General features: G+C 40.7%; 5 protein-coding genes and 2 pseudogenes across 10 annotated transcripts; 2 read left to right on the forward strand and 5 right to left on the reverse strand.

The window, feature by feature from the left end:
• TRMT6 (tRNA methyltransferase 6) lies at positions 279-12001 on the reverse strand. Of its 2 annotated transcripts, XM_005688175.2 has the most exons (11): positions 11631-12001; positions 8792-8919; positions 6820-6929; positions 6182-6273; positions 5970-6053; positions 5579-5703; positions 4452-4810; positions 3984-4069; positions 3245-3347; positions 3067-3153; positions 279-1757 (listed from the first exon to the last, which is right to left on the reverse strand). In XM_005688175.2, the coding sequence occupies exons 1-11, from the start codon at positions 11756-11758 to the stop codon at positions 1566-1568; spliced, it is 1494 nt and encodes a 497-aa protein (XP_005688232.2). In that variant the 5' UTR covers positions 11759-12001; the 3' UTR covers positions 279-1565. The 2 variants fall into 2 exon arrangements, with proteins under 2 accessions (XP_005688232.2, XP_017912861.1); XM_018057372.1 differs by lacking the exons at positions 6820-6929; positions 8792-8919 and having other exon boundaries at positions 11631-11727.
• On the forward strand, positions 12025-69573 carry MCM8 (minichromosome maintenance 8 homologous recombination repair factor). 3 transcript variants are annotated; one of them, XM_018057373.1, is made up of 19 exons: positions 12025-12362; positions 14982-15186; positions 15462-15545; positions 17422-17504; positions 17908-18057; positions 19340-19443; positions 20218-20416; positions 25795-25880; positions 31329-31480; positions 31733-31928; positions 35524-35554; positions 36081-36221; positions 38907-39048; positions 44542-44737; positions 46487-46706; positions 47042-47251; positions 53238-53314; positions 67435-67624; positions 68433-69573. In XM_018057373.1, exons 2-19 carry the CDS (start codon positions 15042-15044, stop codon positions 68523-68525), a joined length of 2499 nt encoding a protein of 832 aa, XP_017912862.1. In that variant the 5' UTR covers positions 12025-12362; positions 14982-15041; the 3' UTR covers positions 68526-69573. The 3 variants fall into 3 exon arrangements, 2 of the variants coding, with proteins under 2 accessions (XP_017912862.1, XP_005688233.2); XM_005688176.3 differs by having other exon boundaries at positions 15040-15186; XR_001919020.1 differs by lacking the exon at positions 68433-69573 and having other exon boundaries at positions 47042-47193; positions 67435-67543.
• On the forward strand, positions 98703-121009 carry CRLS1 (cardiolipin synthase 1). Of its 2 annotated transcripts, XM_018057374.1 has the most exons (7): positions 98703-99191; positions 101787-101924; positions 106095-106224; positions 115247-115332; positions 116326-116394; positions 117978-118069; positions 120006-121009. In XM_018057374.1, the coding sequence occupies exons 1-7, from the start codon at positions 98886-98888 to the stop codon at positions 120091-120093; spliced, it is 909 nt and encodes a 302-aa protein (XP_017912863.1). In that variant the 5' UTR covers positions 98703-98885; the 3' UTR covers positions 120094-121009. The 2 variants fall into 2 exon arrangements, 1 of the variants encoding a protein (XP_017912863.1); XR_001919021.1 differs by lacking the exon at positions 106095-106224.
• Positions 124262-140157, reverse strand: LRRN4 (leucine rich repeat neuronal 4). Its single transcript, XM_018056859.1, has 4 exons — positions 139500-140157; positions 138131-138335; positions 127344-127481; positions 124262-125477 (listed from the first exon to the last, which is right to left on the reverse strand). Exons 1-4 carry the CDS (start codon positions 140155-140157, stop codon positions 124262-124264), a joined length of 2217 nt encoding a protein of 738 aa, XP_017912348.1.
• Positions 163309-222416, reverse strand: FERMT1 (fermitin family member 1). Of its 2 annotated transcripts, none has more exons than XM_018057377.1 (16): positions 222226-222416; positions 211674-211842; positions 209158-209391; positions 205799-205945; positions 204246-204459; positions 202208-202310; positions 189325-189432; positions 188808-188939; positions 187221-187270; positions 174130-174254; positions 173080-173186; positions 171760-171981; positions 170794-170918; positions 169590-169731; positions 165963-166132; positions 163309-164287 (listed from the first exon to the last, which is right to left on the reverse strand). In XM_018057377.1, the coding sequence occupies exons 2-16, from the start codon at positions 211822-211824 to the stop codon at positions 164278-164280; spliced, it is 2040 nt and encodes a 679-aa protein (XP_017912866.1). In that variant the 5' UTR covers positions 211825-211842; positions 222226-222416; the 3' UTR covers positions 163309-164277. The 2 variants fall into 2 exon arrangements, with proteins under 2 accessions (XP_017912866.1, XP_017912865.1); XM_018057376.1 differs by lacking the exon at positions 222226-222416 and adding an exon at positions 221705-222152.
• On the reverse strand, positions 181304-187023 carry LOC106502756 (annotated as a pseudogene).
• On the reverse strand, positions 252122-253283 carry LOC102169196 (annotated as a pseudogene).

The raw sequence follows: 288358 nt of genomic DNA on the forward strand, positions 1-288358 counted from the left end.
AATGAAATGGGACTTGAAAACTGGTTGAGTTTCAAATAGGATATGGTTCTAACAACAGTGACTGGTGGAGACCAGCCAGTATTGAATCTGTCTGTGCATATATTGTGCTCTCTTTAACCAGACTTGACAGGATGCGTGCCAGTGACAACTGTTCTCACGGACGTGTTCAGTGAGATGCCAATCCAGGCATGTTTTCTTACATAGACCATGTGTCACAATCAGCTGAAAGCAAATGAAGGCGGCATCACTAACTGCATCATTAATGTAAGTCAGACAGATCATAGTACAAAATGCTTTTATTCCTTAAAAGCAATTGTTTTAAGAAAGAGGAATCAGAACTGCACTTGTTGGTAATCACAACTGGCCATTTTTAGAATAGTACATTAGGAAAGAGCAATCTTTTTTCCTTTTGAGATGCTCCTTGCTGGATGATCCACATCTATTCTATAATGACATTAACAACATACATGATGAACATGTTTAATGAGCAAGACTCAGATTATCAATGGACAAGAGCCTTGACTTCCTCTAAACATTTTTTCTTGGCTGCAGCAGATGACCAAAATAATTTGATTACATTTTTTTTCAGAGCTTAGAAAGGCTAACCCCAGTCATGCCAGAGCTCAACAAACCAGCATTAATAATGACCAAAAAAGGCACTTTAAAATACATTTGACAAGGAGTGACACTAATGCAATGAGGACTGGTCTAAGCCCTGCACTAAACTTTGCTATAGTTCATATATACAGTGCATTCTCTCTGTCTCCATGTGCATGTGGGTGTACATAAGTATATATATGTACATATACCAACATTCACATATATATAACTATCTATCTCCATAAGTCTCTGGGGAGAGAAAAAACCATTTGCTTCCTTTAATAGTATATAAAAATTCTAGTCACTTTATTTTGAACAAAAGAATGAGAGATTTGGCAAATTAATGCAAAGAAGTACCCTACTACACCTACTCACAAAAACAGCAATAAAATAAATACTCAAGAGTTTTTCCAGGTCATCAACTATTAAAATAGTAAAATATTTTTTAAAAGTTTATTCCATTGAAAGGAAAAGGATGGACATTTTTGGTACTGTAAATCTCACACACATTCATATTGCTTAGGTTGAAGAGAACGTAATGAAGAGAGGAAATTTCTTGCACAAACTCCTTCTTTATAGTACCCAAGTTTCACTGATGGTGTGTTATTCCACTTAGCTTAACCTATAAACAAAATTTTATATAAATATATTTCTTTTATCTCTAAATTCTCAAGAAATTTGCACAGAGTACTGAAAGTACTTAAAGGATTTTTGTGAAATAAACAGAATTGGCCATATACCAGACCACTGCTTACCCCAGGCTTAGGTATTTTGGCTCAAGGTTTTGACAGTCCAAACCTAGCTATGTCAGAGGTGGACAAAAGGCTTACTTGTCCTTCCTGGGAACAGGTGTATAAACACGTTCTTATTCTTAGGATATGAAAACACAATTAGTAATGGCATTTAAGGTTTACTTACTAACTGTATAATGTCTGAGAACAAAAATCAAAGCAATTTTTAAAAGGTTAAGAGTCAGATTCTGGGCATTTCCGTTTTTTAGCTGCTGGCTCTTCAGTCTTGTGAGATTCTAAAGTGCTGGTGCTAGATTTGAGACTGGGGTCTGCTTTAAGGTTGTCCATGGCAACAGTGAAGCCTGAGAGAAGGTACCCTCCACCTCCGCTCATCAGTAGTTTGGGATGACTTCGATCTGGCAAAACCTAATCAAGACAGAAAGACATTCATGTTTCTCTAAGCAGATAAGGCCATGCTAACAATACACGTGCCAGAAATCAGAATTTAAATGACATAGATTCTCTTGAAGAGAGAACAATTTAATTAGACCTATGCCTAAGGTGGTCCTTCTTTCACATAATAATGCAGATAAAAGTACAGAAATTGATTTGAGTGATTTTCTTTGAAAAATATAAGTGAAATAATTTCTCTTAAACCTGAAGCAAGTTTCTGGAGGTAAAAGGGCAACTGGTTTGTGTAGTGCTCTGGGCCTGGCTTTCTCCCTCTTGGCTCCAAAAAGCTTCATGGTCAACAGCAGAGCTGGGTCCTTGGAGAAGTAGCTATAGACATATAGCCAGAGCCTTCCTTCTCCAACACCCTGTTAACTCTTGTCAAAACTTCTTTTCTCCTGTTTCTAGAACTAAATAAGATGACTACTATGACGTGCAGGGTTTTCCAGGTCTGCAGAGTATCCTGGATTAAGGAAGATGTCCAGGAAGTGAAGCAGAGCCTATGACAGTCATGGAGTGTCCCCCCTCCCTCACCCCAGATCAAGAGGGAACTGGCTGTGAGGTGAAGCAACAGAAAGCTTCTAGCTGCTGCTCCTTTAAGATGTGTGCATTTGAGAGTCACACATATGGAGGCTATGGGTTATTCCAAGTTGATAGTTGAGCACGGGTACTACAACTGTCCAATACTGCACTCCTCTAGTGGGCAATCTCTGCTCTGGGGTTCCTCATCATCCTGAGACTTTCTCAGAGCAGCACGCAAGCCCTTCCTCCCCCTTTGTCCTCCAACTCTGTTATAGGCATCAGACCTGCATGATGGTCTAGCAACGCTCCCTGCCTAATCCTGCTCCCTCTCTCTTTATCTTTCAAAGGTGTTTCTCCAATAAATCTCTTACACTTCTACCTTTCAGAGAACCTGAACTTATAGACTCCACCAGGAAATCCTGAACACTTGCTGCAAAGACATCCCAGCAAAGAGGAAAGGGTCACCTTGTTAGCTGAGGAATTTTGCTATTATCAGTTATTCACTGTACAGTGCCCTCAAAACCTTGGGGAAACATAAGCACAGTTGTCTGCATTTTAAGTGTCTCTGGACTTCAGTTACTGACCATGACATGATAAAAGAAAAAAGGGTCAGGAAAGATCAGAGCACTTTGAGTTACAGACATAAGACTCTTTCATCTCTGTAGATAGAAATAGGGAGATCCCCAGTTTTCGGCACTACTGTGCAGAGCTGGCAACCCAGAAGAGTAGCTCCCAGGGACTGGCTGTAAGAACATGTACATACCTGGTAATTTCTGAGCCAAGTTTCAGACAGCCTGAGGTTGATGACCCCTCCTCTTTCCCGAAGTTTTGTGTAGCACTCCAACAGAGGCTAAAGGCATAAACAGAGTTCTATTAATAATTATTTTGAGGGCTGCAATGTTTAGATGTAAGAATTCTAGTCCATTCCATTTCAGTATTACCTCTTTATACTGGCAGTAGACCACAAATGGCCTTGAAGGAGCCACAAAGTCCAGCAAAGACAGCAGCAGTGGAGTGGGATGGAAACGACTAGCTACAATTAACCTGCAAGAAAATGTGAGACAAATTATTTCTCTGTGTTCCAAGGTAGAGCACAGGTTTTAAAATGCAACTAAAATATTCAGATATTTATTTGCATGACTCACACAAGGAAGAGTTTTAAATATAATATTCTAGAGATCCCAAACAGTAAAATCAGGAACTATTACTTTCTAAGAAACACAAATTGGATTATAAACTCTCATGGTGCTTGGCAACTCAAAGTGGAATTTAATGACATTCTTGATTAAAAAAAAAAGAAATCTGGAAACAAATCCAACATTGTAATACTGGCTTTGTAGATACCCAAATCTACCTCTCCCGTCAGGCTTTCCTTAGCCCTTGCCTTTAGCCAGTATCACATCAACTGGAATGCCCCACCAACCTGCAGCTAGTGGGACCACAAAGCCCCATCTGATCATGTGTTATCAATGGAGAAATTTCAATTTCTTTTAAAACTCTGAAATCAGCATAATCAATTTCCCACCCCTGCCAGATGCAGTCTCCTTTCTTTACAAATCCAAGACAGAATCATCATGCTTGTTCCCACTACAACCAAAGCAGATAAGCAGAGAGTGCTAATCTGCCTGAAGTAGAGCCCTTGAACACCAAGACATCGCCTGTGATCTTTCATCAACGCACCCATCTGCGTTTCTTTCACTCAGCAGAGCAGCAGCCTCTAAATGTCTTTTCTTCTGCTCTTCTTGCCTCCTCTGCTTTTCCTGAATCTTCAAGAAGAAAAATAAGAAACCAACATACTGAGTCAGGTTTTTGGAAATATTGGTCTATCCAAACATTTTAACAATAATTATCAACTTAAACTAAAGCAAGAGAGGGAGATCATTTATAGGGAAGTTGAAAATACATAAGAGCCCTGCTGTTATAAAACCACCATGGAGCTACCAATATAATGCTTCTGTATCCTAAAGTTCCATCCCAAAGATGAAATCACACATGGATATACTCACATACACTCTTTCTCTGTTTTGATATTTATTATCTTGGGAGCTGATGCTCTTAAAGTCAAATCAAATCTCAAGGCTTACAAGAAGTTAACTGAAGCCCTGGGGAAAGCATTATGAGGGTAGGGGTAACTCTTAACATTCTTACATAATCCTTTTTACTTCCACTGTCTTTAGGCTCCTTATAGTCTGGATCTTGAGAGACAATTTCCATTCTTTCTTGTTCTTCTGGGTGATTGCTCTCTGGGGCCTCTGCTACGCTATCTTCATTCTCTTGTTCAGAAGTCTGTTTTTCCTCCAGTGTGCCGTTACTTTCTTCAGCTGAAGCATTGTCTTTCGGCTCTGAAGACAACATCTCAGCAGAAAATGTTCCATTTAAGAGACTGTCCACTTTGTTGAGGGGGAATTCATAAAGACCACTGAGGAAAGATTTTGGAAAACCAAAACATGCTGTTGCTGCCCGAACAGGTCCACCTCCAGGGTAGAGCTGAATAATGGAGCCAAAACCTGAAAAGATAAAAGAAACAGACATCTGCTTAATAGAGGAGACTTGACTATGCAACCCTCAGGGTATGTCATGTTATGGAGAGTGAAAGTTTCTCTGCTTTATGCTGTTCAGAGGTTGAAGATGATGCAGCTCCTCAGGGAGGTCTATCTGGACTCTATGTATCTTCCCAATGGAGGTAACACAATTCCTAATAGGTACACAGGAAGTCTTAAAGAAGCATACCCCCACTGACACTATAGTAAAACCCTGTGAGCCTACAAATTTGTATGTCACATGATTGATGACTGGCTCTCAGCTTCCCTCTGGGCCAATCTTTAAACAGGCAGTTAAAAGTTCTTATCTTCAACAGGGTCAGAGAAAGGATAGGCAATTCAGGCTGTGTTGTTTTCTTCTAGGATAGAATACATACCTAGTATTCTTCCCACCCTATCCCCTCCCCTCAATTCAGGGCAATAAAATGAGCACCAGCTACCCAAGAGTTTACTGAAATCACTGTCCTGAAGTCCTAGCCAGTCACAGGCTTCAAAACCACCCGCACTGACACGGAAGCTGGAAAGGACACTGCCACTGGGGATGCCAACACAGCTCACGCTGGGAGATGAGGACTGTGGAGGAAGCTCCCAGAGAATGGAGCTGTGCAGGCACACCCAAGTCATTTCATTAACTTCCAGTAACTCAACCTCACTTTCCATGAATTTGAATTTTTTTAGACCCCTCTACTCAAATCATGGTAGGGTTTTAATGAACATGAAAACATTAAATCTTACCTCCCATTCGTTCCATCATTGCACCCAGCACCAAGCCGGCACACGTCTCCATCACAATCATTTTATTGCCAGCACGGATATTTCCCAATGTCAACATCTGGGCGAGTGTATCATATCTCATGTGGCTAAGGAAAAAAGAATAATGTATTCATTTTTCGCTAAGCAAAGTGTTCTATTTTAACCATCATTTTTCAAGTTTTGTTTGTTTCATAAAAATGATGTTGATAAGATTATTGATTGCTTTGGAGGCAACAGTAAAAAAGGACTTACAATTTATGAAGTAGGAGGATACTTTATGCAGATGAGCAAGATTTTCATTTTATTTAAAATCATGACTTTCTTAAAGATATATTTTCCCCCAATTATACTTTTGAAAGGAAACAAAGCGTACTTAATTTTTCCAGGTTCTCTTGCATAATACATAACTGAAAGAATACGGGTGGACGGCTTCACAACAGTAATCATGGCTTCATATCTATGGGGAAGAAAAACAGAACATCAGTTTTAAAAAGCTAGTTTAAAAATATTTTATTTAAATAATACATTTTATAAATCTATAAAAATATTTTGTATTTCCATCCTTTTAAAAGCATAATTACTTACTTCTTTTTCTTCTTTTTTATATATTTATCTTGAGCAAATTCTGTCTTGTCTCGGAATGTTGTACTATTTTCAATTAATTGCTGAACTATTTCCTATAAGAAAAGGAGCAAGCAGATTTCCTGAAACTTTATTTTCACAGCACAGATAACTTCAAAGGTTTCTTACCACAGAATGTATCCAAAAGTCTGATTCTCCAGGCCCTTTTCCACAGAAGTCCAAATGGATGAACTTAGTATTTTTATACTCTATCCAGAATTTGTATTAAAATATTAGTACCTTATAATTTCATTTAAATCAAAGTAAAAGAACAGACATATACAATTTAGGGAGAAAAGAGGTAAAGTACACTGTCAGTCCTGAAGACACTGGCTGAAAACATTATTGAACAAAGTCAAGCTCTAAGATGCAATAAGTTATCAAATTTCCTTTTGCTAACAATATTAGTAATGTCATTCACTTAAATTCCTGCCTATAAGAAACAAAATCTTTGATATACTGAATTGCATAAACACTTCAAGCTATTTTTAATGGAAATGTACTATATTTTTACATCTTACCTTAGGAAAAGTCTGCTTTAAAAAGCAAGCAATTTCCTAAATAACAAATGAAAACAAAACAAAAAATCCTTTGAATTTTACCTCGCCTTTAATGCCTTTATCCTTTAAAGCTTTTATGTCATCTTGAGTAAGTTTCTGAGATTTTCCATCATCAATTATATTTCGATTATCAGTGCCCGCTTCTTTGGTTTCTAAGGAAGAAAATTGCTCTATGACATATATGATCTGAAATTATTTAAAAAATCTTTCTTCTAAGTTTATATCTATATCCAGCCCATCAGCCACTTAAATTTGGCCTTTCAGTTCTACTTCTTGTTGTTGTTCAGTTGCTAAGTCATGTCAGACTCTTTGTGACCCCATGGACTGTACTCACCAGGTTCCTCTGTCCTCTACTACCTCCCAGAGTTTGCTCAGATTCATGTCCATTAAGTCAGTGATGCTATCTAACCATCTCATCCTGTGCTGCCCTCTTATTCTTTAGCCTTCAATCTTTCTCAGCCTCAGGGTCTTTTCCAATGAATTCCACTGGCCCCATCCCAATCCGCTATTCTTTCTTGTCACAACTAGCCCAAGCCTTTCACTCATATTCTTGCTTCCACTCTTGCCCCCTAACAGTCCACCTGGACAGCAGAGTTCTTTTTAAAATGCAAACTGGCTCATCTATTCCAACACACAAAACCACACAGTGACTTCCTGTAGCAATTTAAAGGTGACCTGCAAAGTTATACATGATTTGGTACCCGGCTACCTTTTCAGGTCTCATATCTCAAGCCCTGTACTCAGTCACTCCACTTCCTCGTGTTCCTCAGACACAGCAGCGTGGTCACCATGCTGGAATTTGGCATTTGCTGCTCCTTCCACCTGGAATGCTCTTGCAATGTTTCCAAGTGGGTGGATCCTCCTTACATTACTCAGAGCTGAGCTCACCATCTTAGCCAAGTCTTACCTCATTCAATCAGCCTTCTGTACATCTCCCTGCTCCATCATCTGCGCAGCACACATCACCACCTGAAATTATGCTGTTTGCTTGTCTATTTTTTTTGGCATTTCCCACTGCTAAGTGGGCATCCCTGGTGGCTCAGATTGTAAGGAATCTGCCCTCAATGTGGGAGACCCAGGTTCAATCCCTGGGTTGGGAAGGTCCTCTGGAGGAAGAAATGGCAACCCACTATAGTATTCTTACCTGGAGAATTCCACAGTCCATAGGGTTGCAAAGAGTCAGACACGACTGAGTGACTAACACTTTCACTGCTAAATAAATTTTATGGGATGGTCTATCTAACAAACTGCTGTAACTGCAGTGCTTAATCATGCCTGGAATGTATTTGATGGTTAATAAAAATATGAATATTTATAAGTAATATTTAACAAATATTTAATAAAGTGGTTTGAACCAGAATTTCAACAGTATTTTAATTATGCAATTTTAACAATAATTTTATTAATAAAATATTTTAAGTGTACTTATTTTAATAAAAATTTAAGCATTCAATTTAATAATAATACTAAACCCATGGGGCTGTTACTTTAACAGGCAAGGCATTGTTAAGAACTTCCTATGTGTCATATGATTGAATACTCACTATAGATTGGTCATTAAGCATGTGTTATGGTCCTATTTTACAGATAAAACTTAGAGAAACCAAATAACTAGCTCAAGGTTACAAGGTAAGTGATGAAGCTGGAACTTAAACCTAGTCAGCTGAAGTAAAAACCTGACATCTTATCCTCTTCCCTATATGCTAACTACCTCAAAAGACACCAACAGGGCTCTACATCTGCTCTTACACTGAAGTTGGAAGGATTCATAGGATTAAATATCTGGCCCAAGGTTAGAGGGCTGGTTAATGATGGGCTGGAGTCAGAACCCAGGATATCTCAAAGCCAAAAGCAGACCCTAATTCATTCTACTGAGCTACAGTTCTCAGATTGTGAGTTCAGATTCTTTTGGGAAAAGTCTGGGCTAGCATTTCAGAATTAATTCAGGTTGACAGGTTTCTGACTGGACAGCTCAAGAGCATCTGTTTCACTCATCCTAAGTAGTATAGTGCACCTGAAGTAGGCTCTTCTTTCTTCTTCTTAGGCTGAAGACTTCCTCCATTGGTCACTTCAAATGTGGTTCCATAACTATGGCCAATGACGTTATCCAGATAGAACCACTGTTTTTCAAAAGTTACTTTCCTGGGGGGAAAAATGCAATCAATAAGCTGAATCTCATCTGCACTCAATTTAGGAAAGATATATTTGACCTAGTTTACTTCATAATCACTCTCCCTAAAGGATAATTGGCAGCATTATCTTTGACCATGAACTGACAAATGAACGAAAGAGAACTGGGCTACGGGCAGACAGATAAAATTAACAAACAAGGCACAAAAACAAAGAATTTGGAATGAGAAACAGGGACAAAAGACATTATTTTTCCGAGGCACTGGTCTGGCTCCAATTTGCACTGTTTGACAGGATGTCCAAATTAGCATATTTCAGATTTCCTGAGTAGCATAAAGTGTTGCCAAGATTGCCGTGCCACTAACACACATTCTGTGACACCTCTTGAACACAAGAAAACCTCAAAACTGAACAATCATGGAGATGACATGGATTTAACAAATTCTCTGGCCTAAATGGCCATTTTCTTTAAAAATTATCCAGTAAAACGAAATGATATTTGCCTGTAAACATTACTGACAATTTACACATTTGTAAGGGATGCCTAACATTGACAATGCTCTACTGAGGCCCAGGCAATTTTAGCTTTTCCCACTACCCAGATTTTGCTTCCCAGGTGGCAGTAGTGGTAAACCCACCCTGCCAATGCAGGAGACTTAAGAGACACTGGTTTGATCCCTAGGTGGGAAAGATCCCCTGGAGAAGGAAATGGCACCCTACTCCAGTATTCCTGCCTGGAGAATCCCATGGACAGAGGAGCCTGGCAGGCTACAGTCCATAGGGTTGCAAAGAGTCGGACATGACTGAAGCACAGCACAATTTAAAAAGGAAATCCCTCAAAAGCCAAAAAACATTTCCTTTCAAAAGAAGAGAAATAACACCTGCTGAGTGTTGATCAGAGATTAGGTAGTATGTGCCAGATGGTTCACGCTTTTGGATTTAATTCTCAATTCAGTTATCCTGGACATAGCTCTTTCCAGATGGGCAATCTTGAAGCTCAGGAAAAGTGTCTTGCCCAAGATGCAGTTACATAGGAGCTGGGATTCAAATCCAAGTCTGCCTGAACCCAAAGCCTGGTTCTTTCCACTACATGACACAGTCTACCCAACAAAGAACAAATGGATCTCAGGAAGTCTGTTTAGCTTCAGGACCCGGCCCACTGAAGTCTGAAAGACGTGTACTGACTAGTTTTTGTGCCCCATCCCACACCTTCTCTTTCTGTGTGCCCTGAGAGGCTGACCACGACAGAATCAGAAGGCATCACATCACCCTGGCCAAAGGCTTCAACACTCTAGACCCCTGGAAGCATCACAAGTCTCTACTGGCGCTCTAAACCTTTCCATAACTCTCTATGTGTACGTGTCACATCTTCATTAAGTCTCCTCACTAGAATCATCTGAGTGAATTTCTCCAAGATCCTAAGTATTCAGACAGGGCCAATTCATGTTCTTTGCTGGGTCCTCAGTGACTGACACATAACACTCAAAATATTTGTGGACATGAATCCTCTCAGAGAAGCTGAAACTCAGCTCAGACTAGATTGTGCACCATCCCCTCCCTCATCCTTTGAGAAGTCCAGTGCTAGTGAAACACTGGGTCTGAGCTGGGTTGGGTTTACCCTCTGGCAGCTGATCTGATATGCAAAGAAGGGTACATCACTCAAACTGACTGGCCTGACAGGAGGTTGCTGTCAGGAAAGTGGGACCTAGTCAGAAGGACACGGGCAAGAGTGAGATGTGCAGAGTCTGCTCACAGAGCCAGGATTGCTTCTGCCCAACCAGATGAGTGCAGCCCTGTGGAAAGAGTGAAGGGAGAGTCTGCCCTGGTATGCAGTTGAACTCAGAATCATTTTCTAAATAAAATGGAAACTAATGCTATGCTTCTGCCAAGAAAACTGATAAAAAGTGTTTCAAAATGTGTCTTAATACTTTTTAGAAATAAAGATGTTGCTGTCTCCTTGGGAATGAAAAGCCTAGTCTAAAAGAGTATGTTTTTAAGACCCACATTCAAACAACCATATCTCGTGATAAAGCAACTTAAAAGAACAATACAAGAAAGAAAAACCAAAAGTTCACCTGTACAGTCATTATACAGCTGTGTAACTGTGGAATCATTCATCGAACTTATAACCTAAGGACTTTGCTGTACTGCTATACTTAAATTTAGAAGTTTAACTAGTATAAGCATTTTACAAAAATTATGTGCTTGGAAGCAAGCACACATTTCTAATCAGAAATTCTGGGAGGGGAAAAGGTATTGGTTTCAAGAACACAAAACAGTGATGAGGGGGTTCTGGGAGGCAAGGATGAGATTAGAGGGTGAAGCGTGGGTTCTGTGAGAAGGCAAGAGAGAAGAACCCAACACTTGAGGAAAGAACCCCAGGACGTGGGAAATGGGGCGGGGGGGCGGGGCGGCTTGCTGAAGAGGGGCGGGGAACCCGAGCGAGGGCCTAGAATGGGGAAAGGACTCTGGAAAGATTAAGTAAGATACTTAAGATAGAGGACCAGGAATAAGGTCACGGCTCTGCTGGAAGACAGAAGGCGTGAGGGAGATCCCGAGGGCCAAGGATGGGATCCTGGGGGCTAAGTCCTCAGTGAAAAGATCCAAGAGGAGATAACGAGGGAGAAGATTGAGAATCCAGAGAACCAAGAATGGGACCCCGGTGAGAGAGTATGTCTAGAAGGTGGGGCCGGAGAACTCCTAAGGCCAGAGACCTGACTTACTTTCTCCGCTGGACTTGCACTGCTTTAAACACATCTTCCCGTTTCAGCACCACGAAGTCGCCGTCGCGGATGCAGTGATTCCCGGGATACTGTGGCTGTGGGCCTGGTTGCTCCTCAGAGCTCTCCATGATGCTCAGCGGGTCTCAGAGCTCCGCAGCGTCCCTCCAGTTCCTCGCGCTCCGCCCCCGGCGCTAGGCCGTTGCCGCCGGCAGGCTCACCTCCAAAAACCTAAAGGGACGCAAAGCCGTCCGACCGGCAACGCCCCCACGTGCTGCGCCCGCTTCCGCTTTCCGGTCAGAACCTCGGGAGGGCTTCCGGGAGCCTCGCGGCTTCCGTCTGGCTAATCTCCTTGATTGGCTGTCCTCCATCCCGCCTCTCACATCTCTGCGCGGCTTCAGGTGGAAGTTGCGTCACAGAAGCGGCAAAAAAGAACTAGGAAAACTAGAGTTTGGTTTGCCTCGCTGTTGTGGCTGCCTGCTCTAGATGTTTTCCGGCTAACCTATGCGGCCTAGGTAGAGAAGTTGAGGTCCCCGAGCCGCTCCAACAGACAAGCTTCTGTCCTGCGCCGGAACGTCAGGAGAGCTAAGGGTGAAAAGTCTGCGAGGCTTGGGTAGAGTCGCCTACCCAAGGAGCTCGGACCGCGGAGTCTCTTCTCACCCCGCCTTGCCTTCACCCTAGAGGAGGGGAGAGTCAGCCGAGCAGTGAACTGTTTTGGGACCTCTGTCTTTGCAAGTAAGAGCTTAGTCTTGAGGAGACGTAAATGAAGTGGCGTATATAACCAAGCATAGCAGCCCGACGGTGGGTTTTACTCATTCTCCAGTCCTACCTCTTGGATTTGTGTTGGAATTTTTACTAGTTATTTTCACCATATTACCTCATTTGTAAAAGACGCTGCAGGTAGTGTTTGGAAGCAGCGCTTCAGCTTAAGAATGGCAGAGACGAAGTTTCAGCCCAGTACTGTCACCAGACAAATTTGATCTTAAGTTCTCTTATTTCCTCTGGTCTTCAGTTTCTTAACATATGACGTGGTCTGTATATTATCAATGCCCTATTAGTTCCTTAACATCATGAATTTATTAACTTATTAATTAAACGCTTTAAATAAAGATGCTGATAGGCTGTCTTGGGGTGCAGTCTGCTGCTGCTGCCAAGTCGCTTCAGGCATGTCCGACTCTGTGCGACCCCATAGACGGCAGCCCACCAGGCTCCCCCGTCCCTGGGACTCTCCAGGCAAGAGCACTGGAGTGGGGTGCCATTACCTTCTCCGGCCCAACAGTCTATGTTACAATAAATTCTTGTTTTTATTCTTAGGATAGGAACTTTTAAAAATTGAAGTGTAGTTGATTTTAATGTTATGTTAGATTCACGTGTACAATATAATGTTTAAATTTTTATAGATTATACTTCACTTAAAGTTATACTTCAGGGAATACCTTGGGCTAAGTGCTTCCATCGCTGGGGGCACAAGTTCCATCCTTGGTCAGGAAACTAAGATCCTGCATGCGGTGCAGCCAAAAAAGAAAACAAAAAAACCGTAAGGAAAAGAAAATCCCAGTCATAAAGTTATGAAATATTGGCTCTATTCCCTGTTGTGTGCATTGCATTTTTTTCACTTTATACGTAGTAGTTTGTACCGCTTAATCCCCTTTACCACCCACACCCCTCTCTACTAGGTTTTAAACATTAAAAAAATTTTTTTAATTTATGGCTGTGTTGGGTCTTCCTTGTGGTACCCTGGCTACTCAATGAAGTGGCTTCTCTTGTTACAAAGCACAGGCTCTAGGGCTCCTGTGCCTCAGTATTTGCCTGGCTGGAGCTCAGTAATTTGTGGCACATGGGCTTAGTTGCCCCAAAGGCATGTGGAGGCAAATTCCTAACCACTGGATCACCAGGGAAGACTTTGTTTTATTTTTTAGATTCCACTTATAAGTGAAAATATACAGTACCTGTCTCTGACTTCAGTAAGCATAAAACTGTCCAGGTCTATCTATTTTGTTGCACATGGCAGAGTTTAATTATTTTTCATAGTTGAGTAATGTTTCATTGTGTGTGTATATGTGTGTACATACCACATCTTTATCCATTCAATTTAGGTTGCTTCCATATCTTAGCTGTTGTAAATAATGTGTCTGTGAATGTTGGGGTGTATTTTACCTTTTTAAATGAGTGTTTTTGTTTTCTTCCTGCACTCCGGAGTGAAGTTGTTGAATCATATGGTAGTTCTATTTTTAATTTCTTGAGGAAGCTCCACACTATTTTCCATAGTTGCTACCACCAATTTACATTCCTACCAACAGTGTACTAAGGTCCCCTTTTCTCCACATCCTCCCCAACATAAATTTGCTGTGTTTTTGACAATAGCCATTCTGACAGATGTTAAGTGATAGCTCATTGTAGTTTTTGATTTGTGGTGTGGCAAAGCTGTGACAAACCTAGACGGCATATTATAAAGCAGAGACATTACTTTGCTGAAAAAGGTCCGTAGTCAAAGCTATGATTTTTTCCAGTGGATGGATGTGAGAGTTGGACCATAAAGAAGGCTTAGCGGTCGAAGAGTTGATGCTTTTGAACTGTGGTGATGGAGAAGACTCTTGAGAGTGAGTCCCTTGAACAGCAGGGAGATCAAATCAGTTAATCCTAGAGGAAACCAGTCCTGATTATTCATTGGAAGGACTGATGCTAAAGCTGAAGCTCTAATACTTTGGCTACCTGATGCGAAGAACTGAATCACTGAAAAAGACCCTGATGCTGGGAAAGATTGAGATGGTTGGATGGCATCACCAACTCAATGAACATGAATTTGAGCAAGCTCTGGGAGATGGTGAAGGACGGGGAAGCCTGGTGTGCTACAGTTCATGGGGTCGCAAAGAGTCGGACACAACTGAGTAACTGAACAACAACAAATGACCAAAATAAAAATTAATTAAAAAAAGAATATCCATGTGTCTCTTATAAAAGTAGATAGAACACTGCTGGACTGACTATAAGGAGCTATGATGATGTATTCCTAAAGTCACAGTTCAAGATAATGTTCAGCCAGTGCTGTCCTGTAATAAGTCTCACAACACTACAAAGTTATCTTACAGTTAATTGCCTCTTATTTTCACTTCTATTGTAGGAATTCCTTGAAAACAAGTATGGTAATCCCATGATAAAAATAAAAGGTTTAAGCATTCAGTATACTTGTTTAAACATCTGTGGTATACCTTAAAAAGAGGTGAGCATTAGAAGAGTAACTGCAGAGTGTTTTGGAGTTTGTACCATTCTGTGCAACATCACAAGCCTGTTTGCTGGTCTCAAACTAGAATATATATTAATTTTTGCTTATTTACTGTGTTAATACATTTTTAGGAGCACAGTTTCCCCTACAGTTTTGATGAGGACTTTCCTATTCTCTATCTTTTAAAAGACATGAATGGAAAGTACAGAGGCAGAGGATTTGGACAAGGAAGATTTCAAAGCTGGAAAAGTGGAAGAGGTGGTGGGGGCCTCTCAGGAAAATGGAGAGGAAGAGAGCACAGACCTGACCTGAGTAAAGCCACAGGAAAACATCCTGGTAAGAGAGGCCAACAGTTCAAATTTTTTTTCTCCTCCATGAAGGAATCTGTTCATGCCTGTTGTGAAAAGCAGTTTAATTCAAATTTGTCTGTCTTTTATTTGATGTTACCCTTAAAGGTAACATTTGGAAATTAATATCCAAAATTACTGAAACCTGTAATTTAGGTATTTGTTAATAACATGTCAGTGTCTTATTAAAAGCGGAAGCAAATTAGAAAAAAATTTTTCTATTAACCCAGTATTCTGTTTTTGTGGATTTTTTTGCTTTTTCAGAACAAACCCCACAGTCTTTGCTATTGCAGTCAACATTGGATCAGTTCATACCATATAAAGGGTGGAAGCTTTATTTCTCTGAAGGTAGAGTTTAAAGTGCTAAAGTACTATAAGTCTTATTTTCTCAACTTTCTTTAGATGCTACATCTCAAATTACTATAATTTATTCTGCTTACATATATATGTGTGTATATATATATATATATCTCCTTTTCTTTAATCTTGATTTACCCAAACAAATTATGTTTCAGGAGCATTATTTTTCATTTTTGTATCAGAAAAACCCACACTAGTTATTTCAAGAAGAGGATTTAATACAGGGAATTGGGTATACAGACAGAGGATTAAAAGAACAAAAAGGGAACATTAAGGTAAACTCCTGGATAGTATTAACTCTGGAAAACAGCAACCAACCTTTTGACTGAGGAAACAAAAGATAAATAGTGCTGGGGTTGGACTTCCTGGTTGGCTTAGTGGTAAAGAATCCACCTGCTGATGGATGAGACGTGGGTTTGATCCCTGAGTGGGGAAGATCCCCTGGAGAAGGAAATGGCAACCCACTCCAGTATTCTTGACAGGATAATACCATGGACAGAGGAATCTTACCGGCTGCAGTCCACAGGGTTGCGAAAAGTTGGACGCAACTGAGCATGCGTGCACACTGAGGTTCCAGAACCTAAGAATTCAGAGGAGGAGCCACAGCATAGCTGTGGTTTCAGCCTTAGAGGGACACCCTACAAAGCTGTATTTGGACCTCTGCAAAATATCTTTCAGAGCTGTGCTCAGACTCTGAGGTGAATTAAGCTGGTTGCTGCTGGTAATTCTGGCAGGAGAATGGTTGGTGCTTGGAGTTGGGGGCTAGAACTGTAGCTATCCTCTACATCTGGAGAAACGCTGAAAAGAATTGGAAACAATAAATTCCTTTCTTCCTATGCTTCCTCCTGCCAATATCTAAAGTTGCCTTTAATTGGCAGAACTTTACAGAAATCTGGGAAATGTATTGTGCAGATCTTGATAATAGAATCATAGTGGAAAATAGAAGGATAGGCTTGGAACCAAGAGACAACAACCAACAAAGTTTGTGTAGAAACATAGTTAAGGAATCTCCTTTATCAGTTAACTTCATATATCTGTGTGTATGGATTTGGAGAACTGTCTTTTCTGTGGTCTTATAGTATTGTGGGCTTCTTATATCTCCCACTAGACTGCACTGCTTGCTTCATACCACGTACCCAGTATTCGTTTTGTGAATGAAGAAACTAATTTACAAATGTTTTCCGTATTAAGAGTCAGGTGTTCTTTTTTTCTGTCATATGAGAAATGTTATGTTTCATAGTTGATGTGTCTTTTGTTGCTTTAGGATGCATTAGCCACCAATACCTGCAATATTTCCATAGCAGTTAGCTCAGAACAAGGAGCCTTTGGCCAGTTGTACTTTCAAACTCCAGTCTCCTTCATAGTACTGATCATCTGTGGGAGACCAACTCAAAAATGTTACAGAACTTTACCATGTGGAAGGTAACTTTACAGTTTTGGGACTGGAGTCAAGTTGTAACCTACCTACCCTGATCTCACGAAGGGTTTTGACAAGTGGCTATTTGGACTAGTAGGATTTTCTTTGCAAAGAAATAAGAGTTTAGTCTGTGTGCTAAACTTTGGTTCTATCAGGTAAACTATTTGTACTGGTAGGTCTTACTAGGTGTCACGTTTCATTGTAAAGATTTTCAGATATTGGTGGTTTTAGAGCTACTTCCTGTCTGCATTTCAGATTATGCAGACCTGAACTTGTTTTAGAATCTTAAGTTTACATTTTATACCAGTTCTAATCTAAATGTAATCAGGATGCACAGTGATTATAAGCCATCTACCATGTATATAAATAGTATTTCTTCTGCTTCATGAAAAATATGGTTGTACATTTGTGATTACTATTAGTCTGATGTCATATTTGTTGGATTAGTTTACAGTGACAGCATGCCTTTTATTGAGAAGATTGAAGCATTTGAAAGTTTTTTCACTGAGCGTATTGAGTTATATGATAAGGTAAGGTTCTTGTACAACAGAGCTACTAGTCCACCTTTATGTGTCATCTTATTGAGCAGTGTATTTGAGGTGCTAGTAATATAGACAGTGGACTGCCTTGGCCCAGCTACCAGCTTCCCACTTATCAGCAGTGTGGACATTGGTGAATTACTTACTTTCTTTGTGCCTTAGTTTTCTCATCTATTATTAGAGTATAATAGTATTAATACCTACCTCAAAGGGTTGTTAAGTGGCATAAGTAATTTAAAATATTTTAAATACTAGAACTGTGCTTGGCACAAAACATAGAATACTTATTATCACCATATTAACATCATATGCTTTCTCATAGTGTGTGATTGAATGCTCATGATAATTCACTTTGAAAAAGCAATCCTTATTTTCATATCTTAATGTTTTATAGGATGAAATAGAAAGAAAGGGAAGTATTTTGGTGGATTTTAAAGAACTGACGAATGATGATGAAATAACTAAACTGATACCAAATATAGCAAATGAATTAAGGGATACACCTGAGAAAACCCTGGCTTGCATGGGTCTGGCAATACATCAGGTAAATGTTTATTTTGTGACTTTTGTTAGACTTTCAAAGGAAGATTTCACAGTAACAGTACCTTCTCATAGACTGTTGATTTTTACCAACAGACTTTTGCTAGAACTGAAAGGTTGCAGTCTGGTTAGAGGCAGACTTCGTATGTGTGGGGGTGCTTTATAATGGGTCTTAAAGTGTTATTGAGGACTGGGTGTAGAGCAGAGGAGGTCAGGGTATCTGAATGAGGGTTCATTACAAAGGTTCATCACAAAATATGTACACTGCTAGTGACCTAAGACTGGGAACCTTGACTGTCTCAGACTCCTCTTGTTCATTAGTTCATATCTAAATTACCACATCCTTTCACTTTTATTTCTAAAGTGTCTCTTAAATCCACCTCTTTTCCATCTTTACAGTCTTTTTCATCTTTCCTTAATGGTTGCCATACATGGTAGAACATGGTTTGTCCTTGGAAACCACAGTGACTGTTTCCTGCCAAATGACACCCAAACCCTTTATGTGGCATTGAAAGCCTTCCATAACGTAGTTCAACTTCTCTTCCCACTCTCCATTTACTACCATCCAGCTAAACTGAGCTCCCTTTAGGATTCTCTGAGTCCTTCACCTCTTACACGTGCTGTCCATTTGGCATAGAATGCCCCTTGCCTCACATATCCAAATGTCTTAGGTCTAACTCAGTTATGACTCTGTGAAACCTTTTCATGACTCCTTTTCAAAACTCATATAGTTTTTTGGTCTGTATATCATTATGGTAACAATTACAGCTGTGTATTCACATCTCATTTTTTTCAGAGATGAGCCTTTTTTTTTTGAGATGAGCCATTTTTTTCATGGCAGCATGCTGCTTTGTACACAAGTAGGTGGTAAATTTTTATTTTACTTAATGTCAAATGCCAAGAAAGTAAGTATTGGTTATTTCAGAAGTCAGCTTTATTTCTTTATCTTAACATTGAATTTGAAGAAGTAGAAAATATTTTTTCACCAGAAGACATCTAGAATGTATAGCTTTGGGGGCTACTGTAAGGACTTTTAATAGTAGGTTTAGTTGAGACAGAAAGTAGCAGACTTTCTGTCAGTCCAGGGACAACAAAACCCCAGGTAAAACATAATCCACTAGAAAATAATTGATCTTAATTAAATATCATAATTTTAAAGGGCAGTTAGAGTTCTGTTAATCTCTCTGAACTGTTTATATTCTAAACTTCATATTCTCTATAAAAGAGTTCTGCTTCAAGAGGATATCTTATTAAGTAACTCTTAAGTAAATGTCTATCTTGTTTAGGTATTAACTAAGGACCTTGAAAGGCATGCAGCTGAGTTACAAGCCCAGGAAGGATTGTCTCGAAATGGGGAAACAGTGGTTAATGTGCCACGCATTCACGCAAGGTGAAGAATTTGCTGGTATTAAAGTATTATAGCAATCAGGCACTGAAGCCTATTTAAGAATGAGAACCTCATTTTATAAAGTCAAAGCAATTAGTAAAAAGGGTATATGACTTTATTGCTAACTCAGTGGTTATCACACCCAAGTGAACATGCTGAATTTAAAGAGACCATGATAGAAATAACCTTTTCTGCCCAAATAAGTTGATATGTGAGCCTGCGAATTTTTGTGTTAACTTTGGATATGTGCCTATCAAGACTCTGCTGTTTACATTTATTAATCCCTATAATACACTAAGTGGTGTAATTAAATTTTGTTCAAGTTATTAGATTTCTATTAAACACAGAACAAATGGACTTTTTTCTTGAATTTATCTGTATTGTATTATAAGATTTTAAATTCACATTAGAAGAGATGAATAAGGTGATCATCAGGTATTTTTGTTTTGTTTTTCCCCAGAATTTAAAAAAGACATTTCCTAATACTGCTTGAAAAAGAAGTTAGAAACTCAAAAATTGCTGAATCTGAGACTTTCCCTTTGGCATTATGTTTTCCTTTTCCCATAGAGAACAGCCAGTGGGACAAGAGTAAAAGGGAAGAGTTAACTTCTTCTATTTTTAAGAATGATTTAATACTTGTAAAATTCTTGATATATGGGGTGATATGGTTTGGGAATTCCATAATTGCTTCTAAAAGGAACTTGTGAAAATACAGACAACCTCAACTTTCTGCTCACTGTAAGTTCATAGTAAATACGTTCCTATTTTTGTTTTTAGGGTGTATAATTATGAGCCGCTGACACAGCTGAAGAATGTCCGAGCAAATTACTATGGAAAATACATTGCTCTGAGAGGAACAGTGGTTCGAGTCAGTAATACAAAGCCTCTTTGTACCAAGATGGCTTTTCTTTGCGCTGCATGTGGAGAAATTCAGAGTTTTTCTCTTCCAGATGGAAAATATAATCTTCCCACAAAGGTGATATCATGTTCTTTAACTACTTCATTATTTTTAAAAATATTATTTATTCATTTATTTGGCTGTATCAGTTAGCTGCAGCAGTTGCGGCATGCGAGATCTTTATTGCATCATGAATTGCATGGCAGTGCGTCATGAAGTGCAGGCTCCAGATCACGGCAGGCTCAGTAGTTGCGGAGCATGGGCTTATTAGTTGCCCTGCGGCACGTGGGATCTTAGTTCCCCGACTAGGAATCGAACCCACATCCTGTGCATTGCAAGGCGAATTCTTAACCATTGACCACCAGGGGAGTCCCGACTACTTCCTTCTTTATCTTGATAAAGAAGACAAATCAGTTTATGGAAACCATTTCCCAGTGTTTCTAAATACAGAGCTTACTTTTGTTATTTTTGGTTTTTAAATTATAAAATACTTCAGAGTAACAGAAAATTAAAAAATGGAACATCTCTACCCATCACTTTTTACATTTTGCCAGCACCAGATATATCTGGAGCGTTGCTGGTGTAACTTTAGTCTCTTTTTTACCCGTTGCTTGTCCCATTCCCACGGACAGCCACTATCTTGAAGTTAACATGTATTCTTTCTGTTCATTTTTTAATATTTTGACTTACTAGGTACACGTATTGTTTTCTTCCCTTTATTTTGCTGTTTGAAAGCGATGTGTTCTTTTTGTTAAACTATAGATTTTTAAAACTATAGAAAAATGTATAGAACAATGTAACTAATATCTGTATAGCACCATTATGAGCTGGCAAATATTTAGCTAATTTTTTTAACAAAAAATGTTAACTATTATAAAGTCTCTTTGTTTCTCTCTGCAGTTCCATTAAACTTGTTCTACCCCTGGAGCCACTATTCTGAAATCAGCATGTATTCTTCAAATCTACATTTTCATATTTGATTATATATGTATATGTATAGGATTTGTTTTGTTTACATAAGTGATATTTTGAAGGTAGCAAATTGCTACCTTTTTTTCACTTGGTTATTTTGGAGTTCTACCTGTTTTTTTTTTTTTTATTATTATTCTTATTGGAGTACAATTGCTCTATAGGGTTGTGTTTCTGCTGTACAACATCATGCATCAGCTATTTGTATACATAGATCCCTCCCACTCCTCATACCTGTCTTGATACATATCTAATTCTTTTCATTTACAGAGTGGAGTAAATGAATAGTCACTGTTTATCCGTTCTCCTGGCAGACATGGTGCTGTTTCCAGTTTTTCACAGTTACAAATGATGCTGCTGAGAATGTTCTTATACATGTCTCCTTAGCAGAGGAATTCCTCAGTTATATGATATGCTTAATTTTAACTTTTTAGGCTGTAGCCAAAGTACTTTCTTTCCAGAATGTTGGTCCCAACTTAAACCCCTTCTAGTAGTATTCAGTTCAGTTCAGTTCAGTTCAGTCGCTCAGTTGTGTCTGACTCTTTGCGACCCCATGAATTATAGCACGCCAGGCTTCCCTGTCCATCACCAACTCCCAGAGTTCACTCAGACTCATGTCCATCGAGTCATTGATGCCATCCAGCCATGTCATCCTCGGTTGTCCCCTTCTCTTCCTGCCCCCAATCCCTCCTAGCATCAGGGTCTTTTCCAATGAGTCAACTCTTCATATGACGTGGTCAAAGTACTGGAGTTTCAGCTTTAGCATCATTCCTTCCAAAGAACACCCTGGACTGATCTCCTTCAGAATGGACTAGTTGGATCTCCTTGCAGTTCAAGGGATTCTCAAGAGTCTTCTCCATCACCACAGTTCAAAAGCATCAATTCTTTGGTGCTCAGCTTTCTTCACAGTCCAACTCTCACATCCATACATAACCACAGGAGAAACCATAGCCTTGACTAGATGGACCTTAGTCAGCAAAGTAATTGTCTCTGCTTTTCAATATGCTAGCTAGGTTGGTCATAACTTTTCTTTCAAGGAGTAAGTGTCTTTTAATTTCATGGCTGCAGTCACCATCTGCAGTGATTTTGGAGCCCAAAAAAATAAAGTCTGACACTGTTTCCACTGTTTCCCCATCTATTTCCCATGAAGTGATGGGACCAGATGCCATGATCTTCGTTTTCTGAATGTTGAGCTTTAAGCCAACTTTTTTCACTCTCCGCTTTCACTTTCATCGAGAGGCTTTTTAGTTCCTCTTCAGTTCCTAGCTTTAGTTCCTTTCTGCCATAAGGGTGGTGTCATAGGCTGTTATAATTTCCCCATATTTTCATTAACACTTAGTATTGTTTTTTTTAATTTTTGCCAGACTGATGGGTATAAAATGGTATTTCATTTTTAATATGAATGTCTATGATTTCTGTTACATTTGAGCATCTTTTCACATGTTTATTGGCCATTTGGTTACTTTGTTGAATTTTGTTTTAATTTCTGTTCATTTTAATGTTTATACTATTGATAGAAGTTTGTATGAATTTTAGATATTGAACAGGGTCCCCTCATAGTTCAGTTGGTAGAGAATCTGTCCGCAACACAGGAGATCCTGGTTTGATTGCTGGGTCAGGAAGATCCACTGGAGAAAAGATAGGCTACCCATTCCAGTATTTTTGGGCTTCCTTGTGACTCAGCTGGTAAAGAATCACCTGCAATGTGGGAGACCTGGGTTCAATCCCTGGGTTGGGAAGATGCCCTTTGATTTCTACATTATAAATATTTTCTCCCAGTCTTTAGTTTATCTTTAACTTTGTGGTACATTTTTTGTTTTAGAGTTTTACATTTTGACATGGTTAAATTGATCAGTCTTTTTCCTCTGTTACATTTTATGCATGGTTTAAGAAGGGCCCTTCACTCAAGCATTATAAGCATCGTTCTTACATTTTCTTCCAATACATTTAAAATTTAATTTTATTCTTTTTTTTAACACCAAAAACATTTTGTATTGGCATATAACCAATTCACAATGTTGTGATAGTTTCAGGTGAACAGCAAAGGGACTCATCCACACACACACACACATCTCCATTCTCCCCCCAAACCCTCCTTCCATCCAGGCTGCCACATAACATTGAGCAGAGTTCCATATGCTATATAATAGGTCTTTCTTGGTTATTCATTTTAAATACAGCAGTGCGCACATGACCTTCCCAAAGTCCCTAACTGTCCCTTCCACCTGGCAACCATAAGTTTGTTTTCTAAGTCTGTGAGTCTCTTTTCTGTTTTGTAAGTAAATTCATTTGTATCATTTCTGTTTAGATTCCATGTGTAAGGAGTATCATATGATATTTCTCCTTTTCTGTCTGACTTACTTCACTCAGTATGACACTCTTTAGGTCTGTTTATGTTGCTACAAATGGCCTTATTTCATTCTTTTTAATGGCTGAGTACTACTCCATTGTATGTATGTACCACATTTTCATCCATTCCTCTGTCAATGGACGTTTAGGTTGCTTCCATGTTTTAGCTATTGTAAACAGTGCTGCAATGAACCTTGAAGTGCATGTATCTTTTCAGGCCATGTTTTTCTTCTTCTAGTACTTCTAAGTCTTGTATTTTCCATTTAGATCTTTCGTCCATCTGAAATTTAACTTTGTGAATGACATTAAGCTAAGGATCTAATTTTATTCTTTTAGGTGAAAACCCAATTGTCACCATTTCTACATTAATCCTTCTGTTTCTACTGATGTGTAATATGTCATCTGTAGTACACTGTACTCCTGTAGACACATGAATCTGTTTTGTATTTCTGTTCCTATACCAGATCTACATGGTCCTATTCACATGACCTTATCAAAACTTTTAATAAGGTAGGGAGACTTGCCATACCTATTTTCTTTTCCAGAGTTGCCTTTACCATCCTTAGACTTTAATAAGTTTAGCATTAATTACATTTTTACTCAAATTGAAATTCCTAAGGCTTCCTTCTCTTGTAGGAAGAACAGAATGTGTTCAGCTATTGGTTCTGAATAATCAATAGTGTTGATAAATATGTGGCATCTACTGTTCAGGCTTAAGATTCAGGACTGCCTTTAAGTCAGAGAGGTCAGGTTTTTCTTAAATTTTATTTTTGGGGCCATGCCATGCAGCTTGTAGAATCTTAATTTCCCGAACAGGGATTGGACCCAAGACCTTGGAGTGAAAGTACAGAGTCTTAACTGCTAGATCACCGGAGAATTCCGTGGCAAGGCCAGAATTTAAATCCTAATTTAAATCAGATATTTTCTGTAAATATTATTTGACCAAGGTATTTCCATGCCCTATAATATAGTAGATAGAAATGCTAACTTGTTATTCATGTGTCTGAACTTAAGTGAATCAAAGTGATCAGAAAGATGGTTGTTCCAGGTGGTCTCTGTTTTAGTCACTATTGCTGCATAACTAATCACCATAGTGACTCAAAATAACAATCATTTTATTATTTCACATGGTTTCTGTAGGTTGAGTTTGGAAGAACTGGTTGTCTTGGTATTTCTAAGTCCTGATCTCTTATGAAGCTGGATGGAACAGCAAGGGACTGGAGTGGCTGGGTACTGGCCAGCATCTCTTCTCTATATCATCTTTCTGTGTGGGCTGGTTTTGGCTTCTCACACACAGTATAGTTGCTCAGGACACTCATTCTGCTCACATGACTGCTGATAGCTTCAAGAGGCAGAGTTCCAGCTGACGGCAGGAATGGCTTTGCCCCTTTTGAGGCAGCCTCAGAAGTCAAGCAGCATCACTTCTGTCACATTCAGTTGGTTTCAAAGTGAGTCACAAGCCTGTCCACATTCCAGGAGAGGGAAATTAGACTCCAACTCTTAATAGGGGAGTGGCAAGGTTCTGGAAAGGTTTGAGGGGAGATATTACAACCATATTTGGAAAACACAGTTTGCCACAGTCTCTGTATTTATAAATGCATCTTGAGGTACTTAAGTGATTTATGAAAATAAATGATTCATGAAAACTTGAACACTGACTTACATGTTGAGGACTGCCTGTGTGGTACAATAAAAATATTATATTTAATACTATACAAACAGTGCAGAAAAGATTAGATAGGAGAACTGGGGATTAAAGAAGACCAAGAAAGGCTTTTGAAAAAGAGAAGATTGGGGCTGGGTATGTGGGACTGGATATAAGGGAATGTTCAAGGATTGGGACACTACTTGAATACAAAGGAAGGAATAAGTGCTTGGTGTGAGAGGCATGTAAGAAGCCTTGCATACCCACAGCAGAAAGAATAAGGGCAGTAATCAAGAGAGACCAGGTGAAAAAGTGCCTCAAAAACAGAATCAGTAATAGAAGGAAATAGACCATTGCAGCTTTTAGCTCATCTTACTTTAATACTGTTCTGGGATCAACTTTTAAACATACTAAATGAAGCATTTTAACTTGAATTTTCCTGAGATATGATTATGATTTAGCAAAATTTAAGTGTGAATTAATCTTGTTGCAGTGTCCTGTGCCAGCATGTCGAGGGAAGTCATTTACGGCTCTTCCTAGCTCTCCTCTCACAGTTACGATGGACTGGCAGTCAATCAAGTAAGCAATCAGACTGTTAAATAAAAGGCAGGTTTTAGAGCTCTCATACTGCCAGTAAATTTACAGTATTCCTATATTATACTTTGATTCTTATGTGTAGATAGTAATAAAGTATAAAAGGTTTATTTGGTGAAGAGTTATGTGTTGAAGTGATAATTATCTTTATTTGAGATTTGTTTTCTGTCAGATTCCAGAAAGGATTTGATGTGCAAGTATTTTGTCATTTTGCTACTGAGAAATTATTTTATATCTCATTTATGTGACTCATTGAACTGGATTTACATATAAGCAAAGCTGTATGATAGACTGCAGTCCATGGGGTCACAAAAGTCAGACATGACTTGGCAAGTAAACAACAACAGTGTTTCATTCCATAATGAAGATAGTCTAGAAATAATATTGTTTTCAAGTTTTAAAATAGAGACTCCCTTAGAAATAAATATTTCATTTTATGTTCACACCACTCATGAGACATTTTACTGTATAGGTATTTTAAAAAACTTGGGTTTTTTTTTGAAAGTCAGATTTTTCTCTACGTGTGTATATTTTTAGTCTAACAGTTTATCCCATTTTTTGGCTATAGTCCCATAACTCATCCCTAAATACAATGTAATGGATAGCTTTGAAGTCAGAGTGCTATCCAGGAAACTTCTAAGAACATGGGGGAAAAGTGAAATAAATTGCTACTAAGCCCTGTCCTAGCTTGACCTCCTTCTGCCCTGTAAAAACCAAGACCAAGGTATATAGTAATCAGTTGTGCACTATGCTGAGATCTTTACAAACACAGCATTTTATAGAAGACGAAATGTTTAAAACTCTTTAGTGCGATCATGTACCTTGTGAATGGGGAAGCCTGGTTTCCAGCCTGTGTCTATAGTACTTTCACCGCTGAAGAGGGTAGTGAGGGCCTCAAAGGTGCTATGAGGTCCACAGAGACCCATGGAAGATCCAGTGATTTAATTATATTATTATGGCTTCTAAGTGATTTTAAAGTCTCTTTGTTTTCAGGTAAAAATAGCAGACTAAAAATAGGCTTAAGTATTTTAACTGAATTTGAATGATCATCTCCTAATATTAGGAAATCAAACTTAGGGGTAGACAATTGAGAAAAAGAGGACATTTAAATCCTTTTTGTGGGTTTTTAAAAGGTATTACTCAAGTTCATTTTAAATGAGTCAGTTATAGTAAAACTTTGTTAATGGAATATTAGCTTACATGATAATTGTTTTAGTCTATTGATGAAATGATTTTTTGCCCTAGAAGAAAGCCTGCCTTCCTGCCATATATAGTAAATTCAGTTTCATTTTTTTCTGAGCCTTAGTTTGGATGTCCATAAGGAATTAAATTATAGTTTTTCAGCTAGTATTGAAACGTTTGGATGCATCAGGGTGACAGTTTTATAGTGTATATCAGAATCAGAAGCAGTCCCAGTTCTAGAAGTTCATCTGATGAAGACAGTCACAACACTTGCAAAAATTACTTGCTGAAGGTACGTTTTCACAGTGTTGATGACCAAAAATGGAGAATAGCCTAAACATCTTAAGAAAATATTATAAGAAGGATGGTACAGGAAATTATTGTATAGCCACTAATTATGATGATGTAGCAGAGTGTTTCGAAATGACATCCAGAAATGTTTACACTAAATTTAGTGATAAAGCAGGTCACAGAATGTTTTCTACTATTACCATATAATACTGACTTTATTTATCTTTAAACAACAGTGGTAAATAAGACATGTTGAGAGTATACTGTTTGGGAAGTGAGACGAGGGTGATTGTTATTTTCTTCTTTTTGTTTATCTGTGTTTTTAAGTTTTTCCAAAGGTGACATAGAAATAAGTGTTCTTTTAATAAGAAAAGTCTAAAATACTTTTTTTAAAGCAAGGTGATCTTAGCATGTTTGTGTCATTCTGATACTTCTCATTGCAGTTCACCAGGATTTTTTTTTAATTAATTAATTTAGTTTTGGCTATGCTTGGGGTTTCTCTAGTTGTGACTAGTGAAGGCTACTCTCTAGTTGTACTGTACGGGCTTTTCATTTCGGGGGCTTCTCTTATTGCAGAGCATGGACTCTAGGCATGCAGGCTTCAGTGGTTGTGGCACGTGGGCTTAGTAGTTGTGGCTCATGGGCTCTAGAGCATGGGCTCAGTAGTTGTGGTCCACAGGCTGAGTTGCCCTGTGGCATGAGGGATCTTCCTGGACCAGGGATTAAACCCGTGTACCCTACATTGGCAGGTGAATTCTTAACCACTGGACCACCAGGGAAGTCCCAGTTTGGCAGTTTTTAAATGTGCTTTGAGAGTGAAGGTAGTGGGTAATTGTGCAGTAGGGTTTGTGCTTACATTCATCATGTAAGTGATTAAAAGGTTTTAAAATAATGCATATTAAATGTTTTAAAAAACTTAATCAACATAAAAGGTCACAGTTCCTACAACTTCTTGTTGCCTTATACATAATTCTAGATAGCATTATCATATCTCTCTTTTCACATTACTCATCCACTCTGTGGGCCGAGGACATTAGAGACATGGTGAGAGGGTAACAGGCAGGAAGGCCAGGGGTCTCCAAATGGAGGAAATAGGCTGCAAGTGTCAGACATTTTTCTCTCTCTTAAGTGGCAGGAGGAAACAAACTAGCAATATTTTTTTCCTTCTCTATACAAATTTAAAAGGAGGTTTCTCTTATAATACTGTATTGCCATAATGACACCTGGTTTCACCTGAAGTTAACTATACTCAAACCTTGAGTTAACCAATGCATTTTTTTTATGGAAATGTTTGTCTTAAGCTATGTTAATGTACTATGCATTTACCCCAAACTCTGTCTTCAAGTTCTGCCTAATAGCTCAGAACCTAACTTGACAAACCAGTATGTTATACTCAGACATTGTTCCCCTAATCTATGTAAATGAAACTATTTGTATGGTAATCTGCCCTTCTACAAGATTCAAGTCAATCGTTTTATGGCCCTGGATGAATCGTCTGGTGCCAAGATTATCCCAAAATACATTTTATGAATGAGGGGCCTGGTGCCATTTTGAGTTTTAAGACATTCCTTTCCTTCATTAACAAGACTGCTAGTGACTGTATAACATCCAGCTGAAGACTAGCAGGGGAGTACTCTTTCTGCCTCCTTCTGATGCCTATGTCAGAAGCTTTCTCTATCTTCTTTATACTGTAATAAAACTTTATTACACAAAAGCTCTGAGCGATCAAGCCTCGTCTCTGGCCCTTAATTGAATTCTTCTCCTCCGGAGGCCAAGAATCCCGGCGTCTTTTCGTGGGTCAACAGCAACCTTTCGATGCTGCTTTCCTTTCTTCCCCTTCTACCTTTGGACTTTTTTCAGCTAAAATGTTACTTTTAAATTGTCCAGGTTTGCTTCTGTTTCCTAATCAGAATTATCTGTCATGTTTTATTTATAGGTCATATCTGATAAAACCAACAAACAGCACTTATATTTTTAATGATAATGTAAATATTGTTCAACAAAGAATCAACTCAGGTGATCAGATGCCAAGAGAAGGAAATGTAATTTCTGTGATTGGGTTGAGTTGTTTTGTTGGTTTTTTCCCCCCTTAAAGGAAAATGACCCAAGCATCAAAATCAAAATGGATTATCTTTGGGACTTCCCTGCTGGTCCAGTGGTTAAGAATCTGCCTTCCAATGCAGGGAGCGTGGGTTTGATCCCTAGTCAGAGAACTAAGATCCCACATGCTATGGGACAGCTAAGCCCGTGGGCCACCACTACTGAGCCTGTGTGCCACAACTAAGATACAGCCAAACAAATTTTTTTTTTTTTAAAGAGAGAATGTTTTTTAAAAATGGATTATCTTTTCTTGTGCTTCACTGAATTATCCCATATTTTAACATGCTTCATATTTGGACTTTAACCTTGTTGCTTAGCGCTTTTCCAACTCTTTGTAATCTTTTTATCTATAGTGCTCTGGAAAAATTTGAGTCTATCTGATCACGTCTTCATCCTGCTTGACACTCTCTTCCACTCTAGAATATCCCCTTTCTGTTTTCTCTGTTTGTTCTTCTTGTCAGGTTCATCCATTCAGTTGCTTGTCCCTTCACCCTTGCTTTTATTTTTTTTTAAAATATTTATTTATTTAACTGCACTGGGTCTTATTTGTGGCACATAGGATCTTTGTTGTGGTGCCCAGGGTTCTTGAGGCACCAGGGCTTCTCTCTAGTTGTGGCACTTGGGCTGTAGAACACAGAGGCTCAGCAGTTGCAGCAGGCAAGTTCTCTAGTTTTGCATGTGGGCTTAGTTGCTCCGAGGCCTGGGATCGAACCCACGTCCCCCGAATTGCAAGACGGATTCTTAACCACTGGACTACCTGGGAATCCCCCCACCCTTTGTTTTCTTTATGCTCTTCTCTAGATTTCTTTGTTTTTTTGCTTGTATCCCTTCTGTAAATGTTTGCTTTTTATATACATCTTTAACTTTCCTGATTTCACAGTTGTGTTTTCCAATAGTTTCTTTTTTATAGCAGCTTATTCTTGTTTTATGAAGTTAATGTTTTCTCAGAAACTATTAGCTTATTTTTTTTAATGCTCTTCTCCTTTTTGAATTGTTGCCATTTTATCCTCAACTATCTGATGAGGAATGAGAAATTTGAAGTAGGTAGGGTAGGTTTCCTTTGCTATTTCTTAGGTAGGAGTTTTTCTTCAAAAAGCCTCGTCACTGGTTTTGACTATCAGATTTTGCTTTATGAATGTGTTTTTTAATTTGATTTGGGCTCCTCAGGTGCCAGGATGAGAAGCCTTATGTCGGAGCTCTGACTCCCCTCTGGACACTTTAGCTTCCTTCACAGAGTAGATGGTCTGTTTCCTTAGAACAGTGCTCTGGTTTTGTTGGGTGGGGAAGCCTGATGGGTGCCCTCATTCTTCTACCTTCCTGTCTACCCACCTTCCAAATAATTTCTGAATAGCTGTTCAGTGGCTTGCTTTCAGTTGATTATCCTGTTTTGTTTTGGCCATCCACTCCCAGTTTTCATTCTTGCCAGCTCCAACTTAGAAGGCTCTCTGGGGCTGAGAACATTGGCTCCTACTTCTCTTATACCTGTGTAAATTTTTCCTGTGTGTGTTCTGGAATTCATCATATCTTATCCATAAATACTTTCCTATTTTCTATTTTCTAAAATTTCATATCTCTTACTTGTTGATGGTACCTCCACACAACCTCAAATTTCCCTTTACTCTTTTAGTGACTGTCATCTTAGTGCACATTTTGATGGGAAGGTAGGCTAATGCATGTGCCTATTCTGCTGTCTTTAATTGGAAATTGCCGAAGTAGTTTTAGATATACTGTTGAACCTTTTTAAACTAAAGGAATGCCCTTTATCTAGCTTGGCACCATGTGGACCCTAAATAATTAATATGTTGAAGAAGTAACCTAGAGTCAGTATAAGTACTGACTGAAAACTGTTTAACTTTTTAGAATACAGGAGTTGATGTCTGATGATCAGCGAGAAGCAGGTCGGATTCCACGAACAATAGAATGTGAGCTTGTTCATGATCTCGTGGATAGCTGTGTCCCAGGAGACACAGTGACTATCACTGGAGTTGTCAAAGTCTCCAATGCTGAGGAAGGTGTGGTATAATTTTCCTCAATTTGACTGTCTCTCAGTAGTTTGTCAGCATTCATCTTTTCCCTTTTAAAGATATTTCTGAATTTCCAGTAATTTAAAGAACTCCTTGATTCTTATATAGGTGAAACTTTTCCTCTAAAATCAAGGTTTATTTAGTAATATAACTTAGCATGCCTTTGTTTTACATTCTACTTGAATCTGTAGGGAAAATGAAAATACCAATTACTGTATTTTTGTACCTTGAAATTTACAGGTTCTCGAAATAAGAATGACAAATGCATGTTCCTTTTGTACATTGAAGCAAATTCTGTTAGCAATAACAAAGGACAGAAAACAAAGGCTTCCGAGGATGGATGTAAGCATGGAGCATTGATGGAGTTCTCACTTAAAGACCTTTATGCCATCCAGGAGATTCAGTCTGAAGAAAACCTGTTTAAACTCATTGTCAAGTATGTATGAGATTATCTCAAGTTCTGTTTTATCATTTACATGTTGGGGGTGCTTTTGACTACCAGTAATTGAAAACCAGTCAAAATGGTTGCAAATTACAATTCATTAGACATCGTTAGTGGAGAAGGCATTGGCACCCCACTGCAGTACTCTTGCCTGGAGAATCCCATGGATGGAGGAGCCTGGTAGGCTGCAGTCCATGAGGTCGCTAAGAGTTGGACATGACTGAGCGACTTCACTTTGACTTTTCACTTTCATGCATTGGAGAAGGAAATGGCAACCCACTCCAGTATTATTGCCTGGAGAATCCCAGGGACGGGGAGCCTGGTGGGCTGCCATCTATGGAGTCTGCACAGAGTCGGACACAACTGAAGCAACTTAGCAACAGCAGCAGCAGACATCTTTAGACCTGTGCAGCCAAGTTAAGGGTGAACTGTATACATAATATTTAAAGAAGGGACAAAATTTCATATTCATATTTGAACTGAAATTTCATATTCAGTTCAAAGAATTAGAATACATAAGGCCATATATGAATATATGAAGTATTAGGTTGAATATAAAGAAGTATTTTCCATTCATCAATTGTATAATCGTATTCAAACAAAAAGGGCAAGGTGGAAGAGATAGAATTCAGCTATTTGCTCATTTTTGTATAGCCTGTGAGCTAAGATTGGTTTTTATGTTTTTTCATGACTGAAGAAAATCAAAAGAATATTTCAGGACACAAAATTACACGAAAGTCAGATTTTGCTGTCCACAAATTAACTTTTATTGGAACATAGCCACACTCATTCATTTACATAGTATCTGACTGCTTTTGAGCTACAGTGACAGAGTTGAGTAGATGTGATAGAGACGGGTCACAGATATTTTCTGTTTGTACCTTTACAAATAAGATTGCTGATCTCTAGTTGAAACAGTTAGGAAAATTTACTATCTCACATTAACTGGTTACTCAACAGAAGAGTCATGGAATTCCAAAGTAATTTCAATTAGATGTATGTAGAGGGTTGTTTACTTTTAGAAAGCAAGAAAGAGAGTCACATAGAAGTCACTTACTACTGAGAAGTAGTTCAGAATAATTTTTATTTCTGTTATTGTCCTACAATAGAGAAGAAACAACGTAGAGGTACTTTTGCTTTAGTGGTTACAAACGTTTTTAGGGAGATATAAACCGAAGTTAGAGTCTTGCTTCAGCCACTTCCGGTTGTAATCTGGGGCATTTAATTTCTGCTTCATTTTTATCTTCTAAAGTAGAAATAATAATACCTGCCTCAGAATGTTGTTCTAAAGATTAAATGAGATTTCATTATATACTTAACATGGTTAACACAGTGTGCTGTTATTTTGGCAGTTTTTTGGATAATTTTGAAGAAATAGAAAATGAGAGACTGAATAGTAGATGTGCCAAACAGAGGTCAAGACCTGAGATTTTGAAGTGCATTGTATTAGAAAAATTGATCTTGTCGTTTAGCCTTTGGACTCTAGGAGAATTTGACACTTTTTTCTGCCTTTAATATGTTAATTAGCAAGCTGGGAAAAGTATAGTTTCCTAGAGGGTTGTTTGTTCTTACACCCTCAAAGATATCCTTTGAATAGATAGCCATCCAAACCCATCCTGGTAGATAGGGTTCCCTGAGCTAGGGAGACTCTGGTGATCTGGTGGTAAGTGGTAGAGTGATGAGTGGTCTGTAGCAGGTGACCACGGAACTCCCTGGTTGAGGACCAAAACACCTCTTTGGCATCTGTTACCAATTAAAATAACAGTGAACATGTGCAGTGGTCCTTTTTCTGCCGTACTTAATGAAGTACTTATGTTAGTATAAAAAACTTGGGATTTCTTCCTACAGTTTGCTTTTACCTTTCAGTTCTAAATTTAGAATTTTTCATGGCTCTCCATTTGTTCATCTTGCAGGGATTGGCAAAAGCTGCCTATTTTGGTAAATAAAGTTTTATTAGAACACAGCCCTACCCATTAATTTGCAAATTATTGATTGTTGCTTTGATGAAAGTTGGGTAGTTATGACCCAGATAGTAAAAGTGAAACTATTTATTTTCTGGCTCTTTATGAAAAATGTTGTCAACCCTTCAGTTCAGTTCAGCTCAGTCTAGTCGCTCAGTCGTGTCTGACTCTTTGTGACCCCATGAACCACAGCACGCCAGGCCTCCCTGTCCATCACCAAACCCGGAGTCCACCCAAACCCATGTCCATTGAGTTGGTGATACCATCCAACCATCTCATCCTCTGTCGTCCACTTCTCCTCCTGCCCTCAATATTTCCCAGCATCAAAATCTTTTCCAGTGAGTCAGCTCTTCGCATCAGGTGGCCAAAGTATTGGAGTTTCAGCTTCAACATCAGTCCTTTCAATGAAAACTCAGGACTGATCTCCTTTAGGATGGACTGGTTGGATCCCCTTGTCAACCCTTGCTAGATTAACAAATGGAAGCCTTTGAGAAGAGAGTGGAGAAGACAAATAGAAGGCTGTTTTAGTTTAGGTTCCTTCAGAAACAATGATTTGCATAAGTGTGGTTTATCTGGGAGATTCCCCCCAGAAATACTGAAAGGGGAATGAGAAAGTGAGAGAGAGAAGGGAGGCAATCAGTGTCTGGTGCCTTAATGAAGGCTTAATCTTTTCTGAGGCCTCTGGGACACTTGGTTTAAGACCTAGCCTCAGTAATTTTCCATTTAAGGGTCTAGATTTGGAGCTGCTCCTGAGAATATTAGACATGCCAGCACTTCTGTTCTGCCCAGCCTGCCTGCTGCTAATCCTTCTGCAGCCATAGAAAGCCTTTTGGCACACAGATGCAGTTAGTTGCTTGGTAGGAGGTGAGCAGTGATCTGCAGGAGGATGCTGAACAATGATTGCCAAGGGGGAATGGCAGGATACCAACTTTGTGTTTACATATATTAACAGAGATAAAATGTTTCAGAATTTATTCCTGACTGATTTATCCCTGTCCTTTTTGTTCCTGTTTATACAACTAACAGATGTGAGATACTTCTTTATATTAAATGTAATACTTCATATGTTCATATATGACCTTATTTATTCTGATTCTTTGAACTGAAAAAATGAAATTTTATTCTTTCTTTAAATATTGTGTACTGAGTTCACCCTTTAGTCTCCTTTCAATGACTTGGCTACACAAGTCTATAAAGATGTCTATTCATATAAAAGATAATTCTTTACCCTAAAGTATTAGTGTGCAGAATAACCCATACTCATGATTATGATTTTTTTGTTTTTTTGGCCGTGCCACACAGCATGCAGAATCTTAGTTCCCCAACCAGGGATCAGACCCCTGATGTGGTATCTTAACCACTAAACTGCCAGGGAAGTCCCTATGATGCATTTTATAGGCTAGTAATGGAAATGCTTTATAAGTATCCTGTCTCCCTTACACAGACCCAATTTCTAAAGTATTCTTCTCTTTATAGATTCATCAAGAATTTTGATAAATTTATTGTTAGAATAAAATTTCTTGAGCTGTTTGGTACTAAGTAAAGTAACTTAAGTAGATTGTAAAGTAGATCTTCTTTATCACCTGAAAATGTGAGTTAGAATTTATAAATCATATTCTGTTTTTCAGCTCGCTTTGCCCTGTCATTTTTGGTCATGAAGTAAGTATTTTATTTCATTTTACTCAAAAATACATAAATTTAGCAAAAATAGAATATAAAGATTTTGCAAAAATAGTAATTTCTGTTGGCCCGTTATTTATAGTTTAATATGAATCATTATTCTCCATAAATAAATGATGTGAGAGAGAAACCACAGTCCCTTGTAAGACAGAGCTTCCTACCAATTAGAGTTAATAGGAATGGACTTCTTTTAAAGTGACTCTGGACACAGATGGTAAAGCAGGAGCTAACAAATACTTCTCAGCTTTGTGGAATAGATTCAATGCCTGGCAAGGTAGGTCTTCACTCGGTGACTTTTACGATACCTTATTTTATATGCTTTCTAATCATTTACATTAAAGAAGTGTATTTTTAGAGTTTTCGTAGGAAAATAGAAAAGCAAAATGCAGTCATTTAAAAAAAAAAAATCCCCGCACGAATGTTGTAAATACAGGAGGAGCACCCCTTTTGCTAGTCATCTTTGTTTTTCTTTCTTGTTTTCCCTCTCTCTTCTTTCACATTTGAGCTTGTTAAAGCAGGTTTGGCATTAGCACTCTTTGGAGGAAGCCAGAAATATGCAGATGACAAAAACAGAATTCCAATTCGAGGAGACCCCCATGTCCTTGTTGTTGGAGACCCAGGCTTGGGAAAAAGTCAGATGCTACAGGTAGGAAATCCGATATTTAGGATCTGACCTTTTGCTTACAAAATAGTCTCCTGTCACACAGGCTGTACAAGCATACTGCTCTGTTAAGATGTCAGCTATTGTAAAATATTAACCATTTCCCTAACTCCTATTTTTCTTTAATTAAAAAAAATACGATTTCTTTCTTTTCTTTTTTAAAATATTTATTTATTTAATTTATTTGGCTGCACTGGGTCTTAGTTATGACATTGGGTATGTGGGATCTTTAGATGCAGCATGCAAGATCCAGTTCCTTGACCAAGGATTTAACTCGGGGGTCCCCCATCCGCTGCACTGGGAGAATGAAGTCTTAGCCACTGGACCACCAGAGAAGTCCCTCTAACCTTTTTTTGTATCCAGCATTGCTTTACCAGTCTTTATTGTTGTGACCTCACCTATGAATAGAATAGTTCCAAGAAAGTAAAGCAGGCTCACCCAATATCTCTTTATACAACCATATAAACACTGAATTAGGCTTTAAGAATAGTCTGATAAATATGATAGGTCAATCCTGTCCATCTCCACTGCTTCTTTCTGAGTCTAAAATAAGGAAATTCCCATGACCAATATGTTGTTCGTCCCCACGATTTTAGCTGTGCCTATCAGAGCCTAGTAGTTCTCCCCATGCTGCCCTAGAAGGTGCAGCCTTTGGAATGCTTGTGCTTGGAGTGACACCTGCCAAGCCAATGTAAGAATGGTTAGGAACCCTATCACTATCAGCTTTGGAGCTTTTTGAAAATACTGTGGCCTTCCCCGATATTAAGAATTAAGAATCTCTTGAATAAGGGTCTTAGCATCTACATGTTTATAACCACAGGTGATTCTGAAGTGCAGCCAGAATTAAAAACTCTGGTCTTCTCATTGTATTATGAACCTACTGTCCATCAGAATCATTATTCCCTGTGGCTGGGTGTTAGTTATTTATTTTTGTTCTATTCATTTAAAGTTTCATATAAATCACAACTAGTTTATTGTATTACAAGCTACCTGGGTGGTACCTGGAAAGGGACTTTGGGAATGCTAGTTATGTTGTTTCTTGATATGGATGTCAGTTGCATGGAAATTTGTTGAACTGTACAGTTATATGTACTCTAATTATGTACATTATATTTAAATAAGAAGTATACTTCAAAAAATCACTGTTATCATTTTAATTTCTAATCAGATATTTTTAAAATCCTGTGTTTTCATATTTTGTTTGTTTGGCCAGTTGGGCCAACTTTTTTTTATTCTGTTCTGAACTCTTGCTGCAGGCCTGATAACTGAGACACAGAGTATCCAGTTATAGGTGAAACAGAGTAGATGGTAAAAATGAAAACAGTATACTTAGGTAAGGTATGCGGGTAAAAGTGTGTGTGGGAATCTGAATTTCATGTAAGTCTGCTAGCCCCACTAAGCCAAGGGTTTTAAAAATTAGGCTAATACTAACAGTTACGATGGAGAAGACTCTTGAGAGCCCCTTGGACTGTAAGGAGATCCAGCCAGTCCATCCTAAAGTAGATCAGTCATGGGTGTTCATTGGAAGGACTGATGTTGAAGCTGAGACTCCAGTACTTGGCCACCTGATACAAAGAGCTGACTTATTGGAAAAGACCCTGATGCTGGGAAAGATTGAAGGCAGGAGAAGGGAATGACAGAGGATGAGATGGTTGGATGGCATCACCAACTCAATGGACATGAGTTTGGGTGAACTCTGGGAGTTGGTGATGGACAGGGAGGCCTGGCATGCTGTGGTTCATGGGGTCGCAAAGAGTCGGACATGACTGAGTGACTGAACTGAGCAGTTATGAGTTGTTTATATTTTTAAACTATTTTCCTCTGACCATTTAGTAAGCCAGCATATTCTCAAACTAACAACTAAGGAATTACAAGTAACAAAAATAATGATAGCTACCATTTATTTAGCTAGGCACCAAAGCTTCACTTAGGTTGTGTGCTGTATCAGTCCAGAGTACACTGTTGACATAGTAGGGTAAGCAGTGCCTACTAGGGCTATGAGGTGCACAGAGGTGTACAGTGGCCTTGCACAAGGCACATATTATATGCCATGTACCAGGGTAAGTGCCTTGCATATATGATCTCATTTAACCCTCAAGACAGTATGTAATAAAACATAAGGAAGCTGAGGTTTCAAGAGAGGTTCAAGAGCAGCACCACCAGTAGGTGCATGATAGAGCCAAGACCTGTTTAAACAGGTCTGCCTGACTCCAGAGGTCCATGCTTTTAGCTCTTGCACTACTTAACTACTTTTCTGTGTACTGTTACCTTGTTTGAAGGTGAACACTATTAAGCCATTTTATTACCTGGTGTTTAAAGAAGCACTGGGGTTTCTGAAACTAAAATTAGTACTTACATATTTGCTATTATAACTTGAAATGAAGCATAACTTACAATTGTGTATTCATATGAACATGGACTTTAGAATCAGGCTGCTTGGGTTTGATTTAATCCTAACCTCACACCTTCATAGCTGTGTGAGTTACTCTCTTCAAACCTTAGTTCTACATCAGTAGCAGGTGTATAATACTGAATAATACTCTTACTGTGGTGGTGAAGATTGTATGGGAAAGCTTTTAGAAGAATGACTGGCATATAGCTAATGCTTGTGAGCCACTACTGTATTATTTCCCTTTTACTTTGATTCTTTTAAACTCTCCATTTCTTTAGGCAGTATGCAGTGTTGCTCCACGTGGTGTGTATGTTTGTGGTAATACCACAACCACTTCTGGTTTGACTGTAACTCTTTCAAAAGATAGTTCCTCTGGAGATTTTGCTTTGGAAGCTGGTGCCCTGGTACTTGGTGATCAAGGTAAGAGGCCAAAGAAGATACTAATAATAATTCTGGGGGTTTTTTAAAGTCTTTTCTTTTTCAATTACTTTCTTTACATTCTGTTCCAAGAGTCATTTGGACAGCACTTTCCCAACCAGTGAGTTGAGTGCCAAAAAAACTAGAAATACCCATCTCATTGTTTGTGTTTTCAGGATATGACAAATAATTTTTCTAAGAAATCTAGTTGGAAGGCTCAGCAGGAAGAGATGGACAGTTGGGCTTTGCTGCCTGTTTCTCTTTGTGATGTTTTAACCCTGTTGGGAAAACATGTACCTATGTATGTGTCAGGCAGTGTGTACCCAGATTCTAGTCCAGCTGAGATCATTCCTTCCAGTTTGCCAGCAATGTCGTGTTTCTAAATCCAGTGACTGTCAGCCATGTTTGGCACAGCTGATCACTGCATCAATGGAATACTTTATCTCCTTGGTTTCTAGGACACTGCACTCTGCTGATTTTCTTCTTACTTTACTCACTGTTGAGTCTGTCTTTACTTGTTCTTCATCTTCCCAACCTCTTAACTGGCTGGCTCCTCAGAGTACTTAGTTTTTGTAGTATTTCCTTGTCAGCCTGTACTCTTCTGCTTCGTTATTTTATCTAGTTTCATGGCTCTTCACCTACCTATATGCTGAAGTTTTCCTGATTTATGTTTCTTCTCCCTTGAACTCCAGGCATATATATCCCTTTGCCTATGCAGTGTCTTTGCAACTTTCTCAAACCTAGCATGTCCAAAGCCAAAATCTTGATCTTTCCCTCTCAGTAAATGACAGTTCCATCCTTCTGTTTGGTTATATCAGGAAACATGAAGACATTCTTGATTTTTTTCTCATACCTCACATCCAGGCTGTCAGCAGACTTTGTTTGCTCTACCTTCTAGATACCACTTAACCACTGCTGCGGCACCATCATGTCTCGCATGGCTTATTACTGTGATCTCCTAATTGGCATGCCTGTGACCACCCTTGCTCTTTCTATTGTTTGTAACAAGGCAGAGCAATCCCATTAAAACTTAGATCACATTGTTCTTCCATTCAAAACCCTCCAGTGCCTTCCCATCTCACTTGGTGAAAGCCAGGTTTGACAGTGACACAGATGCGCTTTAATCACCATTTCATATTCTGGCCTTTAATCACCTCTTTTGCCTCATTATCTACCCTTTTTTTCACTCTTATTACCTCTTCTCCAGCTACATAGGCCTCCTTGCTATACCTTGAAGTATAGCACCAGCACTCCAGGCATGTCATGTTCCCACATCACAGTCTTTGTACTTTGGAACCTTCTTACTTCAGATAGTCTGCAGGGCTCTTTCAATTTTTTTGTTAGAAAGACCCCAGTGTGACCTTCCCTTAACAACACATTTACACAGTAATCCCCACCCTCACTGACCCTGTTCTCCTTATCCTACTCTACGTCTCTTGCGAGAGCACTTTTTACTTGCTCATATACCATATGGTTTACTTTTTTTTATTGTCTGCCTCCAACGCTGAACAGAATGTAACCTTCACAGCAAGGACAGATAATTTTGTCTTTGCAGTGTTATATCCACATGCCTAGAATATAGTGTTGTTGTTTAGTCGATAAGTCATGTCCAATTATTTTCTACCCCATGGACTGCAGCACGCCAGGCTCCTCTGTCTTCCACTGTCTCCAGGAGTTTGCTTAAATTCATGTCCACTGAATTGGTGATGCTATCTAACCACCTTGTCCTCTGCCGCTCACTTCTCCTGTCTTCAATCCCAGCATCAGCTCTTTGCATTAGGTGGCCAGAGTATTGGAGCTTCAGCAACAGTCCTTCCAATGAATATTCAGGACTGATTTCCTTTAGGATTGGCTGGTTTGATCTCCTTGCAGTCCAAGGGACTCTCAAGAATCTTCTCTAGCACCACAGTTTGAAAGTATCAATTCTTTGGCATTCAGCTTTCTCTATGTTCCAGCTCTCACATCTGTACATGACTACTGGAAAAACAGTAGCTTTGACTATACAAACCTTTGTTGGCAAAGTGATGTCTTTGCTTTTTAATACACTGTCTAGTTTTGTCATAGCTTTCCTTCTAGGGAGCAAGCATCTTTTAATTTCATGGCTGCAGTTACAGTCTGCAGTGACTTTGGAGCCCAAGAAAATAAAATCTGTCACTGTGTATGTGTGTTTGTGTGTGTGTGTGTGTGTGTGTTAGTAGCTCATTTGGGTCTATTAGGGACCCCATGGACTGTAGCCTGCCGGGCTCCTCTGTCCATGGGATTCTCCATGCAAGAGTACTAGAGTGGGTTGCCTTTTCCTCCTCCAGGGATCTTCAAGACCCAGAGATTGAACCCATGTCTCTTAGGTCTCCTGCATTGGCAAGCAGGTTCTTTATTATCTGAGCCACCAGGGAAGCCCTAAAATCTGTCACTGCTTCTAATTTTTCTCCATTTGCCATGAAGTGATGGGACCAGATGCCATGATCTTAGTTTTTTGAATCTTGAGTTTTAAGCTGGCTTTTTCACTCTCCTCTTTCACCCTCATCAGGAAGCTCTTTAGTTCCTTTCCACTTTCTGTCACTGGAGTGGTATCATCTACATATCTTGAGGTTGTTGATATTTCTCCCAGTAATCTTGATTCCAGCTTGTGAATCATCCAGCCTGGCATTTCACATTCTGTACTCTGCATATAAGTTAAATAAGCAGGGTGATAGTGTACCGTCTTGTTGTACTCCTTTCCCAGTTTTGAACCAGTTTTTTGTTCTGTGTTTGGTTCTAACTGTTGCTTCTTGACATGCATACCAGTTTCTTAGGAGACAGGTAATTTGGTCTGATATTCCCATCTCTTTAAGAATTTTCCACATTTTGTTGTAATCCACACAATCAAAGGCTTTAGCTAAGTCAATTAAGCAGAAATAAATGTTTTTCTGGAACTCTCTTGCTTTTTCCATGGTCTAAGAATATTGACAATTTGATCTCTGGTTCCTCTGCCTTTTCTAAATCCAGCTTGTACATCTGGAAGTTCTCAGTTTATGTACTGCTGAAGGCTAGTTTGAAGGATTTTGAGCATAACCTTACTAGCAAGTGAAATGAAGGCAATTGTACGATAGTTTGAACATTCTTTGACATTGACCTTCTTTGGGGTTGGAATGAAAACTGACCTTTTCCAGCCCTGTGGCCACTGATGAGATTTCCAAATTTGCTGACATATTGAGTGTAGCACTTTAACAGCATCATCTTTTAGGCTTTGAAGCAGCTTAACTGGAATTCCATCAACTCCACTAACTTTGTTTTTAGTAATTCTTTCTCAGGGCTGCTTGACTTCATACTCCAGGATGTCTGGCTCTAGGTGACTGATAATACCATCATGGTTATCCAGGTTATTAAGACCTTTTTTGTATAATTCTTTTGTGTATTCTTGCCACCTCTTCTTATAAAAAGCATTTAGTAAATATTTGATGAATTCATAAATTCTAAAACATTTCCCTGGTTATTGTATAGCTCATTAGAAGTGACAGTATTTTTACTAAGTTAGCAGGTAAAGAAAATAAACAGGAAGAGGCTACTCAGACGGTAAAGAATGTATCTGCAATGCAGGATACCTAGGTTTGATCCCTGGATCAGGAAGACCTCCTGGAGAAGGAAATAGCAACCCACTCCAGTATTTTTCCTGGAAATTCCATGGACAGAAGAGCATGGTGGGCTACAGTCTACAGGGTTGCAAAGAGTCAAACAACTGAGCACCTAACACTTTCACACTTTGTTAAACTGTCAGATCTTCCATTAAAAAGAAGTTGAAGGTGGTACAATGTTTAGCTATGCAGATCGCTAATGGGATTTAAGATGCAGTGTTAAAATTCCACGGCCATCTCTTTCAAATCTATGTAGATAAGCCAAGCATTATGATGGTAAAAATATCATGGTAAAAATATATGTAACTGTTAAAATACAAAAGAATATTAGTCAACAGAGACCAGATTCTAGAAACAAATGTAATCCTACCAAATAATAAATAGGATCCTACTAAAATCTTTACTGAAGACTTTCAGGGGAAAAAATGAGAAATAGAGCTGTTTTATATTTCCCTTCTTCAATATCTGATGAAATGACCAAAAAATTGTTTGAAAACAAGCAACAAGATATATATCAATTGTAGACAAACTAGCAACAGCTTAAAACGTTAATAATTTAAACTTTATGCTTTAAAACCAGGGACTGGCAAACTTTAGTCCACAGATCAACCCACTTTCAGCCTGTTTTAGTGTAGTCCACAAGCTATTTTATTTTTTTTAATCTTTTTTTACTTTTCGTTTTTTTTTTTGTTTGTTTGACGGCATTGGGTCTTCATTGCCTCCTGAGGGCTTTCTCTAGTTGCCGCAAGCAGGGGCTACATTTTAGTTGTGGTGTGAGGGCTTCTCATTGCGGTGGCTTCTCTTGTTGCAGAGCACAGGGTATGTGGGTTTCAGTAGTTGTGGTGTGTCGGCACAAGCTATTTTAAAGGACTGTAAAGAACAAATAAAAAACTCAAGAATATGTGACAAGACTGTATGTGGCCCACAAAAACATCAAAATTTCATCTGCCCGTTCATAGGAAAAGTTTGCCAACTCCTGCTTTAAACTTTGAAAAGTGGCAAAGAGGTAGTTTGACTTTTTCCTACCCTGTCCCCACCTCTGAGGAACTATACTAGTAATCTTGAGAATTTCCAATAATACCATCAGTTCCAGAGAGGTCTGCGCTGACTTGTCATAGAGTAGGTATACAGAGGTTTAACCATAGCAAAGCCCTTGGGGCATGACCACCAATTTATCATGGTATGAAGAGGAGGAGAGGAAAAATATTACAAGATAATGTTAGAGGGCTTCCAATAACCTGTGGATTAGATATAAAATACATCTGGCACATAAAATGGCTTCATTCAGTGGTGGGTCTTCATATTTAAAGAGTTTGAGTATACAATTAACTGTACGGTTTTATAGTCAACACCTGGTATTGCTGAGACCTGCACTCTAGTCTTCTGACTTTAGACCCGTGTGTTCCTTCCCAAATCATGCTGCCCACTGTTCCCAAAAGACCCAGCTCATATAGCACCTTTTTCTTGAAACCTTTCCAGATTCCCCTTCCTCTTTTAATCCCACTCCACCCCTAGAAAATTCATATGATGATGCATATCTATTATAGTTGTTAAAATACACTATCTTGAATGTGTATATACTTAACCTCATCTGTTCAGATTTAACTCTTTGAGCTTTTTGAGGATTATTCTCATATCTTCATTTTTGTAACCCTCACATGTAGTGCTTTGCCTGTGGAAAATGCTAATTAAATAACAGTTAAACAAGACCGATATTTTATTTGCTGTAAATCAAGTACAAATTTTGTACTGTTTGACACTTCATAATTTTACCTGTTGGAAACTTTTGGAAATATGCTTTATTGTGGAATAATTTCTTTCCTGTTAGGTTTGAAACTTGACCAAAGGAAAAATTTTTGTCTGAATTATTTTACTGTGGTTGCAGGTATCTGTGGAATAGATGAATTTGATAAAATGGGGAATCAACATCAAGCCTTGTTAGAAGCCATGGAACAGCAAAGTATTAGTCTTGCTAAGGCTGGCATGGTTTGTAGCCTCCCTGCAAGAACTTCCATCATTGCTGCTGCAAATCCAGTTGGAGGGCACTACAATAAAGCCAAAACAGTTTCTGAGAATTTAAAGTAAGTCTCTTCAAATATTTATACTTTAATATATTGAATCCCTATAGATATACAAAAGATAAAGATAACTGTGGACATATATATGGATATTTTACAGAAGATACAGCTTTCCAATAAATGTACACAAATGTGTTAGAACACTCCATTAAAGCAATGAAGTGCTATTGACATCTACTAGATTGACAGACATTTTAAATATTAATCATTATTGTCAATGGGGTGGGGAAATGGGGTCTCACATACATAGTTGAGATTTTGAAGGACAGCTTGGCATGTTTATCACTATTTTAAATGTACTTTGTTTGTTCCAGCCATTTCTTTTAGGAGTTATAGTCACAGAAACAGGCACAAGAATACACACAGATATGTTGACAGGGTGGATTTTACAGCATTGTTTATCACCATCAAAAACTGGAAATGAAATGCTCATTGATAGGGAAGTGGTTGAACTATATAGTAAGACTATACTGTGGAAAGCAGCAATTAGAAGAATGAAAGTAGCTTTGCATATACTCTGATAAGGAATATGTCTGTGCTTTACTGTTAAGTGACAAGAGCATGTTATCTGCTTATTTGTATATGTGATGTGATTCTACTTTTTTCCAAAACCAGTGTTTATATCTTTATGTGAGTATGCTTCTAATTTGTATGTATGCTTCTAATTTGCTTCTTCTAATTTGTTCTGTACAGGTTGGACAAAATGTTTGGGAAGGGGAAAATAGACTCAAGTGATGCATGAGTGAAAAAAGACAAAAAGGATGCCTCAGATGAAAATTTAGAACTTTAAAAATTCTAGTGAGAAACAAAATGCTAATTTCCTAATGTTTATTAATAGCTACTTTTTTTTCTTTTTTAAAAAATCTTTTGGCTACATGTTGGATCTTACTAGATCCCTGACCAGAGATCGAACCCTCACCCCTGCATTGGCAGGGTGGAGTCTTAACCACTGGACTGCCTGGGAATTGTAGAAATGGTACATAGTAAAATACACAATTTTACTTTGAGATTCTGGGTATTTCTGTACTACCAGCACCAAAAAAAGCCATCTTACTAGTGTTTCTTAGTAAAATGACAAAGTCCTAGATTGGAAAGATCAGAAAGATCCTATTGAACAAGGATCCAGGAGACTTAGATTCTGGTTTTAGAATGGTAGTCAGAGTCTAGTCTACCACTAGAATGGTAGTCAGAGTCTTTAATCATTCTGGATTTCAGTTTGTTGGTCTCAAATAAAGGAGTTATGTGATTGGTAGATTCAAAAATGATTAAGTAGAACACAGCACTTTTACTATAATGACTAATAGGCATATTTAATAAAAAGTGGTATTTTTGCTTCTAAATGGGCATAGGTGCTTTGAGAGACTCAGTGTTTTGGTGAGACAAAAATGTAAAAGATTAAGAATTTCTCAACCAGATAATCTTCAGTGTATCACAAAGCATTCTAGCTTGTAATTTCAATGATCCTAAATCATCAGAAGTCATATAGAACATAGAGAAGAATTTAGTGGTTTTGATGGTGTGAGAAAAAGCATCCTCAACATATGGGTGCATATGAGCCTGCGTACACGTGACCTGGTATGTCTCTGGAATTGGTGGGCACATTGAATCCAGAATCTATTGCTTGTTTCCTTAACCCAAAGCTTCATTTTTTAAGTTCTACATGGAACTTGATTGGTAAAGAAGTGAATAAACAGCTTTCTAGGTTTTCTGTTTAATTCCAATCACTGTTTCTTCTTTCTTTCATACCTTTAGAATGGGGAGTGCCCTGCTATCCAGATTTGATCTGGTCTTTATCCTGTTAGATACTCCAAATGAAGATCATGATCATTTACTCTCTGAACATGTGATTGCAATAAGGGCTGGAAAACAGAGAGCTGTTAGCAGTGCCACAGTAGCTCGTATAAATAGTCAGGATTCAAATACTTCTATACTTGAAGTGGTTTCTGATAAGCCACTATCAGAAAGACTAAAGGTAAGTTTCTTCTCTTTAATAATTTGGTTCAGTTTTGTTTGAAAGTCAGAGTTCAGTGTGTTGCTTGTTGTAGAGCAGCAGTATGTAAACTTTCTTAGCAAACACCTTTTATATTATAATACTAGAGTTTGTATAAAGTTCAGTTGAGATAATCTAAGTCAGCTAGACCAAGAGCTAGAACTGCAGAGTTTGGTTTATTTGGAGAATATAATATTTATCTAAGTATTAGAATGTTTTAGAATATTATATTTATTTAAACAAGTTATTTTAGCAGAAAGATTTTATTTGCTACATATCCTTGTAATCTTGGGCCTTTTTAAAAAATCATGTTTTAGGTGGTTCCTGGAGAAACAATAGATCCAATTCCCCACCAGTTATTGAGAAAGTACATTGGCTACTCTCGGCAGTATGTCTATCCAAGGCTATCCACAGAAGCTGCTCAAATTCTCCAGGATTTTTACCTTGAGCTCCGGAAACAGAGCCAGCGGTTAAGTAGCTCACCAATCACTACTAGGCAGCTGGAATCTTTGATTCGTCTAACAGAGGTTCACGTATTTTAAGTTCTTGCTCTTTTGGCTTAAAAAGGGGGTAGAGGGTTATAAGATTTCTCTTAAATTTTCTGTGTAATTATTTGCTTTTCTTCCTACTGGGTAACATTAGAAATGGGTAGATAAAAATTTTAAAGGTCATGGAACTCAAAACCTATGGGATGCAGCAAAGGCAATTCTAAGAGGGAAGTTTATAGCAATACAATCCTCCCCCAAGAAACAAGAAAAATAGACAACCTAACTTCACACCTAAAACAATTGGAAAAAGAACAAAAAAGCCCTCAAAATTAGTAGAAGAAATCATAAAGATCAGAGCAGAAATAAATGAAAAAGAAATGAAAGAAACAGTAGTAAAGATTAATAAAACTAAAAGCTAGTTCTTTGTGAAGATACACAAAATTGACAAGCCTTTAGTGAGCCGCATCAAGAAAAAACAGAATCAAATCAACAAAATTAGAAATGAAAAAGGAGAGGTTAGAACAGACAATGCAGAAATACAAAGGATTATAAGAGACTATTATGAACAACTATATGGCAATAAAATGGATAACCTGGAAGAAATGGACAGATTCTTAGAAAAGTTCAGTCTTCCAAGACTGAACAAGGAAGAAATAGAAATTATGAATAACCCAATTACAAGCACTGAAAATTGAAGCTGTGATCAAACATCTCCCAAAAAAACAAAAGCCAAGGATGAGACGGCTTCACAGGAGAATTCTATCAAACACTTAGAGAAGAGCTAATGCCTATTCTTCTAAAATTCTTTCAAAAAAATTGCAGAGGAAGGAACACTTCCAAACTCATTCCATAAGGCCGCCATCATTCTGATACCAAAACCAGATAAAGACAACACCAAAAAAGAAACATACAGGCCACTATCACTAATGAAAACAGATGTAAAAATCCTTAACAAAATTTTAGCAAACAGAATTCAGCAACACATCAAAACTTATACACTACGATCAAGTTGGGTTTATTGCAGGGATGCAAGGATTCTTCAATCTATGCAAATCAATAAATGCAATAAACCATATGATCATCTCAATAGATGCAGAAAAAGCCTTTGACAAAATTCAGCACCCATTTATGATTAAAACTCTTCAAAAAATGGGCATAGAAGGAACCTACCTCAACACAGTAACGGCCATATATGATAAGCCTACAGCAAACATTATTCTCAATGGTGAAAAACTGAAAGCATTACCCCTAAGATCAGGAACAAGAAAAGGGTGTCCACTTTCACCACTGTTATTCAACATAGTTCTGGAAGTCCTAGCTACAGCAATCAGAGAAGAAAAAGAAATAAAAGGAATCTAGATCAGAACAGAAGTAAAGCTCTCACTGTTTGCAGATGACATGACACTGTACTTAGAAAACCCTAAAAATAGTATCAGAAAATTACTAGAGCTAATCAGTGAATTTAGCAAAGTTGCAGGATACTAAATCAGTACACAGAAATCACTTGCATTTCTATATACTAACAATGAAAAATCAGAGCAATTAAGGAATCAATCCCATTCACCACTGCAACAAAAAGAATTAAACATCTAGGGATAAACTTACTAAGGAGACAACTGTACACAGAAAGTTATAAGACACTAATGAAAGAAATCAAAGATGACATAAACAGATGTAGAGGTATTCCTTGTTCCTGGGTAGGAAGAACCAATATTGTGAAAATGACTATACTACCAAACATAATCTATAGATGCAGTGCCATCCCTATCAAACTACCAATGGCATTTTTCACAGAACTTGAACAAAAAATTTCCCAATTCATATGGAAACACAAAAGACCCCAAATAGCCGGGGCAGTCTTGAGAAAGAAGAATGGAACAGGAGGAATCAACCTTCCTGACTTCAGATTATACTACAAACCTACAGTCATCAAGACAGGATTGTACTGGCACAAAAACAGAAATATAGAACAAGATAGAAAGCCCAGAAATAAACCCATGCACCTATGGGTACCTTATTTTTAACAATGGAGGCAAAGACAGCCTCTTCAGTAAATAATGCTGGGAAAACTGGACAGCTACATGTAAAAGAATGAAATGAAAACACTTCCTAACACCATACACAAAGATAAAATGGATTAAAGACCTAAATGTAAGGCCAGAAACTATAAAACTCTTAGAGGAAAACATAGAACACTTGATGACATAAAGCAAGATCCTCCATGACCCACCTCTGAGAGTACTGAAAATAAAAACAAAGATAACAAAGTAGGACCCAATTAAACTTAAAAGCTTTTGCATAGCAAAGGAAACTATAAACAGGGTGAAAAGACAAGCCTCAGAATGGGAGAAAAATCACGGCAAATGAAACAACTGACAAAGGATTAATTTCCAAAATATACAAGCAGCTCATACAACTCAATACCAGAAAAACGAACAACCCAATCAAAAAGTGGGAGAAAGACCTAAACAGACATTTCTCCAAAGAAGACATACAGATGGCTAACAAACACATGAAAAGATGCCCAACATCGCTCATTATTAGAAAAATGCAAATCAAAACTACAATGTGATATCACCTCACACTGGTCAGAATGGCCATCATCAAAAAAGTCTAAAAACAATAGATGCTGGAGAAGGTGTGGAGAAAAAGGAACGTTCTTGCACTGTTATTAGGAATATAAATTGATATAGCCACTGTGGAAGATGGGATGGAGATTCCTTAAAGAACTATGGATAAAACCACCATATGACCCAGCAATCCCATGCCTAAGCATATACCCTGCTGCTGCTACTGCTGCTAAGTTGCTTCAGTCGTGTCCGACCCCATGCAACCGCATAGATGGCAGCCCACCAGGCTCCCTTGTCCCTAGGATTCTCCAGGCAACAACACTGGAGTGGGTTGCCATTTCCTTCTCCAATGCATGAAAGTGAAAAGTGAAAGTGAAGTCGCTCAGTCATGTCCAACTCTTTGAGACCCCATGGACTGCAGCTTACTAGGCTCCTCTGTCCATGGGATTTTCCAGGCAAGAGTACTGGAGTGGGGTGCCATTGCCCTCTCTCGTATACTCTGAGGAAACCAAAATTGAAAAATACACATGTATCCCATTACTCATTGCAGCACTGTTTACAATAGATAGATCATGGAAGCAACCTAGATGTCCATCAACAGATGAATGGATTAAGAAGTTTTGGTACATATACACAATGAAATATTACTCACCCATAAAAAGGAACACATCTGAATCAGTTCTAGTGAGGTGGATGAACTTAGAACCTATTATACAGAGTGAAGTAAGTGAGAAAGAGAAGGATAAATATTGTATTTTAAACTGGAAAATTCTGAAAGACATGGGAATACCAGACCACCTGACCTGCCTCTGTGAAATCTGTATGCTGGTCAGGAAGCAATAGTTAGAACTGGGCATGGAACAGACTGGTTCCAAATAGGAAAAGAAGTGTTTCAAGGCTGTTTATTGCCATCCTGCTTGTTTAACTTATATGCAGAGTACATCATGAGAAATGCTGGACTGGATGAAGCACAAGCTGGATTCAAGATTGCTGGGAGAAATATCAATAACCTCAGATATGCAGATGACACCACCCTTGTGGCAGAAAGTGAAGAAGAACTAAAGAGCCTCTTGATGAAAGTGAACAAGGAAAGTGAAAAAGATGTCTTAAAGCTCAACATTCAGAAAACTAAGGTCATGGCATCTGGTCCCATCACTTCATGGCAAATAGATGGATAAACAGTGGCTGACTTTATTTTGGGGGCTCCAAAATCACTGTAGATGGTGACTGCAACCATGAAATTAAAAGACGTTTACTCCTTGGAAAGTTCCGAGACTGCATATTAAAAAGCAGAGACGTTACTTTGCCAACAAAGGTCTGTCTAATCAAAGCTATAGTCTTTCCATTAATCATATATGGATGTGAGAGCTGGACAAAAAGAAAGCTAGGCGCTGAAGAATTGATGCTTTTGAACTGTGGTGTTGGAGAAGACTCTTGAGAGTCCCTTGGACTGCAAGGAGATCCAACCAGTCCATTCTAAAAGAGATCAATCCTGAGTGTTCATTGGAAGGAGTGATGTTGAAGCTGAAACTCCAATACTTTGGCCACCTGATGCGAAGAGCTGAGTCAATTGAAAAGACCCCCAAAGTCAATTGAAAAGATTGAAGGCAGGAGAAGGGGATGACAGAAGATGAGATGATTGATGGCATCTCTGACTCAATGGACATGAGTTTGGGTGAACTCTGGGAGTTGGTGATGGACAGGGTGGCCTGGCATGCTGTGGTCCATGGGGTTGCAAAGAGTTGGACACAACTGAATGACTGAACAGAACACATATATACGGAATCTAGATAAATGGTACTAAAGAGTTTATTTATAGGGCAGCAGTGGAAAAACAGACATAGAAAATATACTTATGGACATGAGGAGAAGGGAGGAGGGGTTGAGATCAATGGAAAGAGTAACATGGAAACTTACCATATGTAAAATAGGTAGCCAATGGGAGTTTGCTGTATGGCTCAGGAAACTAAAACATGGGCTCTGTATCAACCTAGAGGGGTAGGATGGGGAGGGAGATGGGAGGGAGTTGCAAAAGGGAGGGGATATATGTATACCTATGGCTGATTCATGTTGAGGTTTGACAGAAAACAACAAAATTCCAGAAAGCAGTTATCCTTCAGTTCAGTTCAGTTCCGTCGCTCAGTTGTGTCTTTGACTCTTTGTGACCCCATAGACTGCAGCACACCAGACCTCCCTGTCCATCACCAACTCCTGGAGTTTACTCAAACTCATGCCCATTGAGTCGGTGATGCCATCCAACCATCTCATCCTCTGTCATCCCCTTCTCCTCCCGCCTTCAATCTTTCCCAGCACGAGGGTCTTTTCAGATGACTCAGCTCTTTGCATCAGGTGGCCAAAGTATTGGAGTTTCAGCTTCAACATCAGTCCTTCCAATGAATATTCACAACTGATTTCCTTTAGGATGGACTGGTTGGATATCCTTGCAGTCCAAGGGACTCTCAAGAGTCTTCTCCAATACCACAGTTCAAAAGCATGAATTCTTTGGTGCTCAGCTTTCTTTATAGTCAAACTCTTACATCCATACATGACTACTGGAAAAACCATAGCTTTGATTAGACGGACCTTTGTTGGCAAAGTAATGTCTCTGCTTTTTTGAATTATCCTTCAATAAAATATAAATAAAAAAAATAAAAGGTTGTCATGGGACTTCCCTGGCAGTCTAGTGGTTAAAGCTCCCTGGTCCCAATGCAGGGGGCACTGGTTTGATCCCTGGTTGGGGAACTAAGATCCTGCATGCCCCAAGGCAAGGTGTAAAAAGAAGGTTGTGGTACATTTAACATATCAAGCAATGTTTAGCCATTTTTTAAAAGCAGGGCCAGTTACATACCATGTAGTGTTTTTTTGTTTGTTTGTTTGGTTTGGTTTTTTCTTTAATGACACTTAGGGAACTCTTAAAGTTTGAAGATTCCTTAGGTTAAATAAGAATTTAGGTATTCAAAAATGAGCATATGGTAAGATGGAATGTGTCAAATATCTTAGCAGTGTTTGATTTGATACATGACGGGTCTGTAAGTGCCTATTTTTCTAACAGCATTATCTCTCTTCACAAGTATGGAATGCTAAGAGAACTCTGACAGTTAAAGTTAGCTGGGTTACAGTTTGAGCTTTTTGCTTCTAGAATCTGATTAACTCACCTTTGTTGTTTTAACAAGTTAATAGTTAGGCATGATTTCCTGAAAGGCATAATCAAATCTTCTGGAATGAACATTCAGAAAGGTGTGTTAGTAGATAAAAATGGATTTAAAAATTAGTGATAATTGTCATATTCAAGCTGTTGATAATATTTTAAAATTCTGACTTTTTATATTGTAGTCTCTCCCTACAGAAGTTTTTGTGTAAAATTAATAAATGAAAATAGCTTAGATATACTCGAGCTGCTCAACGTTAAATATATTTATCTTTTGTTATCTGAAGATGGTTGTTTTCTTTTAAAGGCACGAGCAAGGTTGGAATTGAGAGAGGAAGCAACTAAAGAAGATGCTGAGGACATAGTTGAAATTATGAAATACAGGTAAGAATACATTTTTAAATGCTATTTTAAATGAAATAAAACATTCATGAAGTGAAACATTCATGAAATGAAATAAAATAGTCATCATTCTGTCTCAATTTATATATTTAATTAGGCCAAGCATAATTAGTTTTAGTTAATGCATTTGATCACTTATTTTCCTCGGAACAAATTATACTTTCCTGGCTTGAAATATTCCTATGTAAATAATCTTTACATGTTAAAAAAAATTGTTTTTTGAATGAGTAATTTTAAAATTGGGTCATTTTAAAATATTTATTTGGCTGCCTTGGGTCTTAGTTGTAGCATGTGGGATCTTTGTTGCAGCCTGCAGACTCTCTATAGGCTTGGTTACCCTGAGGCATGTGGGATCTCAGTTCCCAGACCAGGTATTGAACCTGCGTCCCCTGCATTGCATAGCGGATTCTTAAGCACTGGACTACCAGGGAAGTCCCTGAATGATTATTGATACATTCACATAGTTCTAAAATCAATTTTTAAAAAAAAGTACTTTGAGAAGGCTTGCCTCATCCTATTTACTCTCCACCCTTCCTCTTTACCAGGACACCCATTCAGTTCAGTTCAGTTCATTTCAGTCGCTCAGTCGTGTCCGACTCTTTGCAACCCCATGAATCACAGCATGCCAGGCCTCCCTGTCCATCACCAACTCCCGGAGTTCACTCAGACTCACATCCATTGAGTCCGTGATGCCATCCAGCCATCTCATCCTCGGTTGTCCCCTTCTCCTCCTGCCAGCATGAGAGTCTTTTCCAATGCGTCAACTCTTCGCATGAGGTGGCCAAAGTACTGGAGTTTCAGCTTCAGCATTATTCCTTCCAAAGAAATCCCAGGGCTGATCTCCTTCAGAATGGACTGGTTGGATCTCCTTGCAGTCCAAGGGACTCTCAAGAGTCTTCTCCAACACCACAGTTCAAAAGCATCAATTCTTCGGTGCTCAGCTTTCTTCACAGTCCAACTGTCACATCCATACATGACCACAGGAAAAACCATAGCCTTGACTAGGCGGACCTTAGTCGGCAAAGTAATGTCTCTGCTTTTGAATATGCTATCTAGGTTGGTCATAACTTTTCTTCCAAGGAGTAAGTGTCTTCTAAATTCATGGCTGCAGTCACCATCTGCAGTGAGTTTGGAGCCCAAAAAAATAAAGTCAGACACTGTTTCCACTGTTTCTCCATCTATTTCCCATGGAGTGATGGGACCGGATGCCATGATCTTCGTTTTCTGAATGTTGAGCTTTAAGCCAACTTTTTCACTCTCTTACTTTCACCAAGAGGCTGTTTAGTTCCTCTTCACTTTCTGCCATAAGGGTGATATCATCTGCATATCTGAGGTTATTGATATTTCTCCCAGCAATCTTGATTCCAGCTTGTGTTTCTTCCAGTCCAGAGTTTCTCATGATGTACTCTGCATAGAAGTTAAATAAGCAGAATGACAATATACAGCCTTGACATACTCCGTTTCCTATTTGGAACCAGTCTGTTGGTGCCAATTCTAACTGTTGCTTCCTGGCCTGCATACAGATTTCTCAAGAGGCAGGTTAGGTGGTCTGGTATTCCCATCTCTTTCAGAATTTTCCACAGTTTATTGTGATCCACACAGTCAAAGGCTTTGGCATAGTCAATAAAGCAGAAGTAGATGTTTTTCTGGAACTCTCTTGCTTTCTCGATGATCCAGCGGATGTTGGCAATTTGATCTCTGGTTCCTCTGCCTTTTCTAAAACCAGCTTGAACATCAGGAAGTTCACAGTTCATGTATTGCTGAAGCCTGGCTTGGAAAATTTTGAGCATTACTTTACTAGCGTGTGAGATGAGTGCAATTGTGCGGTAGTTTGAGCATTCTTTGGCATTGCCTTTCTTTCATTACTTTCTTATAAATAGCATATGACTTACACTGTTGTTCTGTACTTTATATATCAAAATGATTATCACACTGCACGTGCATCACCAACCACAGTTACAATTTATTTTCTTGTGATGAGAACTTTAAAGATCTCCTCTCTAGCAACTTTCAAATATATAATACAGTATTACTAACTAGTCACCATGCTTATATTACTTAAATTTATAACTGGAAACTTGTACCTTTTGACCTCCTTCACCCATTTCACCCACCCTACCCCTTACCATCCCCTGCTCCTCCCCACCACCCCCCCAGCCTCTAGCAACTGCCAATCCATTTTCTTATATCTTTATAAGAAAGATATAATTTTTTTTTAATTTGAAAGTATATCTAGGGATCTTTCCTTATTAGGACATAGAAAGTTTTTTTTTACAGCTACATAGGATTCTATTGTTTAGATATACTGTGATATACCATAGTTTATTTAATCAGTCACCCATTGCTAGACACATGAACATTTTCCATTCTTTTGCTATTGCAAACAGTGCTACAATGAGTAATCTCTGTGAGATACTTCATGTGTGGTAAGTGTATTCTAAGAAATGATATTTCTGGGTTCAAGGATCAATAAATGCATTAGGATTTGACAAACATTGCTAGTATGTGACTTTTGCATTTTATATCATTTGGTAGATCATATTTCTTAGAAGACAGAAAAGAAAAAAATTTGTATTTTAACTGATAATATATGACTACCTTAGACATGTGGTTTTTGAAAAAATCAATTAACCTAGAAGAACACATCAGATGGTAAACTGCTTGTGGTCAAGGACAACAAACAAAGACACAGACAAAGACACATGTTTTTTCGTTTTTGTGCTTCTTGTGCTTTTTGGTTTCCTATTATGCATGTTAACTTTTAAGAAGTGGCATATGAGAAAACATCTTATTCTGATTATTTTAGATAGGCATTTCAGTTAAAAATTTTTTAATAGGTTTACACATTCATATACCTCAAAACTCCAAAGTTCAAACAGTATTTAATGGTAAAAGTTTCTTCATATACTGTTAACTAGCTACCTAGTTCTTCCTCTTCCCTAGTGACAACAAATCAATTTTTGTGTGATTTCAGATAAAAAATATACATTACAACTCCATATCTGTATATTCTTTTTCCCCTTTTATAGACAAAAGGTAGCATACACATTCTGTACCTCAGTTTTTTCACTAAGGAAATGATCTTGAAATCATTCCATGTCAATGCCTAAAGAGTGTCCATTTACTTTTCACAACTGCAGTGTTTCATTGTGTGGCTTTATCATAATTTAGAAATTAGTTCTTTTTAATATGCTCTCACAGTACTTAAAATATAAATCTGTTAGGAATCTGAGGCTGCAGAAATACTGATTAAAGATGAAATTATTTTGTTAAGTAATTTTTTTTCCCCTAAGAGCTACTGTCTGGGCTTGCTTGGAGTCAGGACCAATTGTTTCTCTTTAGCTCTGAGTAAAAGTGGTACAGCACTGCTGCCAGAGTGTGGGCTTTAAAATCTGTCCTGGAGCTGCCATGGACACGGATGGACAGGGAAGGATGCCATCGATGGACAGAGAAGCCTGGCGGGCCACAGTCCATGGGGTTGCAAAGAGTCAGACATGACTGAGCAATTGAACTGAACTGGAGCTGCATTGGCAAGTTACAGTCTGCTTTTCAGTCTCCTTTTGTATAGAACTCAGCACAAAGGATTGTGTTCTGAGATCTTGGATGTGGGGTATCTCTTCATGGCTGCTCCAGCAAAGCGCAGCCGCTGCTCCTTACCTTGGATGAGGGGTATCTCCTCACCGCTGCCCCTCCTGACCTTGAACGTGGAATAGGCCCCCCTGCGCCGCACAGCCACCGCTCCTTGGACATGGGGTGGCTCCTCCCAGCTGCCGCCCCTGGCCTCGGACGTGGGGTAGCTCCTCTCGGCTGCTCTTGCGCTGTGGTAGCCTGGCACTCTGAACTGCTGCCCCGACCTCAGATGTGGGGTAGCTCCTCTCGGCCGTTCCTGCGCCGTCGCAGCCTGCCACTATCGGCCGCTGCCCCTGACCTCGGACATGGGGTAACTCCTCTTGGCCGCCACCCCTCGGCCATGGGGTCCTCCCGGCTTCTGCCCCTGACCTCGGAGGTGGGGTAGCTCCTGTCAGCCGCACTATGTGCTCTGGTCGCAGCTGCCCGTGCTGTGTGTGCCGGTCTCAGATAGCAAAAAACATGTCCTTTTCATTATAGGGGACTGGAATGCAAAAGTAGGCAGTCAAGAAACACCTAGAGTAACAGGCAAATTTGGCCTTGCAATACGGAATGAAGCAGGGCAAAGATTAATAGAGTTTTGCCAAGAAAATGCATTGGTCATAGCAAACACTGTCTTCCAACAACACAAAAGACTCTACACATGGACATCACCAGATGGTCAACACCAAAATCAGATTGATTATATTCTTTGCAGCCAAAGATGGAGAAGCTCTATACAGTCAACAAAAACAAGACCAGGAGCTGACTGTGGCTCACATCCTGAACTCCTTATTGCCAAATTCAGACTTAAATTTGAAGAAAGTAGGGAAAACCAATAGACCATTCAAGTATGACCTAAATCAAATCCCTTATGATTATACAGTGGAAGTGAGAAATAGATAAATCTAAGGGTCTAGATCTGATAGAGTGCCTGATGAACTATGGACTGATGCTCGGGACACTGTACAGGAGACAAGGATCAACACCATACCCATGGAAAAGAAATGCAAAAAAGCAAAATGGCTGTCTCGGGAGGCCTTACAAATAGCTGTGAAAAGAAGAGAAGCGAAAAGCAAAGGAGAAAAGGAAAGATATAAGCATCTGAATGCAGAGTTCCAAAGAATAGCAAGAAGAGATAAGAAAGCCTTCCTCAGTGATCAATGCAAAGAAACAGAGGAAAACAACAGAATGGGAAAGACTAGAGATCTCTTCAAGAAAATTAGAGATACCAAAGAACATTTCATGCAAAGGAGGGCTCGATAAAGGATAGAAATGGTATGGCCTAACAGAAGCAGAAGATGTTAAGAGGAGGTGGCAAGAATACATGGAAGAACTGTACAAAAAAGATCTTCACGACCAAGATAATCACAGTGTTGTGATCACTCACCTAGAGCCAAACATCCTGGAATGTGGGGTCTAGTGGTCCTTAGAAAGCATCACTACGAACAAAGCTAGTGGAGGTGATGGAATTTCAGTTGAGCTATTTCAAATCCTGAAGGATGATGCTGTGGAAGTGCTGCACTCAATATGCCAGCAAATGTGGAAAACTCAGCAGTGGCCACAGGACTGGAAAAGGTCAGTTTTCATTCCAATTCCAAAGAAAGGCAATACCAAAGAATGCTCAAACTACCACACAATTGCACTCATCTCACATGCTAGTAAAGTAATGCTCAAAATTCTCCAAGGCAGGCTTCAGCAATACGTGAACCGTGAACTCCCTGATGTTCAAGCTGGTTTTAGAAAAGGCAGAGGAACCAGAGATCAAATTGCCAACATCCGCTGGATCATCGAGAAAGCAAGAGAGTTCCAGAAAAACATCTACTTCTGCTTTATTGACTATGCCAAAGCCTTTGACTGTGTGGATCACAAGAAACTGTAGAAAATTCTGAAAGAGATGGGAATACCAAACCAACTGACCTGCCCCTTGAGAAACCTATATGCAGGTCAGGAAGCAACAGTTAGAACTGGACATGGAACAATAGACTGGTTCCAAATAGGAAAAGGAATATGTCAAGACTGTATATTGTCACCCTGCTTATTTAACTTCTATGCAGAGTACATCACAAGAAACTCTGGACTGGAAGAAGCACAAGCTGGAATCAAGATGGCCAGAAATATCAGAAATATTGGGAGAAATATCAATAACCTCAGATATGCAGATGACACCACCCTTATGGCAGAAAGTGAAGGGGAACTCAAAAGCCTCTTGATGAAAGTGAAAGTGGAGAGTGAAAAAGTTGTCTTAAAGCTCAAGATTCAGAAAATGAAGATCATGGCATCTGGTCCCATCACTTCATGGGAAATAGATGGGGAAACATTGGAAACAGTGTCAGACTTTATTTTGGGGGGCTCCAAAATCACTGTAGATGGTGACTGCAGCCATGAATTTAAAAGACACTTACTCCTTGGAAGGAAAGTTATGACCAACCTAGATAGCATGTTGAAAAGCAGAGACATTACTTTGCCAACAAAGGTCCATCTAGTCAATGCTATGGTTTTGAACTGTGGTGTTGGAGAAGACTCTTGAGAGTCCCTTGGACTGCAAGGAGATCCAACCAGTCCATTCTGAAGGAGATCAGCCCTGGGATTTCTTTGGAAGGAATGATGCTGAAGCTGAAACTCCAGTACTTTGGCCTCCTCATGGGAAGAGTTGACTCATTGGAAAAGACTCTCATGCTGGGAGGGATTAGGGGCAGGAGGAGAAGGGGATGACAGAGGATGAGATGGCTGGATGGCATCACTGACTCGATGTACGTGAGTCTGAGTGAACTCCAGGAGTTGGTGATTGACAGGGAGGCCTGGTGTGCTGCGATTCATGGGGTCGCAAAGAGTTGGACAGGACTGAGTAACTGAACTGAACTGAAGGCTAAATAAAGTGACAGATGTGATTCTGACACTTTAGTGGACACTCAGTAAACACTATCAATATTGCCAGCTTTGGTGATATGATGATGAGATTGTGCAGATAATTTTTACTGTGACTAATTGCACACATTGACGCTTTCAAAAACTGGCAGATCTCATGTCACAGATCAGAAGTTTCCAAAATTGCCCCTTTCAAAGAATTTCTTGATTCTGACCTTTAGAGCTCTCCGTATACATTGTCCAGTAGCTCTGAGCTTCAGATCCTTTCTTCTGTCTTTACAGAGAGAGATTTACCTAGCTGTTTCTTCACCCCCTAACTTGTCCCCAGAGGACACCCTGTTCCCTCTAGTGCCTCTGGAAGCATGCTGTATGGGTAGAAGGGCACCCATGCTATTGCCCAAAGGTCTAAGCATTAAGTTGCAAGTTGTTTCTTGCCCTTTTAGGTAATCTGTACAAGAAGCAGAACTTTTCTTCTTAAATCAACATGTCAGAATTTGTCAGCAACAGTGAGGTTACGCTTACCGTTTTTGAAGCTTTAAACACTCTTGAATTGATAGCTCTTAATTTTTTATTGCTAGCACAAGAGCAGCTGTCTCATAATGAGTAAAATTACTAACAATAATGACTACCAATTTTTCATCCATGACCCAGGGCAAAAGGAGCAGTGATCCCCACACAAGACTGGGCCAGACCTGCCTCTGAGTGTTTGAGGGTCTCTGTGGAGGCATGGGTCAACAGTGGCCTGCCATGGGGACAGGGCCACTGGCAGCAGTAGTCCTGGGAGGCATGACGTGTCGTAAGTCCTCTTGGAGGAGGTAGTTGCCATTAGCCCCACCATACAACCTCTGGGTGGGTGATCAACAAACTGGAGAACAATTATACTGAAGAACTCGCTCTGTTGTGAAAGTTCTAGGCTCTACAACAGACTTCCCAACCTGAGGATACAGCAAAGGGACTGAGAATCCCCAGGGAATCTGACTTTGAAGGTCAGCGGGATTTGATTACAGAACTTCCACAGGACTGGAGAAACAGAGACTCTTGGAGGGCACAAACAAAATACTGTGCAAACCAGGTTCCAAGAGAAAGGAGCAGAGACCCCACAAGAGACTGAGCCAGAGTTGCCTGTGAGTGTTTGAGAGTGTCAAGCAGAGGTGTGGGTTGACAGTGGCCTGCTGCAGGGTCAGGGACACTGGCAGCAGCAGTTCTGGGTGGTGCAGCATGCTGGCATAAATCCTTTTGGAGGAGTTCTACCATTACCCCACCATAGTTTGGCTTCAGGCCAAACTATAGGGAGGGAGCACAGTCCCACCCATCAGCAGAAAACTGGATTAAATATTTACTGAGCATGGCCATGCCCACCACAAGAAGACCCAGTTTTCGCCACAGTCAGCCCCTCTTATCAGGAAGCTTGCACAAGCCTCTTATTCATTAGAGAGCAGACAGAATGAACACCACAGTCACAGAAAAATTACCAAAATGATCACATGGATCACAGCTTTGTGTAAGTCAATGAAGCTATGAGCCATGCCATGTAGGGACACCCAAGATGGATGGGTCATGGTGGAGACTTCTGATGAAATTTGGTCCACTGGAGAAAGGAATGACAAACCACTTCAGCATTCTTGCCTTGAGAACCCCATGAACATTATGAAAAGGCAAAAAGATATGATACAGAAAGATGAATCCCCCAGGTAATTCTATGCATGCAAGTCTCTTCAATCCTGTTAGACTCTTTGCAGCCCTATGTACTGTAGCCCAACAGGCACCTCTATCCATGGGACTCTTCATGCAAGAATACTGGAGTGGGTTGCCATTTCCTGCTGCAGGGGATTTTCCTGATCCATGGATCAAACCCACCTCATGTCTCCTGCACTGGCGGGTGGGTTCTTTGCCAGTAATGTAACCTGGGAAGCCCAAGTGGTTAGGTATCCAATATGCTACTGGAGAATAGTGGAGAAACAGCTCCAGAAGGAATGAAGAGGCTGAGCCAAAGTGGAAACAACGTCCAGTTGTGGATGTGTCTGGTGGTGAAAGTAAAGTCCAGGGCTGTAAAGAACAGTATTGCATAAGAACCTGGAATGTTAGGTCATGATCAAGGTAAATTGAAAGCGGTCAAACAGGAGATGGCAAGAATGAGTATCAACATCTTAGGAATTGGTGAACTAAAAAGATGGGAATGGGTGAATTTAGATGACCAATATATCTACTACTATGGGCAAGAATCCCTTAGAAGAAAGGCAGTAGCCCTCACAGTCAAAAAAAGAATCTGAAATGGAGTACTTGGGAGTGCAGTCTCAAAAACAATAGAATGATCTCGGTTCTTTTCCAAGACAAACCATTCAGCATCACAGGAATCCAAGTCTATGTACCACCCAACAATTAATGCCAAAGAAGTTGAACAGTTCTATGAAGACCTTCTAGAATGAACACCAAAAAAAGGATGTACTTTTCATCATAGGGAGTTAGAATGCAAAAGTGGGAAGTCAATAGATATGTGGATAACAGGCAAGTTTGGCCTTGGAGTACAGAATGAAGCAAGGCAAAGACTAACGAGTTTTGCCAGGAGAATGTGCTGCACTGGGCATAGCAAACACCCTCTTGCAACAACACAAGAGACCACTCTACACGTGGATATCACCAGATGGTCAATACTGAAATCCAGTTGATTATATTCTTTGCAGCCAAAGATGGAGAAGCTCTATACAGTCAGCAAAAACAAGACCTGGAGCTGACTGTGGCTCAGATCATGAACTCCTTATTGCCAAATTCAGACTTAAATTGAAGAAAATAGGGAAAAACACTAGACCACTCAGGTATAACCTAAATCAAATCCCTCATGATTATAAGTGGAAGTGACAAATAGATTCCAGGGATTAGATCTGACAGATAGAGTTCCTGAAGATCTGTGGACAGAGGTTCGTAACATTGTACAGGAGGCAGTGATCAAAACCATCCCCAAGAAGAAAAATTGCAAAAAGGCAAAATGGTTGTCTGAGGGAGGCTTACAAATAGCTGAGAAAAGAAGAGACATGAAAGGCAAAGGAGAAAAGGAAAGATATATCCATCTGAATGCAGAATTCCAGAGAATACCAAGGAGAGATAAGCAAGCCTTCCTCAGTAATCAGTGCAAAGAAATAAGAGGAAAACAAAAGAATGAGAAAGATTAGAGATCTCTTCAAGAAAATTAGAGATACCAAGGGAACATTTCATGTAAAGATGGGCACAATAAAGGACAGAAATGGTATGGACCTACCAGAGCAGAAGATATTAAGAAGAGGCGGCAAGAATACACAGAAAACTATACAAAAAAAAATCTTAGTGGCCCAGGTAAACACAATGGTGTGATCACTCAACCAAAGCCAGACATCCCGGAGTGCGAAGTCAAATGGGACGTAGGAAGCATCACTACGAACAAAGCTAGTGGAGATGATCGAATTCCAGCTGAGCTATTTCAAATCCTGAAAGATGATGTTGTGAAAGTGCTGCACTCCATATGCCAGCAAAATTGGAGGACTCAGCAGTGACCACAGGACTGAGTGGCTAAACAACAAAAAACCCTTTCAACCAGTTGCTAACTTTTACCCTCTATATCTTAGTATCTTACTGGTTGAGCATCACACTGTGCTTGAACTATCAATTTTCTCTTTTACGTGCCTCAGTACTAGGGTTTAACGGGTCTTGTGGAACAGGTCAGTTTTCATTCCAGTCTTAAAGAAAGGCAATGCCAAAGAATGCTCAAACTACCACACAATTGCACTCATTGGCCCCATGTAGAGAAGGAAATTGCAGTCCACTCCAGTACTCTTGCCTGGAAAATTCCACAGACAGAGGAGCCTGGTGGGCTACATGGGGCCGCAGAGTCGGACACAACTGAGCAACTTCACTTTCTTCTTTCTTCTTTGATTCCAAATGATTGGAATTACCTAGCATTATTTCCATGGTAGAGATCAAGACCCAATTAAACACAACTGAAACTAGATTGTGAATTATCTGTTTTGTTATAATTAACATGCTTTCAGTCCCTAGTTTAAACTCTGTGAGAGAAGACAGTTATCTGTCACATTTAACTGCTGTATTCCCGGGGCCCAGACTCATGCCTTGCACACAGTAGGCTCTCAGTAAATAAACTACATTGATTTTTAGGTTGATTTTAGTAATCACTTTTCATTCATTAAGTCTTCATTTCAGGGTTTCCATCTCTTTAGCTTTGAATATTTGTCTTTAACGTGGTTTTGAACCTGTAAAATTACATTTTAACTGGGAAGCAGAAGCCTAAATAATAAAAATCTAAACTGGTGACAGTACATCATAGAGCACATAGCTATAAAAACCCCATGTTTATGGGCAACAGTTCATATAAGCTTTCTCTGTAAATATACTAGGAAGTAGAAGAGAATAGAGCCACTTTCAGAGGTTGAGAGATCATTGTGAGCTATTTCTGTGTAAGGAAAGTAACTCAAACATTTTACATACTTTTCTTCAAATCTGAAGCAGTGTAGCTCAGACTCAGATCCCAGATATGACACTTAATTAGCTTTGTAACCTTTGGCAAATCACTTAACCTTAGAAGATGTTGTATCTTTATCTGTAAAACGGAAATAATAATAATCCTCAAGTAACTGGAAAAGGTCAGTTTTTATTCCAATCTCAAAGAAAGGCACTGCCAAAGAATGTTCAAACTACCACACAATTGCACTCATCTCACACGCTAGTAAAGTAATGCTCAAAATTCTCCAAGCCAGGCTTCAGCAATATGTGAACCGTGAACTCCCTGATGTTCAAGCTGGTTTTAGAAAAGGCAGAGGAACCAGAGATCAAATTGGCAGCATCTGCTGGATCATGGAAAAAGCAAGAGAGTTCCAGAAAAACATCTACTTCTGCTTTATTGACTATGCCAAAGCCTTTGACTGTGTGGATCACAATAAACTGTGGAAAATTCTGAAAGAGATGGGAATACCAGACCACCTGACCTGCCTCTTGAGAAACCTATATGCAGGTCAGGAAGCAACAGTTAGAACTGGACATGGAACAACAGACTGGTTCCAAATAGGAAAAGGAGTACGTCAAGGCTATATATTGTCACCCTGCTTATTTAACTTCTATGCAGAGTACATCATGAGAAACGCTGGACTGGAAGAAGCACAAGCTGGAATCAAGATTGCCAGGAGAAATATCAATAACCTCAGATATGCACATGACACCACCCTTATGGCAGAAAGTGAAGAGGAACTAAAAAGCCTCTTGATGAAAGTGAAAGTGGAGAGTGAAAAAGTTGGCTTAAAGCTCAAGATTCAGAAAACGAAGATCATGGCATCTGGTCCCATCACTTCATGGGAAAATAGATGGGAAACAGTGGAAACAGTGTCAGACTTTATTTTTTTGGGCTCCAGAATCACTGCAGATGGTGATCGCAGCCATGAACTTAATAGACACTTACTCCTTGGAAGGAAAGTTGTGACCAACCTAGATAGCATGTTGAAAAGCAGAGACATTACTTTGCCAACAAAGGTCCGTCTAGTCAAGGCTATGGTTTTTCCAGTGGTCATGTATGGATGTGACAGTTGGACTGTGAAGAAAGCTAAGTGCTGAAGAATTGATGCTTTTGAACTGTGGTGTTGGAGAAGACTCTTGAGAGTCCCTTGGACTGCAAGATCCAACCAGTCTATTCTAAAGGAGATCAGTCCTGGGTATTCTTTGGAAGGACTGGTGATAAAGCTGAAACTCCAATACTTTGGCCACCTCATGTGAAGAGTTGACTCATTGGAAAAGACTCTGATGCTGGGAGGGATTGGGGGCAGGAGGAGAAAGGGACGACCGAGGATGAGATGGCTGGATGGCATCACCGACTCAATGGAGGTGAGTTTGAGTGAACTCTGGGAGTTGGTGATGGGCAGGGAGGCCTGGCATGCTGCGATTCATAGGGTCCCAAAGAGTCGGACATGACTGAGTGACTGAACTGAATAGGATTGCTGGAAGGGCTAAATCGGACACATGGTTCAGTTCAGGTCATTTGCTCAGTCATGTCCGACTGTGTGACCCTATGGACTGCAGCACACCAGGGTTCCCTCTCCACCTTCTCCCGGAGCTTGTTCAAACTCAGTGTCCACTGAGTCAGTGATACCATCCAACCATCTTGCTCTCTGTTGTCGCTTTCTCCTCCTGCCTTCAGTCTTTCCCAGTATCAGGGTCTTTTCCAATGAGTTGGCTCTTCTCATCAGGTGGCCAAAGTATTGGAGCTTTAGCTTCAGCATCAGTCCTTCCAATGAATATTCAGGGTTGATTTCCTTTAGGATTGACTGGTTTGATGCAAGGAGAGCAAACCAGTGCTTGGTAAATAAATATAATTAAGGTATACTAGCTATTATAATTGACATAGTCGCCTAAAGCATTTGTGACAACTGTTCCATGAGAAATAAGAATATGGTAAATTATATGGTATGGTCTTCCCTGGTGGCTCAGTGGTAAAGAATCCACCTGCCAATGAAAGGAAGATCTCTTGGAGAAGGAAATGCCAACTCCAGTATTCTTTCCTGGGAAATCTCATGTACAGAGGAGCCTGTACACGAGGCTCCCCTGGCGGGCTGCAGTCCATGAGCTTGCAAAAGAGTGTGACACAACTTAGTGATTAAACAACAAATAATATAGGAAAGTAGTTAATTATAAAAAAAAATTATGCTGTATTTCTAGGGAATACACATATTCATCTAATTGTTTTATTAGTTACTACAGTCTTATTTGGATGACTCATTCCTGTATGTACAGCTTATTCTCTTTCATGTGGGCTCTTATCTATTCAGGGAACAAATGAAGCTGTGTTTTTAATAACCCTTTAAATCCGTAACTATAAGCTCCTTAAGGGCAGGAATTGCACCTGTTTTGTTCTACCATGGGAAGCCTACTGTCTAGTGACCAATTTATATTTGATTATGTAACTCATTAAATACCATCTTTGCCTCTGAGTCTGGCTGTGAGATTATATATAAGCCGAGAATTAAGGGCAGGCAATCAGCAACAGGGCTGGACTAGAGAGGATGACTAAGCTCTAACTGGTACTTTCAGACTTCTGGCTAAAATTCACTGTGAATTATGTATTTCTTTCCCTGATGATATTGTGAAAATAAGAAGAAAGCAGCAAGAGCTGGAGAAATAGGTGTATCCTTTAATATCTAACCATCATTACTGCAAATCAGCAGAACCTTTCTACTTCATCCCCAGAGTATTTTCCAACACATTTTATTTGCCAGATGCTGCTCTAGGAGCTGAGAAGACATCTTTACCAAGGAAAGCCTAAATTTAGTATGTTTAGTTTTTTTTTTTTTTCATGAATCAAAGAGAATGTTCCAAGTATTTATATTGTAGCCTGTCAACTTTGTATTTTTATGCAAAAATTCATTTGTATTTCTCTTTCTAAAATAGGAAGTTTCTTAAAAAGTGGTAGCTATGTCCAAAATATTGTTATCCCCGACCAGTCCATACATAGTTAATTCATAATCACCACTCAGTAAATACATGTTTAAATCTTTGTTACCTGAGCCTCAGGGCTATTTCCACATTTTCTTTTTATAACTTGGACAAAAATTTCTATAGCTGAAACACACTGGGTAACTGTTTTTCTTTCCTTCCATAAGCATGTTAGGAACTTACTCTGATGAATTTGGGAACCTAGATTTTGAACGATCCCAGCATGGTTCTGGAATGAGCAACAGGTCAGCAGCAAAAAGATTTATTTCTGCTCTCAACAATATTGCCGAAAGAACTTACAATAATTTATTTCAGTTTCATCAACTTCAACAGATTGCCAAAGAGTTAAACATTCAGGTATGATAAAATAATAATTAGTAAATCTTTTTACAATAATTTCAGGAGGGCTTTATTAGTATAGAAGAACTTTTTTTTTTGAGCTTTTTTTTTTTTAATTTTTTTTTAATTTTTTAAATTTTAAAATCTTTAAGAAGAACTTTTAAACGTCAAAAGACTTAGACTAAAGTCATGAAATAGGCTGTTTTGGAGTATTTAAAACACACGCTTGTTTTATTTAAGATATAAAATTAGTTGCTCAGAGCTTTAAAAAAAACAGTTTCTATCTAAAATTCAAACTTCTTTTCAAAAGAGTTTTCAACATCTTGATAGGAGAAACATAGCAAGTTTCCATGTTATTCTGACAGTCTGTGTGGGCAAGTGATGTTACACATCATTGAACCTCAGTTTTCTCATTTGTTACATGGACATGATTCCACTTGATCTAACTACTTAACAGTCTTAGTGAAAATGGGTATAATAGCACTTTCTAGGTTTTTTTTCTTTCCAGGATTCATAATAGCACTTTAAACATGTAAAACAGTTTGTATGGAAAATTGCTCATTCAATTTCAAAAGTTAGTCTAATTTTTATTTTGAAGCTAAGCTAAAACAAATATAAAAGATTCTATGCCTACTGGAGTTATTTTTGATTAGCTAGGTGTTATAGAATCCAAGGTTTGTATGTAAGCAGCTTTCTCTGTAAGAAGTACAAATGATTTTATTTGCCCAAAAAACTTGACAATTGTATATTACTGTTTGAGAGATTAATTTTAAAAATCACATTTTTTTGCATATATTTAACAGGCTCTTTTATTATTTTCTACTAGGTTGCTGATTTTGAAAATTTTATTGGATCACTAAATGACCAAGGTTATCTCTTGAAAAAAGGCCCAAAGGTTTACCAACTTCAAACTATGTAATAGGACTACCAAGCCAGGCTGTCCTGGGTTTGTTGTGAAGAATATGCAAAAAAAAACTGTTCTCTGAAAATGACATCCCACATGTAAGAGGAAAAGAGAGTTGAACCAATTTAAGAAGTGATAAAATCATGTGTTAATTTTTTACTTCTCCAGAAGACTAAAAATATTTTACATTTTATCTAAATGATGTAATTAGAAGTTATTTATAGTTTTGTTTTTGACCTTTCTTTTATTCTTATAAATACTTTATGGTTGTGCATATCAAATGTTCATCTGCGTAAACAGTCACAAGGTTACATTTAAATATTTAAATAGTTCTGACACACAAAATTGAGCATCTCATAGAAATAAATTGATGCCAACTTTCAATTCCCCAAAATTTTGGAAATATTGTATATTGACTTTTTTAAATTTAATTTTTTTCTTTATTTTATTAGCTGTGACCTTAGTTCACTGACCAGGGATTGAACCTGGAGCCTTAGCAGTGAAAGCATAGAGTCCTAACTATTTGGACTGCCAGGGAATTCCCTTAGCTTTATTTACCGACTTTGATTTATAACATGATATAAGCTTCATGTGTAATTAGACTTCTGTATATACTATTTCCTCCTGACCTAAAGTCTAGTGTCCATCCATATACTGACATATTAAGCTTAACATCGTAGCTAATGGAAAAAATTTAAACAGCTGTGCAAGACTATAGCAGCCTCTGTTCCACTCATCCACATGCCCCAATTTTCTGTTCAGTCGCAACTGTTCTCCCATTTACCTCCATTTTTCTAAAGGACATGCTACTAATGCTAATTCTTTTTTTTTTTTTTTTCCCTTAAAGTATACTTGATACTGTGTTAGTTCCAGGTGTACAGCAAAGTGATTTGGTTATGCATATATATGTGTATATTATATTCTTTTTTCTATTTTCCATTATAGTGTATTATAACATACTGAATATAGTTCCCTATGCTACACAGTAAATTCTTGTTATCTATCTATAGTAATGCTCATTCTTGAGTTTTCAGTTCCAAAAATTAAACTGACGTTTTACCTACCTCAGAATATAGTTCTTTTAAACCCTTCTATGTATATACATACATATACACTTCCCCATTTCTTTCCAGTTTAGTTATATATCATAATTTTTAGTTAAATCTAGTGAAAAGGCTGGCTTGAAACTCAACATTCAAAAAACTAAGATCATGGCATCTGGTCCTGTCACTTCATGGCAAATAGATGGGGAAACAATGGAAACAGTGACAGACTTATATTTTCTTGGGCTCCAAGATCACTACAGATGGTGACTGCAGCCATGAAATTAAAAGACGCTTGCTCCTTGAAAGAAAAGCTGTGACCAACCTAGACAGCATATTAAAAAGCATTGACATTACTTTGCCAACAAAGGTCCATCTAGGGAAGGCTGTGGTTTTTCCAGTAGTCATGTATGGATGTGAGAGTTGGACTATAAAGAAAGCTGAGTGCTGAAGAATTGATGCTTTTGAACTGTGGTGTTGGAGGAGACTCTTGAGAGTCCCTTGGACTCCAAGGAGATCCAACCAGTCCATCTGAAAGGAAATCAGTCCTGAATATTCATTGGAAGGTCTGATGCTGAAGCTGAAACTCCAATATTTTCGCCACCTGATGCGAAGAACTGATTCATTGGAAAAGACCTTGATGCTGGGAAAGATTGAAAGCAGGAGAAGGCGGGGACAACAGAGGATGAGATGGTTAGATGGCATCACCAAATCGATGGACGAGTTTGAGCAAGCTCCAGGAGCTGGTGATGGACAGGGAAGCCTGGCGTGCTGCAGTCCATGGGGTTGTAAAGAGTTGGACACAACTGAACATAGTCTTAGTGTCACTGTGTCTATTGAATATTATTCATTTCCTTCCTTGTATACTACTTTTTTCCCATTAAAATTAATAATTTGTTTTTCAACTACTTAGATTTCTATGTACCGACCACTAATTTGAACCCAAGGCTCCACTACAAGTCTAAGTCTGCTCCCGGAATATGCAGATAAACCAAAAAACCTATTTTAACTGAAGACCTCTCCTGGAATTCTCTGGCTTTTTCCAATCTGAACTACACATCTGTCTGGGACTTCTCATTTTCTCTCCCATTTCCTGGCCCCTCTTTCTCATTTTACTCCCTCATTTTGGTGGAATCCATTTTCTAATAGCTTCCTGAGGAAGGGTTTATGAGATATATTCTACCCTTATTCCTGGACTGACATTTTGGGCATAGAATTTTAGTTTGGAAATCATCTTCACTCAGAATTTTAGATATTGCTCTATTGCTTTTACTTTTCAGTGTTGCTGTTTGGAAATCCAAAGCCATTTTTATTTTTGGCATGTGACCTTTATTTCCTCTTGACAAGCTATTTGCATCTTCCCTCTTGCCATGGTGTTCTGAAATTTTTTATAGTGTTTAGTAACTATCCTGCTGGTTTCTTATGCCAAAAATGTTGGCGTTATCTTAATTTTCTCTTATCCCCTAATCAGTCCATCAACAAATCCTCTTAGTACTATCTTTATAACATCTGAAACCTGGTTACTTTTCATTACTTCCAGTTCCATATTCTGGCTCAATTAATCATCTTTTCTCCAGCTTCACAAGGAGAAAGACTGCTTTATTCACCACTATGGCCCTAGCATATAAAACAGATTTTGACTACATACCCCTGTGAGGAACACACATAAAGTGGGTTCAGTTCAGTTCAGTCGCTCAGTTGTGTCTGACTCTGTAACCCCATGGACTGCATCACGCCAGGTTTCCCTGTCCATGACCAACTCCCAGAGCTTACTCAAACTCAAGTCCATTGAGTCAGTGATGCCATCCAATCATCTCATCTTCTGTTGTCCCCTTCTCCTCCTGCCTTCTATCTTTCCCAGTATCAAGGTCTTTTCCAGTGAGTCAGTTCTTTGCATCAGGTGGCCAGAGTATTGGAGATTGAGCTTCAGCCTCAGTCCTTCCAATGAATATAAAGTGGGTGATTATACCATTTACAATGGGTTCTATCCCTGATCTGGGAAGATCTCACATGCTGTAGAACAGCTAAGTCCAAGTGTCACAATTATTGAAACTGCTGTAGAGCCAGGGTGCCACAGCTACTGAAGCCTGTAGGCCCTAGAGCCCATGCTCTGCAACAAGAGAAGCCACCTCAATTAGAAGCCCACACACCACAACTAGAAAGTAGCCTCTGCTTGCAGCAACCCACGCAACAATGAAGACCCAGCACAGCCAAAAATATTTTTAAAAAGAATATAGAAAAAGAACAAGAGAATAAAATGTTTTTCTAGTAACAAGAAGGAGGCATTCTCCTTCATTTCTCCCTGGGAAGTTGCTCAAAAGCAATGAGGAAACTGAAGAACAAAAGTATATAGTCCATCTTCTGTGAACTAGGAAACAACGGAGACCCCCAAACCCCAACACTAGGAAGATCCACCAAAAGTTTCCAGGCAGCCTTGCATGAAGGAGGCAGAGATAATGCCTATGACTGAAGATTTCTGAATGAAGCAATAAAGTATCTCTCAAAGTATACTTTGCACTCCTACTGGGGCAAAAAGTAAAACTACCATTGCAATAGTGTGAATAGAGTGTACCGATGACAGCAGCAGCTTCTCTGGACCTAGCTGAAGTATAAGAAGTAAAAGGAGAGGTTAAATGAGAAGTCGTTTGGATAAGCCACTTTGAAGGAGAAAACAAATCTGGCTGTCCTCAAATTTCTCCAAAGCAACATTCATCACTGAAGTATACAGAGTAATACCTAGAAATCTTTTTGACAGGAATTTTATACCCAGATATTTTGGTCAAGTTTCTTAGTTGGAAATCTGGAGTCAATTTTTTTTCTGTAAAAGACCAGATAGGAAAAATTTTAGGCTTTCTGGGCCATATAAACCCTGTCACAACTATTCAACTCTGCCATTGTAACACTCAAATGAGTGTAGCTGTGTGCAAAAAAAACTTTACTAATAGACACTGAAATTTGAATTTCATAAAACTTTCATGTGTCTAGAATGCTAAATACTCTTTACTTTTTTTCATCCATTAAACAATAACAGGTAGTGGGTCAGATTTGGCCCGTGAACTGTGGTTTGCACACTATCAGACAGAAAAAGAAACTGATGCTTAAGCAGAAAAAGGAGGGTTTTGAAAGAATTTTGGTTAGCTGTCAGAACTGTTGAAAGGCTGAAGGATAAGCTTCAAAGAGCAATTTCTAAAATTGTTCTGAAGAGGAAGCTGCTACCACCCCACTGCCACACAAGGCACGAGAGAAAGGTTCTGTTGCTCCATGTCTCATGGATGCCACTTCTGTACCAGGAACACAAGGAACCCACTGTCTCTGCAGAAAGTTGGTACCACTCACACCAAAACAGCAAGAAATGATTCTTCATGGGGCCTCCTTAAATTGCCAAACCCCCCAAAAAAAATCTCATCTAGAAATGCCTGACTGAAGAAGCCTAGGTTATATGCCCCTTACCTAGAATGCTGAGGAGTTTTCTGGGTTCTAGGTGAGAAGGCAGCACCAGTAAAGCCAGCCTTTTTCCTATATGTTGAGAGTTCAAATGGTACTGGGTTGCCAGACAATTATCATTCATGTATAAATGCTAGTGATAATCCACCTGCCAATGCAGGAGACGCAAGACACTTGGGTTCGATCCCTGGATTGGGAAGATCCCCTGGAGTAGGAAATGGCACCCCACTCCAGTATTCTTGCCTGGAAAATTCCATAGGCAGAGGAGCCTGGTGGGCTACAGTCTATGGGGCCACAAAGTCAGCCACTACTGATGTTATTTGCCCCTCAAAAAACTTCTAACTAAAGCCAACAAATACTTCCTAAGAATTTAAAGTGTGAACAATTGTTGGAGAATCTTTTAAAATACAATTTACAATAGATTAAATGAATGGAAATTTAAAACAAACAGAAAAAGGCAATTATTAAGTTCTGACTTTAAGAAAGGAAGGTAGATAGTGATGTAAATATGTATGTGTAGGATAGAGGGTTAAAAGGTATTAGTAGTATAAAAGCACATTTTACAAAAGTTAGCACAGATAACATCAAATGAAATAAAGTGATAGATATGAGACGGAAGAGGAAATATATTACATACATAGTACACACATACACCATGCTGCTGCTGCTAAGTCACCTCAGTCATGTTCGACTCTGCGTGACCCCATAGACAGCAGCCGACCAGGCTCCCTCGTCCCTGGGATTCTCCAGGCAAGAACACTGGAGTGGGGTGCCATTTCCTTCTCCAGTGCATGAAAGTGAAAAGTGAAAGTGAAGTCACTCAATCATATCAGACTCTTAGCAACCCCATGGACTGCAGCCTACCAGGCTCCTCCATCCATGGGGTTTTCTAGGCAAGATTACTGGAAAGAGTTCTCTTCAGATTGTATAAATCTTACATACACTATATGTTTCTATAATATATACTTGGATGAAGCACAAGCTGGAATCAAGATTGCTGGGAGAAATATCAACCTCAGCTGTGCATATGACACCACCCTTATGGAAGAAAGTGAAGAATTAAAGAGCCTCTTGATGAAAGTCAAAGACGAGAGTGAAAAAGTTGGCTTAAAGCTCAACATTCAAAAAACTAAGATCATGGCATCTGGTCCCATCACTTCATGGCAAATAGATGGGGAAACAGTGAAAATAGTGTCAGACTTTAGTTTGGGGGGCTCCAAAATCACTGCAGATGATGACTGCAACCATGAAATTAAAAGACACTTAGGAAGGAAAGTTATGACCAAACTAGACAGCATATTAAAAAGCATTGACATTACTTTGCCAACAAAGTTCCATCTAGTGAGGGCTATGGTTTTTCCAGTGGTCATGTATGGGTGTGAGAGTTGGACTATAAAGAAAGCTGAATGCTGAAGAATTGATGCTTTTGAACTATGGTGTTGGAGAAGACTCTTGAGAGTCCCTTGGACTGCAAGGAGATCCAACCAGTCCATCCTAAAGGAGATCAATCCTGACTGTTCATTGAAAGGACTGATGATGAAGCTGAAACTCCAATACTTTGGCCACTGGATGCAAAGAGCTGACTCATTTGAAGACTCTGATGCTGGGAAAGATTGAAGGCAGGAGGAGAAGGGTACAACAGAGGATGAGATGGTTAGATGGCATCACTGACTCAATGGACATGAGTTTTGGTAAACTCTGGGAGTTGGTGTTGGACAGGGAGGCCTGGTGTGCTGCGGTCCATGGAGTTGCAAAGAGTCGGACACAACAGCAACTGAACTGAACTGATGTAGTGTAAATATACCGTGTTAATATACATTGTTCAAAGGGGAAAACAATAGATGCTGTTTTAAAAGTTAAATGATAAAATTATTTTAGATGATTTTTCATCTGATTTTTCATAATTAGATGAAATTATAGAAAAAAGATGATATAAATCTAAATTATCAGAAAACACTCTTCTGTGTTTCTTAGATCCTCTGTTGTCTATTTGGCATCCATTAATCACAAGACCAAACTAATGTCCAAAGCTGTTTACATCTCTCCTGGGATCTGGCTTTCTCTGATTATGAATCCTCCAACCGCAAATACCAATAACTGTGTTTCACTTCCTGCTCAATATGGGATGTCCTCACCTAACCACTTCCCACCACCACAGCAATAAACACCTAGGATTTCCCTTTGTTCCCGCCCCCTGACCAGCCTTGGTGATTCACTCTGTGGCCCTTTGTGGTATGGTATTGCCCTTTTCTCTTGGGGAATATAAATAATAAATTCTCTCAAAGGCAGTTGTCTCATGTCTGTCAACTTATTCCTGTTTAAAATAAATCCCAGGCACAAATTTTAGAACAGAAACATACAAAGCAAAACAAGAAAACATTATATTGTGGATTTTAGGACTAAGAAAAAAGCCTATCATATTCATGACAGAAGTAAACCTAAACCCAAATATGTCAAGTCAATAAATGCAAATGGGCTAAACTCACCTATTGAAACAAAAGTCTTTCAGATGGAATAACAAGCTCTTGGATGCAAGTTATACCTAAAACAAAGTCAATTACACAAAGTCGAAAATAAAACTATGGACAAAGATATACCAGAAAAATACAAAAAGAAAGAAAGGGTGTCATCTTACTATAAAAGGAGATGAAAAGGCAAGGCTTTATTAAAGGAAAATATAAGTCTAGGCAGAGCAATTCATAATAATAATTATTATGGATATGTGCCAAATAGCAATAGGAAGCCAAAACTATAAGAGATACTAGGAAATGAAGAAACTCATTAGTAAGAGATTCTGGTTTGCTTCTCTCAGTTCATGGTAGTCAAGTGGACAAAAATTAAGAATAAGCAGACAAACTCTAATAATATCACATACAAAAATGAACTCAAAAGGGATTAAAGATGTAAAGATAAGACCAGAAACCTCCTAGAAGGAAACACAGGCAGTTCATTTTGACATAAATCATAGCAGTATTATTTTTCTGACATGTTTCCTAAAGCAAAGGAGATAAAAACCCAAATGATTGGGTTGGCCAAAAAATTCCTTCGGTTTTTTAAAAGAATAAAAGACACATTTTTCATTTTCACCAAGAACTTTATTGAACAAAATATTCACTTTTTTAAACTTAAATTTCTTTTTTTCTTGTTGCTATTTTAAACTTCTTATTTTTATTGGGGTATAGGCAATTAACAAACAATGTTGTGATAGTTTCAGGTGAACAGTGAACGAACTTAGCCATACTTCATTTTTTCAACTTAAACTTTTACTTTTCTGTGTATTCACAATTTTGTTCCACTACCTTCTGCCATTTTTCATAGAAGACTCCTTTCCAGTAGCACTGTATATATATCACTTTCTTTGGATGAAGACCAACCTTTGGTGTGGTTGGTGGTGGTTCATTTCACTTGCCCCATGATCTCTTCCATTCCACATTATTGTGCAGAAACACTTTTCATCACCTGTCACAATTCGTTTTAAAAATGGAATATTTTCGTTATGTTCAAGTAGACAATCACATGCAGAAATACGGTCAAGAAAGGTTTTTTGGTTTTTTTTTGCTCAACTTCAGTGGAATCCAAATATCAAAGTAATTTAATAACCAAGGTGGTGCAAATGATTTTCCTTGCTTGATCTGGTTATTTTGAGTATGTTACCCATCTCTCACATGGTACGATGCTGACTGGTCTCAACAATGTTAATGTCTCCATTTGATTGCTATCAACTTCAACTAGTCTACCCAACTGTGGCACACATCCAGCAAATCTCCAGCATGAAATCTTGCAAACCACTTTAGACATGTTCAGACAATCACAACACTTTCTCCATACACTGCAAAGATCTTTTTTTGTATTTCAGTTGCATTTTTATCTTTCTCGAAATAATAAAACATAATATGCTGAAAATGTTGCCTTTTTCTTCCCTCTTCAACATTAAAATGTCTACACAAAAATCCACCATTTTTTAAAAAAGCCCTGCACAGCTGTATTATGACAGCTGTCACAATACAGTCTAACAGAATTGTTTTGAATGAAGTTAAAGAGAACTAAGCGCTACTAGAGCCATCTTACAGGGAAAAAAATGAACAAACCTTTTGGCCAACCCAGTATTAAAGGGGACCTAATTAAACTTAAAAGCTTTTGTATAGCAAAGGAAACCATCGACAAAACAGAAAGACAGTGTACTGAATGGAAGAAAGTATTTGCAAATGATATGACTGATAGGGATTAGTGTCCAACATATAGAAACAACACATACAACCCAACAGCACAAATACAATCAGATTAAAAAATGGGAATAAGACATGACAGTTTTCCAAAGAAGACACACAGATGGCCAACGGACACGAAAGAATGTTCATCATTGCTAATGATTAGAGAAATGCAAGATGTAGAATCACAGTGATATATCACCTCACACCTGTCAGAAATGCTACCATCAAAAAACACAACAAATGTTGGCAAGGATGTGGAGAAAAGAGAACCCTCATACTCTGTTGTGGGGGAATGTAAGTTGGTGCAGCCACTATGGAAAACAGTATGGAGGTGTCTCAAAAAACTACCACATAACCCAGCAATTTCAATCCTGGGTGTGAGAATTTATATATATATATATATGTATGTGTATATATATATATATATGTATGTATATATATATATATGTATGTATGTATATATATATATATATGTATATATAAATGCCCCACTAATTCAAATATCTCAATACATACACACACACTGGAATACTACTTAGCCATAAAAAGAATGAAATTTTGCCATTTGTAACAACACGGATGGATTTCAAGAATATTAAGTAAATCAGAGAAAGTGAAATACTGTGTCACATATATGTGGAATATAAAAAATGAAATGTGGCCACAACAAAAAAGGAAGATATTAAAAAAACTAATGGTTACCAGTGAGGAGGGGGAAGATAGAGTTAGGGAATTAAGAGGTACAAACTCTTATGCATAAATAAGCCCCAAGGATGTATGTACAACATAGGGAATATAACCAATATTTTGTAGTACCTATAAATAGAATATAACTTTTAAAAATTGTGAGTCACTATGTTGTACACCTGTAATTCATGTAATATTATATGTCAAGTATACTTCATTTTTTTTAATGAAAAAGAATAAGGAAGAAATGAGTAACATAATTATTGAGGTGAATCCAACTGATAAATATCAAAATCTGCACCCTGGAGATAGAGTATACTTTCTTTTCAAATATGCATAGAAGTTGCAAAAGTAAAAATATTAGCTGATAATCTCTCATCACAAAGCAATAAAGCCATAAATTTTAAATTAATATGTAAATAGCTCTTATGTCTAGAATTAAAACAAAAACTTTGATATATTACTGATGAGCTAACACTAGTCCTGGGAAATTCAGAACATCATTGTAGATTACAGTTGGATGGAGGGTGGGGTGGAGCTATGGGAATCAGGTAACAAATGAAGTTAGGCCTAAATCCATCTTACAGTGGTGTTGCCAAAATCTTGCCTCTCTGTGCACCAATGCCAAAAAGAAATATGGAGACACAGTTATGGAGGAGAAAGAGCAGCTTTATTACTTTGCCAGGCAAAGGGGGAACAGTAGGCTGGCACCTCAGGAACTGCGCCCCCCTTCCCTGGTGAGTAAAAAGAGGTGATATAGTCAGGCAGGGGTATAGACTTCCCAGGTGATTCAGTGGTAAAGAATCCACCTGCCAATGCAGGAGACACAGGAGACATGGGTTTGATCCCTGAGTAGAGAAGATCCCGGAGGAGGAAATCGCATCTCACTCCAGTGTTCTTGCTGGAAAATCCCATGGACAGAGGAACCTGGCGAGCTACAGTCCATGGGGTTGCAAAGAGTCAGACCTGACTTAGCAACTAAAGAACAACAACAGTGAAGTCTCCACTAAAGACCAAAAGGAGAGGGTTCGGGAGCTTCTGGGCTGGTGAACATGTGGAGATTTTTGGGCAGGGGTGTAGAAGCTCCACATCCTTCCACCATAACTTGCCCTATGCATCTCATCCACCTGGCTGTCCCTGAGTTACATCCTTTTACAATAAATAACTATTGTAGTGAGTAAATGGGTTTCTGAAGTTCTGTGAGGTCCTCTAGCAAATTACTGAAATCCACCAAGGGGATTTGTGGGAATCTCTGATGTACAGCCAATTAGAAGCAGAGATAACCTGGGTTTGGGATCTGTATTTGAAGTGGAGGGCAGTTTTACAGGACTGAGCCCTTCACATGTAGAATCTGATACTATCTTCAAGTTGATAGTGTCAGAACTGAGTCAAACTGTAGGACATCTAGCTCGTGTCCAGAGATTTGCTTGGTGGTTTGGGAAAATTCCACCCCACACACTGGAATTGGGTCCAGGACCCAAATAGGCTCAGAGCAAGAGAATGCTCTCTAGTTGGTCCAGGCTGCAGTGCAAACATCTTTGTGATGTTGCTGCCCTAAGTTTCTGTGTCATATTACAGAGTCTGGTCCAGGCAGGTCCTCATAGGCCAATCATGACACAGGCTTCCTGAATTGGCATAAGGCCAGGTACTCTTCAGCAAATAACTATACCTCCTTTTCAGAAACAGCTCCAGGCTTTCTACTGAGCCCTCATCTACTGGCCACAGGACACTAAGAGGTATTCTCTGATCCACAAGTCATAACATTGAGTGGGTGTGGCGGCACCCATCATAAAGTGAAAGTTGTATATGGAAGAACAGGCCCAAGTTGGTCCCAAAGGCTCAGTATATTTTCAGAAATGTGACTTGCACTTCCAGTGTGTCTGATCCTGTCATACTGCCCTCTCCTTCCGTATCTGGGGCCTTACGTAGGAGTTAGATGACTGAGAGGGAAACAATTTGAGCCTGGCTTACAGATGGCTCTGCATTAAGTCTGGCACTAGCCAAAAGTGATCTGCTGGCATATTAGGGAATCTAAGGAGAATGCAGTGCTCTGAAGAACACTGAGAAAAGGATTTTTCCCCACTGGGTACAACTGCAAGCATACATCATATGGATTAGCCAGTCAGGACAGATAACAAACAAGCTGGTCGTACCTGCACTTAACTCATACTCTAATTTCAACTACTGTTCTCACCTCCCTCATGCTCTCTGCTTCAGTCACACTGGTCTTGCTGGTCCTTGTACAAACCAGGCACATTCTTACCCAAGAGCCTTTGCATATGCTGTTTCTCCAATCTGATATGCTTTTCAACCAGAGGGCCACATGGGTCGTCCCCTCAATTCCTTTGGGTCATTATTCAAATATTACCTTCTTAGTGACATCTTCCCTGGCATTCTGTTTAGAATTGCACTCCCATCAACCCTTTCTTTCTTCTGTGTTGACAATCTAATATACTACATAGTTTATTCATCTTGTTTATGTCTGTTTCTTTATCCCACTAGAATGTAAGTCCCATGGGGACAAGGACTTTAAACTATTATCTTCACTTTAAAGCTCTCTGTTCCTATAACAGTATCTTGCATTCACAGGCACTCAATAAATACTTGCTGAATGCATGAAAGTCAGTCTGGGGAAGAGGCTTGTGAAAAAGCTTCTCAGAATGTACTCCTGAGTTTGAGAACACCTGTATCCTCCTGAATGTGCACCAACAGAGCTTCACAGCCAAACGGATGTCAGCTAGTCTCTTCCTCTAGCCATATGTGACCAGGGGTTGCAGTTAGGCATCTGCTCAACAACATGAGTATCCCTTTAACAAAACTGACCTAGACTTCACCATTGCTGAGGGTCTAACTTGACAACAGAGCTGCTCATCTGAGACAACACAGCACCAAACTTCAGGGGGATGAGCTTACCACTCAGTGACAGATCAGTTACACTGGACCCCAAAAGGGTAGCAATTTGTTCTCTCTGGAAGTAGGATGAGCTTATTTTGGATAGGTCTCTTCTTGCTGCCTTACTTCTTTCAGTAATGCCATATGTGACGTTACTGAACTTATTTACCACCAGGATATCCCACATATTATTTCTCACTAAGGAAGTCATTTTACAACTGAAAAAGTACGGCAATGGGTTGAAGTTCTTAGGTACTGTTTTTACCATGTACCCCACCATCTAAGAGCACCTGGTCTTAGCAAACACTGGAATGAAAAATGGAAAATCTGCTAAGCTGCCAGCTAGTTGATCATATCTAGCAAGTCTGGGTACTGTCCTACAGGATAAATTATCTTCTCCAGGCCAATGGCTTCTTTATGGTGCAGTTTCTCCCACATCTAGAATGCATGCATTTAGGAACCAAGGTTAATCTAGAAAGATGAACCCCCCAGGTAGGTAGATGTCCAATATTCTACTGGGGAAGAGTAGAGAAACAGCTCCAGAAAGAGAGGTGGGCTGAAGCAGAAACAATATTCAGTTGTGGACGTGTCTGGTGGTGAAAATAAAGTCCAGTGATATAAAGATTACTGGGTAGGAATCTGGAATGTTAGGTCCATAAGTCAAGGTAAATTGGAGGTGGTCAAGAGGGAGATGGCAAGAGTGAACATTGACATCTTAGGAATCAGTGAACTAAAATGGACAAGAATGAATGAACTTAATTCAGACGACCATTATATCTACTACTGTGGGCAAGAATCCCTTAGAAGAAATGGAGTAGCCCTCATGTCAACAAAAGACTCTGAAATGCAGTCATGGGGTATAATCTCAAAAACTAAGAATGATCTCAGTTCGTTTCCATGGCAAATCATTCAGTATCAATGTAATTCAAGTCTCTGCCCCAACCACTAATGCCAAAGAACCTGAATGGTTCTATGAAGACCTACAAGACCTTGTGGAACTAACACCAAAAAAGGATGTCCTTTTCATAATAGGGGAATGGAATGCAAAAGTGGGAAGTCAAGAGATGCCTGGAGTAACAGGCAAGTATGGCCTTGGAGTACAAAATGAAGCAGGGCAAAGGCTAACAGAGTTTTGCCAAGAGAACATACTGGTCACAGCAAACACCCTCTTGCAACAACAAAAGAGATGACTCTACACGTGGACATCACCAGATGGTCAACACTGAAATCAGATTGGTTATATTCTTTGCAGCCAAAGATGGAGAAGCTCTATACAGTCAGCAAAAACATGATTTGAGCTGACCGTGGCTCAAAGCATGAACTCCTTGCAAAATTCAGACTTAAATTGAAGAAGGTAAGGAAACCCACTAGGCCATTCAGGTCTGACCTAAATCAAATCCCTTATGATTCTACAGTGGAGGTGACAAATTCAAGGGATTAGATCTGGTAGACAGAGTGCCTGAAGAACTATGCACAGAGGTTCATAACATTGTGCAGGAGGTGGTGACCAGAACTATCCAAAGAAAAAGAAATGCAAAAAGGCAAAGTGGTGGTCTTACAAAGAGGCCTTACAAATAGCTGACAAAAGAAGAGAGGCCAAAGGCAAAGGAGAAAGGCAAAAATATATCCAACTGAATGCAGAGTTCCAGAGACTAGCAAGGAGACATAAGAAGGCCTTCTTAAATGAACAATGAAAAGAAATAGAGAAAAACAACAGAATGGGAAAGACTGGAGATCTTTCCAAGAAAACTGGAGAAACCAAGGGAATATTTCATGTAAAGATGTGCACAGTAAAGGACAGACATGGTAAGGATCTAACAGAAGCAGAAGAGATTAAGAACACATGGGAAGAATACACAGAAGAACTATATAAAAAAGGTCTTAATGACATGGATAACTACGATGGTTTGGTCACTTAACTAGACTCAGAGATCCTGGAGAGTGAAGGCAAATGGGCCTTGTGGTCAGTCACTTCAGTCATGTCCGACTCTCTGTGACCCCATGGACTATGGCCCACCAGGCTCCTCTGTCCATGGGATTCTCCAGGCAAGAATACTGGAGTGGGCTGCCATTTCCTTCTCCAGTGATAAAGTATGAAGTGAGTGAAGTTGCTCAGTCGTGTCCAACTCTTTGCGACCTCATGGACTGTAGCCTACCAGGCTCCTCCGTCCATGGGATTTTCCAGGCAAGAGTACTGGAGTGGGTTGCCATTTCCTTCTCTAAAGTGGGCCTTAGGAAGCATTACTATGAACAAAGCTAGTGGAGGTGATGAAATTCTAGCTGAGTTATTTCAAATCCTAAATGATGATGCTGGTAAAGTATAGCACTCAATATGTCAGCAAATTTGGAAAACTCAGCAGTGGCCACATGACTGGAAAAGGTCAGTTTTCATTCCAATCCCAAAGAAGGGCAATACCGAAGAATGTTCACACTAGTGTACATCTGTAGTCATTTCACATGTTAGCAAGGTAATGCTCAAGATCCCTCAAGCTAGGCTTCAGCAGTATGTGGACCAAGAACTTACAGGCATACAAGCTGGGTTTCAAAGAGGCAGAGGAACCAGAGATCAAATTGCCAACATTCATAGGATCATGGAAAAAGCAAGGGAATTCCAGAAAAATACCTACTTTTCATTCATTGACTGTGCTAAAGCCTTTGACTGTGTGGATCACAACAAACTGTTGAACATTCTTAAAGAGATGGAATACCAGACCACCTTACCTGTCTGCTGAGAAACCTGTATGCAGGTCAAGAAGCAACAGTTACAACCAGTCATGGAACAATAAACTGGTTCAAAATTGGGAAAGGAGTATGTTAAGGCTATACTTGCAGAATACATCACGTGAAATGCTGGGCTGGATGAAGCTCAAGCTGGAATCAAGATTGCTGGGAGAAATATCAACAACCTCAGATATGCCCAGATGATACTGCTTTAATGGCAGAAAGTGAAGAGGAACTAAAAAGCCTCTCAATGAGGGTGAAATAGCAGAGTGAAGAAGCTGGCTTAAAATTCAACATTCAGACAACTAAGATCATGGCATATGGTCCCATCACTTCATGGAAAATAGAAGGGGAAAAAGTAGAAGCAGAGATAGATTTTATTTCCTTGGGCTCCAAAATCACTGTAGATGGTGACTGCAGCCATGAAATTCAAAGACGCTTACTTCTTGGAAGGAAAGCTATGACCAATCTAGACAGCATATAAAAAAGCAGAGACACCACTTTGCCTACAAAGGTCCATATACTCTAAGCTATGGTTTTTCCACTAGTCATGTATGGATGTGAGATTTGGACCATAAAGAAGGCTGAGCACCCAAGAACTGACACCTTTGAATTGTGAATTGTGGTGCTAGAGAAGATTCTTGAGAGTCTGTTGGACTGCAAAGAGATCAAACCAGTCAATCCTAAAGGAAATCAACCCTGAATATTCACTGGAAGGACTGATGCTGAATCTGCAATACTTGGCCACTGATGGGAAGAGCCAACTCATTGGAAAAGACCCTGATTCTGGGAAAGATTGAGGGCAGAAGGAGAAGGGGGCAACAGAGGATGAAATGGATGGATAGCATCACACAGTGGACATGATTTTAAGCAAACTCCAAGAAATAATGAAGAACAAGGGAAGCCTGGCATAATGGAGTCCATGAAAACACGGCTTAGTGACTGCACAGCAACAACAATTTTACAAATGGGCCTCCCCAATGGCTCAGTAGTAAAGAATCCACCTGTCAATGCAGGAGACTTGGATTCCTGGGTCAGGAAGATCCCCTGGAAAGGGAAACCCACTCCAGTATTGCTGCCTGGAAAATCCCATGGATAGAGGAGCCTGACAAGCTACAGTCCATGGGGTCAAAAAAGAGTTGGATATAACTTAGCAAGTAAACAACAACAACAAATCTTACAATATCTCCTGGAATGGCTAGCCTCGGGGAGGGTATGTATTAATTTCTTCTCTCCTGTAGCCATTCACATGTAAACAAGGTCCTGAATAAGGCATTTTGGTTTAACATTCAAGCAGAGGGCAGGGTTCCCCAAGTTGACCATTATGTGTGGACAGTATCCTTTTAGTAAACAAAAGCAATGAGGAGGAAAGGTTAAAGTGAAAAAACAGATCCAACATAGAGTCAGTTCTTCTCTGTAACCATTTCCCACTGTCAACGACCATTTCACAATCTTGTGGAAAAAGAAGCAATGACCGTTCTAATCGTTTCCTGTTGTGTCTTGTCATATGGATCTCTCTGGGCATGTCTGCCATCAGTGCCAATGTTCCAAATATTGCTTCTTGGACTAGCCTGGTGGTGCAGTGGAGAGTAATCTGTCTGCCAGTACAGGGAGCATGGTTCAATCCCTAGTCCAGGAAGACTCCATATGCTGTGAAGCAAGTAAGCCTGTGTGCCACAACTACTGAGCCTTTGTGCCACAAGAGAAACCTCCATGGTGAGAAGCTCTTGCACTGCAATGAAGACCCAGTGCAGCCGAAAAAAAAAAATGTTGCTTGCTTTATTTGTATATCGCAAGTGTCTCATTTACACCTGCAGAATTAAAAAATATTTACAACTTAAAAGTTAAGAGTTATATTTTATTTGGCAGGAATTTTGAGGACTTCAAACTTGGGAGGCAGCACATCAATTTAAGCAATTTAGCACTTTTCTGTGTATGGGAAGATGCAAGAATCTGGGCTCACAGAAATCATTTCCTCAATATGTACCCCAGCTTTGTGGGAGCCTGTATCCCATATCTCAAGTGTCCTCAGGGCTCACCACAGGATGTGGCTGCAGTCTGATAGCTGCTAGATGTCAGGTATTTTTCTCCTGGAGTTTCCTCAGGACTCACCAGCTTACACTGGAGGGCTATAAACACTGATTACATTTTAAGGTCCTCCACGCTTGGTAAGGAATTTGACTAATATTTGGGAGACATTTCACAATCAAAGCTTTTCCCAAAGAGCTGGAAGGTTCATCCCAGATTCTTGATATGTCACTCTAGGTCCTAAATTTTGGACTGGACCCCATTAATAGAGATTCTCTAGATTTTGTCATGTCCCACTCATTGCGACCCCAAGGACTGGATCCAGGAGACACCTAGAATCACACTATTATGACGACTTTATATTATAAATGTGATCTATTTTCTAAAGATGTTTAGCCATGTCAGTTTTGTTGCAGGCCTGGTTACACACTGAGTACTATAAAAGATAACACTCTTATAAATTAGACAGGATATAAGTAATGCAGCCAGTTACACTGACCATGACTCAGTGCAGCAAGGAGACACAAAGCACAAACAATTTGAAAACAAAAAACAAATTAAAAGAACGATTAGTATAATGAGTTCTATTAACTATTATTATAATCTAGTTTCAATAACTGAGCGACAAAGGAGCCATCACTGATTTGATGAGCTATCTGCAGTTTCACCCTATCAGTTGTACATCTCAAAGGTCATTGAGACAAGCATATGCTACTGGCAGGATCAACCAGGTAGAGACAAAAAGTTAAATGTTTCAATTCTGCTTTCCCAAATTACTGTAAGTCATAATTGGTTTAAGGAGAAGGTTTTCTTTACACCTGAAAAACACAGATTTAAATCAGTATTTTTTTTTAGATAGAAACCATAAAAATTATAACCATATTTACCAGTTCACTTCAGTTCAGTTCAGTTCATTTGCTCAGTCATGTCCGACTCTTTGCGACCCCATGAATCACAGCACACCAGGCTTCCCTGTCCATCACCAACTCCCGGAGTTCACTCAGACTCACGTCCATCGAGTCAGTGATGCCATCCAGCCATCTCATCCTCTGTCATCCCCTTCTCCTCCTGCCCCCAATCCCTCCCAGCATCAGAGTCTTTTCCAATGAGTCAATTCTTCCCATGAGGTGGCCAAAGTACTGGAGTTTCAGCTTCAGCATCATTCCCTCCAAAGAAATCCCAGGGCTGATCTCCTTCAGAATGGACTGTTGGATCTCCTTGCAGTCCAAGGTACTCTCAAGAGTCTTCTCCAACACCACAGTTCAAAAGCATCAATTCTTCGGTGCTCAGCTTTCTTCACAATCCAACTGTCACATCCGTACATGACCACTGGAAAAACCATAGCCTTGACTAGACGGACATCTATTTCTGTTTTATTGACTATGCCAAAGCCTTTGACTGTGTGGATTACAAGAAACTGTGGAAAATTCTGAAAGAGATGGGAATACCAGGCCACCTGACCTGCCTCTTGAGAAACCTATATGCAGGTCAGGAAGCAACAGTTAGAACTGGACATGGAACAACAGACTGGTTCCAAATAGGAAAAGGAGTACGTCAAGACTGTATATTGTCACCCTGCTTATTTAACTTCTATGCAGAGTACATCATGAGAAACGCTGGGCTGGAAGAAGCACAAGCTGGAATCAAGATTGCCGGGAGAAATATCAATAACCTCAGATAAGCAGATGACACCACCCTTACAGCAGAAAGTGAAGAGGAACTCAAAAGCCTCTTGATGAAAGTGAAAGAGGAGAGTGAAAACGTTGGCTTAAAGCTCAACATTCAGAAAACGAAGATCATGGCATCTGGTCCCATCACTTCATGGGAAATAGATGGGGAAACAGTGGAAACAGTGTCAGACTTTATTTTTTGGGGCTTCAAAATCACTGCAGATGGTGACTGCAGCCATGAAATTAAAAGATGCTTACTCCTTGGCAGAAAAGTTATGACCAACCTAGATAGCATATTGAAAAGCAGAGACATTACTCTGCCAACCAGTTCACTTAGTGCCATGTAAAACTAATTCCTTCTGTTAACAGTTTTATGAAGCCTTCAGGTTTCCCATTAGAATTCTTCAATTTCTTACCCAGTTCAGCATCATAGTTGGAAAGTCAGAAACTTGCATTTATCCAACAGTCCTTTTTACAAATCTTCTTGAAGAGGAGGCATTTTTGCAAAAGCATGGGAGTGAAACCATAACTGTCTGATAAAAGACTTAACGCCGTTTAAATCTGATTAAAATGCAACTAACAAAGTTGCTTTGTTACTGCTATGACATACAACAAATTCAAGCTATTTTTGAAGCCACACTTCTGGTCCCGTAAAGACTAGAACAGTAAAACAAGTATAGTTTTTTCTTTTTTCAAAAATTGGGTGGCTATCTCAATGATACTGAGGGACTGAGATATCCATTTACCTCTGTTGGAAAGTTTTACTCATTTCGCTTAGAGGAGAAGGCCTCTTCCAAAATTTTTATCAGGCTCTGAATGTTGCAGTGAAGAAGCAATTCTGACTCCAGCAAGTCTTTTTAACTTGCTCTTTTTGCTGGCTTTGTTATTATAATCATACATTGTGGCCTGCCTCAGAGGACCCTGCCCCTCTGCCAGACCCTTAAACTAAAGTGCCTTTGTTCTGTTGAGAGACAGTCTGACCCTGCCCACCTGTGAATGACTGCAAGCAAGAAGAGATTAACACATCCTTTTCCTGATTCTGGCCATTCCCAGACAGGCTTTGTAAGACTGAAGGCCCTTTTTACTTTACTTTCTCATTGCCTCTCTCTAATATTCCCTGATTGGCTGGCTAGCCAGGAGTACCAGGGCTCCTGGCTGGCTAAGCCAAAAGTATTACTGAGTCCAAGCTTTCTTTGCTCACCACACGACAGGCCAATTAACCAAGAGATGAGACGCTGAGGCAAGGAATACGACTTTATTTGGAAAGCCAGCAGATACAGAAGATATTAGGCTAACATCTCAAAGTGAGTGAGTATAGTTGCTCAGTCTGTTCAACTCTTTGAGACCCCATGGACCCATAGCTTGCCAGGTTCCTCTGTCCATGGGATTCTCTAGCAAGAATACTGGACTGAGTTGCCATTTCCTTCTCAAAATAATTATCTTATCAGAGTCTGGATGCCAGGCTCTTTTATGGAACGGGGTGGAAGTGGGGAGGAAAAGAAAGAGGCCATTAATGTCACAAATATCTCTGGGAATGGGTAGCTTTGGGGAGGGAATGTCTTAATTTCTTCCCTCCTGTAGCCATACATAGGTGACAGAGTCCTGAACAAAGGCATTTTGGTTTACCTTTCAAGCAGAAGGGCAGCATTCCCAGGGGGAAGACCATCGTGTATGGATAGTATCCTTTTAGTAAACAAAAGCAACGGGGAAGGAAAGTTAAAGTAAAAGAATCAGATCTAGTTAAAGGTTAAAGAAACAACATAGAGTCAGTTCTTCCCTCTAACAGAGACATGGTTTCTAAAAATATGAGGACTAACAAACCATTAAGTTTTTAAGGAAATGAAGTACGTATGTTGTTTAGTTTCTAAGTCATGTCTGACTCTTCTGTGACCCCACAGAATGTAGTCTGCCAGGCTCCTCTGTCCATGAGATTTCTCAGGCAAGAATACTGGAATGACTTGCCATTTCCTTCTTCAGGGAATCTTCCTGACCCAGGGATCGAACTCATCTCCTGCACTGCAGACAGATTCTTTACCACTGAGACACCTGGGAAGCCCCATGAGGTATAAAATTAAATGCTAAAGAATATTTACCACCTTCAAAACACTTTAAAAAACAAAATTCTCATAATATATTCAATTTGAAGGTATTATACAACCCTTTTAATATTAACTGAAGTGCTGAGTATTCATTGTGGAGGAAAAATTATCTTGTGCTCACATTTGAAGATTTCTCTCAGAAGTAAACCTCTGAAGGAGTCTATAGTATTGGTTTAAATTTTTTCCACTGGAGAAGGGAGTATGAAGAAGGTGTTTATCACCTTTCAAAGTTCAGTCATGGGCTTCCCTGGTGTGTGTGCTCAGTTGCTTAGTCATGTCCCACTCATTGCGACCCCAGGGACTGTGGCCCACCAGCCTCCTCTGTCCATGGAATTTTCCATGCAAGAACACTGGAAAGGGTATTCCCTTCTCCAGGAGATCTTCCTGACTTAGGGATAGAACCGAGGTCCCCTGAATTGCAGGCAGATTCTCTACTGTCCAGAGGGGCTCTGGTGACTCAGTCGTGAAGAATCTGCCTGCTAACGCAGGAGACCTAGGTTTGATCCCTGGTCTAGCAAGATCTCACATACTGTGGAGCAGCTAAGCCTGTGTTCACAACTATTGAGCCTATGCTTTAGAGCCTGGAACCTGCAACTACTAAGCACGTGTGCCACAACTACTGAAGCTAGCACACCATGGAGCCCATGCTCCACAGCAAGACAAGCTACCGCAGTGAGAAGCCCATGCACCACAAGTAGAGAGTAGCCCCAGGTTACCACAATTAAAGAAAAGAGCACATAGCAACAAAGACCCAGCACAGCCAAACATAAATAAGTAAATAAAATTATTTTTAAAAAATTCAGTCACTTGTCCTGAAATGGACTGAATAGATGATTAACATTAAAACAGGTCTTTCTATTCTATGGAAAAGAAAAACAAGATTCTTAAATATTTGACAAGAGGAAATGGAACAACAACAACAACAAAAAGCAAGTCATACATTAATGTTAAAAAATCTCGCAATTACTTTAAAGGTGTTTTACTACTGGGAGTTCCCAGGCAGTCCAGTGGTTAGGATTAGTGCATGTATGTAGTGAGAATACTTAAGATCTACTCTCCAAGCAACTCTGAAGTATATAATACAGTATTGCTTACTACAGCCACATGTTGCACTTAAAGAGTCCCAGAATTTACTCATCTTATAATTGGAAACTCGCCAGGTTGGTAGGTACATAGCCCCTGGAGAAGAGTGGAGAAATAACTCCAAGAAGAATGAAGAGGCTGAACCAAAGCGAAAACAATGCCCAGCTATGGATGTGACTGGTGATGGAAGTAAAATCAGATGCTGTAAAGAACAATATTGCATAGGAACCTGAAATGAACTGAGGTAAATTGGAAGTGATCAAACAGGAGACGGCAAGAATGAACAAACATTTTAGGAATCAGTGAAATAAAATGGACCAGAATGGGTGAATTTAATTCAGACACTGTGGGCAAGAATCCCTTAGAAGAAATGGAGTAGCCCTCATAGTCAACAAAAGAATCTGAAATGCAGTACTTGCATACAATTTCAAAAATGACAGAATGATCTCTGTTTGTTTCCAAGGCAAATTATTCAACATCACAGTAATCCAAGTCTAATGCTCCAACCACTAAGGCTGAAGAAGCTGCAGTTGAGTGGTTCTAGGACCTACAAGACCTTCTAGAACTAACACCAAAAAAGATGTCCTTTGCATTAAAGGGGACTGGAATGCAAAAGTGGGAAGTCAACAGATACCCAGAGTAACAGGCACATTTGGCCTTGGAATACAAAATGAAGCAGGGCAAAGGCTAACAGAATTTTCTCAAGAGAACACATTGGTCATAGCAAACACCCTCCTGCCACAACACAAGAGACAACTCTACACATGGACATCACCAGATGGTCAATAGCGAAATCAGATGGATTATCTTCTTTGCAGCTGAAGATGGAGAAGCTCTATACAGTCAGCAAAAACAAGACCGGGAGCTCATCATGGCTCAGATCATGAATTCCTTCTTGCAAAATTCAGTCTTAAATTGAAGAAAGTAGGGAAAATCACTAGACCATTCAGATATGACCTAAATCAAATCCCTTTTGATTCTACAGTAGAAATGGCAAACAGATTCAAGGGATTAGATCTGATATAGTACCTGAAGATCTATGGACAGAGTTTCATAACACTGTACAGGAGGCAGTGATCAAAACCATCCCAAGAAGGAAAAATACAAAAAGGCAATATGGTTGTCTGAGGAGGCCTTACAGATAGCTGAGAAAAGAAGAGACGTGAAAGGCAAAGGAGAAAAGGAAAGATATATCCATCTGAATGCAGAGTTCCAAAGAATACCAGGGAGAGATAAGAAAGCCTGCCTCAGTGATCAATGCAAAGAAATAGAGGAAAACAACAGAATGGGAAAGACTAGAGATCTCTTCAAGAAAATCAGAGATACCAAAGGAATATTTCATGCAAAGATGGGTACAATAAAGGACAGAAATGGTATGGACCTAACAGAAGCAGAAGATATTAAGAAGAGGTGGCAAGAATACACAGAAGAACTGTACAAAAAAAATCTTAATGACTAGATAACCACGATGGTGTCATCACTCACCTACAGCCAGACATCGTGGAGTGCGAAGTCAAGTGGGCCTTAGGAATCACCACTATGAACAAAACTAGTGGAGTTGATGGAATTCCAGTTGAGCTATTTCAAATCCTAGAAGATGATGCTGGTAAAGTGTAGCACTCAATATGTCAGTAAATTTGGAAAACTCACCAGTGGCCACAGGACTGGAAAAAGGTCAGTTTTCATTCCAATCCCAAAGAAACGCAATGCCAAAGAATGTTCAAACTACTGCACAATTGCACTCATCTCACATGCTAGCAAAGTAATGCTCAAAATTCTTCAAGCTGGGCTTCAACAGTATGTGAACTGAAAACTTCTAGATGTTCAAGCTGGATTTAGAAAAGGCAGATCAAATTGTCAACATTCGTTGGATCGTAGGAAAAGCAAGTGAATTCCAGAAAAACATCTACTTCTGCTTCACTGACTATGCTAAAGCCTTTGACTGTATGGATCACAACAAACTGTGGAAAATTCTTAGAGGTGGCACTACCATACCACCTCACCTGCATCTTGAGAAATCTGTATGCAGGTGAAGAAGCAACAGTTAGAACTGGACATGGAAAATGGACTGGTTCCAAACTGGGAAAGGAGTACGTTAAGGCTATATATTATCATCTTGCTTATTTAACTTATATGCAGAGTACATCATGTGAAATGCCGGACTAGATGAACCATAAGCTGGAATCACAATTGCTGGGAGAAATATCAATAACCTCAGATATGCAGATAACACCACCCTTATGACAGAAAGCAAAGAGGAACTAAAGAGCCTCTTGATGAATGTGAAAGAGTAGAGTGAAAAAGCTGGCTTAAAACTCAACATTCAAAAACTAAGATCATGGCATCCAGTTCCATCACTTCATGGCAAATAGATGGGGAAACAATGGAAACAGTGAGACACTTATTTTCTTGGGCTCCAAAGTCACTGCAGATGGTGACTGCAGCCATGATATTAAAAGATGTTTGCTCCTTGGAAGAAAAGCTATGACCAACCTAGACAGCATATTAAAAAAGCAGAGATATTACTTTACCGACAAAGATCCATACAGTCAAAGCCATGGATTTTCCAGTAGTCATGTATGGATGTGAGATTTGGACCATAAAGAAAGCTGAGCACCAAAAAATTGATACTTTTGAATTGTGGTGATGGAGAAGACTCTTGAGAGTCCCTTGGATAGCAAGGAGATCAAATCAGTTAATCCTAAAGGAAATCAATTCTGAATATTCATTGGAAGAACTGATGCTGAAGCTCCAATACTTTGGCCACCTGATGGGAAGAACTGACTCACTGAAAAAGACCCCAGTACTGGGAAAGATAGAAGGCAGAAGAGGATGACAGTGATGAGATGGTTGGATGACATCACCAACCTGATGGACATGACTTTGAGCAACCTCCGGGAGTTGGTGATGGACAGAGAAGCCTGGCGTGCTGCAGTCCACATAGTTGGAAAGAGTCGGATATGCCCGAGCAACTGAACTGAACTGAACTGTACCCTTTGACTGACACTTCCCCATTTCCTAGTCCATTATATTTAATGTGTTAGTTTTATTTTATTTGGAGTTTTATCTCATTTGTTAACTTTTTCTCTAATTTTATACTGTAGTGAAAAACAGAAGAGCAATGAAATTATAGGGTTTCTGGTTGCTCACAACTTAGTGGCTAAACAACAAATGAAATCACTACACAGAGAGTAGACAAAAGTTCTATTTTAAAAACTTACAATTCAGTATAAAGTGATTCCATACATGGAACTATATAAGAACACATATAAAGAAATTGTATTTTAACAGAATACAATAAAAAAGAAAATACAAAACACAAGAAATTGGATTTTAAAGAAAACCATGAATTATTTCACAGTTTAATTTTTGTGACTATTTTTGTGTATTAAGCAAAAGGCTATATTTCCAAACAATAAGGCAACTAAATGAAGAGCTCAGGTGTTATTCTTGATGGTATCATTCGTGATGGCCTGGGATAAAACCAGATAGCCATAAATTGATACTATTGTACTAAAGTGGAATAAATAATTAAAGTTAAACTAGAATTTAGAAAAATGAAGAAAATATTAGAGAAATAATGAATATCAGAAAGATGTTTAAGGTTAGATGGGGCTTCTCTAGTGGCTCAGACAGTAAAGAATCTGCCTGCAATGCAGGAGATGCAAGAGACCTAGGTTCAATCCCTGGTTTGGGAAGATCCCTTGGAAGAGGCAATGCAACCCACTCCAGTATTCTTGCCTGGGAAATCCCATGGATAGAGGAGCCTAGTGGGGTTGCAAAGAGTTGGACATGACTCAGGGACTAACTGGAAAAGGAAATGGCAACCCACTCCAGTATTCTTGCCTGGAGACTCCCATGGGTGGAGGAGCCTGGTAGGCTACAGTTCATGGGGTCGCAAAGAGTCAGATCACGACTAAGTGACTTCACTTCACTTCACTTCACTTCTGGGACTAAACAACAACAAACAAGATTAGATAAGAAAAGGATTAGATAAGATCAGATAGACTGATAGCACTGTACAGAGGTTACCTGGTGGCTCAGAGGTTAAAGTGTCTGCCTGGAATGTGGGAGACCTGGGTTTGATCCCTGGGTCGGGAAGATGCCCTGGAGAAGGAAATGGCAACCCACTCCAGTACTCTTGCCTGGAGAATCCCGTGGAGGGAGGAGCCTGGTAGGCTACAGTCCATGGGGTCACAAAGAGCTGGACACGACTGAGCAACTTCACTTCACTGTATAGAGGTTGAATAGTGAAGTTTTTCGATCCCATGGACTGTAGCCAGGCAAGAGTACTGGAGTGGGTTGCCATTTCCTTCTCCAAGAGGTTGAATAATTGAACATTAAACTAGAATTCAGAAAAGTGAGATGAGATAAACACCAAAAGGAGTAGAAATAAAACCTATCAGAGCAAGAAAGGGAAAAAATATATAAAGAGAAAAGCAAGTAAAATCATGTTTGGGACCTCCTTGATGGTCTGATTAAGAATCCGCCTTGCAAAGCAGGGGGTATGAATGGGTTAGAACCCTGGTAGGGGAACCACGATCCCACATGCCACAGAGCAACTAGCTCCACACCTTCTGGAGTCTGTCACAGGACACAACTGGAGTCGCTGGGTGGCAAAGATCCCACAAAACCAAAGAAGATCCCATGTGCCATAATTAAGACTCAACACACAGACACACACACAAAAAGATCATGTTCTCATGGCAACTACTAGAGGCAGAAACAGTGGGACTGAACTTCATGGAGCACAGAGAAGAAAAAAATCTCCAGACAACTAGAAAGTCTCCTAAACAAGGACAAAATGTAAAAAGTAAAGGCAATTCACTCAGTGGAAAGGATAGGAGGCTGAAATACTGCCCACTCCCCCTTGAGAGGATTATCCAGAAAGTCTATATATGGTATTTGATTCTAATTCCATTGTTTTTTAATGATCCTTTTTACATTTCTAGTAGGTACATTTTCATTTTTTCTCTCAATATCAGTATTTCAATACCTGTGTAAGAAGCTTAAGATTTCTTCTGATAAATACTCAGATTTACAATGACGTTCAAATTCCTAGAAGTGTTAGTTGCTCAGTCGTGCCCAACTCTTTTCGACCCCGTGGACTGCATGCAGCCCACCAGGCTCCTCTGTCCATAGGATTTTCCAGGCAAGGATACTGGAGTGGGTTGCCATTTCCTTCTCCAGGGGATCTTCCCTACCCAGGGATCGAACCCAGGTCTCCTGCACTGCAGGCAGATTCTTTACCAATTGAGCTATGAGTGAAGCCCCTCAAATTCCTAAGCTACTCTGAACTAAGTTTAAGATGAACTTCAGTGTGGGTCTGTCATCACAGAGCAGAAGGGAATGGTTCAGAGGCCACAAAAACCATTCAAATTCACTTTGACATAGAACTCAACAAGAAGACAGTCCTGTAACATTGCAATATTAATAAATACCAATAATGTAATAATATATCAATAATCCGTATGCACTGGTCATAGCAAACACGCTCTTCCAACAACACAAGAGAAGACTCTACACATGGACATCACCAGATGGTCAACACTGAAATCAGATTGATTATATTCTTTGCAGCCAAAGATGGAGAAGCTCTATACAGTCAACAAAAACAAGACCAGGAGATGACTGTGGCTCAGATCATGAACTCCTTATTATTAAATTCAGACTCAAATTGAGGAAAATAGGGAAAACCGCTAGACCATTCAGGTATGACCTAAATCAAATCTCTTATAATTATACAGTGGAAGTGAGAGATAGATTTAAGGGCCTAGATCTGATAGAGTGCCTGATGAACTATGGAATGAGGTTCGTGACATAGTAGAGGAGACAGGGATCAAGACCATCCTCATGGAAAAGAAATGCAAAAAAGCAAAATGGCTGTCTGGGGAGGCCTTACAAATAGCTGTGAAAAGAAGAGAGGCGAACAGCAAAGGAGGAAAGGAAAGATATAAGCATCTGAATGCAGAGTTCCAAAGAATAGCAAGAAGAGATAAGAAAGCCTTCTTTAGCAATTAATGCAAAGAAAGAGAGGAAAACAACAGAATGGGAAAGACTAGAGATCTCTTCAAGAAAATTAGAGATACCAAGGGAACATTTCATACAAAGATGGGTTCGATAAAGGGCAGAAATGGAATGGACCTAACAGAAACAGAAGATATTAAGAAGAGATGGCAAGAATACACGGAAGAACTGTACAAAAAAGATCTTCACGACCAAGATAATCATGATGATGTGATCACTAATCTAGAGCCAGACATCTTGGAAAGTGAAGTCAAGTGGGCCTTAGAAAGCATCACTACGAACAAAGCTAGTGGAGGTGATGGAATTCCAGGGGAGCTGTTTCAAATCCTGAAAGATGATGGTGTGAAAGTGCTGCACTCAATATGCCAGCAAATTTGGAAAACTCAGCAGTGGCCACAGGACTGGAAAAGGTCAGTTTTCATCCTAATTCCAAAGAAAGGCAATGCCAAAGAATGCTCAAACTACCGCACAATTGCACTCATCTCACATGCTAGTAAAGTAATGCTCAAAATTCTCCAAGCCAGGCTTCAGCAATACATGAACCGTGAACTCCCTGATATTCAAGCTGGTTTTAGAAAAGGCAGAGGAACCAGAGATCAAATTGCCAACGTCCGCTGGATCATGGAAAAAGCAAGAGAGTTCCAGAAAAACATCTATTTCTGCTTTATTGACTATGCCAAAGCCTTTGACTTTGTGGATCACAATAAACTGTGGAAAATTCTTCAAGAGATGGGAATACCAGACCACCTCACCTGCCTCTTGAGAAATCTGTATGGAGGTCAGGAAGCAACAGTTATAACTGGACATGGAACAACAGACTGGTTCCAAATAGGAAAAGGAGTATGTCAAGGCTGTATATTGTCACCTGCTTATTTAACTTATACGCAGAGTACATCATGAGAAACACTGGACTGGAAGAAACACAAGCTGGGATAAAGATTGCTGGGAGAAATATCAGTAACCTCAGATATGCAGATGACACCACCCTTACAGCAGAAAGTGAAGAGGAACTAAAAAGCCTCTTGATGAAAGTGAAAGAGGAGAGCGAAAAAGTTGGCTTAAAGCTCAACATTCAGAAAACGAAGATCATGGCATCCGGTCCCATCACTTCATGGGAAATAGATGGGGAAACAGCGGAAACAGTGTCAGACTTTAGTTTTTTGGGCTCCAGAATCACTGCAGATGGTGATTGCAGCCATGAAATTAAAAGACGCTTACTCCTTGGAAGAAAAGTTATGACCAACCTACACAGTATATTCAAAAGCAGAGACATTACTTTGCCGACTAAGGTCCGTCTAGTCAAGGCTATGGTTTTTCCAGTGGTCATGTATGGATGTGACAGTTGGACTGTGAAGAAGGCTGAGCGCCGAAGAATTGATGCTTTTGAACTGTGGTGTTGGAGAAGACTCTTGAGAGTCCCTTGGACTGCAAGGAGATCCAACCAGTCCATTCTGAAGGAGATCAACCCTGGGATTTCTTGTTAAGGAATGATGCTAAAGCTGAAGCTCCAGTACTTTGGCCAACTCATGCGAAGAGTTGACTCATTGGAAAAAACTCTGATGCTGGGAGGGATTGGGGGCAGGAGGAGAAGGGGACGACAGAGGATGAGATAGCTGGATGGCATCACGGACTCGATGCCCGTGAGTCTGAGTGAACTCCGGGAGATGGTGATGGACAGGGAGGCCTGGCGTGCTGCGATTCATGGGGTCGCAAAGAGTCGGACACGACTGAGCGACCGAACTGAACTGAACTGAATCAGTATAATGTATAATTTCTATATTAACTAGTAATTAGTGCCATCTTAAAGTTGTTGAATTAAACAGGATGATGCACTCTAGCTTGGCTACTTTTTTTCAGGAAACGATTAATAATTGCTATTATTGACAGTTTCTAATACCCGTATCTTTGGCATATGGACAGCTCAAAAGAGGGAAAAGAACAGACAGCTAGTATTAAATATTTCCTCCGTACTAGGTATTTCAGTAATATTTATACCTCTCACGAAGCTCCCCACCCCCCAACGCCTCCTTCCAGAGCCGCGCACACCTTTGGTTTCGGGGGAGGACCGGAGACGACTTCTGCCCTATACCAGCCACAACTGCCGCGCCGTCGTCGGGTTTGCGCGCTCCTCCCCTCGCCTTCCCACCCACCCCGAAGCCGGTGGGCGGGCTGACAGTGGCTGCACGAAAATCCTCCCTCTCAGCCCGCGAGGCCTAACGGCGCCAGAGTGCCGCAGCCGCCGGGGGCGCTCGTAAGCCCAGCGGCGACGGTGTCGCAAAAGCGTCGCGAAGGCTTCCGTCCTTGGCGATCCGAGGCCACCTGTATAAGATAGCGTGTTAGGGTTTGAGAACCAGGATGGAGGCCGTCGATCTTCTCCAATATTGCGGGGAGTTGATGAGGAAGCGGTTCGCCAGTGCCCTAGATTGCTGAGCTCTCGCCGACTGCGTCCCCCTCGAGCGCCAGCAGGGTCATGCTGGCTTCGCGGATGGCGCGCGCCTCTTGGGGGGCCCTGCGCGTCGCCGCGTGGGCACCGGGAGCGCGGCCGGGAAAGGGGCGCGCCCGCGGGGCTCTGCTGCCGCCCGCGTCCGGCTGCCTGGGCTTCCTGGCTGAGCGCTGGTGGCTGCGCCCGGCTGCGCTCGGCTTGCGGCTGCCTGGGGCTAGCCCGCGAGCCCACTGCTCGGGCACGGAGAAGGCAGCCTCCGGGCCCGCGACCGGAGAGGACGCTGCTGTTGAGGCCCGACGTGGCCAGTGGGGCCCGACGAGCGCCTCCAACCTGGTACGTACCAAGGAGGAGACGGGAGAGGCGACGGCTCCGGCGGGTTCGGTCCCGGACACGAATAACGTGCCCTGGCTGGTCAGGTCCGATGCTTCCATTTCAGAACTTTTAAACCGTTCCCTGAAGAGAAGTTACGGGTAGGTCATTTGGTCGGGACGAGTATCAGCGGTACCAGCCTGATCCTCTTTGCGTCTCAGTGGTCAAGTTAGAATCCTCTCCTCCCCCTCTATCCTCACCTGTAGCTGGACGCTCCTCTGGATATTGCATTGGTAAAAATAGCCTTCACTTATCTTTTTAAAAGCCCATTTTAAATTTTATGAAGCGAATCCCCACTGCTTAAGGCAAGTCTGTGAGCGTCTTCAAAAATATATACAGGCCTTTGTTTGCTTGTGCAGGTTTGGTTAACTACCATTTGACCTTTGGTAACTTTAAACATTGTGTAGAATGAAAGATAACTAATTTAGATCGTTATTAAAAGATCTTTTAACCTCTAGTTATAGAAAAAGATTAAGACTTTCTGAGGTAAAGGAGGAAAATATTTGTCTGCTCACCTGTTGAAATACTGACCAAACAGAAGACATTAGAGCATGAGTGTGGGAGAGCTTTTGATGTCATGTAGCAAGACTCATGCAATTATTACATCTTCAATTGTTATGTCTTCAGTGGGCCCCTGTGCTGCTTTCATCAGTTGTACAGCATGGGTTGAGTTGGCCACATCCTGGCAGGGGTCTCAGCTCCATTAATAGCTAAAGCATGTTGGGGTTTGAATGCTGGATGCTTTGAGGTTGCCATATCCTGGCTGAAGTCCTTCCCAGAACGGCAGTAGTTGGTCGAGTATGCCACAGGTTATCTGGTTGGGTAATCTGAGATTAGCTCTCTTAATTTTAGTTTAGAAACGTTTGCAAATTGAATAATTAGAAATTAATGAGGTATTTTAACTGAAATATTTTGTGTGGAACTAAAAAGAATCCTTTTCATAGTGCCAGGAACATTCAGTCTGGTTTATTAATTCACCAAATGAAATGATGTGGTTGTTTGCAGCTGTGTCTTTAATTTTGTCCCATGGGCATCTCTGTTATGAATTTTGGCCCTCTGTATTCTGACCTTTTGCTTTGTGTTTCCCTTTTCTCAATCATGAACTGTACCCTCCCCTTCCCTCCTCAGTGAGTTGCTGTTATACTGGATCAGTGTTTGATTTATCTGTACTGCAGTATCGTCAACAGACTTATCTTTTTTTTCTGGACTCTGAACACTTGGACCTTTGAACTTGAGTTTGGAATGTTTCAAGAATGAGTCCATTTAATTAATATTGTTTACCTTCAATAAAAGGTCCTCCAGTAGAGGTTTGTAGTGCTGTTTCCCAGAAAATTTGAATTTTTCTGTAGCTTTAGTGACAGTATTCTGCTCCCTGACCCCCAAAACCCCATTATCCTTCCAGGCTGAGGTGAACATTTCTTGCCAGGTTCTGTTTATAAACACAAGCTTAGTATCTTTAAAGAATTGCCTTTTCTTACAGAATGGTTCAAGGTATTTTAAAACAGGTCTTTAGAAGTGGATGCTGTTATTTTCTAAAAGATTAAGATTCAGACAAATTGGTTACTGATTGAGAAAGAGGTTAAATAGGGTTATCTTGTGAGGAGATAGTCCCATGAGATAAAACTGGCAGTCTTGACTCAGTGGAGAAACTAACCTTTAGGAAATGACATTTTCTCTGTATTATTTCTGTACCCAGTTTTGTGCAATGTGTCTTAGTTCTTTAAAGTTGAAGTACCCTTTCGTGAAACAGATTTTGTTTTGGCAAGAAAGTAATGTTCTTTAGAGCAGCTGCCACGGTGCCCTTTTGTTGGTGCCAACTTCAGACACCTTGCCTTCCAATGAAGTTTCAAGGAATCATAAAGCTCCCATAGGGAAGCTGTGAAAGCCCTAAGCTTCTGGTTGGGGATCTTAACATTGCTGTGGCTATTTTGAACAGATTTCCCAAGGATTTCAATCACTATTCCTTGTTCCATTTTCTTCCAGCAACTCTCCAGTTTAGTGATGATGTTATGGAGTTAGGTGTTTTTAACCCCTCTTCATTCATATCTCCAAACACTGTGTATGGCATTTAGCAGTCTTTTGATGGGTATGTATAGAAGAGTGAGGAGAGGTTATTTGCAATAAATGTTTTTTAGCCAGAATGCCCATGGTCGATAATTTGGCTTTTTTCTGACACTTTCTAGACTGTTTGTCTACTTGAAGTATAAGATTTTCCTGAAGTTTCACTTCTAAAAATTTTTTATTTTGTATAAAGGGAAAGTAAGTCTTTAAAAAAAATTTTTATTGGATATAGTTGATTTGCAATGTTGAAGTTTCATTTTTAAAAGCAGTATGTTTTTAGTGTTGAATTGTAATTGTGAAGTCGTGTATTACAGTCTTGACTTATATATTTTTATACCTTCTCTCTAGTAAGAAAATCTATATATAGTCAGTACTTCAGTCTGTGTTTGGGTACATGACATACCTATAAGTTGCTGGTGTGTATTTTCCAGTGTATATAGTTATTTAAAGTATGAATTTATAGTATTTAATTTAAATTTTGTTGTCTTTATGTTTCAGTATGAAAACCCATGGACAATCCCAAATATGTTGTCAATGACGAGGATTGGCTTGGCCCCAGTTTTGGGCTATTTGATTATTGAAGAAGATTTTAATATTGCATTAGGAGTTTTTGCTTTAGCTGGGCTAACTGACTTGGTAAGTTATAAAGGCTCTCCCCTTGTTCTGCTCCCCTTCTAAATCCCAGTCTCCACTACACTGAAATAATGCAGCTTCTGTTTGCTTTTCCTTGGAAGAAAATCCTCAAAGATGCATTTCACCTAGTACTTTTGTAAAGGCTTGTCATTAGCATCTATGTGCGACTCTGTTATTCTTTGTATTATCTAAGGAAGGAAGTAAAGGTTGTAGGGAGGCATTGGAGAACTTCTTCATGAAAGAAAAAAGCCTTAGAAATTCTCAAAGGGCCAACTACCTGCTTTAGGGATATAAATAAAGGAGAGAAGCTGAGACTGTTTTTTTTCTGCTTATGTAGCAGAGAGAAATATCTGATCTGCAGCAACAGTTGGTTTTACTGATGGAGAGGGAAGTAGTGGGCCAGTTGTTGTGACCAGAGCTTGTAGAGGCCAGATCTCTGCTCAGGTTTATGCTGGCAGGAGGCCATAGGCTCCCCACAGGTTTGGTCCTTGATTCCTGCTCCATACCCCTCTGACTATCTTCCAGAAGACCCTGCCCTAGGTGGACATTAGGCATGCTTTCTTCCTTCCACTCTCCCAGTAGATGGACAGAGGAGAAGAGAATACTTTGACACCACTGTGTCAGCTTAGAGGGAGGGAAAGATTAGTTCAGGTTATTTCCCAAGTTAGAACTTGGAAAATAATTTTAATAACAGAAAGCTGCACTATGTGTTATATAGGCTTTTGTGGACCGGCCAGTCATTGTCATGTGTGATGTTATTTGTATTTAACACCCACCTGTTGCATAAAAAATTGAAATAGCTTATAAAACATGTCCTGCAAAAACAAAATTGAAGGAAGTGGGGAAATGGTAGAGGAAAAATTTTAAATCAGGACAAAAGCATGTAGAAACAGATGTTGTGTATATATATTATATATTCCTGTACAAGGCTGGTCTGAGATCCAAGTAAGCACCCAGACAAGCAATAGTAATTTGGTGCCTCTTTAAACTGATATATGTTTGAAAAGTTATGCTCAGTATTTAGTGAGAATAAAGAGAAACATTTTCTGTGAATGCAGTTTGTATAACATCTTCCTTTGTAACATCAGCTATTCCCTTTGAGATTCATGGAAACAAAAGTCCACCTGCCCAATACCATTGTTGAGTGGTATAGAATTAGCTGAAGGTTTTGCAGGATAAACAAAGGAGGGTTGTTTGCATTGTTATATGACATTTCCAAATGTGCATCAAATACAGTCTCTCAAAGTGGCTACCTCCTCTCTTTTTCGAGAATTTAGCTGCTGTTTGTCACAATTTCTCCGCATTCACACAACCTCTTCGTTTGTCCCTACTTTTATCTCTGAAGTGTGAAGGCCTCTACTTATTAAAATGGTCTCCAGGTCTGTCAAAGACCATTATACTGACAATGGAATTTTGTTTTTTTGGTAATAGACAAGATCTTTTTTGGTTACTGAATTTGCTTTTTGGTTTTTTTTGGTTTATACGTTTTCTTTAGTTGCCACATGAGATTGAAATGTTCATTAAGTGGAAGAGGCCTCATTTACACTTTTCTAAATATAGAGGACAACTGGCATGGTTTTACACTTATACTCCATGGAGGTTTTGATGCCTCTAGAATGGCCACTGGGCAGATGGTTAGACTCATGGAGAGTTTAAGCAGGGGAATGACAAAGCCTGATTTCTGTTGTGTATGGGAAGGGAATTATAGGAATGCAAGAGCTGGTTAGAGGGCATACAGTAATCTAGGGTAGTGGGTTGAGAGTATGTTTTGAAGACAGAATTAATAGGTTAATGGATTGGATATGTGGGATGAAAGAAAGGAATTAAATATGAGTGCTAGGCAGTTTCTTTTTTCTTTTCAACAAGCAGATGCACGGAGGTTTACATTTTCTATGATGGTTAACACTCAGAGTAGGACAGAGTTTGTGGGAAAAGAGTTGTTATGCCTGTTCAGATGGAGGTAACAATTGGGTATTTGAATACAATAGTTTGAAGTTGGAGGAAGTCATAGAGACAGATTTAAGAGTTATTATGTAGATGGTCAAGTCTGGATGAAATCATCTAAGCTGTGGTAAAAGAAGAGAATGGGTCAGAGAAAAGAGCAGTAAGTGGAGAAATGGAGAAGGAGCTGGTAAAGGACACTGAAAAGGAAAAACTGGTTAGAAACGAAGAAAATTGAGCAGTAAGTTGTCTTGGATATTAAGAAGGTGCTTCAGTTGCGTTGAGGATAGGTTGGTGACCTTTATGAGTACCATCTCTAGAGGATGGGGCAGTCAGAGTGAGTTGGTGAGCATATGTGAGGTAGTGATGGCAATAGATGTCACTTTGCTTCACAGGGGAATAAAGTCAAGGAAGCGTAGTTTATAAAGAAATATATACTGGGGAAATTTTTGTTATTAATTAACTAATTAATTAAATGACTGACTAAGAAGAGAGAGATTGATGATGCTTGGGAGGTGGGGGAAACTCACAGAAGGTAAGAGGACCTGGGGTCAGGGATCAGGATAATAGAGATAAATGTGCCTAGATACTGGTGGGTGGTGGGATTCAGAGGTGGGAATATGAGGGAGTGCTGACAATCTGCTTTTACTTTTTGAGGAAATATGGACATGATCATGAGCTAGAGAGAGGCTTTGGGAGGGATGGAGTCAGTTTGTGGCAAGGGCAGGCTGAAAGGAGAAGGTCAACATAGTAAGCAGGTGTAGGTTTACCAGGCAGTATTGAGTGCCCACAGGAGATTTGTGGTCATGTAAAAGTGAAACTGATCAGCTCATTTAGGTGTTTTTGGGTGTTCAGCTGTTTGGGTATCAGCTTAGAGTACATGATAGATGTATTTAAGTAGTATTGAGAGAGAGTGGAATAGGGAGTTACAGAGATTTACAAAGAAAAAGTGGTGTTGATGACCTTGGAATCCAGTGTGGGTAGAGGAGCAATGAGAGTGAGAAGATGATGGTGAAAAAATGGGAGACTGAGATCAGAAACTGAACTGGCACCTGAATCTTCCGAGGCCCTAACTCCCAGGTCTAGGCTCTTTCTGTTAGTGTTACCTCTAGTATACTTAGGAAAATAGATTTTTTTCAGTTGAGGTAGTAATAGTTGATAACTGATGTTTTTGAGGATTACGGAGTGCTGAGTGCTAAACAGATTTTAATCATGTTATGTACTGAGACATCCTACCCTTTGAGGTAGGTAGCATTATCTCTCTTTTTTTACAGGAAGGAAAGGAAAGGAAAGGAAAGGCCTAAGCCTCAGTTTCGGCTTAGGCCAAATGTTGTGCCCAGAGTTACACAGTTAATAGCTATGTTGTTTAATGAAAATAGGCAGTGCTTGGTTTCAGTCAATTTTCTTCCCATTCCTCAAGTGAGCTTGGAGATGTGGATTTTTTGAGGTAAGACTTTGAATATTTAAATATTGGCAACTAATTTATATTTTGAAAACCTCTGGGCAGTTCAAATAAAACCAACCTGCAGGCCCCTTGGCTCCCAGGAAACCAAGTATGACCTCTGCTGTAAAATATAATTTGTTTCCAAGAGTAGTGAAAATCAAATTTTAAATAGGCCAAATACAAAGGATTGAATATTTTATTCAGGTACAAGTCATGCAAATCTAGTCAGCCATGGAATTAACAGTGGCACTAGACAAAAAATATTGATGATAACAGTTAAAAATAATAACAGCTAAAACTTAGAGAATTGGATACTGTTATAGAAAAGTAGGTAGGAGTGGGAGTTAGAAGATTTTGCCGTTAAAGAGTAGCCCTTGCAAGTAAAAGCAGCTATTTTGGGTGTAGTGAAATAGCCGAGGATTTGAGAGTAGGGGGTGCCTAGTCTATGCTTTGTCAGTCATGCTTTCTTTGAGTTTTATTTGGGTTCTTTACATCTCTAAATTTGTGTCTGGGTTCATCCCTCAAAGGGGCATTGTGGAAACATTGAGAAATAGCTGAAGGCCTTGAAAAAGAAAAGTACTGTAGGAAAGTAAAATTATTTTCTAACCAATTGGTAATTTAAAAGTTAAATGTATACCAGTAAAACAGGAGATTTGGGAGTAAGAAACAGGAGAGGTTTTATCTACATTTTATGAAAGTATAGTTATTCTGGTACCTTTTAATCTTCAAGATACCTACTCTGTACCCATTATGACATTTATTAAAAAAAAAAACACTTCTATTTTCAGTTGGATGGATTTATTGCTCGAAACTGGGCCAGTCAGAAATCAGCTTTGGGAAGTGCTCTTGATCCACTTGCTGATAAAATACTTATCAGTATCTTATATATTAGCTTGACCTATGCAGATCTTATTCCAGGTAAGAGCGCCGTCATGTGTGCTTTTAAATAGTACAGGGAAGAGTGGCATTAGTCAGCTTAGGATTTCTCTTGATTGATAGACAAATAATTTTTGTTCCAAAAATATGTTTTGCAACTTTAAAGTGTTTCCCTAATTTTATTTTTTTGTTTCCCTAATTTTAAACTATTGAACTGTTTTGCTTGCCATGCTGTTTGTTTTACTTTCAAATTTATGACTTTGTATATGCTAGTAGAATCTGTTTTCTTAGTAAAATTGTTTAAAATTAAAATTGAGCACATATTTCACAGTGCCAATTTACATTATCCTGGAATCTTTTGAAACTATTATATTTTCTCAGTGTGTAGCTGAGAATTTAGTTTTCCTGAGTCATCTTATTTACTAAGTACAGTTTAATAAATGAGAGTTCTGAAGGCCTAGAGATGTCTATAAAATTTCACTTTGTTATTATTATTACTAGACACTATTAAGCAATTTCAATTATCATGTAGTTTGTACATTGTCTGAATACTCTTGTAACAAAATTTTATGATCTTTTGTATTTTGTACTGCTTTTTGGGTTGTTCATTTTCTACTTCAGCTGTGTTTCTCAGTTTTTATCCTTTGGTGTAGATTAAACTGTTTATTTCTGAGTTAGAAATAGGATTGAAAACAAAGAAACTGCCACTTGCTCCTTCAGTACCATGCTGTTACTGACATTTGATAGGAAGACGTGTAGTGGTGTTTCAGTCTAGTACATTCTTCTCAATCTAGAGATTCTTTTTCTCCTCCATCATTAGGCTTTTAAATCTGCATGACCAAATTTAAAAATGAATTAAACTACTGTTTGTGTGCTTCTTTGAAAGTCATGATTATGGTGTGTATATGGTTGGGAGTATTGAATGGGCAGGAGTATGCTATACATAATATAGATAATTTGTAGGAAAAAAGATCCTAAGGAGCATTCTGTTAACATTCATAATTAAGATTATTGTGTGGTGTGTGTATTTTCATGCTTCCCATGAAGCTTTTTTGGAGTTACTTTGTATTTTGTTGTATTGTTTTACACAAAGGTTAGCCAGGTATTTTCCTATTGAAAGTAGAAACTGTTTCTAGGTTTTGGCATTATGGATAATGTTGGTGTAATTGGTGTAGGTTGCTTTTCAAGCCCTCACTGTCACTGATTCTCATTCTGGGCGCTTCCATTCACTGTCTCCTGTGTTGGGTCTGTGTTTCCCATGGCTCCCGTGTGGAGTGCAGTCTCCAGTTGTTTCTTGTGCTCGGATGCAGCATGGCAGCAAGCTTTTAGAGGCATACAGTGGCTTTATTCTGCAGATGTCTAAAATGTCTTTATTCTACTCTCCATACTTGATTGAAATTCAAAAGGGGTATAATTTTCAGTTGCAGATTGTTTTCACTCAGAATTTTGAAGACCTTGTTCTATAGGTTTCCAGATTTCATCTTGCTGTTGAGGAGTCTCATGCCATTCTGATACCTTTTCCTTTATATGTAATTATGTTTTGAATTAGAAACTTTTAAGATTCTTTTTTTAACATTATTCTTAGTTGATGGTTTGAAAAAATTCTCTCAGATTAATTTTCTAACTGCTTCTTTGGACACTCAATTATCCATCCCAGCGCTTTTTATTAAAAAACCATTTACATATATACATGAATCATTTTCTGGGTTGTCTAGTTTATTCCCCATTGATTTGTCTATCTTTGTTTCAGGACTGTCCCTAATTACTACTACTTTGCTAAAAGTCTTCATATATGATAGAACAAGTTTTTCCATCTTGATATTCTTACCTCTTGGCATTTTGATTTAGAATCAGCTTTCAAGTTTCCCAGAAAAAACTTGTTGGGATTTTATTGGGATACATTGAATTTACAGATTTATTTAGAAGAATTGATGTTTTTATAATACTGTCTTCCAGTCCACAAACGTGTTGTATATACTCTATTTAGGTTTATTAATATGTCAAAATGTTAGTTATTTCTTGAGAAGTAATCAGTAATTATTAGATTTATTCCTAGGTCACTGATAATTCTTGATTCTTTTATAAATGTAGCTCTGTTAATATTTCATTTTGTCATAGCTGCTTATTTATAAGATCCATTTCTAATGTTAATTTTTGTGTCTAGCAAAAGCTGAACTCTTATTCTGATAATATAAATGTATATTCTCTTGGAGTTTCTGCATCCTCAATTATGTATTGTCTATAATTGATGACAGTGTATTTCTTCATCAGCACTTTTATCTTTTTAAAATTTTGCCTCACTATAGTACACACTTTAGTGTTGACTAAGAGTGGTATCTATGTCTCAGAAGGAAAGATTTCAATATTTCAGTATTAAATATGACATTTCCTGTAGAGTTTTGTAGAACCCCTTTGTAAGGGTAAAGTTCACTTCTACAGGGAGTTTGCTCAGAAGTTATTTTTATGTTGGATATTGAATTTTATGAAATTTCTTTTTCTTCATGTATTATGGTAGTTATATTTTTTCCCTTTTAGCTTAATGTATAGTGAATTACATTATTGATTTTCTAAATTAAATCAACCTGATGACATTCCTGTTATAAATCCAACTTGATCATGATATATTTTGAAGATATTGCTGTATTTGGTTTACTACTAATATTTTGTCAGTTCATATCTAGATTCATAAAATTGGCTTAAAATTCTTTCCTAAAAATGCCCTTGTTAGGTTTTAATATCAAGTTTTGTACTAATCTCATAAAATGAATTTTAGGGAGTGTACTTCCTCCCCGACCCCCCATTCTTGGGAAATGTTTGTGTGAGATTTCAGTTATTCCTTTGAATGTTGGTAGAACTTGTTGAAGCCATTGATTCCTGGAGTTTTCTTGGGGAAAACATTTTAAAATAATTGATTCACTTTTAAAAATATATATATATGTTCAGTTTTTTCTGGTTCATCTTTTGTTTGTTTTGTTAGTTACGATGTTTTTCTAGGAACTTGATTCATTTCAGTGACATTTAAAAAAATTACCATAAGCTATTTATAAGTTAAAGTTATCCACATTAACTTTTTGATGTCTGTAGGGTATGTAGTGTCCCCCCTTTCATTCTAATTTTTAGTTATTTGCCCTATTTTTCTTTGACTTGTCTTGCCAGAGATTTGTCAGTTTTGTGAATCTTTACAAAGAACCAACTTTGAGCTTTGTCAAATTTCTCTGATTTATTTCTGTGTCATCCTTTGGCTTTTCTCCGATGTTCTTTTCTAAATCCTTTAGATCAGTCCCCTCTTGTAGAGATATAATGGGAACCATAGATTTAATTAAAATTTTTTTAGTAGTTATAGTCATAGTGAAGGGAAACAGGTGAAATGTGTGTGTGTGTGTGTGTGTGAGATTGTTCTGCTGCAGTGGAGACAGCATGTTCTGAGCATGCATTGCTGCCTGTGCTACCCCCTCCCCTTAATAACATTTCATTCAATCCACTAGATCAAAAATAGTCATTTCTTTGTATAAACGATAATCATTTATGAGATTTTTTTTTTTTGATATCCTGTCTTCAAAAGCCAGCGTGCGGTTTGTACTTACAGCATCTCAGTTCAGACTAGCCACATTTCAAGTGCTTTATATATGTACCTGGTGGCTATTGTATTGAACAGTGCAGCTGTAGATGAATGTTTAACTCATTCCGTTTTTTGACCATGCTGTGTGGCTGGTGGGATCTTTGTTCCCTGCTTAGGAATCGAAACTGTGCCCCCTAAGTGGAATCGTGGAGTGCTAACCACTGGACTACCAGGGAATTCTCTCAGCTTTACTTTTTTAATGTTTGCATTTAAGGCATTTTGCATTTTCCTTTTCACTGTTTCTCATACGTTGATATTTGTGTTCTTATCATTATCTGAATTCAGAGTAATCTGTTTCTATTATGATTTTTCTTTGGCCTGTGGATAATAAAAATTTATTTCTCAATTTGTGGGATTTTCTAACAATTTTTGTTGTTACTGATTTTGGGCATAATTACCTGTATTCGAAGAACATGCTCTGTGATTTTCAGCCCCTCAGTCCAGTATACAGTCAAATTTTATAAACAAAATTTTTAGGCATTTTTTGAGTGAATGTATATTCTGTGATCATTGGGTATGATGGTCTGTGTGTGTCCATTTCATCAAATTTTTAGTCCTAATAAATTACTTTTATTTACTTTTATTTCTTTTTTTTCTATTTCTTTTTTTTATTTTACTTTTATTTCTTTACTGACTTATTTTTTACATTTAGTCTGCTTTTCTGTCAGTTACTGAGAGAGTGAAGTTTCCTGCTGTGTCTAGTTTTCCATTAGTTTTTCTTTTGAGCTCTGATTTTTGCTTTGTGTCTCTTGAAGTTATGCTGTTAAGTACATATAAAGTAAAATTGTTATGTCTTCTTGGTGAATTGAATATTTTATTTTGAAGTGACCTTCTGTATCTTTAGAAATGATTTTTGCTTTTGTCTGTTTTTAATGAATATTACCTTAGCTACACTAGCTTATCTCTGGTTTGCATGATAAATAAATCTTTCACTTTCAACTTGTCTACGTCTATTTTAGGTATTGGTTGTAAATAACATACAATAGGTTTTTAATATAGCCAGTCTAAAAATATTTTCTCTCTCAACTGGAAAACTTAATCCATTTACTATGATTACTGCTATTTGTGTAGCAGTCTTCCATTTTACTCTGTGTTTTATTTGACCCATATGTTCGGTCCTACTTTTGTCTATATACAGTTTGAATATTTGTTTGGCTGTGTCACGTTAGTTGCGTCATGCGGGATCTTAGGTTGTGGCACGTGGACTCTCTAGTTGCTTATGGGCTTAGTTGCTCCATGGTGTGTGGGATCTTACTTTCCCCACAAGAATACCATGCAATTGTCTACTCATTTCTGTTGTTGGTAATAAGAAATCAACTGTTAACTCATTTCATTTTCCAAGGTACTTTTTTACTGTGGCTGCTTTTAAGATTTCTTCTTTCTCTTTGGTTTTTCATAGTTTCAAAGTATTTGGTGTGATTTTTCTTTTTTATTTATCCTGCTTGTGATTTGTTGGGCTTTTTAATGTATAGATTGATATCTTTAATCAGGTATAAAAAATTCTGAGGCCCAGTCTTCAGGTATTGTTGCCTGTTTTTCTCCTTTTGGGACTGCAGTGTATCTGTGTTAGATCTCACTGTATTCTTTAAGTGTCTGAGCCTCTTTTCTGCATGTTACCTACTCATTTTATTTTTCTAAACTCCATTCTAGGTGATGACTAATGAAGCTGAAGCACACTCTTTCATTGCACTGCTTCTCTTGTCAGCTGAGCCAAATTCATTTAACTCTTCTATTGTATTTTTTTGTTATAGACTTTCTATTTTATTCTTCTTTAAACTTAGCAAATCAGCTTTTATAATTTCCAGTTTCCTGCTGAAATTTTCATGTATATCCCTTTAATTTTTATATATAGCCCTCTGAACGTAGAAAGCTTTAGTTTTATAATATCTTTTGAGGGTCTCTTTCATGTGTCTGTTTCTATTGATTTTTACTCATGGTATCTTACGTCTTTGGTATTTTTAAACTGTTAGACACTGTATTAATATTTTAAAATAATTTGGAGAAATATTTTGATGTATAGGATGATGGCATCACTCTCTGGAAGAGATTTTTTGTTCAGTTCTGCCAGGTGTCTAGGAATGCTGATAGTCTGGGACTACCTAGATGGCCAGATAAAACATTCTTTTAAGGTTTAGTTTACTTAGGGCCAACTCCTCTCTCAACCCTGTGGGAATATTTGTTCAGATCCTAGCTTAAAGCTAGGAAGTGGTTTGTCACTGCCCAACCTGAGGACTCCGGCTTTGACTATGGTTCCGCCGTCACATAAAGCTGCCAAAACCCCTTTGTTTTATTTGGTTTTGTTGCTTACTTCTCTAGGGTCACAGACAGTGGCTCTGAGTGCCTAGGCTTATTTTCTCAAGTTCTCATTGTGATACTTTCTTAGCATCCTATAAGCTTTTCACTTTCAAGGTTTTTTTAAAAATGGTCTTTAATTGTGTTAGCAGGAGAATTACTACCTACTCAGATATTAACAGAAGCTGAACCTAAGGATCTTTTTTTTTAACCTTGTTGGCCTGAGAGTTTACAATAGTCTATGTTCTAGAGTCTGTCTTCCATTGTGCTGGGTAATGAGAAGGCCCCTTCTGTCTGAAAGCTTATCCTTAAGTTCTAAACATTTCTCTAGATTCTCTTCTTATTGGAAACTTTTATTCTCTTTCTGGGAGATTTCTTCAACTTTGTCATTTATCCCTTTATTGACATTTTTATTGATGTCACTTTTAATTTCCAAGAGCTCTTGTTCTATGTGTTCTTTTTTTTAAAAAAAAAAAAAGTCCTTTTCTTACATCATAGGTGAATATCATCATTTCAGGATATCTTCTGTTTATGTGTGTGGATATGTGTGTGTACTCTTTCTTTTTACCTGTTTGTTTTAGTCTCTCTTTTATGATGGAGGCTTTGTTAAAATGCCTAGTGATCCTTGGCTACTCACTTCGTAAAATGTTAACTGGGTGCTCTCTGAGCATTGGTGGAATTCATAGAGTGGTATCATTGCCTCTAGGGTGAACAGACATGGAGGGACCAGACATGGCCCTGAATTTTCAGTACTTGTAAGTCTGTTCTGTAGATAGGAGCTCTGTATCTGCTCCTTAGAGATTGTGGAGGTCCTGATTTAGAGGTTAGCATGTAGAACAAATGTTGGCAGACTTTTTCAATCAAGGCCAGATAGTGAATAAATATTTCCAATTTTGTGGGTCATGTGGTCTTTGTTGCAACTACTCAAGTCTGCTATTGTAGTGTGAAAACAGCATAGAAAATACATAAACAAATGAGTGTGGCTATGTGTTAAATTTTCAGTGCAACAGTATATGCTATTGATAATGATCACTTTGTGTGTAAAAGTGACTTGATTTTATTATTTCCCCCTTAACACTAATAAAATTTGCCCATGATGTACTTCCTTGTTGCAGAAACTGTATTTCAGACAGAATTAGCAAATAGAGAAGAAAATCTTGGAGCATTCCCTGACACATTTTACACCTCCACTAACACGCTGTCGTACTCTAATAGACAAAAGAAAAGCTGCTTTAGCCCTGGAAGAAAATGGAAGGGAAGACTGAGAAAGAAGGCAAGAACAGTTAGGAGATTCAAAAACCAGGGAACTGGACAAAGTTCCCTTCGAATGAAAGATAAGAGCCTGTACGTACAGTATACAGGCTGTCAGTTGGCAGAGGCCTTGCAGCCCCGGTCTCAGTCTGGCTGTATTGAGAACCCCCAGGGAGTTTTCATCTATGCTTTTACAAAACTTCTTTGAGGTGATTCTGTGATGAGTAGTTAGTTTGGGGAACACTTGATTTTTTAAACAGTGCTTTCCTCTATCAAACAGATTGACAGATGGTGAACTGAGTCCAGAGATGGATTTTGCAGTACCACTGACTAACTGGTGACCTTGGCCAGGATATATAATCTGCCTGAGGCTTGTTTTCCTATTGGTAAAATGGAGATAATGATGGTTCACATTTCATGGAGATGATATGTAGATTAAATGACATAATATGTATATAATGCTTAAATTGTGCCAGATGCTCAATAAATGGTAATTTTGGTAGTTAAGAAAACTAGAACCCACTGCTTTGCAGTATATTGAATCACCTCATCTGTTCTTCGGTAGAAACCTCTTATATTCTTTTCCACTTGTGATGATGAACTGCAATAACAGATGTTTATTTTCCTGTAATGTTGTGTTTACTATATATAATTTGTATGAGTTTGCTGCATTTTAAACTCTGATTGTTATTTGATTTTGCAGCTGATTATTGCTATATAGAAAAGTTGGGTTTACAGGCACAAAAACCCTGCTAAAAATCATGACTGGATTGTTTTGTTATTTGGTTCATACAGTGGAGTCTTTTTTATGCTTTAAATGCCGTGATTTGAGTGGATAAGCATTTTCTCTTTGGAATCATCTTGTCATGAAGTACTACACCATAGATCAACATTTATATGTATATAACAGCCACAACCAGCAGAGATTTAAGTTTTAAATTTGTAATTAATTAGTGAGATTGTTCTTAAGTTGCTGAACCAATAGAATGTCAAAATTGGAGCAGACCATAAGGATAGCCTTAAAGGTAATTCAAGAAGAGCTGTTTGAAGGTATTATGGAAGGGCTATGCATGATCCTTTTATTTTAGTAACTGAAACAATTTGAACTGAGTGTTAGCCTCAATATTTTTTCCTTTAAAAAATATTTCTTTTTAATAAAATGTGATTTATAGTCATGGTTAAAACTTCCTTTGATGTGGAAGGATGTTAAGTGAAACAAGACCTCTGCCCTCCCATTCTTACTGAACAAGGGAGCAGGAGGAGTTCCTTGGGTGTCCATTTAAAATGTCCTTCTTCTGGCTCTGGGGCTATCCTGTAGGATCTTAGGAATAATGAGAAAACTATCAACAAGTTGAGTTCATGTTTAGTTAGAATTCATTGACTGAATGAGCAGAAGAAAAAATGGAAATTGCTTGGATAGGAACTGGCCAGGCAAAATTGAAGATATTGTTTCTCCACAAGTGTACATATAGCAAAATTTGCTGTTCATAAAATAATCTAGACTACAGAAGCAAACAGTCAGTTCTTGAAAGTCAGAATGGCTTGAGTCCTGACATCTTTTCCAACCTATTTACAGTCTCATTCCATGTAATTATAGTGAGGTTATCTTTTTCCAAACTTATAAAGCCGAGAAGTAACAAGAAAATGGTGGTGGCCGAGTAGAGCTGACACTGATAATTACAACTTAAAAACATAATCTGTCTTTCACCTTGTTCTGAAGGCAGGTAAAAGAATATAGAAATTACTGGTTCATGGTAAGGACCCTAGACAGGCATCAATATATGTTTATTATAAAATTTTTACTTAGGTGAAACACCAGTTTATGGTAAGGCTTTATGTTATGTGTAATGTCTAAATAATTTTCAGAATTCCAATCAAAATTATCTTATATTTGATTTTCAGTTCCACTTACTTATATGATAATTTCAAGAGATGTAATGTTGATTGCTGCTGTGTTTTATGTCAGGTATCGAACTCTTCCAACACCGGTGAGTTTGTTTCAAAAAAATGTTTTTTAGTAGTATTTGTATCTTAAGGCAGAAGGAAAAAAAACACTATTGTGTACTGATTTTCATGAGAATTTTATGGGATTTTATGGGAATAATTTATGACAATTATGTATTTAATCCATTTACTAGGAATTTAAAGAAAACAGACTATCATCTTGCTTTTGAATCACCGTTATAGTAGCTGTTCAGTGAACATGTGACTTAATACATTTTTTTAAAGCATGTTTTTATTTTAAGTCAAAATCGTTTTAGTTGATAGCCCATAAAACTCAGGCCAACTAGTCCTGTCCCTAGCAGCAAACTCTGTTAGGAATGTTTTTTGGTTTTTTGTTTTTTAATATTTATTTGGTTGTGCTGCCTCTTAGTTGTGGTATGCAGGGTCTTCAATCTTCATTGCAGCTTGTAGGCTCTGTTAGTTGTGGCATGTGGGATCTAGTTCCCTGACCAGGGATTGAACCCCAATCCCTTCCGTTGGGAACTCAGAGTCTCAGCCACTGGACCACCAGGGAAGTCCCTTCTTAAGAGTGTTTTGTGTGACTAAGCACCCTTTCCTGTGTAACTTAGCTTCTACTATGGATTCTCTAGAACTGGTTTTTAAAAATTACAGTTTTATAAGCAAAGGATAATTTGTTTGCACTTTTGTTCATTGGCTTTACAAATATTTGAGCAGATAAGCATAACTTAGCTAATAATCACTACATGAGCATAACAGCCTCATCTTTTGATTCCCAGTCCAGTGGAAATGTCAACATTTTATTCATTTTGATTTTTTAGCCTATAAAGGAAAAACAGTGATGAGGGAGATTTGTTTAGTAAAAAGATGTCGTCAGCCAGACCTTGTGATAGATCTAGCATATAGCCAGGCATGTGGTATACACTCAGTAACTGTTACATATATTAATAATAGCAAACTATTTATTTTAAACTTAATAAATTGAATAAAGTTTATCCTTTTTTTTTGTCCTCTGCCAGCGAACACTTTCTAAATATTTCAATCCTTGTTATGCCACTGCTAGGTTAAAACCAACCTTCATCAGTAAGGTAAGAGACACACAACATCCTTTTAAGTTATTATTCCCTTGTGGATTATTATAATGAGTATAAACCTCAGTCTGGAGCAGCTGAAAATAAGATAGATTTTAATGCACCGACCATAGTGGATAGAGTGGAGTCATCAACCCAGTTCTTTTGTCCTCCAGGCTCTCTGGAGCTCTAGTATACATGTATGTTTTGTGATAGTAGTCTGGTGGTCTAAGAATTTAAGTCTCTGAATGAAGTATTAGGGCCATCACATAGGGGAGGTGGAGAAAGTAGAAGTATAATTGCATATTGATTGAGACACGAAGAGAGTATGAAGATTTCTTTCTGCTTTCATTATCCACCCCTCCCTGTAGTGGAAACACCATATAATAAGGTCTCTTTCAGGTGCAATATCCATGCAATTACATGGAAGGAGATAGGAGAAAGTTTTATTCACTAATAAACAACTCCTGCTCTTAGTTATCTATCTGTTGTCCTGAGCCCTTTTCAGGACAATAACTGCATGCTAGTCTTTGCACACAGAGAGGACACTGTTAATGCCTATTGAGGCACTTAAGTTTGCTGTAATTATTTTGCTCCATCCCTGTGATAGAGGTTTAACAGGTTAGGAATGCCAGTCATCTTTGGGACAAAAGGATGATTACTGTTAAACCAGAGACTCCCTGGGGTTAATTTTTACCTACAAATATGGATTGGTTGGTTGGTTATTTGTTTATTTACCTATTTATTTATTTCTGTGACTTTTATATGTATCAAGTATAGCAATTGAAGTATAGCACCATATGGAAAGTGGCTTAAAGAGGTGCTAGGAACAAATGCCTCAACTCCTTGGTCTTACAAGAAGTTCTTCAGACAATTTTTATTACTTCTTTTTAAAAATGGAGTGGAATCCTTGTAATCTGGCTGCAGAATGGATGAGAGAACATTGGTGCTTCCTTCAACATATCACCTACTTTCCCAGAATGTATATCTATAGATGAGTAGAGAAAATCTCCAGTGGTTTTGTCGTCTTCCTTTTCTCCACCATACTGTCTTTTAGGGTAGGGAAACCTACTCATTTCCTCCTGAGAGCCTCTCTCATGGAGATGAATGCATTTCAACTTTCTAACTTGCATATCTAACCTAATGCTAGTGAAAGGAGCATTAAATGAAGTGCCAGGAAATCTGGGTTCTCAGTTTGGATCTGTAACCTGCTAGACTGTAGGCAAGTCACTTAACTCATGACCTTTTCACCTGTGAAGAGTAGCCTCACTATTTCCATATTCTCAGGTCTATTTTAATGGGTAAATGAGAAAAAGGCAAAGAACTGTACGATGTTACTGAATTGCTATGAAAATTCAAGATAATGGTGTTTTCTGATAGTTGCCCTTCCCCACCTTTTGCAAAGGGCAGCTGTGCAGACAGATGAGCCAGTTAGTAAAGTTCAGCCTTTTGTGTGAATGCCAGCTTTTTTGGCAGAGATATTACAACATCAGGCATGCTGAGAGTCTGTTGTGTTATACTGTGATGGGTTATGCCTTTCTCTCATGAGCATGAAACATGGCTGGGTTTGCACTGTTCATTTGTGACTTCTTTTTTTAAAGGTAAACACAGCAGTCCAGTTAATCTTGGTGGCGGCTTCTTTGGCAGCTCCAGTTTTCAATTATGCTGACAGCATTTACCTTCAGATCCTGTGGTAAGCTTAACTTAGAATTATTCTCTGAGGACATCAACAAAATGGCTTATTGTGACAATCCTAGAATTACTTTGTCCTTAATCATGTTTGTTAAACACAGGGTAAAGCTGTAGGGGCTATATTTTTTGATTGATACCATTTTTAAGAAGCTTACTATCAATTATAGGATGTAGAAGTTATAGGGGTTTCATGCAAGTTATAAGGGATGAGAGATATTATGTTGGGGTTTTGGAGGAGAGAAAAATGTTCCAAGTAGGAAGAGGAGGAAAAGCTGCAGGGAGGAGTGGCATTTGAGCCATGAAGTCTAGTTGGAGAGAGACTGAGGGGAAGCCTTTCTGGTGAAGGACAGACTCTGGCAAAACTCAGATGTATAGGAGAGTGGGTAAAAGGAAGTGCACCCAGCCTGATGAAGGGGGCAGAGTGGGGAAGAAACGTGGAGAAAGGAGTTTGAATTTTATTTTGTTAAGATTATGTGTAGCTTTGAAAATGTGTCAGATTCATACTTTGAGTCCATGTACATCACACCGATACTAAAGCTCTATATTTTAACTATATTTCTAACTTGATAATTAAAGCATTGCTTGATGCAGTCTGAGCCAGAAAATGGTTAACTAAAGTCAGCTAAGCTAAGAAGCTTTAAAAATGATACACATGCTGAACATTTTATTTGCTAAAATATAAATTGTATACTCATTCGGCCTATATCTTCTGGTATAAGCTGAACTCATTTTCTTTGATTTTAGGCTCATCAGTAGGATATTTTTTCTTTCTTGCAAAAAACTGCATCCATAACACAAACTCTGATTTTCATTTTCTTTTCTTTTAAAATGATATAAGAATGTAAGACATTTATGAAGCAGAGTATAGAAACTTTGTAGATTTTTATTGTTTTCTCCAGTATTTTAGCAATTATATTGTCTACTTGTTGTTTAGACACTAAGTTGCATTGAACTCCTTTGCCACCCTGAGGACTATAGTAGTCTGCTAGGTTCCTTCTGTCCATGGGATTTCCCAGGCAAGAGTACTAGAGTGGGTTGCCATTTCCTTCGCCAGGGGATCTTCCCAACCCAGGGTCAAACCTGTGCTCCTGCATTGGTAGGCAGGTACACTGAGCCAGCAGGGAAGCCCATATTGTCTACTTACTTCAGCAGTAGTGTTTAGCAGATTGCCTTGCCTTTCCAAGGCTTCTAGCTTAATTCTCAGAAACAGCAACTCGTCCTACATGTATATTTCATTAAATTTATGTGTGAATTTAGGATATTAAACTGGCATAAACAAGTTTGGGGTCAAACAAAAATGGTCTTGATGAACCTGCACCTCACCTGGCAGAAGCAGAAGCTCATGTGTGCATAAAAACGAACCTATTAGCTGCATACAGTCAGCGAGCCCTGAGCATCACATGTCATTTCAAAGAGAATATGATTAATTTCTATTAATTTTAAGTAAAGAAAGCTGAATTGTATTTAAAATGACTCAGATTATTAGAATTCCCCAAGTCTGCAAGAAATAGCTTCTAATACTAATACTCTAAGCAGCATGGAACAGTGGGAGAAGCACAAAGGCTCTAGAGTTGGAACCAGGCCAGACTCATAGTTCTGTGGCCCTGAGCAAGCTCTCTGGGGCAGTGTTTCCTCTGTAAGGTGAGGCTGTGAAAATAAAACTACCTGTCATACAAAAATGTCTGGGTAAAAATGACAATTGCTGTTATTTTTTTTTCAGATTCGTTAACTAGATTAATTTTGTTTGACATTATTGATTCAAATGAAGTCTTAAGAAAAAGCGATATATTTAGATTCTTGTTAAAAAAAATTATACTAACAGCCTTTTTTACTTTTAAACAACTCTTTTAAATGTATTCTTTAGTATATATTATGTGTATTCTTTATGTATATTTATAGTTACCATTTACACTAAATTTTCTTTTCTTCCATAAAAGGTGTTTTACAGCTTTTACCACAGCTGCATCAGCTTACAGTTATTATCATTATGGCCGGAAAACTGTCCAGGTGATAAAAGGCAGATGAAAAGTCATCCATTATCGTTAACAAGGAAGCAGTACACATCAACAATGGCAGGGCCAGTGGAAGTCTACAGGAGTTCCCTCATTTTCGTGTTCAGCTTGAAGGAGGACTTGTCAGAACAAACCATGTCATCAAAATTTTAAGTAATGTGCATTGACAATAAGCTTGATCATGGGCATATACAGAATTTCCAACATATTTTTAAATACAAATAAAACTATAATTTAGGATTTTTTTATCTTAGGTTTCTTGATTAATTTATAAGTAGCAATTCTAATTATTTTCAGTCTTTTTTTTTAAGCCATTTAAAAAAATACATTGAAAAAGCCAGCTGAGAGCATGGAAACTGAAGAGTTGTCACTTTAATAAATTTAGATTGCTCACAAAGCACTAGGGAGTGTCCTGGGGTTAAATATAAAATCCTGTATAACTTAGCTGCACAGTTGTATGTTTGACTTTTAGATCTGTGTGTGTATTAACAGTACATGTCATTAATATTTGATTATCTAGGATAATGACTATAAAGGTAGCTTAGTTTTGGATAAAGTAAACTTGTAAAGAGATTTAAAATGTAGTCAATTTTGAAATCAATAAGATCAAAATGGAAGCTATTGAAGTTTCCATTCAGAAGTCTTCCAACCTCTCAGGTGCCTTGCATCAGGATAATAAGTGACAAAGGTAGTTGGAAAATGCAAACCTGTCCGTTACCCTAGCCATTCAGGAGGCAGTGAGTTATATCGTACCTTCCCACTATATCTCTAACATATGTTTGTATGATACTGGGACCTGTACTTGTATGTTATGTAAATAATATGAAACTGTATATTTTTCAAAGTTTTTTTCTTTTTTTAAACTTGAGGAATGTTCTTTTGTTAAGATGTTAAAGGAATAAAAGAGCTGGGAAAAAAATGACCCTCAACTTGGGTTGTTTGTATAGCATCCTATGGTCATCTGCTGTTGTGGAAGTTTTATGATTCATAGAGTCCATTTAGCTGTGTCACTTGCACTTACATTGTAAAAATAATTGATTTAGGATCATCTGATTTAAAAGTCCTTTTCTTACTACACTGTCATGTTTAAGAGAATGGAAGGTACAAGGAGAGGAAGACATGTGGCTAGTGCTGGCTGCTTCCTCTTCAGAGTGGAGGCCTGTTGTGGCTCATTGTCCCAGGTACTAACCCAAGTGTAATATAGCCTCATACTGTGAGGTTATCTAAATGTAGCCTGTTAAGCTGTGTTAAAAATTATAAGGAGTTATAAGCCAAATCCATGCCTCTCAGTTGTGGCAACCTTGGATCAGTGTGTTCTTTGTTGCCTGCTGGGCCTGGCTTCCTTGTTCCCAGATTAGCTGCTGAGTCACCCCTGGCTTGAAAAGTACGGAAGCCTGCAGCCAGGGACACTGCTATGGACTCCAGTGGAAGTGGGTGAGAGAAGGGCTGTGTGAGGCTAGTCATTCTCCCCTTCTGGAACCTCCTTTAATGTCTCATAATGGCCTGGGTGGCAGTGAGAAGTGGAAGTCAGATTGCTGGACCACCCAAGAGGCACATTGAACATGTCTCAGAACTAGCAAAATATAAGCACGTGAAAATGTTTTTAAAAGGGAGAACTTGAAATAAAGTAGGGGGGAAATTAAAATTTTGTTTTTTGTTATGCTCACTTGTGGTCTAGCATTGGTACTATTTGGAGTGACTTATAGTTGGATCCGTAGTCTCTTTAGTAGTCAAGTCTTAATCTCATTCTTGTTAATATACTCCCCCGCCCCCCACAACCTGTAGGTTTTTGGGTACTGAATTGCTCTAAAACAAATTCTGCTGGTTTATAAAACATTGGAATTGTATTAGGTATATTTGAGTCATGCATACAGACTCCAAGCATGACATTCATTTTGGTGCCTCTACCTAACAGATTCAGTCTTGGTATTAAACTTTAAAAGGCACTGGGATAATTTAATCACATGCCTGAGGGCTTTTATATCAGTCACATTTTGGGCTTTTGCCTTGCAGCTTTAAATTTGGAGCTGGTAGATCTTTTAAATCAATCCATTTTTCTTGGATACATATGTGATAAAACTAGGGACCCACCTTAGAATTTTGGGAAGCTTTTTTAAAACTTCAAACATCTAGAAATATGTAGTACAATTCCATTTTCTAGATCAAACTTGGATATGCTTAGTTTCTGCAGCATGGTTTCTGTGCTGTAGCATGTTGTAGAAACAAAAGATACCATAAGAATCAAATTTAATGTTTTTTTTCTTAGAAGTAAATTCTGTTTGGGGTTGAACTGTGCCTCAGAAAGATATTTTTCAGATTCTAACCCCCAGTACCTATGAAAGTGACTTTATTTGGGTATAGGGATAGGGTCTTTGCATACGTAATCAAAATTAGGATGGTCATACTGGATTTGGGTGGGCCTTAAGCCAATACCTGGTGTTCTTACAAGAAGAGGGAAATTTGACTTCTGGGTACATATCCAAAGGAAATAAGATCATTATCTCAAGATATCTTCACTCCCCATGTTCATTGTAGTGTTATTTACAGTAATCAAGACATGGAAATAACCTAAATGTCAATGGATGAGTAGATAAAGAAAAAATATATATATGATAGAATATTATTCAACCATAAAAAGAGGGAAGTGCTGCAATTTGGAACAAAATGGATGGATCCTGAGGGCATTATACTAACTGAAATAAGACAAAGACAAATTCATCATGATCACATATGTGAAATCTAACAAAACCAATTCAAGAGTTAGATTGTTGGTTCCTAGAGGTGGGAGGTGGGATGGGGAATGGGTGAAGGTGGTCAAATGGTACAAGAAAGTTCATGATGACTACAGTTAATAATACTGTATATTGGAAAGTAGCTAAGACACTAAAAGTTCTTACCTCACATGTACACAAAGATAACTGTATGACATGGCAGATGTATTCACTAACCTCACTGTAATTATCTCTCAATACATAGGAGTCTCAAATTGTTGCATGGTATACCTTAAACAATGTTATACCTCAGTTATATCTCAAGACTGGAGAAAAGATAATGGAAAAAAAAGGAGGGCAGGATTTAGAGACTGTCAGAAGACAAGGAGGCATGGATAAGGAAACTGCAAGCCCAGAAACCCAAGTATTGCTGGCACCCTGCCATCCCTCCCCACCCCCCACCCCCACCCAGGTGGAGAGGGGAGGAATGGAACAGTTTTCCCTTAGTCTCCAGAAGGAACCAACCTTGTTGATGCCTTGACTGTGGACTTCTGGCCTAACCTGTAAGAGAATAAACTTAAGTTGTTTGACACAACCAAGTTTGTGGTAGTCTGTTACGGCTGCTACAGGAAACTTACATAAATGATAATGTAGAAAACTGAAATCTAGAACTATGACCCAATTTTAATTTAATAAAATCACTTTCCTTCCCAAGTTTGTATAGAAGTAAAATAAGAGAAAGTTTGATGCAATTTGAGCAGAGAAGTGCTTTGGCATTTAGCTAGAGCCTTGAGGGTTTCCTTTTGTTCATTTTTTCTCTCAGAAAAGTTCTTGAACATGCTTCCTTCAAAAAGCAGTTCATGGTTCCTCTACCCAGCTGGTCTTAAGTGAAATGCATTAACCGAGTTTGAAAGGACAGCCTTCCCCCTGCCTGTGTTTCACAGATGTTCTGAGAAGACTGCAGTTTAAAGCTAGAAGTACACATGCTGCCATACCCTGAAATGAACAGAAGGCTTCAGGGAGCATAACTGGTTCTCAGGTTAAGAATCCACTGGCAGGGGTCCGGGGGGAGGGGGAGTATTGGGAGAGGGGCGGTCAGGGTGTGTGGAACAGGGAGCCCGGGAGAGAATCCGCTGGAGTCGATCTCTAGCCGGAGAGCCTTAGCCAGAGTTTGACCTTGAGGGAACTTTACGGAAATGACTTGAAGATGTCGCTTCCAACAGGACAGTAGTGGCTGGATGCTGAGGGACACAGGGTGCCCAGCATGGTGACCCATAACTTTTGTGGGAACACAGAGAAGAAGCAAGAAGGGAAGGCAGAGGTTCCGGGGCTGAGGATCCCAGCTCGACCAGTGCCACGGATGTGCCCAAGGAGCGCAAGCCTTGAGGAAGCAATAGGCAGACGGGTCTTTCCAGACCCCAGGACCGCCTTCTCCACGCTGGTGGTGGATGCTCAGTGAACACCTGCCTGTCAGAGCGGGGCTGTGGGCACAGGGACGAAGGCGGGGTTGCGGTAGGCCAGCAGCTGCGTGTGGCAGGGCGGGGTGCGTGGCGTCCGGCCCCGGCGGCAGAGACCGGTGGCCAGCAGCGCTGTACTGACTAGCAGCAGGCCGCCAGCGGAGCCCAGCCCCGCTGTGACAAGCACCGGGTTATGCCCGGTGGTGAAGGCGATGCACGCCCCGCGCCGGCTCAGCCCCGCGCCATTGGCCGCCAGGACGCACACCCGGTAGGCGGTGGCTGGTAATAGCCCGTGCAGGGCGTGCTGGCGCGCGGTGGCACATACGTCCCCCACCACCGACTGGTTCCCTGGCCAGCCCTCCGGTGCGTAGCGGATTTGGTAGGCGCGCACCACTGAGTTGGGGGCGCACCAGCGCACGAGTGCCGACGTGTCGGTGGTCTCTGCCACCGCCTGCAGCTTGGGAGGGTCTGGCAGGGTGTCTTCTCCGCTGAGGCCGGGGCACCGGCACCGCCAGCGTCGCTGAAGCTCTGCGCACGGTGTCTGGAGGTGCCTGCAGGGGTGGTAATCGCAGGGTACATCCCAGGTTGGCGCCCCTACCTCCTCCTTTCCACTCTCCTCTTCCTCCTCCTCCCTGGAGTCATCCTGCGGCAGGACAGGAATCCCGCGCTCGGAAGGAGGCGGGTGGGGAGCCTGCGGGGTGGCTCGTGTCTCCCAGGCGGGCTGGGGCAGGCTTACTGAGTCCTGGGAGGCAGGGGAGAGACCAGGGTGTCTGCTGGCCCATGGGATGGAGGCCGCTGAGATATTAGGCTCCAGGATAAGCCCGGTAGCATATTCTTGCTGCTCTGTCCAGGCCGTGCTCACAGCCTTAGGTGGGTCGCCAGAGTTGCTGGAACCTGTTGGAGAGACAGTAGTGGAGGGAGTGGCCCCATCCTTGGTAATGCTGTGCCGCAGCCCGGCGGCGGCTCCTGTCGGGGAATCCACAGGGAGGGAGGGAAACTTGGTGACGCTCTGTTGGCCTCCCGCATGTGTGGAGAGTGTTGTGCTCTGCAAGGTGGAGGAACCCTGAGCAGATGGCGTGTGGGTGGAGATGACCGAGGAGGGTGGGTTGGAATCAAGGAGGGTGGTGTTTTGATCTGAATGGCACACACTTGGCAGCTGGGACAGCAAAAGAGGCGCTGAGAAGGTGCCACTGGATCCTGCAGCTGGTTTGCACACAATGTCTGCTGCCCTAGAGAAGAGGTCAGTCAGTTAGAGGGGCTGCTTCTGTGCTGGGCTTTGAGTGCTTAGGGCAGATAATCCCTCTCCCAAGCCTTGTTTAACACATCTGCCAGATACCACATGGTACACACTCAACATGGGTCACCTCAGTGACCTTCAAGGAGGCTCCCCTTGTAAGTCCCATTGGACAGAGAAGGAAATGGGAATTCAGAAAGAGGAACTAACCGCCCAAGATAGCATGACTAGCAAATGCAGAGCCTAAACCCAGGGTGAGCATGGTAAAGGGCAGTCCAGATGCTCTAAGTGTGGTCTGTCATTTTATTCTCACCTCTCTGCTTCCTGGTGGTGAGTATTAGTAACAACACTCATACTAGCTAAAATTTTTTTGAGTACTTTGTTACATGCTAGGGACAATTGCTAACACTTTTATGTAGAACCCAATTTAATCTCCACTACCTCATGAGATGGCGATGGTTTTTCCAGTGGTCATGTATGGATGTGAGAGTTGGACAGTGAAGAAGGCTGAGTGCCGAAGAATTGATGCCTTTGAACTGTGGTGTTGGAGAGGACTCCTGAGAGTCCCTTGGACTGCAAGGAGATCCAACCAGTCTATTCTGAAGGAGATCAGCCCTGGGATTTCTTTGGAAGGAATGATGCTAAAGCTGAAACTCTAGTACTTTGGCCACCTCATGCGAAGAGTTGACTCATTGGAAAAAACTCTGATGCTGGGAGGGATTGGGGGCAGGAGGAGAAGGGGACGGCAGAGGATGAGATGGCTGGATGGCATCACTGACTCGATGGACGTGAGTCTGAGTGAACTCCGGGAGTTGATGATGGACAGGGAGGCCTGGTGTGCTACGATTCATGAGGTCGCAAAGAGTTGGACATGACTGAGTGACTGAACCGACTGACTGACTAACTGACCTCATGAGATAGGCACTATTATACCCATTTTACAGATGAGGAGGTAGAGGCACAAAGAGATTAAGTAACAGCCAAAATCAATAGTAGTAAGTGGTGTGAAGAGCTTGAACTCTCAACCTTTTCATTCACTGCAAAGAGACTGGTGCTATAGGCAAGATGAAGGGGTGAGGGGTGGCAGACTGAGCCCCACTTGATATTCAGGCTTCTGTCCCATGAGAGCTCTATAAGCCCACTGACACTGGACTGAATGCTACAGAAAGCCAGGCTCTGTGCTGGGAACTCAGTGGAACACAGTTTTGTGTCTTTTTTTTTTTTTTTGCCACACATGGGATCTTAGTTCCCCAACAAGGGATGGAACTGGGGTCCCCTGCATTGGAAGCAGCAGAGTCTTAATGACCAGATAGCCAGGGAAGTCCCAAGAGCAGAATTTTGGAAGACAGTAGATCCTGCCTCCTCCACCCAGTGGCTTCATGAATCTAAGCAAGTACCTTCCTCTTTTTGCCCCAGTTTGCTTGTTTGTAAAATGAGCAATGATAACTCCACTTTAGGAGAAAGAGTTAGCTGTTTACATAGCCCAGTTTGTTTTCCTAGTGGGCACACAGCTACACTACATTTCCCGGGCACACAGCTACACTACATTTCCCAGCCACCAATGCAGTAGGCATGACCTGTTAAGTTAATCTGACCAATGGGATGTAGATGAAAGTGATGGCCTGGCCCTTTAAAGCCTCCTGAGTGGGCTCCTCCAGCTCTTTGCTCCTCAAGCTTGCTGGGATGGAGGCAGAGCCTTCATCTCCTGGGTCCCTGACTGTGACTACAGGGGGAAGAGTTGCCCCACCTAGCACTGCCAACCTGCCCAGCATTGTTACATGAGCAGGATACAAACTGTGAGAACTTCAGGCCCAGAGATTTGATCCTCACCCCTCAGTCATCTGCTTTTTAAACGTGTTACCTGCTTAGGACAATTCTCTTTGCATCCATGAGGAGCCAGGACAACTCACAACTGCAAGTGAGAGGGTTGCCGAAAAGGTTGATGGACAGAACCTGGGAGGAATGCAAGTTCCAAGGATGGAAGGTACTCAAGTTGCAGCTGAAATACACAAAAATTAATTAACGCAGGCTTGTACAATTAGGTCAACACTAAACCCAGAGAGCCACAGTAGCGTCATGGGAAGACCATTCTGTTAGGGGCTAGTTTGCTTTGAGAAAACTATTAACAGATTAACTTTGGACTTTTTAAAAAATCTGTGGCGATACCAACATGGAAAACTATTCTGTTAGGGGCTAGTTTGCTTTGAGAAAACTATTAACAGATTAACTTTGGATTTTTTTTTTTAATCTGTGGCGATACCAACATAACCTAGTCAGTATCACCTCTCATAACAAATGGAGACAATTCTCCCTGCTGGCTATATAAAAAAGAGTCTGTGATTATAAAAGAACTTATAAATGTAGATCTCTACATAAAAGTATGATATTGTTATTATAGACTAATGAAGAAAGTGCAGAAATTTTTTAAAAATTTTTTAATTGAAGGATAATTGCTTTACGGTATTTTGTTGTTTTCTGTCAAACATCAACAAGAGTCAGCCATAGGTATCCATATGTTCTTAATGAGAACACTCTGTATACTACTGCAGTTGGACTATAGCTGATGGCATTCCACACCAGTCCTTTGGAAGATGCCTCACTGAAGTGTATCAGTTAGCTCTTACTAGCTTAACTTAAAACAATACATGTTTATTCTTTTTCATGATTCTATGGGTTGACTCAGTGGTTCTCATGGTCTGGGCCGGCTCACCTGGGCTGGAAAAATCCAGGATTGCCTCACCTATATGGAGTCTCCACTGGTTTGCCAGGGCTTCTCTGCCTGTGTCTTTCATCACCCAGAGGCTTGTGCACATGTTGGTGTGCCAGTCTTACCAGCAAGAGAGGGTGAGCCCCAGTTTCCTTAACTACTTTCAAGTCTCTGCTTACCTCACATTTGCTAATGTCCCTTTGGCCTAAACATGTCGCAGGGCTATGCCCAGCTTTAAGAGGTGGAGAAGAGTCTCTACTTCATAGTGGGAACAGCTGCAAAGTCACATCTGCAAAGGGCTATGTATACAGGGATGAGGGGAGGAATTACTGGGGCCATATTTGCCAACAATATACCACACCTAGCAATGGCAGGCTCCCTCCTGGTTTTTTGCTCTTTCTGCCCAAAGTGTTTGGCCTCAACCGTCTCAACTCCTAGAGCCTCCCAGCCTCTTGTACACATTCTAGTTACAATCAGAATCGTGAGCAACAGGAACTGCACTGTATCCACAGGCCTCTTCTAACCGAAGACTAGCTTTTGTCCATCTACCTGGGAACCTTCTTCTATTGCTCTGGGGGAGATGCAGATGTTCTGGGCAAGGAAGGACCCACCACCCAGATCTGCTCTAACACTCCTAGCTGGTGGGCACCTGACAGTTGTCCCCTGTGGAGCACTGAACATATGTGTGTGCCATTATATTGAAACTTAAGTGGAACCCACATATATGTGTATGTATGTTGCTGCTGCTGCTGCTAAGTCGCGTCAGTCGTGTCCTGCTCTGTGCGACCGCATAGACGGCAGCCTACCAGGCTCCGCCATCCCTGGGATTCTGCAGGCAAGAACACTGAAGTGGGTTGCCATTTCCTTCTCCAATGCATGAAAGTGAAAAGTGAAAGTGAAGTTGTTCAGTCATGTCCAACCAGTGACCCCATGGACTGCAGCCTACCAGGCTCCTCTGCCCATGGGATTTTCCAGGCAAGAGTACTGGAGTGGGTTGCCATTGCCGCCTTCTGTGTATGCATGAGTGCATGCTAAGTCACTTCAGTTGTGTCTGACTCTTTGCAAACCTATAGACTCCCCACCAGTCTCCTCTGTCTGTGGGATTCTCTAGGCAAGAACACTGAAGTGGATTGCCAGGCCCTTCTCCAGGGTAGCTTCTGGACTCAGGGATTAAACTCACATCTTTTACATCTCTTGCATTGACAAGTGGGTTCTTTACTTCTAGCACCACCTGGGAAGCCCCATATATTTGTGTGTATGAATGTATGTATGTGTATATATATATACACATATATACACACACACACATATATATGCAAATGCTTGCTTTTAGCAGGTTTCACAGAGCTAGAGTGGAATCTTAGAAGGGAGTTTACTTAACACTTAATTTTGCAAAGGAATTTTTTTTTTTTTTGCCTGAAGTGGGAGAAGAAAAGATCACCATATTTTGGGGTAAGTGGCTCAGAGGTTAAAGCATCTGCCTGCAATGCAGGAGACCTGGGTTTGATCCCTGGGTCGGGAAAATCCCCTGGAGAAGGAAATGGCAACCCACTCCAGTATTCTTGCCTGGAGAATCCCATGGACGGTGGAGCCTGGTGGGCTACAGCCCACGGGGTCGTGAAGAGTCAGACACAACTAAGAGATTTAACTAACTAACTAACATTACTTAGGAGAAGGAAATGTTAACCTATTTCAATATTCTTTCCTGGAAAATCCCATGGACAGAGAAGCCTGGTTGAATTACAGTCCAGAGGATTGCAAAGAATTGGACACAACTGAGTGACTGAACACACACAACACTGCTTAGTATTTCAGATAATAACATTATCTGATTGATATCATTATGTCAGATCATGAGGTAGGTAATATTTCACTCACTTATTTTTTATTTATTTATTGTTTTTGGCCAAACCGGCAACTTATGGGATTTTAGTTTCCTGACCAGGGACTCAACCTGGGCCCCTGGGAGTGAAACTGCCGAGTAACTACTAGAATTTCCAATATTTCATTCATTTTTATAGATAAGGAAAAGGAGTCTTTTCCTTCTCTGGTGGCCCTTTCTGCCACACATTGCAACTTGCACATGATAAAGACATGTTGCATTCCCATCACATGCCAAGGATGGGAGAACCTGCTTCACGTCCTGAGGTGTGTCCGCGTCTGGGTATTCTCTGCATCTGAACTGACAGAACCTTAACATGGAAAAAGTTTCTATTTATCTTCTAAATAATCCGTTTTCTTTTTTTGCTGAAATATTGCCAAAGGCCTCTCCCTCCCGCATGTAGCATTGTCAGAGGGGACGGTGAAAGACATTGGCTGTGCCAGTTTGGCAGAGAAGCCAGGAGGGTGCTACCCCGTCTCCAGAGAGTGCTGGCTGTGCCAAGGAACCAACATGTTGCCAGCATCTATCACAGATAATGTCCCAGGGGAGGCTTTGGGTGAGATAAGGAGAGTCAAGAGCAAGGCGGGCTTGAGAAAAAGGGAAGAGGGTGCCACAGGGGAGATGACAGGGGAGATGAGCTTCAGAGGCTTGAGAACTCCCAGAGAGGAAGTGGCTCCTTCCCCAGATGGAGCACGGGGTTGGGGGCGGGGTTGGTCGTGCAGTGGAGTCCAGGGATGAGCCAGCCAAAGAGTTGAGCCAACCATGGAAGAGTTTTCATTTGTCTTAAAACTCAATCAGATTATAATTTAGACAGATCTCCTGGCTGAATATGGTGACTCAATTACAGGGGTTCTCAACCAGAGGTCCTTGGAGACAGGGTATATGAACTTGGATAGAGCTCTCTTTCACAAATCTCTAACTGAAATTCACCATTTGTTTCAGTGACGAATGAAGGCAACAAACCACAGGTGAATCACCAACAAAACACATATTTTGAAATCACTTTTCAGTAGTTTTCTGTCATTTATGATCATCAAAGGGCTTCCCTGATATCTCAGTTAGTAAAGAATCTTCCTGCAATGCAGGAGTTCCTGGTTAGATCCCTGGGTTGGGAAGATTCCCCAGAGAAGGGAAAGGCTACCTACTCCAGTATTCTGGCTTGGAGAATTCCATGGACTGTATAGTTCATGGGGTCACAAACAGTAGGACACAACTAAGTGACTTTCACTTTAATCACTTAATGCATGAACTCCTCATTGCCAAATTCAGACTTAAATTGAAGAAAATAGGGAAAAACACTAGACCATTCAGTTATGACCTAAATCAAATCCCTTACAATTATACAGTGGAAGTGATAAACAGATTCAAGGGATTAGATTTGATAGAGTGCCTGAAGAACTATGGACAGAGGTTCATGACATTGTACAGGAGGCAGTGATCAAGACCACTCCCAAGAAAAAGAAATGCAAAAAGGCAGAAAGGTTGTCTGAGGAGGCCTTACAAATAGCTGAGAAGAGAAGTTAAAGGTAAAGGAGAAAAGGAAAGATATACTCATTTGAATGCAGAGTTCCAAAGAATAGCAAAGAGATATAAGAAAGCCTTCCTCAGTGATCAATGCAAAGAAATAGAGGAAACCAATAGAATGGGAAAGACTAGAGATCTCTTCAAGACATTTAGAGATACCAAGGGAATATTTCATGCAAAGATGGGCACAATAAAGGACAGAAATGGTATGGACCTAACAGAAGCAGAAGATATTAAGAAGAGGTGGCAACAACACACAGAAGAACTATACAAAAAAAATCTTCATGACCCAGATAACCACAATGGTGTGATTACTCACCTAGAGCCAGACCTCCTGGAATGTGAAGTCCAGTGGGCCTTAGGAAGCATCACTACAAACAAAGCTAGTGGAGGCGATGGAACGCCAGTTGAGCTATTTAAAATCCTAAAAGATGATGCTGGTAAAGTATAGTACTCAATATGTCAGCAAATTTGGAAAACTCAGCAGTGGCCACAGCACTGGAAAAGGTCTGTTTTTATTCCAATCCCAAAGAAAGGCAAACCCAAAGAATGTTCAAAGTACCTCACAATTGCCCTCATCTCACACACTAGCAAAGTAATGCTGAAAATTCTCCAAGCCAGGCTTCAACAGTATGTGAACCATGAACTTCCAGATATTCAAGCTAGATTCAGAAAAGGAAGAGGAACCAGAGATCAAATTGCCAACATCCATTGGATCATAGAAAAAGCAAGAGAGTTCCAGAAAAACATCTACTTCTGCTATATTGACTATGCCAAAGTTATTGCATGGATCACAACAAACTATGGAAAATTCTTAAAGAGATGAGAATACCAGACCACCTGACCTGCTTCTTGAGAAATCTGTATGCTGGTCAAGAAGCAACAGTTAGAACTGAACATTGGAACAACAGACTGGTTCAAATAGGGAGAGGAATATGTCAAGGCTGTATATTGTCACCCTGCTTATTTAACTTACATACAGATTACATCATGCAAAATGCTGGGCTGGATGAAGCACAAGCTGGAATCAAGATTGCCAGGAGAAATATCAATAACCTCAGATATGCAGATGACACCACCCTTATGGCAGAAAGTGAAGAACTGAAGAGCCTCTTGATGAAAGTGAAAGAGGAGGATGAAAAAGTTGGCTTAAAACTCAACATTCAGAAAACTAAGATCATGGCATCTGGTCCCATCATTTCATGGCAAATAGATGGGGAAATAGTGGCAGACTTTATTTTGGGGGGCTCCAAAATCACTGCAGATGGTGAATGCAGCCACGGAATTAAAAGAAGCTTGCTCCTTGGAAGAAAAGCTATGACCAACCTAGACAGCATATTAAAAAGCAGAGACATTACTTTGCCAACAAAGGTCCATCTAGTCAAAGCTATGGTTTTCCCAATAGTCACGTATGGATGTAAGAGTTGGACTATAAAGGAAGCTGAGTGCCGAAGATGTGATGATTTTGAACTGCGGTGTTGGGGGAGACTCTTGAGAGTCCCTTGGACTGCAAGGAGATCCAACCAGTCCATCCTAAAGGAAATCAGTCCCAAATAATCCAGAAGGACTGATGCTGAAGCTGAAATTCCAATACTTTGGCCACCTGATGCAAAGAACTGACTCATTGGAACAAACCTTGATGCTGGGAAAGATTGAAGGTGGAAGGAGAAGGGGACAACAGAGGATGAGATGGTTGGATAGCATCACCGACTCGATGGACATGAGTTTGAGTAAGCCCCAGGAGCTGGTGATGGACAGGGAAGCCTGGCGTACTGCAGTCCATGGGGTCACAAAGAGTCGGTCACGACTGAGTGACTGAGCTGAACCTAATGATCATCAAAATTGTTGAAGTTATTGGACCTCTTGCTGGATTTTTTAAATTTAAGGAGTAGCTGCAGGACTGGAAAAGGTCAGTTTAAATTCCAATCCCAAAGAAGGGCAAAGCCAAAGAATGTGCAAATTACCTCACAATTGCACTCATATTGCATGCTAGCAAGGTTATGCTCAAAATCCTTCAAGCTAGGCTTCAACAGTACATGAACCCAGAACTTCCAGATATACAAGCAGTATTTAGAAAAGGCAGAGGAATCAGAGAGCAAATTGCCAACATCCGTTGGATCATAGAAAAAGCAAGTGAATTCCAGGAAAAGATGTACTTCTTCTTCATTGACTATGCTAAAGCCTGTGACTGTAGATCACAACAAACTGTGGAAAATTCTTAAAGATATGGAAATATCAGACCACCTTACCTGTCTCCTAAGAAATTTGTATGCAGATCAAGAAGCAATAGTTAGAATGGACTGGAACAATTAACTGTTTCAAATTGGGAAAGGAGTACGTCAAGGCTGTATATTGTCACTTTGATTATTTAATTTATATGTAGATTACATCATGAGAAATGCCAGCCTGAATGAAGCTCAAGCCAGAATCAAGATTGCCAGGAGAAATATCAATAACCTCAGATATGCAGATGACACCACCCTTATGGAAGAAAGCGTAGAGGAACTGAAGGGTCTCTTGATAAAGGTGAAAGAGGAGAGTGAAAAAGTTGGCTTAAAACTCAACATTCAAAAAATGAAGATCATAGCATCTGGTCCTATCACTTCAAACAGATGGCAAATAGATGGGGAAAGTGTGGAAACAGGGAGAGACTCTATTTTACTGGGCTCCAAAATCACTGCAGATGGTGACTCCAGCCATGAAGTTAAAAGATGCTTGCTCCTTGGAAGAAAAACTATGACAAACCTAGACAGTGTACTAAAAAACAGAGACATCATTTTGCCGACAAAGTTCAGCATAGTCACAGCTATGGTTTTCTCAGTAGTCACGTATGGATGTGAGAGTTGGACCAAAAAGAAGGTTGAGCACCCAGAAATTGATGTTTTCGAACTGTGGTGCTGTAGAAGACTCTTGAGAGCCCCTTGGCAGCAGGAAGATAAAACCAGTCAATCCTAAAGGAAAGAAATCAACCCTGAATTGCTGAAACTTGAGCTCCAATCCTTTGGCCACCTGATGCAAAGAGCCAACTCATTGGAAAAGACCCTGATGCTTGGAAAGATTGAAGGCAGGAGAAAGGGGCCACAGAGGATGAGATGGCTGGATAGCATCTCTGACTCAATGAACATAAGTTTGAGCAAACTCTGGGAAATAGTAAAGGACAGGGAAACCATGGGGTCTGTAAGAGTTGGACATGACTGAGCGACTGAACAACAACAACAACAACAGCAACAACAATAAAATAGAGACGCACACCACACATACATAGTCCTGAAACACACACTTAAAAATATTTTGATAACTATAATTGGTTTCTTTGTTGCTCACTCACTCATATCCAACTCTTTTCGACCCCATGGACTGAAGCACACCAGGCTTCCCTGTCCTTCACCATCTCTTGGAGCTTGCTCAAACTCATGTTCATGGAGTCAGTGAAAAGTGTTAGTCAGTCAAGTCCAACTCTTTGTGACCTCATGGACTATTGCCCATCAGGCTCCTCTGTCTATGGGATTCTCCAGGCAGCAATACTGGAGTAGATTGTCATTCCCTTCTCCAGGGGATCTTTCCAATCCGGGGATCAAACTCAAGTCTCCTGCACTGTAGGCAGATTGTTTATCACCTGAGCCAGGGAACCTCTCTGAATCAGTGATGCCATACAACCATCTCATCCTCTGTCATCCCCTTCTCCTCCTGTACTCCATCTTTCCCACCAGTAGGGTCTTTTCTAATAAGTTGGCTCTTTACATCAGGTGGCCAAAGCATTGAAGCATCAGCTTCAGCATCAGCCCTTTAAATGAATATTCAGGATTGGTTTCCTCTAGGATTAACTGGTTTGATCTCCTTGCTGTCCAAGGGACTCTCAAAAGTCTTCTCCAACACCACAGTTGAAAAGCATCAATTCTTTGGCATGCAGCCTTCTTTATGGTCCAACTCTCACTTCCATACATGACTACTGGAAAAACCGTAATTTTGACTATGCAGACCTTTCCAGCAAAGTAAATGCCTCTGCTTTTTAATACACTTGCCTAGGTTTGTCACAGCTTTTCTTCCAAGGAACATCTTTTAATTTCACGACTGTACTCACCATCTGCAGTGATTTTTGAGCCTCAAAAAGTAAAATCTATTACTGTTTCCACATTTTCCCCATCTATTTGCCATGAAGTGATGGGACTGGATATTAGGTATATGAGAATGTACTTCTGAGAAAGGCCCACAGGCTTCAGCTACTGCCACAGAAGTCCATGGCACGAGAGTGTTTAAGACTCCCTGCACTAACCTGTGTACTCCTGAAGGTCATGGGTTAGAAGTCTTTTGGTTAGCTGGGTAGGGAATGATGAGAACTTGACCTCAAACTACCCTGCAGGGCGGGTGGGAAGGGCTGATCACAGAGCCATTGGGAATGGAGACCAGGCTGGACCTGGTGACCAGGGAGCCAACCTTCAGAGCTGTCTGCACCTACACTGACTCTTCATCCCACTTCATTCTGGCTCCATTGAGAATGAACATCACCAACACCCCACATTTTGTCAAATCCTATGGCACTGGAAAAGTGGGTGGAAACAGTGCCAGAGGAAGCATGTAGGATGAGTAATGACATGCAGAAAAGTTTTAAGAAGAGGAAATAGTCAAGGGCCTTAAGAAGGCCTATCCAGAAAACCTGGAGAAGCACCAGAGCAGTATCCTAAGGATGAGAAGAGAGAGTGTCAAGAGGGAGGAAGGACTCAAGAAGGGGCTTAGAGGATAGAGAAGTGTCCACTGGACATAGCAGCTGAAATGCCACTGGTTCAATTCAACCATGAAGCTGAAGTGGGTGGTCAGACTGCAGCAAACTGAGAAGTGTAGGGATAAGAGGAAGCAGCCCTCACTTCTGATCCAGGGATGCCTGCTTTTCTAGGAGTCTCAGTTGCCTTTCTCCACCTGGGGAGTTTAGACTCACCTTTGAAGATATGGAGCAATTATGGTTTTCTTCCAGCCTGCTGAAGCTGATCACTGACCCTACTTGCCTTATGACATCACTGACCCTACTTGCCTTATGACATGGTACGTGGCATGTGCCTCTGTTACTGATCCCAATATATCATGACAATTGACAGATGTCTTCTCCCTACAGAACTGTGCACTCCCTGGAAGCAGAGGCCATGCTCTCATCATCACCATCACCATCTCATGGCCGTCAACACCATCACTGCTACTGGTGTCTTCCCTGCTATCCCCATCAGCATCATCACTGCCATCACTTCATGCTTTCTCAACTACCTCTGTGCTGAGGATGCTCATTTAGGAATCTCCAGCCCAGAGTTCCCATGAGCTCTAGGCTCATGTATCTAGGTATGTCCTAGATGCTGAAAAACCTGTGAGACATCCAGTGGAGATGCCCAGTAGTGATTACACAAACCTCCTGTTCTGTGCCAGGCACTGTTCTAGATACATATCAAAGCAGTTCCTCTCACAACAATGCAGTAGGGGAGGATCAGATCATTATTCCCATTTTACAGATGAGGAAACTGAGCCGCAAAAGCATAGGTTAACTTGCCCTAACTCACATAGCTAGGAAGTGGTGAGTGGAGTCAGGATTGAGCCCAAGCAGTTTGGTTCCACATCTGATAAACAATGCTTCATCAGTCTGAAACTCAAAAGAGGAGTCTAAGCCAGAGATGATATCTTTCCCATCCATATCATCACCACCATCATCATCATCACCATGACCATCCTGTCACCATTCATAACCACCACCACCACCACCTTCATGAGACACCATTATCCCACCATCACTGTCAACATAATCTCACCATCATCACAACCACCATGATCTTCACTAATGTTGCAGAGCACACAATGTGCCAGGCACTGAGCTAAGTGCTCTGTGTGTTCTATCTCCTTTCCCCTCATGATAAGCCCCAAAGTGAGTCCTCTGGAGCTAGTCAAGAAAAAAGAGAAGGCAACATTAAGAGTGATGGCAGGGCAATGGTGCTTGCCTCCCAGGGCCTAGCTGTGGGCTCCCAGGAAAGGGGGTGGCTTGAGATCATCTTCAAAGGTATGCTGCCCTTCCTGCTAGAAGTCAGGATAGTAGTTGCTCTTGGGAAGGAGGGTGGATATGGTGAGACTCGGGATAACCCCTGGCCCAGAGGGAACCACCCCTGGCTCCCAGTGCAAGTAGGAGCTGCTCAAGCCCTGGAAGGGGCTGCTGATTTGCATAAACACATGGGGAAGCAGGTGGATAGAGAAATAGAGAGGACCCTGATGCCCTCTTCACACTGCAAATTTCTCATCCTGGCCTTGAAGGAAACTTGACATGTGTGAGAGTCTGAAGTTTTAACATTACTGTGGACAGCACTGAGTTGGTTGGTTTTTAGGCCAGAAGGACTCTCTGGGATGTGCTTACCATATCCTCCAAAGCATAAGGAGGAACAAGACCCCAACAAGGACTTGAAAGAGCAATGGGAGGAAAAGGAAGGTCTAGTTTATTCTATAAAATAGTTATGACTATTCAATTTAGTGTAATGGACAAAAATCAGTCATGTGTTTCAGAAACACTTACTTCTGGAAATGAAGGACCCGTAGGTGAGGCGTGTCTTGAAAGATATATGTATGGACAGAAGTAAGTGCTGGTGAATCTTGACAATCCAGATGCTGCAGGTCAGGGGTCATCTTGAAAATGTCCCCCTCTAGACTCCTCAGCCTTGGCATCTTCCTCAGGTAGAGGGATGTGAGCTGTGGCAGGTTTCTGATCCATCCCAACCGAACTGAAATACAGATGGGACACTGCCCACTATCCTGGAAGGCATGAACCCATAAGGCTGGTACAGCATTAAGGAAACAATGAGTGTGACAGGTGAGTGGTCAAGGTCATTGCTGAGCATGGGGACAGTGGGCAGCTTCAGGAATCTCAGAAGCATGGGCCACTTCAGCTGGAAGGGCCTTCAGAGAAGACCAGTCCTTCCCTTTCCAGCCCCAGACAGCTGAGGTCCCAGAGGATGGTGACTGGCTAAAGGCCACACAACAAGGAAGGAACAAGGCTGAGCTTGACTCTAGGACACTGTCTCCAAGTACGCTGTTGTCCCACCCTCTTGTTAAACCCCACACAGAAGCCCCAGGCTTCAGTGTGATGGCTACCAGGAGCAGGGGAAATCTTTGAGGAATGTAAGGAAGGAGGCTCAGAGGAGGAGTAGGGCAGGAGGAGGCTGGGAAATCTCATTTCATCGCTCTCCTAGTAAATGGAGAACAACCCCCTTCTCTGCTTCCCTTCTTGCTTTTTGTTCTCTTGGTGGTGGTGGAACAGGTGATTATCAACATGTGAAGCGTTTTTAAACAATGAAACCAACCTAGTAAATCAGAGTCAGAATACCCAAGTACAGGAGAATAGGTATTCCCACCTCTCTTCTGTGTCTTGTTTGAAGGATTTAACATTCACAGAAAGAATTTTAGCCAACTAAGTATTAATAGAAATCAATGAAAGCATCCTCTGAACATCAGGTGCTTCATGTTAAAATGTTTGATACCAGGTTTGCCCATTCATCAGCCCCAAAGCACTGCGTCCACTCCCCATTCTCCATTCTGCTGGGGAGCAGAACAGAGGTTAAACCTGTGGGCTCCGGACCCAGAACGCCACAGTTCAGACGTGGAGGCACCGCTAAGGAGCTGGGAGTCTGCAGGCCAGCATTCTCCTTTCTGTGCCCTGGTTTCCTCACAGGCAGAGCAGAGGTGATAGCCCCAGCTCTTGGGACTCAAGGAGTGCAGACCAGTGAGGCGCTTCGAACAGGGTGCCCTAGGCTCAGGGAATCTCTGGGGTCTCTTTGAGCCTTCCTGCAAGAAGACGCCCGGGGGGCAGCGCCCCTCGAGGAAGTTCACAGCCCTCCCTCCCGGGATCGTCCACCCCGCAGGCTTAGACACTCGGCGCCGGCACTCACCGCGGGGGAGGAATGTGCCACTGAGATCCAGCACCCGGAGGGCGGCCAGGGGCGCGCCGCCCACCCCCGCGAAGGTAGCGTCGGCGATGTCCTCGTGGTCACCGCGGCCCAGCTCGGTGTAGGACAGGTTGAGCAGGCGCAGCTCGGGGAAACAGGCGAAGGCCCCGGGCTGCAGAGCCCGCAGCGGGTTCCCGGCCAGCGCCAGCGCGCGGAGACCCGGCAGCGCGGGCCCGGTGCACGGCGGCAGGGTGGCCAGCAGGTTGTAGCTGAGGTCGAGGGAGTGCAGCCCCGCGGGCGCTCCGGGGCCCCAGCGCAGCGCAGCGATGCGGTTGTGGCGCAGTGTCAGCACCTGTAACTGCGGCAGGTGGCCCAACTCCGGAGCGCTCAAGGCGCGCAGCAGGTTGTGGCTGCCGTCGAGGCTGCGCAGCGCGCGGGGCAGGCAGCCGGGCAGGCGCTCTAGGCCACGGTTCACGAAAGTCAGGGTCGTGACCCCCGCGACTGGGAGCCACTCGCAGGGCGAGACCGTGGAGTTACCGGCCCCGCTCCCCCAGGGGCCCTGTTGAGTGAGCCGGAAAACAAGGGTGTTCTGGAGCGGCCCCGCGCGGCTGGGTCGCGGCGCTATCGTGAAAGGCAGCAGCAGCAGCAGGGCCCACCACATGGCGGGTGTCTGGAGAGAACAGCGGGACAGCTCATTAAATGCAGCGGAAACCCCGAAAGAAGGGGCAAATGTTCCCACCTCGCTGCCCCTTTCCCAGGAGAACCTAGCCCTGGATGTTCCCTGCAGGACGGGGGTTGATCCCTGCGTCTTGGCCCCTGCCTGCTTCCCCATCATTTCCTGCAGGTACGCTGGGGCACCTCCTGCCCTTCCTTCCCCAATCTTTCCCCTTCCCTCTAATTAACTCAAGGGTTACCACCCATAGGGAATCTTTTGCTGAAGGCCTCCCTCATCTGTCTGTGAACCCAGAAAGTTCCCTTTGCTTGTCTTCATCCCATGAGCTTCTGGAGAGAAGGGAACGTGACCTTTTTGTAAACTCTTCCCCAAGCGCGCAGACGTTGCTGCATAAACATTTATTAATAACACTTTAATGGGAGGCTTCCATAGGGAGGAAGCTCCACTGGGGTAAAAACAAGGGACTTGAGGGAGATTTTGTTAGTTTCAACGACACTGGTTGTCCCACTTTTTATCCTTAGAACTGCCCAGCCACAGGTGAGTCTGGTATGCCTCTGATCTGTTTTGAGGGTTACACTTCAAGTTCTGGGATCTCTTTCTTGGGAAGGCTCAGGGTTGCCTTCAGGGAAGAAAGGAGCCTCCAGACAGTTGTAGGGCTTGGGAACCTGGAGAAAAGCATTCTCTCATCCCACGTTGGTCTCAACAAAAACTCCTGAAGTCAGCCCTGCCAGCAAGAGATGGCCGAGGGCTGCTCAGTGTGGAGTTTCTGGAGTACCCAGGATTACACAGGCAGCTGGGATCAAATTGGGGTAGATAAGGCAGCAGTGGGCTGGTGTGGGAGTGGCAAAGCTATTTCCAACTAGGTCCTGGCCTTGAGGTCACTGCTTGACATCCCCTCATTTCTGCAGGTGTGTGTTTCTGCTCTGCTGTCTCTGTTGACTGCTAAATCCCTAAGCAACCACCCTGGATCCAGGGAAAGGGCCTCCTCTTGCTAGTTGCGGGTCAAGGTAATGAGAAAAATCCTGGAAACTGAGTCTAGGAGTCCATGTGTCCAGCAGTATGTCATACTCACTCAGAAGCTGTCCTTTCGGAGTGTGGCAGCCCTGGGTGCCCCTGTCTGCAGTCTTCAATTTTGTCTTGTAGATTCCAGGAGCCAGTGGCTAGCAGCTCAACTTTGAATTTCAGGAGGTCTGTTTCCCAGATGCCCCTGGCCCTGGCCCCACTCACCAGGGAGCCTCGGATACCCCAGCTCCCACACCCCCTCTTCCCTACTGAGACACTGTGGTCTTCAGCCAACACCCTCACTGCCTGTCTCCTCCTCCTCCTCTGGACCTAGACGGCCCCTGCCCCTTTCCAGGCATGGCACCTCCTTTCAGCCCTCCCTCATCTTCACCTGGCCCCATGCCAGCCAGTTAGCCACCAAGCCAACCACCTTTCTGGGGCCTGAGATGGAGGGAGTCAGCTCTTCTGGGCCAACGTGAGTGCTGAGGGCTGACAGCTGCAGAGGGGCAGAGGCAGCCCCGTCACCTCCCAGGAATGTAATCCTCCTGCCAGGTGGTTCCTATTTCCTGGAGGCTGCACGGTGAGCTGGTATGAGGAGGAAGCCCCCTTCCCAGAAGAGGAAGGCACCCCAGTCCACAGGAAAGGAAAAGCGGCAGGAGGGGCATCCTCAGAGGAGTGTGAGAGCAGGGGCAGGCATGGGGCAAATCGAGAAGGACTGGTTTTGTTTCCTTTAAAAAAAATAATTTTACTTCTTTTTTTTGGATGTGCTGGGGCTTTGTTGTTGGGCTTTTCTCTAGTTGTGGAAAGTGGGGGCTACTGTTAGTCGAGGTACGTGGGCTTCTCACTGCGGTGGCTTCTCTTGTTACTGAGCACGGGCTCTGGGGCACGCAGGCTTCCGTAGTTGTGACTCCCGAGCTCTGCACCACAGACTCAATAGTTGTGGCTCAGGGGCTTAGTTGCTCCTCAGCATGTGGGATCTTCCTGGCTCAGAGATCAAACCCGTGTCTCCTGCATTGGCAGGCAGATTCTTTACCACTGAGCCACCAGGGAAGCCCCATGGCTTGGGTTCTCCGGGACCCACTTTGGTGAAAGTACGAATGTTTGTCTCTCATAAGGGGTGGGAATCAATAAAGAGGGCAGAAGTGCAGAAAGATCATTCCCACCCCATGGCTGGGGTGATCAGTCCTGGTTACCACAAGCCCAGGTCTCCCCGAAGCTGTGGGGATGTTAAGTGTGCGTTCCTTTGAGCATATTTGTTTAGAGCAGTCAGTGCCTTTCTTCTCCAGAATTCCAAGACTGTTTGTTCATCTAGGGTCTTTGATCTGCACACCCCACCCCCTACCCCCGGCCAGGGGTTAATCATTCCCAGCGTTGTGTACGCAGACTTCTGAGACCAGAACTTTATCCCTCCTCCTGTCAGTCCTTATCTGAACAGCCCTGAGGAACTCCAGGACCTCTGGGGATTGGCATGTTTAACTGGATAATTGCAAATTCCTGGGCATCTCTTTTGAGGCCTTCTTTACCTAAACCCTCAAAAATATCCTTTCAGCTAAGTGCTAGCCTGGAGCCTTGCTGCTCAGAAGTATACCTCCATCAGCGACACGAGAGGGCAGGGAGATGCCTGTTCTGTGCAGCACTGTTTAGGGCATTGCCTTCACTACCCAAGGAGCCTGAGGCTCAGGCCCCAGAGGTAGAAATGCTGTGTCATAAATGACATGAGGTCAAGAGGGAGGAGGGATCAGGGAAAGATGGGAAGAGTGAAAGGACCGGCGTGGGGGTCAGTGGGCAGCCTGAGGTGAGGCCCTTACCTCTGCCTTTGCTTGGTTCTCATGCCAGAGAGCACCCAGCAGGTCAATCACAACCTCAGCTTCTTTCAGAGAATAACCAGCTGGGTCTGCTCTCAAGGTGACCAGCAACCTGAGGGCAGCAGAGGTTTGGGGTGTTCAGCCTGGAGTGTTCAGGCTGGGGTGCCCAGATGAGGGGGAGCTGAACCCACTGAAACATGCCCATTTGAATGGAGAGCCCGAGGAGGAAGTGGCTGTCCTTGGAGGCCTGTAAAGAGGACACCAGAGAGTGATGTTGGCCTGCTCCTCTGGACACCAGTGGGCAAGAGGCCTGGACAGGCCCTATTCAAGGACCCCTCTGAGGTCATCGTCTGACACTTGCTGGAGCCCCAGGCCCTCTGAGCCACCTTCTCATTCCTGCTCTTGCTGGGTAGCCCACCAGTGGCAGCAAGGGCCTGGCCAGGTGAGGTGGACCCGATATCTGAGCTTGGCCCTCTGACTGCTCTGTTGCTTTGGTCATACCCAACCCAAGTAGACCAGAGAAGGCAATGGCAACCCATTCCAGTACTCTTGCCTGGAAAATCCCATGGATGGAGGAGCCTGGTAGGCTGTAGTCCATGGGATCGCTAAGAGTTGGACACAACTGAAGTGACTTAGCAGCAGCAGCAGCAACTCAAGCAGAGATGCTCTTGGTGGGCTGCCCAGTTGGGCCTTTAAGCCAGAGAGTCTGGAGGCAGATCCTTCATGGCAGCATTTATTCAGGGGTCTCACCCAGGTGGTATGTTGGCCTTGCCTCAGTGGGTGCACTCCGCTTGTTACCAGCATCCTGGCCCCCTCCCTCCATCTTTTAAAACTGAGCACTTACTATACTCAGAGCCCAATGCCATATGCATTGGGATGCATGTGGATTCTTTTTGAATCCACACTCAAATCCTCACTGGGTAAGATTTTTCCCATGCTACAGGTAAGGAAACTGAGGCTCTCAGAGGCTTTCTAGGCTTTGGAGCACACTACTAGTTTCTGCCTGGCTTACCCACTGCTTTATATTGCCTTCCACAGGCTTCAGGATTTCACACTGTAATATCCTTTGTAAGCACAAGAGAAACTTCCAAATACTTGGACCCAAATCACTCTAAAAGCCAGGACAGATGGGGTATTTCCTTTCATAGTTGAGCAGCTCATTCTCCAAAGAATGACTTTCTGGGCTCTTGTGGCCCCAGGACTGAGGCAGATGGGTGGGCAGGGTCACTGGGCACCTCTCAGGAAGCCCCTGGTCATCTTTTCCTGCCCCTTCTCCTCCCCCAGCACCACCTCTGGAAAAGATGACTCAAGTGTTTGCCCTCTTTGGACAAGGGTGCTAAGGTCCAATGACAAAGTCCTGGAGCCAACAAGTGTGCCAGGCTGCATGCCACCCCCAGGGGGTCTTCCAAAGTGGGCTTTCTGTCTGGGTGCCCTCCTCAGGACCACCTTACTCTCCAATCCAGCTCACTCTTCCAGACCTCCCGTGGCTTCCCTCAGAAGTTGGCCTTTAGGTAAGGACTTGCATGCAGGTAATTTACTCCAGAGACCATCCTGAGAGGCATGGAGAGGGAGTAAGGAAGTGAGACCCAGAAGGGCAGGTACTGCAACTGTGTTAACTACAAGCAGGTCACTCAGCCCTCCTGGGAGCCTGTGTCCAGCTGCCTTGGGATTATTTCATCCGTGGCGAGGAGGTGGGGTGTTTACCCCCTCAGCCTCTGCTGCTTGTTGGCTCAAGGTTTCTTCCTATGGTTCTAACTGCCCAGCACGTCTGCTTTGCCCTGTGAACTCTAAGGAGGGCTATGGGGATGGGTGGGCACTGACAGCATCTGCCTAGCACCTTCAAGGTTTTGCCCAGGCAGGCTTTCACTTGGTATTCTCTCCCAGGTGGACCTGGGGTTAACTGCTGTCCCGTGGACTGATGTGGTGCCTCTCTAAGTTAAGAGTCAACTCCCTGAGTATGGGACACATCATTCTTCTTTTGAGCCCAGATGCCCAGGATATAGGCTGGCACACAGGATGATAAATGAGTTAGAATTCCCCCCAAGGGGCCCAGGAGTGGATGGGGCAGGACTCAAAACAGCGAATGTTAAATGAAAGTGCTTGGGACTTCCCTAGTGGTCTAGTGGCTAAGACTGCACTCACAATGCAGGGGCCCAGGGTTCAATCCCTGGTCATGGGACTGTATCTAAAATACTGAAATTAAGAGTTCACATGCTACAAATAAAAGATCCCACATGCTGCAACTAAGACCCAGCACAGCCAAATAAAGAATATTTTAAAAAATGCAAGTGCCTGAGACTTACATCCCTGGTCTGCCAGCATCCCAGCCTTGAGAAGAGCTCAGGTGAAGGTTGAAGTGGGTATGGTGGGTATAGGTGGAGGTGGTGGAGGTAGGAATAGAAGGAGAGAACTGAGTCCCAAAGAAGTTTCCAATCCTTTTCCCCAGTACAGCTAGGGGTACTGGGGGGAAAGTTCTCTTGGAAGAAAATCAGAAGGTTAGATGTTAGTAAACCCAGAGCCTTCAGAAGAAAAACAGTAAATCAGTAATCACACACCTGGCTACATGTTTTTTTCTGGATTTAGATTGAAATCAGAGTCATGGGTCCTTGGCCTTAGATGTGACTTGCCTGGTTCCACCCCCTCCCTGTCTGTTTTAGAGGGAGAGAACTGAGCCCCTTTGAGGAACACTGGTTTATCTGGAGTCACATAGTTGAGTCCCAATAGTCCAGTGAGAAGGAAGGGTTGACCTAATTCTCACTGTTCTGTTTTGGGCTCTGGGCTTATTTGCATAGCCAGCCAGGTCTCATCTGCCCTGGCATTAGCACGGTGGGCCTTTCTCCATAGGCGTGACTCATGGAACACACTTGACGAGAGTCAGGAGACTGGCAGAGTTTCTAGGGGTGCTGACCCCTGTGGTCCTGATACCATTCCCAGTACCCCAGAGATAAATACCCCGAGACTATATGGGGCTGCCCCAGAGACTCAAATTTGGTGCTTTCCAAAGGGACCCTGTCTAGCTCTGTGCAGGTTCTGCCAGCCTGGGTGCAGTGAGGGGGCCTGGCTTATGTGATGGGTGACTGGGCAGCCAGCTTCCCCATCCTGCTTCCAGATGCCAAATGGCTGTGCCAAGGGTTCTTCCCCCAAGGGCTGGAGTTGGAATGTACAAGTTTGAGGCTCATTCTTCTCTGACACCAGAGATAAGCTGGAGGAATGGGAGGGTGATAGTGGGAGGAGATGGTACCAGGTTGTCAAGTCTCCAGGCAGCAGCTCTCACGGAATGGTATGCAGAGCAGAGGTGGGGGCTCCACTCATGCGGCTGATCTGCACTTGACAGAATGAAATAGTAACAGGTTGAGACTCATGTTTATTTTTCTATTGACACATCACTCAGTGACAGTGAAGTTTTAATGTGAGGATTTATAGGATGCTTAGAATGAAAAAAAATTACCATTTGAGATCCTATTAAAATTTGTAGTGGAAGAGAAAAAATTGAAAAGTGAGACTCTAATCTGCCACTTTATTTTGTATGTGGCTGTAGGAAGTGGGATAAGGTAGTAAGTAGGCTGTTTGTTTTTTAAATTAATTTATTTATCTGCACTAGGGTCTTTGTTGCAGCACATGGGATGTTCATTGCAGTGCATAGACTCTAGTTTTGGTGTGTGGGCTTGGTTGCTCCAAGGCATGTGTGATGTTAATTTCCCCATCGGGGATTGAACCTGTGTCCTCTGCATTGCAAGGTGAATTCTTAACCACTGGACCACCAGGGAAGTCCCTAGGCTGTTTTTATAAAACACATTCTGGAATTTACCACATCTCAGAGGCATGAGCTTCCCTGGTAATTCAGATGGTAAAGAATCTGCCTGCAATACAGGAGACCTGGGTTCTATCTCTGGGTCAGGAAGATCCCCTGGAGAAGGTAATGGTTACCCACGCCAGTATTCTTGCCTGGAGAATTCCATGGATAGAAGAGCCTGACAAGCTACAGTCCATGAGGTTGCAAAGAGCTGGACACGACTGAGTGACTAACACTTTCACTTTTTTCACTTTCAGAGGCAGTACACAAATACAAAGTTCTTTAAAGTGGGACAGGATACTGGGTTTGCATCATAACAGCGCTAATCTTTGATTGGGTACAATGTCTGCATCCTTAAGCTTCTACTTGTCTCATATATTTTCTTTCTACTCCCAATGCTGAATTTTATTTGTTTATTTACTTTTGGTTGTGCTGGGTCTTTGTTGCTGCACAGGTTTTCTCTAATTGCAGGGGCTACTCTTCATTACAGTGCACCTGCTTCTTATTGCAGTAGTTTCTCTTGTTGCAGAGCACAAGATCTAGGGCATATGGTCTCAGCTGTGGCTCCCAGGCTCTAGAGCACGTGCTCAATAGTTGTGGTACACAGGATTAGTTGCTCTGTGGCATGTGGGATCTCCTGGAATCAGGGATCAAACCCATGTCCCTTGCATTGGCAGGAGGATTCTTTACCAGGGTCACCAGGGAAGACCCTGTCTCATATTTTTAAGTGAATCAATTGGTTCAGGCTTTGCAATTCAACACATGTTTGAGATGGTGAAGGACAGAGAAGCCTGATGTGCTGCAGTCCATGGGGTTGCAAAGAGTCAGACACGGCTTAGTGATTGAACAACAACAAAAACAGTCCTCAGAACATGGCAGCATTTGCCTGAGGTGCTCAGGATGTAAAATGGTGACTCAGAGATGAACAGGACATGGGACTCGGTCTTCACGCTGTCCCCAGACTAGAAAGGGCAGAGGACAGAACACAGTCCTGCATAGTGTGAGTGCACCATCCTGTCACAAAGGGCTGAGCTGCAAGCTCTTTTAGCTCTGGAGGTGTCCAGCCTGTTCCTTGCTGTTTTCAGGGTCTGGCAGTACCTGCACACATATATGCTTAAGAAATAATTGCTGAATGAATAAGGGTTTATTAACTGCATCTCCTTCTGTTTCTGATCAGTTATATTTCCTAATTTAGGATTTTCCATATAAGGACTGTCAGGGTTTGCCTGTATATTTATTTAGATTTTTAATATGTTGAATAAAATTCTTTCAGAAGCAACAATGTTCAAGTTGCACAAACAAGGCAATGATATACGATTTCATGGAGCCTGAATGTTATTTATTCCCATTGCTATAGCCACATACACATGCAGTGTGGATGTTCAGTACCATTTTGTGGAATGAAGTAATGCATGCCATCCAATAAGTATATGAGTGTATGCTCAACATCATTAGTCACCATGGAAACACAAATTTAAGCTACAATGAGATACTAGTAGGCACGCACCAGGATGGCCAAAATGAAACAGATTGATGGTACCAAGTTGTGGGGAAGATGTGGAGCAGCTAGAACTCTGCAGATGAGAGTGTAAGGTGGTACAGCTATTTTGGAAAACTGGCACTATTGATCTGTGAATGTCAAGTGTACATCTACCTGGTGACTCAGCAGTTGCAATCTTGGGTTAATATGAAAGAGAAATGAATGTATATATCCACCAAAAGAATGTATATAACAGCTTTATTCAAAAGCCCTGAACTGAAAATAGCCCAAATGATACAAACAAGAAAGTTCAGTTCAGTTCAGTCGCTCAGTCATGTCCAGCTCTTTGTGACCCCATGGACTGCAGCATACCAGGCTTCCCTGTCCATCACGAACTCCTGGAGCTTGCTCAAACTCATGTCCATTGAATTGGTGATGCCATCCAACCATCTCATCCTCTGTCATCCCCTCCTCCTTCCATCTTCAAACTTTCCCAGCAACAGAGTCTTTTCCAGTGAGTCAGTCCTTCACATCAGGTAGCCAAAGTATTGGAGTTTCAGCCTCAGCATCAGTCCTTCCAGTGAATATTCAGGACTGATTTCCTGGACAGACTGGTTGGATCTCCTTGCAGTCCAAGGGACTCTCAAGAGTCTTCTCCAACACCACAGTTCAAAAGCATCAGTTCTTCAGTGCTCAGCTTTCTTTATAGTCCAACTCTCACATCCATACATAACTACTGGGAAAATCGTAGTTTTGACTAGACAGACCTTTGTTGGCAAAGTAACGTCTCTTTTTTAATATGCTGTCTAGGTTGGTCATAGCTTTTCTTCCAAGGAGCAAGCTTCTTTTAATTTCATGGCTGCAGTCACCATCTGCAATGATTTTGGAACCCCCCAAAATAAAGTCTGCAACTGTTTCCATTGTTTCCCCTTCTATTTGCCATGAAGTGATGGGACCGGATCCCATGGTCTTAGTTTTCTGAATGTTGAGTTTTAAGCCAATTTTTTCACTCTCTTTCACTTTCAGCAAGAGGCTCTTCTTCGCTTTCTGCCATAAGGATGGTGTCATCTGCATATCTGAGGTTATTGATATTTCTCCTGGCAATGTTGATTCCAGCTTGTGCTTCATCCAGCCCGACATTTTGCATGATTGTACTCTGCGTATCAGTTAAATAAGCAGGGTGACAATATGCAGCCTTGATGTACTCCTTTCCTGATTTAGAACCAGTCTGTTGTTCCAATGTCCAGTTCTAATTGTTGCTTCTTGACCTGCATACAGATTTCTCAGGAGGCAGGTAAAGTGGTCTGGTATTTCCATCTCTTGAAGAATTTTCCACAGTTTGTTGTAATATACACACAAATAAATGGAGAATAGATACATAAATCATGGTATAGTCATATGATGGCCTATAGCGGTTAACTCTGAAGAACATCCCAGGCAGAGAGCTCAGTATGTACAAAGAAATGGAGTTTTGACAAGGCTTGGTGTTTTGAGGGAAGGGGCAACCTAGTATGGTAGGAGGATTGCGAGAGCCAGGGAGGTGGCTTGTAGGGAGAGAGATTGGAAGGTTTCTTGGCTCATTTTGTAAAAGGCCCTGTGTTAGCCATTAATGCTATTAGCCACATATTTCAGGTCCTCTCCCTCTGGCCACTTGGTAAGATTTTACTCCTGGCCCATTGCGGTTGAGTGGGACCATGTTTCCATGTTTTGTTCCAGTCAGTGGGTTGTAACAGGAAGCAATGTGTGTCACTTCTAGGCAATGCATTTAAGTGCTATCAGTTCAGTTCAGTCTCTCAGTCATGGCCGACTCTTTGCGACCACGTGAACTGCAGCATGCCAGGCCTCCCTTTCCATCACCAGCTCCTGGAGTCCACCCAAACCCATGTCCATTGAGTCAGTGATGCCATCCAACCATCTCATCCTCTGTCGTTAACTGCTATAGTGAGAACTTTCAAGGAGTTCTCTCTTCCACTCTTGCAGCTGACACTGTTTGGGAGGTGGCTGCTCCATTAGCCTGGCCCCTAGGAAGACCAGAGTTCTCTTGAGGTTGAACATATATAGTGTGAGAAATAAACTTTGTAGTTTTAGGTTGCTTGTTACTACTGCAGCATATTTTTATCTGTTTTGGTTGATACAGACCTTGGTTACGACGTCAATTTCATTTGTACATTAATTCGTTCAACACTCTGAGCTTCTGCTCTACACTAACTACTATTCAAAATGCTGGAACAGATACAGTCTCTTCTTTTGGAAACTTTCATCCTATTGGGGAGTATAGAAGACAAGCAAATTCATGGATAAGGTAATTACAGATTGCAGTAAGAGCTGTAAAGGAAATAAACAGGCTAGTGACTGTTACATTCCTTTACAATGTAAAGGAATCAGGAAGGAGAGTGGAGATGGACATCAAGAGGGATTGCTTCATTTGAACTGAGACCCAAGGATGAGAGGGAGCTGTCATGCCAAGAGCCACAGGAATAATGTTCCAGGGAAAAGCCTTCAGGAAAGGACCTGTTGGGTTTGAGTTGCAGAAAGCAGATCTTTGTGTCTGTAGGAGTGTAGGGGAGGGGAGAGGAAGGCGGGACAGTATGTTGCAAATAAATTGCACGTGGCATGCTTGGTGTGTTGAAGGGTCACTGTCTTTGCTTTGTTGTAGGCAAGAGCAAAGTTGCTAGGGAACTGTTGACCAAAATGCTGTCTGTGGCCAGGGTTAGGGTTACAATGATAACTGCTTGCTTGAATTGTCTCAGAACAGGAGGTCCCAATAAGGAACTTGATGCTGCCACTGGAAGACTAACCAGTAGAATTCAGGAGGGGCCAAAAGGAGGGAGAAGATGACCAATCTCCCAGAACCCTTGTTGCCAGAATCCATCTTGGCTGAGAGATGTGCACACTACTAGGAAGGACCCTGAGTCAGACTATGGGCCAAGCAAGATGATTGGTCAGAGACAACCTGGAAACCAACCCCATCACCATAAAATCTGAGACTGAGCCAGGTGGCAGAGCAGTTCTCTTGGGTTCCATTACTCTGCTGCTTTCCGCCTGGGCTCCCCTTTCCAATAAAGTCTCTAGCTTTGTCAGCATGTATGTCTCCTTGGATAAAAGTCCAATCTTGAGTCCTAGAAGGGGTCCCCCTTCCTGCAACAAAGCTAAGGAGTTACATTAGTAGGGTGATAATATTGGCTTGAGAGTGTTGATAATAAAAGTGGAGCCAAGGATACATCTTTGATATGTATGAGGTAGAAGCCACAGAATTTGTTAGTGGATTGAAAATGAGGAATGGTAGGCTGAATAATTGCCCTCAAAAATATCCATGTCTTAATCCCTGGAACCTATAGATGTTACTTTATATAGCAAAAGGAACTTTGCAAGTGTGGTTAAGGTAATGGATCTTGAAGATGAGATTATCCTGGATTATGTGGATGGGCCCTGAATGTAATCACAAGTATTTTTATTTATCTATTCAGAAGGAGGCAGAGAGAGATTTTGCCGCAAAGAAGAATGCAAAGTGGAGACTGAAGAAGGATGCTCCACTGCTGGCTTGAGGAACGCAGCTTTAGAGGCTGGAAAAGGCAAGGGAGTGGATCCTCTCCTAATTGCTCTGGAGGAGCACGGTCCAGCTGACACTTTGATTTTGGCTCAGTGACTCTGACTTCAGAATTCTCACCTCAAGAATTCTGAGAGAACACATGTATATGTTATTTTTTTTTATTGTGGTAAAATTTACATAATTTAAAATGTATCAATTTAACTATTCATTAAGTTTACAAACCAGTAGCATTAAATACATTAACAGTGTTGTATAAGCATCACCACTATCTTTGGCTTAAAAAACTTCATCATCTCAATAAAAAACTCTGAACCCATTAAATAATAACTCCTCATTCCCCCCTCTCCCCAACTCCTGGTGACCTCTATTCTACTTTTTGTCTCTGTATTTGTCTATTCTAGATACTTCCTGTAAGTGGAGTCATACAATATTTGTCCTTCTATTCTGGCTTATTTCACTAAAGCATAGCGTCTTCAAGGTCCATCATGTTGTAACATATATCAAAATTTCATTCCTTTTTAAAAAAATTTCATTCCTTTTTATAGCTGAATATTACATGTGTTGTGTTAAATCACTGCTGCTAAGTCACTTCAGTCGTGTCCGACCCTCAGTGACCCCATGGACTACAGCTTTCCAGGCTCCTCCGTCCATGGTATTCTCCAGGCAAGAGTACTGAAGCGGGTTGCTATTGCCTTCTCCTAAATCACTGAGGTTGTGGCAATTTGTTATAGTAGCTGAAGGAAACTGATAATGAGGGAGAGAAAAGAAGGTATTAAGGGTGATCTGCAGGTGGTGCTAGTGGTAAAGGACCTGCCTGGAAATCTAGGAGATGTAAGAGATGTGGGTTCTATCCCTGGGTGGGGAAGATCCCCTGGAGGAGGGCGTGGAAGCCCACTCCAGTATTTTTGCCTAGAGAATCCCCTGGACAGAGGAGCCTGGAGGGCTGCAGTCCATAGGGTCACACAGAGTCGGACACGACTGAAGCGACTTAGCACGCATGCAGGCTTTTGGCTTGAGGACTGAATGGATTGAGATGCCATTTACTGGGAAAGAGAAGATCAACAGATTCAGGGTAGGAAAATCACAGGCTCTGTTTGGGCCATACTGTTTGAGATATCTGCTGGACTTTCAGAGCTGTTGAGGAGATAAGCAGATATCCGACTATGGAATTCTGAGGGGAGGGCAGAGCGGGAGAGCTACACTCTGGAAATGTCACCACATAGAGATAGTGCTTAAAGCCAGCAGCCTGGTTGAGGCTTCCCAGGGAATGTGTGCAGAGAGAAAAGGAGTGGACGCAGTTACCAGTACGTGAAGGTGGAGGCAACCTAGCTGGCTGAGAAGGATCAGCAAGGGAGGGGAAGAAAACTCAGGAAAGTTTGGTATTATCAGAGTTTTGGTAAGGAGGGCATGACCAGTCAGGCTTGGAGAGACCGAATAAAGGGGAGAACAAGACCTGGGCGGGAGCAGAGTTTGAGGTGGTGAGCAAGGGACAGAAGCCAGAGAGGAAACAGTTAAGGTGCAAGAAAGAGAGTTTTAGCCTTCTTAACACTTGGAAGAAATTTTGCTGTGAGAAGGAGCAGAAAAATGGGGTAAGGTTGAATTCAAAATTTTTAAAGTTGGAAATATTGTTGTAGTTTTCAATGGCTGCCTAGCAAGTACCCTATAAATAGTGGCTTTAAGCAATAATCCTTATATTCCATTCCATGATTATTGTGGGCCAGAAATTTGGTCAGAGGTTGGCTGGATGATTTTTTTGCTCCAGTTTGTATTAACTGGAGTCATCGGTAGTATTCGGCTGTTGAAGAGGTTGGTTTTGAGGGTTCAAGATGGCTTCACTCACAGGTCTGGCATCTGGTGGGTATGAGCTCCACTTGCCTGTCAGCTAGAGTGCCTGCTTGTGGCCTCTCTAGTATGATGGCCTCAGAGCTCAAGAGGGAGTGCCCCATGACAAGATAGAAGCTACCTGGACTTTTATGACTAATGTTTAGGAGTCAAAGACTATCACTTCGGCTGTACTCTATTGATCAATCTAGCCAGAAGCCCAACCAGATTAAAGGTTGGGACATAGTTCCTGCTCTTTGGTGGAAGGACAGTCATAGAATTTGCAGCTGTGTTTTAAATCCCTACAGATCAGAACATGTTTGCAGGCTGGGTGAGAGTGCACCGTGAGATAGGGAGAGGTGAATGATGTGAAAGAGAGAAGAGCAAACTGTAGGAATCAAGTCCTTCGCAGGTCACAAGCGGACAATACTCAAAGGCTCGAGACTGAGCACTGTTCTCACCAGGACAGGAGGGAAGAAGAACGTGTGAGGAAGGATTTGGAGTCAAAAGATGAGACTGCTCCCCTCTGATGACTTCACTGTGCCCAGTAATGTACAGGTCATTACATTACAAATCATGAGCTAAGGGTAGGTGCTGAGGAGGATTGAGAAAGTGATTTCAGAAAGTGGGAACACTAGGTACTTGTTTGAAAAGCTGATTTTAACAGTGCTGCCTTTCTATTATTGCCAAAAAGAATATAGATAATACTCTTTGTGACCCCGCAGACTGTGGCCCGCCAGCCTCTTCTGTCCATGGAATCTTCCAGACAAGAATACTATGCCATTTCCTACTCCAGGGGCTCTTCCTGACCCAGGGATTGAACCTGTGTCTCCTGCGTTTGGCAGGCAGATTCTTTACCACTGCACTACCTGGGAAGCCCTAAGTATCTGATGATCAATCCTGAATAATATATTAATAACAAAACCATTTTACTGGTGAGCATTAATTATGTCAAGTATTTATGTAAACTAGGAGAGATACACTAAATTCTAGGAAGTTGATGACCAATTCTTGTTCACCACCTTCCTTTCGATGGGAGGCATTTGCTGTTTCTGTTTTATTGCTTGGGGGAATTAGGATTAATTTCATAGATTAAGTCTGAGGAAGAACCCAAGATTAGAACTCTGACATCATTTCTTTTTTTAGGAGTATGGAGAAAATGAAAAATACCTGCCTGTTTTATTTAAGAGGATGTTTGGATCACCAACTCCTGAGTGTAATTAAAAAAGAAAATCTGGCAAGAGTTTGTCTTGAGTGAAGTTACTTGGTAGGTGGTGTCCTTTTGGAAATGATGCTTTCATAGTTGAAAACATTTGTGTTTCTTGTTGTGGAATTGCTTTTAGAAGGACTATGATATGCACAGAAAATAATCAACAGAATTTCTTTTATTTACTAGAGCATTCACAAAAATATTTTATCAAAATCTGATAACTCACCTTGTTTAGTTTTAGATATTTCCAAAAGCTGAATCTCCATGAAAACAATGAAGATTCATCCAGTCAGGATATCCCAAATAAGGTGAATGAGGCTTTGCTAAGAATTTCCAAAGGGAAGTTTTGATGATGCACCATTGCAAAGATCCACACATACTTCATAGAATTACACTTTACCAGGAGTGATTGAGATATTAGGCTCACCCAAACAAAACTCGTCTGTGTCCACTGATTATTATCTATGCCTTCTCTCCATCCAGTATTCTTTATATTTATTAATCAACTGGGTTTCCACCCCCTCAACTAGCAAAGTTAGTTTTAAAAACCAATTTTTAAAAACATTTATTTCTTTATTTGGTTGCACTGGGTCTTAGTTATGGTGCGCGAGGCCTTTTTAGTTGCACATGTGAACTCTTTGTTGTGGCAGGTGGGATCTAGTTTCCTGACCAGGGATCATTCCCTGGCTCCCTGTATTGAAAATGCAAACTCTTAGCCACTGGACCATTAGGGAAGTCCCAGAATGCTGATTTTGAATTGAGTTCATGGTTACTTTGAATAAAGACCAAATATTTCAATCTCCCTTGTAGCTAATTGAAGCTGTGTGACATAATGCCTGAAGCTAAAGCAGCTACCAAAGAGATGACACCAAAGTCACACCATGAGATGGCAGAGGAAAAGGTTAAAAGGATGTGGGTCTCTGACATGGTACAAACATAATGCCTTTTTGGTCTAGGCTTGCCTTGAGAGTTTTAGGTGGAAGAGAAAAAACTTGCTTGTTTATGAGTCACTATTATTTTGGGTTTTCTGTCACTTATAGCTTAACGATTCTAACTGAAATATGTAAAAACTGTGTGTATGTGATTTAACTACATTGGTTGAATTATGATTGACTGAATCATAGCAAGGCTTGAAAACTCTCGGCCCAGTGGCTGCATCACATTCTCAGATACATGAGACACATATTCACATATTTTAAAGATATGCGCATACTAGACAGGGCAAGCTTCGCGAAGCCCTGTGGTTTCACATGACTGGCTGTGACTATGCACATTGTCTGCCCCTGAACGTACTTGCATTTACACCCCCTTATCCTAGAGTGTTGTTTCCCAGTGACTCAGTGGTAAAGAATCTGCCTGCCAATGCAGGAGACACAGGTTCGATCCTTGGATCAGGAAGATCCCCTGGAGAAGGAAATGACAACCCACTCCAGTATTTTCGCCTGTGAAATCCCATGAACAGAGGAGCCTGGTGGGCTACAGTCCATGGAGTTGCAAAGTCCTAGAGTGGACTCTGCTGGGTTATAAACAATTGATTATTCAACAGCTTTTTGCAGAGTGTTTGACTACCCATTTGTTCTCCTGATGTCTACTGGTTTCAAAGAACCATAAAGGGAGGCAGAGGTTAGAATGAAAACATTTCACTCAGCCTCTGAAAACGGCGCTCAGTCCCTGAGGAAAGGTCACCTCTCCCTGGTGGAATTGGCATCAATCGTTTACATGCAATGGCGGGAACTGGGCCAATCCTGTGTGGGGTGGAGTGGGAGTGGGTAGGGTTGTCTCCGGTCACCGTTGGGTGTTCGCGCTATTGGGAAGAAGGCAGAATTCTTTCCCCTCCTAAACTCTGCCTCTGTCCCATTTGCAGTCAGATGTCATATTGAACAAGTAGGTCAGCAGTTAGGTCTAAGATTTTTTTTAGAGGAAATTTTCATCATTTTGTTGTTGGAAATCTGATGTGATGTAATTGGGAGGAAAAAATGTCCATGGAGTTTTGTAGGTCTGACCTATTATGTTCTGGGAAAAATCACCTCAGGGGTGTATTATTATGCATGAAGACAGTCTAGGGCTCTCTGCTCACAAGGACTTGCCATTCACATGGGAATATCAAGAGCTGTACTAAAGTCAGAGGTCTGGGTTCACATCCTCGCTTTCCGCATTTTAGCTGGGTGACCTTGATTAGTTGCTTGACCTCTCTGTACACACTTATGGTGAGTGCTGGAGTCTTCTCAGCCTTGTCAGAAAGCCAGGTGTTTGAATCTCTTCCCAACCCTGATGTCATCTTGGGTCATGTTGGCTGTGGTAGGCATCTTTAAACCAGGGAAACTGGCAAATTGGGGCTCCCTCCTGCCCATGGAGTTACTAAAAATTTACCAGGACTCCCTGTACTTTTCCAAATCTGTATAATGGGGTTGATAACACCTACCTCACCCAGAGGATGAATGGAATGACCTTGTGGGAAGCACGAGTGATAGCCGCTAATACGTGTTAGTTTCCTAATTCTTTTAGCCATGGATCATTAGCAATGTTACTGTTGAGAGTGCTCTTTGGGGAGGCAGAAGCTGACTTCACTGGCTCTAAGATGGCTGAGCCATTTAACCTCTCAGTATTCCTTTGGCCCCTGGGGCATGTTTGACTTCCACAGCAGCTTGTCATCCTACCCTGAAATTTGAGTTATATAACAATAGGGCCTGACACAGATAACGCGGTTGTGTTGGCAGAATGATGATAGTTTTGAGAGAAAGGCAAATGTATGGTAGAAAGGCTTGGAGTGTTACACTGGAGTCGGGGATGCACCTGGACATGACTGAGGAGGTGGGGGGAATGGACAATAATCACCGAAACCTGGGATATAAGGGGCTACAAGAAACCACCCAGTCTTTACCCCTTGCCTTTCAGCTGAGGAGACAGATACTCTTAGATCAAGGCTTGGTCTTCCTCTACCGTTGTTTTTCCAGTTTCCTTTTTGACCAGGCTGATGCTTTTAGCTTTTGATTATGGTGAAAAAAATGATCAAATTCAGACTCTGTAAGAGAATTTTCTAAATGGGATCAGAAAAGCAAGCAGGAAAATATCTTAAAATAGGAATACAAACTGGTGTTGCCACTGTGGAAAATAGTATGGAGGTTCCTAAAAAAAATGATAAATAGTATAAATAGAATTACCAGATGATCAAGCAATTCCACTTCTGGGTATTTACCTGAAGGAAATGAAAACGACTATCCAGAAGCGGTAACTGTCCCTTCATGTTCACCGCAGCGTCATTCACAATAGCTAAGACGTGGAAACAATTCAAGTGTCCATTGACAGATGCATGGATATATCTACACAGTGGAATATTAGTCATAAAAGAAGGAAATGCTGCTATTTGTAACAACATGGATGGACCTGGATGGTTTAATGGCAAGTGAAATAAGTCAGAAAAAGATATTAATAAATACTGTATAACCACATTTATATGTGGAATCTAGGAAAACTGAACCCCTAGAAACAGAACAAACTGGTGGTTTCCAGAGGTGGGGAGTGGAGAATGGAAGAAATAGGTGAAGATGGCGAGAAAAAAAGGAAAAAAAAAATGTCTTAAAAGTGAAGCATTATGTTCCATTCTGTGGCCCAGGTGATTATCTGGGGGACCTGTTCTCGTGGATGACAGGAGTGCAAAAGGGCAGTCAGACTGTACAAGGACATGAGGGCCTCTGCTCACATCAATCACTAACTAACATCCGATTGTCCAAAGGAAGTCATATGGCCAAATCCACACAATGGGGCAAGAGGTATGCACCATCAACACCTGGGAGGAGGGGGCAAATATCCAAATTATTACACAAACTTCTTTGAAAATAAGTACATAAATATTTTATAACTGAAAGTATGTCCTCATTAAAAATAATAATGTTGGCACCTCCCTCGGGGTCCAGTGGTTAAGTCTCTGTGTTCCCAATGCAGGGGCTGAGGGTTTGATCCCTGGTTGGGGAACTAAGATCCCATATGCCACACAGCATGACCAAAAAATAAAGATTAAAAAAAAAATAATGTGTCATTTTTGAATTGCATTTTATAGTTTTTTCATTAACATTTATTTATTTGGCTGCACCAGGTCTTAGTTGTGGCACGTGGGATCTTTAGTTGACGCATGTGGGATCTAGTTCCCTGACCAGGGATTGAACTCCGGCCTTCTGAATTGGGAGTATGGACTCTTAGCCACTGGACTACCAGGGAAATCTCTGCATTTTATAGTTTTTGAAACATCTTTGCAGTCATTCTGTCATATATTCTTTCCAGTAACCCAGTGATTCAGTGGGGAAAGCAGCACCCCCATTTTTAAAGATGTCAAAATTCTGGCTGCATTATTTTCCTAGAACTGCCATAAAATTTTACCATAGGCCTGCTGGCTTCAAATAAAAATTTGTTCTTTTGCAGTTCTGGAATCTAAATGTCTAAAATTAAGACGTCAGCTGGACTGTGATCTCTCTGAAGGGTCTTGGGAATAACGTGTTCTTGCCCTTGTGGTTGCCAGCAGTCCTTGACTTGTAGTTGCATGTGTGCGTGCGTGGTAAGTTGCTTCAGTCACGTCCAAGTCTATGCAACCCTATCAACTGCCAGGCTCCTCTGTCCATGGGAGTCTCCAGGGAAGAATATTGAAGTGGGTTGTCATTCCCAAGCCAGGGATCAAACCTGCGTCTCTTACGTCTCCTACATTGGCAAGTGGCTTCTTTACCACTAGTGCCACCTGGGAAGTCCTGGCTTGCAGCTACACCGCTCTAATCTTTGTCTCAGTCATCACAGGGCCTTCTTTCTCCCTGTCTCTACCTGTCTCCTCTCTTCTTATAAAGCCCCCAGTCATACTGGATTTAGGGGCCACCCTAATTTAGTGCACCTCATCCTAACTTGACTACATCTTCAAAGACTTTATTTCCAATTAGGTTACATTCACTGATTCTGGGTAAACATGAAGTTTTGGGGGAAAACTAGCCAACCCATATACTGGCAAGTAGGTTTTATGGTATTTGTGTTCATGATGCCTCAGGGTTTGATGTCCTCTCCGCCAAATCCATGCCATGTGTCTTAGGCCAGAGCTTCTCAGACTTTGCTGTGTACACATATCACTTGAAGGTCTTGTTAAAATTCAAGAGGTCAGGGTGGGCCTTGGAGCTGGGATAAGGATGAGATAAGGGAGGCCCTGGTGGTGAGGACCTCCTTAAATGTGCCCCGGGTGACTTGCTTGCTTCACCCTGTTCCCGGCCCTATGGATCTGGCGTCTCTAACCAGTGTTGTGGATCCAACAATACACTTTCACCAGTATTCTTGCCTGGAGAATCCCCATGGGCAGAGGTGTCCGGCAGGCTACAGTACATGGGGCTGCACAGTTGGACAAAACTGAAGTGACTTAGCACTTATGCACGCAAGCTGCAGTGTATGTGGGTTTAGTGCTCAGTATCTGACCCTCAAAAGCAAAGAGCGTGCTTTTCCATTTGGAAGCTGAGTGTGTGGGCTAAGTCCTAGAAAAGAAAACACAGGTTCTGCTGGGTCATGTGGACTGACCTGGCTGCTAATATTAATTTTTGGGGAACACTGCAGGTATCTGGGAGAAGGCAATGGCACCCCACTCCAGTACTCTTGCCTGGAAAATCTCATGGATGGAGGAGCCTGGTGGGCTACAGTCCATGGGATCACACAGAGTTGGACACGACTGAGCGACTTCACTTTCACTTTTCACTTTCATGCATTGGAGAAGGAAATGGCAACCCACTCCAGTGTTCTTGCCTGGAGAATCCCAGGGACGGGGGAGCCTGGTGGGCTGCCGTCTATGGGGTCGCACAGAGTCAGACACGACTGAAGTGACTTAGCAGCAGCAGCAGCAGCAGCAGCAGCAGGTATCTGAGCCCCTTTGTAAGCCCCTCCATCAGACCTCCATCCCTGAGCCTCACCCGTTCCTGGAAGACCTCACTATTTCAGCACTGGCTTTCCCACTCTCCACTATGTTGCCTGAAAGAGCGTCCTTGTTCTCTCCCAACAGTCACAGTGGGCACAAGTCAGGGCTTCCTTTATAAGGCAGGTGCTGGGCCCAAACCAGCCACTCCACCACCAACCTGGGGCCTGGGCCCCCAGGCTCTGTTGCATTCCCCATCCCTTCTTTTCTCAAAGATATACAATTCTTTCCCTCTTTCAGGACCTCATTTGCCAACCTTGCTTCACTGTTATGGGCCCTATTTGGGGCCAACAAGGATGCAGGCTTGGGGCTTTGGACCCTGCTCTCCCCTGAGGCCCTGGGTCCCCTCACAAAGGGCTCTCCTCCTCCCCTGGCACATTCCTGCCTCTGGGGATCTCAGAGAGCAGCCAGAGGCTTGCCTCCCAACTTTCAAGGGAGAAGAAGAGAAAAAACACCCTGCTGGGTCGTGGACAGCACTGTCATTTGAGGTCCTCTGTACAGGAGGGACTGTGGGATTTTCTCTCTGTAATGACTGGAGAAACTGAGGCCTGCAAGGTCACACACACAGTGGCCTGTCAGAGGAAGGAAATTCATTTAGTTGAAGATCTCTTTTGACAGTTGTTAGTGAGGAGCATGAGCAAATCTGAAGAGAAACCTCACATTCCCATTCTGTTTACATTCTGTTCACAGAAGGGCTGCTCTGAGGGAATTGGGTCTTCACGCAACATGGATGTCTGGGCAAATGTAGGGAGGCTCCTGGAGGCTCTCTCTAAATCTTCTGACCTAGTGTCATGTGAAGTGGCTTCTGGGAGCTCTGGGCTCCAGGGTGGCTTATTGGAATCTGACCTTTCACTCAGAAGATTTCTGCTCTGAAGAAATCTGAGAATCCATCACCCCAAGGCCAGTAAGAGTTGAGGGCAGTGCAGGCACTTGTGAGGAGGGAGAACCCACAGGCAGGTTTTGTTCTCTTTGCTGGAGCTCAGTATTTCCCCTTGGCCTCAGGGAGGAATGCGCTCTTGAGAAAGGGGATAGGGAAACTTGAATACAAGGAAGGGCTATGTGGGGACTGTCAGCTTTTCTAGGATTTTCAGGGTCCAGTGGCTCTTGGAGGTAAGGGGCATGAAGAGGGGAAAGGGGGTGACAAAGAAAAAGAGGCAGCTTTCTCCCACCCTTACCATCTAGAGAGATTCAGGGGTGATAGCAAGGGATGAGGAGAAAGTAGGAAACCACATGCTGTGTGGGCAAAGAATGAAAGTCGTATACGTCATTATCTCACATGATCATCTCTCCTGTGATTTTATAAAAATCATGTGTTTGTGTGGGAAAATGAAAGAATGTATTTCATGTATATTTCATTATTTCACATGATTTTGCTGCTTCTTCTCTTCCTCCTGTCAGCCTGGAATCTCTCAGGGAGGTTGGAGGAGTGGAAAGGAGCCTCCTTTTCTATTTCACTCTTTGCTGAATATACTGAAGTGAAAAAAAAGTCTTTACTAACAAGTGAATAAAAAAAAAACTGTTCAAAAATTTTAAGCAATTTCAGGATGTCTTGCTTCTAATGCCTGCAACTCAAAGATGAGTTTTCAAATGAGAGATTCATCTGCTTACTTTTTTGAACTTGGGACTGAAAAAGAAGCTTTCCCAGAATCAAAATACTTGTGAGGCAACTCACTTCTCTGGCTCCCAGACCTTTCTGATACCCCTGCACCTCCCCAGCTCCTCGGAGGCAACCAACCCTTTAGTTTCCCTGGCCCTCCCCCACCAGTGTGTGAAACGGGGACACTGAGCTCAGGAGAGGCCTGCACTGGGGCTGGGGTAGGCATTTCAATGCTGCACAGGTTTTTGTGGGGTTTGCTGGGCTAAGATCAATGGTCTTTGTAGTTAAGACCTGCCTCTCAGTGTTGTTCCATTGCTTACTCTTGGTATGACCTTGGGCAAGTTACTGAGCCTGGTTTCTCCTTTGTGAAATGAGAAGGCAAGTCATTCCTGCCCTTTACGCGTTGATGTGAGAATTGCACAAAGGGTTGCAACAGTACCTGAAACCATACTCAATATCTTGTAATACCTATAATGGAAAAGAATCTGTACCTGAAACTAATACAACTGCATTGTAACTGTATTGTAAATCAACTGCAGTTAAAAAAAAAAAAAAAAGAACTGCATGAAAGGATGTCTACCAACTCCACATCCCTAATTCTTATGGACCGTCTAAATGAAAGATGTGCCCTTGACATTTGACCATAAATCAGAGGCCTTCTGATGCCTCTGGCTATTTTTGCTCTATGGTGCTTTTTCCAAAAGGTAGACCTGGATAAAAAGAGCTCACTATATGTCAGAAAATCTGGTGATGATCAATTGGTTTCAAAAAAAGAAGTTGAAACCAATGATTAAGTAATGTTTCTAAGTCAATCTCACTGCAGAGAATATGCTCAAATCTTGGAATTGTGAGCAAAAGCATATGTTAAACCTGAAAGCTGCACTTCTTTTTCAAAGTGGAGAAAATATACACCTTTTTAGAGTTAATAGACTGGAGATGACACAATTAGACCATATTCAAATCTGTAGAAAACTTTAAAAACGTCATATAAAATAACAAAAAAATGCAGATTTCCCCATGTGCCATAGATAAGAAAACAAACAAGGTTGAAATCCACACATTAATTTCAAATTTCATCATAGGAAGTCAGGTGACCTTTGCACCCAATGTAAAAAAATCTGTAAGTTGCTCTTTAGAATAGCAATGTTTATGATTTTTGTCACACTTGCTTTTTCCTCTGGGATGTTGCTGTGTAGTCATGGAAGAAATGCTCCCTTAAAAGTCTGGTTAAAACCAGTCAACTCTTTTGAGTTTTACATGGAAATATCAGACAACTAGGAAAAGCTGAGGAAGAAAGTTGAACCAAAGGTCTAGCTTTGGTAAATTAGGCAGAGCTGTATTTGACAGCAGACAGGTAAACTGTGACATCAAGGAGCACTATTTTAATCTAGGGCCCAGCTAGGTTCTAAAATAATGGGACCCAGGACTATGGAGAAATAACCACCAACTTCAACACCGTTCACTTGGCACTGGTTTCTGTATGAGTGAGTGAGTGAAGTTGCTCAGTCATGTCTGACTCTTTGCAACCCCGTGGACTGTACCCTACCAGGCTCCTCTGTCCATGGGATTCTCCAGGCAAGAATACTGAAGTGGGTTGCCATTTCCTTCTCCAAGGGATCTTCCTAACCTAGGGATTGAACCTGGGTCTCCCGCATTACAGGCAGATGCTTTAACCTCTGAGCCACCAGGGATTTTCAGACTCAGTTCTTTATGACATGCACCAGATGAGTCAAGTGCCTGAGGCACAATTAATCTTTAAGCTAGGCCTCAGAAGTTCAGGTATTGCCTGAAGATTCTTCACTAACATTCACTTCTAAGGTGAGGCTGAAAGAGGAACTTCAGTGACAACTTCTGCCTCAGGGCTGAAGAGTCCCCAGCCAAAGCTGTCTTGAGGTGGCCCCCAGAATTGCAGAGATCTGTCTTCTCAAATAGCTCTGTTGGAAAATAAAGCAACAGTCGATGTCTTTGGGCATCTGAGGTCCAACAAGGCCCCCTGAGCTTGGCATCCTAAAGGAACTTTAAAGTGGAAAGGGAGTCTCAGCCTTAACCTTGCAACCCATATCCTTTGTGTGACAGAAGAATATTTATAAAAACATAATAAAATACATCTCATATATCCTTCTATCCCCAGTACTGCTTTTTACTTTCTTAAAACTCACTCATCCCAACTATGACAAACCAAAACAGAAAATGACAATTGAGGCAGCTGTTAATTGGCCCGTGTTCATGTCTCATGGCAGAGATGACAAAGCAAAAAGCAGAGGAAAAAAAAAAGTTTGTTATCAGCTTTTGATTTACAAAAGTCAAAAGCCTTTAGGGGAAAGGCCATGAGTCATATGCCATTCAGTTGCTAAGTCATGTCTGACCCTTTGTGACCTCATGGACTGCAGCATGCCAGGCCCTTCTGTTCTCCACTGTCTCTCAGAATTTGCTCAAATTCATGTCCATTGAGTTGGTGATGCTATCTAGTCATCTCCTGGAGTAAGAAATGGCAACCTGCTCCAGTATTCTTCCCTGGAAAATTCCATGGATGGAGGAGCCTGGTGGGTCACAGTCCATGGGGTCAGAGTCAGACACAACTGAGCAACTGAGTGCACACAGTCACGTAAACAGACACAAATCTAAGAGAACACTGTTGAGTGGTAAGAGCAAGGCTTCCCTACTCCACCCACCCACCAGCCAAAGGCCCAGTAGAAGTCTCCAGGGATGCCAAGAGCTCTTAAATGGTGGGCTTTGGGGATGGGCTGTCCTGCTCTTCTCTCCCTGACGGGTTGCAATGGAAACTTTGCTGGAAGCCTCGATGCATGAGGTGGTTTTATGAAGAGAGAATTGGACCCATCTTCTTGAGCCCCAACCCAGAGTAGAAGCTTTGGAGACATGAAGCAGTTTTGAGGAGTGGGATTCCCAGAACCCATGTGTTATGTCTTTAGAAGGACTTAAAGGTGGCTGGAATGGAATGGGACTTGCAGCGGGGTAGGGGGCAGTAACCTGTGTCCAAGACAAGAGGGGTCACTGATCATCTTGGCAGATGCTGCTCTGGACTCATGCCACCAAGGGCCACTACTCTGACACCTTGTCACCAACTAGTACCAGGTAACCCCACTTTCCCCTAGACCTGCACCCTAGACCTTGATCCCCAGGACGTAAGAATAATCAGGGCTCCCTCTACCAGTTCCACAAGATGGCAGGTAAAAGCACTTCTGTTAAGGAAAGACCTATTTCTTTTCATATCTGAGTTTGGGGAATAAGATTTGTCCTTACTACCTGTGCTACCTGGCTTTCCTCTGACTTAACAACCAAGCCATAAGCACACGGGCAGCTTCCAACCCTGTACGCACAGGCTCTTCAAGTCACAGGTGGGGCCCTAGAGCAATGCCAAGTACGGTGCTCTCTCCCACCCCACATTTTAAGTTAACTGAGGCTCCTTCCACCACAGGTGGCAGAGGGAAGAGTTGGGGGACGGATGTGCTAGGCAAGGTGTCTGAAATAAGGAGAGGGTCTGGGTGTCCATATATGCTGTCATCCTGGAGCGTACACACGTTTCGGGCCATGGACCCAGCTCCAGGGAGGCCGCCCTCTGTGTAGGCCCAGCAGGCCTGCTTTGCTCACTCCTGGCCGCCGGTCAACTTGTGGAACAGGTCCTCGTCAAGCGTTTCATTCTGGTCCTTGGAGCGGGTGGACAGGAAAATGTAGCCTCCGATGTACTCATGCACGATTTTGCAATCCGCACTCAGGCAGGTGAACGCAATGGAGACGTTCTGGTCAAACTCGATAGCCACCTGGAAGGGGAAGACATAGGTACGCTTAAACCTGACAAGGATGGATAGAAAAGAAGCCGCTTGGCTGGAGATGGTCCAGAGCTGAGGACTGCTGAGGTGCTGACAGCTTTTCCCGAACCTCACAAAACCCCACTGCTTGCATCAAAGCTTACAGGAAAACATCTCTGCTCTCCGTGCGCCCTCTTGTGGTGTCAACTTTGCCGCGCACCTGGGAAAACACTAAGACCTAATGCAAAGATATTTCCTGTCTGTCTCTTTAGATGAAAGAACTGTCTAAACACTGTGTGTGGAGGGACAGGATGCTTTGCAGAGTTTTGAGCGGAGAAGAAAAGGCTCACGTGCATTTTTTCCATGGCCACGGCCCTCAGTCCTTCCAGCTGGAAGTCATAAACTCTACACTAGAAGAAATTGAAGCTTGACGGGTTCTCTACCTTGGCTACTACTGGAATCAGCTGAGGACCGTAAGAATGGATGATCTACATAGAAACATTCTAATCTAGAATGCTTCATTTCTTCCAATTTCTTCTTTCCATCATCATCCAACAGTGGGTAAGTATGGGCACGTGTGTCACTTAGATGTGACTTACAATTTCACTTCCAAAGGTCCCTTTCAGAAGATGGCCTTTCAATGAATTTTAACACAAAGTGTGCAAAATGTGTTAGTTTACTAACTGTACATTTGTCAAACATTGGCTACTCTTTAATATCTAGAGACTAGCTATTATACAATTGGGACATACTGTCCAGTATTTACAAAGAATATACAGTAAAGCTAAAATGCATGTAACTTATACAACAATGGATATGTTGAAATGTTCTTATACACAAAGCAAAACATCTTCGCAAAGTTCATTCTCTATTTGCAACATCTAAGTCTTTTAGATGTCCTGAGGTGACAACATATGACTAAAAAGTAGAACTATTGAATTAATCAATTTGTAAATATCTTTGTTATAATTGATAAAAAGTAGCATCTTGGACATGGACTTATTAATCCATCTGAGAAATATAGGTCAGGACTTGTTCATTAGGTTGGCAGCAGAGGGGAGGAGGAAGTATAAATGGAGGGATATATGTGGAGGTGTTCATATTTATATTTTGCTTCATGTCTCACTTTTAATGGAATATTAAGGGAATGTAGTATTTTAATCATGACTCTGCCAACATCTTTATGTAGAGGTCTGTTGCCATTTTTTACTTTTATGAAATTTTTGTCCCAGGAAAGGTAGGACTACATTTTTTCCTTCTAGATTGAGTTGGTGTAGTGTATTCTTGGTTATCAAATAGTCATATAGCTTTGGCACTTTGAAATGGTAAATATTCATGATGTGTGAAAAAGCATGATATATAACTGTATGATCTTAATTATATAAAAATGGATGCTTACTTTTATAGATAAACAAATGAAGCCTAGAAGGACACATCAAATGGTAAACTGCTTGTGATTATGGATGACTTTGTTTTTTGCCTTTTGTGTTTTTTGGTTTCCTATTATGCACATGGTAAGTTTTAAGAAATAAATGTTATTTTAAAAACCTTTAAAAAAAAGAGTCACTGACCTTGGCCATTCCCAGAGTTGGATTTTTTTTCCAAATGGTGTTACTGAGGTATAACTGATATATAATAAACAGACCTGTTTAAGGTACACAGTTGGGTTATTTTTTAAAATTGTAGTTGATTTACAATGCCATGCTAATTTCTGCTGTATAGCAAAGTGATTCAGATATATATATATACAGGGTTGGCCAAAATGTTCGTTCATTCTGTAAAATCTTCTGGAAAAACCCAAATGAATTTTTTGGCCAACCCAATATATATGTGTGTGTGTGTGTGTGTGTGTGTATACATTTTTACAATAGCCTTTGCTATTATGGTTTATCATAGCATATTGAATATAGTTCTTTGTGCTATACAGCAGGACCTTGTTTATCCATTCTATATACAAAAGCTTACATCTGCTAAACCAAACCTCCCACTCCATCCGTCCCTCAACTCTCTCCCCTGTGGCAAACATCAGTCTGTTCTCTGTGTCTGTGAGTCTGTTTCTGTTTTTGTTCATTTGTATCATATTTTGGGTTCTGTATCATATGGTAGAGCCATATAATTGATATCATATGGTATTTATCTTCCTTTTTTTTGACTTGTTTCACTTAGTATGAGGATCTCTAGGTGTATCCATGTTGCTGCAAATGGCATTATTCCGTTCTTTTTCACGGCTGAGTAGTACTCCATTGTATCTATGGACCACATCTTCTCTACCCATTCACCTGTTGTTGGACATTTAGGTTGTCTCCATGTCTTGGCTATTGTGAATAGTGCTGCTTTAAACATAGAGGTCCACATATCTTTTTGAATTAGAGTTCTGTCTGGATATATGCCCAGGAGTGGGATTTCTGGATCATATGGTAATTCTATTTTCAGTTTTCTGAGGAACCTCCATACTGTTTTCCAGAATGGTTGCACCAACTTACACCAACAGTGTAGGAGGTTTCCCTTTTCTTGACACCCTCTCCAGCATTTATTGTTTGCTGATTTTTTGATGATGGTCATTCTGACTGGTGTGAGGTGGCACCTTGTAGTTTTGATTTCCATTTCCCAGAGGTGGATTTATATGGCCTTGAGGGTATAGCAAGGTTTTCAAGCCACTGCCTTAGAGGCCATCTAATCTCAGACCTTCATTCTACAAAACAGTTAAGACTGTCAACAGCTGTGCTGAGAGGAATCCATGGTTCTTAAAAAAATGTGAGCCTCTTAACCTCCCTCTACATTGACAGCTTTCTACTGGAAAAATAGGAATGCCACAGGAATGAGGTAGAGCTCCTCTGTCATCATTAGAAGAATGTTTTAAATCATCAGGACTCTCAGGTGGCTCTGACTCAGTCCAGCACAGCCTGTGACTTAGGTGTGGCCTGGTTCCCAGGGCAGAGATGATCGTGGTGGATGGCTCCTGAAGTCAGAGGTGGAATTTTCCCCTGTCACCCCTGTGTACCATGCTGGCTTTGGTACTTTTCCCCTTTGGGACTAGAATGCTCTCCACGTGGTCAGTTGAGCCTGGGAGTCCTCAACCAGTTATACCTCTTGGCAGCCAGTCAGATGAGGCCTGCTTTGGATTTATTCTGTATGATATATGCATCTCAGGTGGCTTCTGCTAAGTAATTATCAGCCTAAATCTTATATAATCATACATGAGTTGAAGGAAATTAAACTACTGAGCAATTTTAGAGTCTGTCTGTATGGAGACCAAGCCAACTTATGTTAATTCAAAAGCATTTGGCCTATACTTGTTAGGGAACTGCCCAGAACTGCCTATGATTATTTTAGCAGACAATTACCACATGCTTGCGGTTTCTAAATTCTAGGTATAAGAATACCTTCTTAAAATCAGAATAAGCTGCAGTTCTGAGGGAGCACAGGTTTAATAGGTTCAATACTGAATGTATCCAGACTTTCACTTTACCTGCCGGATTTCCCAGTTTACATTCCACTGTTTCATATTTGTAAATCTCCATGTTGTAATTGGGATCCCAGTGGCTGCATCGATTCTAATCAACCTATTATATGAAATTCCCAGAATGTCATCTTTTTTGCTTCCTTTAAATCTGAAAAAATTTAATTAAAAGATGTAACTACTTCCTGCGACATGATGTTTATTCACACACAACTTCTTAAAAATAATACCAACATTTCTAAATCATTTCTGAAGAGTAGACAATGAGGGGTTAACTTTCTGCAAAGGGCATTGTTATTGTGATAGAGAGAATATAAAGGCTGGAGAGAATTAGGATGTCCTGCTGACATTATTTAAATGAAATTGACATTAGAGGAAAGCAAAATAAGAGGTAGTCAAGTCAATTAATTCAAATTAGTACCAACTGTGTATGCCAGGCACCCTTCTAGGCACTGCTTAGGCACAGCGACCTAAGCAGACAGAAAGAACATTCCTAACCTCATTAAGCTTATATCCTAGCTGGGGGAGAGGGTCATGAATAAATGAAATATATATGTCAGATAAGATCATGAATGAGAATAAAGCACAGAAGTGAGACAGGGAATAATGGGGAGGAGGTTCTTACAATTTTAAATAGAGTGTCAGGGAGATCTTAGTGAGAAGGAAGATTTGATTGAAGAACTGGTGTCTATGAGGGCATGAGTTATGCGGATACCTGGAGAAAAAGTATCTTAGGCGGAGGGCACAGTGCAAAGGCCTGAGCATTCTTTCCCTCACCAGCCCCCTCATGCTCAAAGCCCTGCCAGGAGGCCAGGGCAGCATGAATGAGGGGAGAGGAAGTGAAATTCTAGAGTTAAGGTCCTGCAGGGCCACTGTAAGGATTTGGCTTTTACCCTGAGTGTGACAGAATGCCTTTAGATGGGGTGAGAAGAAGCCTGACAGGATTTGACTTAAAAGGATCACATAGGCTGCTGAATTGAAACTTTAGGGGACAAGCAGGAGAAGCAGAGAGATCAGGTAGGCACTCTGAACAGAGGTATGGAAGATTGTTACGAGCAGCCAAAAGTGATGGCCATTTGTGAACAGACATTATTATTCTAAAGTTTTAAAAAAAGAGAATTTTATATTCTAGACCAAATGAGAATAAACTGGATTCCAAGCAAGGCACTTAGAATTGAACAGAAAGTAAGAGGCAGGTGAGCATTATAATCACCTGACAAGGTAGTAGGTGAGGCCGAATTCAGGTAGAGACTGCCATGCCTGGATGAATCGCAGCTTGGCTTCGACCAGGGGCATTTGGGCCACGTTCTGGTGGGCTTCCAGAATGCAGGCTGCCAGCTAAGCAGAAGTGGAAGATGTCAAATTCCCTTTAGCAGACACTGACTCTCTACAGCAAGTATCCTGTTGGCTTCAGGTCTCCAGTGAGAAGAATGAACACAAGACCCAACTGCAGCTTCACAAAGACAATTCCTTTCCATTCATTCATTTATTCTCTCTCTCTCTTTTTCTATAATACACACAAATCACTGGGGAGAAGCAGGATGATCAGGTAATTTGTAGGCTTGCTTTCTTTCTGGGGTCTGTGGGGTCTCCATGGGCAATGGTTCTACTTGAATCATTTTACTGTGTACCTTTCAACCCACTCTTATGGAAACACAAATTTAAAATTTTAATTTGTGGGGACTAAATAATTCTTTTAAAATTTTTATTCTGGGAATACCGCCATGTTCAGTTAGTAGTGCAGTCATTGCTATCAAAATTAACAATAATTTGGGACTTCCTTGTTGGCCCAGTGGTTAAGAATGCACCCTCCGATGCAGGGAACATGGGTTCAATATCTGGTTGGGGAACTTAGATCCCACATGCCACAGAGCAACTAAACCTATGTGCCGCAGTGACTGAGCCTGCATGCTCAGAGCCTGTGTGTTGCAATTAGAGAGAAGCCCACATGGCACAGTGAAGACCCCTCATGCTGCAGTTAAGATCCAACACAGTCCAGTAGATAAATATTTAAAAAATTAACAATAATTTCTTAATAACATTTGATACCCAGTTCATAGTTAAATTTCCCCATTAGCTGATTTTTCATGATGATGATCTCAATCAATTTAATTCCCTATTCTATTTCAGAAAATACAGAACGTACTGCAAATAATCACCCCAGCCTGCTTAGCAGTACCTGTTTAGACTTGTGCTTTTTTGCACACCGAGGTGACACAAAACATTCCGGGTTTATGTCCATGTTTTCGAGACCAGAAGCCACCTGAGATGCTGAGTTCCGGTTTTTCATCTTCAGAAAAGAAAGAATGTTGAGGACCTCTGGCTGGTAGGAGCTGTCTGCCATGGTTTTGCCCTTTGATGCCAAGATGCAGGCAGCCATCCACTGGGCATACTGACTCTCCTGCAAGAAACACCAGAGGGCTGAGAAGCAAGTTCAAGTACAAAGCTGCCATGCTGGAAACAGAGCAGGATTTGGACCATCATTCTAGAAGATGTGGGGTGGCATGCATTTGAACTGTCTGTTAATCACCTAATTTAACACCATATGAGACCTTTTGTGTCCTGTGTTGAGTTTGTAGATACCAAGGGACTGGAGAACAGGAATGTCGACTGTGAGAAATTCTGTGTGGAGAACTTTGAATGTAAAGATGAACCAAGGACACAAAGGAGCTTCATGGAGCACAGACAGGTGAAAATTCAAACTACTGGGGAACGTCCTTGATGTATATTCCCATTTTCATATCATGTCTTATCCCTTTGACAAAAGACAGTGAGGAAAATCATTAACTGACTTCTCATATTGGTGGATGTGAACCAGCTAGTTGTGGCTTCTACTGTTCTTTAATGTCTGTGCTCATTTGCTACCTCAGGGAGCAAATCAGGGAGCAAAGGGGAGTGGTCCCAGAAGCCTAGGGGATGTGGGTGAAGAGTGAAATTAATTCTTCAGGGCAACAGTAGGTGTGGCTCACTGAATCACTGGCCTCAGTCATCACCCTCCTTGCATCCACATCTCTAGCCATGTAATTTTACAGTCCCTCCCATCAGAGCCAGAGTGTAATTTCCCATCTTTTGACTTTCGGCCTGGCCAAGGATGTGCTTTAATCAGCGGAGTGTGGGTGGAAATGACAGTGTACCTACCAACTGACTCCAGGCTTAAGCGTTAGGAGGTCTCACACGTTCCCACTCTCCTTCTGGCACTTCTGCCATCACTATGAGAAGAGCCTCCCCAGGCAGCCTGGGGCTCAAAGTAAAGCCCATGAGCTCAGCCAGTGGTAAAGAGCCAGCTGAGCCAGGTGGATGGCTTGAAGCAGATTTGTCCAGCTGCCCACAGCCTGAATCATCCAATCCTTAGTCACCTGGCAGAATGCTTATTGGTACGTATCTTTATGATTTTTGTGATTGTTACAAAGCAGGAGCTGACTGATGAGTGCTCTGATTTGAGAAAACAACTGAGATGGTTTGTCTTGAGGCTTAGTAAAAGAGAAGTGATTTTACTTACGTGGTCACATCTCAGATACACTTCATTCATACCATCAGCAACTGGGATTAGTAATTTGATTCCAAATTTTCTCCCTGCTACATTTACATCTGGCACAACTTCACAACCTGAACGATAGAAGGCAGGGAAAGAACTGAGTTCTGAGAAATCTCTTAGACAAATATCAGATGTGCCTCTAAAAACAAATAATTTGAACATAAACTCCTCAGATTTGACTCTCTTCTGAAAAACTGAAGAGCAGGCTGATAACATTAATTAAAGCAGGGGTCCCCAACCTCTGGGATCTAATGCTTGATGGGCTGAGGTGGAGATGATGTAACAATAATAGGAATAAAGTGCACAATAAATGTAGTGTGCTTGAATCATCCCCAAACCGTCCCCCGACCCGTCCCTAATCTGTGGAAAAACAGTCTTCCACAAAACTAGTCCCTGGTGCCAAAAAGGCTAGGGACTGCTGAATTAAATGATTACTAGGTAAGTTATGAACTTAACATGGATAAATAAAAATATTTTATTTTATGGATTTCTTAAATATATCATCGATTGACTTCCTTTTCAGGCTAATTTGGCTAACTCATATGATCAGTTATTGAACATAAACTTTGAAAGAATTAAAGGAGAGGGAATTCTCTGATTGTCACAATGATAAGGGAATTGAGTGCACTAGTTAATTAAATTTTTAGTTAATGGAGTTACCAGTACACTCACAGCCATTTTCAGACATAAAGCCCAAATGTGACGTTGAATTAAACATAATTGTTTTGGAATTCAGAAAGCTTTACAGGTTCCAACAATGTCTCATGTACTATATTTATGACAACAATTGCCATCACATCAGAGACTTGGACACACTGGGAAAGAAGGGGCAGCATAATAACTGATTGTTTTTTCACTGATTTGCATTCCAGGTTCGTACTTCACGGGGAGGAGGAGCTCTAGGCAGGTGGCCATCGACAGCCCATGACAGACAGAGGTTTCTCTGGGAGTGAATGTGCTTTCACCCTCTTGATGGGCCTTGTCAAGACATACTGAGATACTGGACCCTCTTACCTCTAAGGTTTAATTTTTCAACTGGTTCTCCTTGTTCAAGTTCCTTATTCTTAAAGTAGGCTATAGATGTGTCTTTAAAGACAAACCAATATTGTTTGAAAGCTTTTAATATTAGCTTTTTGGGCCTGCAAATTAAAGTACAGTAAACATTTGAAAAACCATCCAGAAATGTAGGACACATTGCAAATTCAAGCGAATCAAGATGCTCTAGAGATCCTTTCAAACAACATTCTCTTTATTTTTTAATAATTTTTAAATTGCTAACTCATTTCTAAAACTGGAAAATGGGAGTTTTGATATGAGATGTAGAAGTTAACACAAAATTTCAGGAGCTAGACCACTCAGTGCTACACTTTAGCTCTGCTGTATAAGTGTATGACCCTGGGAGAGCTGCTGTGTCTGTTTGGGCCATGTGTACTACTTCTGTGTGATGGGAGAGTATCAGCCTCAAATTCACAGGGCTTTTGTGAGGGTAGAAAGAGGTAATTTCTGTAAAGTGTCTGGCAAACTGAAGTGCTCAACAAGTTATTATTATTATTATTGTGATGATGTGAGAAACATCCGTGAATATGGAGACATCTAAAATTTCAATTTATTTCTTGATTCTGAAAAAGCTGTCCATATGGAGAACACAAGCTTCAAGTTACAGACATAAAAATCAGATATAAAAGTAAGCAACCTTTTCTGTATTTTCCTCTTGACCCTAAAAGAAACCAACCAGAAAATTCCCAGTGAGCCATGGAAATCACCAAAATCTATAGCTAATCCATGTAGACCCTACTGTTATTAAAAAATATTTTGAGGGAAGATTTCTAACCATGGTATCTGTTTAGGCCAGAAAACTGTACTCTGGGCTAGACAAGGTTGGCAGTGCCAAAAGAAGACCTCAGCTAAGTCATTCAAACTAGGAAACGAGAGAGCAAGCTGGGGAGCAGGGAAGAGGGTACAGCTAGACAGAGAAAAGGTAGTAGGTTTCATATGTGGTTCATTGGGACGATTCCGGCTTTGGGGGTGGATCAGGGTATCTCGTTTCAGAGAGCTGGGTTTCTGTATTTAAGAATGGGAGGAAGACAGGAAGCTTGGGGTTAACTGCACTCACATATGCTTCTAGGCAAGTCTTTTAACATGTCGGTAATAAACTTTTGTCTGCTAAAAATGTGCTATCCTTAACACAAGGATAAGGGAAATGTTAATTTAAAAAACCAGCGTATTACAGGAGATTGTTACATAACAATTATATAATAAAATTGAAAAACATTATATGTAGTTAATATTTCCAGGATTTAAAAAACCACTACTTATTAAGTTTTATCATGTTGAGAGTTGTAAGATAATTTTAAGGGACATATTTGAAAGGTACCTGTCTAAGAATCAGATTTTCCAAAGTTAACAAACAACGTTTTCAAAATAAAATCTAAGGACACAGCCTACAAACAAAATATAGTGAAGTCTCAGTTTAGTCTCAGGATTCTAAATGTTTCTATTCAGAATTAAGAATGAAACTCTGTTTCCCCACTTTAATTGGACTTGAAGAGTATCAGAAGATTTTAAACTCTTTCTACTCTCTTCTTCCAGGCTGGGTCATCCTCCAACTGCTTTCACACATCCCTAAACTCTAATTCCATGTTCCAGAGACTGAGGAAAGGCAGGGAAAGAAGAGTGGAGAAAATATCAGAATGGGGAATGATGTACACAAGAATGAGACAGTCCCTTGTACACTGGAAACTATATGACATTGTTAAAAGAAACTGGAGAAGACACAGATAAATGGGAAGATACTCCACATTCATGGACTGAAAGAATGAACATAATTAAAATGTTCATATTACCTAAAGCAATCTGCAGATTCAATGCAATCCCTATCAAAATCCCAAGAATGTTTTTCACAGATATAGAGCAAAAATTTCTAAAGTTATATGGAACCACAAAAAACTCTGAATAGCCAAAGTAATCCTGATGAGGATGGGGGACAAAGCTGGAGGTTTCACATTCCCTGATTTTAAACTATATCACAAAGCCACAGTAATCAAAACAGCATGGTATAGGCAGAAAAACCCATGCACATATGGACAATTAATTTAGATAAGGAGCAAAGCACATACAATGGGGAAAGAATAGTCTCTTCAATAAGTGGTGTTGGAGAAACTAGACTGTTACAAGCAAAAAAATGAAATGAGATCACTATCTTATTATTGTTGTTTAGTTGCTAAGTCATGTCTGACTCTTTTGTGATTTGTCCATGGATTTTCCATGGGATTTTCCTCTGTCCATGGGATTTTCCAGGCAAGAATACTGGAGGGGGTTGTCATTTCCTTATCCAGAGGATCTTGCCAACCCAGGGATCGACCCCATGTCTCTTGCATTGGCAGATGGATTTTTTTTTTTACCACTGAGCCACCTGGGAAGCTTATTATCTTATACCATACACAAAAAACAACTCAAAATGGATTAAAGACTTGAATGTAAAACTTGAAACCATAAACCTCCTAGAAGAAGAATACATAGGCACTACACCTATGTTTGCCAGCATTGCTTAGATATTGGTCTTAGCAATATCTTTCTAGCTAAGTCTCCTCAAGCAAGGGAAACAAAAGCAAATTTTAAAAATTGGATTTTAAGAAGATTCTGGATGGCAAAGGAAACCATCAACAAAATGAACAGACAAGCTACAGAATGGAGGAAGATATTTGCAAATGATATATCCAATAGAGCAAATACATATATCCAAAATATATAAAGAGCTCATATAATTCAACAATAACAAAAAAACAAACAACCCAAAGACTGAGCAGAGGAGATGAACAGACACTTTTCCAAAGACATACAGGTGACCAATAGATACATGGAACGATGTTCAACATCACTAATTATTAGGGAAATGCAAATCAAAGCCACAAGGTTAAAATCACTTTATGCTTGTTAGACAGGCTATTATAAAAAATACTAGAAATAAAAAGTGTTGGTGAGATGATGCAGAAAAGAGAACTCTCACACACTGTTGGTGGTCATGTAAGTTGATATAGCCACCATGGAAAACAATATGGAGAGTCCTCAAAAAATTAAGAATAGAACTACTGTAAACCTCAGCAATTTCATTTCTCTGTTTATCCAAAGAATACGGAAACACTAATTTGAAAAGATATATGCACCCCTATGTTCAATGTGGCATTATTTACTATAGCCAAGATATGGAAACAACCAGAGTGTCCATCAATACATGAATAAAGAAGATATGATATGAACATGTATATGAATATATATGTATGTTTTCAATATATATTTTCACAATGAAATATTAGCCACAAAATAGAATGAAATCTTGTCATTTGTCATGGACTTTGAGGGTACTACATTGAGTGCAATAAGTCATACAGAGGAAGACAAATACAGTATGATTTCATTCATGTGTGGAATATAAAAAACTAATTAAAAACAGACAAAAATAAATGAACAAACCAAAACAAACACATAGATATAGAAGTGAGAGTAGTAGTTACTAGAAGGGGAGGGTTGGGGAAAGGGGGGAACAATGGGTTAAAGGGATAAACTATATGGTGGTGGTGGGTTGTGGTTTAGTAGCTTAAGTTGTGTCTGACTCTTGTGACCCCATAGATTGTGGCCCACCAGGTGCCTCTGTCCATGGGATTCTCTAGGAAGTATACTGGAGTGGGTTGTCATTTCCTTCTCCAAGGGATCTTCTGGACCCAGGGACTGAAGCCGTGTCTCCTGCAATGCAGGCAGATTCTTTACCATTGAGCCACCGAGGAAGCCCATGGTGATAGACAGAAGCTAAATTTTGGTGGTGAGCACACTGCAGGGTACACAGAAGTAGAAATATAATGATGTATATATGAAAATCACATAGTATTATAAATCAGTGTTACCTCAATAAAAATAAATGAAAAAGTAATCCATAAATTTTACCTGAAGAATGACAAAGAGAAATAAAAGCAGAAAGAATGAGACAGTCTCAAATCCTCATGGAGCTTCCCTTTTAAAGAGGGAAATGTGTAAGTAAATAATATAAAAAAATGTGGTAAGTCACACAACAAGGATATAGGAGTAGTAACAGAGGACACAATGTTTAAACTCAGAATGAAGGATCAATAAGCATATGATGGGAAGAACAGAAAAGAAATTTCAAAAAAGAAAAGTGCAGGCAACTGCGTGTCCAAAATGCAGAGGTGAGTCAGAGTTGGGTACCTTGCTGGTAGAAGTTGGGTCAGCACTTCCTGGACATCTCCCTTATGCTGGGTGCTGCTGGGTTGAGCCATGGAAATGGGCAGAGGGGCAGTTTCTGAAACTACGTCATTTCCATGTCAGGGCTGATGAAGACAAGAATAGCGAGCAGGCTGGGGCCACTGTGGGCATCTGGATGTATGGCTAAGAAGTTGGACTTTATTTTCTAGAAAAATGGTTCTCAAACTCTGGTGTTCATAAGACATGGAAGGGAACTTATTGGAGATATATAAGCCTGGACCCATTCCCAGAGAGTCCTATTCAGCAGGTTCAGTTTAGGGCACAGGTGTCTGTAATTTAGGTAAGCTTTCCTAACATGGTTTCCTAGTTTGCCCCATAATCTCCAAAGTAAATCTGGGCACAATCTATCTTTAAAATATTTTGAGTACCTACTTCCTAACATATTTACAGTTATTGAAAATTATATATGAAAAGTTCATTTTGTTTCAAGAAGGGAGGTTATACAAATCCCAGTGGAGGAACCACACTGTTGGCTGTGTTTACTAATTACAATATTCATATTTTAATGCCGTCTATCTGTTTGTGAAGGTTTTGTTGAAGCAAGGCTACTAATTTTCATATTCCTTGATGTCAATCACTCACTTATGCAAACTAATCGGGATATGTTGTAATTTAGTATTTTTAATGTGTGTTTCAAATACACTATCAGCCAATTTGGATGCTGTTTAACACAGAAAAATTCTGTTTCCAAGTTTTAAAGGTGAGCAGATAATACTGTTTTAATAGGCAGGATCATTACCGGCAACACTGTGGCAATGGAAACATTTCCAAATAACTCTCAAAATGTTCTCTTCATAGCATTAATATCTTTCAAAATCTAGTTCCATACTCATTTTACAATCACCTTTAAAAATTTACAGATTAAGTGTATCTATTATTTTTAAAGTATCTGGAGACTCGCTACCAGTGGCCACTTATAATCACAGAAAAGTCATAGATTTGGAACAGTTTTTTTTTTTTTTAAATTATAACACTTATAGGTAATTTTGCATGTGATAACCAGTAAGCCTTAGAGCAGGACCAAAGATTTTCATGGTCACCCTCCATCTCTTTAAAAGTACTGTAAAGAGTCTCATTTATAAATTGAATCAAACTGACAGTTTTCTATAGCACATTGTGTATGTCTGATTGGAACTTCTTTGCTATAGTAACTTGACTGTGAATAATTCCATGAATGAATTTTATGTATAACCTCTCAGCTATAACCTTGCTGTGGAGCCATTTATTCCAAAGCAGTCTCTCCAGCAGTGGTTATACCTCACAGTTTGGGGATAAATCATTGTTTTTATTAAACATATAACTGACTATTAGGATTGTATCTTGCCTGATTTATATTTAAGGGCTTGTAGCAAGTAAAATCTTAAAGAGATTGATTGGGCATAAAGTTCTAGATCAACTTATCTTCTCTTGTGTGCTGTGTGCTAAGTCGCTTCAGTCATGTCTGACTCTGCGACCTCATGGACCTGGGTCAGGAAGATCCCCTGGGGGAGGGCATGGTCACCCATTCCAGTATTCTTGCCTGGAGAATCCCATGGACAGAGCAGCCATAGGGCTGCAAAGAGTCGGACATGACTGAAGTGACTGGGCACGCACTCATGGATGACAGCCTGCCAGACTCCTCTGTCCATGGGATTCCCATGCAAGAATGCTGGAATGCGTGACCGTGTCCTCCTCCAGGCGATATTCCCGACCAAGGATCAAACCTGCGTCTTTTATGTCTCCTGCATTGGCAGGCTGGTTCTTTACCACTAGTGCCACCTGGAAAGCCCTTATTTTTCCTTAGTCCTTTCAAAATATCTTCCAGCCAACAAGAAATCTGCTGCCCCTATTTTTCTTTTGTAGGAAATCTATCTTTTCTCTCAGACTTTAACAACTTTCTCTTATCAGTGTTGGGCCATATCAAGATGTACATTTACATTGATTTATTTTGTTGGGATTTGAGATTTCTGAATTTAAGGATTTTGTCCTCAACAATTATGAAAACTCTCAAGCATTCTTTTTTAATATATGATTTTTGCCTTATTTATAGACTTTTGCGTTTGTTTTTAGCAGCTTTATTCATAGTTGCCAAAACTTGGAAGCAACCAAGGTGGCCTTCAAGATATGAATGGATAAATTATGGTACATCCAGACAATGGAGCATTCAGTGTTTAGCCTAAAACTGCTAAAAAAAAAAATCTATTAACTAAAATGAAACCAAATTAAATTCTATCAATACATAGCTAGAAACAGTCACTTTCAGATAAACCTCAAGTACAGAATACAGACATTCCCATCTGTACTTAAGGCATTAGGCCACACTGAGGATGGTGAGGACAGAGCATAGCCATCACTGGGATGTGAGTCACTTTAACTGTGGGCTCTCCACCATTTATCCTTTTCCCCCTGATTACTAGTAAGGAGATTGAATCAGTAATCAAAAACTTCTCAACAAGCAAAACTCCAAGACCAGAAGGCTCCCGTGGTAAATTCTAATGTTTTAAAAAATTGAGGTAAAACCAGTATATAGCATTTCGTTACAGATATACAGGGCTTTCCAGATGACACAGTGGTAAAGAATCCTCCTGCCAATGCAGGAGACGCAGGTTTGATCCCTGGGTCAGGAAGTTTCCCCTGGACAAGGAAATGGCAAGTCCTCCACCAGTATTCTTGCCTGGAAAATTCCATGGAGAGCAAAGCTTGTCAGACTGCAGTTTATGGGGTCCCAAAGAATCAAGCTCAACTGAACAACAGCGATTGAGCACACACACACACACACACACACACACACACAAACACACCACTACAGATATACAATAGTAATTCGATATTTGATACTACAAAAATCTAGTTACCATGATTACCATAAAATTACCCCTATCACCCATTTCCCCACTTCACACTCCTTCCCCTTCTGTTTTAAGACAAGGCCCATTTAAAAGCAATGATGTTGATGTATCCAAACCAGGTTTCTTCCTCCTCCCCACTGCGATTAATCTTTTCATAATCTTCTTATTCCTCCGAACACATTTAGGGCATATCATGTTATCTTCCAGGCCATGAAGAGAGAGGTCATCCTCCTGGGGTGTTGGGAACCCAGGTCTGACCTGCTTGGAACTGCAGGTGAACCCAACATTCTGCGTCTGCCAAGAGTGGTCTGCCGTGGACCACAAAACACTGGATGCTTGAGGCGTGGGGCAGAAAGGACTGAGAGGTAAGAAGGGCACACGAATTCACAGCCTTCGGCTGAACAGCCCTTGCAGCAATTCTGCCAGCATGGCTACCTGAGCTGAAGTTACCACATCAACCATGTTGGTCCTTTCCTCACTCTCACTCATCTTTCTTTTCTGTATACTTCCCCTCTTGGTCATCATGTTGTATTTCCTTGAACATGAGTGCATTTGGGCCTCCCGTGATGATTTAGGAATATACTGATCTTTTTCAGGATAAGCATGTTCTTGGAGTCTCCGAGAAACTTCTATTTTCTGGCCGTCGGTACTCAACTCCAGTTGTTGGCGCCAGTACCACAGTGTCCTGACTCACGTCGTTAATTGGAGGCAACGTGGTGGACAAGGGACAAACTGATCTTCTAAAGCTAGAGCTCCGACAAGCTTCCTCAAGCTCATTTGTTGGAGGAGGAGGAACTTGATCATTTGTATTCAGTGCCTCCTCTTTGACTTCTGAAGTTGAGGAAACACCTGGTTCCACTTGATGGTCTTCAACAATTTCCTCATTAACTGGATACAATGTAAGAATCACATTTTCTTCATCTAATGGCCCTTCAAAAAAATTCTTCTTGTAATTTGCATATGCTATTTCAAGGAATGCTCAGAGAAAGGCAGAGCCAGAATGTTCAATCTCTGCAGTTTAATCCTCTTAACCCTAGGGTTTCTCATTTGTTGACTTTTTATTTATTTATTTGGCTGTGCATGGGCTTCAGTAGTTGTGGCTCATGGGCTTAGTTGCTTTGCAGCACGTGGAATCTTCCCAGATGAAGGATCAAAACTGTGTCTCCTGCGTCGGCAAGCAGATTCTTATCCACTGTACCACCAGGCAAGTCCAGGGGTACCCTCTTTTGAATGCTTGCTTCTCCACCCTTTTTTCCTTCCTAAACTCCTCGTTGAACCCTCTTATTCTACCTATATCGTTATTTTCCACTTTTATCTTTCTAAGTCCTCTCCTTAACTTTTTAAATTTTTGGCCATGCTGTGCGGCTTGTGAGATCTTAGTTCCTTGACCAGGGAACAAACCTGGGCCCTTGGCAGTGAAATCTGAGTCCTAAATACTGGACTGACAGGAGCTTCTCTTTAGCTGTGTTTTAAACTGGATGTTTAACACATGTATTCAATTTTCAATTTCTGTGACTATGTTTTTCTTTTCTAGAGTTTCTAGTATTACCTTTCATTAAAATGTTTACCTTTCAGTATATTTAATGATTCTTAACATACTCATATTATGGTTTCTTCAGATTGTTCTACTGCCTAATCCTCTTATTTATTGGGCCTACTGATGTTTCTTTACGGTAGTTCATGAACTCACAGGGTTAGCAATTTTTATTGGGAAGGTTTTTATTTGTTTATTTATTTGAGGGGGTTTACTTTCTCTGTAGCTCTCTAGGTATTTCTGCAATTACATTTGCCAGGGTTTCATAGCTTCTGTGGTTTTGGACCAGTATGTTTTACTTTTCAGAATTCTTTTATCATAGAAGACATTTAAATTTAGATCTACATCTGGGTGTGGCACAGACCATGGCTCTTATTTTTCAAAGGACATCGCATTTCCCTACACAGAACTCCACGCAAAGATGAACTTCTTACTCTTCCTTCCACTGATGGGCAGTTTTTCTATTCCTGGTTAAGCAGAAAAGGCAGCTCTTACAAGTTTCTGCCTTTAGGCAGCAGCTTCAGTTCTGGCTCACTGCCTCACAGGAGGCAACCCCACCTTAACTTTTGTGCAGGGATTACAGTCCCAGCCCTGAGCCATGAGAATCCATGTCTATAGCCTAATCTCCCTTGCAGCTGAGGCCTCATGTGTATTGTGCATGTGTGCTGTGTCACTTTGGTTGTGTCTGACTCTTTGTGACTCTATGAACTGTAGCCCACCAGGCTCCTCCATCCTTGGGATTCGAATACTGGAGTGGGTAGCCATGCCCTCCTCCAGGGGATCTTCCTGACCCAGCGATTGAACCGTCTCCTGTGTCTCCTGCATTAGCAGGAGGGTTCTCTACCACTGAGTCACCTGGGAAGCCCTTCATCTGTATTAGGGAAAGGGAGGGAAAACCACAGAACATTCAGGTATGGTGGTGGTTTAGTTGCTAAGCCATGTCTGGTGCTTGCAACCCCATGGACTCTAGTCCATCAGGCTCCTCTGTCCATGGGATTTTCCAGGCAAGAATACTGGAGTGGACCATTTCCTTCTCCAGCATCTGCATTAGGTTGGTGTAAATGTAATTGCTGTTTTGGACTGTGAATTTTAAATCATTTTAACTAGGCTCAAACACATCTTTATTAATCAAAATAGGAACCATTACAATCAACACATTTTTGCCAACAAGAAATAAGTTTGCTTTTTCCTGTAATGTAAAAAGTCTGTGCTTCGAAATTTGACGAACTCTTGGAAAGCATTTTCTACCTCCTGCTGGTTGTGGAAGCATTTTCCCTGCAAAAAGTTGTTGAGATGCTTGAAGAACTGGTAGTCCAAGGTTGGCAAGAGGTCAGGTGAATATGACGGATGAGGCAAAACTTCATATGTAGCCCAGTTTGTTCAACTTTTGGAGCTTTGGTTGTGTGACATGCAATGCGGTTAGGTGGGAAGGACTGGGCCCTTTCTGTTGACCACCAGCTACAGGTGTTGCAGTTTTTGGTGCATCTCATTTATTTGCTGAGCACACTTCTCAGATGTAATGATTTCACTGGGATTCAGAAAGCTGTAGTGGATCAGACTGGCAGCAGATCACCAAAGAGTGATCATGACATTTTTTTTGGTGCAAGTTTGGCTTTGAGAAGTTCTTTGGAGTGTCTTCTTGGTCCAACCACTGAGCTGGTTGTTACTGGTCATCATATAAAATCCACTTTTTTCTTGCATGTCACAATCCAATCAAGAAATGGTTAGTTGTTGTTGTATAGGATAAGAGAAGATGCTTCAAAATGATGGTTTTTTTGATTTTTGGTCAGCTCATGAGGCACCTATCTATCAATTCAAGCCTTTTCGCCTTTCCAATTTGTTTCAAATACTAAATGATTGTAGAATGGTCGATGCCGAGTTCTTCCGCAAATTCTCATGCAGCTGTAAGAGGATCAGCTTTGATGATTGGTCTCAATTGGTTGTTGTCAGCTTTGGATGGCCAGCCACTGAGCTCCTCATCTTCAAGTCTCTCATCTCCTTTGCAACACTCTTGAACTGCCACTGTACGTTCATTAGCAGTTCCTGAGCCAAATGCATTATTGCAGGTTTTATGCAACATCTCTGCTGCTTTATGACCCCTTCTGAACTCAAATCAGAAAATTGCTTGAATTTGCTTTTTGTCTAATATCATTTCCATAGTTAAAATTTCTAAAATGAGTGTAAAATACACAACAAATAATGTCATTAGCAAAAAAATAGTGAGAAATATGCATTAAAATGATATATAACATAACCACATTTAAGAATGTATTCCAATATCAAATGGCAAAGTTCAACAATACAAAACCACATTTACTTTTGCACCAACCTAATAGAACTGGTTCCCTCTTCATTCCCTACAAGCTGAGGAAGTCTCACTTGTGACTTCCCAGTCTCACTTCAAGATCAATTTTGTATAGGCAAGCAAGATTGAGATTTGCATTAGATCAGATACCACATTGCTAGGAAGAGAAGTCCATTATTTACATGTGGGTTCAACAGATGTGGTTTCGGAGAAGGCAATGGCAACCCACTCCAGTACTCTTGCCTGGAAAATCCCATGGGCAGAGGAGCCTGGTAGGCTGCAGTCCATGGGGTCGCTAAGAGTCAGGCACTACTGAGCGACTTCACTTTCACTTTTCACTTTCATGCATTGGAGAAGGAAATGGCAACCCACTCCAGCGTTCTTGCCTGGAGAATCCCAGGGACGGGGGAGCCTGGTGGGCTGCTGTCTATGGGGTCGCACAGAGTTGGAAACGACTGAAGCGACTTAGCATTAGCAGCAGCAGGAAAGAAAAAGGAGCTTCACTGTCAAAGAAAAAAATTTAAAACCAAAGGGCTAGTTCAGTGCTCTTCTGTTGAGGACAGGAGGCCCAGAGAAAAGAATGGCCTATAAGGGTCACACACCCACCAACAGCAGAGGTATACCCTGCAACCTCCTTCCTCTTCTTTCCTGTGTCATTAGCTCCACTCTCCCCTCTCCCTTCCTCCTATATTTTTTTCTTCCAGAAACAATATTATATATTACATTCAATGCATTGAGAACTTTGGTAGACAAAGTGTCCACTGGCCAAATATGAGGATAACTTTGTGAGTTTTAGCATAGAAGTCACTTTAAAGTGATACGGATGTGGGGCTTACATCTAGAATATCATCTCCTTTTTACGATTTATCATTTGATAGGAAGAATACTGTCATCATTTGGTCTGTGTAGAGCTCAGTTTGCTCTATACAGAAGCTATGGCAACCAGATTTCTCTCAAGAACAATTAATAATTTATAAAGAGATTTGTGGATTCAAATTGTTATTATTTTTTTCTGTAATTTTGACTGTAATGATACATGGTTACAACTATTTATGCCACAGAAGTTAAATGAATGACCCAATTGTTTGGACCATCTGCTAAGATCACATTAAAAAAGAACCCTGAAGAAACCCAGTGACAAATACTGTTACCTTTGGACTCTTATTTCTCATTTATATCTGATTCATTGCTCATTCTTTCCAAGTTTTTCTTTGAATCGTGGTAACAAAAGCAATCGGTGTTTCTTTTCAAGCCAACTAAGTGAAGTGTCAGCTTGTTAGGAAAAGTCAACAAACCATAAAATAACAGATAGAACTTCAAACGAACCTTACTCCTTTCATCCTAACCCACCTTGGCACCATCACAAATGTGGCAGACCTTCATGAAGAAAGTAAAACACTTCTGTTCCTTTTAACAGTTTCAGAGTGATCTGAGGTGACTGGGGGGTTTATCAGAAATACCTTAACAGCTGAAGGTAGATAAACTAAGGTGTGTGTATGTGTGTGTTAGTCACTCAGTCATGTCTGACTCTGCGACCTCATGGATTGTAGCCCATCAGACTTCTCTGTCCATGGAATTCTCCAGGCAAGAATACTGGAGTGGGTAGTCACTCCCTTCTCCAGGGGATTTTCCTGACCCAGGGATCGAACGCACATCTCCTGCATTGCAGGCAGATTCTTTACTCTCTGAGCCACCAGGGAAGCCAACTCTCTGTAAGTCTGGGATCAAAGCTCTAGAGGCAGTCATAAAAGAGCCTTCAAATGGTATGAGAGCCCTGAGAAGGTGGACCATAAAAGTCTGGCATACGTGTTCACGATCACCAATACTGACCATATTTATACCAGCATTTCATGAGCCAGGAACCATGTTTAATGCTTCATATGCATCATTTAATTTAATATTAGCAACATACCCAAGAGGAGGTATATCCCCACTTCATAGATCAGGAAACTGAGGCTCAGAGACATGATGACAATGCCTGAGATCATCCTGCTGTTGTGTGCTATGGAGCTAGGACTCCATCCATTATCTGTCTGATGCCAAAGCTTGTTCTCTTACCTTTGAACCATGAACCTGCCTAATGGATGTTCAGTTTAAACTCCTACATTCTTTACCTGCAAGATTTTGCTATGAGTAACTTCTTTCCTCTTCAAGGGTGACTTACCTAAATAATCTGAGATTATCTGCAAGTTTAGGGATATCAGTAATGTCCTCCTGAGGAAAAGCAGATAACATTTGACAAGCAGTAATTAGACAGGTGGTGCTGGTACTCTATCCCACACTGTAGCCACCTGCCACGTGGAACTATTTACATAAGAATTAATTAAAATTAAATAAAATAAAAAACTCACTTCCTCAGTTATACTAGCTACATTTCCAGTAGTTACCTCAAGGGTAGGGTGGGAGAGGGCTGGGCCTGAGATTAGGCACCTGTGGGGATCCTGAGGGTAACTGGTGAAGTTCTGTTTCTTGATTTGGGTGGTAACTTGGCTGAAAATTTAATACTGATTTGTTAAGCTGTACATTTTTGTATTTTTTCACTTTCTGTGTCATATATTACACACGTGAAAAAAGATTAAAAAAAAACTGACCATACACTATATCATTCAAGTTAAAAATCTGAGTTAGAAACTACTTTTATGCTCAAACAAAATATTTCATAATTTTTACATCAGAGTGTGTAAGAGTAGCTATATCTAGTTTACTGATATATAGAATCCTACTGATTCTCAGAAAGAATCTGGTTCAAAGTTCATTCTATGGTATAGATTGGTGCCTATTTTCAAACTGAAAAGACTATTTGGCATCACATAAAAATATTGAGGGCTTTGAGAGGGAATTTTCCAATTGTTCTAAGAAGGATGACTTTCCCACTGTAAGTATTTAGTAGAGGAAGTAAACAAAACAGAAATCCAGTTTCGTGGGGCCCAGGTCTCATAAATGTGGTTCAGGGCCTGGATTTCTTCAGAATCTGAGAATTTCATTTATATAAGGTAGTTGCTTTTGCATTATACCAATTTCCTATTTTAAGGAATTTAATCATAAGAGAACACACATTAAATACAATATAATGCCTCACTACATCTATTACTATTTATACCAAATTACAATGAATCTACCTCTCTGATTCAATGCGATTAAACTCATGATTGAAGAAGTTAAACAAAAGGGTGGCTCCCAACAAATGAATCAAACAAGGCAGGGCACTGCAATTATAAAGCTGACAGTTCAGCCACATTTGCTGGATAAGAAGCAGGAGCGTTATTACTTTATGTTTTACTGGAGAGTTTTTCTTTATTTCCTAAAGTCAAAAGGGTTCAGGAACTTTTTACAGTGTACACTCTTGCCCAAAGAAATGCATGACTAGGTCAACAGATCACATGGTTTTGTATCTGTGAAGCATCCTCTCTACTTTCACAGCTACCTCATTCTTCTAGACTTCAGTTAAAGGGCCAATTTCATGTTCCACTCTAGTGAAATGGAGACCAGAGTGGTCTTTCCCTCATACCAAGCTAGCTTATCTTTAAGAAGAAATACAAAAGAATTGTCATTGGGAGTGATAAAAATACCTGACAGTTACTTACAGAGCTGATCTGAGAAAAGCTAGTCAAGTTTAAGTTTGTCCGAGGAAGAGAGTATTTTCCTTTCTTCAAAATCAGACAAAATATTCCCTTATTTATAATAAAAAAGCACATTTATATTTGTCAATCAGAGCAAAGCCACAATTCTGAGTTATCAGAAACATTCATACCAAAGTGTTGTCTGCTTTTCCACCTTCCAGGGTCACTTCCAAATTAGAAAGTGCTGCTTCTACTTCGTCAACCTCAGACTCATTTGTAAAATCCTGTATTTCAGTGGACAACGACAGTTTGCTAATGTGATACTACAACAGAAACAGAGTGGTTAGGATTACTAGATACACAAATGAAGACAGAAAATACTGAACATCTCCTGGAAGGAGATCTCCCAGGTATGCAGGGAAACTGACATTTTAATGTAAATTATTTTGAGATTTATGGTTAGTCATGTTCCAACTCAGTTCTTCTCCATCACTGGTTGACCTTATAGTGTGGAAGCAATGAGGATAGCAAGACTGTTGCCTTATAAGATGTATGCATGGGTTGGTTATGAGGAATATTTTAAACTTAAATTTACTACACTAATTTTCAACTCCTTTTCTAAGAAAAAATCAGTAGAAAGAAAATGAAACTTTAAGGAGAAAAATTTTCTTTGTTTCCTTCCAGAGGAAGGTACCAACATTCCCATACCTGTAGTGCTGCAAAGATCAACATTTCTTCCTCTGTGCAGTCAATTTCTTCTAAGAGAATGGCCCACCTGGCTTGTTCATAGAGTTGGTTTATTCGGACAGCATCATACTAAAGAGAAGAACAGGCATGTGCGCATGTGTGTGTGATGGGACATATTTACATCCCATGATACAAAAGTTCTAGAATAACTGAGGTCAATTCTTATTAATCAAATGCAACACATTTTAGTTTAGGTAAGTGAAAGAAACCCCTCTATCTTTCCACTACCACAGTTCATTTTACTTCTGAATTAAGAATTTTCTTTCTCAAAATATTTCCCAGAGCTTCTTCAAGAGGCCAAACCGACCCATCTTAGTTAGACTCCATTATTTTCCCTTTCTTATCATACTTCTGTTGGTGGGAAACACAGCTAATGGAATGGTTTATGTGTTAAGTAAAATAAGGAGAAGGGGTCCCCAGGCTGATCTGTAGACTCTGTGTAATTCTAAGCAGAATCTTAACCCCCCACCCTCTGTGTTTCAGTGGACAAGGACACAGGTTTTTAGTGGAACTTCATGCAAGCTGTTCAAGTTGGGCTGGAAAAGACAATGTTCAAATATCTCCAAGAACAATTTGAAAAACAGCAATGTTGGGAAGGTACTTTTCCTCTCAGTTATTGAAACATACAATAAAGTGGCAGCAACTAAAACTGTGCATTATTGCTGTGGCAATGGACAAAATGTCAATAAAGCAATATCTAGCAACAGACCTAATGAAGGTATGTAATTTAATATAAAATAAAATGGCATTTTATAAGCAAGAGAAGCTTTCTTTCAACACTATAATAGTGTTAAAAATGCCTAGCCATTTGGAAGACAAGATAGAAAATCACAAAGCCTTACACATCCAAAATATACAGATAGATTAAAGAATCCAAGCATGCAAAACCACAATGTGATACCATCTCACATCCACTAGGATCAATCTAACCTAAAAGACAGATAATAACAAATGTTGCTAAGAATATGGAGAAATTGGAACTCTTATGCATTGCTTGTGGGAATGTAAAATGGTGCAGCCTCCATAAGAAACAGTTTGGCAGTTCATCAAAAAGTTGAACATAGAGTAAGATCCAGCAATTCCACTCTTAAGTATATACTGAAAAATAATGAAAACAGGGACTTGAATGGATACTTGTACTGCAGTGTTCACAGTAGCATTATTCACAATAGCCCCAAAGTAGAAACAACCAAAATATCTATCAATTGATGAATGAATAACAAAAAGAAGTATATACATACAAGAAGTATTATTCAGCCTTAAGAAGGACAGGAATTCTGATACAAGCTATAAGATACATGCATCTTGAAGACATTACGCTCAGTGAAAACAGACAGAGACAGAAAGACAACTATTGTATGACTCCACTTATATGATGAACTGCTGAGAATAGACAAATTCATACAGATAGGAAGTAGAATAGAGTTTACTAGCTGCTGGAGGAAGGAAAAAATGGGGAGTTTTGTTTAATGTGTATAGAATTTCTGTACAGGATGATGAAACAGTTCTGGGAATAGTGGTGATAGTTGCACTACACTGTGACTATACTTCTTGACACTGAACTGTAGACCTAAAAATGATTAAAATGGCAAATGTTATATTTTGTATATTTTAGCGCAATTAAAAAAAGTCAGAGGAAAAAAACCCCAGATGTGTACATGAATGGTCACAGCAGCATTAGTCATAATAACCAAAAAATTGAAATAATTCAGATGTCCATGAAAAAAACGTGGCATATACATATAATGGAATATTATTTGGCAATAAAAAGAAATAAAATACTGATACATGCTACAATACAGATGGACCCTGAAAATATGCTAAAGGAAAGAAACTGTCACAAAGTACCATGTATTTTGTATACTGTATAATTCTATTTACATGAAATGTCCAGAACAGGCCAATCCACAGAGGTATAAAGTAGACTGATGGTTGTTAAGGACTGGGAGAATTGAAGGGAAATGGGAAGAGACTCCTAATGGGTGATAAGGTTTTTTGATGGGATGATGAAAATGCTCTGAAATTACATAGTAGTAATGGTTGCACAACTCTGAATATACTAAAAGCCACTGACTTGTACATTTTAAATGAGTGAGATGTTGGTACGTGAAATGCATGGTATATGATTTTATATCTAAAGGCATGTGGTATATGATTTTATATCTAAAGGCATATTATATTTAAAAACCTAAAGATAACAATCAAAACTATTAGAAGGAAACACAATAGAAAACTTTGTTATCTTTCAGAGAGGAAGCCCTTTCTAAGCAAGACAGGAAGCCTTTAGGTTATGATGCATAAGGCTGACTTTACAATCATTTTAAAATCATTTAAACATTTTTAATGGCGAAAAATACCCTAGAGAAGATTATATGTTAAGACAAGATATAGATTGAAAGAAAATATTTACAGTAAATAAGTGCTCCTGTAAATCAATATGAAAAATATAAAGAATTCAATAAAAAATGGGGCAAATATATATAAACAGGCAATTCACAGATGAAACCAAAATGGCCACATAAACATTGGAAAATATGCTTGACCTCACTAATGATCAGAGAATTAAAACTAAAACCAGATGACATAATTTCTATTTTCCTATCAGATTTATCTAGGTTGTAAGTGCTGATAATGTGTGGTGTTGGTGAGGATGTAGTGTAAACTGGCACATATATATATGTCAGTAGGAAGCACTCTGGCAGGATCTTTAAATGTCTTTTTGCCCTTTCATGAGCATGCCCATGGTTACTATTCTAAAGAGATACAAAGCATTCATCAAAGATAAGCAATCCACAGGTCCTGATGAACTATGTGAAGTTGCTCAGTCGTGTTCAACTCTTGGCGACCCCGTGGACTGTAGCCTACCAGGCTTCTCTGTCCATAGGATTCTCCAGGCAAGAATACTGGAGTGGGTTACCATTTCCTTCTCCAGGGGATCTTCCCGACCCAGGGATTGAACCCAGGTCTCCCACATTGGAGGCAGATGCTTTAACCTCTGAGCCACCAGGCTTTAGCCTTTTCCTTGATTATTTTGTAGTAGTTAAAAAAAGTGAGTCAGACACATATATGCTGACATGAAAATATGGCTGATATAAAGTAAAAAGAAGCAAGCTGCAAGGCAAATACATGTTTATAAATGTATGTGAAAAAATCTGCAAGGATGGTTAATCATTAAGCTGTTAACCATGGCTACCTCTCGGGAGAAAGATCATGGTAAAGGATTACTTTCCATTTTTACTGTAACTACTTCCTTTTTATGTTTGATTTTTAAAAAGTCCTTTAAAAATACATATGAAGTTTACCATCTTAACCATTTTTAAGTATACACAGTGGCATTAAGTACACTCGCATTGACCACCATCTGACTCCAGAACTTGTTTCATCTAGCAAAACTGGAATTCTGTTCCAATTAAACAGTAACTCCTTTGTTTGATTTTCTTTTTTCCATTCATATTGAGTTTATACTGTATCCTTTAAAACAGATAAAAATGTTGAAGAAAACATGGTGGAGAAATAGAAAGACATTCAGAGTATGTAAACAGGTCTATCGATGGTTGGTTAGCATGAGTCCACTTTTCCTTTTGCATTAACTTTATGCGCGTGGGACTGTGACCTGCCCGCAGGCTTCCTCCTTCTCACTGCTTTTAAAACTGCTTGGAAAGGAGGGCAAATGCAGATCCAAGTGTGTGGTTTTCAGGAGGCTGGAATAACAACAGTCTTAAGGAAGTCTGTCCTTGTTTTTTTAACTTTGCCAGGTGTCATGGAAACCCTCAGGCGTTTGCCCCAGAATCCTCCAAAAACAAACTGAAATATGACACACATGAAAACATTCATGGCAGCATTATTCCTAACAGCTCCAAACCAGAAACACTCGAGTGTCCCTCAAATTGAAGATGAATAAACAAAATGCATCCACATGTATCCATCCACATGATGGGACTCCACTCAGGCAGAAACGCAGATACACATCAAAGCCATCATGCCTAGTGAAAGAATCCAGACACAAGCTACACGCTGTATGATTCCATATGTGAAATTTCTAGAAAAGGCAAAACTCAAGACAGAAAGCAGATCAGGTGCAGGCTGGGGGTTGGGACAGAGACTGACCACAAATGGGTATGATTGGAAACGTTTTTGCGTGATGCAAGTGTTTTAAAACGAGATTGTGGTGACGGCTACACGACTATGTAAATTTACTAAAAATTACAATGTATACTTGCAATGGGTGAATTTTATGGCATGCCAATTATACTACCATCCAAAGACATGAAAACTAAAAAAACCACATATACACAGAGTGCACACCAAAAACCAGGCAACCAACTCCCAACCCTATCCCCGTGAAAGGCCCCTGCCCTTAATTCAAGCTGACACACACAATTTAAATAGTATGTGCAGTTGCTAAAATCTGAACTGGGCTCATAAACTGTCATTTGTCATATACATCTTTATATATATCTATATGCATGTATGTATCTATTGGTCTACCTATCACTCCTTCTCTGTTTGCTTAGTGAAAGTAAATTAAATCACCCGATAAGGCTTTTCTCTCAAATGCAGTCAGTACAGATTTAAAAAATTGAATAAGCGCTTCCACACTTAAAACTACTTATCTCCTTTCCATTCCCAAATCTGGTAAAACAATTCTTTGAAAGTATTGGTTAACAAGAGTTGCCTACTTTTCCAGACTGATATCAGGAGAACAGGCTGGGCCAGGCCTGGCTCTTGCTGAGGAACCCCAGATCGCCTGCTACATCCAGAGAGCTCTGGACTTTTCCTCTTTGGACTGTTTGCATTCCCACTGAGCACAGGGTCCTGGGTATTTTGCAGGTTCATTTGCTAACAGGGGCCCCAAAAGGTTTTCTCTGAGAGCTCTTTCAGGGGTTTCAGTGATTCAGAAACACGTTTTTCCCTGGTGGGGACTGGCTACTGCTGCTCTCTCCTTGGCCCTCGATTTCCTTTGTCTCCTAGTTAATTGAAAATAGAAATCACCAAAACATGTGGCTTCTGCCACCTCCACTGCTCAAATCCCTGTTTTTCCCCATCTAGTCAGTTCAATAAACCTCTTTCTCCTTCCACCAATCAACAATACGAAAAAATAATAAAGCCTACCTCCCAAAGTTTTCATGCTCTCAGGAGAGGATTACTATTTGATCTAATCATTCAAGATTCTCTGTTAGTTGGGTAGCAACTTTTAGTATCTTTTAAGCCTCTTACTAAAACTGATGTATCTTTTCTGGAGAAGGAAATGGCAACCCGTTCCAGTATTTTTGCCTGGGAAATCCCATGGATAGAGGAATCTGGTGGGCTACAGTCCATGGGGTTGCAAAAGAGTTGGACATGACTTAGTGACTATAAAACAACAACAAACCCTGAAAGACACCATCCTGCAGGTTGTTGTTTCCTTTTTTGCTGTAGAGCAGGCATTCTTTTTTTGTAGTTGCTAGCTGGATGCTGTATTTAATGAAGTAGGTATGAGCACATGCTAAAAATATAGCCTTAGTACATAGAGATTATCATGCAGTTAGTATAATTTGGCATATGTGCTAATGTACTGAAAAGAAGATTACTTCCGTGAACTATTTTGCTTTTGTATTTTGCTTAAAATGAAACTAATTGATGGGGGAATGTGTAAGACCCTGCATAAGGATAAAAGCAACATGTTTCTAGTTATGTGATGATCAAGATTTGTCACGTCTGTGTTGCTATATGGCCTCTGTTCAGTAATCTTAAATCTAATTTTAGGCCTAAAATTCCCATTTTACTCCAGAGTAAAAAATGATTACATGTAACTCTGTAAACCCTGTTATATTATTTTTGTAAAAACAAATGTAAATGTGTACATATATATGTGTATATATATGCATCTATCTGTCTATATAGGTTTCCCTTGTGGCCTAGACAGTAAAGAATCTAACTGCAATGCAGGAGACCTGGGTTTGATCCCTGGATTGGGACGATCCCCTGGAGAAGGAAATGGCAACCCACTCCAATATTCATGCCTGGAGAATTCCATGGACAGAGGAGCCTGGTGGGCTACAGTCCATGGGGTTGCAAAGAGTCGGACATGATTGAGCAACTAACACACACACACACACACACACACACACACACACACGTATGAAGTATGGAAGGTGCTAGTTGATTACCTCCTGCCTTGACAGCACTTTTCTCTAAGATGTTAGACTTGTAAACCACATATTGCAGGCCTAAGGACTGAGTACAGAATCAAGTTAGAAAACACATCTTTCAAGGACAGAGTTTGTCTACTTCCTAACGAGGAAATTAATAACAAAGAAACATTTTTCAAAGAGGTTGGACTTTAAAAAGTCTACATGAGCCTAATAAAAGGGAAAGTGTTGCTTTGAAGTCATAAAAGTTTTTTTTTTTTATGCACACATTTTAAAATGCCCTTAAAGGGAAAGTGTTGCTTTGAAGTCATAAAAGTTTTTTTTTTTTATGCACACATTTTAAAATGCCCTTAAATGGGGCAAAAGAGTATATAATGATGAAATTAATTTTGAATGAATTTAAAAGAGACAAAAGGTGTACAATAAAAAGTCAACTCTCTTTCTTCCTTGTTCCGCACAAATGGTGGTTTCTCTCCTGACTGTTTTGTATCTTGTTCCTTTTTGAGTGAGTGAGTGAGTGAGTGAGTGAAGTTCCTCAGTCGTGTCTGACTCTTTGTGACCCCATGGACTGTAGCCTATCAGGCTCCTCCGTCCATGGGATTTTCCAGGCAAGAGTGCTGGAGTGGATTGCCATTTCCTTCTCCATTTACTCAATAATATTCCCTGAGCATGTTTCTCATCAAAAGGAAGCTGACTCATTCTTCCTAATCACAACACTAGATGAATGGATCATAATGGAACTAACCAGTTCCCTACTGATAGATGTTTAGGTGGTTTCCAAATTTTTCCTAAAACAAACAATGTAATAATAACTATTCTTGTGTACAGATATATTGACTCACATATTTGAGTATAACTGTGGTAAAAATACCAAAGGGTAGATTTTCTGGGTTAAAGCTATGCAGAATTGTAATTCTGACAGATACTGTCAAATAGTCTTCCACAGAGACTTAATTTGTACTTTGACCTACAAGCAGTCTATGTATGAGAGAACCTGTTTCTCCACACTCTAGATAAATAAGATAGTGTATGGAACTTTTTGTTCTTTGTGGATGTAAGACTAAGAGCTATTATAGTTCCTTTTCTATGAACTATGTGTTCACATCCTTTGCTAGTATGTTGTTGCTATTTTATTACTGATTTGGAAGAACTCTGTATATATTAGAGAGTCTGGCCTTTTGTTTGTAGTAAGTATTACAGTAAAATTTTTCTACTTATTTGTAGTTTTTTGCCATGTACACAGTTTTCACTTTTAATTAAAATGTATCAATCTTTCCTTTTATGGATTCTTTTTGCATTTCCAAAGTAATATATTTGAAACGTTGTATTCGAGTACTCTCATATATCTGAGACTTTAATCAGTTCCAGTAGCCTACACCCTGTAGCTTGCTTGTATCTCTCCTCTGAAACCCAGAGTAAAGAGGTTCCCTGGTCCAATGAACTGATCTAGCTCCTAAATACAGGGTGCCTTGTATATTTGCAGTGGTTTCCTGGGTGCTATCTTTGCTCTTCTTAATTTGATTGTAGATTCTTTGAAAACATGAACTCTATCTTAAGTTTCTGTATCTTCTACCCAGTACACAGTAGAAGCCTTAAACTTGGTTTCATTTATAGCACTCTGTACTTTAGGAGGGGAAGGGAAGGAGGGCTGCCACAACTCTAGTTGGTTGGGAATCATCTTGCACTGCAAAGTCATATCCTGCTAGCCTGAATCTTCCAGTCATTTTTGGGTTGACAGCTGCTATTTGGCTGTTATATTCAAATACATTTTGTTCATAGGCTGTGGACAGAGAATTCCTTACCAATTGAGCAAGCAGAGACTGGAGGCAAAGAGCCTAGGACAATGGCCCTGGTGACCTCTGTCTTTGGTGTGCTTGCCCCCTTCTGGGATTTTGATTCTTTTTAATCTTCCACTTTTTAAATTATTTTTACTTTTTTAAAAAACATTTGGCCACACTGAGAGGCATGCGGGATCTTAGTTCCCTAACCAGGAATCAAACCCACACCCTCTGTATTGGAAGCATGGAGTCTTAACAACTGGACCATCAGGGAAGTCTCATAATCTTCCACTTTTTAGACAACACATATTTAACACTGCTCTTCCATGTTTGCTAACTTAGGCTGATGATTTGACATGTCTGAATTTTTTGACTGTGATGTCATTCACATGTTTCTGACAAATTTTTTAGAAGTAGATAACCAAGTTTATTTTTAGCAATGAGCTCAATTGCCAAAGCAAGGAATTTAATGTAGAATCTCTTGGCAAGGAAACTGATAGGAAGGCCTTCAAGACCTAGCTGATCCAATCACAGAGCAAGTGACCAAGAATCACTCTCCTAGCACCCTTGCAACATGTAGGGGTGGAGGGCAAAGGATTTATCAGAAGTCCTCCCTATTTTCAAGGAGTCTGCAGTTTGTGGAGAAAATTCATGAACTTGGTACAATTAGAAGTATGAGTCCTGAAATCACACTCAGTTGTGGCTCAGAAAATGGAAGGGCCAGGGTGACCAAGAATAGAGGAAAGCTCTTATTCTAGAAGGAATAAGACTTGAGTGTGGTCGTAGGGCAGGGTTTCTGAATCTGGGAGTCTAAATCAGGTAGTCTATAAGCTTGGATGAGGAAAAACTACATCTCCATTTGCACCAACTGCTAATGGAAATTTAGCATTTCCATCCATGATGAATGTAAGCAACAAACCACAGTATTATAGAGTACTCATGACTACCAGAATCACAGACTTTTCATATTCCTCACAGTTGCTATTTTCCAATAATGCTCACATGCATCACCACCACTTCAATATTAAGCTAGTTATGAGAATGGCCACTATATATTCCTGTTTATTCAGTTAATGAAAGAGATTTACTTATATCCATTTTGAAAAAGATTTTGGTTACTATAGTTCAATATAATTATTCCTTATTGTAATCTTATGTTTTATTTCATAAATTTGAAAACCTTATTATCATGTCCAGCAGTTTTGGGTCCTCAGCTGCTATCTTAGCTCTTGGCACACGGTTGCTGTTTGTTGTTTAGTTGCTGAGTCATGTCCGATTCTGTGCAACCCCATGTACTGTAGCCTGTCAGGCTCCTCCATCCACGGGATTTTCCAGGTAAGAATACTGGAGTTGGGCTGCCATTTTCTTCTCCAGGGGATCTTCCTGACCCAGGGACCATTTCCTATATTGGCAGGCAGATCCTTTACCACTGAGCCACCTGGCAAGCCCTTGGCACACAGTAGTTGTTTGATAAATACATGAAAAAATAAACAACAGGGGTACAAGTCTGAACAGACAAGATGGAGCCACATTCCTGACTTAGCAATTAGAAAATGCATAAATATGCTTTATTTATGTCTTATCAGATTTCAGAAAAAAAACTTATGTATTAGAATAGATAGCATACAACAAGGTAGAACAAGCTACCTAGAGACTAGGCAAGGAAACAGTAAGTTGAGTGAGGAATGAGACTAAAAATTGAGGTCATAGGAAATGTAAAGATTTGGTTCTTTGATTTTTTTCATCAGTGTCTTATAGTTTTCTGTATATAGCTCTTTTGTCTCCTTAGGTAGGTTTATTCCTAGGTATTTTATTCTTTTAGTTGCAATGGTAAATGGGATTGATTCCTTAATTTTTCTTTCTGATTTTTCATTGTTAGTATATAGGAATGCAAGTGATTTCTGTTTATTGATTTTGTATCCTATGACTTTACCAAATCCACTAATTAGTTCTAGTAATTTTCTGATAGTGTCTTTAGCGTTTTCTATGTACAGTATCATGATGACATAAACAGATGGAGGGATATTCCATGCTCCTGGGTTGGAAGAATCAATATTGTGAAAATGACTACACTACCAAAAGCAATCTACAGATTCAATGCAGTCCCTATCAAATTACCAATGGCATTTTTCACAGAAGTAGAACAAAAAATTTCACAATTCTGTATGGAAATACAAAAGATCCCACATAGCCAAAGCAATCTTGAGAAAGAAGAATGGAGCTGGTGGAATCAACTTACTTGATTTCAGACTATGCTACAAAGCTACAGTCATCAAGACAGTAAGGTATTGGCTCAAAAATAGAAGTATAGACCAATGGAACAGGAAAAAAAGTCCAGAGATAAATCCATGCACATAAGGGTACTTATCTTTGACAAAGGAGGCAAGAATACACAATGTGAAAAAGACAGTCTCTTTAATAAGTAGTGCTGGAAGAACTGGACAACTACAAAAGAATGAAATTAGAACATTTAGTAACACCATACACAAAGATAAACTTGAAATGGACTGAAGACCTATATGTAAGACTAGAAACTATAAAACTCTTAGGAGATAACAGGCAGAATACCGTATGACATAAATCATAGCAAGATCCTTTATATCCCACCTCTTAGAATAATAGAAATAAAAACAAAGATAAATAAATGGGACCTAATTAAACTTAAAAGCTTCTGTACAGCAAAGGAAACTATAAACAAGGTGAAAAGACAACCCACAGAATGCGATATAATAATAGCAAACAAAATAACTGACAAAGAATTAATTTCCAAAATATACAAGAGCTCATACAACTTAACACCAGAAAAACAAACAACCCAATCAAAAAGTGGGCAAAAGACCTAAACAGACATTTCTCCAAAGAAAACATACATAGATGGCTAATAAACATAGGAAGAGATGTTAACATCACTCATTATTAGAGAAATGCAAATCAAACCTACAATGAGGTATCACTTCATCTCAGACAGAATGGCCATAATTAAAAAAATATACAAACAACAAGTGCTGGAGACGGTGTGGAGAAAAGGGAAGCCTCCTACACTGCTGGTAGGAATGTAAATTGTTATAGCCACTATGGAAGACAGTAAGGAGAGTTCTTAAAAAACTAGGACTGGAACTACCAAATGACCCAGCAATATCACTTCTAGGCATATACCCTGAAGGAAACAGAAGATACATGTACCCCAGTATTCACTGCAGCACTGTTTACAATAGCCAAGACATGGAAGCAACCTAGATGTCCATTGACAGATGAATGGATAAAGAAGTAGTGGTACATAAATACAATGGAATATTATTCAGCCATATAAAGGGATGCATGTGAATCAGTTCTAAGGAGGCAGAGGAACCTAGATCCTATTACACAGAGTGAAGTAAGTCAGAAAGAGAAACACAAATATCACATATTAACACATATATATGGACTCTAGAAGGACAGTACTGAGGAATCTGTTCACAGAGCAACAGTGGAGATGCAGACATGGAGAACAGACTTAAGGACAAGGGTGGGGGAGAAGAAGGAAAGGGTGAGATAAATGGAGAGGGTAGCATGGATGTACATACAGTAACATATGTAAATAGATAGCCAATAGGAATTTGCTGTATGGCTCAGGGAACTCAAACTGGGCTTTGTAACAGCTTAGGGGGTGAGAATGGGTGGGAGGTGGGAGGGAGATTCAAAAGGGAGGGGACATATGGACACCTATGGTTAATTCATGTTGATGTACAACAGAAATCAAACCAACATTGTAACCAATCATCAACAATTAAAATAAATAAATATTAAAAAAAAGATTTGGTTCTAATAGGCAACACAAAAAGAAAATCCTCATAGCTGTATAATTCACATTGCCCTTAGGAAAATAAAAACAATTGGTTAGGAAAAGCTGTAACAGTGATTTCTCTTCAAGGTTTAATCAAAGAAGAACCAAAATTTGCTTTCTTACCATGGTTTGATGGAAGTGATGCACTCCAGACACAAGCCAGGTCCAGGGGCAGAAAGCTGGATCTCAACCAAAGACGGAGCAAGAGCTCCAGAGAAGGACAAGAAATAGGGCTTATTTTAAAGAAGACACTAGTTAGAGAAGCAGTGAGCCCGGAAGGCCTCTGGAGACCAGATTTAAGCTAAGGACTAAGGAGAAGACAGTGGCACAAGAGACAGAGAGAGACACTGCCATGCACGGGGAAAGGATGGGCGCAGAAGGCGACTCAGCTCCTCGAAGAGCAGCCCTTTGGTAATTGGACAAAAGCAGCCAGCTTTTGGTGGAAATAATACAATCCTGTGCACTCAGGTGACCAGTTTGTATTTTCTACTTTGGGCCATTTTAAATGCTGGTTCACAGCTCTACAAAAGGGAGAGCTGGGGCAAAGAAAAGGCAGACATTCAGAGGCCTTGTTTCACCACTCAGCTGTCCTGGGAAACTTCAGGGAGGGGATGAGCACTTAATATGGGAGTTGGCAACCACCTGGGTTCTTTATTGACCCAGGTGACCCCTCTGTCTCACCAATCAAGACTCATTCAGCACTGTGGTGGGGAGCCAAGTGTGTGCTATCATGGGGTCCTGGCTTCTTTGCCAGAAACCCTACACCTCTTAACCTGGCCCTGACAGCTCCTTTCTTCTGAAGCATGAAGGGCTCCGGCTTCATGCTTGTGAGCCACTCACTCTCTTCTTGTTCTGGGCCCCTGTGGAGAGGGGCAGCACGTGCCATGCATGAAGGTCCTCAGAGACTCCCTAACTCAGGGGAAGCTCACCATTTCCACTAGAGACCAACAGGAAAATCCAGAGACCAGTATACACTTATTGGTCTAACCCTGCAGAGCTAAACAGAAGGTTACAAGAATTAATCCTAATTTTGGTAACTAAATGATTCAGCTTTACATTTCAAAGCATTTACATTTAAAAAGGAGAGAGAGAATAGAGAAAAAGTATCTTACTTTGGGATTCAAGTCAAAGAAAGTGTAGTATTTAAATCGTAACAGCAGCTGCTCATCCTCCTGGATGCCTTGTTCCATAAGGGAACGTGAGGAGTCTAGCCAACTAGAAAACAACAAGATAAGTTTTAAAAGTCAATCAATTTTACACACATATTTTAGTATTATATAATATGAGATATATACATATACATGTAAATGTATGCATGTATGTCTATATACACCCTTGAACAAAGTCTGGGTAAGTAACATAATCTAAACCCAGTAAAGGAGATGACTTGATAATAGCTTGTACCTCCATTTTATCACACAGCTTTCTAAGTGCTTTTTTGTATTTATGTATTTTCTCACTGGCACTTTAGAGTAAATCAGTGAATGAGCCAGGGCAGTTATTTTCCTAGTTTTAGCAATGAGGAAAATGAGCCTCAGTAACATTAAGTGACATGTTCAAGGTCCTGTGCCTCCTGGTGGAGCCAGAATGAGAATCTGCAGTTGCTGACTGCTGCATGTACTTGTGCTGTGTGTACTTGCTGACCGCTGACCACTTCCACACCAGGTGACCTGACCCCAAAGTGGCTTTATCTTATTATCTAGACCTTTCTGTAACTATGGAAATATTCCACAATGCCCAGTCCAATTGAATAGCCACTAGTCACACAAGGCTACTGAAGATTTAGCTAGTGCCATATTTTAATTTTAATTATATCCAAACATTAATGTAAATGTCCACATGCTGCTGGTGACTCCTGTACTGGGTAGCACAGTTCTAGAGTCTGAAAGATACATACTGGGTAATGGTGAGGAGAGAATAAAAGTTAACAATGAAATGAGGTGGGAATGAGGGCCCTCCAATACCACTGAAAATGGCTTGAACTTCTATATATGAATATATAGAAGATCAGTTTATATGTTTTATGTATTTTATATATGTCTATATAAATTGATTTTATTTATATATAAAATATTCTATTATATAGTCATATATTCCCTTGTGGGAGAATGACGATAACCAAGATGCAGTCTCCATCCGAAAGGAACTGACAGTCAGTGGGGTAACCAAGCCTCAGATTAAAGGAACAAGGCGACACTGGAGCAGTAGGACGGGACTTGAGGGAAGTGACTGATCTTCTGAGAAGACTGGAAGTGGCTGGGCCTTATAGGACAAACAGGGACAGGCCAGTAAGGCAGGAGGGAGGGAGAGGGTCCTGGAGCAGAGGGAAAGCTGGAGGCAAGGCAGTGACGCAGGAATCAGCATGCGCGTTGGAGGCATGGGGAGCATGAGAGCGCAGCAGGACAGAAAGATGGACATACATGGAGTCTGATCTCACAGGATCAAAGGAGAGTATGAACTAGGATCTGAATGCTAACAAATGTGACTTTACTTGGACAACAGTGAGTGAAATAAGTGGTGGTTTGAGAAACACTTTGAGTGTATTTTCTGAGACCACTTCAAAGCTTAAGGACTCACTAATTGGAATGCAGAATGGAAAAGGGGTGCTCTATCAAAGACAGCAAAGCCACTTGGGGCTCCCCTGCTGCCACAGAGGGAACCAGCCCACTTATAAGCTCATCTGCTGCTGCTGCTGCTAAGTCGCTTCAGTCGTGTCCAACTCTGTGCGACCCCATAGACGGCAGCCCACTAGGCTCCTCTGTCCCTGGGATTCTCCAGGCAAGAATACTGGAGTGGGTTGCCGTTTCCTTCTCCAGTGCATGAAAGTGAAAAGTGAATGTGAAGTTACTAAGTCGTGCCCGACTGCCCATAAAATTTGCACACGTGTCTGAACAAAGAATTAGCATTCACATGCCAGTAAACCATTGAGTTAACCCAATGTGTAAATGTCACACTTTAAATGTATTGAAATAGCAAATGGTTACATTTTGTCTTTTTTGTTGCTAAAATCAGTGCTGGCCTTTGTGAATAGTATACAATTCCTAGGTGTGCTGACTTGAGAACTGAACAACCCCTCCGTGCCTCATCTCCACAGCATCTCTCTTACATTAACATCAGTTCACAGAGAAGTAAAACAAGTTAAGTCCTTACCCTGCGTTAAGCTTGGCTTTGTCAGCCAGAGACCGAGGCTGGTACATATCAGCAAGTGCTTCTGGTGATTGTGGGGGCTGGCTGAATGCCAGGATGCTACAGTTTTGTTCTGCCAGAGGGCTGTCACTGAACCAAGTCATTGTGGACGATGCTGGTGTTCCGTTTATGGGGTCATATGTGGGGGTCATGGTTTTACTGTATAAGCCAGGACTTACTGCAAAGCAAAGGAAAGTACGAACTAGGATATGAGATTTGGGATACAAATCTTTAGAACAATAATTATCAACACTGCTTGTACTAAAATGGATTTTGAACTTAAATGTTTGTATCATTTAGAAAAAGCAGAGGAATTATGGTAGAAGTTAAACACAGGAGAAACTCCAGTCTGAATATTTAGTCCCTGGAAAGCTTGGAAACTCATAGGCTGTAAAAACTTCCAAAATCACTTCCAAAATCTTCTTCTCAATAATTCAAAGTTCTCTTATATCAGTAGTGAGTTCTGGCACTATTAGAAAACTGGAGCTCTCACAGAATACATGCATATACTTTATTTTTTGGCAAATCTCTTAAATTGCAATGCTTACCAATTTAAAGAACTTAGCTAGTTGATGGTTTATAAATCATCTGACTCTACTTTGCATAAGGGAAATATAAATAATCCCTTTCATTCTTTGTACTGGAATATACTATGCAAGAAACTCTCAATATTGCAAGCATGCTAGAGATTCATTCTTATATACAGGCATATCTCATTTCACTATGCTTCGAAGATATGTTTTTTTGTTTTTTAACTTTTTTTGTTTTTACTTTTGTGACTGTGTTACATTTTGGTAACTTCTCCAATATTTCAAGCTTTTTTCACTACTATTATATTTGTCACTGTGATCAGTTATCTTTCATTTTACTACTATGACTTGCTGAAGGCTCAGATGATGTTAGCATTTTTAGCAATAAAATATTTTAAATTAAGGTATGTACATTTTAAAAAGACATACTGCTACTGTACTTGTAATGGTAACAATATAGTGTAAACAACTTTTATATGCACTGGGAAACAAAAACAAATTTTATGCAACTTGCTTTATTAGAGCAGTCTGCAGTATCTCTGAGCATGTCTGTAAAAATAAAAGAATGACACTTTTCTAGAATTTTTATTGCCCCTCCTGTTACATACCCAGTGCAAGATTTAAATTGAGTTCAGGAAAGAGTCACGTGAAGGTAGAATCAGGAAGAGAAGTATATTTGAATGATCTAACAAATTTCCTTATCCGACAAATTCATGGCCAATTCTGCTCAAGCTTTTCATTCATCAGCAGCATAATATATACAATTAAAATAATGAGCCATATAACATACCTTATTAAAAATTTTCTGTTCTAAAATTAGTTGGATACTCTTTCCTTATCACTGGAATCCTTAATTTTAGTCCTTGATTAGGGAGAGAGGAGGAAAGGCTAAGTAGAGGGGAGGAGAGTTCTTGGGATTTAAGAATTTAAGAAATTCTTGGATTTAATAATAAATTAAAATAATGAAACACCTATCATGAATCTTACCAGATGGACCTGAAATTGTTGGAGAACCCTCCAGGTTTAAAATATCTTCAATTACGGGCTCCTTATTATTTTTGTCTTTTTTCTTCTTCTTTTTGAAATATTCACCTGAAGGCTTTAATAAGGACAGTTCTTCTGCTCTTCTAATATCTAAAAAATATATATAAAAAAGAAAAAAGAAAAGCAAGAAGTAAAAAGAAAATTCCTTCTAAGACTTTGAGTCATGTTGGGCATTTGAAACTATTTCTCAAAAAATTCCTGAGAAGTAAATGGAACTAAATGACATTCCTTTTGAAGAAACTGAAGATCAGTGACCCCCAAAATGGGTGTGTGGGGATCAAACAGTGGAGGGAGATTCATTCTAGGAAAATTTCTAGTTTGTTTTTAAATCTATTGTGAAACTATTTCAAACATATTCAGTGCTAGCATGGTGGCCCCTTCCCATGCTCGCCACCCCCTTAAACCTTTCCTAGTGTTTCGCTGTTCTTGTGTCATTTACTTACTAGCAGTTTCCCCCTTCCTCCTTCCTTCTTCCTTTTCCTTTCCTTTTTAGGTTTTTTAGCAACCAGCAAGGACTCCATCATTTTCTTTATGGACCACTGGTCCTCAGAGCCTTTCTCTGCCCAGTGGCTTCTTCCATCCCTGTGGCAGACATCCTAGGCACCTTGTCCATCTCCTGGCCCTCCCCATTTTGGTGCATTCTGACCTCTTTCCAGTGGTAGCTAGGATGTATCTCTTTATCCAAGGGCCTGCTCTGGATGCCAGAGTCCTCACTCCCCAGACAGAGATGCAACAGGTCACATGAGTTCAGAGAGTTAACACTCCCCAAGAGCAGCCCTCAATGACTCAGTGACTGGTGGAATGGTATATTAACATCCCAGCTCCCTTACCCCTTGGTTGCACAGCTCCAAGGCATGACCACACCACTTCGCAGAGGGCCCCAGCTGTCCACAGTGTGAGCTGATTAATGACACTCACTTATTAGTGGCCTTCTCTTCCCAGTCTCACTTCACCACTCCCAGCCAGTGTTTCCTGGCATGACTTTCTAAATAAATAATATTTATACTTGAATTCTTATCTCAGGTCTTCTTCTGGAGAACTCAAGCTAAGAAGATAGTCCCCACTGTCCTGCATTAATCAAATATACTTCTAACTGCCATTTCCAATTAGAACTGATTGTACACTGGGCTGTTATGATCCCAGGTAAAAATCAAGGAATGTGGATGTTAGAATCTCTGGGCAGCTTTCCTGGAGGTAAATGCACTAATTCCACAGGTATCCCCACCTCTTAGTTCAGCTGAGGTTGAATCTGGCAGTTGAGCTACCAGTAAACAAGCCTGACTGTCAGGTTGCGACACACACCTGTAACCATTCCAAATGCATAATTCATACACAAAACCAGGAGATGAATAAAAATTTCCAGTAGCATTAGTAACAAAACAAAACAAAAACCCCACTGATATCTAAGCCCAAGGTTTGTATCTTGTCTTTTCTTTGAGAGAAAAAAATCATCCTGTTGCTAGATTTAAGTTCAGTTGGTCAGATATAAAAAGTGATTATTAGGAAATTCCCTGGAGGTTCAGTGGTTAGGTCTTGGAACTTTCACTGCAGGGGGCATAGGTTCAAAGTTCAATCCCTCATTGAGGAACTATGATCCTACATGCTGTGCATCTTGGCCAAAAAAAAAACGTGATTATTAGAAATGCCAAGTTGAGTCATTTAGAGTTACCATGAAGGTGTAATCTAGAAAGAAAAGAATGTATGAATGCTTCTGTTTATTTAAAAACTTCAAGTTTTTGACCCCAGCTATAATGTGTGCTTCTAGTCTACTGTAGTATCTGAAATGTACATTTTCTTTACTCATTTACTGTTTTCAAATTTTCCCTAGAATATTATTGAAAGCCAGGTACCTTGTGCTTATATCATTTGCTCACCATGCATCAAGGAAAATTCTGGAACTTACCTTTTGTAATGGAAGCTTCCAATCATTTGTCTGGTCAGCTAACAGTTACCAAGCAGGTGATATGTGTTGGGCATTGTGCTAAGTGTTAGGAACAGACATGCTCAAGAAACGGCTGTCTTCATCCTATATAATACCATACCAGCCTGCACCACTCAACACTGGCACTCTCAATAATGTGTACATTATTAGATTTTCCCCCTTTTTTCCTCCATTACCTACCTCCTTTTAACATCTTATTTTTTACATGATTTATTTTTTGTCTCTGTATGCTACAGTGGAAGCTCAGGGAGGGCAGAGGGTTTGGATTATTTTTATTGCTAACCAATCTCTGCTGCAAAGTTGCTTCAGTCATGTCTGATTCTGTGTGACCCCACAGACGGCAGCCTACCAGGCTCCCCCATCCCTGGGATTCTCCAGGCAAGAACACTGGAGTGGGTTGCCATTTCCTTCTCCAATGCATGAAAGTGAAAAGTCAAAGTGAAGTCGTTCAGTCATTTCTGACTCTTGGCAACCCCATGGACTACAGCCTACCAGGCTCCTCTGTCCATGGGATTTTCCAGGCAAAAGTACTAGAGTGGGTTGCCATGGTCTTCTCCAAACCAATCTCTAGCACTCACCATAGTGCCTGCCAAGTCAAAATATATATTTGCTGAAGGAATGAATAAGCAGTTTACAGTTTAATGGGGAAGATAGATCACCCACTCACATAGTGTGTATACTGTGTTCAAATCCTAAATATTAGCCTTGGAACTCAAGAATATACCTATACACACTTTCAAAAAATATACTTCCTTACCCAGAGTTTGCTAATATTATGGAAGTCCCAGAAAGAAGAAATGGTTTGGGCAGTGTTGTCCCTAAAGACTGTTAAAATTTTTGATCCATAATTAAGTGTACATTTCTGCTTAAAATAAACTCCACAAATGATGTTTATGGACAGAGTTATTTACTGGAGCCAAGTGTTAGGGAAGCAATTAAGACGTTGCATCACCATTATCTCCAAAACAACATAGACATATCAGCTCTATGGTGATAATGATTTAATGGAACTCTTTTCGTTTGTCTTCAATATAGCAATTTCAGTATGGCTTAGGGAAATGAGTTTTGGGGTGGAAATCTTAATGGAGTTGTCTTTCCTGTTTACAAATCTCTTTTGAGACTTTGAGCTTTAAGTCTCTTTTGAGCTTTAAGCTTTGGGAAAATCAACCTGATGTACTCTGATAATGTTCCATCTGGTTTAACTTCACTTAAATGGCTAAAGTCCCCAGAACGGGGCTTGAAAACTGTGCTCCTAATAAGGGATGTAAAGCCAACCACTTGTGGGCAGAAGTGCGTGAATTTTCCTGTCCTCTTTTGCTGAGAGTACAGAGGGTAGAGGTGCCCGCCTGTGGGGACTCACTCAGGGCTCTGCAGATGTCGCTGACAGCTCTGAAGACCACAGTCGAGAAGCTGACTCGCAGTCGGACTGTCTTCATGTTTGGCATGCGGAGGCGAAGCATTTTATGCTGAGGGGTGAAGACAAGCTTTGCATCTGCCTGGACCCCACATTTGTCCAGAGTCCAGTGTGTTTTCAGAAGCCAGCAATGTTTCTGTTCCCACCAAAGGGCAAAGTCTGACCAGTCCTGGGCTATGTCTGCAAGAATAGAGAACAGAGCACAGTAAAGTGAGAGCAAGCACTTGCACTCTGGAGTCAAGTCCTGCATGTGCAAAACCAAAGCCAATGCTGGTCTTCCACTCTTATCTCTTCCTACAACCCAAGGCTCCATCATTCTTGGCTTCTTGTCCAAGTCCCTAAGACAAGGCAGCTAGAAGACCGACTGAACCTCACCTTCTTTACATTTAAATACTATGTAAGGAACAGAAACATACAACGTTTATTCACGATGAAATGCTAAAGTTTTCTTCTCCCAAGTCCCTCAGTGCCATGGTCCTTTCTGGGAAGGCCAGAAGCAAGGCTTTGTTTAATCGAGATGATTTCTCTAATAGAAATGGATCCTTCCAAGTCCCTGGTGGTCTGGTGGTTAAGAGTCCCCCTTCCAATGCAGGGCACGTGGGTTTGATCCCTGATCAGGGAACTAAGAACCCACCTGCTGTGGGACAACTAAGCCCATATGGGACAACTAAGCCCCTATGGTACAACTTAGCCCATGCACTACTAACACCACCACAACAGTGAGGAAAAATAGATGAATCCTTCAGACACCAGCTCACAAGGGAACATCAAAAGCTTCCAGTCAAAGTACATACAGAACTACTGAGAAGTTTACATTTCATCCTTCTCAGGAATGTCCACCTCTTATCAGTACTACTGCATTACCAGTTTCCAAAATTGCTGACACTAGAGCTGAATATTTTATCTGTCAATGGTAGCATCAACACTGAACCCTTCCACTTTTTCAATGCCCCTTGGCATCAAGATCTAATCTTTCCCCTTTGCCAATGTTAGAGTCATAGTCAATCTTTTACTTTGCTAAATTAAGAGCCACCAGTACTTTTACTTAAAAAATGGTTTCTCCCTCTTTCTCTCTTTTTAAATTAGAAAACCTTTCTCTCAGTGCTATTAGTAGAAGTATAAATGCTGTAGGCTTCCCCCATGGCTCCATGGTAAAGAATCTGCCTGCAACACAGGAGATGTGGGTTCAATCCCTGGGCTGGGAAGATTCCCTGGAGGAGGGCATGGCAACCCACTGCAGTATTCTTGCCTGGAGAATCCCATAGACAGAGGAGCCTGGCGGGCTATAGTCCATGGGGTCATAAAGAGTCAGATATGACTGAAGTGACTGTGCACAGCACAGCGCAGAATAAATGCTGTAATGCTGTAACTATTTTGGAAAGTCCTATGATTCAGTAACTTTTCTCTGATCTGTATGCCCAACAGAAATGCCTATACTTACCTAAGACAAGTACTATCTATAAAAGCCCCTATATGTAAAGAACCCAATATCCATAAACCAGCAGGTAAATGGATAAATTGTGGGAAAAAAAATCATATAATGGAGTATTATACAGCAATGCGAATCAAAGAATCCAAACTATATGCAATAAAATGGATAAATGTCACAGACATAATGTGGCATGAAAGAGAGCAGATGCTTTAGGGTATATTATCCTGTATAATTCCACATATATACAGTTTGAAAACAAGCAAAATTGTTCCTTTGGAGTAACAATTCAGAGTAATAGCTACCCTTAGTGGGACAGTGGCTGGGAGGTGTCAGATGTGGACTTGGGTAGGGGAACAGGTACTGTTTTATATCTTGATTTGGGTGGTGGTTATATGACTGAAAATTCACTGAACTATACACTTTTGATAATTGTACTTTTTGTATGTATATTATATTCCAATGAAGACAACTTAAAAATACTTTATATCACTAGTATAAGTGAAAAGCCAACATCTGTGGTCTTAAATAGAAGACAAAAAAATAAATGCAAAGAAAATAAAACATTATTAAATTCTAGGTCCATCGAGTTGACTCCTGATGTGAAGACTCTGACCCTGAAGACTTCTTTCCTTGTTTAAACAAGGACTAGTAGCAAACAGTAGGTAAGGACACTGGCACCAGGCTGCTTGCTCACAGAGCAATCAAGCATTGACAAAAAATCATGTAACAGTCTAAGGCCCCAGGTGTGGTCTAAGGTTACCCTAGATGTCACCATGGAGGGTGACCTCATTCCAGTGCAAACAGGTTATTACACCTACTGGGGGGCTTCAGTTTGCCACCAAAGACTTAAGTTTTGACAGAGGGGGTCAGGGGGTTGTTTGGGCTCCTTCAGGGCTCCCCATTTCTCTTCTTCCTGTAGAAAGGGGCCATTGCAAGATGGATGATCAGAAAAACTTAGATAGTCACACAGCCTAGTTCGGTCATTCAGTGATGATGCAACATAAGAAACCATAAATAAGCAGCAACTTACTTATCTGTTCCACTAACTTGAGCATCACTCCCCCAATGTGCAGGTCTCCAGACACTCTCAGTGTGATGTCCTTCTGCTCCTCTTCATTTGGATGATCAACTCGGACCACAAGCTCCCAGGAAGCAGATGCAAAGTCACTGGATGAGAGCATTGTGGCAAATACAGGTGTCTACGTGAAAAAAGGCAGACGGACCAGAATGAAACTGAGGCTCATCAGGTAGACTCTGCAGAGCAAAACTTTCTTTTCTCTCATTTTTAGTCCCCTCCTCAAAAATGCTGCAGAGTTCCTGATACTAAATTCAGCATCTTAACTTTAAAGACAAAAAGTCTTATAAAAATGATCTCTTCTAAATCTCTTGTACTTTAAACTTTCTACCCTCCCAGGTCCACCTAGCTATTTATTTTCTGTGCCTGCCCAATGCATCCATCCCTTTCTCCTGACTTTTCTTGACCTTCTATGAACTACTTTAGCAATAGGCAACAAATCATGACAATCCTTGACATAAAAAAATCACATTTATTGAAGTATAATTTGCATACAATAAAAGGCATTGAATTGAAATGTATACTTTGATGCATTTTATTGTATGCATATTATACTTAAAAATAATTGATTTTAAAAAGAATATCTATACATAGGTATTATTACATTCACCCATAAAATAGTAAGGACATTTTCTGGTATGAAAATTAAAAAAAAAAAAACAGAACAAAATAGTTTCTTTTTTAGTCATATAACATGTAGTTTTATCTTAAGCACATAAGAGATACAGGTCATTAATAATTTGTTCTTGTTGTTCAGTCACTAACTCATGCCCCTCTCTTTGTGACCCCCTGGTTGTATGCTAGGCATGCTAGTCTTCCTTGTCCCTCACCATCTCCCAAAGCTTGCTCAAACTCAAGTCCATCCACATGTCCATCTTGATTCCAGCTTGTGAGTCACCCAGCCCAGCATTTCACATGATGCATATAAGTTAAATAAGCAGGGTGACAATATACACCCTTGACATACTCCTTTCCTAATTTGGAACCAGTCCTTTGTTCCATGTCCAGTTCTAACGGTTGCTTCTTGACCTGCATACAGGTTTCTCAGGAGGCAGGTAATGTGGTCTGGTACTCCTGCCTCATTAAGAATATTCCACAGTTTGTTGTGAACCACACAGTCAAAGGATTTAGCATAGTCAATGAAGCATATGTTTTATTTGAATTCCGTTGCTTTCTTCATGGTCCAACAAATGTCAGCAATTTGATCTCTGGTTCCTCTGCCTTTTATAATTCCAGCTTGTATATCTGGAAGTTCTTGGCTCACATACTGCTGAAGCCTGCTGCATAGGATTTTGAGCATAATCTTGCTACCATTGAGATTAGTGCAACTGTACAGTAATTTGAACATTCTTTGGCATTGCCTTTCTTTGGGATTGGAGTGAAGATTGACCTTTTCCAGGCCTGTGGCCACTGCAAAGTTTTCCAAATTTGCTGGCTTAGAGTGCGGCACTTTAACAGCATCGTTCCAGTTCAGCTGGGATTCTATTACCTCCATTAGCTTTGTTCACAGTGACACTTCCTAAGGCCCACCTGACTTCACACTCCAGAATGTTTGGCTCTAGGTCAGTGATCACACTATTATGGTTATCCCAGGTCATCCAGAGCTTTTTTATACAGTTCTTCTGTGTATCTTCTGTGTATGGAAGAAAGTGAAGAAGAACTAAAGAGCCTCTTGATGAAAGTGAAAGGAGAGTGAAAAAGCTGGCTTAAAGCTCAACATTCAGAAAATAGACATCATGGCATCCGGTCCCATCACTTCATGGCAAATAGATGGAGAAACAGTGGAAACAGTGGCAGACTTTATTTTTTGGGGCTCCAAAATCACTCCAGATGGTGACTGCAGCCATGAAATTAAAAGACACCTACTCCTTGGAAGGAAAGTTATGACCAACCTAGACAGCATATTAAAAAGCAGAGACATTACTTTGCCAACAAAGGTCCATCTAGTCAACGCTATGGTTTTTCCAGTAGTCATGTATGGATGTGAGAGTTGGACTATAAAGAAAGCTGAGTGCCAAAGAACTGATGCTTTTGAACTGTGGTGTTGGAGAAGACTCTTGAGAGTCCCTTGTACTGCAAGGAGATCCAACCAGTCCATCCTAGAGGAAATCAGTCCTGAATGTTCATTGGAAGGACGATGTTGAAGCTGAAACTCCAATACTTTGGCTACCTGATGTGAAGAGCTGACTCATTTGAAAAGACCCTGATGCTGGGAAAGATTGAAGGCAGGAGGAGAAGGGGACCACAGAGTTTGAGATGGTTGGATGGCATCACTGACTCAATGGGCATGAGTTTGAGTCAACTCCAGGAGTTGGTGATGGACAGGAGGCCTGGCGTGCTGCAGTTCATGGGGTCGCAAAGAGTCAGATACGACTGAGTGACTGAACTGAACTCTGTGTATCAGTTCAGTTTAGTTGCTTAGTTATGTCCAGTTGATTCTTTGTGACCCCAGGCACTGCAGCAGGCCAGGCTTCCCTGTACATCACCAACTCCTGGAACTTGCTCAAACTCATGTCCATTGAGTCAGTGATGCCATCTAACCATCTCATCCTCTGTAGTCCCCTTCCCCCTCCACCTTCAATTTTTCCCACCATCAGGGTCTTTTCCAATGAGTCTGTTCTTCTCATCAGGTGTCCAAAGTATGGGAGCTTCAGCTTCAGCATGAATCCTTCCAATGAATATTCAGGATTGATTTCCTTTAGTATTGACTGATTTGATCTCCTTGCAGTACAAGGGACTCTCAAGAGTCTTCTCCAACACCATAGTACAAAAACATCTATTCTTTGGCACTCAGCTTTCCTTATAGTCCAACTCTCACATCCGTACATGACTACTGGAAAAACCATAGGTCTGACTAGACAGACCTTTGTCAGCAAAGTGATGTCTCTGCTTTGTAATATGCTGTCTTGGTTGGTTATTGCTTTTCTTTCAAGGAGCAAGCATCTTTTAACTTCATGGCTGCAATCATTATTTGCAGGGATTTTGGAGCCAAGAAAATAGTCTGTCACTTTTTCCATTGTTTCCTCATCTATTTGCCATGAAGTGATAGGACCAGATGCCATGATCTTAGTGTTTTGAATGTTGAGTTTTAAGCCAACTTCTTCATTCTCCTCTTTCACGTTCATCAAGAGGCTCTTTAGTCCTTCTTCATTTTCTGCCATAAAGGGGTGTCATCTGCATATCTGAAGTTATTGATATTTCTCCCAGCAATCTTGATTCCAGCTTGTGCTTCATCCAGCCCAGCATTTCGTATGATGTACTCTGCATATAAGTTAAACAAGCAGGGTGACAATATACAGCCTTGATGTACTCCTTTCCTAATTTGGAACCAGTCTGTCCCATGTCCAGTTCTAACTCTTGCTTCTTGACCTTCATACAGATTTCTCAGGAGGCAGATAAGGTGGTTTGGTATTTCCATCTCTTTAAGAATTTTGCACAGTTTGTTGTGATCCACACAGTCAAAGGCTTTGGCATAGTCAATAAAGCAGAAGTAGATGTTTCTCTGGAACTCTTGCTTTTTCAATGATTCAACAGATGTTGGCAATTCGATCTCTGGTTCCTTTGCCTTTTCTAAATCCAGCTTGAACATCTGGAAGTTCACAGTTCATGTACTGTTGAAGCCTGGCTTGGGAAATTTTCAGCATTACTTCGTTAGCACATGCTGCTGCTGCTGCTGCTGCTAAGTCGCTTCAGTCGTGTCCGACCCTGTGCAACGCCATAGACGGCAGCCCACCAGGCTCCCCCATCCCTGGGATTCTCTAGGCAAGAATACTGGAGTGGGTTGCCATTTTCTTCTCCAATGTATGAAACTGAAAAGTCAAAGTGAAGTTGCTCAGTCATGTCTGACTCTTAGCGACCCCATGGACTGCAGCCTACCAGGCTCCTCTGTCCATGGGATTTTCCAGGCAAGAGTACTGGAGTGGGGTGCCATTGCCTTCTTCAGCTAGCACATGAGATGAGTGCAATTGTGCTGCAGTTTGAACATTCTTTGGCATTGCCTTTCTTTGGAACTGGAATGAAAGCTGACCTTTCCCAGTCTTGTGGCCAGTGCTGAGTTTTCCAAATTTGTTGGCATATTGAGTGCAGCACTTTCACAGCATTATCTTTTAGGATTTGAAATAGTTCAGCTGGAATTCCATAACTTTCACTAGCTTTGTTTGTAACGATGCTCTCTAAGGACCACTTGACTTCGCATTCCAGGATGCCTGGCTCTAGATGAGTGATCACACCATTTTCCGTGTATTCTTGCCTCCTTTTCTTAATCTCTTCTGCTTTTGTAGGTCCTTACCATTTTTGTCCTTTATTGTGCCTATCTTTGCAATGAAATGTTCCCTTGCTCTATCCAGTTTCTTAAAGAGATTTCTAGTCGTTCCAATTCTATTGTTTTCCTCTATTTCTTTGCATTGTACACTTAAGAAGGCTTTCTTATCTCTCCTTACTATTCTCTGGAACTTTGCATTCAGTTGTGTTATCTTTCCCTTCCTCCTTGCCTTTTGCTTCTCTTCTTTTCTCAGCTTCTGTAAGGCCTCCTTAGAGGTCTTTGCCATTCCCTTCTCTGGTGGACTGGATGTCCATAGGACAACATGGCAGCAGCAGTCTGAAGAGGCACTGGCGGCCTGGGAAGCAGCTTCACAGAGATCACACTGGAGACGGAGATGGGAGCAGGGTAGTGACCAGCACCACCAGTTCCTAGCACAGAGCAGGAGGAAAGGAGAGGCTGGGGCCAGAGCTCGGCAGTGGTGGGGGATCAGCTCCAGGGTGACCTGCAGCAGCAGAGAGGACGAGAGAGGCCCTCTGCTCCTGAGTGGTGGATCAGCCCCAGAGTGGCCAGGGGCAGCACATATTCAACTTACTTGAGTTACCATTTTATATTATATATATCATATAAGTTTTTGGACACACTTTTGGCAAAATATTTAAAACAGGAGTGATAGACATAAAATCCCACTCTTCAAAGTACAGATGAGGTGAGTGCTTCAAACCCACAGTGTCCCATCATTGGAGGAACTAGGATGAACGAAGCTGCTGCTGCTAAGTTGCTTCAGTCGTGTCCGACTCTGTGTGACCCCATAGACAGCAGCCCACCAGGCTCCCCTGTCCCTGGGATTCTCCAGGCAAGAACACTGGAGTGGGTTGCCATTTCCTTCTCCAATGTGAATGAAGCTAAGCAGTTTCAAAACTGAGTGTTTTGAGTATAATAGGAAGACTGGAACCCCAAATTTGCAGAACTTAAAAATGTCAGTTCTCTTTAAGTAGGAGGCAAATGATAAATACCTCCTGGCTATTTTAAGATTTGAAATAAAAATCAGTCATTTAAGTGATGACAAATCTTTTTTACTTTGTGAGGTAAAGACAGCTTATAAGAAATCCTTGTTTTCATAAGCCCTGTTCTTGAAAACCATCAGTGTATGCAAAGGGCTTGGGAAAGGGTCTCTCTAAGGGAAAGTGCACAGGAACCCTGTGGATCTTATTTATATGCAGATTCTATTCAGCAGGATCTTATTAACATACAGGTTCTAGTCAGCAGATCTGGGAATGATGTGGAAACCCTGCATTCATAACAAACTCCAGCTGATGCTAGTCTTCATCTTACACTCTTAAGTCAAAACAGCCACTTAAAAAACTAGCTCCAGGACTCCGTTCCTCCCTTCAACCTAATTAGATCAGTATTAAGCTAGGACCATGGTGACCTCTGAGGAACATTCTTTTTAATATTAAGCACTAAATCCCATGGATAGGGGAGCCTGGCAGGCTCCAGTCCATTTGGTCACAAGAGTTGGACATGACTTAGTAACTAAACCACCAATCACTAATTATAGTAAAAACTCTCAAGAAAGTGGGCATAGAGGAAACCTACCTCAACATAATAAAGGTCATAAATGAGAAACCCACAACAAACATCATTCTCAGTGATGAAAAGGTGAAAGCATTTCCCTGTAAAATCAGGAACAGGGACTTCACTGGTGGTCCAGTGGTTAAGAATCTACCTTGCAATGAAGGGGACACAGGTTCGATCCCCTGTAGGGAAACAAGATCCCACATACCCTGGAGCAACTACTGAGCCTGTGCACTCCAGAGCCTCTGTGCCGAAACTAGAGAGCCCACAGGCTGCAACTACTGAAGTCTGCATGCCACAGCTAGAGCCCCTGTGAGGCCATGAAGGATCCCACGTGTTGCAACTAAGACCTGATGCATATAAGTAAATAAATAAAAGATCAGGAACAAGACAAGGATGCCCACTATAGCCACTTTTATACAACACAGTATTGGAAGACCTAGCCACAGTAATAAGACAAGAAAAAGAAATAAAAGGAAGCCAAACTGGAGAGGAAGCAGTAAAACTCACGGTTTGCAGATGACATGACACTATATATAGAAAACCCTAAAGATGCCACCAGAAAACTACTAGAGCTAATCAATGAATTTGGTAACATTGCTGCTGCTGCTGCTAAGTCACTTCAGTCATGTCCAACTCTGTGTGACCCCATAGACGGCAGCCCACCAGGCTTCCCCGTCCCTGGGATTCTCCAGGCAAGAACACTGGAGTGGGTTGCCATTTATATATATATAGTATCTGTTGCATTTCTGTACAGTAACAATGAACTATCAGAGAAATTAAGGAAACAATCCTACTTAACCACTACATCTAAGAGAATAAAATACTTAGTCATATACCAATCTAAGGAGGTAAAAGATCTGTATTTGGATCTATTTACTAGACACTGATGAAAGAAATGGAAGATAATACAAACAGATGGAAAGATATACTATGTTCATGGGTTGGAAGAATTAATATTGTTAAAATGATGATACTATGCAAGGAAATTTACAGATTTAGTGCAATCCCTATAAAAATACCAAAGGCATTTTTCACAGATCTAGAACAAATAATTTAAAAATTTTTATGGAAACACAAAAAACCATAAATAGTGAAAACAAGCTTGAAAAAGAAGAACAGTACTAGAGGAATCATGCTACCTGATTTCAGATTATACTACGAGGCTACAGTACTCAAAACATTATGGGACTGGCACAAAAACAGACACTTAGATCAATGGAATAGAACAGAGAGCTCAAAACTAAACCCGCACACTTATGGTCAATTAATCTACAACAAAGGAGACAAGAATATACAATGGAGAAAAGATAGTTTCTTCAATAAGTACTACTGGGAAAACTGGACAGTTACATGTAAAAGAATGAAATTAGAACACTCTTTAACACTATATACAAAAATTCAAAATGGATTAAAGACCTAAATGTAACCAGAAACCATAAAACTCCTAGAAGAAACCATAGACAGAACACCCTTTGACATAAATGGTAGCAACATTTTTTTTGGTATCTGTCTCCTAAAGCAAATGAGATAAAAGCAAAAATAAACAAATGGGACCTAATTAGACTTAAAAGCTTTTGTACAGCAAAGGAAGCTGTAAACAAAATGAAAGGACAACATATAGAATGGGAGAAAATATTTGTAGAAGATGTGACAGACAAGGGATTGATTTCTAAAACATACCAACAGCTTATACAGCTCAATTTAAAAAAACCCTACCCACTCAAAAAATGGGCAGAAGACTTAAATAAACATCTCTCCAAAGAAGACATATAGATGGCCAAGAGGCACAAGAAAGATGCTCAACATCGTTAATCACCAGAAAAGTGCAAATTAAAACCACAGTGAGATACAGTCTCATACCTGTCACAATGGTGATGATCAAAAAGACTAGAAATAACAAACGTTGGTGAGGACATGGAGAAAAGGGAACCTTCAATACTTGTTGGTGAAAATGTAAATTGGTGTAGCCAGTGTGGAAAACAGTATGGAGGTTTTTCAAAAAACTAAAAATAGAGCTATCATATGACCCAGCAATTACATTCCTGATATATATCAAAAAACAAACAAACAAAATAACAAAACAAATAATCCCCCCAAAACACCAATTTGAAAATATACAAAATATACATATTGTAAAGATATTATTTACAATGGCCAAAATATGAAGCAGCTTAAGTGTCCATCAACATATGAGTGGATAAATATGTGGAATAGGATATTATTCAACCATAAAAAAGAATGACATTTTGCCATTTCCAACAACATGGAAGGACTTGGAAGATATTATGCTAAGTGAAAAAAGGCAGACAGACAAATACTGTATGATAACACTTATATGTGGAATCTAAAATAATAAACTACTGAATATAACAAAAAGGAAACATATAGATAGAGAACACATATATAGAGAAAAACTAGTGGTTACCAGTGGGGAGAGGGAAGGATGGAGGGGCAAAATAGGGGAAATTAAGAGCTACAAACTATTATGTATAAAATAACCTTTATAGCTTATAGGATATATTGTATAACACAGAGAATATAGCCAATATTTTATAAGTATAAATGAGGTATAGCCTTTAAAATTGTGAATCACTGTTGTACATCTGTAACTTATAATGCTGTACATCAACTATATTTCATTTAAAAGTTAAAAAAATTATACAAAGCAATAATTAAAGCACCAGTGTCACTGTTCACATTCGTAAGCAAAAGAGAATCACAAGATAAATGCTGCAAATCTGAACAGGCTTAGAACAGATTTCATTTGTTCCACGCAACTTCAAGAGTTCAGAGGCGACTAAAGGATCCTAATGTTTGCACCTCCCAATGCACAGAGGAACATACAAGACTTCTTGGATGGGCAGTGTCATGCAGTGATTATATTGGGCCTAACCACCTCACTGTCATCTTCAGCCTCAGGCCTTATTTATTGTGTACATCATTCAGAATGATGTACTCTGGGATAACTACTATCCTTGTGTTATCTCCATCCTCTCAGCAATCCCATTTAGAAATGAGGAAACACAGTCTCAGAAAAGCTAGGTAATTTATCAAAAGTCACACAGCAAGTTAGATCAATTCAGGTTCTAACTCCAAACTCTCAACCAGCACTCTGGGACATATTCTTGATAATATTACAAAGTTAATATGAAATACAACACTTAAAACTACGTGCTAAATTCTCAGTACCTTCACCAAACATTTTAACTAACATAAATCTTTCCCATTTAGGACACAATAAAGATACCTCTTTCACTGTCAAATTCTTAACATGGTATTGAAGTATTTGACTTTAGGATCCTTACAGCTTTTTTAATGCTATGCTTTGAGGCTTTGTTATTTAAAATGTTTTGTACATGAAGAAAATAACCTTACTTTTAAAATGACTCCTCACTGCTTGTTTTGGGAGCAATTAGACAGGATTTTTCTTTACCTAACCTGGGCAATAAGGTATTTCTCATTTGAAAAACAGGCAATAGGTGGTGATTCCCTTACAACGAAATTCAGGCTAAAATTAGACAATCTGGTTTCCCCACATTCCACTCCTATCTTTTCTGCGCCTTTCTTTTCGAGAGTGAACTTCTGCAGCAAGCTGTTGCTTGTTGAGGAAAGCCTCAAGCTTCGGCTGGGAAAGTAGACCTAGGGTGTTAAAGATCAGAACAAGAAGCAAAGCGCACCAGCACACCTGCCTTCCCTGGGGAAACCAAGTGGCCCACTTCCGGCGGTCCTTTATAGAAAACTCAGTCAAGACAGACAGACACAGGCAGAGACAGAGGGGGAAATAGACCGAATGCTCCCTCTGGAAGAACAGAGAGTGAGTGGGTCCGAAGGCCACTGGCCTGCCTTTTGCCAAGTATGCAGGGAGGGTCCCAGGGCCCAGGGGAATGTGGTGGGTGGGTAGAAACCCCTCCCCACCCGTAAGGTCAGCACCGCTGCTGGACTGAGAGTTTATTTTGCGCAGCCAGATGCTCAAGGTCGGAGAAGGTGGTCACAAGCTGATCACGAGATTTTTAATTCAACAGCTATTTATGTGCAGGAAGCCGCAGAGGGGCAGGAGCGGGGGTCTGGGGAACCAGCGGTGCCCATCGCAGCCTCCCTTCCCCGCCAGTCTCCATTCCCCGCCGGGGCCCAGCTCCTGGGCACTCACTTCCTTTCTCAAGCCTGCGGCGTGGGTCTCGCGGCCGGGCACGTGTGCCGCTGCCCTCCTGGAGACGCGGGCAGAGGCCACCCAGGGCGAGCTGGGGGCGCGCGGTGGCGGCGGCTGCTCCGCGAGGCTCTGCGGGCGAGTGCTGCGCGCGGACCTGCCGCCTAGACTGGCGCCCGCCCCCGCCGACTGATCTCCGCCCCGCGCGGCCCTCCGGGCACAGCCGGCCAGCGCGGCGGGCAGGCGGCAGCACGACTAGCCCCAGCCTGCCAGGTCCCGCTGCCCGGGGAGGGGGTGCTCTGCAGACTTTACGGACAAACGGTGGTCGCTGGGCTGCAGCGCGACAGGACAGCAGGGAGAACCGGGGCGGATGCTCAGACCCACGCCCCTCTTGAGACCTCTCATCCTGCCCACCCTCCTCTAGACCGCCTCTCGTTTCCCGGTTCCCCGAGGCCCGCCCGGGACTAGCCTGGTGATTAAGGTCCTGCTACTTTCCCCGCCCTCCGGGTGTACTTGTCACTCACATCCCGGGTGCGTCCACTTCCTCCGAGTCCTGGCTCTAGGCAAGAACAACCGCCTCCGCTCTAGAGAGCCCGGAGGACCTGTGGTTGCCAGCTGGAAGAAACAAAAGTGGTTCATCTCTGAGTAACAGGGTGGTGTAAACCTCTGAGAAGGGCGAGGCGCCCCAAACACGCACGTTGGAAGATCCCCGGGAAACCTAAGGCCGCTCCCCTCGCTGAAGTCTGGGTGGCTCACCTCAGACTCACCACCCAGCCCCACCGCTCACCTTCCTGTCGGATTCACTTCCGAAGGAAGCAGGAAGGGTGGGTGACCTTGGGCAATGGGCACACCTCTCCAAACCTTTCGTTGAGTATTTACTGCGCACCAGGCCTGAGTCTGAGCTTTGAGGATATAAAACAGGAAATTATAGTTTTCTCATTTGTAAAATGGGTAAAGGGATGGGATTCTCACCGCCAGAATTTCAGTCCATAGAGGAGTTTCATGCAGTAATACAGTCTTCAGCGATTTTCATCAAGTACATAAAGCTTCCCATAACATATTTAATTTAAAATGTTGCAAAAATTAGAAGCGGAATCCTTGTTTTTGCTTGGCATTACCATATTCAGCCATTATTATGGTTCTGAAAGTACTTTACATTTAATTTTAAAAGGCCAGTTGAACAAACATCAGCAAATATGGGGTTTTAGAATTAAAATGATTAACAATTTGAAACTGAATTTGTAGTTTGTCAGCTATAGGAATGTAGTTTGTCAACTATAGGAACCAACTGTCATCTGGTTCCACTTTCTTGCATACCTAATGCCAACTGAGCAAATATGCACTTATTTGGAGTAGAGATTGTCTAAGACTTGCTTTCTGGAGACTGTGCATGACTGATTAGACTATAGACTGTCTTCAGGATGTTGGAAACGATCATAAAGTAGTGATGGCTTTCTCTACACCAAATTGGTTTTCCATTTTAGTTGAACATAACTGGATTGCGTTAAAGAATTTAACTGGTTTTAAGCTTTCTGCTTGGCCTAAATTCCTTTTTAAGCTTTTCATTGAAGTATACTTTTATATGCAAGAACACAAATCAAAAATATATAGCTGATGAATTTTCACATGGTGGACACATCTGTGAAATGAACATCCAGATGAAGAAACAGGATATTGCCAGTCCTCAGAAGCCCCTTAATCTCACCTTTTAGTTTTTAATACTACCAGCACTCACCAAGAATAGCCATTATCCTGACTTCAAATCCTTAAATGGGTTTTTGCTGATATCTGTACCATATATAAATGGAATTGGATGATATATACTATTTTGTGTCTAGTTTCTTTTGTTTAGCATTGCTTTTGAGTTTCATCTATATTGAATGTCTTAGGTTTTTTTTTAGTACTTGCTTATTATTGTGATAGAGGTTCAATTCATCCTCTAAGGTTCTGCTTTACAAGTGTATTAAAAAGTATATTTTTGGACTTCAAAATTTCATAATATATTAACAAGCAATGCTTGCTTGAATTCCTCTTGAAAACAAGCAGAATCACCACTTTGAGTCTGTTATTTAATCCATACATGTTCATCAAGCAATGAATAAGGTTATTTATTCATTCATCCATGGTATTACTGTGAGCTAGACACTGAAACAAGTGCTAAAAATACTCAGATTAGGCACAGACTTTATCTTCAGATCTTAAGGAATATGGAGGAGTGGTGTGTACCTCTCCTAGGTGTGTGGCATGGTGGGGAGCTTTAGAAAAGGCTTCAGAGATGGGTTTGAGATGAAATTGGAAGTTTGATAGTTGCCTATAATAACCTGTAGTCTTTAGAAAACAGTTTTAAGGTATATTTTTTAGTTAGTAGATAGTTATTGTGCTTCAGGAGGTATATTTCCTGATCTCAAAAATTTCCAGGTTCACAGTGCAAATATAACAATAACTATTATCAGATACTTATAATACTGCAGAGCTGTCCTGAGAATCATTACCTTCAACAGGTAAGTTAGTCAGGTCTGCATTATCATGTGGAATATAAATGTATAACAGAAAAGAACAAACCTAAAATATACAGGATAGCCCATTTTCAAGGCTCTTCCTCTCCTTTAAAGATATAACATTTTTCACTCATATAGAGACAAAAAGTTGTAGAACCTTTTTGGTATATAGGAACCTTTTTGGTGTACAGGAACCTTGTTGGATATTTACAGAAACATGGTGACCTGACTTACTTGGACAGCTGCAAGCACAAAGAATTCTAGTACCAAGAAGTTTGAAACAACCAGACACGTCCCTTCTCTTTGGGGATAAAAGAAGCCTGAATTCTAATGCTGGGAAGATGGTTCTTTGGATTGCTAGTCCATCATCTTCTTAACATGCTGACGTTCCAAATAAAGTTGCTATTCTTTGTCCCAACAGCTCGTCTCTTGATTTATTGGCCTGTTGCGTGGCCAGTGGTTTGAGCTCAGACTTGGTAACAAGTACACTGGAGTGGATGATTGATGTGGCCATGTTCTTATTCACTGAACAGAAAAGGGAAATAAACCAGTAGAGGGCCTTTGACCATCCTAACTACTTTAACTTGTTAGACACAAATGACCTTCTTCTGCTAATATGTTTTCACTTCTACCAGATGAGCCCTCACAGTTTAAAGAATTCTATATGCTTGACTTAGAGAAAATGAGAAAACTGCTAGAAAGAGAAAAAAGGGAATTTTTTTCCTGATTGTTGGTTTTATTTGAGAAAACAAGCCGTTATCGAATGTAAATTTCTGTATTGCACATTCAGCTCATAAATGTGTCACAAGTCTGGCAACTAAGAAATGGCAACAGTCACTGAAAATGTATTTTTGTTTTTACTGAGTCCTTGAGACTCGGTAGCTGTGTTCATGTTTGTGTTCTATTTAACGCAAAAAAATCACAATGTGCCTATTGCAGCTACACCCTCCTTTCCAGTTGAGTGGGTAATAAGTACTTTCTATGCTCAGGCAAGTTCTAAAATGTTCTCCCTGAGTGGGCAGAGAGCTATGTCCTGGTCTGTGGACAGGTACCATGTAAAGATAGCGAGAAAGGGCAAAGGAGACCTTGTTGGAGGCCACTGTTGAGTGAGAGGAGCAAGAAAGATTGTGCTTTCCTTCCTTTCTTTCCCTCCTTCTTTCTTTCTTCTTCCTTCCTTTGTTGTTACTGTTGTTCAGTTGCCAAGTCGTGTTCGACTCTCTGCGACCCCATGGACTGCAGCACGCCAGACCTCCTTCCTTTGCATCCATTTAAATCAAAGGGTACAAAAGAATATACTCTGATAACTGTCTTCATCTTCTCTTGATAATATTAAGTTCCCTTCTCTGGAGAAAACTGTTTCTAGTTTCATCTTGAACCTTCCAGAGATAGTCTGTGTGAGTAGACTATTTAGCTTTTATATAAGTGGTAGTATTCGATACATATATTTTTTTCCTGTGTTTTGTTTTTTCACTTTAAAATATCTTAATCGTGAACATCATTCAGAGTCATCATTGCCTGCTACCCTTGGAAAGTCTTCTTTACATTTGTAGAAATTCTTTCCGTCCAGAAATCAGAACTCGAATTTCCAACCTCCTTTGCAGCTGGGGCACAGGCCTGCGACCTAGACCCTTTTGCTCGGGTACACGCAAGAACAACTTTAATTTGGAAGTGAGTAAGATGAAAAGACAAGATGTATTTGAAGTTTCCACATCTAGTAATCATAGGAAAGAAAGGATTATAAAATAAATGAGTAAAAGTATGATGAGAAACAGGATATTTGTAGTTTCAAAGTATCTCCCTACAAGATACATAATACTTTTAGAGTGGAAAAAACTGGTAGTTATCACCTTAATCAAGTGATCAAAATAAACATCATCTATAATAATGTATACTGACCTTGCATACCTGAGAAGACACAGCATCAATTCCATGGTACTCTTGCCCAAAATATATAACCTTAATTTAATCATGAAAAAATACCAGACAAACCCAAATTGAAGGATAGTTTACAAAATAAGGGGCTTCCCTGGTGGCTCAGAGGGTAAAATGTCTGCCTGCAATGCACTAGACCCAGGTTCCATCCCTGAGTTGGGAAGATACCCTGGAGAAGGAAATGACAACCCACTCCAGTACTCTTGCCTGGAAAATGCCATGGATGGACAGGCCTGTAGACTACAGTCTATGGGTTTGAAAAGAGTCAGACATGACTGAGCAACTTCACTTTCACATTTTTTATACAATAAATCATTAATATTTTTCAAAAGTGACAATGAGAGACAGAAAAACTGAGACCATGCCAGATTGGAGGAGACTAAAGAGACAACTAAATGCCGTGTGAGATTTAATCCTGGAACAGAGAGCAGATGTCAGTAGGGAAAGTCTGTGAAATGTGAATAGGACAGTGGATTAGTTAATAGTATTATTAGAATGCTAATTTCCTGATTTCTATAATTTTATTGTGACTATGTACAAGGGTATACAAGTTCTCTGTGTACTTTTCATAACTTTCCTATAAGACCAACATTGTTCAAAATGAGGAGAAGGAGGAAGATAGCAACAGGAGCATGCTCTGACCCTGAAGCAACTCACTAAGAAGAGGAGAATTGAGGTTCTGGATCCAGCCATGACCTTCCAGGGAGCAGGGAGAGAAAATGTCATGTGCAGGTGGTTGTTTGTTGTAACTCAAGTTAAAAAAAATTAATTTATTTTTAAATTGAAGGATAAGTGCTTTATAGAATTTTGCGGCTTTTTGGTCAAACATCAACACGAATCAGCCGTAGCTTGAAATATGTCCCCTCCCTCTAGGACTTCCCTCCCATCTCCCTCCCCATCCCACCCTTCTAGGTTGATACAGAGCCCCAGTTTGTGTTCCCTGAGACATACAGCAAATTCCCATTGGCTATCTATTTTGCATATGGTAATGTAAGTTTTCATGTTACTCTCTCCATACATATCACCCTCTCCTCCCCTCTCCCCATGTCCATAAGTCTGTGATGTCTGTTTCTCTCTTGCTGCCTTGCCAATAAATTCATCAGTAATATCTTCCTAGATTTGTATATATGTGTTAGGATACGATATTTATCTTTCTCTTTCTGACTTACTTCACTCCTTATAATAGGCTCTAAGTTCATCCACCTCATTAGAACCTACTCAAATGTGTTCCTTTTTCTGACTGAGTGATATTCCATTCTGTATATTTAACACAACTTCTTTATCCATTCATCTGTCAATGGCTATCAAGGTTGCCTCCATGTTCTAGCTATTGTAAAAGTGATACAGTGAATATTGGGGTACATGTCTCTTTTGCAATTTTGGTTTCCTCAGGGTATATGCCTAGGAGTGGGATTGCTGGGTCATATGGTCATTTTATTCCTTGTTTTTTAAGGAATATCCATACCATCTCCGATAGTGGCTATATCAATTTACTTTCCCACCAACAATGCAAGAGTGTTCCCTTTTCTCCACACCCTTTCCAGCATTTATTTATTATTTTGATGATGTCCATTCTCACTGGTGTGAGGTGATATCTCATTGTAGTTTTGATTTGCATTTTTCTAATAATAATTTAATATATTTATTAAATATATTTTTATTTTTATATATTTTAAATAATATATTTATTATTAACAGAAGACATTAAGAAGAGGTGGCAAGAATAAACAGAAGAACTGTACAAAAAAGATCTTCATGACCAAGATAATCACGATGGTGTGATCACTCACCAAGAGCCAGACATCCTGGAATGTGAAGTCAAGTGGGCCTTAGAAAGCATCATTATGAACAAAGCTAGTGGAGGTGATGGAATTCCAGTTGAGCTATTTCAAATCCTGAAAGATGATGCTGTGAAAGTGCTACACTCAATTTGCCAGCAAATTTGGAAAGCTCAGCAGTGGCCACAGGACTGGAAAAGGTCAGTTTTCATTCCAATCCCTAAGAAAAGCAATGCCAAAGAATGCTCAAACTACCACACAACTGCACTCATCTCACATGCTGGTAAAGTAATGCTCAAAGTTCTCCAAGCCAGGCAGGCTTCAGCAATACATGAACCGTGAACTTCCAGATGTTCAAGCTGGTTTTAGAAAAGGCAGAGGAACCAGAGATCAAATTGCCAACATCTGCTGGATCATGGAAAAAGCAAGAGAGTTCCAGAAAAACATCTATTTCTGCTTTATTGACTATGCCAAAGCCTTTGACCGTATGGATCACAATAAACTGTGGAAAATTCTGAAAGAGATGGGAATACCAGACCACCTGACCTAAGAAACCTATGTGCAGGTCAGGAAGCAACAGTTAGAAGTGGACATGGAACAACAGACTGGTTCCAAATAGGAAAAGGAGTACGTCAAGGCTGTATATTGTCACCCTGCTTATTTAACTTATATGCAGAGTACATCATGAGAAACGCTGGGCTGGAAGAAGCACAAGCTGGAATCAAGATTGCTGGGAGAAATATCAATAACCTCAGATATGCAGATGACACCACCCTTATGGCAGAAAGTGAAGAGGAACTAAAAAGCCTCTTGGTGAAAGTGAAAGAGGAGAGTGAAAAAGTTGGCTTAAAGCTCAACATTCAGAAAACGAAGATCATGGCATCTGGTCCCATCACTTCATGCAAAATAGATGGGGAAGCAGTGGAAACAGTGTCAGACTTATTTTTTGGGCTCCAAAATGACTGCAGATGGTGACTGCAGCCATGAAATTAAAAGACGCTTACCCCTTGGAAGAAAAGTTATGACCAACCTAGATAACATGTTGCAAAGCAGAGACAGTACTTTGCCAACAAAGGTCTGTCTAGTCAAGGCTATGGTTTTTCCTGTGGTCATGTATGGATGTGAGAGTTGGACTGTGAAGAAAGCTGAGCACCGAAGAATTGATGCTTTTGAACTGTGGTGTTGGAGAAGACTCTTGAGAGTCCCTTGGACTGCAAGGAGATCCAACCAGTCCATTCTGAAGGAGATCAGCCCTGGGTGTTCTTTGGAAGAAGTGATACTAAAGCTGAAATTCTAGTACTTTGACCACCTCATGTGAAGAGTTGACTCATTGAAAAAGTCTCTGATGCTGGGAGGGATTGGGGGGCAGGAGGAGAGGGGACGACAGAGGATGAGATGGCTGGATGGCATCACTGACTCGATGGGTGTGAGTTTGAGTGAACTCCGGGGGATGGTGATGGACAGGGAGGCCTGGCACGCTGCAATTCATGGGGTCACAAAGCGTCGGACATGACTGAGTGTCTGAACTGAACTGAACAATAATTGTTTCTTGTGTTTGTTAGCCATCTGTATGTCTTTTTTGGAGAAATATCTGTTTAGGTCTTTCCCCCAATTTTTGATTAGATTGTTTGTTTTTCTGGTATTGTAACTCAGAGTTTTTTTAAACTAAATTGGGGTTTGGGGACCATATCTAATATTCTTATCTTGCAGTGACTTTACAGCATGGTGGTTCAGGATTTGAAAACTGACATATCTGTGTTCACCTGCTGGTACTGCTGACATTATACATGAGAAGTGGGCAAATTTTAGTCTGGATCTCTGAGCTTCAGTTTCTGGTTCTATAAAATGGGACTAATAATACCCATCTCATAAGGTGCTATGAAATGAGAGGATATTCCCTAAGCATAGAGTCTGAAACTTTATTACAGTAATAAGTAAATAAGAAAGACTGGGCTGTTCTCCAGTAAAGAGGAGGAATTGGAGACTCTGAAGATGTTGCATCTCATCCCAGTGCGGTAAGATTGTGCTTACCTCTCCTGCATTTTTGCTCACAGGTAAGGGATGAAAGAAGAGGAGGAATTTTCACTTAGGTGAACCTCTAGGAATTTATCAATTTTCCTAGACTGTACCACAGGGAAAATGCAACAGTTTACACCAGGCTAGTAGGAAAAGGGTCACAGCGAGTTCTTTCCAAATCTCAATGCAGGTGTAAGGTGCTCCAGAAATATTGGAGTGATTTCTTTCCTACTTTCTAGTAATATATATTCAATAAACACTATCTATTATTATAGTAGCAGGTATGATTTTGAAAAATTCAGAATGCTGAGTGTGAGAACAGTCCTTAATTTGTCTAAATCTAAGTTTATATTTTAATTTTTGGTTAAAGATAGTTGATTGGCCACTCATCTTTTCTTCCTATTGACTCCCTGCTAAAATTACAGTATTGGAATAAAAGGTATAAACGTACAACAACAAAGGTTAACAGGAGAAAGGCCATCAACCAATAAGAGATTTCAAGATTTACTAGAAGATAGAAAATTGAAGAAGGAGTGTTTACTAATGAAGCAGAGCAGTGAAATCCATAGTCTAGGACTATATGAAAATGGGAATGTAACCGTGGCTTTCTAGGATATTTTCAGAGAAATTCAAGTCCTGGAAAATGACAAGTACAACAAACAGATATAAAATATCAAATGTGGATATGAGGTGTGTTATCAAAAACAAGGGAATGAATAGAAAATCTATAAAAAACATTCAGTTGCCTCACTATCACATTCAGGGAGAGTATATGGCTGCAAGATCTCCACCCTGCTGGCCTGAATTCAGATGGCTCTGCTCTTTAGAAGTTAAATGTCTCCTTTGAAAAGGTTACCTGCCATAAAGACCAATTCCCCACTCAGTTACCTGAAAGCAAAGCCAGTCAGTGAAACCCCCTGCCCCCACCAAAAAAAAAAATCTATATCCTCATTTTCAAATGCTATCAAACATTTAAGGAAACCATGCAACATGAGAGAGAAAAAAACTTTTAAAAATTCTAATTTTATTTATTTCCCCCAGTTTTATTGAAGTAATTGATATGAGAAAATTTCACACAAAAATGAGTAAACTATAGGACTTCCCTGGTGGTCCAGTGGCTAAGACTCTGCATTCCCAAAGCAGGGGGCCTGGGTTCAATCCCTGCTCAGGGAACTAGATCTCATATGCCACAACTAAGAGAAGATCTTGCATGTTGCAACAAAGATAGAAGACACCTGGTGCTGTGACTAAGACTTGGCATGGCCAAATAAATAAATAATAAAAAATAAGTTAAAAAGATAAGAAACCTACATGGTCAATACAATTCTGTTCAGTTCAGTCACTTAGTCATGTCCAGCTCTTTGCGACCCCATGGATTGCAGCACGCCAGGCCTCTCTGCCCATCACCAACTCCTGGGGTTTACTCAAACTCATGTCCATTGAGTCGGTGATGCCATCCAACCATCTCATCCTCTGTCATCCCCTTCTCCTCCCACCTTCAGTCTTTCCCAGCAGCAGGATCTTTTCAAATGAGTCAGTTCTTCAGATCAGGTGGCCAAAGTATCGGAGTTTCAGCTTCAGCATCAGTCCTTCCCATGAATATTCAGAACTGATTTCCTTTAGGATGGACTGGTTGGGTTTCTTTGCTGTCCAAGGGGCTCTCGAGAGTCTTCTCCAACACCACAGTTCAAAAGCATCAAGGTCAATACAAGAGAAAAGCAAAAACACAGTGGAATAAATTAGCACAGAAATAGTGTGAGAAACTGTCCAGAGTGAGGAAAAAGAGTCTCTAGTTTAAAGAGTTTACTGGATACCTATCAAGTAAATAAGAAATAGCTATATCAAGTTACAGCACTAAGAAATGTGATATCACTGTGGAAATATACAAACTCAAAAGCTTAGTAAGAAAACCCAGCTTATCTATAAAAGAACCCAAACGATCTTTCTATACTGAGTCAGACCATCAATCAAATATGTTTCAGAAATGCTGGGACTCAGAAAATTTAATTCTTACAAAATCTGTCTTAGAAACAGTCTCAAAATGAGTTCAAGAAAGCAAAGAAGTTAATCAAGAGAGAGGGACAATTAGGATACAGGAAACAGTAGATTCAATTCTGAAAAGCAAAGAAGACCTCTTTCCCTGAGAGGAAGTCTCTAGGGCAAAAGATGTCAAGAATATTTGATGCTATGAGAGGTTTGGAAAAAGATTTGGGATTGGTAAAGGAAAATAGTGCAAGAAAAAATAAAGTCGATTAGAAAATTCAGGAAAGAAAATAGATGTAAATAGGATATACAGCTTTTCAATTTCAAAAATTAATCCATAAACAAAGCAGATAAGACTGAATTATGAAACAGGATGTAAACATTGTCAGTGTGATATAGTAAGAAAGGTATTTGGTCTTCATCCGGTTCCTGACACACAGTTCCTAAAACTTTTGGAATTTCCTGAGTGATAAGGGTGACAGGAGTGTCTTTTGTTGTAACTAGTGACTCTTGTGGAGAAGGCAATGGCATCCCACTCCAGTACTCTACCTGGAAAATCCTATGGGTGGAGGAGCCTGATAGGCTGCAGTCCATGGGGTCGCTAAGAGTCGGACACGACTGAGTGACTTCACTTTCACTTTTCACTTTCATGCATTGGAGAAGGAAATGGCAACCCACTCCAGTGTTCTTGCCTGGAGAATCCCAGGGATGGGGGAGCCTGGTGGGCTACCGTCTATGGGGTCGCACAGAGTCGGACATGATTGAAATGACATAAAAGCAGCAGCAGCAACAGCAGTAGTGACTCTTGACAGGGCCCTAGATAGCCTCAGGCTGGGGCTGGTGGCCAGAAAGACCAGGCTTTGATTAAAAACTTTCAGCACCATCCTCTAGTCTCCAGGAGCTGGAGTTTGACTTTATCACCACCTGCCAAAATCATGCCTATAAAACCCCTTCAGCGATGGTTTTTGGAGAGGCTCTGAGTTGGTGAACCCATCCACATGCCAGGAGATCTTGCACTCAACTCCACCGAGACAGAGGCCCCTGAACTTGCCACCCTTCTGGACCTCACTCTCAGTATCTTCATCTGCCTGTTTCTTTGTATCCTTTCTAATTAACTGGAGCAGTAAGTACAGCATTTTTCCTGAGTGCTGTGAATCTTTCCAGTAAATTATTCTTGCACTGAGGGAAAGGGGATTGTGGGAACCTCTGACTTTGTAACCAAATCGACAGAATACAGGTAACTTGGGATGCAATTCTTGTAACTGGCATCGGAAGTGAGGACAGTCTTGTGGGACTGAGCTCTTATACCTGTGGGGTCTGCTGCTACTCCAGGTGGCCAGTGACAGAATTGCATTCACTTGAAGGACACCATTTTGTGTCAGAGAATGAGAACTGGTTGGGGGGAAAATCCTTCCAGTCAACTTCAACAATACAAAGATAAAGGCACAGGTGACAGAGTTTTGGGGTGGAAGAAAAAGAGAATGTTGTTCAGTCACCAAATCTTGACTGTCTCTTTGCAACCTCATGGACTGTAGCACACAAAGTTTCTCTGTCCTCCATTACCCTCCAGAGTTTGATTAAATTCATGTGCATTGAGTCAGTGATGTTTTCTAACATTCTCATCCCCTGTCACCTCCTTCCCCTCTTGCCTTCAGTCTTTCCCAACATCAGGGTCTTTTCCAGTGAGTCTGCTCTTTGCATCAGGTGGCCAAAGTATTGCAGCTTCAGCTACAGCATCAGTCCCTCCAATGAATATATAGAGTTGATTTCCCTTAGGATTGGCTGGTTAGATCTCCTTGCAGTTCAAGGGACTCTCAAGGGTCTTCTCCAGCACCACAATTCAAAAGCATCAATTCTTCAGTGCTCAGTCTTCTTTATGGTCTAACTCTCACGTTCATACATGAGTACATGAGTACTGGAAAAACCATAGCTTTGAATATTCAGACCTTTGTTGACAAAGTGATGTCCCTACTTTTTAATATGCTGTCTAGGTTTCTTTCCGTGGAGCAAGTGTCTTTTAATTTCATGGCTGCAGTCACTGTCCAAAGTGATTTTGGAGCCCAAGAAGATGAAATCTGTCACTGTTTCCACTTTTCCCCTTCTATTTGCTGTGAAGTGATAGGACAGGTTGCCATGATCTTCATTTTTTGAATGTTGAATTTCAAGCCAACTTTTTCACTCTCCTCTTTCATCTTCCTCAAGAAGCCCTTTAGCTCCTCTTCACTTTCTGCTATTAGAGTGGTATCATCTGCATATCTGGGGTTGTTGGTATTTCTCCTGGCAATCTTGAATCCAGTTTGTGATTTATCCAGCATGACATTTCACATGATATACTCTGCATAAAAGTTTAATAAATAGGGGGACAATATGCAGCCTTGACGTATTCCCTTCCCCAAAATTTTGACACAGTCCGTTGTTTCATGTCTGGTTCTAACTGTTGCTTCTTGACCCACATACAGGTTTCTCAGGAGACAGGTAAGGTGATCTGGTACTCCTATCACTTTAAGAATTTTCAACAGTTTGTTGTGATTCACACAGTCAAAAAACTTTCGTGTAGTCAATGAAGCAGAAGTAGATGTTTTTCTGGAAAGTGAAATTAGCTCAGTCGTGTCTGACTCTTTGTGACTCGATGGACCATACAGTCCTGGAATTCTCCAGGCCAGAATATCGGAAAGGGTAGCTGTTCCCTTCTCCAGGGGATCTTCCCAATCCAGAGGTCAAATCCAGGTCTCCCACATTGCAGGTGGATTCTTTACCAGCTGAGCCACAAGGGAAGACCAAGAATACTGGAGTGGGTAGCCTATTCCTTCTCCAGTGGATCTTCCTGTACCAGGAATTGAACCGGGGTCTCCTGCATTGCAGGTGGATTCTTTACCAACTGAGCTTTCAGAGAAGACCCCCTTGCTTTCTTCATGATCCAACAAATGTTGGCAATTTGATCTCTGGTTCCTCTGCCTCTTCAAAACCCAGCTTGTACATCTGGAAGTTCTCAGTTTGTGAGAACTTTCAGAGGTGCTAAAGGCCTCGTGTTACATTACAGAATGCCAAAAGACAAGGTTAATAAACAGGTAATCAAGGTATTAATATATTACTTTGTTACTTTGAAGTAACAAAAGTAACCAAGAGAAGAATTGAATTAAAAATATGTCTAGATGTACCTATTTTGGGAGGTGGGAGATTTGTAAAAGAACTTAATACTTATCTATTATACATGGAAGTCCACAGATGTCTCAAATTGATAACTTAAGAATTAGTAGTAGAAACATATTATATACAGTTGAGTCTTATTATTCATGGAAAGTATGTTCTATAAAGTTGCCATGACCATTGAATTAGTCAATAATGAACCATTGTTCCTAGGGAGATATACGCACACAAACACACATACACACATATTTCCCATAGATGGTAATTTTAAATCTAAAAACAACTTATCCTGGTAGCTTCTATTTTTAAAAATTTTCTGAGGTTCAGAAATGTGGCTAATCTTAGGCTGCTCCACTAATAGATGCCAGAGTTGGGATTCACACTACATCCAAATGATACCAGAGCTAGAGATTTTTGCAGGACATGACACTGTCCACTGATCTCCATCCTCTGGTCATCCTCCATTCTTCTTCCTCTATAATGGAAGAAATTTTCACATATTGAAGTATGGGGAAATCATTTTGGCTTGCAAATGATTTAGCTTAAAGTTTATGCTAACTGAAACAGTCTGTTTGTGGTCTATTGAGCATATTTTGTACATCTGCTTTAACTATTAAAAAAAAGGGTGTGTTGACTAGAAGTAAAGAATGTCCATATCAAAAATAAAAATTAAATTATCCTTTCTTAGGATGGCAGTGCTGGTATTTCTTCAATTATAAAACACCCTTCCTAGTTGCCAAGGATATACTGACTCGCTGTGTATATGCTCTGCTGATCTGTTTATTTTTGAAACCTTGAAGGAATGTATCCTTGACTTATTTGATGTTCTTTGCTCTGACAAGATATGATACTGCTGAAAATCATGCTTCTCTAGAGCAGGACCTCAAATTAACCTGAGAGGGTGTCTCCCACAATATAGTCCTCAATTTGGGCCAAATAAAACTCTTTTATAGTCCTATTATAGATTTTTGTTTATTTATTTATTTTTATTATTTTTTAATTTTTATTTTTACTTTATTTTACTTTACAATACTGTATTGGTTTTGCCATGCATTGACATGACATTGCTTGGCATTACCCATGGGATACCATAAAAATTCACCTGAGGTTACCTGGAGTCTACTTTGGACCCCAACCCTACAAACTTCATAGCACCTTTCAGGTGCTTCAGTGAGTTGTCCCTGATATCTGGATCTCCTTGCATTAAGTGACGGTCGATAAATTTTATCTGAGCTGCTTGTTATCTTAAGACTTAGAGTCTTAAAGGGATACCAGTATATTTCCTAATGAAAGGCACATAGGGGAAAGTTACTAGGTAGAGAACCTAGAGGGAGTTGCTAGGCAGGAAAAGCCTAGAAGGAACTTTGAAGTGAAGTGAGTTGGCTGACTTAAAAATGTGGCTTAAAATTGGAGATATTTGTCCTTTATAGTAAAATAAAATTGGAAAAAAAAAGAGGAGGAAATTGTGCTTTTAAAGACTACCAGCTCCTGGACAGACTGATTACCCACTGAAACTCCAGTTAGCTTCATGTACCATTGGTACAGAGCCAATACTTGCAAGTACTTATCTAACCCTAAAATGGTAAGAATGGGACACTTTTGACATTCCAAATCTGTTTTTTTTGTGTGCACAGTTACAGTAAGCTGGCTTAATAAAATATGTTTTCTTTTCTTTTTTTTTTTTTTTGAGCCAAAAGCTTTTATTTTTATTTCTATTTATTTATTTATTTTTTAAAGTGTTTGCCTCATTCAGTATTTCTTTCTTTCTTTCTTTTTTTTTTTTACTTTACAATATTGTATTGGTTTTGCCATACATCAACATGAAACTTTTTTTCAAAATTTTAATCCTGATAGTACAAAAGCAGTCCTAGGAGATTATTTGGAATTTTAACTCTTACCATGTCTCTGAAATGTAAACACAGCCCATATTGCCTCAGACTACAGTTCAATTAGTAGATCCTAAAACTTAAAAAAGAAAAAATGGAAAAAGAGGTCATTAAAACTCAAGCAAGAAAACTATGAGATCTCTGTTTGTGTCTAGCTAGATGTATTATGTATGTGTACACATTATAACTATGATGTTTATACCTTTAGATAATATAAAAATTAGTTTTTAAAAGAGTTCTTCTAATTGGCTTAAGAAAAAAGCATCTATAAATTAAAAAGAAATTTCTTTTTGCTGTTCCAAGTGACAAGAGGGATCTTATGTACCCTACAGTGAAAGCATGGTGTCCTAACCACTTGGTTAGGACAAGTTACCAAAAGCCTGGAGAAACTATTTAATTTGGGAATTCCCAAATCAAATATTTATAACAAAAAACTAAGCCCAAATTTTAAATGATCATGTGATCTAGGATTAATCTTTAATGAATGAAAACAAGTTTAAGTTGTTGGTTTAACTAAGGGAGACATGTCTTTAGAGTCACCAACATTAAATATAACACATATTTTACCTCGGTTTACTAAAAATCAGTAAGCTCATGTTACCTCTGTTACAAAATTTATCAACAAGAAAATTAAGCTTGGCAATATGAAATTTTCATCAGTAATGAATAGAGATAAATGGGATAAAAGTTTTTAGGTGAACTCTTTAAGAATGATTGTCTTGCGGTTGTTGTTCATTGTTCAGTTGCCTAGTCATGTCCAACTCTTCACAACCCCATGGACTGCATGGGGTAGGCTTTGTAGTATGTCTACCTAAAAATAGTTTCTCCAGGCTTTTGGTAACTTGAAGCTTTAAAGTTTTTTTCTAGATTAAGTTAAATGATGGGAATTCATTGAATATTCAGATCACTTCCAATTAAGGTAAAATACTAAAACATTAATTGCTAAGCAAGTCTAAATTTACCTACTTTTCTCTCCTTATTAGAGAAAAATTAAAGATGTTTGAATTTATTGGAAACATGTCTTATATGACATTAAGGGAAGAAATTTTGATATGAGTAAATGCATGTTTTCAGAGACTGCAGAGTACGTTCACAAGTTTGCCAACCAGGAACTGCTGATATGACAAACAGTTCACAATTGCTTGCTTTTTTTTTTTTTTTTTTTGCTAGAGATTCAGGCTTTTTTTTCTTTTTTTTTTTTTGTCTCTCCCCCCGCCGCGCACTGCCCCCACCCCCCGCCCCGCACTGCCCCCCCACCCCCGCCCCGCCCCTCAACTTCTTTCCTGCACATCCTGTGGGATGTGAAATCTTAGTTCTGGGACCAGGGATTGAACCCATGTCCCCTGCAGTGGAAACATAAGTCTTAATCACTGGACTATCAAGGAAGTTCCAGGTTTTTAAAACAATTAAAAATGGTAATATATAGATAATTAAAGCTATTTGAAATAGGGAAATATTTCAGTGTACAATGAAAATAAGATGTGTGTTTTCAGTAAAAGAAGGTATGAAAAATGGAAATGCATTTTGTTAAGACAGAGAAAGTGATTTTGGGGACTTCACTGGTGGTTCAGTGGTTAAGACTTTGCGTTTCCAATGCAGGGGTCACAGGTTCAATTCCTGGCAACTGAGATTCCACATGCTGTGTGGTGAAGCCAGGATAAATTAATAAAAATTTAAACATACAGAAATAAAAACAAAATGGGTCTTCCCTGGTGGTCTAGTGGTTAAGAATCCACCTGCCAGTAAGGGACATAGGTTTGACCCATGGTCTGAGAAGATCCTATATGAAGTAGAACAACTAAACCCTTGCTCCACAATCACTGAGCCAGCACTCTAGAGCTCATGAGTCACAACTACTGAAGCCTGCACACATGGAACTCATGATCTGCAATAAGAGAAGCCAGTGCAATGAGAAGCCCATGCACTGCAATGAAAAGTAGTCCCCACTGTGGCAACTAGAGAAAACCCTGCAGCAGCAACGGAGACTCAGCACAACCAAAAATAAATAAATAAAAAGAAAATTAAGATTTTTGTCCTGAAGCATCTCAAAGAGAGATATTAAACTAATTAGGCTTATTCAGTCTGTTAAATTATATGGGAAGCACTGTAAAATAAAAGGTAGCATTAAATCATCTCCATACACATTATATAGATATCAGTATATATTATGTGGGCTTCCCTGGTGGCTCAGATGTTAAAGAGTCTGCCTGAAATGCAGGAGAGCCAGGTTCAAGCCCTGGTTTGGGAAGATCCCCTGGAGAAGGGAATGGCAACCCACTCCAGTATTCTTGCCTGGAGAATTCCAGGGACAGCGAATCTCCTGAAATTATGTAAATTCCTGGAAGTCATATGTCCTGATATAAAATGTTATCTTGTCATTAAAATTGAGGCTTATGCCAAAGGAACTGAACTCATATTAGGAGAATGCCCTAGTTGACTTTCATGCAAAGGTAACAACAGAATCTGTAAGATTATGGCACATATAGATAAAGTCCATTCTGCCTCTGCAAGATTGACCCCTTATCGTCAGGCTTTTGCCATCCAGATGTCCTTGTAACATGGTCAGTCTGTTCCTAAATCAGAGAAATTAAGGTGGGCAAGTGATAACTGTGAGTGGAAAACTCAAGATGGTTGCTGGGTTCTCCCCAGCTCTCTGACAAATCCCAGTTTTCATTTAAAGGGTTAAAACCTCTTTCTGCAAGGCTGATGATTTCACAATGATAAAGTGTTAGAAAATGTGTTTTCCAGTTAGAGAATATCTTCTACAATCTCCAGTGATTAAGGCATCACTTCACCAGGCAAATCAGAAGAGTATTAACAAAAACCTTTGCAAATTTCTTGAAATTATCACTGACACTGTCATCCTCAGTCATCAGGCAAGGTCAATAAAACTAATGGGGAAAGGGGACTTGAGTAGAACAAAAATTAACTACATGAGACTGAATGAACTAAATACAATTTTAATGACTTTTCTGTCTGAAATATTACTAATTTTTAATTTTTTTCCCTGAAACAAAGGAAAATTTCTATCCTAAGCTAATTCCAACTCATAACAATTTTGTAAATTGTGCCTTTGTGAGCAGATTGAAGCATTTATCTTTCCTCTCTACTTGAACCCTCCAGAATTTAGAAACTCTTGGGTTCCCAGCAGCCTATCTAAGAGAGTAAGGAAGGCTATTTCCTGGCAGGTGCAGGAACTTCAAAATATTTTGGACCCTGAGAAAAGAGATATACCCCTAAATCTTTAGATACTTCAGGCAGAATCTCATGGCAAGTCCTTGGCATGACTCTCTTGGTCTTCAGAGGACTTTTAAAAATTTTCATTTTCAATTGTAATTGATTTACAATGTTCTGTTGGTTTCTGCCATACATAAATATGAATCATTCATAGGTATACACATGTCTCCTCTCTCTTGAACCTCTCTCCCACCTCCCACTCCATTCTATCTCTCTAGATTGTCACAGAGCACAAGGCTGAGCTCCCTGCACAATACCACCATGTCCCATTAGCTATCTATTTTACACATGGTAAAGACCCTGATGCTGGGGAAGATTGGGGGCAGGAGGAGAAAGGGATGACAGAGGATGAGATGGTTGGATGGCATCATCGACTCAATGGACATGGGTTTGGGTGGACTCTGGGAGTTGGTGATGGACAGGGAGGCCTGGCGTGCTGCGGTTCATGGAGTTGCAGAGTCAGACACAACTGAGCGACTGAACTGAACTGAATGTGTATTTTTCAATGCTACTCTTTGAGAGGACTTTCGATTCCTCTTGAAAAGTTCCAGCAAAGCCATATTTAAAAGAACCTATATGATCAATTCCACTTATGTAATCAGGCCAAGTTTAACTGGAACCAGATTTATTTTGCAAACAAATTAGTATTAATTTGACTATTATATTTGGTAAAAATGAGAAAAATTATGTTTCTGTAATATATCTTTATAGATATTGAGGGTTTGTTTGTGCATTTACTACCTACACCTGAGGTGCCTCTTTGTTCCTATGTTACTTTATTGTAAATTTTATTGAATTATTGAAAGAATATTCTAAACTTTTTCTGAAGTTGATTACAGTAATCTCTCTTTGGATGAAGATTAGATGCCACATGTTCTGCATTCAGGAGACCATGCTTACTGAAAGAAACACCATTTAAAGGACTTTCCAACATAGATGAAAGGTGTTGGATGGCATCCTAGGAAGGTAAGGTGGACTGTGATTCCCAGCGTGGGAAAGGACTCTGACAGCAGTGACTCAAGAAAAACATTTATTATTCTTGTTTTTTGACTTGTTCTGTAGATTTGTTTTGGATCCCCGTCCTGTGCCACGCCCCCTCCTCCCCCCTCACCCGCCACCCTTGTTGTAGTTGTTGATTTTATTGGCACTAAGAAATACAATTAAGCTTTTGAGCATTTTTTTTTTCCTCAGTCACATTTTTAATTGTTGTCATAAACCTCTACATTGGGCGTTTGCAGTTCTGTGGAGTTTTCCTCTTTTTTTTAATTTAAAATTTTAAACCTGTTATATTTTTTCTACATTTATTCCTTTGTTTGCCTTTCCTCCTATTCTGTTCCCCTTGCAGTTAATCTTTAATGTACCCATATCTTCTTCATCTACCTCTATTTAACTTTGCATATCTATTCTTTCTTTCTTTTATTTATTTCCTTTCCTCTCAACACGTTTGTTACTTTTGTTTTCATTGCTTTATTTTCCATTTGGCACCTTGTTTTAGTTTTGTTTTCCAGTTTGTGCACAAGTTAGTTTTGTTCTTAACTGGTAAATATAATTTTTGATTTCCCTTTTCACTGGATCATACTGTACTTTATTTTTGTTGCACTGTTTCACTATGCTCATGAGTGTATATATACATGGGTATATTCCATCATTTTAATTATTATTTGCCTGATTTTGTAACTGCCATTGATCTGGGGTTCATCTTTGGTTTCTCATTTTTGGACATTTGTGTTACTCTCCCTTCATGCCATACCACCCACTTGTGAAATCTTTGTTCCTGACCAGAGATCAAACCCTGAGCCTTTTGAGTGGGAGTGCTGACTCCAAGACCCTAGACTATTGGAGAACTAGCCCTAGGGAATATCAAATAGTGAGAACTCACACAAAGGAAACCACTTGAAGACCCGGCATCACCCAACCACCAGTAGCAACAAACAGAACAAAAATAAAAGATCAATCACCAGTAGACAGGAGGACCACTTCACTCAGCCTTGCCCATCAGAGGAAAAACAAACAAGAACTCAGCACAAATGTCACCCTCTATGAAGCTCACACAAACCACTGAACCAACCTTAGGAGGGCAGAAACCAAAAGGAAGAAAAAATTCAATTTTCCTTGAAGCCTGGGAAAAGGAGACCTCAAATACAATAACTTTAAAAAAAAAACACAAACAGAAAAGGCAGAGAAATACTGCACAAATGAAGGAACAAACTAGGAACACAGAAGTTCAAATAAATGAAGAGGAAATAGGAAAATTGCCTGAGAAAGAATTCAGAATAGTGATAGTAAAATGATCAAAAACCTTGAAAAGAAAATGGAGAAAATGCAAGAATCAATTAACAAAGACCTAGAAGAGTTAAAGAATAAGCATACAGAGACAAACAACACAATTACTGAACTTAAAAATATTCTAGGAGGAATCAATAGCAGAATATCTGAAGCAGAAGAATGAATGAGATAAAATGGTGAAAATAACTTCTAAAGAGCAGAATAAAGTAAAAAGAATGAAAAGAGCTGAGACCAGTCTCAAAGACCTCTGGGACCATATCAAATGCACCAACATTTGAATTATAGGGGGTCTCAGAAGAACAAGAGAAAAAGAAATGGTATGAAAAAAATTTTTAAAGAGATTATAGTTGAAAAATTCACCAACATGGAAAAGGAAATAACCAATCAAGTCCAAGAGGCACAAACAGTCCCATACAGGATAAACCCAAGGAGAAACACTCCAAGATACATACTAATCAAACTAACAAAGACTAAACACATATTAAATATTAAATATTAAAAGCAGCAAGGGAGAAGCAACAAGTAACATACAAGGGAAACCCTATATGCTTAACAGCTGATCTTTCAGCAAAACTCTACAGGCCAGAGGGAAATTCAGGATATATTTAAAGTACTCAAAGAGAAAAATCTACAACCAAGATTACTGTACCCAGCAAGGATCTCATTAAAAATTTATAGAGGAATAAATAGCTTTTCTGACAAGCAAAAGTTAAGAGAATTCAGTACCACCAAACCAGCTTTACAACAAATGTTAAACAGATTTCTATAGTCAAGAAATACAACAGAAGAAAATAAAGATCTACAAAATCAACCCAAAACAATTAGAAAATGACAATAGGAACCTATATATCAATAATTACTTTAAATGTAAATTGATTAAATGTTCCAACCAAAAGACATAGACTGGCTGAATGGATACAAAAACAAGACCCATATATATACTGTCTATAAGAAACCCATTTCAGACCTAAAGACACATATAGACTGAAAGTAAGAATATGGAAAAAATATTCCATGCAAATGGGAAGCAAAACAAAGCTGGAGTAGCAATCCTCATATCAGACAAATAGACCTTAAAATAAAGAAGATTACAAGAGATAAGGAAGGACACTACATAATGATCAAAAGATCAATCCAAGAGGAAGACATAACAATTGTAAATATCTATGAACCCAACATAGGAGCACCTCAATACATAAGACATAAAAAAAAGAAATTGACAGTAACACAATAATAGTAGGATCCCCACTCACACCAATGGACAGATCATCAAAACAGAAAATGAATAAGGAAACACAAGTCTTAAATGATACATTAGGTGAGATGGATCTCATTGATATCTTCAGGACATTCCAGCCAAATGCAGAAGAATACACCTTCTTTCCAAGTGCACAGGGAATATTCTCCAGAATAGATCACATCCTGGGTCACAAATCAAACCTGAGTAAATTTAAGAAAATTGAAATCATATCAAGCATCTTCTCCAACCACAATGCTATGAGACTAAATATCAATTACAAGAAAAAAACTAAGAAACACAAACACATGGAGATTAAACAACATGTTTCTAAACAATCAACAAGTTACTGAAGAAATCAAAAGGGAAATAAAAAAATTTCTAGAAACAAATGGCAATGAGAATACAACTCAAAACCTATGGGATGCAGCAAAAGCAGTTCTAAGAGGGAAGTTTATTGCAATACAATCCTACCTCAAGAAAAAAGAAAAATGTCGAATAGACAACCTAATTTTACACCTAAAGCATCTGGAGAAAGAAGAAGAAAAAACCTCCGAAATTAGTAGAAAGAAATAAATCATAAAGATCTGAGCAGAAATAAAAAGAAATGAAAGAAACAATAGTAAAGATTAATAAAACTAAACACTTATTCTTTGAGAAGAAAAACAAAATTGACAAACCCTTAGCCAGACTCATCAAGAAAAAAAGAGAAGAATCAAATCAACAAAATTAGAAATGAAAATTACAGAAATACAAAGGATTATGAGACTATTGTGAACAACTATATGACAATAAAAAAGATAATATAGAGGAAATGGACAGAATCTTAGAAATGTTCAATCTTCTAAGACTGAACCAGGAAGAAGTAGAAATTATGAACAACCCAATTACAAGCATTGAAATTAAAGCTGTGATCAAAAATCTCCCCAAAAACAAAAGCCCAGGACCAGATGGCTTAACAGGAGAATTCTATCAAACATTTAGAGAAGAGTTAATGCCTATCCTAAAACTCTTTCAAAAAATTTCAGGGGAAGGAACACTTCTAAATTCATTCTATGAGGCCACCATCAATCTGATACGAAAACCAGACAGACAACACACAAAAAGAAAACTATAGGCCAATATCACTGATGAACATAGATGCAAAAATCCTCAACAAAATTTTAGCAAACAATTCAGCAACACATCAAAAAACTCATACACCATGATCAAGCTGGGTTTATTCCAGGGATGCAAGGATTCTTCAATATATGCAAATCGATCAATGTGACACACCATATTAACAAACTGAAAGATAAAAACCATATGATCATCTCAATAGATGCAGAAAAAGCCTTTGACAAAATTCAGCACCTATTTATGATTAAAAGTCTTCAAAAATCAGGCATAGAAGGAACCTACCTCAATATAGTAAAGGCCATATATGGTAAGCCTTCAGCAAACATTATTCTCAATGGTGAAAAACGGAAAGCATTCCCCCTAAAATCAGACACAAGACAAGAGTGTTCACTTTCACCACTATTATTCAACATAGCTCTGGAAGTCTTAGCTACAGCAATCAGAAAGAAAAAGAAACAAAGGGAATCCAGATCAGAAAAGAAGTAAAGTGCTCACTGTTTGCAGGCGACATGACTGTACATAGAAAACCCGAAATATGGTATCAGAAAATTGCTAGAGCTAATCAGTGAATTTAGCAAAGTTTCAGGATACAAAATCAATACACAGAAATCACTTGCAATTCTATATACCAACAATGAAAAATCAGAAAAAGCAATTAAGGAATCATTCCCATTCACCACTGCAACAAAAAGAATTAAATATCTAGAAATAAACTTACCTAAGGAGATGAAAAAACTGTCCACAGAAAATTATAAGACAGTGATGAAAGAAATCAAACATGACAAAAGACCTATATATATAAAACTATAAAACACTGGTGAAAGAAATCAAAAAGGACACTAATAGATGGAGAAATATACCGTGTTCATGGATCGGAAGAATCAATATAGTGAAAATGAGTATACTACCCAAAGCAATCTATAGATTCAATGCAATCCCTATCAAGCTACCAACGGTATTTTTCACAGAGCTAGAACAAATAATTTCACAATTTGTATGGAAATACAAAAAATCTCAAATAGCCAAAGCAATCTTGAGAAAAAAGAATGGAACTGGAGGAATCAATCTGCCTGACTTCAGGCTCTGCTACAAAGCCACAGTCATCAAGACAGTATGGTACTGGCACAAAGACAGAAATATAGATCAATGGGACAAAATAGAAAGCCCAGAGATAAATCCATGCACATATGGACACTTTATCTTTGACAAAGGAGGCAAGAATATACAATGGATTAAAGACAATCTCTTTAACTAGTGGTGCTGGGAAAACTGGTCAACCACTTGTAAAAGAATGAAACTAGAACACTTTCTAACACCATAAACAAAAATAAACTCAAAATGGATTAAAGATCTAAATGTAAGACCAGAAACTATAAAACTCCTAGAGGAGAACATAGGCAAAACACTCTCAGACATAAATCACAGCAGGATCCTCTATGACCCACCTCCCAGAATATTGGAAATAAAAGCAAAAATAAACACATGGGACCTAATTAAAATTAAAAGCTTCTGCACAACAAAGGAAACTCTAAACAAGGTGAAAAGACAGCCTTCAGAATGGGAGAAAATAATAGCAAATGAAGCAACTGACATAGAATTAATCTCAAAAATACACAAGCAACTCCTGCAGCTCAATTCCAGAAAAATAAATGACCCAATCAAAAAATGGGCCAAAGAACTAAATAGACATTTCTCCAAAGAAGACATACGGATGGCCAACAAACACATGAAAAGATGCTCAACATCATTCATTATCAGAGAAATGCAAATCAAAACCACAATGAGGTACCACTTCACACCAGTCAGAATGGCTGCGATTCAAATGTCTACAAGCAATAAATGCTGGAGAAGGTGTGGAGAAAAGGGAACCCTCTTACACTGTTGGTGGGAATGCAAACTAGTACAGCCACTGTGGAGAACAATGTAGAGATTCCTTAAAAAACTGGAAATAGAACTGCCATATGACCCAGCAATCCCACTGCTGGGCATACACACCGAGAAAACCAGAATTGAAAGAGACACATGTACCCCAATGTTCATCGCAGCACTGTTTATAATAGCCAGGACATGGAAGCACCCTAGATGTCCATCAGCAAATGAATGGATAAGGAAGCTGTGGTACATATACACAGTGGAGTATTACTGGGTCATTAAAAAGAATACATTTGAATCAGTTCTAATGAGGTGGATGAAACTGGACCCTATTATACAGAGTGAAGTAAGCCAGAAAGAAAAACACCAATAGAGTATACTAACACATATATATGGAATTTAGAAAGATGGCAACGATAACCCAGTATGTGAGACAGCAAAAGAGACACAGATGTATAGAGCAGTTTTTGGGACTCTGTGGGAGAGGGCGAGGGTGGGATGATTTGGGAGAATGGCATTGAAACATATATAATATCATATGTGAAACAAATCGCCAGTCCAGGTTCAATGCATGATACAGGGTGATTGGGGCTGGTGCACTGGGACGAGCCAGAGGGGTGGTATGGGGAGGGAGGTGGAAGGGGGTTCAGGATGGGGAACACATGTACACCTGTGGTGGATTCATGTTGATGTATGGCAAAACCAATACAATATTGTAAAGTAATTAGCCTCCAATTAAAATAAATAAATTTATATTAAAAAAAATGACATAAACAGATGGAGAAATATTCCATGTTCCTGGGTAGGAAGAATCAATATTGTGAAAATGGCTATATTACCAAATGCAACCTACAGATTCAGTGCAATCCTTATCAAATTACCACTGGCATTTTTCACAAAACTAGAACAAAAAATTTCACAATTCATATGGAAACACAAAAGACCCCAAATAGCCAAAGCAGTCTTGAGAAACAAGAATGGAGCTGGAGGAATCAAGCTTCCTGACTTCAGGTTATACTACAAAGCTACAGTCATGAAGACAAGATTGTACTGGCACAAAAACAGAAATATAGACCAACGGAACAAGATAGAAAGCCCAGAAATAATCCCATGCACCTATGGGTACATTATTTTTGACAAAGGAGGTAAGAATATATAATGGGCAAAGACAGCCTCTTCAATAAATGGTGCTGGGAAAACTGGACAGCTACATGTAAAAGAATGAAATGAGAACACTTCCTAACATCATACACAAAGATAAACTCAAAATGAATTAAAGACGCAAATGTAAGACCAGAAACTATGAAACTCTTAGAGGAAAACAGGCAGAACACTTGATAACATAAATCAAAGCAAGATCCTCTACGACCCATCTTCTAGAGTAACAGAAATAGAAACAAAAGTAAATGAGTGGGACCTGATTAAACTTAAAACTATAGCACAGCAAAGGAAACTATAAGCAAGGTGAAAAGACAACCCTCAGAATGGGAGAAAATCATGGCAAATGAAACACTTGACAAAGGATTAATTTCCAAAACACATAAGCAGCTCATACAACTCAATACCAGAAAAACAAACAACCCAATCAAAAAATGGGAAAAAGACCTAAACAGACATTTCTCCAAAGAAGACATACAGATGGCTAACAGAAGAAAAGATGCTCAACATTGCTCATTATTAGAGAAATGCAAATCAAAACTATAATGGGATATCACCTCACACTGGTCAGAATGGCCCTCATCAAAAAGTCTACAAAAAATAAATGCTGGAAATGGTGTGGAGAAAAGGGAACACTTTTGCACTGTTGGTGGGAATGTAAATTGATACAGCCACTATGGAAGACGGTATGGAGATTCCTTAAAAAACTAGGAATAAAACCACCATATGATCCAGCAATCCCACTCCTAGGCATATACCTTGAGGAAACCAAAGTTAAAAGAGACGCATGCATCCCATTGTTCATTGCAGCACTATTTACAGTAGCTAGAACATGGAAGTAACCTAGATGTCCATAGACAGATGAATGAATAAAGAAGTTGTGGTGTATATACACAATGGAACTTTACTCAGCTATAAAAAGCAACACATTTGAGTCTGTTCTAATGAGGTGGATGAACATAGAACCTATTATACAGAGTGAAGTGAGTTAGAAAGAGAAAGATAAATACCATATTCTAACACATATATACGGAGTCTAGAAAAATGATTCTGAAGAATTATTTACAGGGCAGCAACGGAGAAACAGACACAGAGAATAGACTTATGGACATGGGGAGAGGGGAGGAGAGGTTGAGATATATGGAAAGAGTAACATGGAACGTTACATTACCATATGTAAAATAGATAGCCAACAGGAATTTGCTGTATGGCTCAGGAAACTCAAACAGGGGCTCTGTATCAACCTAGAGGGGTGGGATGGGAAGGGAGATGGGAGGGAGTTTCAGAAGGGAGAGGATATATGTATACCTATGGCTGATTCATGTTGAGGTTTGATAGAAAACAGCAACATTCTGTAAGGCAGTTGTCCTTCAATAAAAAATAAATTAATTAAAAAAGTATTCTTAAGTAGCTCATGTACAGTGAAACTGATGGGAATTGACTATTAAGTTTGTATTTCCTACTTAAGAAGGGCTTCTGCACTGGACTGTTGTATAGAAAGGACTTCTGACCTCAAATGACACACTAAGACAAAGGATGACAGCAATGGCATACAGCTGACACAGGGATCCACACTGGGCCTGCAAGACCCACCCTACTAATTCAATTGTTCTGTGAACTAAATACTTGTCCTCCTATTCAAAATGGAAACTTATTGTTTTGCTTCTAGCTATACTTTTGTCCTAATGCTGAGAATGAAAAGAAAATTCTTTAGTAAAATTGTCACAGAGTTGATGAAAGCAAAACAGGAGAGTGAAAAAGCTGGCTTTAAAACTCAACATTAAAAAAACTAAGATTATGGCATCTGCTGCCATCACTTCATGGCAAATAGATGGGAAAAAGGGTGACATTTCATTTTCTTGGGCTCCAAAATCACCATGGACAGTGACTTCAGCCATGAAATTAAAAGACATTTGCTCCTTGAAAAACTATGACAAAACTAGACAGTAATACATACATATTAAAAAGCAGAGACATCTCTTTGCCAAGAAAAGTCTGTATAGTCAAAGCTTTGGTTTTTCCAGTAGTCATGCACGGATGTGAGAGCTAAACCATGAAGAAAGTTGAGCACCAAAGAATTGATGCGTTTGAATTGTGGTGCTGGAGAAGACTCTTGAGAGTCCCTTGGACAGCAAGGAGTTCAAACCAGTCAATTCTAAAGGAAATCAATTCTGAATATTCATTGGAAGGACTGATGCTGAGGCTGAAACTCCAATACTCTGGTCACTTGATGTGAAGAGCCAACTCATTGGAAAAGACCCTGATGCTAGGAAAGATTAAGGGCAGGAGGAGAAGGGGGCGACAGAGGATGAGATGGTTGGATGGCATCATCAACTCAATGGACATGAGTTTGAGCAAACTCTGGGAGATACTGAAGGACAGGGAAGCCTGGTGCCCTGCAATTCATGGGGTCTCAAAGAGTTGGACATGACTTAGCGACTGAACAACAACAATAACTCCTAGAGGCAATCTAGTTGATTGTTGGATTTGCCATCAAATTCCTCTGTTAGTACAAGACCAATTGGCCATAGCACAGGACTATAATACCCATATCACTGACTTTTCAAATGTTTCTAACATTACCATCCACCTATACTGACCTCCCTTTGGCCTAACCTTTCAGGTACAAATTCTTCTATATACTAAAGCGTCCCTCCTTTGATACGATCCTTGATCCTTAGAGACTTGACATAACTTACTTTAGGACACCTCATTCTGTTTCTTATTTAATTAACAAATGTCTTAATGAAAAAACACAAGTAAATTATGCCAGTGACTCCCTTATGTCAAATACTATAGAGATGGCTTTTGGAAAGCCTGTAAGAGAAATGACCCATGGCTGAATTTCATGCTAACAAAACTTGCAGTGAAAGCACTGTGGGAGAGACCACTTGTGTTCACCCAGGTTTTGTCTTTGTATGTGATATTGGGTCTGATCCACCTTCCTAAAGATGGGCACATAGTCTTAACTAGCTGGCAAATAGAAGGTTTATGTTTACTAGGATAATATATTACTACATTGTCTATACATAAATAAAGAGATGAATCTATTTTTCCTCTTTATTACAGAGTCAAGAGATACATGTTAGCAAGATAATAAAATACCTCATGTCAAAATATTTTGGCAATCTTGGTTCCTAATGCAGGAGAATGTATAAACAGAGATATGATTAGAAATCCATCAGTCACCATTGGTCAAATAGTTGAGGAAACTGCAAAAAGCACTGCAGCATAGCAGATATCCCTAAATTCCTTAGCCCACATAGTATTGGATAATAGAACACTGCCTCATAGTTTTGCTGGTTAAACAAGGAAGCAATAATTCTATTGCTCACACTACTTGTTGCACGTATATCAACAACCCTGGAAAAGTAGACACACATACACACAATTTTCCAAAAGGATGAAATGACTACAAGGTTGTCTGATCTTTTTTTCCTGCTTTGCTTTACAAATGATCATCTTTGTCATAGTAGATATTATTATTCTTTTGCTGGGTATGAAGTTATTCAGGACATGCTTTAAGGTTATTGCTAAAAACAAGTGTAACAATGTTTATGTGACAATTCAGCATAATTGATAACATTTATAGCCTATAAAGGCTTCTCTGGTGACTCAGACTGTAAAGCATCTGCCTGCAATTCAGGAGACCTGGGTTTGAGCCATGGGTCAGTAAGATCCCCTGGGGAAGGGAATGGCTACCCACTCCAGTATACCTGCCTGGAGAATTCCACGGACAGAGGAGCCTGGTGAGCTCCAGTCCATGGGGTCACAAAGAGTCAAACATGACTGAGTGACTAACACTTTCACTTTCATAACCTGTAAGTGCTTTCCAGGTGGTGCTAGTGGTAAAGATCCCACCTGCCAACACAGGAGATATAAGAGATGTGGGCTCCATCCCTGGCTTGGGAAGATCCCTTGGAGGAGGTCATGGCTACCCACTCCAGTATTCTTTTCTGGAGAATCCCATGGACAGAGGAACCTGGCAGGCTACAATCTATAGGGTTGCAAAGAATCAGACATGCCTCAAGCGACTTAGCACATGCATGCATGCATCGCCTATAAAATGTTCCCCAATTACCATGCCTGTGTATGCCCTGTTAGCTATGTCTGACTTTTACCCCCCACTCTGCCTTCCCTCAATTAAATAATCAGGCAAGCATCTTTCTTTCTTTTTTTTTCTTTTTTCTCATAAAAAATGTAGACGTTACATTTTTCACAAGGATGAAAACCTAACGATGGTCATTAAAAGAGGCAGGTTTCTGCATCACTCATAGCACTGTGGCCTGGACAATGATCTCTGGGTTCTTGATATTCTTTTTGCTCTGGATCATTCTCAGCTTCAGCTAGGCCAGGCTAGGCTTTGGTCTGTCCCCAGGCTTGACTTTTGTGCACTTGATTGTCCACTGCAGAACATGGTACCTGGCAACATGGTGTACTCACAGATCACCCAGAGAGCCTTAGGGTGCCTGTGTATCCACACCAAGAGCATGGCTGAGAAGAGGCCCTCAGTGTTCACAAAGACTGTGTCCACCTTGTGCATCTCCACATGAATGTGCTGTGTCACCACAGAGCCATCAGTGGTCAGCATCCTCAGGCTCCCCAGCTTAATTGGGTAGTTGCTGTCTCTTGGGTGACAGCAGATCTGAGGTGGTGATGACCACCATGTTGAGGCCCATCAAATGCAGCATGTGCATCATTGCTGAGGCTTGTTTCTGGCTAGGGATCCTCCTCCTGCTCAGCAATTCAGTCTTGAGCTGGTCGTTTGTGTGTGTTAAGTTGCTTCAGCCATGTCTGACTCTTTGCTACCCTATGGACTGTAGTCTGCCAGGCTCCTCTGTCCATGGGATTCTCCAGGCAAGGATACTAGAGTGTGTTGCCATGTCCTCCTCCAGGGAATCTTCCTGGCCCAGGGATCGAACCTGTATCTCTTAGTTCTCCTGCACTGGGAGGTGGGTTATTTACCACTGGAGAAGCCCCAGAACTGGTTGGGGGTTATGATGTCTGCAACCAGCATGACCTTCTCTCTGTAAACCTGAAGGAAGTCCTCAAGGGAAGTACATGGAGTCTTCTCCATTCCACTTGTCTCCATTCATGGAGTTGCTCACATAAGCCTGGAGTTCTGCTGTTCCAGCTCCCACAGGATGTCCACCACCATGGCCAGGAAGGATTTGTTTTGCATGTAACCTGTGAGCACGTTGTCATATTTCTTCATGTCATTCAGCTTCTGCCCGTCTGACAGCTTGGGGAGTTCATCTGAATTCAACACTTGGCCCTTCAAGGGAGAGTGGCCTGTGTGGTTTGAAAACTGGACAGAGTTCACTGTGTCCACCTCAACCCCCAAAACCTGCAGCAGGAACATGGCCACCCAGTTGCCCTCTAGCTGTGGATGACATGGCTCTGAATGGAGAGCACCCGGCATTCCTCCTGCATGCCAGGCCTGCCTTGGCAGTGCGGGCCAGGCGGGATTAGATCTCCTCTGTGCGCCAGGGCTATGTTCTGCTTGGCTCGCACCATACTCGGGTTTCGTTCCAATGTGGCTCCTCTTGGCGCAGGCCCCTCACTTGGATGGCAGGCTATCTCCTTTTTAGGCAGATCTCTATACATATGTAAACAACAAAAAAGGAAGCCTAGCACTGAGGGACTTGATGGGCCCAGGGCAGGCAGCAACCACCCTGGCATTGAGGGGACAAATATTTTGATCATCAGTGCTTTCTATAGAAAGATTTACAATCAAAAGGGAAAAATAATGGATGGAAAATTTTACCTATTGAGGTATGGGAATGCCTGGTTTCTGGGTTAATCATGATTTTAATTGAATTTTATGTTAACTAAAACAGCTTGTTTGTGGTCTCTTGAACATACATTGTACATTTGCTTTAATCACTAAAGAAAAGATTGTACTGACTAGAAGAAAAGAATGTCCACACTAAAAATAAAGTTGAAATGCCTGTCTTCAAGTGATACCAAAGCTGGTATTCCTTCAGTGATAAAACTCCCTTCCTAGGTGCCAAGGACATATTAACTTGCTGTGTATGTGCTGATTTATTTTTGAAAACTTGAAATGATGTATCCCTGACTTGTTTGATGTTCTTTGTTATGACAAGACTGTGTGGAAAACCATGCTTCTCCAGAGAAGTTCCTCAGATTAATCTGAGTTGCTGACTCCCTGACCATAGTCCTCAATTTGAGTCAAATAAAACCCTTTTATACTACTATTGTAGATTTTTAACTGATTATTATTTTTAAAATTTTATTTATTCATTTATTAATTTTTGACTGTGTTGGGTCTTTGTTGCTGCTTGTGGGCTTTCTCTAGTTTTGGAGAGCAGAGGCTACTCTCTAGTTGTGGTGCACAGGCTTCTCATTGTGTTGGCTTCTCTAGAGCCATGCCCAGGACAGGCTCTAGAGTGAGTTCAGTAGTTGTGGCACGTGGATTTAGCTGCTTAATGATATGTGGAATCTTCCTAGACCAGGGATTGAACCAGTGGCCCCTGCATTGGCAAGCAGATTCTTAACCACTGGACCATCAGGGAAGTTCTTTATTGATTATTTTTGAAGACATCTGTGTGAGACATGAAATAAGAAAGCTGTCTACTGTCTTGCTCCACCTCAGTTGGACACTAGCATGTTAGAGATGACTCAAATTTTTTGTTGTCTGCTGCAAAAGCACCTTGAATATTAATTTTGGAGTTACAAATAAAGTTTATCTAGTAGTGTGTGTTTGTTGTTCAGTTACATCTGACTCTTTGTGACGCCATCAACTGTAGCCTGCCAAGTTCCTCTGTCAATGGAATTCTCCAGGCAGGCATACTGGAGTGGGTAGCCATTCCCTTCTCCAGAAGATCTTCTTGACCCAGGGATCGAACCTGGGTCTCCTGCATTGCAGGCAGATTCTTTACTGTCTGAGCCACTAGGGGAGGCTGGGCAAATTCTCAAATATGGAACTGAGTAATGAGGTTCCACTGTATAGAGATATAGATTTAACACCCAGGAGAAAGAGCTAAAAGAATTAGAAATATTTGCCTCTGGGAACAGGAGGACACTGTATGGCAAAGAATGGGGTATGAATCTGTTGCTTTCAATCAAGTACAGATTTTAACCTGTTAAAAAATTTAAAATGAATAATTTTTCAAAAATATTTTAAATCACTCCTTTTTCCTTGCCTTTTCCCTCCTGCTTTGCTGGTGGGAAATGTTATCTATTGTTATTGGATTTCACTTCCCTGACCTCTATCCAGCATCTTAAGAAGATCCCAAGGCTATAGAGCTTTCTGGAAGGGCTCTCTGGGCTCCAGTTCCACTGGTCTCTAAAAATTTGTCTTCTCTAAGTACTTACTTAAAGGAAATGTCTTTCCTTCCCTGAGCCCAGTTTGAGCCTGCTACAAACTTCCAGTGCTACAATGAATATCTCTCCTGCATTTTTCTGGGGAGAGAATGGTTCTTGGGAAGGGAACAGGAGTTGGCAACCTCAACTTCTTAGTAGGAATTGCAAATGACAGTTGGTTCCAATCCTTGACCACTATGGAGGATAAGCTCAAGTTTTCAGTTTCCTTGAGTCATGGTGAGTACTTTCTGTGTTCCAGGCACAGTATCTAGTTCTTTGTATGCATTATGTCACTTAATCCTCACAACCTAAGGGGACATATTACAGATGAGGGAACTTCTTAAGCAATTTGCTCAAGGTCACTCAGGTATTAAGTGGCAAACTTGGAATTTGAAGTTGGATCCGTTTAACTCTCAAACCAATGTTCTCAATAGCTCACAATACTATTGGCACACACATGCAGTATTCCTTTTGCAAATTTCAGTTCTACCTAGTTTTGATAGGTTGAGATTCTGGCAGCTTCTGAGAGTTTATTGCCATTTAAGAGGGCTCTATCTCAGCAGGATGGTTTTCTTGGAGTCCACCGAGGAAGGTGTGCTTTTTGTTGCTTCTCATCCTTGTTTACAGTTCTTTCTGTCTGTACTGCCCTCCTTGACCCTTTCTTTGTGTAAATTCCTACCCCTCCTTTAAGAACTAGTGCTGTAGGTGGTGAAGCTGTGGGAAGCACAGATGGAGGAAGGAGAAGTTTTAACTTTGAATGAAGGTTGATATTTAAATTTTTACATGAAACTAGACTATCCCTTACCAAACCTTTTTTTTTTTTTTAATGACCAGCCAGTGTCAGGAGTACTTTTCATGATCTAAGAGGGCTCAGATATCTTATAAAAGCTGCCCTGATTTTCACCCAAGGAGGGGAAGATAAATACCCCTTCTCCTTGTGTCTACAGGCAGAATGGGAAACAAGTAAAATAGTTTTAAAAGATTATGATATATGAATCTTGCTTAGTCATTGTACTAATAATACATATGTGCATATATACTGAACATGATTACAAGCTTTCTACTGTTTGGGTAAGCGTAATTTATTTTAATCCATTATCTACTGTTCTGAATTGTTTCCATTGCCCTCCAACTTAAGGCTCTGCTGGATATCTTGCTAAATTTTTGTGCAAGTATGTAAAAATTTAAAGGGTTTTGGGGGACTTCCCTGGGGGTTCAGGGCTAAGACTCCATGCTCCTGATGCAGGGAGCCTGAGTTCGATCTCTGATCAGGGAACTAGATCCCACATGCCACAACTTAAAGATTCTACATGCCACAACTAAGTCTCAGAGAATCCAAATGTTTAAATAAACAAAAATTAGTAAAAAAAAAAAAGAGTTTTGGTATGATTCTAAAGTTTTTTCACCAGAAAGATTGTATCCATTAATATTCTGTCCAGCAGTATATCAGAACTCCTCTAAGATTATTATGCATTGTTATCACTCTTGTATTAAAAATTATGTTCTACTAGGCCCTTAGGGTATCTGTCTTTTGACACACAGTGAAAAAGTGAAGGACATATGGCAACAATATAATAATGTGATAATGTCTGTGTATATGTTTTATAGTTTCATTTACCTTAATAAATGAACAGTTTCATGCACCTTTTCAGAGAAGGCAATGGCAACCCACTCTAGTACTCTTGCCTGGAGAATCCCATGGGCGGAGGAGCCTGGTAGGCTGCAGTCCATGAGGTTGCTAAGAGTTGGACACGACTGAGCGTCTTCACTTAAATTTTCACTTTCATGCATTGGAGAAGGAAATGGCAACCCACTCCAGTGTTCTTGCCTGGAGAATCCCGGGGTCGGGGGAGCCTCGTGGGCTGCTGTCTATAGGGTCACACAGAGTCGGACACGAATGAAGTGAGCAGCATGCACCTTTCACATTCAAGCCTTCTCAAATTATATCTTGCAGATGAATCATCTGGTATCTTGTTAAAATGCAAATTCTGACTCAGTGGGTCTGTGTTGGGGCCTGAGAACCTGCATTCCAGCAAGCTCCCAGATGGTGCCAATGCTGCTGGTCTCCAGGCTACATTGTGCATTACTAGTCTAAAGAAAGAAAAGAGAAAGAGAAGTTGCTCAGTTGTGTCTGACTCTTTGCAACCCCATGGACTATAGCCTGCCAGGCTCCTCCATCCATGGAATTTTCCAGGCAAGAGTACTGGAGTGGGTTGCCATTTCCTTCTCCAGGGGATCTTCCCGACCCAGGGATCCAACCCAGGTCTCCTGCATTGCAGGCAGATGCTTCATTACCGTCTGAGCCACCAGGGAAGCCTATTACTAGTCTTAGTTCATCTCAATTCCTGTAATAAGTTGGCAAACAACAAACACTTAGGTTAAGCAATTTGTCTTCAGTGCTGACAATGCAGCTTCTTTCAGTCATTCATCCAGGCATTATGGAGACTTCAGTTAGGGAAGTCAAGTCCCCACTTAGGGGAGCTTGTCTTCTAGTGGAAAGTCTGATTATAGGCAAGTAAATAAATAAATACAAACAAAATGTAGTTTCAGGTAATAAAAATGTTTATAAAGGAAAATACAGAAGGATAAGAGATTGACCCTTAACAGGAGTCTTCTGAATCTACAGTTTACTCTCAGTCTTCATCAACTAAAGATATGGCCTTCACTGTTTTATAACACTTCATTAGTCATATTTTGTTTTCAAACCTCTTTCCCCTAGTTCGTTTTCACAATACCCTTATGATAAGTTTAAACAAGGATTCAACACAATCCAGCTGACGAACTGTTCAAGATTCTTGAACTAAAATACAGAGGGAGAGGAAAACTGAAACTGTTAGTTGCTCAGTTGTGTCTGACTCTTTGCGACCCCACTAACTGCAGCCTGCCAGGCCCCTCTGTCCATGGGATTTCCCAGGCAAGAATACTAGAGTGGGTGGCCATATTCTTCTCCAGGAGGTCTTCCCAACCTAAAGTTGAACCTGGGTCTCCTGCATTGCAGTCATATTCTTACTGTCTGAGCCACCAAGGTTAAGTAAAATGTACTGGAAAAGACCTTTTGTTTTCATTTGAGTTGACAAAGGAACCCCTTGGCCTCTTCTTGACAAGCTCACTCATCAAGGTCAAAGAAAAGGTGACTGTGCGTGTGTGTGTGTGTGTGTTTGTGTGTGTACCACACCCGAGCCCTTTGTCCTAGAGGACTGGGTCTAACTGTTAGTATATTTTGGTTGTAGACAACATAAACCAATTCTGTCTTAAAAGAGTAAACAAATAAAATTGAAATATACGGTTAAGTAGCTGCAGTCCACAGACTCAAGGAAAAGCTCCCCATTAGACTTTGGAAAGGACAGGAACCAAGGCATATAGGGATCAAATCACTTTAGGCTTCTCTTTTCAGACAAATGGTTTCAGGCTTTGTGTCTGTTAGGCTTTGAATTGTATTGGCCAAAAGGTATGTGGAGGTCCTCCCTTCAATATTTGCAGATGTGATCTTATTGGGAAGTAGGTTCTCTGAGTTAAGACAAGGTCATACTGGAGTAGGGTGATAAATCCAACATGACTAGTGCCCGTATTAGAGGCGAAGAGACAGAGACATGGGGAGAAGATGGGGACTGACCCTGGAGGCAGAGATTGGGGTGACACAGCTAAGACCCAAGGGAGGCTAAGGATTTCCAGCAAACACCAGAAGCTAGAAGAGGCAAGAGTGGATTCTCTGCTAGATTTCAGAGGGAGCAACGCCCTGTCAACAACTTGATTTCAAAATTCTAGGCTCCAGAATAATGAGATAAAAAGTTTCTATTGTTTTAAGCCACTCAGTTTGTGGTACTTTGTTATGGCAGCCCTAGGAAGCAAATACAGTGTTTTTCTGCTTCAGGTTCAAAATATCTGAGTAGTCCAGTTTATGTTATTGCACACTCATGAGATTGTATTTGGAGGGGTGGGTGGTTCTTCAAAGGGTAAATAGATGCTGTTGCCAGGAGTAAGAATGGGTGAGAGCAGCAAAATGTACCTAGTTTGAACCATGTATGCTGCTGGAGCCTCATGACCTGGCTGCGGGGTGTGATTTAGGAATATTCAGGCCATGTGGTGCTCCAAACTATGGTGGTGCTTCTGTGATTTCTTCCTGAGTAGAGAAAAAAATTCAAACCTCTTTACAAATTGAACATTATCATAAGAATCTTGGTAACTGTACTGAAACTTTCCATTTTTAAAATCAACCACACACATATGCATCAACCCAACCATGTATGTGCTTACCCCACCACCTGACCCATCCACTCCTCGACTTTCCCATCCTTTTACCTATTCATCCCCACTGTTAGCTAATCTATATGCTTATCCACTCATCTACTCGGACCACCTATTTATCCATAAATGAGCACCTACATCTGTTAGACAATGATCTTTTTTTTTGCCCACACCACACAGTTTGTGGGATCTTAGTTCCCTGACCAGGGATTGAACCCATGCCCATGGCAGTGAAGGTACTGAGTCTTCACCACTGGACAGCCAGTGAATTCCTTGTCAGGTAATGTTTCTAAGTCCATTCATTCATTCAACAAATCAGTCAGTATTTGTTGAGTGCCTCCTCTGTGCCAGTCAATGTTCTATGTGTGGGAGATAAAGCAGTGAATGAAAAGATAAAGTCTCTGCCCTGATGGAGTTTGCAATACACTTGTAAAGGTAGATGTTAAACCAATAACTAGGAAGACAATATGTGAGGCAACCTCTCCTTTTCCCCTAATTCCTTTCCTTGGGATATTTCTGTTTAGTGTGTATGCAAAGCTTTGATTTTGGAAAATTTACAGAACATAGAGCATAGGCTTCCCTGGTGGCCCACTGGTAAAGAATCTGCCTGCCAAGGCTGGAGATGTGGGTTCAGTCCCTGGGTGGTGAAGATCCTCTGGAGAAGGAAATGGCTACCCATTCTAGTATTCTTGAACGGTAAATCTCATGGACAGAGGAGCCTAGCAAGCTACAGTCCCTGGGGTTGCAAAGCGTTGGACACAACTTAGTGACTAAACAGTAGCAAAAACAATAAAAGCATAGACAGAGGACAGTTGGAGAAGAGGGACGTCACTTCTAGAGGTGAGTGAGATTGAAGGCTACTAGACTCTAAGCCCCTAGAAGATAAGAAAAGTGTGTATTTTAATTCATCACTTTTTCCCAGGGCTTGTTACATAGAAGGTAGCAAACAAATATTTGCTAAATGATGAAAGTGAAAGAGGAGAGTGAAAAAGTTGGCTTAAAGCTCAACATTCAGAAAACGAAGATCATGGCATCTGGTCCCATCACTTCATGGGAAATAGATGGGGAAACAGTAGAAATAGTGTCAGACTTTATTTTTTTTGGGCTCCAAAATCACTGCAGACGGTGACTGCAGCCATGAAATTAAAAGATGCTTACTCCTTGGAAGAAAAGTTATGACCAACCTAGATAGTATATTCAAAAGCAGAGACATTACTTTGCCGACTAAGGTCCATCTAGTCAAGGCTATGGTTTTTCCTATGGTCATGTATGGATGTGAGAGTTGGACTGTGAAGAAGGCTGAGCACTGAAGAATTGATGCATTTGAACTGTGGTGTTGGAGAAGACTCTTGAGAGTCCCTTGGACTGCAAGGAGATCCAACCAGTCCATTCTGAAGGAGATCAACCCTGCGATTTCTTTGGAAGGAATGATGCTAAAGCTGAAGCTCCAGTACTTTGGCCACCTCATGTGAAGAGTTGACTCATTGGAAAAGACTCTGATGCTGGGAAGGATTGGGGGCAGGAGGAGAAGGGGACGACCCAGGATGAGATGGCTGGATGGCATCACAGACTCGATGGATGTGAGTCTGAGTGAACTCCGGGAGATGGTGATGGACAGGGAGGCCTGGTGTGCTGCGATTCATGGGGTCGCAAAGAGTCGAACAAGACAGCGACTGAACTGGACTGAACTGAACTGAAAGAGAAACCAGTCTTACTCTATAGTTTCTTGATTTTTAACCCTTTGAAATGCTTAAAGATAATACTAAAAAAAGAAATTAGGTAAGACCTTTTACAGATGTCTAGAGCTGGTATGACCTAAATCAAATCCCTTATGATTATACAGTATAAGTGAGAAGTAGATTTAAGGGACTAGATCTGATAGACAGAGTGCCTGATGAACTATGGATGGACATTTGTGACATTGTACAGGAGACAGGGATCAAGACCATCCCCATGGAAAAGAAATGCAAAAAAGCAAAATGGCTGTCTGGGGAGGCCTTACAAATAGCTGTGAAAAGAAGAGAAGCGAAAAGCAAAGGAGAAAACGAAAGATATAAGCATCTGAATATAGAGTTCCAAAGAATAGCAAGGAGAGATAAGAAAGCTTTCCTCAGCAATCAATGCAAAGAAATAGAGGAAAACAACAGAATGGGAAAGACTAGAGATCTCTTCAAGAAAATTAGAGATACCAAGGGAACATTTCATGCAAAGTTGGACTTGATAAAGGACAGAAATAGTATGGACCTAACAGAAGCAGAATATGTTAAGAAAAAGTGGCAAGAATACACAGAAGAACTGTACAAAACACATCTTCATGACCCGGATAATCGCGATAGTGTGATCACTCACCTAGAGCCAGACATCCTGGAATGTGAAGTCAAGTGGGCCTTAGAAAGCATCACTAGGAACAAAGCTAGTGGAGGTGATGGAATTCCAGTTGAGATGTTTCAAATCCTAAAAGATGATGGTGTGAAAGTGCTGCACTCAATATGCCAGCAAATTTGGAAAACTCAGCAGTGGCCACAGGACTGGAAAAGGTCAGTTTTCATTCCAAACCAAAACAAAGGCAATGCCAAAGAATGCTCAGACTACCACATAATTGCACTCATCTCTCATGCTAGTAAAGTAATGCTCAAAATTCTTCAAGCCAGGCTTCGCAATATGTGAACCGTGAATTTCCAAGCTGGTTTTAGAAAAAGCAGAGGAAACAGAAATCAAATTGCCAACATCTGCTGGATCATCGAAAAAGTAAGAGAGTTCCAGAAAAACATCTATTTCTGCTTTATCGACTGTACCAAAGCCTTTGACTGTGTGGATCACAATAAACTTGGAAAATTCTGAAAGAGATTGGAATACCAGACCACCTGACTTGCCTCTTGAGAAACCTCTATACAGGTCAGGAAGCGACAGTTAGAACTGGACACGGAACAACAGACTGGTTCCAAATAGGAAAAGGAGTATGTCAAGGCTGTATATTGTCACCCTGCTTATTTAACTTATATGAAGAGTACACCATGAGAAACGCTGGGCTGGAAGAAACACAAGCTGGAATCAAGATTGCTGGGAGAAATATCAATCACCTCAGATATGCAGATGACACCACCCTTATGGCAGAAAGTGAAGAGGAACTAAAGAGCCTCTTGATGAAAGTGAACGAGGAGGATGGAAAAGTTGGCTTAAAGCTCAACATTCAGAAAACTAAGATCATGGCATCCGGTCCCATCACTTCATGGGAAATAGATGGAGAAACAGTGTCAGACTTTATTTTTTTGGGCTCCAAAATCACTGCAGATGGTGGTTGCAGCCATGAAATTAAAAGCCACTTACTCCTTGGAAGGAAAGTTAAGACCAACCTAGATAGCATATTAAAAATCAGAGATATTACTTTGCCAACAAAGGTCTGTCTAGTCAAGGCTTTGGTTTTTCCAGTGGTCATGTATGGATGTGAGAGTTGGACTGTGAAGAAAGCTGAGTGCCGAAGAATTGATGCTTTTGAACTGTAGTGTGGAGAAGACTCTTGAGAGTCCCTTGGACTGCAAGGAGATCCAACCAATCCATTCTAAAGGAGATCAGTCCTGGGTGTTCATTGGAAGGACTGATGCTGAGGCTGAAACTCCAATACTTTGGCCACCTCATGCGAAGAGTTGACTCATTGGAAAAGACCCTGATGCTGGAAGGGATTGGGGGCAGGAGGAGAAGGGGACAACAGAGGTTGAGATAGCTGGATGGTATCACCGACTCAATGCACATGAGTTTGAGTGAACTCCGGGAGTTGGTGAGGGACAGGGAGGCCTGGCGTGCTGTGATTCATGGGGTTGCAAAGAGTTGGACACGACTGAGTGACTGAACTGAACTGAGAGCTGTTCTATGCCAGTCATTGTAGAGATAAAAAACTATCCCAGGAAACTGAGAGGAAATATAAACAAAAAAAATCCAGAATAGACAATATAAAGATGATTATGCTTTGACTCCCACAGAGCAAAAATAAATAGGAAAAGCATGAAAATTTGGCAAGACTTGGACAAAGAACTCATTTCAGTATATTTTCAATATATGTTATAATGCTTTTAACAATGCGTTTTTCTCTATTGTAAGATGCATGTTGGTGGTAGAAGATGTAGAATGGAGAGCCCCCATGGGGAACTTCTCTCTCTTCTGCTCAGAGGATCACCTGGGATCTTCCACCCCCTATTTGGGAGAGTTCTTGAATGAAGACTGGGCAGTTTCTATGCTCCTCTGAGAATCCTTTACTGAGGAGACACCAAGCAGCAGTAAGAGGGAGTTTTATGCATCACTGAAAAGTGGTGCATTCATTCAAGCTATTGGAACCCACCTGGGAGAGCTTGAGACAGCTGGTCACACCAAGGATATTAACAAATATAGATTCTGGACTTGAGAAAATTCCTTTGGTCCATTTCCAGCTGAGGTGATTACAGGAACCCTGACAGCCCTCAGGTAGCAGAAGGGAGGATGGAAGTGAGAGAGCACAGCACATCACACCTGCCGGCTGTTGAGTATTTGGAAGTCTCTTTAAATTTTTATTTATTTGTTTTTATTAAAGTATAGCTGATTTACAATATTATATTAGTTTCAGGTGCACAATACAGTGATTCACAGTTTTTAGAGGTTGTATCCCATTTATATTATTATAAAATATTAACTATATTCTCTGTGAAGTATAATACATCCTTGTAGCTTATTTGTTTTATACACAGTAGTTGGTACCTCTTAATATCCCACTCCAATCTTGTCCCTCTCCCCACTGGTAAATACTAGTTTGTTCTCTATGTCTGTGAGTCTGTTTCTGTTTTGTTTTATATTTATCCATTAACTTTTTTTTTTTAGATTCCATGTATAAGTGATAACACACAGTATTTATCTTTCTCTGTCTTTTTTTCACTTAACATAATACCCTCCAGGTCCATCCAAGTTGTTGCAGATGGTAGAATTTTATTCCTTTTTATGTGTGGCTGCGTAGTATTCTACTGTGTGTACATACAACATCTTCTTTATCCATTCATCTGTTAATGGGCATTTGGTTGCTTCCATATCTTTTTGTTATAAGTAATTCTGCTATGGACACTGGGGTATATATAATTTTGGAAATCTCTTAATTAAAATCCCAGAAACACACAAAATGTTATCCATAAGCCATTACCCAGAAATGAAAAACTTGTTGGATATAAGTTCCTTTAGTCATTTTTTCTGTCTCTATACAGAAAAATATATAGAAAAATATTTTTTACCATAATAGGATTCATATACATCCTGCTTTACAAACTGCCTCTACCATCTAAAGAATTAATGTATAACACATTATGTATTAATGTATTTCTATCCCATTAAATATTATTAGTCACTGGGTATTTGTTTACTGGGGGCTTCCCTGATGGTTCAGAGAGTAAAGAATCCACCTGCAGTGCAGGAGTCATAGGAGACACAAGTTCAATCCCTGGGTCAGGAAGATCCTCTGGAGGAAGAAACGGCAATCCACTCTAATATTCTCACCTGGGAAATCCCATGGACAGAGGAGCCTGGTGGCTACAGGCCATGGGGTTACAAAGAGTTGGACACGACTTAGGGACTAAACAACAACAATGCTTTTTTACTACCTGGCACTACTGTGCTACTTGCTCAGGGATTTTAAAGATGTATTAATGAGAGTTTTTAGCATCAAGGAGATTATAGTTTAGTTAATGGGGAGACCTAAAATAGGCATACAAATAAAATAGCTAAATAATATGACAATATTAGGAGAGTCCACACATTACAGTTTGGGAAGATAGTTGATGGGTATATAGAATCAGAAGACTTGAAATTATCTCAGCAATTTTGTTCACTAAATGAATTTGCCATACAATATTTTCAGTCTCCTAATGTTACCGAGGCTTATCTGATAATAGCTCAGTTGGTAAAGAATCCGCCTGCAATGCAGGAGACCCTGGTTTGATTCGTGGATCAGGAAGATCTGCTGGAGAAGGAATAGGCTACCCACTCCAGTATTCTTAGGTTTCCCTTGTGGCTCAGCTGGTGAAGAATCTACCTGCAATGAGGGAGACTGGGGTTCAATCCCTGGGTTGGGAAGATCCCCTGGACGAGGGAAATGTTATCCACTCCAATATTTTGGCCTGGAGAATTCTATGAAAAGAGTTGGACACAACTGAATGACTTTCACTTTCATTTTCAATGTTACCAAGAGGTGAGGGGTACAGCTGCTTAGCTGCTCAAGAGCCAATAAACAGGCCAAGTGGGTGGAAAGAAAAGTTTGCCTTTTTTTAGATGCCAGCTTCTGATGCCAGCTTCTGATATCAACCTCTAGGGGAGGCAAGAGGTTTTATAGACAGAAGGAGGGGGCTACATGCAGAAATAGCACAGTCATCTTCATACTGGTCATCAGTGGTCTGAGCAGCATCATCTCAACTGTTTTAGGTACGGTTAATCTTCAGTTCCAGGTCAGTTTGTTCCATTTTTTTGAACCCAGTTCTCAGAATTGTCGCAACTCATGTCATCTGTACAGTCTGGACATCATGTAGTTAGCTTCACCACCTGGGGTTTCAGTTTCTATAAGACAGCTCATGGGTGTGGCTCAGAATATTTATAGCCCTTGAGAAAAAACTAAAGGTCTTTGACTATGCTTAATGACTACATTATTATTATTTGGTCTCCTTTGACTGTTTTCCTTTGTTTCTGCATTTTTCATTTCTCTATTAAACTTATTCTATGATTAAAGTTTTCCACAGACAAAAGACAGGCAGAGGATATGGGTGGGGGGAACAAGGGCTATAGGGTCCTGCTCTGTTTCACTAAACTGTAAAATGGGAATAAGGATAAAAACAGTAATACATACTTTGAAATGTTGTTTTGGGATAAAATAACATCAGTAGCTATAATAAGTAATGGAAGGCATGTATATAGATCTTACCATGTGCTGAGCACTGTTGTAAGAGCTGACTTACTGGAAAAGATCCTGATGCTGAGAAAGATTGGGGGCAATAGGAGGAGGGGGCTACAGCAGATGAGACTGTTGGATGGCATCACTGACTCAATGGACATGAGTTTGAGCAAACTCAAAGAGATAGTGAAGGACAGGGAAGCCTGGTGTGCTGCCGTTCATGGGGTTGCGACTGAACACCAACCAACCAAGCATCATAGCAACCTTAAGTAGAAGAAATGGAATCACAAAGAAGCTAAGTAACTGGCCCAACATCATATAGTTGAGAAGGGGCAAAGTGGGCTTTGAACCCAGGCAGTTTACTTCTTGTCTGGACTATGTATCTGAAAGAGTCTTTGCAACTGGAAAATGCTTTATAAATGGGGTTATAAATAAAAAGTTCCAAATGAGAGGCCCAGGGCTGTTGGAACTGTGTGTTTCTTTTTCTTTTTTGACCACACTGAGTGGCTTGTGGGGTCTCAGTTCCCTGAACCTGGGCAAAGGCAGGAATCATAACTAGGAATCATAACAGCTAGGTCACCAGGTAACTCCCCAGAACTGTAGGTTTCAATGCAGGAGGCTTCTTGCTGATTAGAAGGGTTGGGGAAGGCTTCTGGAAGATGTGTCCCTTTGAAATGGGAGCAATAATGTCTCCATTTTGAAATCAGCTGCTGTCTGTGTCTTGCAAGATTGAAATCAGGAAGAGAAGAGACCATCCGAAAGTAGCTCAGGGACAAAAGGAGAGTATTTGTCATAACGGAGGTGTGAGCTGTGGCAGGACTTAGGATTTCATCAGAGCCCCGTGTCTTTCTCCCCATGTCTTGGCTCTGTTTCCTTCTGTAGTGGTGTTATTCTCAGGCTGACTCATCTAGGTGAAAAGGATGAACTTTGCCATGCCCATTATGACTGTACAGTTGGAAATGCTGAAAGTTCTGACAATGTCCTGGGAAGGCTTCCCACCAGTCTGGCAGGAGCAGGTGCCCACTCTTGGACTGTACCACAGAGCATTGTTAGAGAGATGTGGTTGATCTCTCTCACTTCTCTTCCATACGGACTATGTGAACGTCTAGAGTTGCTACAGCTATGAAAACAGGAAATGCAGAAGGGAGGACAGGTAAGGGCAGCGCTACCCTTAACTCTTGGCAAGAACCCTTTCTCCTCCCACAGCTCCTTCTGGCAGGACTGTCCCGCTGGCTGAGGAGCCCACGTCGCTTAGAGTATTTCCCTCTGGAGACCACCTCTAGACCCTTAAACGGCTTACACTGGGTACCTGAGACTTTGGAACTCCCTTCACAATGGGCCTCAAGCATGTTTCTGCCTGGACCATTCTCAGCCTTTGCATTCTGGCCATCCAGGTCTCAGTGCCTCTCCAACCCGCCCTGAGCAGTGCCTTGTCCATAGGGTAGATCCACCGCAGCGTGTACTCCTGTAGGTCTGAGCAGTGTCCCAGGGAACTCACTTTGCAGCAAATGCTGTCCATCTTCTCCTCTCATGGCCCTTGCACTACCTCTCAGGCACTCTGGGTTTGTTGGAGGAAGGAAAGGGCAAAGGGAGAGAGAACATGGAGGTTGTTTGTGGGGAACTGAGTGATTCCATTCCAGGTCTCCAAAATGATAACCTACTTCAGGGCACATGTTTTCCTTTGCCCTCATGGCAAATATCCTTTGCCTGGATTTGGTCACCTTATATCTGCATGACCGTTTTCAGCACTAAATCTTCAATTAGCCAGTCTATGAAAGGGAAGAGTACCCAGGACTGTTTTCTTTACCTACCTTGTATCTGGCTTAGATGTGTATACAGAAGGCCATTATGGTGTGGGATGGAGCCAGGGGAGGGAAAAATACATGAATGGGCTATTGGCCTGGGCCTAAGAAAAGTTAGTCTATAATAGGTGGTCAGTCCAGTTCAGTCACTCAGTCATATCTGACTCTTTGTGACCCCATGGACTGCAGCACGCCAGGCCTGCCTGTCCATCACCAACTCCCGGAGTTCACTCAAACTCATGTCCATTGAGTCGGTGATGTCACCCAACCATCTCATCTTCTGTTGTCCCCTTCTCCTCTTGCCTTCAATCCCTCCCAGCATCAGGGTCTTTTCAAATGAGTCAGCTCTTCGCATCAAGTGGCCAAAGTACTGGAGTCTCAGCTTTAGCATCAGTCCTTCCAATGAACACCCAGGACTGATCTCCTTTAGGATGGACTGGTTGGATCTCCTTACTGTCCAAGGGATTCTCAAGAGTCTTCAGCACCACAGTTCAAAAGTATCAATTATTTGGCGCTCAGCTTTCTTTATAGTCCAACTCTCACATCCATAGATGACTACTGGAAAAACCACAGCCTTGACTAGACAGACCTTTATTGGCAAAGTAGTGTCTCTGCTTTTTAGTATGCTGTCTAGGTGGTCATAGTTTTTCTTCCAAGGAGTAAATGTCTTTTAATTTCATGGCTGCAGTCACCATACGCAGGGATTTTGGAGCCCCCAAAATAAAGTCAGCCACTGTTTCCATTGTTTCCCTATCTATTTGCCATGAAGTGATGGGACCAAATGCCATGATCTTAGTTTTCTGAATGTTGAGCTTTAAGCCTACTTTTTCATCCTCCTCGTTCACTTTCATCAAGAGGCTCTTTAGTTCTTCTTCACTTTCTGCCATAAGGGTGGTGTCATCTGCATATCTGAGGTGATTGATATTTCTCCCGGCAATCTTGATTCCAGCTTGTGCTTCTTCCAACCCAGTGTTTCTCATGATGTACTCTGCATATAAATTAAATTAGCAGGGTGACAATATACAGCCTTGTCATACTCCTTTTCCTATTTGGAACCAGTCTGTTGTTCCACGTCCAGTTTTAACTGTTGCTTTCTAACCTGCATACAGATTTCTCAAGACGCAGGTCAGGTGGTCTGGTATTCTCATCTATTTCTGAATTTTCCAAGTTTATTGTGATCCACACAGTCAAAGGCTTTGGCATAGTCAATAAAACAGAAAAAGATTTTTTTTTTTTCTGGAACTCTCTTGCTTTTTCTACAATCCAGCAGGTGTTGGCAATTTAATCTCTTGTTCCTCTGCCTTTTCTAAAATCAGCTTGAACATCTGGAAGTTCACTGTTCATGTATCGTTGAAGCCTGGCTTGGAGAATTTTGAGCATTACTTCACTAGCATGTGAGATGAGTGCAATTATGTGGTAGTTTGAGCATTCTTTGGCATTGCCTTTGTTTTGGTTTGGAATGAAAACTGACCTTTTCCAGTCCTGTGGCCACTGCTGAGTTTTCCAAATTTGCTGGCATATTGAGTGCAGCACTTTCACACCATCATCTTTTAGAGTTTGAAATAGTTCAACTGGAATCCCTTCACCCCCACTAGCTCTGTTCGTAGTGATGCTTTCTAAGGCCCACTTGATTTCACATTCCAGGATGTCTGGCTCTAGGTGAGTGACCACACCATCATGATTATCTGGGTCATGAAGACCTTTTTTGTACAGTTCTTCTGTGTATTCTTGCCACCTCTTCTTAATATCTTCTGCTTCTGTTTGGTCCATACCATTTCTGTCCTTTATCAAGCCCATCTTTGCATGAAATGTTCCCTTGGTATCTCTAACTTTCTTTTAGACATCTCTAGTCTTTCCCATTCTGTTGTTTTACTCTATTTCTATGCATTGTTGGCTGAGGAAGGCTTTCTTATCTCTCCTTGCTATTCTTTGGAACTCTGCATTCAGATGCTTATATCTTTCATTTTCTCCTTTGCTTTTTGCTTCTCTTCTTTTCACAGCTATTTGTAAGGCTTCCCCAGACAGCCATTTTGCTTTTTTGCATTTCTTTTCCATGGGGATGGTCTTGATCCCTGTCTCCTGTACAATGTCATGAACCTCATTCCATAGTTCATGAGGCACTCTATCAGATCTAGTCCCTTAAATCTATCTCTCAGTTATACTGTATAATCATAAGGGATTTCATTTAGGTCATACCTGAATGGTCTAGTGGTTTTCCCTACTTTCTTCAATTTAAGTCTGAATTTGGCAATAAGGAGTTCATGATCTGAGCCACAGTTAGCTCCCGTTGCTGACTGTATAGAGCTTCTCCATCTTTGGCTGCAAAGCATATAATCAGTCTGATTTCGGTGTTGACCATCTGGTGATGTCCACGTGTAGAGTCTTCTCTTGTGTTGTTGGAAGAGTGTTTGCTATGACCAGTGCGTTCTCTTGGCAAAACCCTTCTATTTACCTGGGGCCAAACTATGGTGGAGGTAATGAAGATAATGGTGACCTCCTTCAAAACATCCCATGCATGTACTGCTACACTCAGTGCCCCCAACCCTGCAGCAGGCCACCACCAACTCACGCCTCCTGGAGACTCCTGGACACTCCAGGCAAGTCTGAGTCAGTCTCTTGTGGGGTCACTGGTCCTTTCTCCTGGGTCCTGGTGCACAAGGTTCTGATTGTGACCTCCAAGAGTCTATTTCCCCATCCTGAGTAAGTTCTGGCAGCTCTATGGTGGGATTAATGGCGACCTCCTCCAAGAGGGCTTACGACATACCCAAGTCTGCTGTACCCAGAGCCCCTGTCCCTGTGGCAGTCCACTGCTGACCCGTACTTCCACGGGAAACACTCAAATAGTTCTGTGTCAGTCTCTGTGGGGTCCCTGGGTCCTCGTGTGCACAAGGTTTGTTTGAGCCCTCTTAGCTTCTCCGACAGAAATGGAGTTTGATTCTAAATGCGAATTCGCCCTCCTACCATCTTGCTTGGGCTTCTCCTTTGCCCTTGGACTTGGGGTATCTCCTCACAGCCTGCTCCATCGCCTACCGTCTTACTGGGATTTCTTTGACCTTGGATGTGGAGTATCTCTTCAGGGCTGCGCCAGCAAAGCACAACTGCCGCTCCTGACCTTGGATGTGGGGTATCTCCTCTGGGCGCTCAATACATGTTTAATGACTATGTCTTTCTGTGCTTATTTCTGTCTGCTGGGTTTCTTGATAGTATTCAAGGTGCTTTACCACAACGCTCCCACTAGATGTCACTGTTGTCCTGCTTGCAAATCCTATATACCTCATTTCCTTCTGCCCCTCCCCCATCTAGGTTTGGTTTCATTAGATTTAGAACACAAATATGTTTATTTTTAAGTTAGAGGTCAGATTTTCCTCTAGTAATTATCAGAATCCTTGCTTTACTTGCATGTTGTCACTGACTTCCTATTACTGTTGTTTTATTTGCTCATATTGTGCACATGAAGATCTCTATGCTGCTGCTAAGTTGCTTCAGTCGTGTCCGACTCTGTGCGACCCCATAGACGGCAGCCCACCAGGCTCCCCCGTCCCTGGGATTCTCCAGGCAAGAACACCGGAGTGGCTTGCCATTTCCTTCTCCAATGCATGAAATTGAAAAGTGAAAGGGAAGTCACTCAGTCATGTCCGACTCTTCAAGACCCCATGGACTGCAGCCTACCATGTTCCTCCGCCCATGGGATTCTCCAGGCAAGAGTACTGGAAGATCTCTATAGGTATTTAATAAAACTTGAATTGAAAAGAGAGGATTTCTAGGGATTTGAGGAGAGTGGTCTCCTACTTTAACTTACTATAGTACTCTCTATTTTTAAAAGATTAAGTAAATGCTTTGATTTTACCAGGGTTTTAAACCAGATCTTAATCCAAATTCAGTGTGAATTAGAAAAGGGTGGGGGAGAACTGACCTATAACACAAAATTAGCATTTCCTTTGACTATAAATATAAGCAGTGATAGTTCTTAGAACTATGCCACCAGCGAAATCACAATGTTTTGTATCACAGTTCCTGCTTCAGGGCTTTGCATTTGCTGCTCTTCTGCCTGGAGTGCTTTGGCTCCTGATGGGTAGGTCTCAAATGCCATTTTGTCAGATGTCTCCAAATATCTTGCATACCATCGTCCCTCCCTCTCATCATTACTTCCATCTATATCAGTCATAGGACTTACCTGACCTATTATGTCATCTGATACATTAGACATTCTCTTGTTTATTGTCTGTTTGTATCCATTAGAATGTAAACTCCAAGGGGCCGTGCACTTTGTTTCTTTTTTAAAGAACTGTATCCCTAGAGCCAAGAACAGTGTCCAGCATAGAGAAGCTCTCAATGAATATTTATTGAATTAATGAATGAGTAAATGAGAACCAGCTTTACATGTGTATCTGTTTCCTGTTGCTGCTGTAACAAATTACTGATAGAAATTTACTATCTGACAGTTCTAGAGGCTGGAAGTCTGAAGCAGGTCTCATGGGACTAAAATCAAGGTGTCCTCAGGATTGTGTTCTTCCTAGAGACCCTAGGGAGAATCCATTTCCTTGTTTTTTCCACTTTGTAGGGATTGCCCACCTTCCTTGGCCTGTGACCCCTTATTACTTCCATCTTATAATCCAATATCTTTGGGGGCCATTGTTCTGCCTACCACATCATCTGTGTTGCTTTTTAAAAAATTACCTGGTTTGGACGATTTCTTCTTTAGAAGGTCTAATTGGTGGTGTTAAAACTAAGAGAGACATCAGTTCAGTTCAGTTCAGTTCAATCGCTCAGTCGTGTCCGACTCTTTGCAACCCCATGGACTGTAGCACACCAGGCCTCTCTGTCTATCACCAACTCCTGGAGTTTACTCAGATTCATGTCCATTGAGTCGGTGATGCCATCCAACCATCTCATCCTCTGTTGTCCCCTTCTTCTCCTGCCTTCAATCTTTCCCAGAATCAGGATCTTTTCAAATCAGTCAGCTCTTCACATAAGGTGGCCAAAATATTTGAATTTCAGCTTTAGCATCAGTCCTTCCAATGAATATTCAGGACTGACTTCCTTTAGGATGGACTGATTGGATCTCTTTGCTGTCCAGTCTAACTCTCGAGAGTCTTCTTCAACACCGCAGTTCGAGAGCATCAATTCTTCAGGGTCTCACTCCCAAGCATGACTACTGGAAAAACCGTAGCTTTGACTAGATAGACCTTTGTTGGCAAAGTAATATCTCTGCTTTTTAATATGTTGTCTAGGTTGGTCATAATTTTTCTTCCAAGGAGCAAGTGTCTTTTAATTTCATGGCTGAAGTCACAATCTGCAGTGATTTTGGAGCCCCCCCAAAATAAAGTCAGCCATTGTTTCCATTGTTTCCTCATCTATTTGCCATGAAGTGATGGGACCAGGTTCCAAGATCTTAGTTTTCTGAATGTTGAGCTTTAAGCCAATTTTTTCACTCTCCTCTTTCACTTTCATCAAGAGGCTCTTTAGTTCTTCACTTTATGCCATAAGGGTGGTGTCATCTGCATATCTGAGGTGATTGTTATTTCTCTCGGCAATCTTGATTCCAGCTTGTGCTTCATCCAGCTTAGCATTTCTCATGATGTACTCTGCATATAAGTTGAATAAGCAGGGTGACAATATACAGCCTTGATGTATTTCTTTTCCTATTTGGAACCAGTCTGTTGTTCATGTCCAGTTCTAAATGTTGCTTCCTGACCTGCATACAGATTCTTTTCAAGATGCAGGTCAGGTGGTCTTGTATTCTCATCTCTTTCAGAATTTTCCACAGTTTATGTTGATCCACACAGTCAAAGGCTTTGGCATAGTCAATAAAACAGAAGTAGATGTTTTTCTGGAACTCTCTTGCTTTTTCAATGATCCGACGGGTGTTGGCAGTTTAATCTCTTGTTCCTCTGCCTTTTCTAAATCCAGCTTGAATATCTGGAAGTTCACAGGGGCCATGGGACTGGATTGTGAAGCAAACCCTATGTGTGTTGATTCTTTTTTTGTGCGAGGGCTTGACACAAAAAAGAAATCCCATGCTATACCCCTCTCTACTTCTTCCCCAACCTCCCTGTTAAGGATATACTTGAACCCAGTCCCAGTACCACCTCTGACCTTATCATTTCTCCTCTTCTCCCAAACTGACCTGAGGAAAGTCAACGGAGAGGGTGGCTCTGGTGAGGGAGGGAGCAATAGGAGAGATCTAATAAAAACTGGAAATGTGCCACTGTAGAAAACAAGAAAGATTCTGTCTTCATTTCTCCTCCCTTGAATCTGGATCCCATCCATAGTCGACTTATGTGCTTACAACTTTACCTACTACCCACACTGTCCTCACCTCTCCAGCATTAACTGGCTGCTGAGAAGTCAAATACCCCAGTCACCTGCTTGAGTATATCTCTTGCTACCCTCCCTCAAGTCTGCTCTGAGCTAGCCAACCTGGCTTCTTTGCTTTTTTTTGATCACATCAGACCTGGCCTTTATTCTGCACCTTGCCATGGCTATTCCCTCTGCCTGGAATGCTCATCCCTAGTTTCAGTCTAACTGCCCCTATGGATGCTTTTGTCTCCATTTGTAAAAGACCTGCCAAGTTGCAAAAGACTTTTCCAGGTCCTAGGATTTTGTAACTTCTCTAGCTGGTCATGGAATTTCTATGGCACAAATGATAAAAAAGGAAATTCTCTTGTTGTTATGATTATATTCTACAAATTTGTTTACTAAGAAATAAGCTGGTAAGTAGCTTTTTATATACTTTTTCAGCTCTTGAGTATTATAGTCAGGATTTCTTAGCTAAATGGTTTCCTTTACCATTTCTTTGGAAAATGTGAGTTCTAGTTTAATCACTTGGAGTTTTATTGAACATGCTTATTTCAACTCCTGACTGAGTGACTTCACTTTATCTCAACTCAATCAACTACATACTGTTTGATCTTAGAAAATTAATTTAAGCTTCTGAAAAAGTTAAGAGGTTATTTAGAGTTTTTCTTTCTTTTTTTTAAAACTTGGACCTGAATGGAGCATTGTGGGGGAATATCATAATAGTCAAAACTGTAAATTATAGTTAATATGTTATACATCTTATATAAATCTATTTTTCTGGGAGAACATTCATAGCTTTCATTGATTTCTCTAAGCAATCCACAACCTCCCCAAAGGTACAAGTCACTAGGTTAGATGATTTTCAAGGGCATTTCTCATTTTAGACAATTTTTATTATCTTTTACCTGCTAGGTGCTGTAGAATGGTGACTGAAGAAAAACAGTAAAGTTCAGGCCTTTATGGAAGTCCATGTCTGGAAGGGGAAGCATATAAAACAGAGTAAAAATTTGCAATGGACTGGCAGGCTGAAGAAGGTATTCTGAAGATATCCCTTTGAAGATATTTGCTAGGATACTGGGGGAGATCATTTAAGACAAGCGATAGTGGAGGCTTAGCCCTCCAAGGTGGTGGTGGAGTTAAAGGTGGAGAGGGAGTGGAATGAATGGAAGGTGTCTTTTGGAGACAGCCTTGGCTAGACGCAGTGATGCACTGGATGTGGGAGTAAGAGAAACAGACAGGAGGAATCAGCTGAAGGAATCTCCAGCATTCTGGCCTGAAGGATCAGTGGTCCCATTTCCTGAGATGGGGGAGTGCTGATGGCGTTGCAGAGAGGCATTGCTAATTTGTAGAACAAAGTTCTTAAAGAACTAGTGCCTGTCTATAATGGCTTCTCTGATGTGTTATCACTGGAAATTTCCATTAACTGGCCTGATTTTAGATGTTCCCTTAAGTGACCATTCACTCAATAGGCAATGTTCAGTGATCCCCTCTTGTGTGCCTCCCATGTGCTAGGTGTTGGAGGAAGTTATGGAGAGGACATAACCACTGTTGACTCACAAACTGGACCCGGGCAACTGGAGACTCCTCACCCCTTCCCTGTCCTCAGAATGTACATTCTACCCACTGTTCCCACAGTGGGAGCTGGTTTCAAGGACATGGCCTTGAGAGAGCATGTGTTTTGGGATCAACTGAAACCAGTTAAGGCTTCTGTATAAACTTTAGTACTCTAGTGGGTGGGTGTGGGGATCTACTCCTCTAGAGGTCACCCAAGACAAGGCTTTCATGTAAGTGCCTTTGCTTTTTAAATCAGGCATGTACTGGTTTGGAGTGCTCTGGCTCTTTCTTTGGTCTCTCCTTGCCTTCCATGTACAGGGGCTTCCCTGGTGATGCAGATGGTAAAGAATCTGTCTGCCATGTGGGAGACCTGGGTTTAATCCCTGAGTCAGGAAGATCCCCTGGAGAAGGAACTGGCAACCCACTCCAGTATTCTTGTCTGGAGAATCTCATGGACAGAGGAACCTGGAGGAGCTACAGTCCATAGAGTTGCAAGAATTGGACACGACAAGTGACTCAACACTCACTCAATGCCCTCCATATACATGGATCAGTTTCAGATTTCACCCAAGGGAATGCTGAGGTTGCAAACTAACAATTGATGAGCTTTCCAAGAAATAGGCCTCAGGAAAGAGGTATTGGGGGAAATCCTGACCTCTATGTGGGGAGGGGTGGCTTGTATATCAGATGTTGGGGGACCACTATGTGACTACAGGGATGTCCCTAAACACCTAGTGGGCTGATGCATTTGTCTGAGGAACTATTCAGAGTGCGCTGTAGCAAAGAAGACAAATGCATGGCTGTCTCTGCTGTGGGTAGGTTGGTGGCCTCCAATGTCCAACAAGAGGCTCAGGCTTGAGTTAGAAAGCAGAAGAGCTGAAGTTATGGAAGGATGTGCCTGGTCCACCACTCTGCTAGCTTCAGGGCTGGCCAACAAGGTGCGAGAGCAGGATGATGAATGGAAGAAATTGGCATGTCATTTTGAAAAGCTAGTGAGATAGGAAAAGGACAGGGTAAAACCTTTAAAAGAAGGACATAGTCGTTGAGGACATGGCATAAACTGGTTAGAACCAACCAGGCCCAAGGTGGTGGAAGATTCAACTTCTGGTAGCATATGACTTTTCTGAAGCAGACGGTGAAAGGCCGAAAAGTGACAATGACCAAATTTCTGGTTATCTCCACTCTTTCCCCCAAAACAGTTGGAATAATCCTCCCACTTATTAGCTTATGAAATTATCCAGCTCATAAAAACTAACCACCGCATATTTTGGGGGCTTTAGCATTTTGAGATGGCCCATACTCTATCTGCGGAGTGTTTCTCCCAGGGCCACTCTCACTCTCTGAGGCAAACTGCATTCTGTCTATGGAGTGTAAGCCAGCTTTCACTTTAACTGCTTTCTCAGGAAACATGCTTTTACTTTACTATGGCTTGCTCTTGAATTCTTTCCTGCACAAAGCCAAGGATCCGCACTTGGTGGCCCATCCCAGGGACTCACTCAAGTCCTGGGACATGACCCTCTTGTGTCCTACTTTTTCCTGCAACACTTGGAGGGCACAAGCTGCCTGAGGTTGAAGTCCAAACGCTTTGACAAAACCTGAGTGGGACTCTGAGAGGTGGAATCCCTGGAAAAGTGAGGAAGCGAAGAGGAGGATGAAGTAGTGATTGACAGTGAAATCGCCCCATGCTGCCAGTCCTCAGTACAAAGGAAAATAAAAGCAAAGCTACAACAGCCTAGCCAGCAGGGCAGCCCTCAGTTCAGGAAACATCCATGATGAGAGCCTTTGGGCTTATTGATATAGTGGCCAAGTTCCAGCAAAAGGTCAGGGAAAGTATCCAGACATGGTTAGTGCAGTTGGGATGTGAGAGGTGATGGCATTTCTCTGACCAGTGGAAAGCACAGGACATGAGTGGCATCGCCACACATCCAGCCCTCATGCAACAACTGCACGGTGCTTGGACAAATCTAGCTCACAGGGAGGCCTGGCCCAATGAAGCACATGGAATCCTGGAAATCTATAGAGGAGATGCAACAAATTCTTTGGGAGTTGGGAAAGAGATGAATCATCAATGCCTTTGTCTTTGAAGGCTTTGATCAGGCCACTTTCTTACAGGAATGAGGGCCAAGATAGTCCAGCTTGCCTCCAGCACCGGGTATAGGACGCCATTATCATGCTGAACCCAGTAGTGTGATAATACATTTATGACGTTAGGCAATACACTGCTGATCTGGGGGAAACTGACAAATCCTGTGTGGGATATGGCTGTGGGAAAGACCCAAGACAGATAGAGAGCTCTAAAAGTCCAACTGGCTCTAAAAGGTCCTGGAAAAGTAACTTGGAGGCAAATATGCTTTGATCCCCTTGCTGCCAGGATGCCGCGTGAAAAGATAGATTTGGCAACCCAACACTGGGTTGGTTGGCCTGTGCAAAATCTTAAAACCTGGGTGACAGTTCAGATCTGTCCAAATTGCCAGTGTCATCTCTAATGTCTTGCCTGCTTCAGCAGAAGCTTCATGGATACAGTCCTATTTGGAATGGGTGCCTCTCTTGCCCCAGGTATAGGATGCAGGCCAAGATCACCTCCAGGTAAGAGCCACTGGAGGCAATCAGAGGTCTAATGTGGAGCTCACTATTTACTGGACTCCCAGATATGATAAATAAAAGGTGATGTCTCTGGTTGGTATTGGAGCCTAATGTGCTCTGACGTGCAGTCACCTGTAGAGGTTTCCTTGTCTTCTTACCCATGATTTCAGAGGGCAAAAAGTTATGGTTAAGAAGGCCCCTTCAACACTGCAAATTTGGTGTTCTCTCCACAAGAACATGAGGTTTCTATGTCTCCAATACCAGAGAATGTATTGGGCATTGGTACCCTACAAGGTCAAACTCTCAAGCCTTCATACGTGAGTTCTGCCTCTGGGTTAGAAGAATCAAACAGGTGCTGAGGGGCAACAGCAGCTGGGAGCCAGTAGTCCACCACTTCTGTGAAGAGGGTTGCTGTGAAACAATGTCAGTTTCCTGGCAGTGGTGGTGGTGGGGGGCATAGGGAGACAGGAGGAACTGTGCTCAGTGGGTATTGCATGCCCTGCCCAGAGTCCTTTTAGCTGGTATGGTTGGTAAAAAAAGTCAGATGGCTCATGGCAACTGACCATAGACTGCGGGGAACTAGAACAAGGTAGGACACCCAGTTTGTGCAGCGTGTGCCCAACATCACCCCGATCTTAGAAACCTTGGCCATAGTTCTAGGAAGGTACTATGCTGTGTTGCCTTTTCTAGTACACCTTGGGCCACCAAGTCACAAGATCAGTTTGTCTTCATGTGGGAAGGACAGCCTCACCACCTGTCCTGGGATGGGACCCCAAGACATCCTGTCCCTGTTCTCCTTCCCCACATCAGGAAAAGGGGCCCTGGACTACATGGATGATATCATGGTAACCTGTGAAGACTTACCTCTGCTGAAGGACACTCTGAAAACTTAGCTGGAACACCTGAGAGGAAAGGACCGGTGGTGAACTCACAGAAAATTCAAGGCTCAGTCACTGTCATAATGTTTTTAGGAATCATGTGGTTGGGTAAGAGTCTCATTGATCCAGAAGCTGTGATTGGTAAAATACAAGCCTGTCAAACCCCTTAGAACTTGAAAGAGGAGCAAGCCTCTGTAAGGATTTGGGGCTTGGAGGACTTTCATTCCCCACCTGGCAGAGTGCCCCATCCCTCAAGCCTCCTTGTAAAGAAAAGGTATGTGTGGGATTGGGGATCAGAGCAGCAAGCCGCCTTTGAGAAGGAAGCGCACTAATGAAGCAGATGAAAGCTCTGGGCAGCTCCCAAGCAGGGCTGCCCTTTGAATTCAGTGTATCTGTGACTCTGCAAGGTATGGGCTGGGCACTGTGGCAGAGACAGCAGAAGAGAGTACTCGTAGGAGTTTGGTCTCAGCTCTGGGAGGGGGCAGAAACCCCCTGGATCCCATAGAGCAACAGCTCCTGACAGTGTACACAGCACTCCTCCAGGTAGAGCCTTTCATGTAGGCAAGAATTTCCCTTTCTATCAAGGGATGGATTGAGAACATGTTCCATCAACACACCTCTGCCATGGCTCAAACTCCCATGCTACATAGCAGCTTTTTCACAGCAGAGGAGCACCCTTCTGCCAGCTCAGTCTCTAGATATGTGGGTGCTGGAGTATGCAGACCCTCCAGATGCCCCTCCCCTATTTCTGTGGCAGCCCCCATGGCCTGTAGAAGTTAATGGGAGAAATTCCTGCTGTGCCTGGTGTTCTGATGAGTCTAGTCAGGGCAACCAGTCCAGGTGGACTGCAGCTCAACACTGACACCATCTGGATCAAAACAAGAATGCACCCTAGCAGCCGGTGGGCTGAACTCAGAGCAGTTTGGCTTGTGATCACTCAGGAGCCCCAGCCCTTAGCTCTTTGCATTGACAGCTGGTATGTTCTAAAGGGATCAATCCTGTGGCTTGAACAATAGGAAGCTAAGGAGTGAATGATCATGAAAAAGCCCCATGGGGTCAGGATATCTGGAAAGACATCTTGGTTCATCTGCAAGAGCCTGAGGCTCACTGTCTTTTAAAGTCCCATCTGGTAAGGCACTGACACCCCCTGGCAATTAGGAAACTTGGGTGCAAACTTTAGCAACCTAATCCTGTAGCTAAAGCAGACTGTGTATATAGAAAGAGTAGCCACCTTAGTCCCTGGGTGACATATTGACAAGAATGCGGGATTATCCTTGAAATACAATGACTTGTTTAATGTAGTAACAGCATGTCTTGTGTATTCTAAAAAACACCCAAGACAGCAAACTGCCAAAGGAATCTGGAGCCATTCACTGGAGTTCTCAACCAGTGAGGGATTGCAAATTGGTTACATTAGCCCCTGCCTTCAAGTTGTTGTTGTTCAGTTGCTCAGTTGTGTCTGACTTTTTGTGACCCGATGGACTGCAGCACACCAGGCTTCCTTGGCCTTCACTATCTCCTGGAGTTTTCTCAGACTCATGTCCATTGAGTTGATGATGCCATCCTGTTGCCCATTCTCCTTCTGCCCGCAGTCTTTTCCAGCATCAGGGTCTTTTCCGATGAGTTGGCTCTTCACATTGGTTGGCCAAAGTACTGGAGCTTCAGCTTCAGCATCAGTTCTTCTAATGAAGTTTCAGGGTTGATTCCTTTTAGGATTTACTGGTTTGATCTCTTTGCTGTCCAAGGGACTCTCAAGAGGCTTCTCCAGCACCATAGTTCGAAAGCATCCATTCTTCGGTGCTCAGCCTTCTTTATGGTCCAACTCTCATATCTGTGCATGACTACTGGGAAAACCATAGCTTTGACTATATGCATGTTTGTTTGCAAAGTGATGTCTCTGCTTTTTAACATGCCTCTAGGTTTGTCATAGCTTTTCTTCCAAGGAGCAAGCGTCTTTTAATTTGATGGCTGCACTCACCATCCACAGTGATTTTGGAGCCCAAGAAAATAAAGTCTGTTACTGTTTCCACTTTTTTCCCCATTTTTTTTTTTTTTTTTTGCCTTGAAATCATGGGACTGAATGCCATGATCTTAGTTTTTTGAATGTTGAGTTTTAAGCCAGATTTTTCAAGTGAGGGTTCTAAATATTCCTTTGTTTGTGTGGTCACTGTATCTGGCCTAATCCAAGTTTTCCCTGTTATCCCTCAAACCAGGCTGTCATCCTTAGGGGATTAGAGAAGCTGAGGACCATGATCAGGTAGCTTCGTTGACTAGACAGCGATTGGCGATCACATTTCAAAGGTCATGATGTGCAAGACCAGGCAAAAGAGCATGGCACCAAATGGAAGCTCTATCTCCCCTAGACCCCACAGCAGCAGTGTTGGTAGAAAGGATGACCGAAATATTAAAGCAGCAGATTAAATTACTAACAAGGAGAAAACCTTGGCCAGGTAGAATGAAGTACTGCCCTAGGTTTTACTACATTTGAAGGATCAGCCAGTAGGGCCTATGGCCCCATATGCCAGACTGGGATCCCCATTGAGACCAACACCTTGAAGGTGCAGAAGTCTCCAGACACTCTCACCGTTTATCATGTGCTGTGCTGCCAAGGAGACCACGCCGCATCATGCGTGGGGAACTGGCACTCATGCCCCTGGGTGAGGGGAACTGCTCAGTTTCCTCTGGGCTCCTGTTGTCCTGCTGTGAGTTGTATAGTGAAACACACTATCCCAGGAATGGAACATGCACCACTGAAAGAAGGGAGAGGATGGGGATCCTGTTCTGCCTTATCCTGCCCCTCGTCTGTCTCCTCACACTGGACAACGGTGCTTCCCGCAGTCAACATGTATGATTTGTACACCCACATCAGATTCCTAAAGCTGCAGCCACATTAACATACCAGGATCAGTCCGCAAGTGTAGTTCTTGCAGAAAAGGAAGATCTTCCTATAAATGTTTCTACTAAATATATGTCTTTTCTACTTAAGACTTCTGTCTATAGTGTCTGGTCATGGGATAGACACCTGATGGAAATACCTTTCCATAGTGGCCCCTTTGTATATTTATCTGGCAAAGGAATCAGTTCAGCTGTTAGGTAGGTAGGAAATTGCCCCTCTTGAGCTCATTAGAATTGCCATGTTAGGTACTACCACCACAGGGAGGGGAATGGAAGGCCCTAAAGCGGTGCATTAAGGAAGAACAAGCGAGGACAAGTACTCTCAATTCATTTGGTATCACCCACACTGATCTAGAACCCTGGCCTGTGGCGCCCATGATCAATAACACTGAGCATGGGTACTCTTTTTCTGTCAATCAAATTATACAGTGAGTCCATCAAACTTCCTAACTGGAAGGGTCCTAAAAATACTCCCATCTGAACTAGGGTGGCTACTTTCAGATTTGGGATGGGTTCATGTAGTTCAACCTAGGTTATGGAAATTTGAGCACTTGGGTGCCCCTACATTGGGAACAGAAAAATCACTCCAAACAGAACAAACCCCACTGTACAGGGAATATGGAATGACTATCACTAGAACTGTGTAGTCATTCTGGTATGACTGGATTGGCATTGACTGGCCATGCTGTCCAGGCCTATCATAATAATTTATTATTAGCCCCAAATGGGGCTGAATGGTGGTATGTCACAGCTATTTGGCTGTGACTTTCACTTGGGTGGTTGGGCCATTTCACTCTGGCTTTTCCCTGGGCACAGGGGAGAATGTGCCTCATAGTACCAAACTTGCAAACTTCCTTCTCCTCAAGGCCAGATGGGCACATTCTCTTTTCTACTGGTACAGTCACTTGGCTGCTGTCTTTGCCTCCTCTTTTGGCTTGGAGAATATTATTAAATTCACCCAATAAACTTAAATGATAGCTGGCAAAGCCCATCTTTACTGAACCTTAATGGTCTCTAATCAGAAAAGCTATCCTCCAAAGTAGAATGTGAAAGTGAAAGTTGCTCAGTCGTGTCTGACTCTTTGTGACCCCATGGACTGTATCTTGCCAGGCTCCCCTGTCCATGGAATTCTCCAGCCCAGAATACTGGAGTGGGTTGCCATTCCATTTTACAGGGGATCTTCCCAACCCAGATCTCCTGCATTGCAGGCGGATTCTTTAACATCTGAGCCACGAGAGAAACCACAAAATAGAATGTACTTAGACATTATTGTTGCTTTGCAAGGAGGCACCTGTGCCATTATCCAGACAGAATGCTATGTGTTCATATCTGATGAGTCTGCTAATATGTCAGCTTTACTAAATCACTTGAGGGCACAAGTGAATGACCAGAGTGATCTGACCTTTGGCCTAAGGGATTTATAAATCAGTGGTATGGATCATGGGGCTCTTAGTGGGAAAATTATTACCTATTTGGGAATCATCGTAATCTTTTTTCTCTTGCATGTGCTTCTATTGTTGCTGTGGGATCTGCCTCCAGTGCAGCCAGATGGCTGCCAAACAAGCCACCTTCACGTTAGTGAAACCCTTTCTAACATCTCAGGGTATGTCGAGGAAGGGGGCATGTAAGATGATTAGGGCCAGTCAGGGGGGTTGGAGTGTTGGAGGAGGTCACAAAGAGGATGTGACTGGACTCAGGCAATTGAAGACTCCTCACCCCTCCCTTGTCCTTGGAATGTATATTCTGCCCACTGTTCCCACAGTGGGAAGTGGACACAAGGACATAGCTTTGAGAGAGCACATCCAACAGGGAACATCTGAATGGACTATGTGACTGAATCCATTAAGGCCTATGTATAAACTTAACAATTCTGGTAGGTGGGTGTGGAGATCTATTCCTCTTGAGACCTCCCAAGGCAAGCCTCATTTGTAAGTTCTCTTGCTGGTTAAACCTTCCAGTTACTAATCTGAGGTGATCTGCCTCTTTTTTTGATCTCTCTCTGCCTTCCTTGTCTGGGGGCCAGTTTCAGATTTCACTTGTGAGACTCCTGAGGTGCAAACTAATACTAGGTACGGATGGCACACAGATCTTGACTGCAGTCATTTCAAGTACATCTTCAATTATTAAAGGAGGATTATGATATATTTAAATAGCAAGGCTAAGACTGTAATACTAGAGCTATCTACTTTGCTTTTTGAAAACTTCTAAGTGTGTTGGGTTTGCTTTCTTCAATATCTCATTTCTTTACCTTTAAAGGTAATAATCTATTTATTACACAGGAGAACTTTGCTTAACCTAAATGATTTAGACATGGCCATGGCATTATTTTTTTCTATTTCTGCTTCACTGACTGTACTAAAACCTCCACTGACTGTGCTAAAACATTTGACTGTATGTATAACAACAACCATCTCTTAAAGAGATGGAGATACCAGACCATCTTACCTGGTCTCACCTGGTCTCCTGAGAAACCTGTATGCAGGTCAAGAAGCAACAGTTAGAACCAGACATGGAACAATGGACTGGTTCACGACTGGAAAGGAGTATATCAAGGCTGTATATTGTTACCCTGCTTATTTAACTTATATGCAGAGTACATCTGCAAAATGCTGGCTGGCTGACTCACAAGCTGGAATCAAGATTGCCAGGAGAAATATCAACAACCTCAGATACTAAAGGCAGAAAGCGAAGAGGAGCTAAAGAGCCTCTTAATGAGGGTGAAAGAGGAGAGTGAAAAAGCTGCCTTGAAACTCAACTTTCAAAAAATTAAGGTTGTGGCATCTGGTTTCATCACTCCATGGCAAATAGATGGGAAAACAATGGAAACAGTGACAGATTTTATTTTCTTGGGCTCCAAAATCACTGCAGATGATGACTGCAGCCATGAAATTAAAAGATGCCTGCTTCTTGAAAGAAAAGCTATGACCAACATATTGGTCATAGACAGCAAATTAAAAAGCAGAGATATCACTTTGCTGGCAAAGGTCCATATAATCAAAGCTGTGGTTTTTCCAGTAGTCATGCATGGATGTGAGAGTTGATCCATAAAGAACACTGAGTGCCAAAGAACTGATGCTTTTAAATTGTGGTGTTGGAGAAGACTCTTGAGAGTCCCTTGGACTGCAAGGAGATCAAATTGGTCAATCTTAAAGGAAATCAACTCTGAATATTCATTGGAAGGACTGATGCTAAAGCTTAAACACTTTGACCATCTGATACAAAGAACCGACTCATTAGAAAAGACCCTGATGCTGGGAAAGATTGAAGGCAGGAGGAGAAGGGGACCATCAAACCATCTCAACCTCTGTCGTCCCCTTCTTCTCCTTCCCTCAATCTTTTCCAGCATCAGGGTCTGTTCCAATGAGTTGGCTCTTCCCATTAGGTGGCCAAAGTATTGCAGCTTCAGCTTCAGCATCAGTCCTTCCCATGAATATTCAGGTTTGATTTCCTTTATTTTGACTGATTTGATCTCCTTGTAGTCCAAGGGACTCTCAAGAGTCTTCTCCAGCACCACAATTTAAAAGCATCAGTTCTTCAGTGCTCAGCCTTCTTTATGGTCCAACTCTCATATTCATAAATGACTACTGGAAAAACCATAGCTTGACTATATGTCAAAGAGACTATATGTCAAAGTGATGTCTCTGTTTTTTAACACACTGTCTGGGTTTGTCATAGCTTTCCTTACAAGGAATAAGTGTCTTTTAATTTCATGCCCGGAGTCACTGTCCTCAGTGGTTTTGGAGCCCAAGAAAATAAAGTCTGCCACTGTTTCCATTTTTTCCCCTTAAATTTGCCATGATCTGATTTATGACTGTTGAATTTTAAGCCAGCTTTTTCACTTTCCTCTTTCACCCTCATCAAGAGGCTCTTTACTTAATAGTATTTAAAAAATTTCTCTTAGGTTCTAGGATGAGGGTGGGTCGGTCGATCACACTGACGCAATGTCAGAAGATTTGGGTCTACTTCAGGGACATCATTTCCTTATTTGTTACATGGAGCAATTCCACTTGCCCCAGAATAGTGTGAGGGACCAAATGTGACAGATGAGAAGGTCTTTCTGTCATTGTTAAGATGGCCACACTCTTCTTTCCTGGAGCCAGTGGCTCTAGCATGGCAGAAGGAAGACTTCAGGTTTCTGTGGTTTTGTTTTCTCTGATGTCTTCCTACATCTTTCCTGACTTGCCCTCCTATCAAAAGTAATCAGTCCCATATTTATAAAACATCAAGCCTGAGGTTTCTCTCAGGCTACACACACACACACACACACACACACACACACACACGCACGCACACACACCCTGCCCCAGCATTGGCTGGCCTCCAGCCTTCTGAAACATGCATTCTGTCAGTTTAAAGGGAAGTTGACAGGAGTCATCTGGGCTCTGTGATCATGTAATCTGCTCCTGCTGGACATTCCCTGGACCTGAAGGGATGCCGGCCTCAGGCGATGCCATGGGCCTCCCCCTTTTCACCTGACCTTTCCTCACCCCATGTCCGTGGGCCCTGGAGAGCAGCTGCAGAAGACTGGTTGACCTCCCAAGGCAGCTCCTGAGAACTGGCTGCCAGTGATTTTTCTCAACTGGGGCCTTCCAAGAGATGGACACATTTCCTGGTCCTAAAGTGAAGAAATTAGAAACAGAAAGAGACATGGAAAGATGTTCTGCTAAATACAAGCCCCTTCTCTCTCCCTGAGCAGTTGAATAAAAGTTCTTTTTCCTTTGAATATATTTTATTTTAAAAGTTCTATTTAACAGTTTTTTACAAAGTGGAATAGGTCAGAAATTTGTTTAAAAAAACCCACTGTAATTTTCTCTTTTTCTATAAGCTCTTCCTGGTGAGGCTGCTTCTTGGAGTGCTTACAGAAGTTCTCATAACTGTTTGAATACTTTTCCAAAGGCAATGGCATTTTAGACCTCCAGGTGACCTCCTTCAATCTCTGGACATGTGTCACTTTCTCACTTCAGCTACTTAAAGGCAGAGAAAGGCCCATAGAATCCCCCCAGCTCATGTCATGCAGGTAAGCAGCAGATACCCTCTGGGTCCCAGTGAGAACATAAGATGGCTTCTCCATGTGCTTCAGGAATAGATGTGGTCTTTTCAAGATATTCCACTTTTGGCAGACTCTTGACCAACTTACTGAAAGGAGTTAGGATAAGAATGTATCCTATGACTGTTGTTAGTATCCATCCACAATTATGAGTCTTAATTATGGATTTCCCAGAGAAAGGACATGGAAGGAGATACTAATTCCTTGACCCTCTGCCTTATACACATATTCTGAAAATTCTCACTGGCATCTTTCTGGTTTTAACTCAATTTTCCTGCCATGGAGACGAGTTGTCTTTATATATTTCTTTGTGTGATTATTTGTTTAGAGTTTATCTCTCTCTTGTTCTGGGCTGCAGTGAGGTCTTTGATCATTCATCATCACTGAATTCTTAGGGCCTTGCACTGTGCCTGGTACAGAGTAAACTCTCAAATATTTGGTGGCATTATTTTTATTTAATCCTTAGAAAAGCCATATGGATAAGCCATGTTATTATATCCTTTTAACAGATGAAGAAACTGGGACTGTGAACTACTCACTCACATCCCCCAGCTGGAAATCCAGATCTGAATTATTAAATTTTAAGCCCTTGTTTTATTATTTATGTATTTTTGACTGTGTTGGGTCTTTGTTGCTGCACACGTTTTTCTCTAGTTGAGGGTTCTAGAGTGAAAACTTGTGGGGGCGCTACTCTCTAACTGTGGTGTACAGGTTTCTCATTGTGGTGGTTTCTCTTGTCGGGGAGCCTAGGCTCTAGGGTGTGCAGACTTCAGTAGCTGTGGTTTCTGAGCTCTAAAGCAAAGCCTCAATAGTTGTGGCACACAGGCTTTGTTGCTCTGTGGCATGTAAGATCTTCCCAGACCAGGGATCAAATCTATGTCTCCTGTGTTGGCAGGCAGATTTTTTACCACTGAGCCACCAAAGGAAAGCCCTAATCTCCTGCTTTTGATTAACACACTATAAATGCTCCTGGTAGGAGAGGAAGT

Source organism: Capra hircus, chromosome 13, assembly GCF_001704415.2.
Source record: "Capra hircus breed San Clemente chromosome 13, ASM170441v1, whole genome shotgun sequence".
NCBI lineage: Eukaryota > Metazoa > Chordata > Mammalia > Artiodactyla > Bovidae > Capra > Capra hircus.

What these genes read in the sequence shown, in the direction of transcription:
- CRLS1 (XM_018057374.1), top strand. Translation starts at nt 98,886, where the DNA reads ATGCTGGCTTCGCGGATGGCGCGCGCCTCTTGGGGGGCCCTGCGCGTC. An exon ending in CTATGCAGATCTTATTCCAG is followed by an intron (nt 106,225 to 115,246) that starts GTAAGAGCGCCG and finishes TTTGATTTTCAG; the next exon opens with TTCCACTTACTTATATGATA. An exon ending in AACCAACCTTCATCAGTAAG is followed by an intron (nt 116,395 to 117,977) that starts GTAAGAGACACA and finishes CTTTTTTTAAAG; the next exon opens with GTAAACACAGCAGTCCAGTT.
- TRMT6 (XM_005688175.2), bottom strand. Translation starts at nt 11,758, where the DNA reads ATGGAGAGCTCTGAGGAGCAACCAGGCCCACAGCCACAGTATCCCGGG. An exon ending in ATAAAGGCATTAAAGGCGAG is followed by an intron (nt 6,274 to 6,819) that starts GTAAAATTCAAA and finishes CTTTTCTTATAG; the next exon opens with GAAATAGTTCAGCAATTAAT. An exon ending in AGTGAAAGAAACGCAGATGG is followed by an intron (nt 3,348 to 3,983) that starts GTGCGTTGATGA and finishes ATTTTCTTGCAG; the next exon opens with GTTAATTGTAGCTAGTCGTT.
- LRRN4 (XM_018056859.1), bottom strand. Translation starts at nt 140,157, where the DNA reads ATGTGGTGGGCCCTGCTGCTGCTGCTGCCTTTCACGATAGCGCCGCGA. An exon ending in TGGCACATTCCTCCCCCGCG is followed by an intron (nt 138,336 to 139,499) that starts GTGAGTGCCGGC and finishes TCTGTATTTCAG; the next exon opens with TTCGGTTGGGATGGATCAGA. An exon ending in AAGAGAATTGTCCTAAGCAG is followed by an intron (nt 125,478 to 127,343) that starts GTAACACGTTTA and finishes CCTCTTCTCTAG; the next exon opens with GGCAGCAGACATTGTGTGCA.
- MCM8 (XM_018057373.1), top strand. Translation starts at nt 15,042, where the DNA reads ATGAATGGAAAGTACAGAGGCAGAGGATTTGGACAAGGAAGATTTCAA. An exon ending in ATGGACTGGCAGTCAATCAA is followed by an intron (nt 25,881 to 31,328) that starts GTAAGCAATCAG and finishes TTAACTTTTTAG; the next exon opens with AATACAGGAGTTGATGTCTG. An exon ending in CTGTCATTTTTGGTCATGAA is followed by an intron (nt 35,555 to 36,080) that starts GTAAGTATTTTA and finishes TTCACATTTGAG; the next exon opens with CTTGTTAAAGCAGGTTTGGC.
- FERMT1 (XM_018057377.1), bottom strand. Translation starts at nt 211,824, where the DNA reads ATGCTCTCATCCAGTGACTTTGCATCTGCTTCCTGGGAGCTTGTGGTC. An exon ending in TCTTTGACTTGAATCCCAAA is followed by an intron (nt 189,433 to 202,207) that starts GTAAGATACTTT and finishes TCTTCTCTTTAG; the next exon opens with TATGATGCTGTCCGAATAAA. An exon ending in CTCACCTACTACCTTGTCAG is followed by an intron (nt 169,732 to 170,793) that starts GTGATTATAATG and finishes AAATTTTTTCAG; the next exon opens with ATTTAAAGGAAGCAAAAAAG.